Source organism: Cupressus sempervirens, chromosome 10, assembly GCF_028749045.1.
Source record: "Cupressus sempervirens isolate cs-2001-9-10 chromosome 10, ASM2874904v1, whole genome shotgun sequence".
Classification (NCBI taxonomy): domain Eukaryota; kingdom Viridiplantae; phylum Streptophyta; class Pinopsida; order Cupressales; family Cupressaceae; genus Cupressus; species Cupressus sempervirens.
The window spans coordinates 166,200,388-166,488,745 of NC_143127.1; the positions used below are offsets into that span (position 1 = coordinate 166,200,388).

Below are 288,358 nucleotides of genomic sequence, written 5' to 3' on the forward strand. Positions count from 1 at the left end.
GAAATGAATGAATCACTAAAAGACTCCATAAGACCCCCTACTTATACACAACTAAGCCACAAGTCGGCCTAGCAATTACAAATTAAATAAACCCTTGCATTAAATGCATATTTAAGCCACAAGTCGGCTCACAATAAACATTAAATACAAAACATCAACCCTTGCATTAATTAACCTACAGTTAACACACGATAACTACACAAAAATACGTAGGACAAACCCCAAGTTTACGACATAGATTTAATGCACATAGAAGAGATAACCAAGACCACACATAGGTCTACACAAACTCCTAGATTGATCCATATCACGATCACATGCTACATGCATTAAATGCACCAAGATCTCTAGTCGGCACCAATAGACTGTCGAGTGACAACAAACTCCCAACCATCGCCGAGCTCCAAGACCATGCTGAGCTCCCAAACCATGCCGAGCTCCCAGAGCATGTCGAGCACCAATCCTTCTTCGACCGAGTACCAATCCAAGCACCCTCCAAAGCAACTATTGAGCCTCCTCCCATGAACTCCAAAGTAGTCACCGAGAAAACCCAAGATGCTCTTGCATCAGACTCCCTAGGTAAATAGAAAAGTGTGTCTCACACTTTAATGCCCAAAGAAAGATCAATAACCATCTTCATCTTCACCAGAGGCTTCCACTCCAACAAGGACAAGAAAACCAATCTGCACATCATCCACATTTGCATCATTCTGTCAAACACCAGAATCTCAACCATCCAATCATCATGCTTACTCCTAGGAACAAACTGAACATAATGTTTCATCAGTAAATCCATATCCACATCAACTAGTGAATTCACACCAGTAACAACAAACTCCATATTAGCAACAAAATGTAGATCTTCATCAATACATTCCAAACTCTCAACACCAACCATCTCATTGCTCACAACAAGACGCTCTCCAACATACAAGTCGCCACCAACAAGAACTAGATCATCCACAACTAAGTGCTCTACAATCTCCATGTCACACTCAACCAACTGATCATGAAAACCAATCTCCATCCCAACATCAACAAGGTTAGGAATATCCTCGGCAACAACCTTCAATTGCTCAGCAGGTTCTGTATTGAACTCCACAAACTGATTAACAAAACCAACCTCTTCCACCTCAACCTTGTTATGCTATCTTGTCTCTCGAACAAGTCTTCTAACCGGCCAAACAAATCTCTTCTAGATCAGTAGACTCCAACTCCACAAACATCTACGAAATTCCTTCCTCATCCCGTTCTTAACTTAATTGGCCAAACTAGCTTCAAACTGAGTAGACATCTTAGAAAGTTTCCTCTCCACCACATCACGAAGATTCATAATCATCCTAGGGTCCAATCCTCTCAGATCCATCTTCCAAGATTTTCATAAACCCTCTGCAAAAAATCCTTCCTACGCACCTTGTGATAAAACCAAATTGTTTGCAAGTCAAATCGCAACTTGCCACCTCGCACAAACAATCAAGAACCAAATCACAAGTCCAAGAATACGAATCTGCAATACACATTAAGAAAACTCTCTACGATCATGCCTCAACAAGATCAACCTTCCATCTTCACATCCATTGATCCATCTGCAAGCCCTCTACAATTGTAAGTTAGAACCACAATCTACCACCTTGCAGCCAAGAGATCTAGGACTCCAGAAAGAAAATCCACCACTAGATCAAGATCTTCATGGATCAACTTCTCCAACCCAAGTCCTGGTGCAAACTGCCTCAACTTCGGTGATCTATCTACACGCTCAGAAACAACCTCCACAAATAAACATAGAGGAAACACGACACAAGATAACAACAAAGTAAGATCTGATACCAAAACACAACTCTTTATTCATATAATAACTATTTACATGCAATATGCCTGGTTGTAAGGCCTTTCGGGTTACGGCCAAATACAACAACAATTACAATAACAGTTCTGCAAGATCCCTCAAGATCCAATTCACAACACTAATCCCAACTAGTCCAGATACGTAACATAACAAAAATATAGTAGAAACCTCCAAGATCTCAACTTGTGCTCGCAAGCCATCAAGCAACCTCCTTGATTTTAAACTGCAGCTACTAGCCCTTCTCACAAACTCGCAACTCCACCACAATCCTACTGTAAACTGCCTCACATTTGGCACTCTATCCATAGACTCAAGAAAGCTCGCCCTTCAGTTACTCTCTAGACTCACTCCTCCAAAATGAATGAATCACTAAGAGACTCCATAAGACCCCCTACTTATACCCAACTAAGCCACAAGTCGGTCTAGCAATTAAAAATTAAATAAACCCTTGCATTAAATGCATATTTAAGCCACAAGTTGGCTCACAACAAACATTAAATACAAAACGTCAACCCTCATGTTAACCCGCAGTTAACACGTGATAACTACACAAAAATACTTAGGACAAGCCCCAAGTTTACAATATAGATTTAATGCACATAGAAGAGATAACCAAGACCACACATAGGTCTACACAAACTCCCAAATCGATCCACGTCATGATCACACACTACATGCATTAAATGCACCAAGAACTCCTATTGGCACCAACAGACTGTCGAGAGATAGCAAACTCCCAAGCATCGCCGAGCTCCAAGTCCATGCCAAGCTCCAAGACCATGCTGAGCTCCCAGACCATTCCAAGCTCCCAGAGCATGTCGAGCACCAGTCCTTCTTCAACCAAGTACCAGTCCAAGCACCCTCCAAAGAAACTATTGAGCCTCCTCCCATAAACTCCAAAGTAGTTACCAAGAAAACCCAAGATGCTCTTGCATCAGCTACCATTGAGGCTAGGGCATTGGTATGGCAAAAGGGTCTAATTCGAAAGGTTGGGCTTTGCCATGGCATTAGTGGAAATACTTATGCTTTTCTTGCCCTTTATCGTTCAACAAAAGATAAACTGTATCTTCATCGAGAAAAAGCATTTGCTAGCTTTCTTTATAGTAATGGGAGAAGCCCCATTGCATCTGGTCAGATAAATGGTGGAGATCATCCATATTCTTTATTTGAGAGCCTAGGGAGCACTGCAAACTTAAGATTTCATATGATGAAGCCTAATGAAGCAAGGCTTCCTGGTTTTGAGTTGTATAAACTTGAAAGTTTAAACTATGCTTGAATACCTTACAAATGTGTACATGGCAATGCAATTATTTACATGGTCCTCCTCTTAGTAGCCTTGGTTTTTAGTGCACTAGATTTGTATTTGTTGAATGCCATGGAATGGATGTGTTGTACAGATGGGCCAGGGGGTTGTGTTTGTGCTGCAACTTAGTGATGTCAGGAAGTCATCCTGAAAAGATTGGTGCCACAAATGTTGTTGCTCAAATGTGCGACAAGGGTTACAATGTTCTTAGGACGTAATCGATGGTGCTTTTGCACAGATTTTTTTTGTGGTTACGAGGGGTATGCATACTATTTCTGCACAGATTTTCTTTCAAGCATGGATAAGAATGGGGTGATTGCATTAGAGGAAGGAATGTTTTTGGGCAAACAACAAAACAGGATCAGGATTTTTTCTGGGAAAGTGCAGTGCTTGATGTTATTATCAACCTCCATAGCAGCACAACATTGCAGAAACAACCACTTGATGCTTCCATACAACCACTTAGATTTTTGATATATTTTTGACAATTTGAGAAGAACATTCCTAAAGATTTATTTGTCCTCTAATTTTTGTGTAAAAAAATTAATTTCACCTCTGGCAAAATTGTTACATGGCAAATTAGGAATCACTGATTGAAAATTAATTACCAAATAAAATAATTTTTAAACTTTAGAAACTCACTAAAATTAGTGTAAAAATAAAATGATTTTTGAACTTTACAAACTCACTAGTTTTGATTGTAAAAATTAATTGTGATGGCCATTAGTTCCCTGCCTATGGGACTAAAAAGTCACAATTGTCCTCTTTTTCATCTGACACTGTTTAGTGGATTACAAAAGAATGTGCACCAACAATGTAACAATTTAAGTGAAATGTTGATTTTCTCAGTGCACTTCATTGATAAGCTACGAAAAGAGAGCATATTTTTTGAACAAATCAACCAGAACACCTTCCTTCAACATACTGCCAACATTTGTCCATTTTTAGATTTATCAAAAATAAATTAACCTTTACCAGAACAAAGAACCATTTAAAACTTGGTATTCACAACTTTAAAAAAGAATCAACATCATATTGTAGTCCTAGCAGACCAAACTTCCAACAAAAGCTTGGTGCATCAATATTATAACATTTTGATATGAATTCTCCACCAAAACATCCAAAAAAATAAAACATAAAAAACTTGAATGCTATTTTTCTTAGTTTTCTTCTGCTAATATATCTTTAAGTAGAATATCACATTTTATTATCCAATCCATATCTGTAATTTATACTTACTGCCAATAGGAATGCCTTCTTTACGACAACACCACCCCAGCTCATCTCACAAAGCTTATAACAGCAGCAGCATCTTATGTGTTGCCTTAACATGGAACCACTTATGACATAAAAGAAGAGAAATGTATTCGAAACTTAACAAATCTATGCCAATGGCATAATGCAGTTCTAATTTTCAATCAAAGCTCAGGGCATGTATATTAAAATATTTTCAATCAATCAAAGATTATAGTTTTATTTTATTATAAAAAAAATATCATAAGTTATAATTTTAATTATATATATTTTTAATAAATTTACAAATATAAAATTTGTACAAAAAATTGTGTAAGCATTTTACTTATCAATTGTTATTTTAAAATTTAAAATAATAATAATATATTGATAAATGTTTTTATTATTTCATTGTAAACTAACAATTTTTAATTTAATATTTTTAATTCTCCACACCTTCTTCTCAATGTCTCACTTTTTCTCTAAGCATATTCTTTCTTCAATCTATGCATATATCTCTATCTTGTTTTTTCTTTATCTTATTTTCAATTCAAGATTAATAATTAAAATAAGATAAATAATTAATCTTAAAAAAAAATTCCTAGAAAGGAACTCAAGCTCTCCTAGAGCTATTGTTATTCATATTATATAATAGAAACCAAAACAGAGAAAAACCTAAAAGACAGTTACATATTTGCACTTTGGATATTCCCGCGCTCAAGTGTACTAAGATCAAGTACTTCTACTCAAACGTATATCTGCTAAAAGTAAGTTTATCGATGTCCTTAGATTGATTCAGGAATCCCGTTAGGTTGATTTTAGAAGTATTTACCAAATTAAAGACAAAAAATTAATAATTAAAAAATATGACTTCGCACTAGAAACTATAATATTAGCTCACATAAACACAGTGTGATAGATCTACAAAAGCAAAATGCTAATCAATTAGTTCTCAGTAAATTATTCCTGATTAAATTAGAACGCACCTGGCTCGGTATCATATATCATCCTGAGCATATGAATACATAATCCATCTTTATAAATTGCTGATAACTTCGAAATTCACAAGGAATTAAAATTGGACATATCGACTGTATATTCATGTTTCAAAAAACTGTAAATTGGAAGCTTGATGGGTTTAGAAAGAAAGATTCCTTATTGAATACAAAATAGCTTTCACTTAAAGGATGCTAGAAACAGATACGACCTCCTTTAACTGTTACAGAAATTGATTTGTTATTAAAAATAAAGAAGGAAATCACTGCCAAAACTTACATCTGCAGCAACTACAGAAAGATGAATTCCTAACAGGTTACTCAAGAAATTCAGTCTGAAATAGAACCAGTCAAATAGAAAAGATACAGTACATGACAATATTCCTTAAGTTAAATTTCTACAAGTCAAAGTTCAAATCAGGGGAGGATATTACATTTTTCAATTCTAAAGAATTGAATTTAAATGAATGCAGATTGTGCAGCTTGTAAGAGATGGTCATATCATAAAGCATTATCAACAATTATTTGTGACACAGAATAATTGGACTATCCACTCTGCCTGTTTGAAAGCAAGGACTAGGATGGAATACTTGTCATTACCTTGGGTATTAAGGAAAGCTAGCTTGTGCAAATCAAAACCAAAACTACAGCACGAACAATTTGCTACTTTGCCAAAATATGAAAATTCCTGTAATGGAAAAAAAAATTATTCTCCTAGATGCATAGGTAACTTGTACAAGAAATCTTTGAAAGATTTTAACTACTCTAATATGATACAAGTAACTAAAACAAGGATAGCTTGTGTCAATGGTCACCTTCAGAGAACTGCTTCTTTAAAAAGCTTTAAGTTTTAAAAGGATACATTATAGTAGCTCCGCAGCTTCATCTTTTTCTTAGAACATGTTCAGATTGGCTAGATCCCTCGTTGGTACAGCAAGCCCCATATAACCACTGTCACCATCTGGAAGGCAATCATCGTCAAAGTTCAACCATGCATCAAAGTCTTCAGAATTGGGGAGTTGGAAATGTGACAAATCTATGGGGATACTATCATGGAAAGGATTAACATCAGCATTGGAATTCTGTGATGCAGGAATTTCATCTTTCGATTTCACCATTCTATCACTAGGTTCTTCCCAATGATTTGATTTCAAAGATGGTTTTTGTGCTTCAGCTGGCAAGCTAAGAAGATCATTTGCTGCAGCAGACAACTGTGCAGTCCTTTGCCTTGCTTTCAGTTTGATTTTCATCTCACCCTTGAAATTGCCCAGATCTAGTTGACCACTGCTAGAGGAGCCACATCTGGTTATGATCTCTTTGGCCTGCACTTTTTCCTCTCTGTCTCTTTTGGTGCGTTTTCTTTTAGCACCCCAAGACAAAGCAGTACCGAATGTAGCTACACCGTTTAGAATGCCACTTCTGTTAACTTCTTCAAGTAGAAGTTCACTCGTTTTTACATGTGTTGACCATACATCATCTTTCACAACAGTTTGCACTGGACAAGAAGCTGTCCCTTGCATTATGTTACATAATTCCCAATCACCATTCTCCAGTTCCTGACCATGTTGTGCAACAATATGAGCAGGTTGCTCTGAATGGATGATGTGATTAGCTGCAAAAACAACAAGGGATGAATTTAATTATGTTACTCTTCAAAATTAGTAATTTCAGACTCAATCTGCCACCTACAGCCATTCAAACAATAAACTTCCTGAGGCCACAGAAGCATAACAAGACTCTGCACCCTTTTTGTGAAAAAGAACTTTAAATTAAATTTCTACTTATAATATATTCACAGCAATAATTTGTATGTCATTAGTAGTAAGATATCAAGCATTGAAGAAAAATATCCTCCACAAACCAGAATGAAATGAAAAAATTCAGCACATGTATGTACAACACCTGATGTTTTCATATCTGTGAGAGCATTGCCATTATTAGCAAGCACATTTGCAGTGTCATCTTTGACAGCACCACCGAGCATTTTTTTATCCATCTCTTTCGAGGGTATTGAGAACATTCTTTCTTTTAAAGATGCATCTGAAAAGCAGCTCTTGCCAGTTCCTTCAAATATTCTACACTTAGCTAGTGTCCATTTGGTAAGACCAAGAGAAGCTTGCTTTGGAAATTTATTTTGTGCACCCTTATGACCAGATACGGTGGTGCCTTGCAATTCCTGTAAAAGAAATAATCTTCTCAGATGAAACCCTTCTAATAAAAATGGAGAGTCATTTCTCTACAGTAGTTTTCTTAAGTATTATATGCTGCTACAGTTAGAAATTTAGGACATTTTTGTAGCGACTAGCAGTGGAATTACTTCAGAGGTGAGAGAACCATTTTGGATTCAACACAAGACTAATTTGGGAAAATCCAGACCAAGTTTCACAAGTTCTGCATCATCTAAAATGAATCCAATGACTTTACAACTTAAAAATAAAAATAATTTATAAATATTTTGTAGCTAACAAAAATCCAGTCTTTTTCCAATTCACACTGCAAGAAACAAGTTTAATGTCACCAAGGAACTATGTAAACTGGATAATCTTCACATGGAAATTTTAAAAAAACCTTGGAATCATTAAAATACTACCAATGAACTTTGCAAAAGCCATAGTTTACAAACTCTGGAGTATGCCGAGTACCCTCTAAATTTTTAGCTGGAAGAGTTTTCACAAGTTCAACTCTCACATTTTAATAGACACAATAAAATGTGGGTAAAAATGTCGATCCAAGTAAACCATTGGTTAGAATGCATTTTTCATGGGGTTTTGCCTTAAAAACTATGCATTTTTCTTTTGAGATGTCAATTTTTAATTTGATACATTTTGTAATTTAATTTTACGAAAAAAAAAAAATGTATGATTCACATTTTTAGCTTAAGTTACCATGGTACCTTACTACCTCCCCTCCCGGACCAGCAGAAGTTCAATCTGGTTCAAAGTTTGGGTCTGGTTCGAACTCTGGTTTGGCCAGGGTCCCATTTTTTGACTGTGGGTATGATTAGGTTAGAAACCAATTCGAAACCGGGCTAACCAATCTGGAGAGTTCGACCCATTGCAAACTGGGCTCTGCAGATGGCTGAAAACATGTTTTTTTGGCAAAATTTAATAGTTGTTTGCCATCCACAACCCTAAAAGGTTGTTAGAAATTGCTTTCTGTGGCCTCTCATTCTCATTTTATGTTTCCAAACAGGTTATTTTTGTCTTAAGGAAGAGCACATAAGTGGTTGAGCAAGAATCCGGTTTTGCAAGGAGTTTGAAGATTGATTTGTGGGTGTTCTTCAAGTGTTTGTGGATCATTCATACACATTTGCAAGCTTACAATGGCTGGAAAAGGTAAGTTCTTGTTCCATTTGCTTTTGTTTTTGTTCTAGTTTTTTTATATTTCCATTTCTCTTTCATTCTTCATAAGATCTTTCCATTTTTTTTCAAAAAATTTCATTTTCTTGCATATAAATTATAAAATGAACATGTATCTAATATCTTGCCATAGGAAAAGGAATGGCATCTACCTCTTCATTAGTAGGAAATACTGAACAAAGAATAATAGAACCCAATTTTGATTCTCCTCTATGGAAGTATGTATATATTATAACACCCTTTCCAAGAGGTGGTGCATTCCATTGGAGATGTCAAGGTTGTGGTGTAGAAAGAAATAGCTCTTATTATTGTGTGGTAGGTCATTTGTGTGGATACACTGGAAGAGTGAAGGAATGCCTTGACAAAAAAGGTGCCCCTATACCAAATGAAACCATGTTAAAGTATATTGAAGAGCATGAGGCAGTAGAAGAGAGAGGACATAGGGCAACCAAACTTAGTAGCAATAAAAGTCAAAAAAGAGAAAAGGGAATGCAACGTCAACCTCAAAAATGTTATAGCACAATACCACCCCCATTTTAGTACCGTAGCGGACACTGAGATTGAATTTGTACCCATTACACACAAAAGAAAGCGACCACTAGAAACTGCTTTTCAAAATAAGAGACGGGAAATTGCTGAAATTAAGGTCGGAAGATGCCTGTATGCAAATGGGTTGTCCTTTAATATTGTTTGCTCTCTATTTGGAAGGAAGTGTTGACGGGTGACAATGAAGCTCCAAGAGGGTGTTGCAACCCCAGGTTTGAGAAGGTGTGCACCACCTTGTTGGATCAAGAGGTTCAATGGAGTGAAGATCAATTGAAGCCCATAAAAGACTCTAGTCCAGGAGCACCTAGGTAAGGCTACACAGTAACCTATGGTTCCTAGTCAAGTTTTGGCTTGTAGTGGCCTTAGCCAAGCCACTAGTGAAATTGGGGGGGCTAATGAGTCCTAGTGAGTGTCTTAGTCGTTAGGAGGTCTAATTAGGTCCTTAGAAGTACTCAATATTACTTGTTTGTCCAAAGTTGTTGGGTAGTGGGCAATTGTTAGTCAAAGTTCTCAAATATGACATTTGGGCATTTAGAGGGCTAGATTGGACAAAGGAGGGGTGGAATGATGATTTCATGTCCCAAGGCTCATCGTTAAGCATTTGATAGTGTTTCATGAGGCTTTGACTAAGTTTGGTCTAGATATGCAAACAGTTGTCAAGTTGCATGACAACTTTGCAAAATTGCAAAAGTTGCCATGCCAACTTTTATTGCAAAAGTGCATTTTTTGAGCAGTAGGTGAAATAACCACCTCAAGGCAGTTGGAACATGTGTGTTGGACCTATATAAGGCCTCCCTCAACCTGTGACAAGGGTTGGATGGCATTTTTGTGAAAATTGGTTAATGAACAAACAATTTTGTTGAGCAATTGTACCACAATCAGAGTATTTTTGTTTCTTGGGGTCATTCAATGGATTGAAATTTGTACTGTGACTTGTCTATGAGTTAGTAGATGTAAATACCAAGTTCTGTGTGTGATTAGATAGCACTTTTAGTTTCATTCCATTTTGAAAAATCTTTGTTTTCCTCACTATTACTGGCCTGAACTAGGCAGTTTCTAAATATGGAGTCATAACTCACCTTTCCATTGTGGCATCTGTACAGTCTCTAGGAATGTGTGAGATGACTCCTTGTACTATAGGTGTGCAAGCATGCAGCCCTGGAAAGCATGTTTGGCATTTCTACAGTGATGCCCTAGGCAAGTCAAATGAGCACGATTAGGGATCACAGTGATTGATACAACATTTGATGGGATTGAGTGCATTGGTTGCTTCAATCCAAGTTGATGGAGAGAAGGATATAAGAGTGGAGAAGTCCTATACCCACTGGGAAGTTCTGGTGACATGTTTTGTTAGAGATCTTATCGAAACCTTATGAAAACTGTCAACACATTGGTGAAACCCTTAATTTAAATTTTGAAAATAGCAACCCATTGTACGGATAGTTTAGGGAAGTGAGACCAGGTGAGTTTGAAAGGTCTTCTAAAAGGGTATCAAGATGTGAAGTTTATTTATCACCTTGTTAATCCGTTTTCTAACTTTTGTGCCAAAAGGTGAGTTTGGAAGCCTAATTCCTTGTAGCCCCTTTAGGCCTAGTTTCAAGCAAATTCTTGAGATCAATAAAGAATTGAATGTATTTTGGGTTGATGATCAATGTCATGGACCCTATGACCTAGCAGAAAACCTTCCTCTCCTTTGTTGGTTAGTTATGGTCATCTTTGATCATGTGATGTGCATGAACCAAGAAGGCATCCATGAAGCATCTTAGGGTTGAGTGGATTTCATGACCAGTGTGAACAAGTTGAAAAGTAGAAGGATTGGGAATAGAGTCCTTCAGAACTAGGGTTAGAAGAAGAACCCTAATAGGCTAGAGAAGTAGCTTAGAAACCCTAAAAGAAGATAGGGTCAGGAAGCAAGACTTTTTCTTACATCAGAGCCCCAAAAGATTTGGGTTTGTGGATGGATGTTTCAGACTACAAAAGAATCAGTAGGTGAAACAATAATGGTGACTAATGCAAAGTTGGCCAAAGAAATGGGTGAGAAAAAGGAGAGAAATAGCGTCCTTGAAGAAGCCCTAGAGGAAATGAAGACAAAGCTAGAAGAAGTTGCTGAAGTAACCAAGAATAAAGACAAAAGAAGGTGAAAGTAGTGATAGAGGCAAATCAAAGATTGATGAGGAAGATAGCATACCTGAACCAGACCCTCCATTGAATGAAGAACCATTTTTGAAGGCCATCAAGGCACTAGGAGGAAAAGCCCAAGAAGGAATCCCATTGTTTAGTAAGAAGATGGACACTGATACTGATGAAGGGCCACACCACCCTACCAACTCATAACCAAGAATGCAACAATATGGAGACAAAGAGAGATAAAATGCTTCCCAAGCAATTTTATTAAACTTGAAAATCCTTACAATATTCTCCAAATGAAAGAACTCCAAATTCTTACAATATAAGAGAGCTTCCTCACTAATAGCTTCCAACTAACTTGCACACCAAGAGCTCTACAAGAAGAGCTTACACTTCCCGAACTTCCACCCAAGAACTTCTACTTCAAGAGCTACACCTTGAGAGCTTGCTTACAAATGTTCATATGGCTTGCTTAAATAGGCACTTCCAACCTAAGACATTACAAACACAACCAGTGTGGGATAAAAGGTAAATAGAACTACCTTAAAACAAATATTAAATTCTCACCCAAATACAACTAAGCACCACCATATGGCCCAATCAGAAAATTACATTTCTTTTGTGGATCACAACAAATATTAAATGCATGATTTAAGGAACTTTCCACAAATTTCTAAAATGCCACCTCGATAAATGGAATAACACCTTTTTTCTATTTTTTCTATTTATGACACCTATGCACTTTGAAAATAGAAATTCCTTTTTTTTCCTCCTCTTCCCTTTTTCTATTTTTATTATTTCTCCTCTAATTTTGGTCACTTTCTCTCTCCATTTTTTCTTTTTTTTAAAAAATTTCCCATGCAAGATGCTCCTACATCAGACTCCTCGGGTACATAGAAGAATTGTGTCCCACACTTTAATGCCAAAAGAAAGATCTACAACTATCTTCATCTTCACCAAAGGTTTCCATCTCAATAGGGACAACAAAACCAACATGCAAATCTTCCACATCTGCATCCATCTATCAAATACCAGAATATCAACCATCCATTCAACATGCTCACTCCCAAGAACAAAATGAACATAATGCTTCATTAGCAAACCCTCATTCACATCAGCAACTAGGGAATCCAAACCAATAGCAACAAACTTCATATCAGCAGCAATATGTAGATTTCCATCAACACAAGCCAAACTCTCAATACTAGCAATCTCAATGCTCAAAACAAGATGCTCTACAACATACAAATCATCACCAACAACAACTAGATCATGCTCGACCGAGTGCTCCACAATATCCATGTCAGGCTCAACCAACTGATCATGAAAACCAATCTCCATCCCAACATCAACAAGGTCCTGGTGCAAACTGCCACAACTTCGGTGATCTGTCTACACGCTCAGTAACAACTGTGCTCTAATAAACTTCGCCCAACCAAGGTCCTGGTACAAACTGCTTCACACTTTGGCGATCTACTTGTACACTTAGGAACTCCCACTCTGATACCACTTGATGAAGGGCCACACCACCCTACCAACTCATAATAAGGAATGCAACAATATGGAGACAAAGAGAGATAAAATGCTTCCCAAGCAATTTTATTAAACTTGAAAATCCTTACAATATTCTCCAAATGAAAGAACTCCAAATTCTTACAATATAAGAGAGCTTCCTCACTAATAGCTTCCAACTAACTTGCACACCAAGTGCTCTACAAGAAGAGCTTACACATCCCGAACTTCCACCCAAGAACTTCTACTTCAAGAGCTACACCTTGAGAGCTTGCTTACAAATGTTCATATGGACAAGGCTACACAGTAACTTAGGGTTCCTGGTCAAGTTTTGGCTTGTAGTGGCCTTAGCCAAGCCACTAGTGAAATAAGGGGGGGTAATGAGTCCTAGTGAGTGTCTTATTTATTAGGGGGTCTAATTAGGTCCTTGGAAGTACTCAATATTACTTGTTTGTCCAAAGTTGTTGGGTAGTGGGCAATTGTTGTCAAAGTTCTCAAATATGACATTTGGGCATTTAGAGGGCTAGATTGGACAAAGGAGGGGTGGAATGATGATTTCATTTCCCAAGGCTCATCGTTAAGCATTTGATAGAGTTTCATGAGGCTTTGACTAAGTTTCGTCTAGATATGCAAACAATTGTCAAGTTGCATGACAACTTTGCAAAATTGCAAAAGTTGTCATGACAATTTTTATTGCAAAAGTGCATTTTCCGAGCAGTAAGTGAAATAACCACCTCAAGGAGGTTGGAACATGTGTTAGACCTATATAAGGCATCCCTTGACCTGTGAAAAGGGTTGGATGGCATTTTTGTGAAAATTGGTTTATGAACAAACAATTTTGTTGAGCAATTGTACCACATTCAGAGCATTTTTGTTTCTTGGGGTCATTGAATGGATTGAAATCTGTATTGTGACTTGTCTATGAGTTAGTAGATGTAAATACCAGGTTCTATGTGTCATTAGATAGTACTTTTAGTCTCATTCCTTTGCATTTTGAAAAATCTTTGTTTTCCTCACTGTCATTGGCCTAAACTAGGCAGTGTTTGAATATGGAGTCATAACTCACCTTTCCACCATGGCATCTGTACGGTCTCTTGGAATGTGTGAGATGACTCCTTGTACTATAGGTGTGCAAGTGCGTGGGCCCTAGAAAGCATGTTTGGGATTTCTATAATGATGCCCTAGGCAAGCCAAATGAGCATGGTTAGGGATCACAATGATTGATACAACATTTGATGGGATTGAGTGCATTGGTTGCTTCAATCCAAGTTGATGGAGAGAAGGATATAAGAGTGGAGAAGTCCTATGCCCACTAGGAAGTTCTGGTGACATGTTTCGTTAGGGATCTGATCAAACCCTTATGAAAACTGTCAGTACATTGGTGAAACCCTTAATTTAAGGCTTGAAAATAGCTACCCATTGTACAGACAGTTTGGGAAAGGGAGACTAGGTGAATCTGAAAGGTCTTCTAAAAGGGTATCAGAATGTGAAGTTTATTTATCACCTTGTTAAGCGATTTCCTAAGTTTTGTGCCAAAAGGTGAGTTTGGAGACCTAGTTTCAAGCAAATTCTTGAGATCGATAAAGAATTGAATGTATTTTGGGTTGATGATCAATGTCATGGACCCTATGACCTAGCAGCAAACCTTCCTCTCCTTTGTTGGTTAGTTATGGTCATCTTTGATCATATGATGTGGATGAACCAAGAAGGCATCCATGAAGCATGTTGGGGTTGAGTGGATTTCATGATTGGTGTGGACAAGTTGAAAAGTAGAAGGATTGGGAATAGAGTCCTTAAGAGCTAGGGTTAGAAGAAGAACCCTAATAGGCTAGAGAAGTAGCCTAGAAACCCTAAAAGAAGACAGGACCAGGAAGCAAGACTTGTTCTTACATCAGACTCATGGGTTGAGACAAGGGTGACAATTGTTGCAGATGGGTGGAAGGATTCTAAGACAATGTCCTTGTGGTGTCCCCTAAAGGCGCAATGTTTCTAAAAGTAGTGGATTGTGTGGGCCAAGTAAAAAATGGGCCATTTATTGCTAATATCCTAATTGAGGCAATTGAACAAGTGGGTGCTAGAAATGTTGTCCAAGTTGTAATAGACAATGCAAAGAATTGTGGAGTTGTTGGTTTGTTGGTTGAAGAGCAATATCAACATATCTTTTGGACACCTTGTGTGGTCCATTCACTTAATCTTATGCTACAAAATATTGGAAACCAAATTGAGTGTATCAAAACAGTGAATGAAGAGGCTGAGGACATCCAAATGTTTGTCACTAACCACCACATGACTCATTCTCTTTTTAGAGACCCATTAAAAATTGGAGCTACTGAAGGTAAATGAACTTGAACTCAAGTTAGCAATTTAATCTTTGTTGATTTGGGTTCGGGGACGGATTCAGGTTCAGGGTTCGAGTTCGTGGGTTCGGGCAAAACCAAAATTTCCAATTTACGTTCATGGGTGGGTTTGTGAGTATATATATGTATATATATATATAAATAATTTATACAAAAAATATATATGCATTATATATACAAAACAAAAAAGAGAAACCCGCGAGTCCTCTTGGGTTCATCATGGGTCCTCCCGGTTTCGCTGTGGGTCCTCCTGGATTTGCCACAGATCCTCCCGGGTTCACCGTTGTTCCGTCTGGATTCACCCAACGCAAACCCAGGTGAACCCACAATCCAAATTAAGGACTCTGCCTAGACTCGGGCAACAAGGTCCAAACCCAGTAACTAAGAATTTAATTTTTAATATTTGAAAATTTCTAATTTTTCATATTTTGCTTGTGTAATGTATATACTTTTGTAAAATATGTATCTGATAGTTGGTTTTTTGCTCTAATTTATGTCACAAGTTGTTGAGACCCATTTTGTATCACATATAATGCTAGAGGTCTAAGTAACAATGCTCTTCATCATTGGTTCAGGAAGAATGCTCATAGTTCGTGGTACCTCCATGGAAAAAGATTCCAAACATTGCAGCCCCTTAAAATCAAAGTTATATCACAAGTAAGTTTTATTTGAAAAAATTAGCTCACTTTATTTTCAAAAGAATCATGACTAGAAAGTAATTTTAAATTTTTTATAAGATTGAATTAATTCTTTTTTAATTGCTTATTGTGTGTTGTCTTCATAGGTTGCTAGTTCTTTTGCATCATAAAGAAATTGAAGCACCTATTCTTTCATCCATTCAGTGAAGTGCAATAGGTTGCAATCAAAAAAAGCAAAGAACCTGGTATTTATGCATTACAACTTGCACCTTCTTTCACACAAGAGTAAAGAATACAAAGAAGTGGGATATAGGTGCACAGATTGCAAACTTAAGTGCTTCCTCTGCTCGGCTTACAATGGATGATTTTGATGACTTTGATGCCAATACTATTGTTTCTTCTATTGCCAATCCCATTGGCCATAGCTCAACTAATACCAAAGAAGATGAAGAAGATGAATATGAAGAAGATGAAGATTGAAGAACTTAGAATATTAATAGATTTTTATTCCATTAGTTGAACAATGAATGTGAAACAGTGATACTTGAATTTGATGCTATGATTTATTTTTTATGTTTTGAATCTTTGATGTTGAACTACATGATGGTATGATCACTATGATTACAATTTTATGCTGTTTTTGTTCTTTAAATGTGTTTATGCTACTATGTTACATTCCAATTTTAACTCATGCTTCATAAATATGTGTGTCTATATATATATATATATATATATATATATATCTATATATATATATATATATATATATATATATCTATATATATATATATATATATATATATATATATATATATATATATTACATGTTTTTGTACTAACGAACCCAAACCCCTTCCCAAAATTTTGACGAACTAGTTTTTGAACTTCAAACTTGGAACCGAACCCAATTCCAAAAATTTTGGGCTTGTCACATACTCTTCAAGTCCGAGTCTACAAACTGTGGCAAACGAATTCAAGTTATGTGTACAAGACTTGTTTTTGCCTCCGGACCAAACCCTTGATTTTGCAAGGAGACTAACATCTAAAGTGCTATTGCAAACAAGTCAAATATTCCATATCTTTGACCCATATAAACTAGGAAAAAAGTCATTAAACAAAATCAAAGAAGCTCCCGCACAAGTGAATGAAAATCAATGAGAAAGAAGGATGGAGGTAAATCCCTCATTGTGTTACATACTGAAGAAGACAGAGAGAAGTTATAAATTTCAATAGACTATATTATGAAGTAATTGGTAAAATACTTGCTTGTTATTAACAAAGACCAAGAGGTCTATATATACAAAAGAATAAAGCTAGAGAATTATTTAGAACAAAATTCCCTCCTATTGTCTAACCTAAGATTTCCCAAACTCTTTTTCAACTAAAGGTTTGAACTTCTAAAATGCATCTGATTTCTTTTTAAGAAAATACTCCCACATTTTTCTATTGAAAACATCAACAAACAATAGAAAATACCTGGACCCAAGAATAGGAGTGGCCATAGGGCCACAAATATCAACATGAACAAGCTGAAGTACCTGAGAAGCTCGCCATGAATCACCACTGAGGAAAGGTGTGCGATATTGCTTCCCAGCCTGGCATGCATCACAAACTCCAAGTTGTTGAGTTTGAATCTCTAGCAAATCGAGGACAAGCTCTTCCCGAGAAAGCTAAGAGAGATAATGCACATTTAAGTGCCCATACCACTAATCCCAAAGTGTGCAAATAGAAGACCGCCAAGCAGCCATAGCTAAGTCCCAAGAATCACTAGAATCAGTTAGTCGGAGAAGACCATGATCCTCACAACCCATTGCAACAATAGATTGAGTCATGCTATCAATGATGGTACACTGTGTGAACTAAAGGTGACATCCAACTGTGGAGAATGTCGCAACAATTGACTGACTGAGAATAGATTTAATTCCATCCCATAAACGTAGTACACATTGAGAAAAATGAGATTCCTCCCAACAAACTGAATTTGAATGTTGTCTTTGCCATAGGAAAGAGAATCGCCCAAAAATTGCCTAAATCAGCAATTCCGCGACCAGATTCATGCTATGCAATTTATTTTGCATTGTGTATCAGTATCACCGATTTCTGGGCCATGAATCGCCTAAATCGCCAATTCAGGCAATTCATGTAAAAATTGCCAAAATCGCCTTAAAAAATCGGGTATGAATCGCCCGTGGCATGTAAAAAGGGAAGTTGAAATTTAAAAAAAAATCACTTGTTTTTTTCACTTTGTTTTTGACCTATTCTCTTTGTTATAACCCTAAAGGGCCTTCTATTTGTTAAGCATGAGTAGAAGAGAGGAAAAGTGAGAGAGAAGAAGAGAAAAGAAAAGCCATAGATTTCCAACCGGCAAGAAGGAGGAGCACCAAAGAGATCAGCAGGCCATTTGGGGAGCCCATCAATTGCTTTGGGAGCGTTAAGGAGCCAATATCAACACTCCTCAACTCATTTGCAAGAGGTAAGTGCTTTTTTTTTCTTGCATGTTAGTGTATTATGCAATTTTTTGTTAAATTTTTAGTGTATTATGCATTTTTTGTTAAATTTTTATAGTTTTCAAGAATTTTAGTGTAAATCTTGAATGTTCTTTATTTTTACTAAGTTGCAAGCTAGGGTTTGTTGTTTTCTAATTTTTATTAGCTTCAAACTTTGATATTTTACATATAAAAAATTATTGCGGCAGCCTTTGCTCTCATTTTTCGCAAATTCCAATGGGTAAAAAAGATGAATGTTGGAAATATAATGAAGAGTTTCCTAGAAGAACCAAATATCAAACAAAATGCATGTTTTGTAAAGAAAAAATAACTTCCGGGGGTATTTATAGATTGAATTCCACATTGCTGCTATACCTGAACACGATGTTACAGTTTGCACTCACCAAACTCCTGAGGCAAAATGCACTTGCTTAATGGCATTAGAAAAAATTGAAAAAGACAAAGCAAATAGGAAAATGCAAGTTGAAGGGTTAAGGGGTATTGGCTCCCATGTTCTCGCATCCATAGCCGCATCCACATCTGCATCTGCATCAGCTTCCGCATCCGTAGGTTGTGTTGGAGAGGGTTCTTCTAGGCCTCTTTTTTATCCTAGTTCTTCTGCTTGTGCTAGTGCTAGTGCTAGTCAGTCACATACTGAGACAGAGTCCCACACCAACCTATTGCAGCCTAGAGTGCGGAAAAATAGAATGGATAGTTACTTTGTGCCCCGCACTACTCCTAGTTCCCAACCCACGCTTGAGGGCATGGGTTTGAACAAGGAGATTCACGATGCTGCCAGAAAGGAGATATGCAAATTTTGCTACTTTTGCAACATTCCATTTATTGCAGCCAGGTAATTGATTCTTTTTTCTTTGTTTTCTTTAAAGTTAAAATTAAAAGTAAAAGTAAAACTTTAATTATATCTAATTGTTTTATAATTTGAGTCTTTGACATCTAAACTTTTATTTGTGATAGGGCTCCTTATTGGCAGAATATGATAGATGCGGTTTCTATTTGTGGTCCGAGGTTTAAAGCCCCAACTGAGGTTGAGCTGAGCGGATACCTCCTGGATGAGATGGTAGAGGACATGAGGGTTGACCTCGAGGAGAACCAAAAGGAATGGATTGCAAAGGGTTGGACCAATAGGAGGACTAGAACACTCCTCAATTTTCTTGTATCCTGTGGAGGTGATTGATCATTCTACTTTCCTACATACATTGTAAATTTTGATTTGTTGAATGCTAATTCGTTAATGATCCATTTAATATTATAATTCGTTGTTTTGTTACTTGTAGGATATACCATGTTCATAAAATCCATTGATGCTTTCGCACATGTGAAAAATGCCACATATTTATGTGAGGCTATTGAGGAAGTTATAGCAGAGGTGGGGAACAAAATGTGATCCAGGTGGTGACGGATAATGCAGCAAATTATGTTGCAGCAGGTAAACTTTTAACTTTGCAAGTTTTGAAAATAAATTTATTTGAATTTTGAAATTTGAGTTTCTAATTGACTTAAAATTGTTGTAGGTAAATTTTTGATGGAGAGGCAACCCACCATATTTTGGTCCCCTTGTGCGGCACACTGTATTGACCTCATGTTGGAGGAAATTGGCAAACTTGAGTTTGTCAAGTCATGTGTGGAAAGGGTAAAAAAATATGCAAATTCATTTATAATCATGCATTTGTCCTTAGCACAATGAGGAAGTACACAAAAGGCAAGGAGTTAGCTTGCCCAGGTATCACGAGGTTTGCCTCGAATTTCATCACCTTGCAGTCCTTGTTGACATCAAGGGATGGATTGAAGAGCATGTTTGTTGGGCAGGAGTGGATTTGCTCTTCCTATGCTACGACCACTGTAGGGTTAGATGTGGCAGATTGCATATTTGATGAGGATGGTTTTGGAAACCCGCTAGAGAAATCCTTAAGGTAAATTTATTGCAATTTAACATTTAGTATTTTGCTTTTACTTTAAGTTATATTATTTTATATTTGAGTTTTGACTCAAATTTTTTGTTTTACTTTATATGCAGGTCACTGAGCCCCTTGTAGCTTTGATACGAACTACTGATGGGGAGAAGCCGTCTATGGGCTACATTTATGAGGGCATGGATAGGGCCAAGGAGGCCATCAGAGCCCAATATGCAGGAGTGCAGGAGAGGTATGGCCCTATTTGGGACATCATCGATAGGAGATGGCAAAATCAGCTCCATTGACCCATCCACGCAGAAGCTTACTATCTGAACTCGGCATTTCGTTTCCGTCCTGAGTTCAAGGCGGATGCGGAGGTTCTCATTGGCTTATACACAGTGATTCAGAGATTGAGTAGCGATGAAAATAGTGCTGCTGCGATTGTTGAGCTAGACCAGTTCAACAATAACGAGGGGCCACTTTTCTCTAACAGGTTGGCCATAAATGCTTAGACAACACTACAGCCAGGTAAAAATTAAATAATATATTCAATGTTCATGAATCTAGATTCTAAACTTAAAGTTGATTATATAATGCATTAATTTTAGAGTTGTAATTTGTAAATGAGAATAATTGTTTTTGTTTTTTCCTTATTTCAGCTAGATGGTGGCAAATGTTTGGGGCCACAACTCCAAACCTTCAAAAAATTGCCATCCGCATTCTGAGTCAGCCGAGCAGCGCTTCTGGATGCGAGTGTAGTTGGTCCATGTTCGAGCACATCCACTCGAAGAGGAGAAACAGGTTGACAGTGCAGAGGTTGAATGATCTTGTCTTTGTTCATTACAACCTTCGTCTTAGGATCAGACAGATTTTGGGCACTAAATCCTCTCCGATCATTCTGGAGGAGATTGATCCAGAATCAAAGTGGATCACAGAGACCGTGGACCCAGTCTTCACTGAGGAAGACCACGCATGGGTTGACCAGGTGGATATAGAGGCTGAGGCTGTGGCCAGGGAAGAGGAGGCAGCTAGAGCACGTTCAGGCATTGGTAGACGCACACGCGCACATATAGATGCAGGCCCTAGCGACGTTATTCATGAGCCCATTGCCCATGTAGGGGACATGGCTCAGCGGTCCGCTAGGACCTACCTTACACGCCTTTCTCATAGGAAAATTGGATACTCAGAGGCTGAGGTTGAGGCTGCAGCAGAGCTAGAGGATGATGAGGCTTGAGCTGGAGCCTTGTTTTTATATTTTGTTTACACTGTATAGATATTGATAGTGATACTAAATCACTGATAGACATATGTTTCAAACTTTCATGGATCTTCATCTTAGATTTATACATACATTTATGATTTGATGTCTTATAGATCTTCATGATTTCATCTTACTGATTCTATGATTTGAATCATTATGATCATTGATTTTTATTTACTTCAGCTAGCATACAATTTACATTTTAGTACATAATGATAACATAGTTACATATGTGATGGATTTTATGTTTCATGTTTATGTATGTTAGATTCTATTTGATGATGTTATAGTGTTTTTAAGTTATATTCAATAAAGGGTGCATGAAATAAGTCTTAAATTGTTAAAATCTTTACATTTAAAGGGTTTTTTCAAATTTGCCGATTCATTGCCGATTTATCGGCGATTCACCCCCGATTCACGATTCGATTCGGCCGTGCCGATTCCGATACGATTCCAATTCACGTTACTTTGGCCTTTGCCGACAACAGTGTACTCTTCTCCTCCACCAAAAATAACAAAATCTAAATAAGGCAGGTAGTCAATGAACCAATCCCTGCGGTGGGTGAAATGACGACAAGTACCTAAATCAATGTACCAAGCAGTCGACTTTACATGATCTATTGGTCTTGTAGCCATGAAGGCGTAAAAGGAAAATTTTGTCTACTCAGTGTGTCATGTCCCCTTCTCAGCACTAATAATTTGGGCGCCAATTTAATCTATCTCCACATCCGGATAGATTAATGACATTATCTAATAGGATGCCTACCAGTCACAATAGGAATTTAATTTAATTTACTTCAGAACTTTATTAAAGTATGTGGAATTAAGTCATTTTAATGTTATAAAGCTATTTACTTTATAAAATGGCTTTAAGTGACTACAAGATGAAAATGAAGTTTAATCCCACATTCCTTGCTCCTTGTGTTTTCCCTCACTACGAGGCTATAAATGAGAGCTTGTATTGGGATTGACGAACACACAAGAATTTATGAAATCTACACACATTCTGATTCTGGTTGCTTTACTGTGATTGGTTTTTGGGATTGTGAGGATGACACCCCTCAAGTCCGGTGATTCAAGGGAGTTGGACGTCACCCCAATCTTCCTACTTTCAGTATTGCATTGGTAGAGGGCAGAAATCGACAAACTGAGGTAAGTACTTGGTTGATTTATGAAGTGAATGATGGTGTTGGTCTACGAAATAGGAAAATGGGGGTCAAGTTGCTGAAAAGGTGAAGGCAATACGATAGATAATATAGAACTACATTTTTGAAGGGAGCATAAGCTAATGCAGACTGAAGGTAACAATATACTGGCAGAGTATAGGGAGGTGTTTTCTATCCAACATCATACGCAGGGAAATACGTGGACATTGAAACATTTATCCACAAGGTAGCAGAAGGGTTAGCCGTAGCTGGAAGTCAATTGGAGGTACAGTCAGCATGAGAGTAGAGTGGTCGGGAAAAGTAATACCAGTCGGGTGTTGAACGCAGGTCTGTCACTAACTACCAACAGTCAGAGTTGAGTTGGCTTCAAGCTTCCACGTTCAGGCTAGCTGCATCCGCATTTTCCCTACAGCGTGGATGAGTTTGGCATCGATGGCATGTGGATGGAGTCAGGTTTCCTTAACCAACTGAGCTCGTAGTCAACATGAGCATTCAATACCATTCTGCAAATACACAGGTCAATTTTCCCATCTCTACACTGTTTAACATATTGTTACGTGGGTGTCTTAAATTGTTCACTATTTTTCCAGCATTTATGTGAGTTACATTTATATTGGTCATTATAGAATCATTTTATGTCGTCAAGTTCATGGGCTTTGAATGAATGTGTACGAGCTAGTTTTAATGTATCAAATTTCATAATTTTATTTTGGTAAACAATGAACTATATTTGTATGGCTAATTCAAATGTGAGAAATCGAGCTCTTATACACTCTGATCAAATACATTGAGTTGTTTGGAATTCTCTATGCACTGAATCAATAAACAACCATACAGTGGTTTTGGGTTTTGTCTCAGAAGGTCTGTGAACTATTTGACAAAATTATATCTCAGCTATTCCATTACCTGTTGATATAAAAAAAAAAAGGAATAGGTTTCAGAATATTACACAGTGTGCTTTGCACTCTTTGCTTTGGGCTACGAACCTGATTTCTTAGATTGGGCCACTAAGCATTTCCAACATTCAACCTTCATGTGACCAAACTTGTGGCAATAGTTGCATTGAATGTTCTTCCGGTAGCCTTCTAAATTTGGAGTAGAGGATTTTTGCTAAGACTTGCCTTTATCCTTCTGAAAGGATTTAGCATTAACGGCTTGCTCTATGGAGGTGGAGGTGGCACTGGAACCACTATCAAACTATTGTTTCCACCGATCTTGTTGAAGCAGAAGTGTGTAGAGATCGGTGAACTTCATATCAACACTAAAAGATGTGATGGTGAGAGTCTCGATAAAATGCTCGTAGGACTTTGATAAACTACGGAGAGTGATAACCACAATATCCTCTTCTTCCATCTTGCGACCAACGGCAAGCAACTGATCATGGATTTCGTGAATCCTATTCAGGTAAGCCTAGAGCGGCATTTGTTCATCCATGATAAAAGAAAACCAAGTGTTCTTCACGAAGAAAGCTCTGCTTTTGTCAAAAGTCTCGTGAAGATTTTTGAGATGTGCCCATATCTCGGCAGTTGTCTTTTCAGATGCAATTTGAGAGAGCTGATCATCAATTACGAATATTTTGAGAAGCATCACCTCCTCCTGATTGTTCAGATCCCATGTATCTTGATCAATACTAGGGGCGATTGGACACTATGTAACACCGAAAACAATCTGATCAGTATTCTGATATTCAAAAATTGTTATTATCCACTGCCCATTGAACTTTGAATTGCTATTGAGCATAGTATTAGTCAATGATGCCATAGCACATTTTTCAATGGAAAAGCATGAAAATATGTGAAGGTACGTTCTTCGAGGCAAAAAATGGAAGACCCAAAAAATGAAGGGGTACCCAAAAAAGAGCTTGAAAAACACAGAAAGAATATGTTGTCAGTTTTTGGATCCACTAACTCAAAAATCGAGGCACTCAGAAAAATTGGACAACCCAGTTGAGCTCTTGAAAAACCCATCAAGAATTTGTATTTTGAAAATTGTTTTGAGTCCAAAAATTAGGGTTTTGAACAAAACAGCCCTGCTGAAAAAACCACAAAAAATGGTGGAAATGTGCAAAAAAAACAGACGACAGTTGCAAAAAAAATGGTTGTAAGAAGCAGATATCACAAAATAATTTCAAAAAATATTGTTATGATAATTTCAAACAAGAAATTATAATATTTTTTTCGAAAAAATTCAAAGAATTGACTCTGATACCATATTACGAAGTAATTGGTAAAATACTTGCTTGTTATTAACAAAGACTGAGAGGTCTATATATACAAAAGAATAAAGCGATGTTTCTTTAGGAAACAATTGTAAAGAATAGAAATATTATATTATAGCTAAAAGAAAGCTAAAGAAAGCTAACAGATAACTACGACTAACTAATATTAGAAACATTCTAATATTTACAATAGATTACAAATAGATAACCATTAACTAATAATAGAAGCTTTTCTATTATCATAATAGACTGCACTTGTTATCTCTATGAATAACTATTACTAAATTTATGATAAAAATATATTTATGAAGAAACTGTATTTTTATGATTTACTATTTAAAAATGCATGCTTTAATGTTATAATAAGAAGTGGGTGTGTGTGTGTGTGTGTCTTTGCTTGATTTTGTTTTTCATTTTATTTTGTATACACAAACTCTGAAATATATCCAATCCCTCTAAAAAGACTTTAGTTAGATCCCGGAACCAAACCCACAAATCCAAACCAGGATTCAGACCTTAACTGGAAATTTGGATATATAAGACATAATGCTAAACGCTATCATCATTGAAGGCATTATATTTAAGTATCACTGGTGGTCCAATTGTTTATAGCTAAGACTGTCATCATTGAGTAGAGCATACATAGAAAAGGCAATAGTCTTCTTTATGAATCCTAAGTCATCTATATATTATACTATTTTCTAGAATTTATTCAAGTTATTGCAGCATAATTTTATCCCATAAACTTGTATATATTGACCATAAAATTGAACCACTCTTAGAAAAAGAAAAGAATAGACATCAAAGTGCTATAAAAGGAACTCTATACAATTTAAAACCATAAATATATGCATAGGTTATGCTGAAAGAAAGGCATAATTCTCTTGAACTGATTTGCATTTAACAGACTTATATCTAATAATAAATCATAATATTAATTGATGCTTACCGTGTGCCTATTATATGTTGATTCCAATAGCTTGTTCATGGCAAGAATTTCACGCTCTCTAAACACATCATCAACAAAACAGAAAATATTATGCACTCTAGACAAACATGAAACCAACCAAAAAATTCCTTATGATTGAGATACCATAAATTTTATTCAAATGCTGTGTTAAAAATACAGAAAGTAGAGGCATTACAAAGCATATTTTCACACCAAATGAAAGCCTAAATATCCATTATTGCAGAGTACTGCTTAGCCAAGCAAAAATTGAACTGATGAAGTGAAGAACATCAAGAGTCTTCAAAAACCATGTTTTTTAATAAACATCTGGTGCTAGCAAACAAAATTTTTAATCAAGGCACCTTTCTTCAACTTTCTGTCTTTTGCAGACAGCCTTCTCCAGTTTGTGAAGATGATGTTTGTTCTTGGATACCTACAGTCACAAAAAAGCATTGGTAAGACACTTGTTTTGACATTCGCCAAGTATACTAATACATACCATATTCAAATGGCAAATATCCAATGGTACCTCTCTTGACTAAGATCATATTAAAGAAAACCAAAAATCACTTAATGTATAGGATAATGCAGATCCTATGATTTCTTGTGGATCTATCAAATATATGCACTTTGCCATCAGTCTTTCTGAATTGGCAAGACATTTCAACTTTCAGTAAATCAAGAAATGAGAAAAATATTGATGTACTGCAGGATATTTTGAGAAATTACTTGTTGCTGGAGCTCATGCTTAAGCTTACAAATCTCCATTTTTATTTCCTCATCTTCCCTGTATGATATATCTGGCTGAAAATGGGAAACTGAAGAACATTACAAGAAAATTGACAAAGGAACTAAAAATCTTCAATACACAATGATAGAGAAATTATCAGAGTAAGAAAACTACCACTGCTTCTGTAAATAATCCAATGCTTTTGAGTTCCAATAAAATTCGTTGGTCCAAGTCCAACTCTTCTGATTGGATGTCATATGCATTTTCACTATCATTTTCAATCTGAGTACAATTACTACAAGGAGAATCCTCAGTTGTGCAATGAAGAGAGTCATCTTGTGGTTCATCATGCGATTTTCTATTTGTTTCCTCAGAATATTCTTCAACAATTAAGGCTGAAAGCAGTCTCTGAGAAAGTGGAATCATCCTGTCAAAGCATCTGAAATTACCAGGTCTCTTGATGTCCTCTTTAGCATTCAACTTGCTAGAAGGCTTCAAGGACTCATTATCATCACACACATTCCCCAAACTTCTTTGATTACACAAAATAACTGGACAAGAGTCTATTGGCAGCTTACTACGGATAAGATCCGCCTGTCAAGAGAGAAACTATTTATCAAAAGTTACCAATAACAAAAATTATGGAAAAAAACCTGATAAGAAAATCAATACTAACGAGCCAAGGCAAATGCAAACCGTCAAAATCTCTACATTTTAGAACAACATTGAGCATGAGCCCTACATGTTTAGCAGATATAATTTAATACAGTAAATGAGCCATTTTAGAGACTCTAAAAGGTCAGTTAAACTTGTAATCTCATGTTGATGTTTTGGTGGCTTTTGCTTAGACCACCGGATGGCAAGATTTTTCGAAGATCCTGTTGAAAATGGACACCTGCTATTGTTTAAGCCACCAGTGATCTGACATCTAATTGGAATTGAAGTTTGTTCCTGGCTATCAATTATTGGAGAGGTTTGTGAAACATTTAAAGATGATTTCACAAATGCATGAGAACCCTTTCCTTTTGTGGGGCTTGCTGCATGAATTTTGCTGCGGATATTTGACCTGAACGTAATATAAAGATATTAAATGATAATAATTTTTTTAAAAATAAATTTAGGAAGAATTTTTGGCATTGACAAGAGAAATGGTGAGGCAAATATTCATATTTCCACACCTTACCAAAATCAGATACTGTACAGAATCAGAATCCAGATCCAGCGTCAAAATTGGCAGATTCAGTAATTTAGATGATTAAATAAAAGTCAATATTGATACTTCTAAATTCATGAGGATACAAGGATAATTCTTTCTGTTAAGTTATTAACAATGACTGTAAAAACCTGTGTTTTTATACCCATTTCAATGTAATTTAGCGTTATGCAAAAAAAATGTATCCGACTTTCTAGCGATTATTTGAAATGCAACCTCACTATGAATTCTTATTTAACAAATATCATCTCAAAATCAATATCAGATTCATATCATTTACACAATCTTTGGAATTGGTGTGGTAGAAATTCCTCCACAAAGCAAAGGTTCATATGTATTTGTTAAAACAAGTTATGCAGAAAACAAATAAGTTAGATAACAGCCAAATTTGATTACCAGATTGTAAGCACTATAAAACCACTTGTTTTCGCCATGCGACCAAAGTAGGTATAATACAGTAAGTATCGCTTTGTTTTTCTGATCAAACTCTTTAAGAACTGTACCATTCCAAAAACTTAGAACTCATTTCCATGTCCATACTCAAAACATCATTTACTTGACCTCCTATCAATGACATGAACAAAAAGTGCCAATAGTGAAAATTGAAAATTGTTGACCAATCTATGTTAGAATTTTAGCAACAACACTAATCATGGATTGATGCACTAATGACTTCTTCACTTATCTAAAATTCGCTTTCCACTTCATTACTATTCACCTTCAACTCTTTAATTTGCAAAAATTATGCCATAGCATATAATTTCCCTAAATTTTCCATGCCATTCAATAGTAGATGTCATTCCCCTGCCATTTGCTAGTAATTGCACATACATACTTTTTATCCAACAAGATAATTGTCTCCCTTCTTTTACCAGTGAAATAAATAATTTCTAGGATACTTTTCTTTGTTGTTTCTTAATTTCTAAAATACAAAGCTTTTTTGAAAACTTTTACATTCTATATGAAATAATCAATAAACTCTTCTAATGTGACTAGATGCAGCAAGCACCCGTAGTAAATATGTTTATTATCATTCATGCATGACCAAAGTTTTGCAGTACCCGAAGAATTCAAAATAAACAATAATCATCTACTAATATAATATTCAGAAAATTAATAAGAGTGCTAAAAAACATTAAACTAGATTACCTAGCAAACTCTGAATGCACTAACTTGAATAAATAATTATTAAAATAACTTTTGTACTTCAGAGGCAGTTCAACTAATAGCCTCAAACTTCTCAGCACAAGATCTTTAGATACCATAGAAAATCTTCTTTTCTTATCTTTCGCAACAACACACTACTATGTTAAAGCTCTGAGAACATCAATATTTATAATGTTATGTTATATTGACCCATTAACATTGAATGTAAACATTTTGGAACAAATAAATAACCATCTTGAATAAAAGAGATCAAAATTAGTCAATCACAAGTCATACCTACAGGCACGGCTTTCACATCGTCTCATGTGGCTCTCAGTGCTGAGCATTTTCTGCATACCCAGTTTACAATCTATATCTGCATCCAGCATTCTATTTCCTACTATCTTGACAGAAACATTTGATTTCATTCCACAACGTCTTCCTGTCATTTTTGCCTTTCCCCAACTTTCACATCCAGCTGGTAACATTTGATCCTTTTGCTTTAACTGGTGTGCAGCCTTCCAGAGCTGAATATACCTTTTTCCCTATCTGTCATTGTAGACGGTCTAGGCATATTGTTAGAGCGACCATTCATAACGCATCAAGCAACAGATCAGATTATGCATATTGTGTTTACTAAAGTCCTTCCGTCCATAGCATCATGGACCAGTTCAAAATACTATTAAGATTTAAGAACAATGCTGATCTAGAAAAGTTCCTTGATATAATGCGAGATTCAAATATAGCAAACTAGTAAGCACTTCAAATAACTTCTGCTTTCACACAAAAAAAAAAGAGGAACAAATTATAAACCCTAGAGATTTTATCTAAACATTTATCTGTCTTTCTCTTTTTGCAACTCACAAGCAGAAGTGCTTGCAAAATATGAACTTCTAGAAAAGAAAAACATCTACAGCATGAAGAAAAGAACGAAGCAGAAAATTTGAAATTTGAAAACCAAGTCAATCAAAACAGTTGTTTACTTAATTTTCTCATCCTTCTTACCAATCAACAAATAAAGTAAAACTAGCAGAAGATAAATGAGGAAAAAGCAATAAAAATTGAAAATGCAATAAAACAGAAAATGCAAGGATAAAAAATTATACTTCTGGAGAGACATTTCTGATACAAACCCGCGTATTCATCACAGAGGTATGAACTTGTTTATTTGGAACAGAGCCAATTGTTCTATTTGAGATCTCTTTCTCAGCTTCATTGGGCTATAATATATATCTAATTTGTATATAGCTTCACTCAAAAAAATTATCAGCTCTCTGCACCACAAAAGCTTCACATTGACTACTCTAAACAAAATGCAGACCAATCGAATTGACATTCAAGCCATAATCAACATTCTGCATAGCATCCCAGATTGAAAAAAATCTTAGTCGCCAGATTCATCCTAGACAGACCGGATCCGGATTTGGATCCGAATTTGGGCTTGGATCCTTGAGGATCTGAGCTGGATCCTTGATTCTGCCAATGGATCCTTCAGGATCTGCGGCAGATCCTAACGGATCCATAGCCAGAATCCTCAAGGATCTAAGCCATGGCCTGAGGATCCATAGGCAAAATCAAGGATCCAAGCCACAAGCCGAGGATCCCCAAGGATCATACTTCCATTTTGTAATTCAATAATTATCAAGTATACTAGATTCATAGATCCATTCTAGAATCATAGATTCATACTACAAAATGGTTTAGTTTCATAATTATGTATATTTTTCTTATTTCAAAGTGTGTGTGTGTGTGTACATATATATATGTGTGTGTGTGTGTGTGTGTGTGTGTGTGTGTGTGTTCCAAGACTCTACGAGTCAGAGGCAGAGGCGGCCTTTCTGAGGCAAATGTCCCCTAGACTCGGACTTGGCTGAGTCCACGTGGACTTGTCGAGTCCCGAGCCTAGGACTGTCCCAAAAAAAAAAAAAAAAATTCAAATTTGTGAGCTAATAGATATAGAGATTTCTGCAAGGTGTTTTTTTTCCAATGTATATTAATTCTGAAAATGATGTTGTGGTATGTTAGGAATTTATCAAGGATTGAATCTTAAACAATTCCTTGACCAATCTTAGATTATGGAGACAACAAGATATAATGTTCTCATTTCAGTCTTTTGGATGTGTAAAAAATTATGTAGAAAGAATGCCAATTGTCTAACAATATGCCTTATGCAGTTTGAATGCTTGAAATTGATTTTGACAAGCTTATTCTTAGGAAATTGTCCTTTCCCAATTTGCCCTTGTGTATAGGACTTGACACCTTTGGAGTGGGATTATCATGGTACTAGTACATTAGTACCTAGTCAAGCAAGTAATGATGTTTTTCAAAACTAATCTGGAACTATATCCTTGCATTACAAAAGTCAATGCTCTCCTACAGATTTTAGGAGAATAGTTATAAACCAATATAGTCAGCTCCCAGTCTGAAAATATGAACAATATCTGTCATATTATAGGAAATTTAATGTTTAAATCTTCAAATATCGTTAACTAGGTTATAGAAAATTACACAACTGAATATATAGACATACTTGAGATCCCTGTTGGTGTCTACAACGCACACATAAGTTGTAGCAAACATATTTCTCAATATTTGAGTCTTCCATAACTTATCTTAGGTGTATTCTTCAGAGGGCATAGGCTACTATGAACCTTAGTCTTCTACACTCTAGTTGATATTTTGATATATGTTTTGAACTTTTGATTCCATGGATTTCATATATTGTAGACATTTGACAGTGACACTATGTTTAACTTTATATTATATTATTCAGTTTTTTTCCTTCAGAAATTCGCTTTTATACTTATGCGATCTATGCAAAATTGTGTAGGAGTGTTAAGTAGCTTCTATTTATCTCAATTATTGTGCATTTGATGTTAATTGACTAAATGATGCATGAAAAACTCTTTAAATCCTTAAAAATATTTGAATTTCACGGGTTTTTCAATTTTCGAGTCCTTGCCAAATACGGTCGCCGAGTCCAAGTCCGAGCCCAATTTTGACTTTCCAAGTTAGAGGCGAGTTTGAGTCCCATAGCACTGATATATATATACACATACTTATATTGTTACATCCCAATTTTTGACTCAATTTTAAAATGTTCATATAGCTGTTGAGACTTCATGTGAAATAAATTGACAAGTAAAATTAGTTATGTTCATGTTAAATGGTAAGATGGTTAATCGCTATAATTTCATATTAAGATGACATGTTAGTTAATCATTATGATGTTATTATATTGTTATCTTGAAATATTGGGCAGTTGGTTATTCATCATGGGATGTGAAATAGTGCATAGCTGTTATGATGGTCTATAAATAATGACTTGTTATGGTAATTGTGATTATATTGAGGAATATGATATAATCGTGGAGAATTTCCTTTCTTTGTAGGAGCACATCGAAGGGGGGGAAGCATTGCCAGAAAGGAATTGGGCACGGGGGACACCATCATCACTTGGCAAATAGGTACGAGTTGTAAAACCCCTATGGCTAAGGAAAAAGTGGCTAGACGAGCAAGAGAGTACATCGGATGACCATGAGCTAATCAGTTGAACTATATGTATACCACTTAATAATAAAAGAAATCACTAAGCATAAATTGAACTATAAACAAGTTGGTACCTTTATAATTGTGTTATTTGGTTGGAGCCTCCTAGAGTTTAAAGCATGTCCTAACATATCGAGACCATGATATCTAAATATCTATACATGTACATACATACATGTATATATACATAAAAAAATTATATATATAAGGACGTATACACATACTTGATATTTGGCATATACATAAAAAATATATTGTTGCAGTTTACACATGTACACGTATATACATATATAGGTATTTTAGATTCCATGATGTTATATATTAAGACAATATTATTGTTTCTTTCATCCTTGGCAAAAGTCTTATTTTATTTTTGCCTTGAGTGGCCACCTTGCTAATTAATTCTTTGGACTTTATGTCATTTTGGTGACCTTTTATATATTTAAATATTTGCCACATGTTCGATGGCTCTTTGATTTCTTTATAACTCCTTCACCACCACCTTTCTTGTTCTTCTTTATTGGAGCATAAGGCAATTTACGAATTTTGATGAGTCTATTACCTTTGGGCGGAAGAGAGGATTTTGATGAGGCAATTTATTGGAGCTCTATTGATGGCAAGCATCTCAATCGTATTTCATTCAGTGATATAAGTTTCCCATAGTCGTATAAGCTCTGTATCTATTCCCAACTTCAATCTTTTAGCAAGATCACAGCTTGATAACAAAGTTGTTTGACTGCAGCTACCATTTCCCTATTTATGTGAACAAGAAACATTGTTAACTAGAAGTGAATTCATTGTCTGCAAGGGTCGTGAATCTCCACAATTGGGTGTTTATTGTTTGCAAGTGCAACAAAATCCTCTTGCACAGCCAGGAGGTGGTGATTATGTTCAGGTCATGCATTCTTTTCCATTTGATATAAGAAGTTTACATTCTTAAATAGAAAGAGAGGAAATCTCTAAAGAAAGAAGTATCTTTTGTTTTCTTCATGAAGACTGTACATTAGCTTAAGCATCCAAAATCATTCAGTTAGTATCAAAATATTGATTTCATATTAGAACACTGATCCATATCAGAATATTAGTTTTATATCAGAATATTGAATCTATATTAGAATCTTGATCCCATTATTTGAATACTGATTTGTAAGTGTCATATATGGTAGTGTACTATGTGGTAATGTACTGGATGGTAGCATACTAGATGGCAATGTACTAGTTACTAGCAGAGACTACTACGAAGGTAAGCAGCCATAGAAACCAGCATACCATGAAGATAACAATATAAGATTGGCAAAATATAACTTTATTGATTGACTCCAAAGTCTACATTACCAGAAGTATATTGCTCCTACCATATCCCCCATCCTTACCTCCTCCCAACTATAAAGTGCTTCAGGTTGGTTGTGCAAACCAATTGACACAACTATTCATTACATAACAACTTCATTACTAATTTCTTCATTTACTACTGCCTACATTTACCCCCCCCACCACCCAAAAAAAAACACTAGTTGTCCCCAACAACTGTCTGTTGAGTTCTAGATCATTCTCTGTGGCCCTTTTCTTAGTGTGTGCACCCTTCAACAGCCACATGGCAGCCATCAAATCCTTCTCCACCATGCCTAGCTTTGTCTCCTTCTCACCTCTAATAGCTTGTTCCTCTATGAGTTTGATCTGTAGTTTTATTTGTTCTCCCAAGAGTGCCCATTCCCTGACTTCCTGAGCATTCTCCTAGATCTTCTTTTCTAACTCCATAAAGGTGGTCGGAAATACTTCTTCCATTTGTGCGAGAATCCCTAGGATCCCTCTTTGTCCGGCCTGAACTACCTTTGGCGTCTTTCACAGCTTCCAGTGGTGGCCATCTCTCTGCAACCAACTACTGGAGCTCTAAATGACATCCCTCCCGCATGAAGGTGAGGAGTGCCTTAGCTACTCTAGCTGTCCATCTGTCAAATTCTTCTACTTTGTCCATGATACCACGCGTAGTACCTGTGATGGCCTCTAGTTTGAGTAAGAATCTCCTCATAGACTCACCAAAGCTTGGAACCCCACTCTCTCCTATCTGTGGTCTATAAGTCGCATTCCCTCCTGTGTATGCCTCATGGATTTTTTCTAGCATAGCGTGAGTTTCAATCTTGGCATCTCCTACTTTGGTTGTTCCTCCTACCATCTCTAGGGGTTGGAGGTCCTCCATACTGACCGAGTACTTGGCTAACAAGCTCTCTGTCTCGGCATCCATTTCTATCTGTGTCTCCACTACTAGGCTAGAGGTTACTATTGTAGAAGTTGGTACTGTTGGTGCTACGACCAAGGCAATTGGTGTTGTGATGCCCTGAGGTGTGGCAAATTTTATTGTATGCCTTGTAGTCTTATGGTGGCAAAGATCCACACTATTCTTGTATTTGGCATCTGTCCTAATGAGAGAAAATTAGGTATGAATGACAGTTGAGAGGGGGTGATGTTTATCCTTTTCGCACCCCATTGAGGGAGGACTCCTTCCTCCACCTATCTGCCAAAACTACCAAATCCACGAAATTCACCTAGGTTACTACCTTGTGTGTTATTGTCTGATTAGTCTACTCGCCTGGACGTGGCCCATCTCCACTTCCTATAATACCCATCGTAGTATGTACGGGTAGAGCGGTATGTGGTACCTGCCTTGTTGGTCCAGTACTTTCTGCATGAGCAAGACTCTCTTTTTTGTCCATGTCCGGTAGAGGACTGTCAAATATTGGCAAACTTTCAACATCCTTGGACATCTCTTGTGTCCCCTCATTTCCACTGCTCACTATCTTGGTATTGGAAGCCTCGGCATTACTTTCTTCTTCCTCACTTGTGTCTTCTTCTTCCACTATTTCCTCTTCTTCTTCACTACTACTTTTTGTTGGCAAGCTTATGGCCTTTCAAGGCCTCTTCTTTCTGAGTTCTATACTATCCTCTACCAAGGCGTCCAAATGTAGCCAATAGGGCATTTTTGGTTTGTAAGGCTCTACTCTGTTAACTGTGTGACTGTCCCCCAATACTCTTGTGCCACCTATGTGCTCAAGGCATCCAAAAAGAGAACTACGGTATGATGGGGCATATAGAAAGTTTTATGCCACAGCTGCAAAAATTCTCTTATCCTGTTGGACAAGGCTTCTGTCCAATTGTAGAGTTCCCCACAGCTTAGCCCTTCACCAACAGAAGCATCCAAGCTGCAGTGTCAGAAGTCCTGCTTTCACCTGTGAGCTTGCTTTTGATTAGATCCACAATGCACCTCCATTCCATACTGCCAATTAATATTTTTTTCAAGCCCTCACTGCTTCTCCAGATTTCGTCTTCTTCTTGTTTTTTCAAGTCCTTCCTGCAAATTAAGTCTATTAATTTTTCCTTTTCCATTGCTTCCATTCTCTTTGAGGGTTTCAAAATCTGTTGTCCTTTGTCCGGCACCCCAAATACTTTGTCAAACTCTCTCGGCAGAAATGATATTACCACTGGTTGATTCATATACTACATCATGGATGTGTGGTCTCAACCATCATACCCATGGATTATTGACCAAAGAACTGATTTAAAAAAATGTACATCAAATATCGACATGAATACAATCTTGTCTACTTGTGCTTTCCTCAACGCCATCTTTAGGTGGTGTTTGTCATCTTCACTATTTTGCCACCAGTTCTTGCTATACTTTCAAATGCAATATTGTTAGCTGATGTTCTGGCATTTGTGTCCTTACCATTTCTTTTCTTGGGAGCCATTCTTGGCTGCAAATTGGTATCATTGATATGGTCTATAATCTTATTGAATATGTGAATATGTATTGGTGAAATTACAAGCTATCGAATGTTTTAATTTTGTACATGTCTTTCTTTTCTTTGCATATGCATAGTTACACACACATACATATATATTTGAAATATATATATATATATATATATATATATATATATATATATATATATATATATATATATATATATATATATATATATATATATATATATATATGCATCCGCATCCCCAAAAAAAAAATTTGCACATCCATGTACCCGCTTTCCGCATCCACTTCCGGATCCGCATCCAAATCAATAACTTAGCATAAGAAAATAAATAAAAATAAACCAATCATTAAAAAGGAAATACAAATATGTTTAGAGGGTAGGACTGAATTTTCATACCCGTACACACGTCTCTTGGTGTTTATATTAATCTATTATATGGCCATAACCTCATTCATTTACTCATATACCTTAATTTGAATGTTGTAGCTGTCCACATCACAGTTCACATAGCCCAAATCTCCAGCTATTATGCAATTAGCTGATTTAACAATTATGTTCAAAGATGAAAAGAATGGGTGCTAAGTTGTAAAACAAAATTCAAACTCATTACAAAGTAACTGCAGCTATCAGCATAAACACAATTAAGCACAAAACACACTTTATCAAAACTACATGCTCCAACAACCACTAACAGCCGTAGATAGCAGACAAATCAAAAGAATGAAAAAAATCTGATTGGCAACTTCTCTTTCTAATATGCTTAAGTTGAAAGAATTTCAAACGATATGAAAATAGAACAATTGTCAACAATTGACTAATACTGCTGATTGTCTGAGAAGATGAAACAATGATTACAATTAAAGTCATAGACCAAGACTTCAACCTCATCCAAATTAGAGAGTGACTAAAAGATAAGCAACAACACATATATAACGAACACAAATGACCCTCACTCTAAACGACGAGCTCCATCAGCCACTGAAAGCTATAAGAGGTAGTAAAGTTCAGCGAAAGAAAACAACAGCTGACTAAATAATTTGGGCATTCTTAAATCAGCAAGTTGTCTTTTAAAGCCTCGAAAACAAGATAATTGGAATCACAAAATAAAGGACATATTGTAACTGCATTGTTCATAATCCTAGATTTAATAGAACAAATTTTGTATTTCTTATGCAGACTAGAATTAAAACAGGTGAACTTATCAATCATTTCGTGTAAGTATGCACATTTTAAATGAATGGAAGAATAGCTTCGTTAAACACATTTTTATTGTCTTATTTCCTGTATAATGCATTTTGTCAATCTTTTCAATTCCTTGTTTTGACAGGCGTGCATTGATATCAGAACAAGGTTGGAGGGGAAGGATAATATTTTATATCTCTTATAAAGACTAACCATTGAACAGATGAACTGATAAGTTATTTCATCTATGTAAGTACATATGAGATGAGTGGAATGATAGCTTCATTCAACACTTTCTAATTATCTAGTTTCCTGCACATTGTGTTGTGCCAATTTTCTTTGCATTTCATTCCAAAGCCTATATTGATATCAGATTAAAAAGAATGAGAAGATCAAATTTATATTTTTAAGCATATTTATTCTTATTTTGAATTTCAGTAAAGATTTCAATGTGCGATTTCTAATTTTATTGTGAAGCAAAGCGCATTTCCAGTATATTTCAGATCAATTTAAAATAGAATGGAATTCATGTAATCATCACTTTCCACAGATGCCAGCGTCTTGGTGCCATTCGTTCCCATCACAACATCGTTATATCGCTCTGTGTAAACAACCTAGGGAATAAGATCTCTGTCCACTTTTTGTTTTTGCCTTAAAACTTCCTAATTCTTGAACAATTCATTGCAACTGTTCCATCTTTGAGTCTCTGATAGTATTGTTCTCTCTCTCAACATAATAAGCAGCTAAAAAGTCGGCATATACAAATGCCAGGAAGAAGCACCATTGTTTGCTTGTAAAGTCGCAGATGCTCATTATGTTGAAAGGGCAAATTGTATCAGTCATGTTGAATACTTCGACTCGGGCCATTGCATTAGCCAAATGCACACCTGCCTTCAATACCCACGCAAGACCTGCAACAATCTGCGTGCCTTCAACCAACAAATTTATTGGAATTTCGCGGCATTCTGTAATCCTAGCCTTAAAGGGTAGTGTGGCCTAGTGCGAACAGCGAATATTGTGCCCTTTTTTCCAAAATACAAATAAACAGTAGCTAGTCACTTTTCTAACAAGAGCTCTTTGATATGATATGATATGATAGATTTTAATGACGTCCATGAGACTAAAGTAGTCTATGGGACCATGCAATCCCCTCCCGAGTCAGGAGCCAAAACTAGTCAGTTGCAAAGTTTTGGTTAACTTGTCTCTTCTTCTTTGAATTTTGATAATCAACTCCGCTGTTCTCTTCACTTGATCTTCCTCAAATAAATAGTTGAAGTCCTTGTTCTGCAGAATTTTTGTATAATCATATCTGATGTCGTTGTAAGCCAAGCATTCCATGACAAAGTGTTGCTTTGTCTCCACTGTTCCCATATTGCAGAATAAACATGTTCTGTCTGCCCACTCTTCCTTTGGAACTTGCCATCTACCAGTTTCACATCGCAGCTGATGTGAACTAGTTCTAATTTGTGCCATCAACATTTTTGCTTTCCAATTAATAGGTGCCCTTATATAGGCCTTTTCATCATGACTAGAAGTGGGATTAAATTCTTTAATGTAATAAGATTTTTTCCTCCCTATGTGTCTTGTCCACAGAATATTGCAAAATTTTTCATTGACAAACTTTTTTATTTCTTTAATGTTATCCGGGCAAGCTTGGATGTTGATATCTCATTTTTGCATCCATTTGTCATTTTGTTTCATCCATGTGCTTTTCCGCCTCACAAGTTTTTCCTCTATTACCAACTTGGGCCAACGATGTGTTTCTAGACCTTGGGTTTTCTTTAAATAACTTAGCATTCGGATCAATGTGACGGCTTCTAATGGAAAGGAACCCACCTCCGCCAAAAGGATTTCATACAAAACTGTGGTCTTGACTTTAAGATTGCATGTGATAAAGTGTTTTTGAATTCTTTCTACTTGCCGCCATTTCTATTTGGACATACTACCGCCCCACACTTCACATCCGTATAGAATAATCGGAGTGGTCAGCAAACCAAACAGATTTTTCATGGTCGTCCAATCCCATAATTCTGCATTCCTGCACTTGTTTTGTAAAGAGTATAACGCCTTCCAGCCCCCTTGGATCCTTTTTGATCTACAAGTATCCCAGTTGAGTTTGTTATGAAAATCGATGCCCAAGTATTTGTACTCTTCCACAATCTCAAGGGGGCTATTTTCAAACAGAAACTTGTCTTGTATGCCCCTATTCTTCTTTAGTGAGAAGATCATAATTTTGGTTTTGCTAGTGTTAACTTGCATTCCTACATCATGGCAAAAAAAATTTAGTGCTTTCAAGTGCTTTTTCAAACTTTTAGCTGTGCTCTTTCAAGTGCATTTAAGAGTCGAAGTCCGGCTCGTGGCTGTATAGCCCGTAATGCACTTCCTTACGAAGGAGAGGACTGAGAATTTTTATTGAAAAGTTGGAAAAAATAATGTAAGGGAGTGCATTTTCGTGGCTGTATAGCAACGGACTCGAAGTCCCTGCCTATTGAGTGGACGAAGAAATAAAAAGCGATAAGCAACATACAATAAACATTGTGATTGCACAAGATCCTTAATTTGAAAATTATCAATTCAAATAATTTTTATTTCCAATTTTATGTCTTCAGCAAATTTGGAAAAACAATATGAGGATGACATTCTTATATTTATATTTCAAATGACATTCTTATATTTATATTTCAAAATTTTTCAATATTTATTTAATGAAAGATCCCTGATGGATGCCCTTGCTGATCTGCTGTAGTTTTTAAATTAATAAACTATATTTTCTTGTGATTTCTTTGATAGTCTTTGAGAATAGACAGAAGTTGCAGAAGGTTTTGTTTTTGTTTTGTGTTTTTTGATAGTTTTCACAATAGTAATGAATAATGAACAATAAACATGAGAGGAGACTGAAAATAAATAAAAGCATAGAGCCAAATCAGAATTGCTATAAATCGTACCAGGCAGATTTCTGATTTATAAAGCCAAATAATAAATCCAATGCAGTTTCAAGGAGCTTGCATCCAACAATGATGTCAAACTGCTGCAAATGGTGGCCCTAAGACTGCAAGGAATCACATCCCAACTGAAAGAATCAATCTGCAATGCTGAAACCATAAATCTACAACCTAAATCCACAATAAAGAATGGCGTATTCTATCCCTGATAGCAACGCACACTGTTTGAAGAATCCAATGCCAATAATTGCCGAGGGCTACGTCCCAGCCAATCCAAAACTTGGGGTTTGCGTCCTAGATGAAGAATTGCTCTTTCAGAGCCAATTCACAAAAACAAGTTTTTCAATATGCAAAAGATGATCTTAGAATGAAGCTTCCATCTCCTTATAACCCCCTCGCAATTGCAAATCAAACCCTAAGTGTCTCCAAGTGGTGTTGTGTAGTGAAAATGTTATAATTTCTTATTTTAAAGTAGTCATGTTACTAAAAAATGACCTTTTTCCTCATAGATGGAATTCCATTCATTGAAATGCCCTGAGACCAAAGAGAAAGATTTAGAGAATTTTGAGACCTTTCCAATGAGCTATCACACCATAGGATGCGCATCCAGATGAGGCAAAAAAACCCCTTATTACTCCAAAATGGCTAAAACTTAACCTTATTTAATTTATTTAATCACCAACTTAGGAAATATTTAAATATATTAAAATATTTCTCAAATGGTCCTAAAAGGCCCAAAATGACCAATCAAACATGAATCTGACCTTGTCACCTGTTTGTGACTGATGCCAAACAAGATGGGTCAACTGGCAGTCCATCCCTAAAATCTAGGGATGCTCCTAAAAAGTAGGAGACAGCCCCAATCAACCAAAATTGAGTCCCAATGACTCCCTTGTTGTGTGCACCTCTGAGAGAACTGTCACTGAACTGGGAGTTCCTCCTAAAAATTAGGAGATGCACTCTAAGTCTCCAAAACGTTCGCTGAGGTCTCCGAATGCCTCTTAGACCACTCCTAGTCAATCCCTACAAATTAGGAATCCCTCCTAAATTGTAGGAAACTGTTGTCCATTGCTCCAAACTACTTGGGAAGCTCATGCATGACTCTCAAAGTCCCTGGGTTGGTTCCCTCTATGCTCTGCTGGCCTATGGAAACCAGATAATAGACCAACCCTGCTAGAAATGTTGTCACTAAGGAAGGGCAGAAATTGGGGACATGACATTTAATGATTAAGTGCTTAAGTCGCAGCAGATGCTTTTACTATGAGCTATAATTGCCAAGAATGTGAGGTAGAAGGAGAAGAGAAGAATGTGAGAGTGGATTTGGGGAAATTGCACAAAGGTGGATTAAATCTATGGGAGTTCATCTATGGTGATCATTGTCTTTATGTGCTTAATTTGTATAATATATAGTTATGTGAACTTAATGAAAAAAAAAAATTAGAAACTTAATTTTTAAAAATGTGAAGCATTTGTCTATATAGTTACATTTTATTTATTAATTTTCTAGTTTTAAATAACATTTTTCCTTGATATTAATGATAAGATTTTATTTGGGATAAAAAACTAATTCTTATCAATGCAAATTTTGAAAGAGAAAAAAATTAATAGAAATTAGAAATAATTTTTTTAAAGTATATTCTTTTTTTTATGTGAGACATGACAATCACATGTTATAAGTCAAGGAGACATTTATTTGTGTCCTTGAGACAATAACTTGTCAATGGACTCATTAAACCTGTTATAGTGAGAAGATAATTAACATCATCATGTTGGAAGGCAACTCATGTTTAATATTGCCTTAGAAAACATTCACATCCAAATATTATAAGTTCATGTGGAACAAATTTTAAATTCTCACTAAGTCCATACATAAATCACTTCAATTAAAATTTGCAAACATCTATAAGATTTGCATGAGACTTCAAAGATGGGTATATCCTTCTTTCCAAATATTGTGTTATTTTTATTATAATATATGCAAAAGAATTTATGCATGAGCATTTATTCAAGATAAAGAACAGTGGAGACAATTGCTAGACATTAATAAAAATAGAGATGATGTGATGGACGTGGTGGAAATCATGTTAGAAAGCTTACCATGTTTTCATTAGCATTAAATAAAGACTCTTAATATCATTGTGAATTTTAAATTGTAACCCTATTTTAAACTCCTAAATAACCCAACCACAAGCCTAGAATCTACAAACAAATCAACCACACTAATAGAGTTCTAATTCAAATGCATCATTGTACAATAATCCAATAAATAACCTTCACACATATTATTAACTTTGACTCCATTGTTTGTCATGTTGATGTTTAAGGTAGCTACAAGAGAGCTCCTTCATAACTATGTTTGTTTTCCTCAACAAATTTAAACTATGAGTTGCATATGTAACATCATGAGTTAGAGGCTTCATGTCTAATACATGTCATGTTACTTGGCATCATGCTTTATTATGTCATGGTTACTTGGTATCAAGATCACTTGGCACTATTGTTAGCTGACAACATCCACATCATCTTTAGTGTTGTGCTCTTCTTTCATGTTTTCTTATGTATCATAAATGTATTGTAAAGGTCGTTGTTTGTGCTTCATTTTTAACTCTTACCATTATCGAGAGGTGCCTACCATTCTAGAGAAGAATTGTGTGTTAGCCTTGAATTTTATGTAGTTAATTCATGTTATAATATTGAAAATAGTGAATAATGTATGCTTTTAGATATATGTTTCTCTTGATGAATATTTTAATTCTATAAACAATGACTAATCTTTGTAAAAATGATTCTAGGATGGATCAAGAAGCAACAACATGATGAGACATCACATGCGAAGTCTTGTAGGCTATACAAATGAAAATTAGAGTTTTCTTTGTAGTCATGCGACTAAATTGGTGGCATGTAACTTCATTAAAGAGGAAGATCCTATGTAGAGTATCATTGTGATTAGTTTCTTTGAAGAAGAAGAAATGACATTTAGAGAGAGACCATTCAGTTGCATAAATTAGATTTAGATGGAGCTTAAGTGGCAAATGTAGAATGTCAAGTCCTTTGAAGAGGATCAATAATCTTGTGTAGTAGTGTGACTATTGAGGCTCCTTGTTTGGTCACCTTGGAATCAACTTTTTTGTGATAATCTAAAATGAGTATATTGTCCCTATTGAGGGAGTCTCAGCAAAGAGGGACTCTTAACATTTAGATGATCTTTTATGTGTTGATGAGTTCTTCTCTAAGAGAGAAATGTTTGAGGTGCAATCCCTTGTTAATGAGTTCTTCTCTATGAAATAAGTTCAAGGTGTAATCCCTTTTTAATGAGTTCTCCTCTATGAGAGAAGTTCAAGGTGAAATCCCTTGTTAATGTGTTCTTCTCTATAAGAGAATTTCATGGTGAAATCCCTTCTTAATATGTTCTTCTCTATGAGAGGACTTCAAGGTGAAATCCCTTGTTCTACTCTCTGGGAGCAGCCATGGTGAAAGTTATGTGTATTTTTTACTCACACTCTAGAAATATATATGGTGAATATAGTTATGTTGAGACAAAAATTTATATTGAGAAAATTTGTGATGAGATTTTTCTATAGACACTTTTGAGTTGGAACTTCATTGTGTTTGTCAAATTGAGACACTCTATGACATAGAATGATCTCTCTCTTGCTAAGTGAGTGTAAATGTTTAAGGTAGTTGTGAGATAGCTACTTCATAACTATGTTGGTTATCTTCAACAAATTTATGATGTGAGTTGCATATGTGACATCATGAATCAGAGGTTTCATGTCTAATAGCTATCATGTTACTTGGCATTGTGCTTCTTGGAATCATTGTTACTTGGCACCATTGCTAGCTAGCAACATCCACATTATCTTTTTTTGTCATACTTTTCCTTCATGGTGTCAATTCATATTTTCTTATGTATCATAAGTGTATTGTAATAGTTATTATTTGTGCTTCATTTTTACCTCTTAACATTATTAGGAAGTTCTTACCATTGTGGAAAAGACTTTTGAGCTAGCCTTGGATTATTCTCAATGTCATGATTAGATTTCTAGATGTGTAGCAAATTACTGAGAGACTACTCTATGTGTGAGAAAAATTCATTATTATTTTGTGTATTTATATTGCAAGAAAAGAGAGGTATGTGATTATCCTCTAAGCATGTATGTTGTTATGTTCAATCAACAATTGTATTTCTTCTTCTCAATGAAGTCTAAAGTGCTTGCTTGTTAGTATGTATTGTCATCTATCAAAGCATTTGTAATTGATATTACTTTTGCAATTTTCAAAGATCAAAGCTTATGATTGTAGGAAGTCTCATATCTACATTTTATAATCTTCATATCGATTGTGATCAAAGGGTAGATATATTGTAATTGATTTTTTCAAAAGTTGAATGTTGGCCCCCCTCCTAAGTTTTCCTATTTTGTTTTAGCTTCTTTTATTCCACTTTCTTGATCCTTGAAATGCTCTAAGTAAAGTGTGTTGACTTGGTTGTTAGCACCTCCTTCTTGGATTCACAACATAGGCTAAATGCCTCTTGTGGATCTAGGTAAGTTTGGTGTTTGTGACGTTTTTTGATAGCTCAAGCTTTTTGTGCAATGGTAAGCATACCAACAATTGGTATCAAAGCCTTGGGTCACGGTTTCAAATCTCGGGAGCTCTCCTTCATTCCATAGGTGTGAAACCCTCAATTTGTGCTAAGGGGGAGATTGTTGACTTGGTATTTAGCACCTCCTTTGGGATTCACGACATGACTTAACCACCTCTTGTGGATTAGGGTAAGTCTAGTGTTTGTGGCATTCACTGAGAGCTTGAGCTTTTGGCACAACAATAAACATACCAACAAAGTGACCTTTCAATGAAGCCATTGATCCTAGTTGAACCAAGTTGAAAGTGGTTTAGTGTGTTTCCAAGGTTCATCATGGCTCAACCATTTACTTATCCCTTTTCTTAAAAATTATGTCAGTATACATCTTGAACCACTTCATACCTCCCAAAACCCTTTGAATTGTTCACTCCCATTCATTAGGATCTAGGTCTCATTTTTAAAGCTATATCAAACTAGTCAAATTAATGTGTCAACCTCACTTTAGTTATTTGAATTATGGATCATGGTCTTCAATTTGCACATACTTTGACAACATTTAACCAAGATAAACCATGTTCTACCAGTTCAAGGGAGTATTGATGACATATCATTCCACCCGAAAGGAAAATATAACTGATGAAGGGATAGGGAGGGATGTTATTTGATGGGACCCACATGTGATTTTGAAGATAATAATATAAAATGAGCTATTAAAAAGGGAAATAATCATGATTAAATAAGGTTGTACAGTGATGTGACAAGTAATTAATATTTACACTCCTAAAGTTCTTTTCACCATTATTTCACATGGGTAGTGGATTTGGCAATTAAATCTTCAATATTGGGCATGAGGTTTAAGTTATTTTAAGATAAGCCTTAGCAAATTTATGTTCTCAATTATTAAGCAATGAGTAGCAAAATATAGGCAGTTTTTCTAGGTTGTCATGTTGGAGCATTACAATGTGTTTAGTCAACAAAGTAACTCCCAAAACATTTCATTATTGATGAATTATGATTTAAGGTTGCATTCCTTGTCTATTAATCAAGGTAGAACAAGTAAAATGAGGTCATAAATTTTTAATAATGCCCAATATTTATTCTATCTATCACCAATATCTAGAGATACTTCCTTGACTAATTTTAACATAGAGGATTTCAAAAGGAGACTTAGGAATTCACCAGACAAACCTTTTACCCAAGAAATTATTGAGAGTGGTCTCGTAAAAGCCACAACATTCTTGTAAGTAATTGCATGTCCAAATTTGATAAGGGAATGTGTCAAAATGTATGATGCAAAGCATCAATGTATCTACAGAGATTATGGGGAAATATTGTTGTCCATTAATAATAAAATAAGCATTTATATTTTGAAGATTCTAGAGCAAGAGGTATACTCATATTACACCCCCATAATGTATATTCACAAATATGAGAAGGAAGAGTCTACTTGTAAAAATATCATAGCTCTTAGTTGGTTGCTTAAATTCCAAAAGGGAGGTTCCAAATTATGAAGACCGCTCACTGCAAACCATATGAAACCTTGTGTATGGGACTTGGTTGTGTTGTTGCATAGGGTTAAAGGGTTAGATTGCAATGAAGTCTTTAACTTGGGTGGATGATTTCATTATTTAGATAATTTTATAAGGAAAGAAACAAATTGATTAGGGAGAAGTGATCACTGAGGCCATGGAAAAAATAATTAAATTTAGCTTGTCTCACATCAAGAGACTTTTACATGCCATCTTACTTGATTTATCATCTTTCTTGTACTAGGGAGTGGGTAGGTCTACCTTATTGAGTTGTGGTCCCAAGGAATTCATATATATGAATATTATGTATTGATGGAAAGGGATACAGTTGTGGAAAACTATAGAAGACTTAATGATGTCTTCATAGGGAGGTTGTTATTTGAAATCGGATGCTTGGTGGTCAAAAGGATTATAGATGAAGCAAATAAATTCATAAATGTTTATGGAATTTACTATATCTAATTCCCACACTTCACCTATATCTATGTAGGATGGTATGAGGGAAAACCTACCATGTTTCCAAGGTGTGCTATGGATTATTTCATGTTTGCAAGCAACTAGCAATGATGATCAAGTACATACCTAAAAAGGAACATGATACTCCTTTCCCTTTAGAACTAGGATTTTTTTCCTACAAGACTTTCTTAGATGTTGTGAGTATTGGGTATGATTTGAATAGATATAATTTCAAGTATTACTAAGTAAGGAAAGGCTTTGATAACAAGGGATACACTCACTAACATTTAGACCCCGATGATCAATTTAAGCATATGAGTCAACTGGAAGACTATTGGAAGGATTTCATGGATGAACTTGATGTTAGGAGGAGACATTGGAGCAAGTTCAACTTATGACATATAAAAAGCATAGGGTTAGAATTGGATGTTTCCCACATATAGAGTGATAGTCAATAAGCAATTGATCCTAAGTTTGAAGAAGTAAAGAATCATCCCATCCCCCAAATTAATTGGGCTAAAGATGAAAAAGATAATATTGAGATAAAGACATTTGGTTTTATGTAGAATATTGAACAATGGCTTAAACATAATAAAGTGAAGGAAAACAAATATTATAGAAAATCAAGTCCCATAAAGAAAACCAAGTCTCTTCAGTCGACTATATTTTTTGATGCTAATGTTAAATCTTTTGATGTAGGTAAGATCAAGTATCAACCAAATGGATCCTCAAGCAATAAAGAACCAATGTGACATGTTACTATGAGATCCCCTACTTGGTTAACTAGGTCAAGATCAAAAGCTTGCAAGAAGAAAGGACCGGGAGCTGAAGCAATGATAGACCTAGATTTGAGGGAAGAGCATGAACATTGGCCTCAACCCATGGATTTCATAATTACCCCTTTAGATTCAGATGCAATAGCTACATGGTTAGTACTACCCCTATAACCTAACACTACCATATAATCAGTTGAAGGTGCTCCCACTTAGTTAACCACCAATATTAATAAGAAAAGGAGTATAGTCTTTGTGTCAATTCTAGTTGGGGATATGGTGAGAAAGTACACCAGCAAGGAATAAAACACCAAAGAAATTAAAGACTAAGTCAAAATTTGATGTTGACTCAAAGACATGGAATCGGATGGTTGAAGTGGCTAGGAAATTTATACAAAAGAAGTTTTAGATCCTTCCATTAATGACTTCACAATAGAAAAAGTTGATCTTGGAAAAGCTAATAGAGAATCATAAAGCCATTACTTTGAACTTTTTGCTAAAAATATGTTGACTAGATCATAGAAGGATGGTAAACAAAAGAAAGAAATGAAGCAGACAATTAGTGCCTTGACCGACCACCTACATTGATTCCATCAATAGCTCAAGTCTTCATCCATTCTCCCACACACCATAGTCCTTTGATCCAACTTCCCCTAGTAACAAAAATATTCTCAATCAGATATAGAAGGGCAAAGTGTTAGCTAATTTCTTTAATGAATGGGTGAATGATATAATCAAAGATGATGAGAAATTCATTCTTGACTCTAGGGTTTTATATAATAATTTTACAAAGATACTACTCAAGTTCAAACTCAGATGTTAACTTGGGAAAATTAAGAAGAAAAATGGATTGAGGTTGCTTTGCAGATCCATAAAGTGCAAAGATATGGTGTAAACAAATTCCTATCTAAGAAACCCCTAAAGTAAGTGGTTGAAAGATGGTTATCCATCTACAAGAAAGACATAGACTGGAGGAATATTATGATTAAGACTAGACACCAAGACTTTTGAAGATGGAGAAGGAGTCACAAAATTTAGCTAAGCATCTAGACTCTGATATGAAATGTATCACTGTCACCTATATTTAGCACAATATCATTGTGGAGCATGATATGAATGTATTGGTCAAGGAATTCAAGAGAATAATTGATGAGATGAGAAAGGAAAAGACCCATATGGTGAATCACTTCACAAAGCTAGCAAAGATTGAGTATAAGCTCTTCCTATTTGATGAATAGTTATTGACACATGCACATAGGCTTGTGGAGATGAAATAGGAAAAATATATTTGGAAATAGAGGATTCCATCCATCAAAATCCTAAGCCATTCCTTTGCACAAAATTTCATGAATGTCTATAGGGAATGGGATTCAAAATGTAATGCGGTAATGAAACCCAAGAGTGGAAAACAAGAAGTCACTATGTGTGGCTTAGAAATATTTTTTCCTATTTTTAAAGGTCTTTTTTCTAAAATTCGGGATGTTTATCCACTAGTCATCAAGTGTTAGTTTTTAAAACTAGTTTATTTTGACATGTCATTCCTCTGAAAGCATAGGTAATTTTAAAGTTAGTTATGGTTAAAGCTATGATATAAATACTAGGATGAGTTGATGTTAAAGGTCTAGAATTTTGGATTTGTGAAACTCTATTAGTAATACAATATAAATGTCTTTATGTTATTTGGGCATAGCCTAGGAAATATTTTTTAATTAATCAAAAGTAATATAAATCAGTGTGTTTATATATTGGTTTTACCTTTCTATGTAATGGATAAATCATGTTCAGAAATTTGACTATTACCTAGTTTATATAAATGAATGTAAGTCTTTCTTTAGTATTATTGGTTGAGGATCAATTAGTTTTTTATTGGTGAGGTGAATTTTTATATAAAATTGTGATTTCTTGTATAATTTAGATTATTAATTTTACTTTTCATGTATTCAAAACATATTGATGGTTCACATGGGTTAGATGGGCTCCCCATGTCTATATTTGAAAATGTGTGGCACATCATTGGTATGGATGTCAGTCATCCTATTAGTGCTCGAAGCCTTCTTTAGGAGATTAATCCCACATTCTTGGTTCTAATCCCTAAAAATTTGGGTGTTGTTTATGTTGATCAGTTAAGGTAAATAAATCTTTTCAATTCTTTATGTAAGATCATTTCAAAAGTGCTCACCCTTCGGTTATTGAAAATCCTCCTAGTTTGATTTCTTTCCAAAAAAATGGTTTGTGTTTGGGAGGAAAATTTTGGACTCTATCATTATGGTTCATGAAAATGTGCATTCCTTAGTCAAAACAAAGAAGCAAGGGTTTCTTATGAAGCTTGATTTATCCAAGGCTTATGACATAGTGGATTGGGTGTTCCTCTTGAAGAAACTAAAGGCTTTTTGTTTTGGTAACAAGTGTATCCAACTTATCTCCCTATTGATTTCCACTCCTTTAAAAAATTAGTCTTCCAAAGGAATGAGGCAAAGAAACCTCATTTATCCTATTTTATTTGCTATCCTTGTTGACTGTTTGGGAAGATACTTCTCTAAGCTTGGTTTTGAAGGTTCTATTCATGGTCTCAACCCTTCTTCACATCCTCAATCTTGCACTCATGAACAATTTGTGGATGAAAATATCATCATGGGGGAGGCTTCTATCAGGGAAGCTAGAAATATGAAGGTTGCTTTAAATACGTATTCTTTTTCCATGGGCCAACTGGTGAACTGGAATAAATGCTCTATTTTTTTCTTGAATAATCAAGATGCCATATAGTAGAGAATATCTAGAATCTTAGGGTGCTCTATAGACTCTCTTCTTGGGTCCTTATTGGGTCTCCCTCTTTGCCTTAATCCTTCAAATTCCTTTTGGAATAGCATTAATGAAAAATTTAATTAGAAGCTTTCTAGCTAGAAAGGGAATCTTGCTAGTCAAGAAAAAAAGGGATTGTTCTCAAAAGTTGTCTTAAAATATCCAGATGTATGGTTTAAGTCTCTTCAAAATTCCAAGAAAATATACAGATATGATAGAAATGATTTAGAAGAACTTCTTATGGTCAGGTGTGGAAGAAAGGAAATTGATATCTTTTATTGCTTGGGACCAAATTTGTAGGTCGAAAGTTGTAGGGAGTTGGCAATCAGACCCATCAAAAGGCTTAATAAGGATTTACTAACTAAAAATAATTAGAGAATGTATTTTGAGAATAGGGAATGGAATTTAATTTGGAAAGGAAAATATTTATATGATTTTTCCACAATAGGGCATTTTTTTTATGCACATACGGTTGGAGATGGTTCTCACATTTGGAGATCTTCAAGAATGCAAGCAAGTGGCTCAAAAGGGTATAAAGTGGAAGCTTGGATATGGTTTAAAGATGGTGATGGATTATCCTTTGAGGTATATAATTGAGGGTCAAGATACCATTGATCAATGCAAACATGCCTATGGTAATACATTACTTTTATATTTTATGTATTCAAAACATAAACATGATTACTAATTATTTCATTGTTAAGGAAATAATTAAGGAGGACATGATACATTGTGTTAGTGGTAATATAAAAAAATATGATGTGTATGATAGGAAAGTATTAAGATCATTTCAAGTTGAGATGATGGTGTCACGCCTTGCAGAGCATTGACGAGTGGCAAATTTTGTGGGTGTTTTGGTTGTTTTTGTTACAATAACTAGAGAAACACTTGGATTTGAAGGTTTGTGTGCATATCTTTCAAATAAGTTGTAGAGACATCAGGGAGAACCAAAGAGGCATGAGCTGAAATCTTGTGATTAATGGAGAGATATTCTACAAGTTTGGGACCAACTCAACAATGGAGGAATCATCACTTATCTTGAGAGACTTCGTGGAAAATCTTGAGGCTATGTTGGAGTTCTTAAAAGGGTTGGAGGGTTGAAGGAGAGTAATATTATTGTATATGACATTTCTTTCCATCTCTATATTGACCTTATCTTTGAGATTTTTGGGTTTTTGTTTGATGGTTTGAATTTCTTCAAGGATAGAAATTTCATTGAGGAAGGTATAGAAAAATTTCCCAAGGATGATGAAGAAAAGGAGGCGCTTGTTTAGGTGGGTTATTATTCTTCAAATAAATAGATAAAACCTAATTGGAGGCATGTTCTTAATTGTGTTAGAGCTTATTTTGCTTTAGATGGTAGGAAACAAAGAGTCCATCGCTTTAACTTTGTTTTTGTATATCACTTTTGATACAGGGATAAAATATATTTTCCATTCTACATTCATAACTCTCTAAATTCGAGTTTGATTAAACAAAAAAAGAATCTATCATTTCTCATCCTTCTATTTGTATATTACTGCTAAACCCAAAACCGATCTAAATATATTCCTTCTTCTCATTAATAATTTAGAATGACTAATATAATGATTTTATAGTTTTTTTTTTTTTTTTTTGGTTTATAACTTCCCAACCACCTTTTTAACCAACTTATTATGTACTTTTAACCCTTTTTGTACTTTTTGCAAAGTTCCAAAGTTGCAACTTTTAAGCAACTTTCACATTTTGAATATTTTGATCTCATAATTTTGTGGTGACCTTAAAAACATGTCATAATGGAATATTGACCACCATTTACAATATTTTTACCCTTCCTTGAGTTTACAAACACATTTTGACCTTATTGACTACATTAAGACTTCCTTGCACAATTTTGATAACTTATTACAAATCGCTTGTCTAACCTTTACACCTTGACATAATGGACTCAAATACATTATAAATGGATCAAATGAATTTAAATACCTCACATTAGGACTCTTAATCTCCTTTTTCTCTTTTAATTTAGGTGATCCTGCACCTGTAGTGGAAATAAGAGGAAACCCTCGTGGATTATCAAAGGAACTAAGGGCAATAAGCAAGAGCTTGATGAAAGTGCTAGGATGGATATAGGTGATGAGGAAGACATTGAAGAGGAAGAGTTAGAATATGATAGGGTCTTGGAGGACTTTTGGGAGAATAATTTGGATGGCATAGAAACAAAATATGTTAGGGAGAATCTTTTCCATAAGAATCAAAACATTCCCCATGCTAAGTCTCATAAGGATTTTTCTTCCTCTTCCCCTGCGAAGAAATTAAAAAAAGATAAAGATACCCATGGGAATAAGTTGAAGCAGACTAATATCAACAAGGATACTTCTCCAATTAAGATTGTGGATTATCCTACCTCAGACTCTGAGGATGTATGCCTAGGTCATGATAAAAAGGATTATGTGATTCATGAGCTTACTAATGCCCCTACTTCCCTGGAGATTCTTACAAAATCCAACAACAAATTTGACCTTTCGTTGGTCATGAACAACTAGACTTACAATGAAATCCATTCTCTCATAAATAAATTTATTATTTTGGAGAAAAGGTTGGAGGAATAGATTGAGTTAAGGAGGAAGATGGACAAAAATTATGAGGACATATTGATCCAACATAAGGATTTTGAGGAAAGGATTAACAAAATGCTTAAGAATAGTGATGAAAAAATCCACACTTCTATCCTAAAACTAATGAATGACAAAATCAAATCAAACAAAGAAGGCATTGAGCTTGAGGTTGATTTAGGTAGCATAGGGAAAGAGCCAGAGATAGCAGAGAGACCAAGAAAAAGGACCAGGGCTAAACTCAATAAGAAGAAAGGTAGTATCTTTAGTGCTTCAAAGAATACTGAAGATGAGCCTCACATGATAGAGATACAAGTAGTCAAAGCTCTTAAGGAGCTTGTCTAGGCTTGGGTCATCCTTGTTTGGTCTTTTATCTTTTTGGTTTCTATTTTTTCTACTGGGTTTGGTCATTCATAGTGTTGGTTTTATTTTTTTTGGTTGTTGGATGGTTAGATGGTTTTTTCTTTCTTCAACATAGTACTTATTTTTGGACTCTATTGAATATTATGTAATTCTAATTTCTGAACTAGGGTTTTAGATCCCCTAAAAACTCATTTCTACCTTTATCCAAAAACTTGCTAACCAATAAAAAAATATATATTGTAGGGAGTATCTCATAGATTAAGGGTGAAACAAAGAAATTTGTGACAATTTTTAGCTATTTCACAAATTTTATCTATTTCTTTTGTTTTGTAAGGTGATTTTGGAAGTCCAAGATTCTTCTAGAGGGTAGGTGTCAAGAATGAGTAAATTACATATAGAAATAGGTATACTATCGATAAAATATGTGTCAGCTCTTTACATTCTCTACCATTCAACCCATCTTTGAATCATTAAATCTAGCAGTCATTTGCTACATATATTTTAAAGTAAATTTTGAAGGGTTTGAAAAAAATTGATCTTGGGAATTCATGAAAAATCATAGCTAACATCAAATGAGAGGTTTCCAATCAAACAAAGCCAATGAGGCAACAACAAGATTTTATTTATGGAGGGACTAAAAACCACATTATATGCTTCAAATGAAGAACCCAAATTTCCTTATAAATAGACATGCTTGAAAAATCTCTCTGCACTTCTCAATCCTCCTCTACTTTATATATAGAGTAACATTGATCTTTTAATTAGAAAATTAAGGTTGATTTTAGTGGATTCATTTGCTGTAGGGTCTAGATTTGATTTGTGAATGTCTTTTCTTGGTTTTACATAGTTTAGATCCTAAAAATCTTCTCTGTAATATACTGAGGCTTTTCAATTGAGATCATTGTTCCTTTGTGCACCTTTAGTTTCTTTTTCTTTTTCAAATTTAGATTAGTAATATAAAAAATTGTTGATTTTAGCAACATAAAATATCCAAAGTAATAGATGCATTTGATTCTCTTAAAAAGATAATTATATAATATGCTTATATGGATGTCTAACAATTTCTTATTGAGTATATTGAGGCTCTTTGATTGGGATCATGTCCTACTTTAAGCTCTAAGTTTTGTGTAAATTTAAATTTTGGTCTACTAGAACTTTATCTTCCATAGCATAAGATAATACACCTATCAATACTAGTTGTGAAGTGGTATGGTTATGGCAAGTTTTGGGTGATTTTTAACTTTTATAGATTATAGTGACTATGGTCTCTTCTTGACAAAGAAGATTCTATTATTATGCTCACACCACTAATATGGAAATTTATCATCTTCATCATGTCACTACATTGAGCGATACTAAACCTATATGTTATGTGCTTTGTCATATTTTGGGCAAAATTGAACTTGGCCTAGTTTAGTCATTAAGGGGTATTAGATATGATGTAATGTTACACACTATAATAGAATACTATAAGTAATTTCATACATTGCTTAAGTAATTTGAAATTATTTCAAATTTTAAATCTAAACTGATTTTTTTGAACTTAACATTAAATTGTTACTTCATCGGTATCATTTGAAAATAAAGAAAAGTATGTTCTAACTCATAGATGGATAAACAATATGAAAAAATAATTGATTCTAATAAAAACTATATTTACCAAAAAAAAAAAAAAAAAAAAAAAAAAACAACTTAACTTGAAGAACTTATAAACCTTATGCTAACTTCGTACTAGACCTTAGATCTTGAATTCTAGTTGACCAATTGTTAGAATTCCTACTACTTTAAGTCCAATTAATACCTTGATAATGCATATTATTTCAATAACTTACATATTTACTTTAAAATTCTATTTTTAAATATTTCATATTTTAAAGGGTAAATCTAAACTGATTTAATCTACTCATTTAAGATCCGTATCACTTTAAAGCAAACAAACAGAAACATGAAAATATAGAGAGCCTTCATAAAATAATAATAATAATAATATAGGGAAAAAAAAGAAAAGGAAAGAAGCCTACATGAACAACTTGTAAACCCTAATCAACCTGCCGCTGGTAAGCTTTCAATTGGCCTTGAAATTGCTGGCTTACCTTTCGACTCCTAATTAACTCGGATCAAAATTACGCTGCAAAAGATTGATTTGAAATTTGCCAAATCTAAATGCACACAACAATTTTGCTTCAAATAATTTATTTTGAATTCCATTTAGTAACAACTTAGATGGGAGTGGTGGAAGAATTGGCAGGTTACAAAAGATAGCTATCTGTGCAGTGAAGATTTCTGAGCTGTAATGATAGTTATTATGTGTAACGTTTGGTGAAAATAAAGGAAGAAATGATTAGAGAAGAAGAAATGATCAATTTTTAAAAATAATTGTAATAAAAATAATTTCAAGAAATAATGTGAGCTCATCTTACACTCCAAAATATTTCTATTTCAAGATAAAGAGAGCTATACAGTAATTGATAAGTAAAAATAGCATCAAGAAGATGGTAAACAAAGTAAAGAAAATTTCATTTCATTGTCTAAAATATCTCCAGTAGAAGAAACAAATCTGGATCTAGCATAAGTTTATTTAATAATATCATATTTAAAAGACGTGATAAATAATAAAATGCATGCTTTTAACAGATAATGAGAATTTTGTGTTAAATTGAATCAAATACAATAAAAATAAAACTCATTGAACAATTGCACACAACTTACCTCAAGTTTCTGCACAGAATTTGTTGCGTTGTTAACAATGAGATGAGAAAGGAAAATGAAATTTTGTAGCAAAATATTGTTGTTGACTTAAAAATCTCTTTTAGGCTGATGGTGAAGAATGTTCAACTGCGTGAAGAATTGTTTTCTCTGGCATAAAGCTTTACAAAGTATAGCTTATAACAATTTGTATGAGAAAATGAAAATAGTTCTAAATTTTGTCATATCATTCCATTTAAGCGTGGTCTGTAAATGTTATTCTAAATTCTGTTTGGAATTTTACGCAAAATCTTCTCATTTAAGAATTGCATGTAAATCTTGCTGTCAAAAATCATCTTTGAATCTTCTCCATGCGCTCTATTTTGGAGATGTTTCTAAATTTTTCATTCAAGAATTTCTTGCAAATCCTTTACTGCATGCATTCTATTTAAAACTTGTTTCTAAATCTTTCATTCAAAAATTGCCTATAAATCTTCTCAATACATTCTATGTGAGAATTATTTCAAAATCTTGTATTTAGTAATTGCTCGTAAATCTTCCACTTTCAAAGGGGTTGTAAATCTTGTCGTAAAATTTGGCTGTAAGAGCATCTTTAAATCTTCCATTCAAAAATCCTCACTGCCTCAGCACTTTGATCGACATGCCTATTGACAAGTGGTTCCATAAATTGGTTTGATTTCAAATTAACAATTAATGATATCTTTGTAGAACTAAATAGGCCATTGAATGAAATTAAATAATCCACATTAATACATTTGATTTAATTACTAGCTTATATATATTTTTATATATATATAAAAAGTCGAGAGTTATCGTTCTCGAGGTGCCTATTGCATTGAGGCAATTTATGAAAATAGGCACCTCGAGAAGGATAACTCTTGGCTTTTTTATATATATAAAAATATATAAGCTAGTAGCACTCGCAATGAATAAATGAAAGACATTATTGTCATTAATGTAAAAGAATAAATAATAATTATTAAACATATTAAATTTTATGATACATTATAGATTTTATATGTTCACTTCAAAATATACTTAATACAATATATTTCCTTTGGAAAAAAAATCACCACTAAGATAATAATTAATATGATCAAAATATTTTTTTTTTCAAGTAATTAAAATTAACCTTTGGATAGAAAATAGAGTTTTCATTTGCATTAGTGCTAGCATAAGTTTTATCCTTAAAGCTAGATTATTATTTGCAATTGAGAAAAGGTTGTAGTGGGACTTCTTTAAAGAAATCAAGAGTTAAAGAGTTATTAAGGCTTCGAATTTTATAATACATGGTGTGTTTATTAATCATTAAATTAATGTCTGAACAACTCTCTCATGTTTCTTTATCTCTCATCCTTCACATTATGTCTAGCTCGTGACTCTCTCTCTCTCTCTCTCCCTCTCCCTCTCCCCATCACCAAATCCATCCATTTGATTCCCTACCTCATCTCTTCCCCCTCTTTTGTCTTTCTCTTTTTTCCCACACGCTCCTATCATTTTGTCACCCAATTAGTATTAATCTCTACATCATGTCTTTCACCCTCTCCCTCTTCTCTCCCTCTCTCTTTCTCCCTAACTATAGTCTTTAACTCTCTCCCCTCACTCCCCTCACAATATCATCCCCCTAGCCTATTCACCCTCTATATCTATTGCATGTCTCTCACCCTCTCTCACTCACATGGCTCTTTACCTCTCACAATGTCTTCCCTATAATTACCCTCTTACACTCTCTCTTCTAGGTAAACTCACACACACACATGTACACACACACACACACACACACACACACACACACACACACACACACACACACACACACACACACACACACACACACACACACACACACACACACACACACACACACACACACACACACACAAACATCTCCCCTCCTTCATGCCTCTTTATCTCTAAAATTATATCTATATGTCTAACTTATGTTTCTCACCCTCTCCCTCTTATCTCCCTCCCTCACCCTCTCTCTCATCCCATCCTACTATTACCACCTACTGCTGTTGTCTCATGTACCTTTACCTCTCACCATATCTCTTGATGTTTACTTCATGTCTCACCCTAATTTTCTTGTCTTATTTTCTTTAACATATCTTCTCATATAATAACATCTCTCTCTCTCTCTCTCTCATTATTTTTATCTTCTCATCATCATCTCCATCTATATTGGACCCTAGTTATCCTCTCTCTCTCTCTCTCTCTCTCTCTCACACACACACACACACACACACACACACACACACACAAAAATATCTATTTTAGATAGTAGCTATATTTTCTCTTCCTCTTCCTCATCACCATCTCTCTATCCACTCTTATTCTTCTCCGCATTGTTTCCCTCCCATGTTTTATAATCTCTTATACTCTCTCTTTATGTTAACCTCATGTCACTCTCCATATATGCCCTTGCCTCAGTCTCTCTCACATGTTCCATGTCCTCTCCCTCGAGCCTCTATATCTCTAGCATTCTCTTTGTATGACTATCTCACGTCTCTCACCCTCTCCCCTTTCTCTATCTCTCTCATCCCCTCCTATTATTATCACTAACTCTCATTTTCTCTTGCATCTTTACCTCTCATCCTCTCTCTTGGTGTCTACTTCATGTCTCACCTCATCTCCTATTTTATTTTCTTTGACATGCCTCTCTCTCTCTCTCTCTCTCTCTCTCTCTCTCTCTCTCTCTCTCTCTCTCTCTCTCTCTCTCTCTCTCTATTTTTGACTATATCTCTCTATGTATACCTCATGTTTCTTTCCCTCTCCCCCTTGTCTCACTCTTTCTCTCTATGATGTCACCTCATGTGATTTATCTCCCTCTCTCTCTCTCCCCCTTCCCACATCTCCATCTCCATCTATTTTGGACCCTTGCTATCATTTTTCTCTCCATATCTCATCTCTCTCCCTCTCCTCTTTTCCTTCTCCCCCCTCTAACCATATCTTCCCCCTAATCTCTCTCTCTCTCTCTCTCTCTCTCTCTCTCTCTCTCTCTCTCTCTCTCTCTCTCTCTCTCTCTCTAATTATGCTCTAATTATTTCTTTCTCTCTAACCCATATCTTCCCCATGTATGTTGTCTATTTCTATGTGATATCTTCCCCCTCTTCTCTCTTTCTAACTAAATTATATAATTAGTTTTAATGCACCAATCCAATATATTAGTATAATATATAGTATTTGCAAACACAATAATGAATGAACATGTTATTATTTTAGCCTAGACATATTGAAACTCATTTCTCTTATAATTTAAAACAATATATATTTAAACAGTTTAACTTTTCTTCCTATGAAATGTCATAGTATACTTTTTTCCATAGTTCTTCTAAAATATAAATTCATTTTATTTTTTCAATGCAAATTTTCAACAGTAAGCATACAAATGCTCAACTATGAAATCAACCACATCTAATGCAACAATTCTATATTTTTTAAATCATTTTTACATGAATGAAATTGCAAGAATAAAAAAGAATTATAAGGATGGAAATAAATCTAAGATGAATTATAATATTATTTTTATTAAATAGAAACTAAACTATATTATAGAAAAAATTCAAAAAATAAAGAAAATTTGAGATTGTAATAAGAAAAAATGAATTACTTTTGTTTAAAATATAAAATATGTAAATTTTAGTAAGTTTCTAAATTGAATTTGATTTTTTATAAGGTTTCTTGTTTCAATTTAAAACTTACTAAACTTTATCAAATTTTCTTTATTTTTTTTTTAATATGAATTATACAATATATTAAAAAATAGACCATTAAAATCTTGATTTGATAGAAATCAATAATACAAATGTATGTCAATTGATGCAAATTTAGATTTTATTGTTTATTTAAATTAAAATTTGGAAAAATCATGGCATAAATTCAATCCAAAGAGTGAAAGGCCTGTACAACCTCTTTACAAACTCCTATAGTAGCTTGGAAAAATTGAAAGGCCTATACAACCTCTTGCAATTGTGATCATCATCTACAACCTCAGATGGAGCCCATATTTCCTTCTCCTCAAGGAAGTTAATAAAAAGAGCCACTTATATTCAATCTTTCCATCCACTATGAACAACTTGATGCTCTGCACTCTAGTATCTGCCATTGCTCCATATCTGCAGTACACTCCATATTATTCTCTCCAATATAGTTAATCAAATCTCCATGTTCTATCAATTCAAATCATAAACGTTGTTAAGAGGCATTCAATATATCTTCAAATCATAAACATTGTTAAGAGGCATTCAATATACCTTGAGATAGTCACCAACAAAGACAAAAAAGGAATTCGAGAAGGCTTCACAATCAACCATTTCCCTTCATTTGATCTAATCTGGAGACCCTCTTGGTTGGCCTGGTAAAGGATTGCAAAGCAGCACAGATCTGTATGTGGAGGCAATGTTGCCCCGTCCAAAGATATTCTTCCCTCACATGAATAGTGGTTTATAGCCAGATTACCTATGTTTTTCTCAAATTCAGAATGGTAGAACTTCTCCACGTCCAAACCCAAGCTCGCAAGAATGATTTTTGGTCATCTTGGCAATTTCTAAAATGGCAGTAGCATACATTTCAATTGTCTGGTGGCTACAAAAAAAGGAATAACACAATTAATTTAACCCATTCTTTACATTGCATGCAACAACTCTTTCTTAAGCTTCTTCTGGTGTAGAAAATAATTGATGAGAAACAAACTCCACTTTTTGTAGCAAGATTTGTGGAATGCCATGGTTTATAAGGCAGAACATTCTCCATTCTTTGCAAGCTTCCTTACTCTTGCAACACTTTCATGATGGCCAAATGCTACAAATGTTTGCATGAATATAATCAAATGTTACTTATGTCTCTTCATTTCCACCCATCTCTTTATTTCTAAATGTGCTTGTAAAATCATGGCAGTTGCTTGTCAATTTTTAAAATTTTTTTGGATTGTTTACAATGAAGGATGCTCCCATTGTAGAAGCCTCTCGGCTTAAAAATCATGGTAGTTGCCTGTCAATTTTTTTTAAAATTCTGGATTGTTTACAACGAAGGATGCTCCCATTGTAGAAGCCTCTTGGCTTAATTAAATTTTAAAAATGTCTTGTCAACAGGCTTCCATTGAATGTTCTAATCAAGGGAAATGCATTGAAGAAAAGAGTGAAATGCATTTCTCTAGCTAGCAAAGAGTATTTTCAACTCTAAATTTTGATGGTAGATAATATAATGCAAACAAGAGGGTGTTTTGTATTGAGCATCCAATCAACCATTTGTGTAGACTTTTCCAAGGAAAGCAACCCTATTCATAGCTTATTCAAGATGGATTGGAGTATCCATTGTCTCCAAGACTCCATGTGTTAATTGCTTTGACCACTAAATGATGACTCAAGAGTCAATGCTAATCAATACAATTGTTTTATAGGGTGTTGGCTAATCTCCAAACAAAATGTACCAAAGAATAAAAAAATGAAACACAATTCTTTTTTAGATTAATGAAAATAGAGCCAAATTTTCTCAAAAAATTTGTTGATCACAAAATATACAGATCATGAAGATCAAATGTTGAAAATTTCATTGTGTTATTTTTTTTTTTTGAAATTTAGTCAATGATAAAATTTGTAGGGAGGATAGCCCTGTCTATTTTATAGGGAGGATAGTCGCGTCCATTTTATAGTCCCTCATTAATTGACAAAGGACGATGGATCTTAGTTCCTAATCTCTCTACAAAAATTTTCCATAAATGGGATGGCTTTTGTGGCATCTTACCACTTTATGATCTAGCTTTCCAAAAGGCTTCCATGTACAATTATGACTTTAAGTGGCAATGAATTTCAATTAAATAGGGTTAGGCAATTTGATTAAAAAAATTAAACAATTTATCAACCTTATATCAAAAAGATGTTAGAAGAGGATCTCTAGGAAATTGAATGTAATTTATGTATTATTTTTTTTTGAAAAAATATCTATTTCGTGATAAATTGAAATTTGATTACAGTGGTGCGCAAATTTTAGTAAAAAGATAAGAGCTAATGTAATCACAATCAAACAATAATTTTGTTTGTAAGATTCTAAGTATAAGTAGAAGACTTATATCTCAATGTGACACATGTTTTTGCAAGAAAAAGATTCTAAATAAATAATCAATTAAGATATTTTCACACAATATTTTTTAAATAAAAAATACTCTATGTCTGATACCTTAACTTGGTCAAAACTTAATATATTTTAATTTATTTTCTCATATTATGTAAAACATAGAATGTGATTCATGTTTTGGATTTGAAAATGATATACATTTGATTATTGGTGTTTTTCAATCAACCTATCAATAACGATTTAGACATAATTCAATTAGAAAATAAATAATAATTACTTATTTAACTCAAAACTTGTTAGAATTTACATCGATGAGAAGCTAAGAAACTACTTAAGATGTCATCTGTGTTTCATCAATTTTAGATTAAAAATGGTGTCAACTACAATGTTAAAGTGCAAAAACATAGGGGGATTCTAAAAACACATTTTTTTGGTTGACTTTCCAAGTTTGGCATTCTAAAGACAAACCTAAGGCATATTTGTGGTTTGGTGATTTTTATCAGAGATATCTAATATTGAATATAAGTCTAATATTAGATGTTGAAAAGATAGAATTGCAAAAGGCGCCAACCTAAATATATTTACATTTAGCACCAACTTTTTTTTAAGTATCCGATATCGTGTGTGTGTGTGTGTGTGTGTGTGTACCATCTTAAAAAGTGTACACTTTCTTTGTGAGACCTTTTATCTAACTTAGTGTGGTTTGGTACATTAGGATCTCTTATTGCACTTAATAACTTAAATCAAGCTCCTTTTTCTTTGTCAAGTCTCGCTCAAAACTCTAGGTTGACATTAATTTCTATGCATGGCTTCCCATTTTTTCCTCCAATTATGAAAATCATGTTTTAAATGAATCTTTTACCATTTTTTTTGCATATCTCATCATACTTCCTCTAATCTTGTAATATTTCCTAGATTAGGGAACTTTTTCTGAAAGTCAACACCTTGGGGTTAAGGTTGAAGTCAACCTCAACCCTACAGGAATTTTTGATTAGTTCCCAAGCCTGATGCAAAATATTATCATTTTCTCACCTTATGCAATCAATCCTTTCAATTTTGATCCTTAAATCAACATTAAAGGAGACCTTCTCACTTCATTTGGTAATACACAAGTTCTATAATAAATCCACACACAAGAAACAAAGTAAGTGCATTCAAGAGATCACAAGAAAGAAATTAAGGCATCCATTTCCATGCTTTAAGAATTCAAGACTTTCATTTTCCATCATGCATTTATTCTTCTAGATCAAGCTTCTTTCTTCCTTGGAGATAGTGGAGTTTGAATATTCAAGAGGAGCTCTAGTTTCATGGTCCTTCAAACATTCATCTTTGATACAATGTTGTGAACATCCACATACATGAGATTTTTCTTTAAATTATTTACTTTTGTTTTTTATGTTAAGTCAAGGCTATTGCATTAACATATTTCATCATTCATATTCAACATAATTGCATTCACATTTCATGATATTTTACACTATTACATCTATTTCTACTTAATGTTAGCATTCTTTCATTTATATCTATTTTATTATAAGGGTGACTCTTCAATTAGAGCTTGATTGAGGCAATCCCCTCCCCACCAAAAAAATTTCTTGTTCTCTTATGTGTCGATGCAAATTTATAGGTTTTCAAAATAGTGAATTTGAATATTAAAAATAGGGTTGTAGGTTTCTATCAAACTTTTTGAAGATCTTATATTCTTTTATGAGAAGATTGAGGTCAACCTTGACCTTAATCAAAGTTTCCCTTAATACAAGTTTCCCTTGACCCTAAGTTGACCTTGACCCTCTACACATCCTTTACTAATAGCTCCTTGACACTATAATTCTTAGAGACCAATTCTAGATTTGTACCTAGGTTGAGGTCGAAGTCAGCATGGACTAGTTGAGGTCGAAGTTAGCATGGAATCTCCATTTTGACCAAGACCTTCCATCACAACCCTTACCTAGAGCACTATATCCTTACAATTCATGGATCTTAGCTTCTTTATTCTAGGTCCATCTTTCTTTCAATTTTTGATGTAGTTTGATGGTCAATTTTTAGATCTGAGGTGACATCCCCTGCTAGCCCTCAAGGTGAGCATATTCCCCTCTTTGTCACTTCATACTTTTGGTCCTAAGTGATTAGATTACTAAGAGGGGGGTCAATTAGTGATATGAAAAGAAAACAACCTTTTCACCTTTCAAACCACTAATCGATAATCAACTTAGAGTATCAAAAAAATCCATCCAACACATAAAATCATTCACAAATTTGACATAGACACTTTTGCTATGAAAAAATCTAAATTGGATAAAAATTACACTGGGATTTAGTACCTGTAAAATAATTTTTACTCTTGTAAAGTATGCCCTATTAGGAACTTAACCCTATTAGGAGTTTACAAAGACACAACTAACTGCCACCTTGTTATGGGCTTTACCTTATCCATGTTAAGATCTTTACCTTGTTAGGAGAAACCTTGTCAAAAGACTTTAAAAATAGCTAATGTTTCATCATGTTAAAGGATTTATAATAAGGACCTATTAGTATCCAATTGATTAAGAGATTTCACTTATTGTTATTGTTAGGAAACAACAAAAAGATTGATCTACAAAATGACACTACCTCTACCTGAATAGACCCTCTTAAGCCCTCAAACTCTTCACAAATCACTTCTATTCTTCCTAGATGGAACACACTTTCCACTTCTTCACACACAAATTGGACCATGGTCAACAACATCAAACATGTCATTTGTTCACCTATATATATTGGTTTTTGTTGCTTCCATCAATTTAACCAAACCCTAAATGTATTACAATTGGGAAATTCAAATATCCCACTTAGATCCAACCATCATAACATTTTATCTTACATTAAAAATCACTCTACATGACCACACCAACTAATTCATATTATTATGAGTCAGAGGTCAAACACATTTTGACCTACCATGAGCTTCCTTTAGAATCTTCTCCATAAATACAATATTTACCATTGTGATGCTAGATCATCACCTCCACATGTACAACCATGTCACTATATTACAAGTAACTCACCCTAAGTCATTGAAACCATGTCACTTGTCATTATTTCTAGTTAACTAATCATCACTCAAGAACTCATTCTTTGTTAACATGGCTATCAAAGCTTTACTTGTCTTATTTCAAACTATCTCACCTATCACATTTCTATCTCGAGAATAATTTACTTTTCACGATAGCATGCTTCTATCATGACTAAATTAGCTTCAATGTCTAGTGAACATCATCTTGTTCATCATTATGTGATTTCTCTACTCTATTCACCATGGATTTGATAAACCAATCAAATTTCATATCATTTTTCACTTATTGTTCTTGTAGTTGCATTGTTACCTCACCAATCATCTTATTCTTCTCTTCACTAGCAATATCATACACCTTATTCTCTCTACAACATCAATTATACTTAGCAACATACTAAGAACACTAGGTCAATATTTGACATCAATGACAACACAATAAATGATCACCATGCAATCAAATCATCACTCTTCACATCATTATCATAAAATAAGTTATGCCAACAATCTCCCAATTTTTTATTGATGGGAACACATGTAATACTTTTCTTAACCTCATAGAAAAACTTATTCAATAATAATAACTAGAAAATATTTCCACTTTTGTCTTTTTCTTTACCTTAACTTGTTCAATCTCCTTATAGATTCCTCCCCCCTTCATTACACTTCCATGTACAACTCCATGCATATAGGTATTCTCCTTTGTCTACACTTATGAAGTCATTCTTCTTCATTCTCTTCTTTCTATTCTCTCTTCTCTTCTTATGAATTCATCTTTTCATTCTCCACCCTTACTCATCCCCCCCATTCGACAACAATTTCAAAGGTGTTAGTGCCTATCTATTATCTTATTTTCATTCTTTTCTTCTTCAGTATAATCTTTTCAATATGAAGCCCCCCCTCCCTTGCCCCCTTGCCTGCCCAAGGGAGTAGACTCTAAACATCAATTCAAATCATATCATAATTATTCTCGATAATGACACTCAAAATGATGTAATCTACATCTTCTTCTAGTTCAACACATGTGAGAGAATTACCCCTAACCTATCATCCAGACACTCAAACATATGCTTTGATAGCGACTTTGTGAATTTATTTCTTCTACTTGTTCCTTATTTGGCACATACTCCAACTTTACTTCATTTTCTTGAACCTATTCTCTAAGATAATGATACTTGATGCCTATATCTTGAGATGTGTAACTTTACTAATGAAGCTAGAATTGGTTAACTTCCCAAGATGACACTCTTTGCACATTACATTGTCTAGTTTCTCTAGATTAGGCAATTTTCTTACTATTTTCATCTTACTAACTTTGGCAAAGCTATTAGAGTTGACTTGACATAACCTTTTAAGCCACAACCAAAATCCTCAACCTTAGCAACTAGACAAGTTTTAATAGTAGAATTTAGTTAGAATAAGTTATCTCTTGTCTATTCATTAGTACTTGTCATATCTCCTTCCTAATGATCCTTCACATTCCTTTCTACAATTCCAATATGTGTCCTTCGGTATTTAGCTAATAAACACTCAACATAGTATATTTTAGTCCTTCAATAAAGTAGACATCTTCACAATGTGTTTTATCATTCAAAACAATCCTACATTTTCCTTTCACAACAAAGGGACTGTTGTAACCAAGATTTCTCAATCCTCCATCACAATCTTTTATTTTGATGAACTTTATTTATCATCAACCCTATGATGTGAACAAGCACTATCAATTATCTGCTTCTCATTATTTTTCATATTTGATATCAAATTCTTCTCACCACCTTCAATAGGATCTTCTTTAATTGAAACCAATAAAAAATCTTGTTTTTTCCATCAAACTACTCATTGGTAATTAATACCTTCTTTTGCAATGTAGTATGTCTTCTTTTTCTCAGATTTTTTTCCCTTATCTTCTTTCCTTTTTCAAGGCATTTGAAAGAGAGATGTCTAATCTTCTTGCAATTAAAGAATTTCAAAGGTACTTTACTTACTACTTCCTCTAGGAAACCTCCTAGAATGTAGCACCTCTAGTTCTTTGTGTTCTTCTTTAGTTAAAATAGAATCATAACCATAAATACATGAACTAATCGAACCATCTCTTCCTTTTCTTGCAAAATAAAGGTTCATAGATGCATTTAAAGTAGTTTCTATCTTATGCATATTATTATTAAATAATTTACTTAGCTCAAAAGTTTTTAACTTACCTAAAAATAGATCGAAAGAAATTGCACCAGTACCTACAAATCTAACCTTTTAAATAGATGAGACTCTAATAACATATTTGGGCAATACAGTTCTAAGGATTTTTCTTACCACATCATCTTCTACAAGTGTTTCACTGGCACCTTTAATAACTACAACAACATCATTGATCTTTTGGTTGTAAGGTTTAATGTTCTCATTCTCATCACATCATACTTTCCTTTCAAGATGACCAACTTTTCCTTTTGCACATGAGCATCACCACCATGGATTTTCTTTAGTTTCTCCCAGATATCATGGGTTGTGTGTAGGTCTTGGACATTAATGTATTTTGCATCTGATAGAGAGCTTACAATGGAATCCGTTGTAGTTGTGTGTTATTGTTGTATCTTCAACTGATCTACATTAAGGTTTCCTGAAAGAGTAATATATCTTGTGACCACATGATTCTAGTACTGCTCTCCCATATCTCTAAGGTAGATATTTATCCTTCCACAATATACTAGGTAGTTTCCTTTTGAGAGTTTAGTAGCCTTCTTGCTTATCATCTTGGATATTTACCTCAAGATGTTAATATTTCCCCACAATTGAGGATCTAAGCCCTAATACCAATTGTTTTTCCTAAGTGATTAGACTCTCGAGAGAGGAGTGAATCAATAAAGTGCCAAATAAACATATCCAACAAATTAAATCTTTCATGCATTTGAAACACATATTTTGGTTACACAAAAATTCAAATTAGATCAAAGCCCTAGTGAGGATTAGTAATCATAAATAATTTGTACTCTTCTAAAGTACACCATGTTACCTGAGCTTAACCATATTAAGAGTTTATAGAAACACGATTAAGTATCACCTTTTTAGGGGATTTACCTCTAGCCCTATTAAGAGATTTACCCTTTAGGATTAGCTTTGTTAGAGGACTTTAAACACTATTTAAAGTGCCACCTTGTTAAAGAATTTAAATAAGGACTTGTTAGGATTCACCAAATCATGGGATTTCACCTATCCTAACTATTAGGTAACAACATAAAGATTGATCTACAAAAGAGCACTACTTGTACTTGATCAAATCCACTTAATCTCTCTACATCTCTAGAAATTTTTTCTCTTCTTCCTAGATAGAACAAACTTTCCATTTCTTCACACATATACTGGACCATGATCAACAACATCAAACCTACCCATATATATATATGAATTTTTTTGTCACTTTCATCAACTTAACAAAACCATAGATGTATTACAATTAGGAAATCCAAATATCCCACTTAGATCGAACTGCCATAAGAGGTTATCTCACATTAAAAATCATTTTACATGACCGCACCAACTAATTCATAGTATTTTGTGTCATAGGTCAAACACATTTTGACCTATCATGAGCTTCCTCTAGAATCTTCTAAATAAATAGAATCTTGACCAGTGTGTTGTTAGATTAGTACCTCCACATGTGCATCTATGTTACTAGAATACAACCAACTCACCCCAAGTCATTGCAACCTTGTTATCCATCACTGATTCTAGTTAATAGATTGTCACTCAAGAACTCATTATTTGTTAACATGTTTGTCACTTCTTTAATTTTTTTGTTACAACTTCACTTGTCTCACTTAAAACTATCTCACCTATCACCTTTCCATTCTACTAGAAATGGTTTACCTATCATGATAATGAGTTGCAATTGCAATTTAATTAAATTCACCATCTAGTGAGCATCATATTTCTCATCATTTTTTAATTGCTCCACTCCATTCACCATGGATTTGATAAACCAATCAAATCACCTATTATTTGTCACTAATTGTTCTTGTAGCTACACTATTACCTCAATAATCATCTTATTGTTCTCTTCACTAGAAATGCCATACACCTTATTCTCTCTTCAAAAATCAATTATACTTGGAAACATACTAAGACCACTAGGTTGATAGTTGACATCAATAAAAATACAATAAATCGTCATCATGTAATGAAATCATCACCCTTAACATCATCATCACATTATTGGTTATGCCAACAATCTCATCACACGATCAGTTATTCCAACACATAAATTATTCTAATATATTATATCTCATTGCATTACACCTCCTTCTCTTAGGGAAAGGAGGAAAAAATCCCAAGGGGATTTTACATTGAGAAGATCTTGTATTGGTACTTTATTTTGTACTAATTGGATTTCCTTTGTGTTAGAAACTTGGTATTCCTTCTATATATGTGTGTGTCCTTTTTTACACATTATCAGATTTTTATGCTCACCTATCATAACAATTCAACTTTTGATTTTTGTTTTAGATCTCCTTTATTTGCATTTAAAATTAATTTGTATGCATTTTTATGATCATTACCTCGTAACATTTTATGCATCTAAAATCTCTCTTTTCATTTATATTTATTGCATTATTTCATTCAATAAAATTGCATTGTGAAAAATACAAAACAATTGCACCCTACATCTACTTCATTCTTAGATTGCATTGCATTTTGTCTAAAATACAAAAACACAAAAAAAATTCATGGTCATTAAATTTCATTTACAATGGACTATTTATCTTCATTTTCTTGTTCTATTTCAATTTTATTCAAGATTTTCCATTTCATTCATATGATGAAAATTTAGTTTTTTGTTTCATTAATTCCTATAATGTTCACCCTCTCAACATCACTCCCACCTATGGAAATATTTTAGCACAAGAAGAGTCCATTCCTTCAAATCATCCCCCTCCAAAGGGTGAGGTTTTAAAGAATGATGTTTATCCTTCTACTAAAATATTTATTTCTTTGATGATTGTCCTATTTGCGATGAAACCTTGGATAAGGACATGGATTATTCACTTCATCATGATCTACCTTTTCTTATAAACTTCATTGATATTCCTTCTATAGATGAGGCCTTGATGAGTTATATTTGTCATTCTCCTAAAAGTACCTTATAAATGGAGGCTCACATCCTTGAGGGTGTTTCATTTTCCCTTTCAAGATACATCTAAAATCAAATTAGATATTGTTAAAAAGGTGACCATGATGAAATTATTTTCACAAATCCAAACTTAGAACATAAATTTCTTAAGGACATTGACTCTGTTCAATCTTCCTTTATTTATCTCACTTTTTAACCAACTCTTCAAGATGGATGGGGAACTTTGGATTTCCTACCAACATTCTATATCATGACCAAGATCATTGAATGGATCTCATTAAATCCCCTTCTACCTAAAGCATATTATTATATGTCCAATCTTCCAAATAAACATCTATGTTTGCAACCCTCTAAACAACACAATTCTTCCATTTATATGTTTTTATCAAATTCATAGCGATAAGTATGAGAATCAAGGATACCTAATTCCATCGATAAGGAGATATCCTTTAACAATAATGTATATCACAATCTTAGCTAAGAGTGTGGACTCTTATAATCTAAGAGAATAGATAATCATGAAGGGATATTTGTTTTTGTTTTTGTTGTTAGGATTTGATTCTTGATGGGTGTAAGTGGCCCTTGTCCATCTCTGAGATGCACATTTACATACACTTATGTCCAAAGATAATGATCCATTTTCCATCCATAAAGACCACAAAAATATGTGATTTATATGGTATCATACAAATCAATCCATAAGGTGTACAAGAAAACATTTCTTCATGGATAATAGAGACCAATCCATTTATGTGGAGCACACATATCCATACATTTTAAGCACATCTAAGGTGAAATTTTTTTAGAGGATTAACTTCTAGGAATACAAACCTACTAGACTATTTAATCCTATATTTTTGTGATTCATAGTAAGATACACAAATCTTACTAGGTGAGGAAATTACATGATAAATGGTACTCCCCTTATTAATATGAACATGAATAATATAATAGAGAAATAACAATAATTTTCAACAAAAAAATAGGCTTCTTATTATTAAATAGAATTACAATTATTAGAAATAGAAGTGAAAATCCACATGGGCATTTCCTTACAATATATTGTATTCTAGAGCTACCATATCTATTGGATAACTAAGAGGGCGGGGCACAGGGTGCGAGGTGGATCAACTATCTTAAATCCTTGAAGACAATTTTTACCATTTTAAACTTATCAACAAGTAACTCAGTAAAACATTCAACTGACTAACAAAAATCTACAACTTAATACATATAAACACATGAAATAACATGCAACACATCCAATCAAAAAATTAACACCAGTATTTAATGTGGAAACCCAATTTGGATAAAAACTACCATGGGAATTGTCATCCAAAAATAAATTCACTCTTCTAAAGAGAGTTTAGTCAAGAGCTAACCTAGTTAAAGGTTACAAACAAATTTATTAAATGTGACCCATTTAGGATGACACCTTATAAATGATTTACAAATAGAGTTGTTAGATCTACTTGGTCAAGAGATTTTATGCTACAATGGTTAGAAAGTAATAGTGCAAAGATCTATGAATATAATAACTACATTTTCCTATTTAGATTTCCAATTCACTCAATCCTCTTCCTAAAACTCTTTTTTACTTGGTTGATGAACACACTTTCCTTCACTTGATTTGAATTTTTCTTTGTTCGATATACCCTTTTGTTCTTGTTTGGCTATTAGAAAAATCCTTATTCTTATTCATCTCTTATATAGAAGATTTTTTCCACTTAATCACATTCATTAGGGTTTCCTTGAATTCGTCTCATCCATTCAATCACATCCCAACTTTAATTCCTTGAATCTACCACTAGGTAAAATGTTTTATGCACCATGTCGATTGTAATTTGCCTTGGAATTTGAACATTTCTTGGACCAAGAACCTTTCCTTGAATCTCTTCCATTTGATCTTACCTAACCAATTTCATTTGTATATTTCAAGAAACAACTTCTTGTCTTCCTTTTAATCTTCAATATTAATCCAGATACTAACTAGAGGTTGTCCCATAGTTGATTTTTACAAAACTATTCTTCTTTACCGAGTTGAGTTCTTCCTTTTCCAAATAATTGCATCTTCTTAGCATTTTTCACTTGGTTGACACTATTTTCTTGATAACACTTGCAAAATTTGTTCTCAAAATTATGCTTAATACACTTTCATTGAAAAATAACCTTTGCTTATCAACCAACATTTCCAATTCATTAGGACACACTAATTCCTTGCCTTTTCACTTCATAACTTTCTTCTTTTACTATCAACCAATGTAACATCCTTGTGTACCTTCTTAACACTTCATCAAATCATGCAAAAAAATCAAACCAATATTACCTTGTCAAAGACTAATTCATCAATTTCTCATTGAAGCTCAACACTTAGCATCACATCTTTATTTCACCTTCTATCTGTACTCAACCATTTCTTTTCTCAAAATGACATCATTCAAATGATTTAGGCACTTACATAAATTAGTATCCAACTTAGTAAGTCAATAAGCTTGACAGCAATGAAAAAATAACAACTGATCCAAGTATCCTATATTTGTTTCAATGCTCAGTTTGTTAACCTTATTCATCATGAACATCATCTTGGGTATTAATATCAATTGTAGAAACAATTCTCCCCCTTTGGCATTGATGGCAACACATCTGAAATATATCATCCAATACCAATATTAGTAAGCTTTAGAAACTATATTCTTCCTTGGAGATACATCATATTTATTGGTTTAGTCTTCGCCTTTGATTATGTTTCTCCTTCTTCATTCTTTTATCTTCACTTTGTTTTTCTCTTAATTGTAATTTTGGGTCATCCCAAATACTAGTTCTATCTATTATTCATTCTCTTCCCCTTTCTTTGCTTTGCTTCCCCCTTTTAGTATTCATTTCCCATCTTTTATGCTCTTTTCCTTGACTATTTCTATCCCCATTTGAGTAATTCTACCCCCCATTGACAACAATGCCAAAGGTATCTCCAAAAGTATCTCAAAACTAAAAATAATTCTTTTTATAGCTATACCTTGTACCTTTCTTATACCAATCACTTCAATTTCCTTATAGATCTTACCTTCTTCACTATTAGAAATTTTTATAATAATTGAGAGGGGGGGGGGAGTGAATTAGTTACTTAAGGTCAATATGTACCACTTGAACAATTAAACAATAAACAATTCATTGTTCAGCTTATCGTGTCATTGCTCAGTCTATACTATAAAACTATTATAAACATAACTTGCATTACATAATGAAAACATTATCAAATGTAAACACACACAAATCATTCATCACCATTTTGACAATAGGATTTTACGTAGAAATCCAATTTGGGAAAAACCCCCACAACATGTCACTCTTTTTCACTCTTTCAAAGTGAGCTCTATTAGGAGCCAACCCTATTAAAGGTCACAAAACACATTATTAAATGTGATCTGGTCAGATCTTTGTTTGGTCCTTGTGTTGACTAGGTGATAAGTTCTTCACTTTCATCTCTGCTCTTGATTCGCTTGGAGACTCTTCAAGCAATCAGCCCACTCTTCTCATTAACACTTAAGCCTTATGCTTAGATTCACTTATCAACATCAACATAATCTCTGCAAGCTTTCTCACACTCATGCATTTCTAATCAACCTTTCTCTATATGTCTCTCTTCACATACAAGCTTTGCATGTACACACTCAAATGCATTGTTACGCACGTGCATTGTCTGACACTGATTGTTCAGCTCTATATCTCTTTAAATAGGCAATTCATGCTTTACCATTTTCTATATCCATTGTAGATCTTAGGGGTTATGATCAGGTTCAACTCGATTCACTGTATCTATCCATATTCTTGATCTTCTTCTCAAAACTTCTCTAGAATTTGTCTATTAGGTCTTTACCTAATCCTTGCCTTGAATTTAATGATCCAACTCATCAATCTTATCTTCAATGTGATTTACATCTCCCAATAAATCTGTTGGAATTATTTAGAATAATTGAGAGGGGGTGAATTAATTATCCAAGGTCTAGATGTACAAATAAAATTTTTCATAGCTTAATGAACCCGTATCCATAAAAAATATTCATGCATGTATTTCTTAGATCATACAATACATAAACTTGTAGATTATTATCCTAGGTCGAAACAACTTTGTGGAAATGTAAATATTAAACATAATAAATTCAATAAAACATTTTACATAAGGATTCTATGTGGAAACCCAATTTGGGAAAAAGAACCAATAACATGCTACTAATTCTCACTCTTCTGTAGTGATGTCCTATGAAAGGCCAACCCTGTTAAAGGTTACAATACACACTATTAAATGTGTCCTAGTTAGAGGATTTCAATCATCATGTTAGGAGTGAGCCTTTTTAGAGGACTTTAGATCGTTCACTTGGAATGTCACCCGGTTAAAGGATTTACAAATGAATATTAGGTCAAACTTAATCCAAAGGATTTACCCTAGACTAATACAATGATTAGAAAGTAGCAGTAAGACTTGATCTGATAACAAATTATAACTCACTTGTAGATTACAGATCTTTGTTTCAGTCCTCCATTCTACTTGGCTTTCACACACTTCATGTCTAATAGCTTGTTCACCCTTCAAGAATCCATACTCTTAAGCCTTTTTGCTTTACATGAAAATAGTAGTCTCTTCTTCTTGGCCGCTAAATGAAGCAATACACTAGACTCCTTGGCTTCCTTAGGTTCTCGCATATGACAACCTTTTCTTTTGACCAACTCTCTCTATAAATATAAAATTAAGATTTTTTTTTGTTCAATTTCTATCATTCATTTTAGGGTTAGGTATGATTAGGTAGGATTTAATGAATCTACCCACTTTTCCATTTGGTTCATCTAGAAACATCTCCCTTGAATCCTCTTTGAATTCACCTCAAAATGGTTTCCCTTGAATTTTGTACCACCAACTCATCATAGCTATCTTCCGCACGCTTCACAAAATTCAAGAAAACAAAATAATTGAATCAAATTCATCAAATCGATGATTTAACATGAATACTGGCACTCAACATCAACATGTTGTAACTTGGCTTCCATACTACTCTTCCACTTGTCATCCACTTGATAACTTGACAAACACTAAAGTTGCATCAACTAAACTTTACTTGGCTTACACTATATCACTTGGCATACACTAAACTTTCACTTTGCTCAACTCTAATTGATTTTTTGCTTGGCTTGCACTAACTTTTCTCGGCACCTATTGTCCACTCAATCAACCTTGGCAAATTCAATTATTCTTACTTGTTCTTCTGGACTTAGTCAATGTATCCAACCTTTGCAAATTGAAGTAGATAATCAATACACTATGACATCACTATCTTAACTGATCTTTGTACTCCTTTTTCTTACCATAACTCAACCTTTCCTCTAGGTGCTTTTGTTATCTCATTTGATCAAAACCTCCCCATAAATCAAACAAATCATGGTACTCAAATCAACCAAGTAGTTATCTTACCAGTAAGTAGAAGGTTTGACATTAGTGACAAAATAATGATTGAAATAGATTCTCATACTTAAGACAATCTATTTTCAAAAAAATCAACAGAGTTGGCTTGATCTCATGATTTCCTTGAATTCACTCTTACACTATTAATCAATAATCTCTAAATTCTAGGACTTAGTCATCACTAAAATACTCAATCACTGTAAAGCTTTCTAGCTTGACATCAACTGTCTTGTTTAGTCAATGTTAATGCTTGGTCACCACTAGATTTTCTTGGCACTAAGTGTAGCTTGGTTGACAGTAATATTACTCAGCACTATAGACACCTAAAAACCTTTAGAAAATAAAATATTTTTATTTTCTGAAAAATTCCTGATGACATCATCATTTATTAATTAATTAATTTATTTTTATGCCATTAAATCCCTTTATCTTAATTAAAAATATTTAATTAAGGAATCCCTCCCAAAAATGTTTAAATCTTATTTAAACATTATTTCCTTATTTATTAATTATTTAATTAATAAATTGACCAAAAAACCCAAAATAAATAAAAAAATTTTTTTTTGCCCAAAACTTGGCCAATTTCCTTAAGACCACTAACCTCTTCCAAAATCTTCTAATCCTTCTTTAATTTTGATTAAAGGCTAATCCCATCATTTCCTACCCCTAATCCCAACTCAAAATATTTAATTAAGATTAAATATTAATCCTCATGTTTATTAAAAAAGTTTTAATAAATATCTCCTCAACCCAAACCCTTGAAATAAATAAAACTTCATTTATTTCCTAAAAATCTAATTTATCCTCATCCTAAGAAGTTCTAGACTATTCTAGAAAGTCTTCATCCTCATCCTAGGAAGTTCTAGACTATTCTAGAAAGTCTTTATCCTCATCCAAAATCTAGACTCTTCTAGAAGATGTCTTTAAACCTAATCCTAATCCCCTCCTAACCTTGTCACATTCCCTAAACATGGGTTAAAACTTACTAACCCAAGCCAAAGTTAGCAAATATCTCCTCCTTCACCCACCCTCATTAAATGCCATCCACTTGCCTATCCCTAAGCTAATCCTAAACCATCCTAATCCATCCTTTAATCATTTGCACAAGCCTAAGCAAGCTTAAAACCTTCCTAATCAAGCCCAAGTCAAAATTCCTCTCATCTCCTTCAAAATATCCCAACCATCAAACTTTATGAAGCCCACTAGGTCATAAATGACTCTTTCAAGCCCTTTTATTGCTCTTACAAGCCATTATGTGAGTCTTTATGAAGATTTTATCCCTTGAGCCTCCTTTGTTGACTCATCCTTCCCCTTTTCTTCATCCTCTAACCATATGACATGTGTCACTCCTTGATTGGCTGTAAGGAAGCACAATCCATGTGCTCTCCTCTCATGCAATCTGAGCCCTCCATGAGCTTTTTCCCATCCTTGCATCTTAGCCCTCAATACCTCAAGCCTCTTGCCTATAAATTGGATCCTTCCCCTTTGCAAAACAACACAATCCATGAAGTAAAGTCATAATGCCATTTTAAGAAGCCATTTTACATCAAAACCATACACTCACACCCAAATTCCAACTCCATTTGAAGCCTTTTTTGAAGCATAGAGCTTGAGCATACATCCTATCTATTTAGACAAAGCTACTCAACAAGAGAGCTTCTCATTGAGAGAGCCCATTAATGGCTCATGTTCTCAATTGAGAGCTCATCTTAGTCTATCTTGATGTTTATGATTTTTTTTTAGTTTGTAGAAGCTTTATTTAAATTTGGTTTCTATTAGCATACTAACATTGCTCATATACATGCACTAACTGTATTTTATACTTTTGATTAGCTTGGCTTAGCTTCCTTGGCATAAAAAATCACTTTGTTTTATCAAAGTCTATCTAATCAGATATCCATTGTAACTTCCTTTTCATAACTCAACCTTTCCTCTAGGTGTTATTATTATGAGGAACCTCTCAAATCTTCTTCATTAATCAAATAGATATGACATTTAGATTAGGTAGCAATATATCTGATCAATAGATTTGACATCAATGACAAAACAACAATTGATCAAATTGTAAGTTTCCAACAATCTCCCTCTTTGGCATTGATGGCAACATCTCAAACATCTTGATAGCTCCTTTTGAGCATGGAAAATTTCTGCATTATATGGTGGAATTTTAAAATTTGTTTTGGTAGGGTTGGGATCATCTTTTCATCTTTTCATCTTTAGAAAACCCTAGGTCTTACCTTTTTAAATCTTATTCTGGCGCGAAAAGCTTAACAACAACTGAATATTCTTTCCTACCTACGAGAGGTCATTGTTAAGCCTTTTAAAAAAAAAACTTATCCCATTGTTGGATCTTTTTTGGATCTATGGTTGTCACTTACTCGCTATAACAAGATGCTCGGAGATTACACATAGCGAGGTAGCGACCATCAGAGAATTATGTCCCGATGCTAAAAAGTGAAGTCTGGCGTTGGAAAAAGGTGCAAAAATGGTTATGTGCTAGCTCCCAAGATTTTTAATTTCAGAAAGGACACACATGGAAAAAATTGCAAATGGTGTCACCAAAATTGAAGTTTCTCCAGCCACTCGCTAAGTCATTATCAGGAAATTTGTGTTTCTCGCCATTTGCGACATAGCGCCTTGACAAAAAGTAATACTGTGGCAACTTTTTCAGAAGATGGGTCCCAGGCAATGCTCCATCAGATATCAGTTATAAATTGGCATAGGATGGCATTTAGTGGGATACACGTATACACTAGGAAAAGTGACAACACTAGAGGTCACTATATCGCTATCGAGAAACTTGTGCTTCTTGCTGTTAGTGACATAGTGCCCAGCTGATAAATAAACACATGATGGGACCTCAAACAACGTGGAAAGGTGACTAGGATGAAAGTAAGGTTTTGGTTTCTTTCCAGCAGTGCATATTTTTTTGCATCATTAGTGCCTCAAACCCATGCCCATTCATAAAGCATATGAGGGATCCCAATCATCAAATTGATCTCAGATCAATGGCTATCACCATCTCGCTATAGTGAGTTGCATGAAGGTTATGAATAGTGACATAGTGAAAATTTTTTAACATTTTTTGAGGTAATAATTGTAAAGAGAACATGGGTTTTCCATAAAATACCCTGCTATTTTCTTGTTCTTGATCCATATTTATCATTTGGTGCCCTTTGTGGGAAATCATCTTCATGGGTTAGAAACCCACCAAGGAGAAGATGAATGTTGAATTTCCACAAGCTTCTATTGAGAAAGTTATAAGCTTGAAGTAGATATAACTTATAAATGATCATTGTATGAGCAACATGAATCTCCATCAGACTAGGCACTAGCTTACCTAAATGATCACTTTGACAAAATGGGGAACCACTAGGCTATGAAATGTGGAGAAGGGGAAAATGAAAAATATGATGGAGACTTGATTCACCTAAGAAAGCTTAGACCTAAACTCAAACACAACTAGGAACTCACTATAGCACAAGTTTTCACTTTTACTAATCGATTAGAGGATGAAAAGTGGGGCAACATACCAATTGTACACTATACAATGTACATAATAGTTAATATCAAAGACACTTTTTATTCTCCCACTTCTACAATTTATAGATTTTCCTTTTGTGTAGACCATAAGGTTTTATTTTCATTGTTCAATCTTCCATCTCTGCACAAACTACTAGAGACTCTACAAAAACATTGTAGCATCATTAATTAGAAAAGTGTTACAAACTTATGATTTTCAAGTTGCAATGCAGTCCCAATCTTCTAAGATAACTCACAAAATATAGTTATCAATTTGAGCTTCAACTTTATGGGTAAGATCTCGAAAACATTTTTCTTACCATATTTTTTAAATTACTACTGTAAGTGTAGTATTAAATGTAGAATTTAGGGTTTAATTTTGAATTTATCATGCATTGTAAGCCTAAATTGTTTACATTCTATCAGCTAGGTAACTTGCCAAGTAAAATATTATAATTACAATTTAGGGTTTAAATGTTGATCGTTCCTGTAAATTGCAATTTGTGGTTGTGTATAGTTATGTAAATTTTTTAATGATGATGAATACATACAAAAGGAGTAACACTAGAACTCGCAATGGAAGTGCAACCCAAAGTAAAGTACAAGGGACATGGAAACCAATTTTTGCCTTGCACAAACTAGTTAAAATGCTACATTTTATTGATGAATACCATGATAGTGAGCCTATTATCTATGGAAGGAGTATGAAGGCAATTAGAAATGAAATTCAAAATAAGTGGAATGATCCACAAAAGGAGTCAAAATACATTAAAAACAACCAAATGTTAGGGTCCATTGTAAATAAATTTACAACATGGACCACATTAAAAACCCACTTGGGGTATCCTCTAGTATTCCCTTGTCCAAAATTTGTAATAATTTATGTTGAAAACCATGACGAAAAAATTAAGGCAATTGTCAATCAAAATACATAGGAGGTAATTTTTTTGATAACATAGTGTGAATTATGTAGTTTATTGGACCTACAATATGAAGCACAAAACTCAACTCACATTAACCTGGAAAAACTAGCAGAAATAAATGAGAACTTACGAACATATAGAAAAAATTCATATATCAAAGGAATAGTAGATGAATTCAACTTGCCTCATGATCATAAATTGTCTTCCAAATTGGATTTTTTTTGCAATGGGTTTAGGATACTATATCCCTGATATCAATGCAGTGTTTGGGTTTGGAAAGTAACAAGAAAGTGGGTGCCATCATTTTGGAAATGATTTTCAATATTCATGGTCTAAAATAACTAGTAAGATATAATTTTATTGAGCACATTGTTCATCACATGTAAGAATAATTTTCAATGATTAAAAGATGTTCACAAAAGATCACATTTAGATACATGACCTACTTGTGCTATCTTCTATTATCAAAACATCATCAAATATTTGAAACAATAGAGCTTCAACTTGATTTTGGTAAACAAATATTTGAACGGACACTGGTGATTAGGATGAGTAATCCCCAAGGGGGCTATAAATACTTTGTAGACTTTTTTTTGGCACCCCTTTATAATTAAATTATAGGCACTTCAATCCCTAGATTATCTATGTCTTGCAAACAATTCATTCAACTAGGAAGTCAAATTCAATTGGTTGATTTGTACTTTATCGAAGAGTACATTGTATTAAGGTTTTACAATTTAGTGGTAGAACTCTAAAAACTTCCAATACATGTGATAGAGAGAGTATTTTCATTGGAATTTGTATGGAAAATGGAAAGCACAAATGTACTCTTTCATGGTCAATAAAAGAAAACCATATTTCCTTCCTTGTCTATCACATGTAGAGGGTACACATTTAAGAGAAGAGAACTGAAAGTGGCACATAAATTTTTTACAATTTTTAAATTTGATGTTGTTAGGCACTTGAAGTATGATACATTGAACATAATTGGTACAAAGCTTGTATAGAATGGTAACTTGATAAGAAAACATTAGCATGAGAATATGCCATTCATTGAATTTTTTTAAAACATGGACTCCTGGGAAGTGGTCAAAATAGAGATGGAGAAATGTGCTAGTGAAAATAATATTTGAATAGAGGAATTGTCAGCAAAAATTAAGGAATTTTAGAGATAGAAAGAAAAATTGAAGCATGTGATATCCTACAATTTCTACCATAAAGTGAATCATCCAAGTAAAATATATCTTCCAAATGCCATAAATAAAGACCATGTAGATGCACATTGGTGTCGATAAACAATTAATTTTTTTTGGGAAATGAGGAAGAATCTCGGTGACCCTAAGACCTCTGCATATCTTGAAGACTTTCCTAAGGATGAAACATTTAGAAAATTATGGGATATTGAGCATCCAAATATAGTAGAAGAACAATATGATTCTAAGGATGAAGATAAATATGAGTGTGAGGTTTCTTGGGAGTCTACATCCACTTCTATAGGCACTGTCACTAGTTCCACTAAATCCACTCCTCAAACTACTACTACAAGTACATTAGCTTCAACTGGAAAATATATTGTACTCAATGATCTACAAGGGAGAACTATGACATAGGGGCAAGATAATAGAAAAAAATGGGGTATCCAAGTGATGGTGGGCTAGGACCAATAGGTCAAGGACCTTGGTATCCACTCAGCATATCAGAGCCACAAAAACCTAGTCACAAACTAATCACTGGAGATGAGTCAAATGAAACATCAGGTTCACAAAAAAAAATTGGACCCATTGTAACAAATACATCATTCCTCTCAACTCAATTTCCACATGGATCTATTAGAAATTCAAAAAGGAAATCACAAATGTAGTTTGACAAGAATATTATAGCTACTAAAAGTGCAAAGAAGAAAAATGTTATGCATAATAACATTGATACAATGCATGTACAAAAATCTCAATGCAATCCACAAACTCCACTTGTTAGTGGCAGTGGAGTAGGATTAGAAAGGGATGAGGTCATTGGTAATCCTCATAGTGCACTTATTACAATGATTAGAATTGAACTGGTATATTATATTAAATCATATATCTTAATTAATTCTAATGACTTTTCAATTTGGAATTGTCCATTCAATTTCTAATGAAGATGTAGATAAAGAAACATTTCAACTTCCATGAAGATGTATAAAGAGGCTTAAGTCAAATTTAACAATAGAGAAGGATATGGACATACATATCATTTGTTGAGATTTCTAATTTGTATCAGATCTTGTCTATGGAGTTTATGGTCATACATCTCATCCATGGTATTTTCCACTTCTATGGAGCTCATGGGCATACATCTCATCTATGATATTGTCCAACATTTATGAGCTTGGACACACAACTCCTCCATGAGTTTGTCCAAATTTGATTGATTTGCAGACATACATCTCACATTTGAGTGTCATGCTCAAAATTTACAAGGCAAAAAAACACAACTAAATTTTATTATTATTATTTTTTAAAATTTTGTATATATTTATATATTTATATATTTTTCTTTAAAGGTATACTTAAGGATATCACTTACTGACTTTTACTCGAAAAAACCAAGTTATCGAATAGTTATGTATTCATGTCATGAGCCCTAATTGGCGTGAATAATACAAATATATATTCAATAAATGCATACACTTTATTTAATAACTTATTATTATTATTGATAAGTATGATATTAAACATTAAATCATAATAAATATAATATTTATATAGTATAATTTATTATCATACTATAATAGTGCATGATATATTAATATGAGAGTTAAATGTTATATTAGGCAATAAAATATAAAATTTAGATTAATAATACATAAACTAATGTATTATATGTAATGGTATTAATATTAATATAAGAAATATAATTGATATATTATTAATACAATATATGTTATAATGTAATCATTAATGTAATTATAATATCAATATTATATAATTATATAATAAATGAAAAGATACAACTCTTACAATAAAAACTATATATATAGAATTCCTATGTTGAGAGATGATATACAAAAAATATGAAGAAAAATAAGAAAGAAATAATGGGAACAATAGGAAATCAAATCAGGGAGAAGAATTAGAAATTAGATGCCAAGTCGGGTTTAAAAATCTAATGTCCATTAGGGACATTACAATTCAAGATTTATTAGCTCAGGGTAATTGAATTACAATTATGTTCAATAGGTGATACATACTTCAATCATTCTAGATGTATATGATAGTCGAAGTTACAATCTTCATCACCAAAACAATGTATATCGTTAATAATGTTTAACTATTAAATGTCCAAACTTAAGCATCTTGACAATTGTAGTAAACAATAATTAGCTAAATAAACCCTTACTCTACTAGTCTCTATTTGGTTAATTTATGTATACTCATTTCTAATAGCAATTAGATCATTAACAAGCTTCTTGTTAGAAATGTCTAACATCCATTTCTACTATCACTATCATACCCACTTACCAATTTACTTACCTTACTTATTTGAACAACTAATTATAATATATTTCCCCTTACTTAATAATCCCTATATACTTTAATAATGTATATAATATACTTACCATTCAATATTTAATTAGTAAGTATCCCTTCTAGTCATTCCTAGCAACTAATCTCCAACTATCAACTTATCAACTTTCTAATATGTTTTTGAGTTCCTTGCAACATTCTATGCTAATCAAAACCATATAGATGAGATAATAGATAAACTACTAACATAGAATATTTTATTGAAAGCCTAAAGGTGATCTTAAGATAAAGTGATCATCCCGATGCGTACTCAAATAATAAGAGGAACAATATTGAATCTATATGGATTAGTATCATCATAGGATTCCTTTTATTCTAATAATGTTAGGATTTGTATATGGAGCACATGTTATATATTCTTGTAATGGATGATATAAAAAAATATGAATCCTCAATAACATCTAAACCTCTATGTATATATATATACCATATTATACATTACCTATAATATACTAAGTTCATTGATTGTATATTATGAAGTAAAATAATTATAAAATAGTATACATCATACATATATAATAAATCTCAACACAGCTTAGATACTTTAACTATAAATAGTAATAAAATTATTAATTATAGAATTTATAACAAATTCCCAAAACTCTAATATTACTTATGAATTAACCTTCATTACATAACTATCAACTAATTAATTTCTATTACTTTTATTTTATTATCCTCTAAATAACTTTATTTCCTATAATCTAATTAATCACTAACTACTAATCAACCCACACTCTTACCAACTAAATAATACCTTTTTACTTACTAAATTCCACTTTAGTGAAACCCAACAGTCTAACCCTACTACTCTAGAACTCTAATTGACCCTAAAAATAATTCTATTCACTAACCACTAACTATCAAACCCAAATCCCTTTTATCCATCAAACTAATATACTTCCCACATGGCGATCTCCACTCAACATACCCAACCTTCCTAATTTTCTACTCCACACACCATATGCATAATTTTTTACACTCCAATTTGACCTACCCACATGTCTTACCCAAGCACCATTCCAAGTGCTTCCCAAGAAATCACATGACCCAACATCCTAAATATTTATGATCCATCATTCTCCCATGAGAGACCTATACCAAGGGTGGCATGTATGAATGGAGGGGTTTCTAGTGGAAGTGGGTAGTTGAGGTGGTGTGTTGACTAGGAGGGGCATACTCATGGCAAAGTACACCCTTCTTGGGAGAGGCGCATGATATGGAAGTAGACATGTTTAAAATTTGCAACCAATCAATATTCACCCTTTTAAGCCACTTGGCCATGTCTTTTCCAATGCACCATTCAAGGTGACATGTGCTTGGAAAGGTAAGTGTTGTAGGACCATGTAAATCAAGGTATGACAAGTTTTTTCCAATACATGGGTTGGAGGAAAATAGATTTATGGGCAAATGGGTGTATGCAGTTTAGGAAGGAATTGAATTTAGGGAAGGTATAAGAGTATAGATGAGTTTTATCATTTATTTATTTATTTTTGAATAATGTCTTTTTTCCATGCTCATGTGAGCCTCTTAGGGAATGTAGGGGATTTACAATGGGACATGGGGTTGACCCATCTTTTGAACTTATACATTACTTGTAGTCTTAGGTTTTAGGGGAATGCTATAGCGCATGTTTATTATTATTTTATTAAGGAATCATGGGGAGTGTACATGTAGATTATTTTATTGCTATGTGATTTGGGACTGGATTATTTCTCACTCCCCATACATTTTCCAGAGAGTGTAATACTCACTCCCAATCCATAGTTTTAACTTATATGTTCCCTTTTTTTTATTTTTTCTCTAGAATCTATTCAAATATAGTATTGTGAATCTTGGTTTAGCATAACTATGATGTGATTTTAATGTCTCAATGCAATTAACTAGATTAATGAGTCTATTTAAAATATCTAGAACAATAAACTTAACACATGGAATGAAATGGAAACCAGATCAACATGGAACAACTAGATTAATCATTTCTATGAATAGTGGAACTCTAAATGGCATTTATTGAAAATCTAATACTTGGTAAAATTTATTTACATAAAAAATCTAATTGAAAGACATTTTATTTGTGTTGCCTCATGATTCAATTGAGCATGATTCCAACAATGCATATTTATTACATGAGTATCAAAACAATGGCGATCATTTGAGATGAATCTATTTCCCATTCCACTTATGACGAATATGATGCATCAATCCTTCCATTTCATTACATAGAATAAATGACATTGAACCTTACAACACATATATATTTATGATGATATCCAAAATTCTTCATTCACTTCATGGATCCACCCTTCACAACAATGTACATGAAATGAAGATCTCACTTTTACAATTCACTACACAAATGGCAAAATAGAAGGTTTCAAATCTTACAATACAATATACAATAACATGAAGAAGGATTTCATCCCTTCAAATACATTAAAAAATTACACATCCCTTCCTTTCTACTAAGAAATCATTCATTGCAACAACATGAATAATATGGAGAGAGATTCTTCAATACATGTACAATGCACAATAACAAGTTTTCTCCTTCAACAAACATCTACAAGATGATCTTTCCAAGCATTTTCCATTGCATCCTTGAGCACAAAATTTGAAAATACATCACAACAAAACAACAAAGACCATTGGTACTCTCCTCCCAACCATAGGCCTCCAAAGAGACCACCTTTGAGCTAGGGGAACAAGGCTCAATCGAGTTTCATTCCAATCTCACAGATGCATATACATCGCATTTCAACACTTGGACAATTATATCCCAAGGATATTTCACAATGGTTCACCAATGAAACCATGATCATAGGGTGAAGGATTTCTTTTCAAATAGGAGACTTGCCATATCAGACAATATCTACAATAAAAAAATTCATGCCCTTTCAAGACTTTCACTAATCAACAAACTCCAAGTCCTTTCAAGGATTTCACAACCATCGTCTAGACACACTACCATCAGCTATAGCTTCTTTGGAGCCCATAATCCATAAACTTTCTCATCTCCACCATACTTCCCTTATCACCCCCAAGAAATATATGAATGATTATGACATACAATGGAGCCCATACTCCAAGGTTCTCAACTATATTGTCAAGCCCAACTAACCCATTCACCCAATACTTCTCTTCCCTTCCCAAAGGGTGAGTGAAGTCTTGACACCCATAACAAAATTGATGCACAAAATTATGAGAAAATAAAGCAAGAAAACAATGAGAATACAAACTTCATGCTCATCACAACACAACACAAGTTGATACAAGATGATACCACACATTTTTCTTACAATGGAATTCTCACTTCCTAAATGCTCATGAATGCAATACCATGCTTCAAATTCAAAATGGAACAACATAACTTCATGGAAAGAAACACCAACCTTGAATCCTTTTGCAAATTGGAAATGAAAGGTTGTAGAAGAGCTCCCTCCAAGATTCCAAACCCTAAGAGTCTCTAAAATTAGAGAGTGGGTAGAAAACTCACTAATACCCCCCCCAGCCCTCTAAAAAGCCTCTAATTTCTTACTTAGCTAAAAATGGGTCAAACAAGAAACCTCCATTTTCTTACATCCTTGCCCCTTTCTAAAATTTTAATCTTCACGAAGAGGGAGAAATGTGTGAACTCTTCCATTTCAAAATTCTAAGAAGAGGACTTGTTTGGAGGGTTCCCAAGGTCATCTAGGCCTACTAAAGGTTAAATTTGGATCCTCAACCCATATTACTATCATGAGAGCACTTGTTTTTCACCAAAATTACCTCCTAGGACCACTTTTTGATCCTTAAAAATTAATAGGAAGTTGTAATTCGAATTTCCCTTGATGGAGACTTCTCCTAACACTCTACCATAAGGGGTTAACTTGGGTACTGCATTGGGTTAGGTTTAGGTTAGGTGACTTTTTTCCAACATCGTAAATGACAATTCATCAACACATAGATGACACAAGTCTCAAGTGACACAAAAAAACACATTACATTTAAAGTGACTTGTCTCCAATAATACATGAATTCAACTTTTCCAAACATATCATTCACATTATGAAATAGAGTACTTTATAATGAGGTCCAAACCTTTCCATAGATTCAACCTTGGTTGTGTCATGTTTAAAGTGGTTTGAACCTTGGTTCCCCATTAAACCCATGGTTAAATTCCTGCACACTAGACTCAAGCATTAGTAGTCCAAGAAAATCATGTAAGCAATATGTAAATATGTGCAATAAATCATTATCACATTCAACATTTGGGTTTCATACTTCATCATTTCCAATTAACTTACTTTTTGTAATCATTTTCACATAAAATGTTCAAAACATTAAAATATCAGATTCTACTTATCAACATTAAAATTTACTTGATATTGTGAGGCCTCGCCCTAACCTATCATAGTACAGTTGATACATTATGACTCGATATGGTGAGACATTATTAGATGATGTAGTATAATAAATAAATATAGGATCAAGAATATGATTAATACTCTAATTATGCAAGTTTTAATGGTTAAATATATGAGAAGAAATGAGATAATAGTTAATTATATGAAAGATTTATGTGATTATCCAGATGAGTTTTAAATATGCGCATGTGATTTTTCTTGAACTACTGATGTGTGAATTGAGTGTGCAGGATTATTAGTTGAGAAATCTAATGGAGAATTGAAACTCGACCCTATGTATAGTTTGTGAAAATTAGGGCTAAGGCTAATGAAAGATGTAGACCTTGTTGTTTCATATTTTATTTGTATCATAAATTGAATGTGTGTATCATTCTATAATTGTAAGGTGTCTAATATTTTGTAACAATGATTTTATAGTGTCACTTGACACTCATAATCCTATATGTATATCAACATGATAATTAGGGTTAGCCGAGTAACATAAAAATTTGAGATGGATTAAGTTAGTAACCTAAGACTAATTAGTTGGTAATTAGTGTTAATTACCCTAACTAGGGTTTAGTGGTAAGTTTGCATTTCTAGGGTTTTTAGAAAATTCAAATATTTCAAGGAAATTAATAGGTCCTTAAATAGTCCTAGAGGCGAATAAATTCTGAAAACCAAGTGCCTAGGAGGTATATGTATGGGTTGGGGGCATTTTCCACCCCTCTAGACCCTTTTGTTGACTTTTGTGACCACCCAAATATCCCAGTTTTACCTTAGTGCGAAAATTGGAACTTCATCATGAGTTTGACAAGTTTATACTCTACCATAAAGTTTTCCTTAATGATAAGGTTAAGTTAGAAGATTTTAGACTCCTCAGTCAAGTCTAGAGTTATTGCAATTTTTAGGTGGTTGAGTTAGGAGCCTATTTAGTTGCAGATTTAAGGATGGAAGAGTGTTCACCCAATCTCTAAATTTAGAGAATAAAGTCTGGATTAAAGGAGGAAGAAGGATAACTCTTCTCAAATTTTAGTTTTCCATAACCATTTGTAAAGGTAGGAATCTTTCAAGTTCGTGTCTTCATGATGTGTTTTCATTGCTTAAGTAGGCTTTCTACATGTGTGTGTTCATATGTATAATGAAAGATGTAAGGGATGGGATTCTGATGGGTTTTTAAAATTTTTTCTTTTAATGTTTTACATTTTGTTTTAAGAGGGAAACTGTAAGAATTTTGTTGGCATTACTCACTCTTGGATAGGGTAGAAGTGGCTATGTATGGGAGGAGGGCTTTAGTTGGACTCCAAGTAATGTAAAGTCTCTCCTCATGATGAGGAGAGGGGGAGAGTAGGGTGATATGGGCCCCTACTCATTAGTACAAACCATGTTTGTGTTTTGAAAAATTGAGAAGTGAAAGAATGAAAGTTCTTGTGATTATAGCTTCGGAAGCAGCATCTGTTATGGTGTTGTGATTGACTTCTCCTGGCATAGAAAAATCCACCTTCTCCATCATCTAGCTCATTAATAAACCTATTGTGCAAACCTGGGATGGGAGAATTTTGTTTTATGTGTCCTTGTATTAAATCTAATTGTCTCCTAGTCAGTTTCAATTTCTCCATGGTTACCTTGATGAAATGTATAGATTTCATAGTGGCTACCTTGATATGGAGCCAAGCATGAATTCAGAGTTGTTGTTTCAATTCAAATGTATGGGAGACTTCTCCTTAGGATAATGATCATGCGATAAAAAGTTATTGTTAACCTTATTTTTGAAATGATTATAATTTCAAGTTTTCTTCCTTGGCTCTTTTTTGAGAGAGTCCTTAAATCACGTATTTGAATCAAATGAATAAAAAGTGGCTAGCCCACATGTGTTGGAAAAAAAGAGAGCAATTTCCTTTCATATGATATTCTTTATGATTCAAATTTTTATGCTTATTTTTATTGATAAATAGATGCAATGATGATATATATAAAGTTATGCAATTTGATTTCGAACTGTGTTGAGAAAATTTGATTATATAAGTGGTATTTCATATTGTATTTTCATAATTATTGAAAAGAAAAGTATTCCAATTCGAGTGTATCTATATAACATTAAACACTATGCCATAATTGTCCTAGAAAATATATATATATCCCTTTGGCTATGTAAATAATTTTTAAAATCTAATACTTAAAAAAAAATATAGACATTGAAAAAATCTACATTTCATGAGCAAATTGCTCTTTGCCCTTTGCATGGGAAAATTGGAAACTCTCCTTTAAATAGAGAATATTCCCTTTGGATCCCATTTAATATCTTGGATACCTTTTAAAAAAATGATTATGTAGTTTGAAAATGAATTAAAAATAAATAAATAATCTAAAACTATTGGTCTTACCTTATCCTAGCTTCACCAAAAAAACTTTACTACATAACTCCTTTAAATTCTCCTCCACATGGGTGATGATGTCACCCCACTTTCTCCTCTCCCCAAAGTGAGTGCATTACATCGAATTTTCATAATGTTGAGATTTTGGTCAGTTAATAGTTTCTTTAAAAAGGAGTCTGACATGGAAATTTCCCCACATTAATGCAATCAGTGGAAAGAGTTTTGATAGGCTTGGTCAAGAACTACCTACGCTTCCTGTTCCATCATACCTTTCTAAAATTTTCTTGGGAAGCATGGTGTATATTGGGAAGCACATTGTTTTCCTGGGGTAGTGCACCAAACCTTGGAGGGTACCATGGGGGATGAGAGGGACCTTGGCAAGTGGCCAAGTGGTGAGGGTTAGGGTAATGTTAGTAGGAGTTGGTTAGGGTACAGTTAGTAGAAGTTGGTTAGGGTAAGGTTAGTAGGAGTTGGTTTAGGCTAAGGTTAGTGGGATTAGTAGTTAAGTGATAGGATATGTTAAATGTTAGAAGTTTTAGGAAGTTAGATAAATCTTTTTAGGCATAATTTAATTAGTCGTAGTTTGAAGTAATTATAGTTTAAATTAATGGTGTTTTGAATTAATTTTGATTTAGGAATTTTTTAAAAATTTATGTTAGAATTATTTTAGAATAACTGAGAGGGGGGGTGAATCAGTTATTCAAGGTCCAATAATGTCCGATACAAATTTTTCCTTTCCAGCCTTTTTACTTTCTTGTCAAATACTTAATATCATATAATTGAAATTATCATGCATGCAATTAAACATCAAACAATCATGAAAAGTAAACATGCATCACCACATAACACAAAGGATTTTGGTGACCCAGAAACCCTCCAAGAATAAGAAGGTAAAACAAGGGTGGGGATGATACCCACAAAATTACTGTGCAATAGATTTCAACTACTTTTGATGGTTTGCCCTATTAAAGGCCTGCCCTATTAAAGGCTTTCCACACTGTTAGATGTGAACCTATCAAAGGATTTCTACACCCTATTAGGAGTGTGCCTTGTTAGAGGACTTATGAACATTCAACTTAGAATGCCATCCTATTAAGGGATTTACACAGAGCTGTTAGGCCCACCCAAGTCCATGGGATTTACAGTCACCTTTTCAAAAGAATCTTTTATCCCTCTCTAAGGATCTCCTATCCTTCTCCTAAGGATCTCTTATCCTTCTCCTAGGGATCTTCTATCCTTTTCTTGAGGCTTATCCACCTAGGTGTTAAACTAACCTAGCAATGTAGTATTTCAATGTCTAATACAATGGTAAGAACGTATTAGAAAGATTTTGACCTGATAAAGATAGCAACTCTAACCTTGTAGATTTTAGATCACTCTTCAGTTCTTTTCTTTGCTTGGCTTTTCTTCCCTGCAGTGCTAACAACTTGTTCACCATTCAAGATCTGTCTCCTTGAGTTCTTCCACTCGTTATGCCAATGCACTCTATAGTCACTTGATCAACTCAGAGTCTTAATCCTCTGTACTTACTCCTCACTGTGTCCTTCTTTTGACACTTCACACTAGCCTTCTCTTGGCTTATTCACATGACCACATTTATGACCAATCCACTCACACTCTACTGATCTCTGACCTGTAACTCCTTATAAAGAAGTTTTATTCTTCATTTCCCACTCAAATCTTCCCACTCATCAACTTGATTTGATTTGAGAGAAAGAAATTGGTCTCCCTCCAAATCATTTCTTCCAGAAATTTCATGATAAGTCCATCAGTATTCACTCAAAACTAGTTTGCATGGTTTACATGAAATTTTGTGACATCTACTAATCATCCTTATCATCCAACTAATTCACAAAATTCAATGTAACAAAATTATCATTACTGATCTGGCAAATCTTTTTGTCTTATCAATAATGCAACAACTCGACATCATTGGTTTACTGATGCTTGGCACCTTCTATGTTAGTCAACTTCTACTTCATTTACTGATGCTTGGCATCTTCTGTGTTACTCGGCTCCTGAAGGATTACTCGACACCTTCTATGTTACTTGGCTCCTGAAGGATTTCTTGACACCTTCTGTGTTACTCGGCTCCTGAAGGATTGCTCGACACATACTGAAGTTGAACTTGCTTAGCTTTAACTAGCTAGCTTGGCACTCACAAATGAACTTAGTCAGGTTCTAAAAATGACTTAGTTAAACCTTACATCTTTGACATGTCTTAGTGTGTCCATTCCCTGTGTCTTAGAGTATGTCATCAATACACTATTTCATCAAAGGCTTAGCTGATCCTTATACTTCATTACAACATCATAACTTCAACCTTTCTCTAGGTGCTCTAGTTACATCTTATTGATTGCCACCTCCTTGTCAATCAACCAATTGATAGTATTTGGATGATTTAAGCAATTGTCATTCCTGCAAGTAGCAAGTTTGACATCAATGACAAAACAATGATTGAAAACATTCTTGACCAATTCCATCATTCTTCATTCATGATCTTTTCAATCATTTCCAACAATTTGTATATATTATTAATATTAGATATGTCTATTCTAGAATAGGATTGTAGATGTAAGTGTTATTAGTTTTAGTTGTAATTTGTGTTTTTAGTAGTTAGTTAGTTAGTAGATATAATATATTGTTGATTAACATGTGTAATATTTTAAAGGTAAATAAAATTAATATTGTTTTAGATTAATTTAATTTAATTAAAATATAAATATTACTGCTGTCATCTAAGATTTAATTAATATTAGTAATGTTTAGAATGTGATTAATAACATTAAATTAATTAATATTAATATAGTGAAATTTAAGAATGATTTTAAAAGATGGGATAGTATGTTTAATTAGTATATGATTTAAAAGTATTAATGCTTAGATCTTTTTAATAAATTGTATTTGGTTTCTTTATTTTAAATAATCGATTATTTTGATTAGAAAGTGAAATGAGTTAGTTAGTAGAGATACTTAGTGGGGATATTATATTAGAGTCTAATGTAATACAAACAAATGTCGAAATCAATTAAATAATGAATGTTTAAATATAATGATTTAATCCTACACAATGGTTATAAATTGAAATGAAGTATTAAGGTATTGTTAGGGAAACCTATATCTACCTTTCAACATCCCTATAGTTTAATTTGTGAAACAAATACATAGATTCATATCAAAACCTAATATGTCATGTAAGTTGTAGTAAAAAATATATCAACTTAGTGGATTAATTAACTTTAAAAAAAAATTGTGCATTTTTGCCTTGTTATTTTTGGCATATTAGACATGATCAAATTAATATTCTAAATAAATTCATAATCTATTTTCTATCATAGTGATGAAATATTGAATCCATGACTATTGATTCCTTAGGAATGTGAATTAAGTCCTAGTGCATATCACAATTTATCCTTTAACTCTAACTTCCACTTAAACATTATCATTTGACATTTCAAGGATTTCTACAATTCAATTTCTATCAATGAAATTACATGAATGAAATCACTAAATATATCCATTAGGTCACAACACGCAGATCATCAAATGCATATATTAAAATGGCATAACTTTATAGTCTCAAAAGTGTATCAAAACATTGAATTAGAAGTATCATAATGCAAATATGTCATCTATACTAGGGTAGATCCTATGAGACCTCACAACAAGATTGTCCATAATTTTATGAATTTTTATTTTAATGAATAGAAGTCTTCATATGATTTATTATGTATTTACAATACCAATACATATTCTTTCAGTATTTTCCTATGAATATTGTTAGAACAATTGGATTAGAAGTTGATAAAAAATTGGTTGTAGAAATTTGCGATTTGAAGAATCTTCCATTCTATTCACTTTTCCAACATTTTCATCAAAGAAGAAGCATCTACTCAAAAGAAGATCAAAATTGAAACCAAAATGTAAGATATTGTGGAAGAGGAAGATCAATAGTCAAACATTGTGATTAGAGATAAATCCCATTCAATCTCCATGCATGCTCATTTTTAAAGATCTCAATTGGATTGGAGGAGAAAAGTATTATATATCATATTCTTGAAATTTGAGTGTGCAATGACAATATCAAAGAAATGTGACAGTTCCTTTGAGATGCAAATTTTCTGAAGGGATTACATTGGGTGATTTTCATAGTATATATGAATGGTTTATTAAAAAAATTATGATCCTTGACAAAGGAGGTGTGAATTCGACACAATGACCTTATATTCCAGGGATGAAATTAACTCTAGTGAATGCACCTAAAATTTAAAGATTTCACAGAGTGGTAATGAGATTCACAAAGATATTGTCCAAGGAAATGGAGTTTATTTTTCACTTATCAAACATATTACCTTTCTATGGAATTTAGAGGATACTTTTTTAAAAATGGGTTTTAATTCCATTGCTTCTTCTTCCAAGTGATTGACATATCATGAAAACTTAGAGGGTATCTTTGTATATGAACATATCTCAACATATTTCATTTTTAGGCTATGTGTGGAAACCTTATTGAGCATATATCATGGAGATAAGATAAAGGGACCCATTGCCTCCTAAGAAGGGAGGAACGATAAGAATTGAATTGGCATATTATATTAAATCATATATTTTAATTAATTCTTGTCTTTAATTAATTCTAATGACTTTTCAATTTGGATTAGTCCATTCAATTTCTAATTAAGATGTAGATAAAGCAACCTTTCCACTTCCATGAAGATGTATAAAGAGGCTCAAGTCGAATTTAACAATAGAGAAGGATACAGACATACATCTTGTTTGGTGAGATTGCTAATTTGTATCAAATCTTGTATATGGAGTTTATGGTCATATATCTCATCCACTAGATTTCCCACCTCTATGGAGTTCATGGGCATGCATCTCATCTATGGGTTGCCCAAATTTTATGAGCTCAGACACACAACTCCTCCATGAGTTTGTCTAAATTTGATTGATTTGTAGGCATACATCTCACTTATGAGATTGTCCATAGTTGTATGAATTTTTATTTTAATGAATATAAATCTTCATATGGTTTATTATATATTTACAATACCAATATTTATTCTTTCAATATTTTCCTCTCAATTGCCAAAATAATTTAGATCATACAACCTTGAGCATTGTCGGAGATAAGTATAATGTTGCAAGTGCTCTGCCTCCTCTCAAATATTGTATTGTGTCAATAGAAACAAATTTTTAATTCAATGATTTTGTAACAAATTTTCAATAAACCCAAATAATGAATAGAAAAAATAATAAGGCATTCAAGAATGATGTACTTGAAGTGGCCCGTTCTCAAGAACTTGCATCTAGTAGTATATTTTGAACATATAACAAAAACAAAGAAATGATCGAATTCATGATTGTTTCATCCCCATAAATAGATAATAATCCACCAAAGAGTGAGATAAATCCAATAGATTTTTGTGTTAGCATCCTATCAATGGATTTCTTCAATGTAAAAAATGTGGACAAAGACAATGTGGCAAAAAAACCAACTCTACGATCTATAATTCATTGTTCATAATGGAGGGAGAAAAAAGCATTGTAGAAACCAATTGAAAAGTTAAAAATAAATCCTCGAAAATGCAAAGGCAAAGGAGAAAGAAACAAATAATAGGTGCAAAGAAATAGAGAAAAGGATAAGAAGTGCTTCCTCTCAAGAAGAAATTGCATAGCTAGAAAACATGGATGTAGAGATTAAAATTTTGAAGTAATAATTGGAAGAAAGAGGAAAAAAAAAAAACAACTAAGTGCTATAAATGTGGAGAGAAAAGCAAGACTAAAGAAGTTGAAGGAACAATTGCAAGAAAGCAATAAAAAACTTATACTCTGAATCATGTTAATATTGATGTAGATGTAAAATTCAAAGAACTCATGGATAAATTGAAAGAATTCAATAAACAACTAAAGATGAAAGATCATATGCAGTAGATATTTTCAAACAATTGGAATCTAGTGGACATATAGTCAGTAACTCAAATAATCAATTGGATAATTAGAGGGAAAAAGAAAAACAATGGGAAGAGAAAGCATAGGAAATAAAGAAATAAAGTGAAAATCAGTTGTCAAAAATAGTGGAAGAGGTACCTAAGGAGAATTAAAAAATCACAACCTACAAAATCAACTTGATTGAGTCAATGACAAAATTAAAAACTCAGCCAAGCTAATTAAAGAAAAATGTGGGGGGACATTATGAAAAATGTTGATAGGTTGTATGATTGGTTTGAATTGCATTTAAGTGTTTGAGTTGTTTGTGGGAGCATCAAAGAGCAGATTGAGAAGAACAAAGACCTTCTAAAGCTCGAGAAGAGTGTAAAACAAATTGTACTCATAATCAACACAAATAATAATATGTATTTGGCCATCAATGGAATTCATGACCATGTTCATGCATCAACAATGTCATCAACTATCATTCAAAAATGTACGAGTATAAGGGAAGGAGAGGAATATTTGAACTCAATTGGGAGAAAGCTCACCGAGATGGATGACAAAGAAAAATTAATGATAAGTCTTGGTTTTTCTAATCCTTTCCCTAGTAACGCATCAATGAAATTTATTGGAAGGGAAGCTTATCAAAAGAGTTGGAGGCCAAAATAATGTCTAAAGTAGTCAAGTTTTTTTAGGATACAACTCTTGAAGGCATTTTGAATTGCATCAAATCATTGGAAAAAATAAATGCACTATTGGATGTAGCATTTCTTTCAAATAAATCTTCCACATATGGATGTCTGATGGAGTAGCAGGTCATGTACTATAACATGAAAAATATTAAAACTCCAAATGAAGTAGAATTCAATATTCCAAAAAAGTTGACTGAATTTTCAATCATCTCATAAGGCATCCATCAAAGTATGTGAAACTTGGAAAGTACTTTTAATCATCTTTGTAGTGTTTATTTTATTTTTGATGGTTTGATATGAGTTTAAAGTTTGAACTTTGTTTCTTGAACAAGATAAACATAGTAGAATCTAGATGTTATTTTGCTAAATAGAATCTAAGACTCTTCACATGACACAAAATGACTTGAAGTTGTTATTGTTCCCTTATTTCTATAGAAGGGAATTCAGGGTCATTTTCTAAATCTAATGGTTGTAAACTTAATACTTATAACTCATGATTATGAAATTGGATATTGAAATTAAACTTTGACAACATGAATTCATTGAATTGTGTCATTCATCATGTGTAAATAAAGTAATGAGAATGAATATGAATTTTATCATATGAATTGCTACATTTTCAAAAAAAATCATCAAGGATTGTACCATAACAATGTATCATATAAGCATGTTGCATAATAATGCAAATAAAAAAGAAGAAGTAATGGTAACAGTTGAATGATTGATAGCATCATCTAACATAAAATGTACATATTTGTTTGATATTAGATATTTAGAAAATGATATGACTTATTATGCATGATAGATGAATCATGATGAGATTCAGAGAATAGTGTCCAAAATCTAGAATATAGACTATAGTAATTACTAATAAGTAATAAATTCAGAGTTGAGTCACTGACATATGATAACATAATTGTTAGAGATTATGTTGCATCTCATCATCCAAATCTTCAGATTCCTCTCCATCAAGTTCCAACACACCTTTATTATGCTCCATGTTTTCTCCAATCTACATACCTCTACTTGCTTGATCCTCACCTTCAATATCAATTCTAACAATACCACTACTTGACTTAGTGATCTCATTGTTTGGAGTATGTTTCTCATACTTCTTATTTAAAATTTCTTCCTCCACAATTTTAGTGCCCTTTCATAAGGAAAATAATTTAATTCATATCTGGGTGTATATAGCCTCAGAAGACTTTCAAAATTCTTGTCTAGTTTATTTCTTACCTTTGACTTTAGGAACCCCAAAGCAATGTAAACTCTCTCATCCTACATAGACCCCAATATCATGGTCAAACATAATTTAGCAGGCTTGAAATATTATGATATTGAATCTCACAACACTTCTCTCTGAGATAGATTTCTCCAAAGTTTGGTCAGTGATCCTTCTTCTATGGGGTTACACATAAGATCATATTTTTCCTTCATTGTTTCTGCAAAATGACATTACTTCTCTCTCAAGTTATATTCACATAAAACTCCATTTATAGTTACCCCATTGATTTCTTTGGTTTTGCAAAACTGATCTATTAAAACAAATAAAAACTGATCTATTAAAACCAATAACTTATCTCTAAAATCTTTAGGACTTATTAAACTCCAATAGTGGGTAAACACAATACACATTGATTCAAGTAATTCATGTTGAGGAAATATTTCTCTCATTTTTTTGGAAATATTATAATAAATTTCCTTCACAAAATCCATTACAGACTCATTAATCTACTCAAATAGATCCTTTGTAATAGTTAATTTTGGTTGTGTGGGTTTCTTCCCTTTTCTCATGGACATGTGCCTTCCATAGTAGTGCACTGGTATCTCAACACCTTGTATATTGGCACATAACTCCCCCTTGGAATCAATCTTTAGAAAGTTATTAGGATTATCCAAATCTATGATTCGCATCCACCCTAAAAGTTTTTCATCCACAGAAAATGAATCTGGATTTCTACAGAGATTTTTGAGGGTCATGCATGTAGTTTTATATAGTGTATTATATTTTGCAATATACATAAATCTTTTTTGGATTTTCTTCATTACATTTTACATTTTCTCTAGCATGGGGAGAGTGGCTGCTAACATCAAGAGTGTCTCTACATTACTTAACCTTTGAAGTAGCTCACCATATTTTTGTTGACCATCTTGATCATCATGAGTTGACACCATTGTACCAAGAAATAATGGATATTGATAAAAAACTCAATGACCTAGTTCATCCAAAGAGATCCATCTAGTATTATTATCATTAAGAACCTTTCTCTCATTAGTTAGTCCCTCAAAAAACTATTGAAATTCCCTAAATCATTTAGGACTTTGACAAAAGTTTTTATACTTGATTAAAACTTCAACTCTATATATTTTAGAGAATCTGCTGACAATTCCAAAAACTAGATTCATTATGTGGGAGATGCAGTGAATGCCAATAATGTAAGGTGCAAGAAAATAGTTTAATTTTATGACAAAACTATTCTTTTGGACTTGCATTAGTGAAGCTCCATCTTCTCCAACACACACCAACATTTGGGCAATTGTCATTTCATCTATACCTCCTTAATAAATTAGAGAACTCTTTACTAGTCAAATATTTTTTACATTGTTGAATTATCCTTCATTTTAATGATAGTTAGTAGATTGGGTTGGCAAACAAAACTATGTACAATATAGACATGCATGCATATACAAGAATTATTCCCTACTATGGTCACCTCATCCAAAGATAATACCATAAAATTTGACTCAATTTTTTCTTTGATATTTTCCTTTGCAACCTCGGCAAGACCACATTCCCATTCCCATCAATTATTTATTGACTAGTGACTCCTTGGATAATAATGAACTTTTAGAAAGTGTAATAAACCACTCAATGATGGATAGTTTGTCATGGTACACCCTTTTCTAAAAATATAGAAGATAACACTTGACTGCTTTACCCATTTCTTAAACTTCCATTTCTTTTCAAAGAAGAGATTCAATTGAGCCTTTTACTTTAATAAGATTCATCTATATTTTCCCTTGATATTATAAGATTTCTACATTCTTAACATGTTGATATTCCTCCTTGGTTTTCCATCTTGTCACTAATTTTTTCACTCAATCTATAAGTTTCTTCTCATAAAATTTACCCATATGCTTTTATGTGGTGTCAATTTTAAGCTATAACCTCTTTTCCCTTTTATTTATCCTTGTTCTTATTGTACATATGCATTCTATTGGAGGCTCATCTTCTTTTGGATTACACACATGTTTAATGAATGGATACTTTGAGGCCATTCTATTTGAGAATTCTTGATCGATAGATCCCAATTCTGATATTTTTTGGATTTCACATCATTTTTTTGTTCATGTATTTCCTTTCTCACTTTCTTGGTCATGCACTGTCACCATCTTTGGAATTCTCAACCAAGTCAATTATATTATTCTAGCTACTTTTGGTATTTACCTATAGATCTTGGCTACTCTAGAAATTTACCTAAATATCTTCTTCAAGTTCATCATGAGTAGAGATATCAAGTTCTTCAACTTCTTCAATATGTGCTAGTGGCAATGGTTGAAAATATTGTAAATGTACTTGTAATGTTATAGATTCTTGATTTTGGCCACCAAAATTTGAAGATAATGTTCTGTGATTGCATTTTCCTAGCCTTTCTTGGCTTCCAACACATGTAGGACTCTTACCCTTGTTCATGTTTGACATCTTCTAAGAAATATAGGCTGCCAAAAATTTCAAGTTATTCAAAAAGTGATAGTCGACTATTGTATATATTTATCTAAATAATATACATTGATTTATAATCTACACTACGAAATATATATGTACTAGGTCTCCCTAGTTACTACATGACTCAATGAGTTAGTGGTACTTATTTATCTGTTGACATATCAATTAAGTTTGTTATTAGTGACACACACTTATTTAGATAGTATATAGCTATCGAGCTCATTGTATAGTTCTTAGTATTTGCCATGTAATTCAGTTGTTCACCAAGTTCTATAGTTTCTACAAAGTCCTTTGGACACATCCCAATGTTTACTAAGTAGATTCAGTTAATGTGAAGGCCAGCAGTGTAAACTGTGCATTTTCATTGATGCCGCGTTTATTAGTGGTTATCGAGCAATGTAGTGTTCACCAAGTTTATAGTGTATGTGACAAGAGTCTACTGTTAACTGAGCTTCTTAGTGTTAACCAAGAGACTTAGTTTATACTGAGCTCAAGATGAGAATGTTTACCAAGTCATACAATGTAAATCAAGAGACTTAGTTTATATGACGAGTTTCACAATGTATACCGAGTCACCAGTGTAGACCGAGTTTAGGACTATTTAGAAGTGATCAATATAGATAGAGCTTCTATGTCTACTAAGTACATGATAATTATGAGTATTGATAGTGGATGCCAAGTATCAGAACCTCATCGATTTAGTCATCAGAACACGAATGTCTTCATATAGGCCAACTTTGTAACATTTGTGATAACTTGTATGATGGTTGAATTTTTAATTTGTATAATTGGATTGATATATATGTAATGCATTGTTTCATATCCAATGTATGGATGTATGTAATATATGAGAATATGAAGATGTGAATGTGAATTACATCAGAGAAAAGTAAAAGGAGTGAATTGTAAAGGCCATAACATCATAAGGAGCAAAAGAGACATATCTATCACAGAAAGGTGATTAGTACACAAAGGAATCTCATTCAACAAGCCAAGTTGAAAATCAGAGATCATCTACTATTTCATCCTAATAGGTGGATCAGTCAAATCCTTTCACAAGGTAGACCTAACAGTCTTTTGTAAATCTCTTTATTGAGTGCATACTTAATTGTATATTTGTAACTCCTTTCACAAGGTGGACCTAATAGTCCTTATTGCTCCTAATAGGGTAGATCATCAGAAGTGATCAATATAAGCTTTAACAGGCTAACTTTATACTGTAGTACTAAAGTTGTGGGTATCATCCCCACCCAAGTTTTAATTTCTATTTGGAAGGTCTCTAGGTCACCAAATCTTTGTGTCTTAGTGTTATGAATGCTTTTAGTTTCTTATGCATGCAATTAGATCAAAATTTATATGATAGATAATTGATAAGTGAATGGTTGGATTAAAGGTTGAAATTGCTGAAGTTTTAGAAGTTATTGATTTACCCCTCCTCTCTAAGTAACTTACCTTAGTCTTGAATATTTTCAACAATTAGTACCAGATCTTCTTGGATCTCAAGAGAAATCTTGACAGCTTGAGCAAAGATCAAGGCCATGGAGATATTTAGACTTGAAAAAGCCATTGACAATGAAAAGTTGGATTTAGAAATGACCATTGCCCAACTCAAGAAAGAAAAGGAGCAACTCTCTCAATCCTTGAAAAGAAGAAAAGAACTTGCAATTCAAATGAATGATCAACTCTACATTAAAGAAATAATTCAAGACCTTCATTCAAGCAATTCAGATGAAGCCAATGAAGAAATCAAAGAACTCCTAGAAAAGAATGGTTTCCTACAAGAAGAAGTAAGAAAGCTAAGAAGAGAACAAGAAATTTAGTTAGTAAGGTTACATGAAGTCTTGGAATAAAGAAGCAATATAAAAGAAGAAATGGATGGAAGGAATGATGAAATTCAAAACTAATCCCTTTAGCAAGTAGACCTTATTGATCAACTCTCCAATGCAAATGAAGAAATCATGAGCCTAGGATTTGAAAGTGAAACAATGAGGAATGATCTAAATTCTAAAAGGAAAATAAATGAAAGAATGAAAAATGATTTGAAATTTGAAAGACAAATCAATGAAAGATTGAGGAATGATCAAAAATCTGAGAAGCAAATCAAAGAAAGAATGATGAAATCTCAAGTACACATGAATCAATTGAATAAGAAAAACCTCTATAGGCAAAAATGAAAAGAAGGAATTGGATATAAAGAAGAAGGAGAATCATCCAAGCAAGGAGATCAAAAGAACCAAAAACCTAGTTCCAATCACTATGGTAAGACAAGTCATACATCAAACAAGTGATAGAGTAATGGAAAGGCAAAATTCAATGGAAAATGCTACAATTGCAATCAGCATGGTCATAAGGCTAATCAATGCAAAGAGAAACCAAGATTTGAAGGCAAATGTCACAAATGCAAGAAACATGGATACAAGTCATTAGAATGCAAAAGCAAGGTATTGAATCTAGTAGAGAAAATTGTGAAAGCAATATTTGGATGGGACTACAACACCTAGTGCAGATGTCACTACTTTGGAGAATTTGGACACATTGGTATGAATTGTGTTAAAAATCATATGAGGAAGAGAGATACTACTAAGAGATACTAATAGAATTGAAGATGAAAAGAAGGAAAAAGCTGATAACATCTAAAAATAGATGAGACAAAAATGGGTTCCTAAGTCTACCAACAATACAAGACTGAGCAATGACGTTCAAGTCACTCAAGAATTGGGTGAATCTACTGTATCTAATTAAGTTCTGAAGGGAGAACTAGAACTAGGCTATCAAAGATGACATCAAAATTAGTTCCAATTAAAAGGTGGCAAAGATCCAAATCTATATTTAGGATACAATGGGATCACTAAGTGAGATTAGTATCAATTACTATTGAGTTACTTCTCTACCGAGTGAGGTCAGGTCATAGACTCTACTGAGCAAGGTCAGGAGTAATAAAGATTCATATGGTTACCAAGTCATGAAGACTTTGCCGAGTGTTTAATGCCAAGTAGTGGATGATAGTCTACCAAAATATCTACTTTCATATTGAGCATGAATTGCAAAAAAATCATCAAAAAGTATGGAATCAAAATCATTTCTTAGTATGAAATTTTGAGTGCTATCGCGAAGAGTGATTTTTAGTGTAACCAAAGCAATTTGAGTGAATTTCCAGATAAAGTTTTTCAAATTCTCTTAGACCCTACCGAGTGAAAATGGCATCTAGTAGCAACAAGGTTAAGTAAAAATCTGACATGTTGGTTCATGGAGTTGAGTCGAAGGTGCCAAATTTCAAGCTCACTCATATGGTTACTAAAACCCTAGATCTAAGTAGTGTACAATCCCAAATTCCTCCCAAGGTACTTCTTATCAATGATATTTGCACTCATTTCAAATGAATTATCCAAGAAATTGGTACACTAGAAATGGATGATGCCCTAGGTCAGTTATGTGAGAATGGAGTCCTAAAACATGAGCATCAACACCTAGAAACCAAAGGGTTGACACACATCCCTCACATGTCCCAAGAATTTCAAATCAAATGTATTAGGTTTATCCTCAATCAAGTACATAATGGGAAGCTATGGATAGAACAACCAATTTTGATAACTAAGAGGATGATTCATCAAATCACTAGCCTCCCTATGTTAGGAAAAGCCAAAATGATAAAAACTCTAGGTCAGGAAGAATTGGAAAAGAAAACCCTAGCTGAATGGGATGGCAAAGGAATGAAAATCAATAGTGTTACTGATATAGAATTGAAGTTTGATATTCACATCATTGGACATAAGATGTATAGTTCAAGAAGATTGAATAATGTGTCATGTAAAGTTGTGGACTTAACTTACAAGGTGGTTAAGAGCAATTTATCATATGACCTTATCGAGCTATTATTGAGATAGTTCAACAAGAACATGAAAAGCATAAGAACTTTGAAGAACAACCCATGTAAGTTAGGTTCCTTGTTGACTTTCTTATTCTTTTATGTTCAAAAATTATTTCCTTCTAAAGGCACTATAGTATGGAGAAAAGATGCTCATGTGATCTATCAAATTAATGAGTATATTGTAGAGATGGGTGAAAATTACAATAGTATCATGGATAATTATTTTGATGTATTTAAGGAGAAAATGAAAAACATGTTTAGGATCCCCAAGAAGCTAGTTGAGGACTAATGAGTCTAAAAAATGCCTTTATTTTGTTATGTTTAAGATACTTTATGATACTCCATTTATCCTTGTTTTAACTCTTATAAGCTTATGTTTGATAAACCTTTGATGATTTATGGGGTAGAAAAACTATGTCATCCTTTGCCTAAATTAGATCTAATATGCAATATTTCATATAAATATCCAAATGTGTGTTCTTATGCTTGAATTTAGTTTGATGGATGTTTATTTGCAAATATGTCTTATATCATAACTAACCTGATGATAAGGATTAAAAGATGAGAGGAAGAATCGAGAAGTTGGTTGCCGACAACATTCAAGGAGAAACGAGCATCAAGGAACAACCACAAAAAGGAAGTTATAACCACTCCAGGAAACATGGCAGTGAATAAGGAGGAGCTTTTACAAGCCATTACCTTCTCTACATTTACGTTGTAACAAGTGGATGCCATGACTTCATTGCTCCCTCCTCAATTCCGTTATCCTTCCTTTCCGATTTCAGTTGTTCTCCTATATTCTCTCCTGCGAACTTAACTTAGGATAGTTACTTTTTTGTTATGTAATAAAGAGTAGATTCCCTATATATGTCGAGATCGACTACGTGTAAAAAGTTTTTAGTTTTAGTTTTTGGTTTTGATAAGTTTTATCGAGTACGAGAGAACACTGATTCACAGTTTGTTGCAGTTGTGTTTTACAATTTTGAATTATGTAATGATTGATTAATGAAATGAATTAGTTCTCTTTAGTTTCTATCCTGCGTTGGTAGATTAGAGAAGCCAACCAAGGGGGACCACTTGGAAGGTGGATTAGATTAGGATAGAATAGATTCATTTTACTAAGCATTAGCAGTATTTTAAGTAAGACATAGCTAGTTAATTCCTTCTTGTAGCATCACACTTCATGAACATTCTTGCAGCATCTGCGAGAACAGTCTAATGGATGAGTCAAGATGGAATCTCTGTTATCTTGTCATTGTGTTTTCAACATTCATAGATTCAGTAATTTCCTTTCTACAACAGTAGTGTAGTTTCCTTCCTTTGCATTTTTACTTTCCTGCAGCACAAGCATAATGACTCATCAAGGTACCTAGTGCACATACTATGCCAACCATTTGAAGTATACATCCCTGGGTTGACAATCTAAATGCACCTTATGATAGGGGAAAAGTAGTCCTTAGCTTGAATAGATTATTCCTAAGCCAGGCCTAGCGCATGACTATGGAACACCTATTGTGAGGCGGTTCATTTTTGGTGCCATTGCCAGGGATGGTGTCAAGCTTGGAGCATTTTTTGAGTCATAGTTTTTAGATTAAGTTCTTTTTACTAGTGTGAAAATTTTAGTTGCATGCATCGAAGTGAAAGATGACAAGATGAATATGGTAGATTTCTTCCACAGGGATCTGTTAATTTGAATGAAGAAGTTGAGTTGCCCTTTGAAGATGCAAGCCCTGTTTTCCCCACAGTATCATCACCAAGAGTTGAATGTAGTGCCTCTCCCATTTGACTTTTGTAAGTCGTCCTGATGGATGCAACCTTGCTGATCTTTTGTTGTGATGGATCATGATTGTGACCCTGAGTGGCCTACACCGTCGAGGTGTTTGGATTTATATTTTTGTATCAGTTGCCTTATTTATGCTTTGGACTGATCTTTGAGATTATGATGTGATTTTTGGTTCACTGAGGTTTGTGCCAGTGGTTACCAGGATCAATGTGGTATCATGAGGTTGTTTCGTGATTACCCTGAGATGTGTGCAGAGATTGCACTGTGTACTATTACCATGCTACATTGGACTGGGTTCCTGTAGCGATGGTTAGTCATGTTTATGACTGTGTTTGCTTATGTGTTTTAATTGCCTTTTTAATGCAAAGTAATCAATCATTATTAAATGCTTAAGTAATTAGAATGGATTGTTCTTGTTGGATTATTTGGTTATGTGCTGCGGACATTTACCTTGTTTTATTTTGATATGAGAGATATCTGTTCTCATGTTATGTTTAGATTTGAGATGACCTGAGGGTCAAATGTTACTCTTTGATTTCAGTATCATAGATATTAGACTACTATGTTGTTCAGTTAATCATATTGCATGATGATGTCATTTTGAGATGACAGTGTGTTTTATGATGATATCTGGTTATCTAGTTATCTGGTATTTGGACATACCTCTGATTTCACTATATGATGGATTTAATGCTATGGTTATTTACTTCATTCTTGCGTTGCTATACCTTTTGCGAATGTGAGTGATGTAAATAGATTATTTTAATATAATTAAATAAATGGTTAAATTAGGTGGTTTAATGCATTTATTGCTTTGGCTATGTTATTATATGCAATTGCACTTGATCGTGTTGTTTAGTGTGCAGGATTTATATCCCTGGCAGTGGCACTTGGAGTTAGTGATTCAGCCATTCATATTTTGCCAATGTCATCCTTGTATGGTCGACATATCCTTAATTAAATGTTTAAATTAAACCTTTCGGTGATTATTAAATCTGAACTCATTTGCATTATGTGATTAGACCAGTAAGCGTGTCTGTGCATTTAGAGGTTCGCATTGTCGCGAAGTTGTTAAGGTAATTTTTGTGTTTTTGGGTTTTCGGGCTTTTAAATTATTTTATTTTAATTTCTGGCAGCTTTGCCATAGATGAATTTCTATTTATAGGAATAGTCTGTTTTCGTTTGGGTCGATTTGGGGTTTAACTGGATTGGCTGGTTAAATGCCCTAATCGATTATTCACCCAAAAAGTGAATAAATATCCAAAAAGGAATTTAATTCCTCACTTCTCACTTTTGAATTGGAAAGTTGGAGAGTAAAACCCAAAATCCTCTTCATGAGGATTTACTGTTTTGTTCGTTGTGGGAGCTACAGGCGTGGGATTGTTGCGAGGTTGGGCTCGTTGGATCCAGCTCGGGGAAACCTTGGATTGCCGTGATTTTCAGCCACTTCTGCGAGCGTTTTATTTTCTGATTTAGTTTTTCGTTTTGCCCTTTTGGCTGTGATGTAGGGCTTTCCTGTTTTATTGTTTCTGCTTCTGTTTTTGGTAGCCGTTTGTTTGGAGGCTGAGAACTAGTGTTCCCCTCCGTTTCTGTATGTTAGTTCTACCCAGTTGGACGGGTATAAACATTTCCCTATTTTTTGGGATGAGGGTTTGGGATTTTACGCCGTTATGCTAGCCATTTTTTCATACGGTGTCCGATTTCATTTATTTTTAGATTTTTGGGGTTTTTGAACCCAAAGGCCAAATGGGTTTTAATTTCAAAGTTTTCCAAATTTTTGGGGTTTTTACCTCATTTTGCGTGCCGCCCTATTTTCTCAAGTTTTCTTGGCACATTGTGGGTCGTGGACCTTGATGATCTATTTGGATATCAGTCAGACCACTTTTGTACTTTTTGTTGCATTGGGATGCGTGTTGCTTCCGTACTCCTGACGTTGTGTTCGGTTGAGTGATTTTACACTTGTTTTGGTTTCTTTTGGACCTTTGCTTTTGTTCATGAACGTTAGGATTCGTGTAGAATCCATACTCTCGGATTGAGGCCAGTTGAGTGAGTTCATGATGTTTGGTCTTGTTGCATCATTGGGATTCATGTAGAATCCATACTCTCAGATTGAGGCCGATTGAGTGATTTAATGATGTATGGTTTTATTGGCTTTGGGATTCATGTAGAATCCATCCTTCCCGTGTTGCTTTCAGTTGGGTGTTTTCTTTGCATTGTGTTCTCATTCCTATCCTTTTGTTATGATCTTCGTGATGGTGGTGCGCTACACACGAGTACGTGTGTGTACATTTGTTGGGTGACTTGCGAGGCCCGATCTTCCGTGGATTTGCCGAAAGTTATGATCATTGGGGTTGGGATGGGAGTATGCATGCCCATGGGCACTTGTCGTAGGATGAGCATGGGTAGGGTAGGGTAGCATATGGAGGGGGCTTCTATCCTGTAACCTGGTGACTACTTCCCAGTTGGCAGAGGAAGTTTTATATATGTGATAACTAAATAAAATGTGTGATTGGTAATAAAACTTAAGATAATAAAATGGTACTTTTGTGTATTGGTCTTCCGTTGAGGGAGTTGAGCTACATAGTGTATTGGCCTTCCGTTGAGGGAGTTGAGCTACACAGATCTGAGCTTGGGCTTTTCGATGCCAAGCGACTCTCCATGATGTCAGCCCCTACTTAGTAGCCTTTTGAGTGTCTGACCAGGACATTTACTCCTTGCATTGTCTTAGGTTCTTGGTTCAGCCATCATACTGTCTAGCGTGAGTGTTAGCCTTGGATGTTGTGATTTTGTGTGTTTGTGGTTGGATCATTATCTCCATCAGCACGGCAGGTGTGGACCTATGGGTGCCACATGGTTGGGAGGCGTAGCTACCTTCACCACTGCTAGGGATCGGTGTACAGAGATGATCTTTGTCCTAGTGTGACCGTTGTTGGATGTCTTCACTTGGTACTTCAGGTTTTGGAGTATGCTTTCTTGTGATTTATGCTTTCATTGGGATGCTTGTATATCATGTTTAGATGATGTTATTTTATTTGGCGCATTCCCTTATTATGATGTTTAGCATATGATTAGATGCTGTGAATTATTGTATTAAGCATATCTGTTGCTTATTGTTGTTTAGCATGTGATAGGTGATGTTATCTACTGTAGGATTATCTTATGCTTTACTACTAGCATGTTAGATTTCCTTATGCTCATATTGTTGCATATTTTTAGTAGTGACGTCCCTATTACGAGAGTACCGACGATTTGGTCGGTGGCTTGGGATGTTACGCACGGGGGATGGCTAGGACCCATGATGGTCTTATGATGCTATTGACGGTTGGGAGGAACCGTGCATTTATTTGGTTGTTTAGTTCTGAAATGTATTTTGTTCATTGCAATGTTTATTTCAGTATGTGATTTGCTTTTATGTTTTAGATGGTTAGATGTTTCTCTTTCCTTGCTGTTAGTGCTCTCGAGTGTTCATTCCTCGATTTATGTGGATCTGGTACTCCCCGGTGTGGAGGTTTCCTTGTTTGTTTAGCTTTTTGTTTGTGTTTTGTGTCGTGCTGATTTGTTTCCTCGCGCGAGATTGGATTTTCCTTGCATGAGACTGTTTCTTCCTCGTGCGAGACTATTTCTTCCTCGCACGAGACTGTTTCTTCCTCGCGCGAAAGAATACACTTCCCGCGTGAGAATGTAAATCTTCGCGCGGCGCATAGGAATCCTTGTGCGAAGCTCAGTAGTCGTCGCGCGAAGTGCACACTTTCTCGCGCGCAACAGTGAAAGATCTCGTGTGAAACTCGAGACCAGTTTTCTTTCTCGCGTGAGAAACATGGGCTATCTAGGCTTGTCAGATGAAAGTTTGAAAGTTGGTTTTGGGCACCCTTTTGGTTTTTACACCTTCCTGGCTCAAAATAGATTTCCTAGGGGTTTAAAATATATCGTTTAAGTATAAGTTAATGTATATTTAATTCCTTATACTTAAGATATATTTTAATATATGCGACAAATCGTTTGAGATAGGTTTCAGACCTCTTAGAGATAAGTTATGGATTCTAGGAAATTTCAGGGCTTCAGAAATCTAGACTTAGCCAATTTTCAGGGCTTTAGGATTTCAGGCTTAGCCAAATTTTTGGATTCTACATTTTACCCCAGCTTGGTGTTTTGTTGATGAGTGGTCATTTCTTGTGCCCTCATCTTGCTGTGGTGGTTGTTGGCTTTTTTTTGGGTGTGTCTATTGGTAGTGGCATTCGAAGATTCGTTGGTTGCCAAGATTGTGTTGAAGTCTTTCATTGCGATCGTTGTGATCCCTGTATGATGTTGTCATGTGCATTCATACTTGTAAAAAAAAATTTATCTTGGCTTGATTTGAATCCTTGTTTCCAAGGATCTCCAGGTGGGGCATTACATCTGGTATCAGAGCCCATGTTCAAACATTGGGATCTCTATGTTTATGTTGTCCTTGTAGTTGTTGCTGTGTTGGTTGAGTGTGAGTGTCTTGGAGAGAACTCGTGATCTTTGTTTCTTTGGTATCTACTCATGATGGACTTGCTTGTCCAGTAGATGCAACTAGAGCAGTGTGTGGAGAAGGAAGTGAGTCTTCCTAGCCTTGTAGGTGGGATCATTGTGCCTTGGTTGGTTGGTTGCTTGTGTGACCCTTTTTAGATGGAACCACTGATTGGTGTCCATGTGTTGGCCTTGTGTGCCTCTGCTCGTTTCTCCTTGTGGAGTTAGGTGCATTGTTTCCCTATTTTCTCCTGATTGTAAGTTGATGAATGAATCTTATTTGTGATTCTTTATTTTGTTGTTATAATGATGAAATGGTTCCTATCATTGAAAATGAGTGTTTATTGTGAATCATTGCAAAGAGTAGGTTTGCATTATATCCTTGGGTTAATGACTTAAGTCCCCAATCTGATTGTTTCTTAAGCTTATGGAAATTTGTATTAGATGGATGAATATCTAAATGTTGCATTGCATGGAAATTTTTATTGTCTGCATATGCATAAGATTATTGAAGGTATACTACTTGATGTGTGTGAGTGTGTTCTCTAACGATGCTAGGATGATGTATTCCTTAGCATTGTGTGGTGATTTATCCCTCTTGTGTGACTGTACTTAGTCATCACCTGTAATGTGATTTGTTTGATGCCTTATTTTATTTGGCTGGAGGTACTTTCCTCATGTTTTTGGGCTAGCATTAGTTTTTAGTTTTTTTCCTCTCTTGGAGTAGTCATCAATTTTATCTATCGCTCTCTTTGTGACAGTTGTCACATTTGATTTTATTGTTGAAATGAGCTCTTTTTGGTACTTATTGTTGGAATTGACAATTCTCCCATTTGGGCCTTTTGATTATGTTTCATGATGACTATTCTAGATGTGTTTTACTGCTGCCCAGTTGTGTGTTGTGACTCTATCATGTTCATCTCGAACCTCTGGTAGTATGTACAAGGGATAATATCATGGAGAACATGCTAGTGTGTCTGATAGATTTTAAGTGTTAATGTAATTGGATGGTTTAAAAGATGAGTAAATGGAATGTTATTTTGAAAGAAATTGAAAGATATGTACTTGTTTTATGGTGACTCTTGGACCCTTGCTTAAAATATTTCAGTTTCATCGTGCATTAGTGCTTATATTATGTTTTATTAATGAAATTATGAAAGAAGAGTAATGATGGTTTCAATGTGTGAATTACCTTTCTCTCCATGCCTTATGTTGTTTTGGGCATGTGTGCTCTTGTGTGGATTTGGACATTTTGTCTATTGCTTGTCTTGGTGACCAAGGCTGTTGGTTTTGTCCTTGTTGTTTTGATTTGAGTGGTGGCTCAGATCATAGGTCTTGGTCTCTATTAGCTTCTTCATGTTGCAGTCCTTGTCAATATCTTTTTGACACTTTTCAAATGGATTCAATCTGAGTCCGACTGTGAGGCTATGGCTTTTGGAGTTGTTGATCGATGTTCTGAGTACCTTTTCGAGTAGAGGCCAATTCAATCATGACATATTGTATTTATGGCCATTGGAGAAGTTTAACTCCTCATGTTATTCATAACGGAAGAGTTATCTTGTCTTCATAATCTACTAGGTACTTGTTGGAGTTCGTGCTTGGGTTTTTGTGTTTCCTATTGCACTAACCCACCCTTGTGAGGTGTAGTGTGGTTTGTGAGCATTCCTTGCTCAGGGTTGGTGTTGCCTTGTCTTTTAGGAGTGACTCAGTTCTTTGTTGAGTCTATATTCTCCTTCTTGGACGTTGTCTTGGGCGCACCTCTGTATCCTTTTCTCTCTTGTGAGAGTAGGCTAGTGTGGTTATGCCACTAGCTTAGTTAGTGCTTTCAGGTGAGTATGTTGATGGTTGGTGAAATTGTGAGTTTCCTAACGCATCATGGACTGGTTAGTGTAGAGGTTGAGAGAGAGAGAGTCCCTCTCAGTCCTATACTCTGTAGTATCCTCCTCCCTAAGCTTATATCTACATGTGGATTGTCTCAGTCAAGTTTTCTCTTTAACTGTTGACTCGAGGCTAGAGATTGAGTTTAGTGGTAGTTTGGGTGTAGCTTTCCTAGCATGGTGCTAGAGGGACATGGTATCGTTGGACACATGTTACCATCTCGTGAGTTGGTATGCAGACATTTGATGATTGTGTCCACTGACGAAAGTCTCTAAACCTTGTGGAAAGGTGATATCTTGTCTGGTTGGGTTGTGTTACCCTAGTTCCCAGTGTTAGTTGAGATTTTGTGCCTTGGTGAGGTGTTGTGCTCCTATGCTTGGTGGTGAGTAGTCCTTTGGAGTGTGTCCTTTTGTTGGTAAACTTTCATCCTCTTTGTTCTAAGGGTGAGTTTACGTGGATTCATGAATTATCATGTGTGACATGATAGCATTCTTGAGAAGCTTGGGATGGTTATTCCCCTGATTCCAATTTTTGTTGGAAGTGCTTAGTGTTTTGACCTAGTTTTGTGGTCATGTGGTTGGTGCATGTCGTGGTTGGGCACCTGTTGACAAGGTAGAGTGGATTGTTCCTTACCTTGTATTGTTTTTTTTATGGCTAGTTGGTTTTTCCTAGCGCATAGAAGGTTCCTTGTTGGAGGACCTTGTGTTTGTGTGACACCCATTCTCTCGTGGTTAACCTATTTGGGGGTTAACGTGATTGGTTGGAGAATGTTGGAGTGATTTGGGTTTGACTTGTACAGAGTTGTTGAGTCATTCCTATTGCTCGCTTTTGATTTTGTTCTTGGTGTGTTTGGTTTCTATTCTTGGATTGCAGGCTTCTAGGAGTAAGCCTAGTCTTTGGGGGGATGATGTAGTGCCTCTCCCATTTGACTTTTGTAAGTCGTCCTGATGGATGCAACCTTGCTGATCTTTTATTGTGATGGATCATGATTGTGACCCTGAGTGGTCTACACTGTCGAGGTGTTTGGATTTATATTTTTGTATCAGTTTCCTTATTTATGCTTTGGACTGATCTTTGAGATTATGATGTGATTTTTGGTTCATTGAGGTTTGTGCCAGTGGTTACTAGGATCGATGTGGTATCATGAGGTTGTTCCGTGATTACCCTGAGATGTGTGCAGAGATTGCACTGTGTACTATTACCATGCTACACTGGACTGGGTTCCTATAGCGATGGTTAGTCATGTTTATGACTGTGTTTGCTTATGTGTTTTAAATGCCTTTAATACAAAGTAATCAATCATTATTAAATGCTTAAGTAATTAGAATGGATTGTTCTTGTTGGATTATTTGGTTATGTGCTGCGGACATTTACCTTGTTTTATTTTGATTTGAGAGATATCTGTTCTCATGTTATGTTCACATTTGAGATGACCTGAGGGTCAAATGTTACTCTTTGATTTCAGTATCATAGATATTAGACTACTATGCTGTTCAGTTAATCATATTTCATGATGATGCCATTTTGAGATGACAGTGTGTTTTATGATGATATCTGGTTATCTAGTTATCTGGTATTTGGACATACCTCTGATTTTGCTATATGATGGATTTAATGCTATGGTTATTTACTTCATTCCTGCGTTGCTATGCCTTTTGCGAACGTGAGTGATGTAAATAGATTATTTTAATATAATTAAATAAATGGTTAAATTAGGTGATTTAATGCATTTATTGCTTCGGCTATGTTATTATATGCAATTGCACTTGATCGTGTTGTTTAGTGTGCAGGATTTATATCCCTGGCAGTGGCACTTGGAGTTAGTGATTCAGTCGTTCATATTTTGCCAATGTCATCCTTGTATGGTCGACATATCCTTAATTAAATGTTTAAATTAAACCTTTCGGTGATTATTAAATCCGAACTCATTTGCATTATGTGATTAGACTAGTAAGTGTGTTTGTGCATTTAGAGGTTCGCATTGACACGAAGTTGTTAAGGTGATTTTTGTGTTTTTGGGTTTTCGGGCTTTTTAATTATTTTATTTTAATTTCTGGCAGCTTTGCCATAGATGAATTCCTATCTATAGGAATAGTCTGTTTTCGTTTGGGTCGATTTGGGGTTTAACTGGATTGGCTAGTTAAATGCCCTAATCGATTATTCACCCAAAAAGTGAATAAATATCCAAAAAGGAATTTAATTCCTCACTTCTCACTTTTGAATTAGAAAGTTGGAGAGTAAAACCCAAAATCCTCTTCATGAGGATTTACTGTTTTGTTCGTTGTGGGAGCTATGGGCATGGGATCGTTGCGAGGTTGGGCTCGTTGGATCTAGCTCGGGGAAACCTTGGATTGCCGTGATTTTCAGCCACTTCTGCGAGCGTTTTATTTTCTGGTTTAGTTTTCTGTTTTGACCTTTTGGCTGTGAGGTAGGGCTTTCCTGTTTTATTGTTTCTGCTCCGTTTCAGCTTTGTTTTTTATAGCCATTTATTTGGAGGCTGAGAACTAGTGTTCCCCTCCGATTCTGTATGTTAGTTCTACCTGGTTGGGCGAGTATGAACATTTCCCTATTTTTTGGGATGAGGGTTTGGTATTTTACGCCGTTATGCTAGCTGTTTTTTCATACAGTGTCTGATTTCATTTATTTTTAGATTTTTGGGGTTTTTGAACCCAAAGGCCAAATGGGTTTTAATTTCAAAGTTTTCCAAATTTTTGGGGTTTTTACCTCGTTTTGCATGCCACCTTGTTTTCTTGGGTTTTCTTGGCACATTGTGGGTCGTGGACCTTGATGATCCATTTGGATATCAGTCAGACCACTTTTGCACTTTTTGTTGCATTGGGATGCGTGTTGCATCTGTACTCCTGACGTTGTGTTTGGTTGAGTGATTTTACACTTGTTTTGGTTTCTTTTGGACCTTTGCTTTTGTTCATGAACGTTAGGATTCGTGTAGAATCCATACTCTTAGATTGAGGCTGGTTGAGTGAGTTCATGATGTTTGGTCTTGTTGCATCATTGGGATTCGTGTAGAATCCATACTCTCGGATTGAGGCCGATTGAGTGATTTAATGATGTATGGTTTTATTGGCTTTGGGATTTGTGTAGAATTCGTCCTTCCGGTGTTGCTTTCAGTTGGGTGTTTTCTTTGCATTGTGTTCTCATTCCTGTCCTTGTGTTATGATCTTGGTGATGGTGGTGCGCCACACATGAGTATGTGCGCATACATTTTTTGGGTGACTTGCGAGGCCTGATCTTCCGTGGATTTTCTGAAAGTTATGATCATTGGGGTTGGAATGGGAGTATGCATGCCCACGGGCACTTGTCGTAGGATGAGCATGGGTAGGGTAGGGTAGCATATGGAGGGGGCTTCTATCCTGTAACCTGGTGACTACTTCCTGGTTGGCAGAGGAAGTTTTATATAAGTGATAACTAAATAAAATGTGTGACTGGTAATAGAACTTAAGATAATAAAATGGTACTTTTGTGTATTGGCCTTCCGTTGAGGGAGTTGAGCTACACAATGTATTGGCCTTCCGTTGAGGGAGTTGAGCTACACAGATCCGAGCTTCGACTTTTTGATGCCAAGTGACTCTCCATGATGTCAGCCCCTACTTAGTAGCCTTTTGAGTGTCTGACCAGGACCTTTACTCCTTGCACTGTCTTAGGTTCTTGGTTCAGCCATCATACTGTCTGGCGTGAGCGTTAGCCTTAGATGTTGTGCTTTTGTGTGTTTGTGGTTGGATCATTATCTCCATCAGCACGGTAGGTGTGGACCTATGGGTGCCACGTGGTTGGGAGGCATAGCTACCTTCACCACTGTCATGTCCCCTATTCAAATAATTAAAAAAAAAAAAAACTTTGCTAAGGCAGGCAGGCTCCAAAAAGGTGAAGTTTCAGAAAAAGGGGCTAATCTTTGGAAACCAATGGACTAATAAATAAAAATTATTATTAAATTATATTTTATTAACCCCTCTTGGATGTGATTTAGGGTTATGCCCTCTTTTAAAGGGGTTTGGAGGCATTTTGGGCTCATTCCAGAACTTGATTTTTGCTAATTTTCTTGTTGTTCTTCAGAGGCTGCCAAACCTGTGGAGAATGAGACACAAGAACAGGAGTTTTCAGGTTTCTAGGAAGGCTAAGGATGGGACGTTGAAGCCATTCCATGTGCATGCTCATACAGAGTTTGCCTTTGTGCTGAATAGTGCCGATTTGTAGGTTTTCGGGGTTGTTTTTGGTTTGAGTTTGGTGTTTTCAGTTGAGTGTTTCATATCAGTTTGGGTTGCTGCTGTATTTCAGACTTTAAGATGTTAAAATAGAGTTGAATATATGTATTGGGTCATGATTAAACTTCTGAGATAGTTTATGAGTGTTTTTGTGGTGTTTCCGGGCATTGTGTGTTAATTTCGGGAGCCCGATTGCGCATAGTTTTGTCCTACATTTGTGAGCTTTTGTGTAAAGGATATACAAATCTGGAAATGTCATTTTGTAGGATTTTATACTACTAAAATTTCTGTAAAAATGTCCATTCTCAGATTTATTAATAATTTGTGAAGTTGTGAAGTTTTTTGGCACTAATTTGGACATACCCGATTTGGGTTTTATTGGGAAATTGGCAGATCTTTGTAATATTGGTTGTTTGATTTTAAAGATCTCATTTGAGGCTGGAAATACCATGCAAAATCAGTAAAGGGAAATTTTAGTGGTATCAGAGCCATGATCTTGCCAGCCTAAGGGTTTGTAGAAGTTGCATGTCAGTTTTAATAACTACCCAGATCTTGCATGTCAGTTTTGACAACTACCCAGATCTTGCATGTCATATTTTATGGTTGCATGTTGCTTCTAATTAGTTGCATGCCAAAATTTATGATCGCATGCAACTAAGTGAAAGAGAAAAAAGATATTTGTAGCGAGAAAAGAATAAAGAAATTTTGATCAAACCCCCAGTTGAAAGCAAAAGTACAAAATCCAAGGAAGAAAAAAGTATGGCTGATCCAGATGAGATGGCAAAGAAATTCTTCCAAGACATCCAAAATAATCAGAAGCAAACAGTGGATGATTTGGCAGAAACTAGAGAGGCTTTGCGAATATTGACAGAAAAATTACAAGGAGTTGCATCTATTAATGAGAAAGGGAGCACTTCAGAGGAGCCAAGAAATGGGAGATCCACACCATCTAAATCAACCAAAACTATTTTCTTGCCTGCAAATGAGCCACCAGTACCAAATCCAACCATTAATCCAATGGAAGAGGTTACAGGTAACTTGATTACATTAAGAGCTACTTATAATGGCTTAGATGATGACTTTTGTAGTTCAGTTCCTTTTAGAGAATATGTGGATATAATGAACACTTTGATGCCCAAGAAAGAGAACAGGAGGGAGCATGACACAAGTGGAAGAGAGCTCAAAAATAAAATAAGCAAGTTTACAACACCTACTTTTTATGGAACAAATAAAATTTCAGCTAGAGCATGGCTACAAAAATTACAACCTTTCTTCACACTTAACCCCATGAAAGAGAGTGATGTTGTTCAATTTGCAAGTCTACACTTGGAAGATGCAGCCTATGATTGGTGGTATCATGGAATGACTGCTCAAGGTCACGATCAGGTAACTACATTTGAAGATTTTAGTCAAAGAGTGATAGATAGATTTGACCTCAAGGATGATGAAGAGTACTTTAAAGAATTGTCAAAATTGAAGCAAACCAAATCAGTTAATGAGTATATAGAAGAATTTCAAAAAGTGGCTGTTATGGTACCTGAAATGAGTGAAAAGAGGATCGTTTATCTTTTTCTTGATGGTTTAGAAGATTCTGTTAAGGGTTTGGTTAAGGCTTTCTCACCCTCAACCTTACAGGAAGCTATCAAAAGAAGCTTGCAACTTGAAACTTGCGTGCCTATGAAATCAATCACTAATCAAAAACCCCCAAATTTTTGGCAACATAAGGGAAATTTTCAGAAAAAGACTTTCCCAACACTACCACCAAAAGATGTGACAAATGTGGCAAAAAAGAAGCTAGATGAAGAGACTAGTAGTGAATTACAAAGGGAAAAGCTTTGTTTTACTTGTAGAGAACCATGGGTTCCAAGACACAGATGTTTAAGGAAAGGTCAAGTGCACTATATTGAAGTTGCTTCAGAATCTGATTCAGATGAGCATGAGGAATTTCATGATACTAAGGAGGAGGTAGAAGAAGAGAAAGTAAAAGAAATCAGCAAGGATGACACTTTAGCAGCATTATCAGGAGTCCCAAGATACCATCCCTTCCGAATTCGAGGGGTACTAGCAGGGCAAAGGTTGACCATTCTTCTTGATAGTGGGGCAACTCACAATTTTATTGATGAGGGATTTGTCATGAAAAGAGGGCTTAAAGCAGAAGATTTTGAGGGATTCAATGTTACTGTAGCTGATGGATTCACTATGCCTTGCACACGGGTGGTGAAACAACTCAAGATGACCTTAGGAGATTATGAGTTATGTGATGACTTCTATGTGGTTGGTATTGGGGAGATAGATCTTGTATTGGGTGTTCAATGGTTGCACTCTATCAGAGGCTATTACATGAACCATCAAACTATGGAGTTTAAATTTCATTCCAATGGGAAAGAAGTCATATTGAGAGGGTTATCGAATGGAGCACCTAAGGTGGTCTCTGCAAAGAGGATGGAGAGGACTTTTCGAAGAGGACAAGTAACATGGGTAGCAGGAGTCATAATCCAACCAACAAGCTCTCCAAAGAATCAAGGTAATTTCCATTTTGAAATTCAAAATATTCTTGATAATCATAGTATAGTTTTCAATGATTTGCCTCCAAGATTACCACCAGATAGAGGTTTTGAGCATGTTATAGAGTTAGAACAAGGTGCCAAACCAGTTATAACAACCCCATACCACCATCCAAGAGGTTATAAAGAAGAAATTGAAAAAACTATTAAAGAACTCCTGGACATGGGATTCATAAGGCCTAGCTCTAGTCCATTTGCATCATTTGTGGTACTTGTCAAGAAAAAAGATGGTACAATGAGAATGTGTATAGACTACAGGGCTCTAAACAAGAAGACCATAACAAATAAGTATCCCATACCACACATAGATGAACTCATTGATGAGTTACATGGTGCTGTATACTTCTCAAAAATTGACTTAAGATAAGGCTACCATCAAATCTGAATGAGGAGTGAAGATGTGGAAAAGACTGCTTTCAGATGTCACTATGGGCACTTTGAATTTCTTGTTATGCCATTCGGACTCACTAATGCACCTGCAACATTCCAATCTTGTATGAATAAGGTATTCAGTCAGCATCTTCAAAAATTTGTTTTGGTATTTTTCGATGATATCTTGATACACAGTAAAACATGGGAAGAGAATCTAAAGCACATAGACACTGTTTTGGGAATCTTGGAGCAGCAATCCTTCTATGCTAAGCTATCTAAATGTGAGTTTGATTTGACAGAGATCCTATATTTGGGACATATTATAAGCTCTAAAGGAGTACAGGTTGATCAACAAAAAATCCAGGCAATTTTGGATTGGCCTCCACCCAGTAATCTTACACAGTTGAGAGGTTTCTTCGGGTTGTGTAGCTACTATAGGAGATTTGCCAAGGGATTTTCTCAGCTTGCTGCCCCCTTGACTGATTTGACAAATGAAGGACCTTTTGTTTGGAGAGAAGAGGCACAAAAAACATTTGATAAGCTTAAGGAGGTAATGAGTTCATGCCCTGTGCTTGCAATTCCAGATTTCTCTTTACCTTTTGTTGTTGAATGTGATGCTTTTGGAGAAGGTATAGGGGCTGTCCTAACTCAAAGGGGACATCCAATAGAATTTGAGAGTAGAAAATTAAATCAATCAAAGAAAGGTTACTCCATCTATGATAAGGAAATGTTGGCAATCATGCATGCACTTCATAAGTTTAGACAATATTTGGTATGTGGGAGATTCATTGTAAAGACAAACCATAATAGCCTTAGGTTCTTCTTGAACCAAAGGGATTTGAATGATCATCAACAAAAATGGGTAAGCAAATTGCAAGCTTATGATTTTGATATTGAATACATGAAAGGAAAGAATAATGTGGTTGTTGATGCTCTCTCAAGAAAGCCCACTTTGTGTTCCTTATCATCTATCTCTGCTAATTGGAAAGTCTCCATAATTTTAGAGTATGCTAAAGATTCATTTGCCACCAAGATTTTGGATAAGTTAGTGGATGATAATAGGTACAAGGTTGTTGATGAATTGATTTATTACAAGAACAGGATCTTCTTAGCGCCAGGGTCAAAAACTAAGGAGAGGATATCGAGGGCCTTTCATGACACACCTTTGGCTGGTCATTAGGGATACTTCAAGACATACAGGAAAATTTGAGAGCAGTTTTCATGGAAGGGTATGAAGGAGGATGTCCTTAAACACATTAAGGAATGTATGGTATGCCAAAAAAGCAAGAGTGAGCAAAATTTTCCTGCAGGGTTGTTGCAGCCACTTCCTATTCCTGAACAAAAATGGGAAAGTATTTCCATGGATTTCATCACTGGGTTGCCCAAGGTTCAAGGTAAGGATTGCATATATGTGGTGGTAGATAGACTAACTAAGTATGCACATTTCTTTCCTATCACATCTAATTTCAAGGCATCACAAGTGGCCGAATTGTTCTTCAAGGAAATTTTTAGATTACATGGTTTGCCTAGAAACATTGTTATTGACCGGGATAGTAAATTCCTCAGCTCTTTTTGGAAGGAGCTCTTTCATTTGGTAGGAACTAAACTCACTCCTAGTACTAGCTATCACCCTCAAACAGATGGACAAACAGAGATAGTTAATAAATGGATAGAGGGATATTTGAGGAACTATGTTTCAAATCAACAACATGCTTGGGTGAAATGGTTACACCTAGGGGAGTATTGTTACAATACATCTCATCACATGTCTATTGGTATGCCTCCTTTTCATGCTCTTTATGGTTATGATGCCCTTTCCTTTGTTGATCTAATACTTTCCGATAGCAGAGTACCCACAACAAGTGATTTCATCAAGCAAAGCCAAGACATAATAAGGTCCCTTAAGGATAATCTACAACATGCACAGAATCAACAAAAGATATATGCTGACAGGAAAAGGATTGAAAGATCTTTTGAGGTGGGAGATTTGGTATTTGTTAGGTTGCATCCATATAAGCAAAGCACCTTGAAGAGGAGTGGGGCAGAGAAACTCAAGCCAAGGTTCTATGGGCCTTATAAAATCATCAAGAAGGTAGGAGAGGTAGCTTATGAATTGGAGCTCCCACCAAACAGAAAAATATATAATATTTTTCATGTATCTTGCTTAAAGAAGGTTCTAGGCTAGAAAACCATAGTATCTACAGAATTACCACCTCTTGATGATGAAGGGAAATTAGTTTTGATACCAGAAGAGATTTTGGATACAAGAGAGAAAAGGTTGAGAAATAGGAGCGTCATAGAGCATTTGGTCAAATGGAAAGGATTACCACTAGAGGATGCAACTTGGGAAGGATCACATATTCTTGAGAATTCTAACCTTCATTGCTTGAGGACAAGCAATATTTGGGAGGGGAGGACTTGTCATGTCCCCTATTCAAATAATTAAAAAAAAAAAAAAAACTTTGCTAAGGTAGGCAGGCTCCAAAAAGGTGAAGTTTTGGAAAAAGGGGCTAATCTTTGGAAACCAATGGACTAATAAATAAAAATTATTATTAAATTATACTTTATTAACCCCTCTTAGATGTGAGTTAGGGTTATGCCTTCTTTTAAAGGGGTTTGGAGCCATTTTGGGCTCATTCCAGAACTTGATTTTTGCTAATTTTCTTGTTGTTCTTCAGAGGCTTCCAAACCTGTGGAGAAGGAGACCCAAGAATGGGATTTTGCAAGTTTATAGGAAGGCTAAGGATGGGAGTTTGAAGTCATTCCATGTGCATGCTCATACAGAGTTTTCCTTTGTGCTGAATAGTGCCGATTTGTGGGTTTTGGGGGTTGTTTTTGGTTTGAGTTTGGTGTTTTCAGTTGAGTGTTTCATATCAGTTTGGGTTGCTGCTGTATTTCAGACTTTAAGATGTTAAAATAGAGCTGAATATATGTATTGGTTCATGATTAAACTTCTGAGATAGTTTATGAGTGTTTTTGTGGTGTTTCCGGGCATTGTGTGTTAATTTCGGAAGCCCGATTGAGCATAGTTTTGTCCTACATTTGTGAGCTGTTGTGTAAAGGCTATACAAATCTGGAAATGTCATTTTGTAGGCTGTTATGCTGATGAAATTTTTGTAAAAATGTCCATTCTCAGATTTATTAATAATTTGTGAAGTTGTGAAGTTTTTTGGCACTAATTTGGACATACCCGATTTGCGTTTTATTGGGAAATTGGCAGATCTTTGTAATATTGGTTGTTTGATTTTAAAGATCTCATTTGAGGCTGGAAATACCATGAAAAATCAGTAAAGGGACATTTAAGTGGTATCAGAGCCATGATCTTGCTAGCCTGAGGGTTTGTAGAAGTTTGCCTATCAGTTTTAATAACTACCCAGATCTTGCATGTCAGTTTTGACAACTACCCAGATCTTGCATGTCATATTTTATGGTTGCATGTTGCTTCTAATTAGTTGCATGCCAAAATTTATGATCGCATGCAACTAAGTGAAAGAGAAAAAAGATATTTGCAGCGAGAAAAGAATAAAGAAATTTTGATCAAACCCCCAGTTGAAAACAAAAGTACAAAATCCAAGGAAGAAAAAAGTATGGCTAATCCATATGAGATGGCAAAGAAATTCTTCTAAGACATCCAAAATACTTAGAAGCAAACAATGGATGGTTTGGCAGAAACTAGAGAGGCTTTGCGAATATTGACAGAAAAATTACAAGGAGTTGCATCTATTAATGAGAAAGGGAGCACTTCAGAGGAGCCAAGAAATGGGAGATCCACACCATCTAAATCAACCAAAAATATTTTCTTGCTTGCAGATGAAGCACCAGTACCAAATCCAATGGAAGAGGTTACAAGTAACTTGATTACATTAAGAGCTACTTATAATGGCTTAGATGATGACTTTTGTAGTTCAGTTCCTTTTAGAGAATATGTGTATATAATGAACACTTTGATGCCCAAGAAAGAGAACAGGAGGGAGCATGACACAAGTGGAAGAGAGCTCAAAAATAAAATAAGCAAGTTTACAGCACCTACTTTTGATGGAACAAATAAAATTTCAGCTAGAGCATGGCTACAAAAATTACAAACTTTCTTCACACTTAACCCCATGAAAGAGAGTGATGTTGTTCAATTTGCAAGTCTACACTTGGAAGATGTAGCCTATGATTGGTGGTATCATGGAATGACTACTCAAGGTCACATTCATGTAACTACATTTGAAGATTTCAGTCAAAGAGTGATAGATAGATTTGACCTCAAGGATGATGAAGAGTACTTTAAAGAATTGTCAAAGTTGAAGCAAACCAAATCAGTTAATGAGTATATAGAAGAATTTCAAAAAGTGGCTATTATGGTACAATAGTCTCAATGGTCTCAAAATTTCCAATAACCTTGGCCTAACCAGCAGAATAACCAATGGCCCTAGAACCAACAGAACCAATGGCAACCACCCCAAGGGAATGGAAATCTCCAAACCAAGGGAATTGGCAATCTCCAAACCGATGGAAGGGATCTCAACAATGGCCTAACTAAAATACTGGTGTTCCAAAATTACCCCCTCCAGCTCAACAACTTGCTTTAATGCCACCACCTACAAATAGTGGACCTCAAAAGCAAACATAGCTACCTGCACAGCCTCATCAAAATCCAAATAGCAAACCACAACAGTCCATGTATAGTACTAATACCGAACAGTGCCCTGCTTATACCCTAGATGTCGCAGATATACATTTGAGATCTGGAACGACCTTACTAGTACCAAGGCCACCTCTTATAACTGAAGTATCAGACTCTCCTACAGCATCAAAACCTTTGGTTGATGAAACTGTTGACCCAACTAATGTTACCATACCAATACTAGATCAACCAGCAGTAGAGCCTCCTTTTTCCAGACCAACTAATACAAAAGGAACAAAGCAAGGAACAACCCTTTGACATTGTTAACCAGTTGAAGAATATGCATGTTTGAATACCTTTATTTCAAGCTATTAAGGACATTCTTTCTTATGGAAAATCTATTAGGGAAGCTTGTCTAAAGAAACCTGGAAGGAAGAAGAAGAATCCTACCACAATTCATGTTGTTGGACATTTAGCTGATATCATGTTAGGAAGAGTGATTACACCAAAATATTCTGACCCAGGGAGTCTAGTAGTAAGTGTCAGCATCAATGGTCAATTTGTTAAAAATGCCTTAATAGATTTGGAAGCTGCTATAAATGTGTTGACTAAAGAAACCATGAAGAAGTTACAAATAGAAGGATTAAGGCCCACACCAACTATTCTGCAGCTTGCAGATAGTTCCACTATCACTCGTGATGGAATGATAGAAAATATTGTTGTGACCTTAGATTCCCTAGAATATCCTACAAATTTCATGATTTTGTCCCCTAAAGTAAACCTATCTAGCTATCCTATCATTCTAGGTAGACCATGGTTGGCCACAGCTGATGCAAACATAAATTGCAGATCAGGGAATATGACCATATCAAATGACCAAGCAACCAAGAAATTTGATCTATATCCTCCTGCACAACCATTACCAGATTTGAGTACATCTTTTTGGCCAAATTTAGGAGATGAAGAAGAAGAGATAAATTCCATAGTACAACTTATGATGTTACATAGGCAATCTTTTCTAAAGTTGCAAGAAGAAGATTCAGTAATCTAGAGCATCCTTACCAACACCTGTGTGGTAGGAAAAGATGTGTCTGAAAGCTCTGTATTAGAATTGATTACATATGAGGAGTGTGATACAAGTTGTACTTTACTTAAGGAACTTGAAAATCTTTGTTCACTACTTCCCTATGAAGTAGAAGGAAGCCCAATCTCTGAAATTGCTATGGTAGAATCCACTATTCCTATTGAACTGAGTAAAGGCCATAAACTGCATGTTAACCCCAAATTGATATCCATACAGATGGAACAATTAAAAGAATTGCTGCAGAAGCATGAGAAGACTTTTGCTTGGGATTATGATGATATGAAAGGATTAAGCCCTACACTGTGTACCCATAGGATATACATTAATGAAGGTTTTTTACCACTTTGTCAACCTTAGAGGAGGATAAATCCAAGCCGCAGAGAAATAGTCAAAATAGAATTGCAGAAACTGCTTGATGCTGGCTTTATCTATCCTATATCTGATAGTAAATGGGTATCACCGCTGGTTATAGTACCTAAGAAAGGAGGAAAATGGAGAATTTGTGTAGATTATAGGGAGTTGAATAAGGCTACTAAAAAGGATCATTTTTCTTTACCCTTCATAGATCAAGTTTTGGATACACTAGCTGGAAAGAAGTACTTCTCCTTTTTAGATGGATACAGTGGCTATAATCAAATCAATATTGCTCCTAAAGACCAAGACAAAACTACATTTACTTGTCCATGGGGTACTTTTGCATACTCTGTTTTACCATTTGGTCTTTGTAATGCTCCTACAACGTTTCAACGAGCTGTAATTAGTATTTTTGCTGATATATCACATGATTGTATGGAAATCTATATGGATGACTTTACAACATTTGGAGTTACTTTTGAAGAAGCAATGATAAATCTTGAAAAAGTTTTGGTAAGATGTCAAGAACATAATTTGGCACTAAATAGTGAAAAGTGTTTCATGCTCATGCAAGAGGGTGTGGTACTCGGTCATTTCATATCTATTGTAGGTATACAAGTAGACCCATCTAAAATTGAGGTAATTAAAACATTACCCATACCCACTAAATTAAAAGATATCAGATCTTTTCTGGGACATGCTGGATATTACAGGCGTTTTATAAAAGATTTCAGTAAAATAGCCAGTCCCTTGTATAAGTTGCTTACAAAAGAAGCTGAATTCAAATGGACACCTCAGTGTGATAAAGCTTTCCTGCAGCTTAAGCAACTTTTGACCACAACCCCAATTTTACAAGGCCTTGATTGGAACCTAACTTTTCACATATATACAGATGCTTCTGATTATGCCATAGGAGCAATTTTAGCACAGAAACACTCAAATCTTGAGAATGCCATTTATTATATTAGTAAGAGTCTTCATGGTCCAGAACTAAATTACACAGTGACTAAAAAAGAATTGTTAGTAGTAGTCTATGCTCTAAATAAATTTCAGCATTACATCACATGTTATCCTATCTATGTTCATACTGATCATACAGCAATCAAGTATCTCATGAACAAACCTGCTATAACTGGTAGGTTAGCAAGATGGTTAGTATTGTTACAAGAATTTGACATAACTATAGTAGATAAGCCTGGAAAAGAAAATGACATAGCTGATTATTTTTCAAGAATCAATCATCATGATACTGACACTACTCTAGTAGATGATACATTTCCAGATGAACGTTTGTTTCTTATTACTGTTAAAGTTCCATGGTATGCAGATATTGATAACTACATTGTAACTAATAAGACACCAACACATTTTTCTTATAAGGAGAGAAAGCTACTCATATAGAAAAGCTTCCATTTCTCATGGATAGACAATTTTCTATTCTATACTGGACTTGATCAAGTTATGCGCAGATGTGTAAGAGAAGATGAGACATATGATATTTTGCATGCATGTCATAATGAGCCCTGCGGAGGACATTTTGCAGCCAAAAGAATAGCTTTCAAAATCTTAGCCACTGGTTACTATTGGCCTACCCTTCATAAAGATGTAATCAATTATACAAGGAAGTGTGACCAATGCCAAAGAATGGGTTGCCCAACCAAAACAGGTGAAATGCCTTTGAACCCTCAAATGGTGTTAACACCATTTGATAAATGGGGAATGGACTTCATCGGTCCTATTGATCCTCCATCCAATAGGAAGTCTTATATTCTAGTTTTTACTAACTACCTAACCAAATGGGTTGAGGTTAAGGCTATGAAACATGCCAGTGATGAAAAATTTGCCGAATTCTTGTATGAAGAGATTTTTATACATTATGGAGTTCCTAAAGAATTGGTTACTGATCAAGGCACACAGTTTACTTCTAACCTAATTTTAGAATTGATGAAACAGTATAACATCAGGCATCGCAGATCCAGTCCTTATCATGCACAAGCCAATGGACAAGCAAAAGTTACCAACCATGAGTTGGAAAATATTCTAACCAAAACAGTCCATTTGCATCGTCGAGATTGGACCAGCCGGTTACAAGAAGTTGTTTGGGCTTATAGAATAACTTGGAAAACCACTACCGGATTCACACCATTTGAGCTTTTGTATGGGAAAGTGGCAATGCTTCCAATTGAATTTGAACACAAGACTTTAAGAACAGCCTTGACCTTAGATATTGATCTTCTTGCAGCACAAAGAGAACATCTCCTGCATCTTAATTCTTTGGATGAAATGCACAAGACCACTTTAGAACATACTGAACTAGTGGAAAAATAGAGAAAACATTGGAATGATTCTCATATTCTCAACAAATAGTTCAAAGCTGGTGACTAGGAATTATTGTATGATTCTCGCTTCAAGGATATGCTAGGGAAGCTGCAGGCGTGATGGTTAGGACCATATCAAATCATCCATGTCTTTGACAATGGAATAGTTCAACTAACCACAATTGATGATATGCCTTTTAAAATGCTGATCAATGGTCATCGACTTAAATTTTACAAATAGCTTCAAAAAAAAGCTAAGTTCATGCAATAGTTCGAACAACCGAATCCAACAACAACTCAAGTATCTCTTCCTGCAGTCGAAGGTGAAAACCTTTTGCCTGCTCTTCTTCAACATTAATTCTAATTTGCATGTCCATAATAATAACTTTATGTTTGCATAAAGTCCATTTTCTTTTCATGATATTTCTTTCCATTCATATCTTAATCTTCCATCCACCCACCTCACTCCATTTCTTAATCTTCCATCCACTCACTTTCTACATACTTACGTTTTTGTGTTTTCAATCAAATCTACACATGCTAATGGATGTTGCCATTGACATTATTTTTGCCACCTTTTTTTTGGATCATGTGACAATCCACTTGGTAGGTATAAATTTTTTCAAATTATTATTTATTTATAAGTTTGTAGATTTTGTTAATTATATCTAATACTGCATAGTCTTTATAATTATGGTGTATTCCAGTCCCTAACCCATACTAGTTTAACACGTGAGGACACTTGTCATAAAATTAGCAGGGGGCAGGGGAGTGTCATACTATCCAATGACATGCCTCATTAACTGTGATGATTTTCAAAAATCTTGGCATTACCCTTTATTAATGAGAACTTTTTTCCATAAGTATGCCATGTCAAGTGTTGTACTCCCACTTTCTGAATGAATTTTTCTTTGTTCGTGCCAAATTTTTTGTGCTAAGCCATGATGTGACCTATTTTTTAAATTTTTGGCATTTGAACCATGTTTTTGGATGATTTCCATGCAAATTCATGATTTACTTTTACCTAAAGTTTAATTATGGCACATAACAATTGGTTATGGCAATTAATGTTCCCAAAAAGAAGCGGTGAAGTGTCTGAGAAATAATGCAGAGTTTTGAAGTTTGCATTCAGGAAGGGAGAGGGAAACGGAGTAGTAGAAGTATCAAGAAATGAGAGGAGGTTTACAGAGAAAAAAGTTGGTTGAGCACATTTTGTTGCTCTCTGATGTAGAAGCAATAAGAAGATTCAATGCATGCGGGTGGTTAGGTTATTGTTTGAATTTAACATCATATGATGAAGAAGCAGCTGTAGAATTCACCAAGACATTTGATGAAGGTGAAGCTCCTATGTGGGGTTTGAGAGTAATTGCAACAAAAGAACAAATTGTAAAAGTAACAAGGTTACCTCCTGTTGGAGAGCATTATCTGAGCTCGCATGACACTAGGTCAGCAAGGGCCCAGTTCACTACCCCACATGACCCTCCATTGGATGTTACAAAGCAGGGGTGCACGAGATTGTCTTTGCGGCCTCCATACCCTAACCTAGCAATGCATGTCATTAGGTATTTTACTTGTGAATGCAAATTTTCTCACTTACATGCACACCATTTAAAGTTGCTTAGTTGTATAAGGCACAATATTGCCGTGAATCTCCCAAATTTTCTGTATAATATGCTCTATATTAGTGCGGAAGAGATTCAAAAAGGGAAAGATAATTCTGTCACTCACCATGCTTTGATTAAATCATTAATAGAAAGGTCTCATAGGGACGTATCCCCAAGTTGACCCTAGTGAATGGCAGGGTGAGGAAAACGTAGTTCCTAGTAGTGAGCCTGCAGAACAAAATATCGAGGGAGCTGAAACAAAAAATGCACAAGGGATTGAACCAAAATTTTCTTCCACTCAAGAGAATGTGCCTCCACCTGAATATGACATCCCTTAACCCACTACTAGTCAAGCTAAAAGGAAATGGAAGTCATCAGAAGAAACCGTTGCTCAACAAAAACCTAGTCCTGCAATTCAACAATAGAAGAAAACAAAGAAGGTTCCTGCAGCAACTAATCCTGCAGCAGTGATACCGAAACAGAAAAGTAGGCAAAAGACAATAGTACAAGAAGAGACTCCTTTGTGGAGAAGCCCTAGAATGAGAGGGCAAATTTTTAAAAATCCTATATTGTCTAAAGCACCTGCTCTAGAGTCTCCTGTGCAGATAATTTTTGACCATTCTCCCCTTCACACTGAGATGACAGAAGCTTCTGGTAGTCCTCCTGTAGCATGTGAGCAAGAAATTAATGAAACCTTAATGGATTTACCAGGTGTTTCAAGCCATGAGAATGAAATAGTTCCTGAAAGTCATGATTCAAATAGTGCCTTAGTCCCCTATAAGTCAACATGGATCAATAGTTTGACAGAACATCTATAGCGGGAACGAAAAAAGAAAAAAGATTATGAAAAAGATAACAGTGTTGTCACCTTGCAAAAACTCCTTTTCCAATTATATGGACAACATTTATTTGTTGAAGCACTATGGAAAGAGGAGAAGAAAAGAATGAGCAAGATCATAACATCACAAAATGAGGAGATTGAAGAATTGAAAGAATAGCTAGAAAGATAGAAACAGTGCATGGAACATGCACTTAAATTAGCTGATCAAGCTCTTGCTTGCAGACCACCTCCTCGAGTATATGCTTTTTGTTTGGAAGAACAATATCTTTTGTTTCAGTTGATGTTAACCCTCAAAAATGTAAATGCAGAATTCAAAACCGCACAAGAGTTTTATGGGCTGTATCAAACCTTACCACCATGGCAGCAAAATCTATTGTGTGAGTTGTATATTCATAATTTTGTCATTCTTGCAGAAACTGAGTGGAATCCTTTGCTCTATATAGGAGATGTGTATTTGAAAGCTTTAATTTCATAGATGTCTAATGAGGTGAATTATGACAGACAACTGGTTAATTATAGAGATGAGGAGAGAGCAAAACCTTTACCCTTGAGGGCAGAAAGTAAATAGCCAGAATAAATGCTTCGAGACTGGTTTACATTAACCTATGGGAAGAGTAATCCAGACATTAGAAAGAAGGTATTTTCTGCTAGAGCCAAAGTATATGACGAATATGAAAAATTGCCCTACTTTGCGTTCCAAAGAGCTATGACCGGAGTAAGAGGTAGATGGGCACAATTACCAGATTCTCTCAAGAAATCAGAGCCACATAGTCCTATTAATTTGGAAGTAGCACTATATAGAGTTCCAAAATATTTAGAACTGGGAAAGCAACTAAGGCCAGAGCTATGGTGTCCTTTAACCATGCAACCTCCAATGCTTTTATGGCCCTTGTATGATATTGATGTTGACAAACTTGATAAGTTGCAGAAAGACCATAGATGAGAAGTATGGGAAAGGACCAGAGGATTCTATTACACCTTCAAGAGTAGCAAAAAGGGAAAGACAGAAGTTGGGGAGCTTAGATCTTTGACAAAGAAGTGTAATGCTTGAGGACAAGCATTAGTTTAGTAGGGGGCAGATGATGAGTCTAAAAAATGCCTTTATTTTGTTATGTTTAAGATACTTTATGATACTCTGTTTATCCTTGTTTTAACACTTATAAGCTTATGTTTGATAAACCTTTGATGATTTATGGGGTAGAAAAACTATGTCATCCTTTGCCTAAATTATATCTAATATGTAGTATTTCATATAAATATCCAAATATGCGTTCTTATGCTTGAATTTAGTTTGATGGATTTTTATTTGCAAATATATCTTATATCATAACTAACCTAATGATAAGGATTAAAGGATGAGTGGAAGAATCCAGAAGTTGGTTGCCGACAGCATTCAAGGAGAAACAAGCATCAAGGAACAACCACAAAAAGGAAGTTATAACCACTCCAGGAAACATGGCAATGAATAAGGAGGAATTTTTATGAGCCATTACCTTCTCTGCATTTACATTGTAACAAGTGGATGCCGTGACTTCATTGCTCCCTCCTCAATTCCGTTATCCTTCCTTTCTACTTTTAGTTGTTCTCCTATATTCTCTCCTGCGGACTTAACTTAAGATAGTTACTTTTCTGTTATGTAATAAAGAGTAGATTCCCTATATATGTCGGGATCAAATCCTGTGTAAAAATTTTTTAGTTTTAGTTTTTGGTTTTGATAAGTTTTATTGAGTAAGAGAGAACATTGATTCACAGTTTGTTGCAGTTGTGTTTTACAATTTTGAATTATGTAATGATTGATTAATGAAATGAATTAGTTCTCTTTAGTTTCTATCCTACATTGGTAGATTAGAGAAGCCAACCAAGGGGGCCCACTTGGAAGGTGGATTAGATTAGGATAGAATAGATTCATTTTACTAAGCATTAGCAGTATTTTAAGTAAGACATAGCTAGTTAATTCCTTCCTGTAGCATCACACTTAATGAATGTTCCTGTAGCATCTGTGAGAATAGTCTAATGGATGAGTCAAGATGGAATCTTTGTTATCTTGTCATTGTGTTTTCAACATTCATAGATTCAGTAGTTTCCTTTCTACAACAGTAGTGTAGTTTCCTTCCTTTGCATTTTTACTTTCCTGCAACACAAGTATAATGACTCATCAAGGTACCTAGTGCACATACTGTGCCGACCATTTCAAGTATACATCCCTGGGTTGACAATCTAAATGCACCTCATGATAGGGGAAAATTAGTCCTTAGCTTGAATAGATTATTCCTAAGCCAAGCCTAGTGCATGACTATGGAACACCTATTGTGAGGTGGTTCAAGGACTACAAAGATTATATATGTTTCATGGTGGATAGTGACAAGGTGTATATTCAAGTAGCTAAGCCTAGAATAGTGTGGGTGTCACCCCTTTTGTTAACTAAGGGAAAAGGTGAGGATGAGCAAGGTGAAGAAGAAGAGGATGAGGAAGAGTCTGAGGAAGAAGAACCTTTAAAGAAGAAAGGTAGTATTCACAAAGAGGTCAAGAAAGAAAGCTGACAAAGAAGGAAGAGACATCATATTTAGAAAACCTCCACCCACCTTCCAGGATAGATTAAAGCAATTGGAAGAAGGAGCAGGCATAAATTTTTTTAAATCATTGAAATATGAGATTAGGATAGCAGAGTAGTAGAATCAAGTTGAAGACCCGGTATTGAATAAAATGGGTAAGTGGAAATACTCACCAGCTTAGCTCACTTCTCAAGTTCGTAATTAATTATTAGAAAATATAAATCCAAGATGGGATTCTTCTAAGCACACTATCAAGGACATATATGGACAAACCCTGAGGTAGATATTACCAAGCATATTAGATGCTGAGGTGTAAGAGTCGTTGAAGAAGAATGAAGAGAATTTGACTCTAAAGTTTAATACTTGTCTAGTTTTGATCAAGGACATTGAGCATGTTGTGAGGAATGCAACAAACACTTGAAAGAATATATATTTGTTACATAAACCAAGTGATTTTCCAGTCAATGTCAACGATGACGATGAAGAAGAAGATAAGGAAAAAGATGAAGTTGAAGAAGTAACTCACTTTGACAATGAAGAAGATGAAGAGGATCAAGGAAGGGAGGTTGCTAAGGAAGAAAAGGAAGATGATGAGGAGACTAACCTAGTCAAGATAACTACAGTGGTCATTACCTCACTTCCTCACTCTCCAAGTAAGCCAGTGTCAACATCAAGTATGGAGAAAACATCAACAAGTTTGATTGTGAGCACTAGTGATATATCAAATGTCCAATAACTCTTTGCTCCTACTTAGCTCATCATATCACTAATAGAAGTGACATCCACTTCATCCACTGAGTTACAGATTCTTCCTTCATCTACCAAGTTGAGTACTTTAGTTTTGACTTCTCCAATCTTGACCTCTTCTATTATAAGCACACCAATTTTGACTTCTTCAATTTTGAGCACATCAATTTTGGGTTCCTCAAATATTTCTATAAGTATTCCTTCAGTTAGTATAGTATCAAATTTTACTATAAGCCCTAGTATATCTACCATTGTTTCTATTCCAAATACAAAAGCAATAAGTGTAAGGAAAATTGAGCCCAAGGTTCAACCGAGCACAAAATTTTTGGGAAAAGGAAAGGAGATAGAGGAAGACATTGATTTAGATGAGGAAATAGTAATCCCTAATTGGGATATTTACAAGCTTACTCCAAAACAAATGCAAACATTTGGTGAACTCCTCCAAAATAAGGCTAAACAACAAAGGCTAAGAGAGGAGAGAGATAAAGAGTATAAGATAATTGAAGATGCTAAGAAAATTTTGGCAGAGGATATAGGAATTGATATTAATTCATCTCAACCTATTTTGTATCAGCTAGCAAAAGCAATCCAAAAATTCAAAGAAGACACTGATGGACAAGATAAGCTAGTGGAGAAGGCTAAAAAGAAGTTTAACAATAAAGTGTTGGAGCACATTGCTCAATAGATTGACATTCATCAAGTATAGCTCTCTACAATTTTGAGCAATTTAGAAACATCATGTTCAAATGTGTCATCACTTTTTGGGAAGCTATGTGATGTTTATGGTTTTGCAAAGGAAATAAAGGAAAATTTTTCTAAAATAGATGAAGATCTAAAGGCTAGTGCTCAACAACTACAACTTGACCTCAGTTCAAGCTCTATGTACTTCAAGAAAATAGGTTTCTTGTCATAAATGCAAGTAGAATTGCTAAGGAAAGAAGAAAGGATTAGATATACATTGATTGATATATAGAACATGATCCTTCCCAACATGGATGCACTACAAAAACATGTTGCATATTCAAAAACTCTAATCCATGACAATAACTTCTCTATTGTAGACCATATGATAGAATTGTCAAAAGAAGTACAAATTGCACTTCATACATGTAAGGTCCTGTAAGAAAATTGGGATAAAACTTTAGCAATCATTCTTAAGGTACATTCTAAATTTTTTTCTCATTTTGGTGTTTCTTTGTGAATAAATAGAATAAATCTTTGGCATTAATGTCAAAAAGGGGGAGAAAAGTTATATTGGAGAAAGCCATATGTTATGGGGGAGTAAGACATGTACATAGAGAGACACACAGTATGAGGAGAAATATGCTATGGGGGAGAACTTGCAATAAGTAAGACATGTTGTATATAGCAGGAAGATGTATAGTATACTATATATACCTTACAAATCAATTTTGAAAAATCCCAAAACTACTATACTCTACTAAGCCAGTATCACGTGGTGATGGATATTAGGTATTCAATTTTGGCTAATAAGTTTTTTTGTCACTAATTCCAAAGGGGGAGATTGTTGACATATCAGTCAAGTTTGTCATTAGTGACCCACACTTATTTAGATTGTATATAGCTATCAAGCTTATTGTACAGTTCTCATTGTTTTCCATGTAATTTAGTTGTGTTTACCAAGTTCTACAGTTGCTACTAAGTCCTTTGGACACATCCTTGTGGTTACTGAGAAAATTTAGTTAATGTGAAGGCCAACAATGTAAAGCATGCATTTCAATTGATGCTAAGTTTATCAGTGGATATTGAGCAGTGCACATTGAGTTTGTAGTGTATGTGATGAAAGTCTAGTGTTAACTGAGCTTCCCAATGTTAACCAAGAGACTCAGTTTATACCAAGTTCAAGGTGAGAATGTTTACCGAGTCATATAGTGTAAATCAAGAGACTCAGTTTATATGACAAGTTTCAAAATATCTATCGAGTCAATAGTGCAAACTGAGTTTAGGACTACTTAGAAGTGATTAGTAAGGGCCAAGATTCTATGTCTACTAAGTGCATGATGATGCTGAGTATTGATAGTGGATGTCGAGTATTAGAACCTCACCAAGTCAGTCTTTAGAACCCAAATGTCTTTATATAGGCTAACTTTGTAACATTTGTGGTAACTTGTTTGATGGTTGACTTTTTAAATTGTATAATTGGATTGATATATATGTAATGCAATGTTTCATATCTAGTGTATGGATGTATGTAATATATGAAAATATGAAGATGTGAATGTATATTACATCAAAGAAAAGTAGAAGGAGCAAATTGTAAAGGCCATAATAACATAAGGAGCAACAGAGACATATCTATCACAGAAAGGTGATTAGTACACAAAGGAATCTCATTCAACAAGCCAAGTTACAAATCAGAGATTATCTACTATTTCATCCTATTAGGTGGATCAGTCAAATCCTTTCACAAGGTAGACCTAAAAGTCTTTTGTAAATCTCTTTACCAAGTGCATACTTAATTGTATGTTTGTAAATCCTTTCACAAGGTGGACCTAGTAGTCCTTATTGCTCCTAATAGGGTAGATCATTAGAAGTGATCAATGTAAGCTTTAATAGGCTAACTTTATGCTGTAGTAGTAAAGTTGTGGCTATCATCCCCACCCCAGTTTTACTTTCTATTTGGAAGGTTTTTGGGTCACTAAATCTTTGTGTCTTAGTGTTATGAATGCTTTCAACTTCTTATGCATGCAATTAGATTAGAATTTATATGATGGATAAATGCAAAATGAATGGTTGGATTAAAGGTTGAAATTGTTGAAGTTTTAAAAGTTATTGATTCACCCCTCTCCTCTCAGTAACTTAGCTTAGTCTTGAATATTTCCAAAAAATGGGGTGGGAATGATACCCACAAATTTAGTACTGTAGTATAAAGCTAGCTTATTAAAGCTTACATTAATCACTTCTAATGATCTATCCTTTTAGGAGAAATAAGGACTGCTAGGTCCACCTTGTGAAAGGATTTACAAACACACAATTAAGTATGCACTTGGTAAAGAGATTTACAAAAGACTATTAGGTATACCTTGTGAAAGGATTTGACTGATCCACCTGTTATGATGAGACAGTAGATGATCTTTGATTCTCCATCTTTAGTATATCTAATTCCTACTTTACCTTTTTGCCTATAGAGGTTTTTCTCATTTGGTTGATTCATGTTTGCTTGAGATTTCATCATTCTTTCATTGCTTTTCTTCTTAGAGTTTAGATCATTCTTCAGTATTTTATTGATTTATCTTTTAGATTTTAGATCATTTTTCATTCTTTCATTGATTTGCCTTTCAGAATTTAGATCATTCCTCATTCTTTCATTTTCAAATCTTAGGCTCATGATTTCTTTATTTGCATTGGAGAGCTGATCAATGTGGTCTGCTTGTTGAAGGGATTAGTTTTGGATTTCATTGTTCCTTCCATCCATCTCTTTTTTTATCTTATTTCTCTATTCCAAGACTTCACATAGCCTTACCGACTGAATTTCTTGTTCTCTTCTTAGCTTTCTTACTTCTTCTTGTAGGGAACCATTCTTTTCTAGGAGTTCTTTGATTGCTTCATTGGCTTCATCTAAATTTCTTGAATGAAGGTCTTCAATTCTTTCTTCAATGTAGAGTTGATCATTTATTTGAATTGCAAGTTTTTTTCTTCATTTCAAGGATTGAGAGAGTTGCTCCTTTGCATTCTTGAGTTGGGCAATGGCCATTTCTAAATCCAACTTTTCATTGTCAATGGCTTTTTCAAGTCTAAATATCTCTATGGCCTTGATCTTTGCTCAAATTGTTAAGCTTTCTGCTGAGAACCAAGAAGCTCTGATACCAATTGTTGGAAATATTCAAGACTAAGCTAAGTCATTGAGAGGGTAGGCATGAATCAGTAACTTCTAAAACTTCAACAATTTCAACCTTTAATCCAACCATTCAATTAGCATTTATCCATCATATAAATTTTGATCTAATTGTATGCATAAGAAACTGAAAGCATTCATAACACTGAGACACAAAGATTTGGTGACCCAGAAACCTTCCAAATAGAAAGAAAAACTCGAGTGGGGATGATACCCACAACTTTAGTACTGCAATATAAAGTTAGCCTGTTAAAGCTTACATTGATCACTTTTGATGATCTATCCTATTAGGAGCAATAGGAACTACTAGGTCCACCTTGTAAAATGATTTACAAACATACAATTAAGTATGCACTCAGTAAAGAGATTTACAAAAGACTATTAGGTCTACCTTATGAAAGGATTTGACTGATCTACCTATTAGGATGAAATAGTAGATGATCTCTAATTTGTAACTTCGCTTGCTAAATGAAATTCCTTTGTGTACTGATCACCTTTCTATGATAGATATGTCTCTACTACTCCTTATGTTGTTATGACCTTTACAATTCACTCCTTTTGCTTTTCTTTGATGTAATTTGCATTCACATCTTCATATTTTCATATATTACATACATCCATACATTGGATATGAAATAATGCATTACATATATATCAATCTAGTTATACAAATTAAAAAAGTTGGCCATCATAGAAGTTACCACAAATGTTACAAAGTCGGCCCATATGAAGACATTTAGGTTCTGAAGACTGACTTGATGAGGTTATGATACTCAACATCCACTATCAGTACTCAACATTGTCATGCACTCAGTAGATGTAGAAGCTTAGTTCATACTAATCACTTCTAATTAGTCTTGAACTTGGTCTACATTGGTGACTCAATAGGCATTGTGAAACTCATCATATAAATTGTGTCTCTTGATTTACACTGTATGACTTGGTAAACATTCTCACCTCGAGCTCATAATAAACTAAGTCTCTTGGTTAAAACTGGGAAGCTTAGTTAATACTAGACACTCATCAAATACATTATGAACTCGGTGAATGTTGCACTGCTCAGTAACCACTAATAAACTTGACATCAACTAAAATGCATGGTTTACATTGCTAGCTTTCACATTAACTAAATCTGCTTAGTAACCATTGGGATGTGTCCAAAGGACTCGATAGCAACTGTAGAACTTTGTGAACAACTAAATTACATGGAAAATACTAAGAACTATACAATGAGCTTGGTAGCTATATACAATCTGAATAAGTGTGTCTCACTAATAACAAACTTGACTGATATGTCAACAATGAGAGTCACTATTTTTTCACTCCATCTATGAGTTGTTTCTCATAAAATTTACCCATATGCTTTTATGTGGTGTCAATTTTTATCTATAACCTCTTTTCCCTTTTATTTATCCTTATGCATATCATACATCTGCATTCTATCGAAGGCTCACCTTCTTTTGGATTACACACAGGTTCAATGAATGGACACATTGAAGCCCACTCTATTTGAGGATTCTTGATCGATAGATCCCAATTTTGATATTTTTTGGATTTCACACCATTTTTCATTCATGTATTTCCCTTCTCCCTTTCTTGGTCATGCATTGTCACCATCTTTAGAATTCTAAACCAAGTCAATTATATTATTCTAGCTACTTTTGGTTTTGACTTGTAGCTCTTGGCTACTCTAGACATTTACCTAAATATCTTCTTCAAGTTCATCATGATTAGAGATATCAAAATTTTCAACTTCTTCAATATGTGCTAGTGGAAATGGTTGGAAATCTTGTAAATGTACTTGTGATGTTATAGATTCTTGTTTTTGGCCACTAAAATTACATGATAAGGTTCTATGAGTGCATTTGGTTGGCCTTTCTTGGCTTCCACTACATGTAGGACTCTTACCCTTGTTCATGTTTGACATCTCCTAAGAAATATAGGCTATCAAAAATTTCAAGTTATTCAAAAAGTGATAGTCGACTATTGTATATATTTATCTAAATAATATAGATTGGTTTTATAACCTACACTACAAAGTATAGATGTACTAGGTCTCCCTAGTTACTGCATGACTTAGTGAGTTAGTGGTACTGGTCACTAGTCCCAAGTCCCAAGTAATAACTAACCACTAAAAGTCTAACTTGTACATACTAAATAAGAATGAACTAAAATTATAGAGTATAGATAGATAGGGGTTTGAGTTACTCACCTTTGCTTAAATTTATTGGAATTGAGACAACCTATTGATCTATGAATGTGCTTATACCACTTATTTTTGGAAAATTTCATGGGAACATTATAGTGTATACAAAATATTTGGCAAAGCTCACGTAATAAAAAACATGTCTTATGGAATTTCTAAGGAAAACCTAGTTTGTCCAATATATGGCCATGCATAATATAGTTGGAACATTTGAATTAGTGTGTGACACACATCTGCATATTTATGGGGCAAATTTCATCCCTCTCCAAAAATAGTTTTTTAAAACCAAGGAAAAATTGAGGTCATCTAAAAAGTTCTACATCAAAAATCATAGGTAAATGTGTTTAATTTGTTGTGTGTAAAAAATATTTTTGATTGGATATTTCATGTTGAAAGGAGAGTTGATGGCATAAATCATTTGGCGATGGGCCTGGGGTGTGATCCATTTTTTGGTAAACTTGGGGTGATTTTTTGTACCACATATGTGGAATTTTTTTTCCAAACTGACATTGGTCGATGAGAGAAATTTGCTAATTGGAAAATATTCACCACTAGAGTAAATGTTGAAGAGCAAGTACTACTTGATAGGGGTTTGATTAGAGAAATTTTAAGCCCATGCATAGTTCCAACAGTGTTAGTACCAAAGAAAGATGAAAGTCAGTAGATGTGTACGAACTCAAGAGAAATAAACAAGATAAAAATCAAATATTGGTTCCTTTTCCACTAATGGAAAACATGATGGATTATTTGAGTGTAGAAAAATATTTCACAAAAAATCATTTAAAGAGAAGCTACCATTGAATGAGAAATAGGGAAGGGGATGAGAGAAAGACTACATTTAAAATGAAGGATGAGTTGTATGAAATATTGGTAATGTCATTTAGACTGTCAAATGCACCAAGAACTTTTATGAGATTGATTATTGAAGTCTTGAAGTCTTTCCTACATAAGTTTGTGATTATTTATTTAGATGCTATTTTTACATTTAGTAAGTCAAGAAAGGAAGATTTATAACATATAAGAGTAGTTCTACAAAGACTGAAAGAGGAAAAGTTGATGGCAAATTTGACAAAGTATAATTTCATGAAAGAAGAGTTGGTTTATTTAGGCTTATTTTATTTTTGGTAGTGGTCTGAAAATAGATCTACAAAAGGTTTAAAAAAATATTGATTGACTAACACAAAAAAATATGTTTGAGGCAAGAAGCATTCATGGGCTAGCAAGTTTATGCAAGAAGTGTATTGAGAATTTTGGTAATATTTTCTTCAATCAAAAAAAATCATTAAGTGACATAAAAAAGGATTTTTTTGGGTCAATATAAACTGAGATGAATTTTAACGTCTTGAAAGAGAAACTAGCAAGGAAGCTTGTATTAGCACTTATAGACTCAATAAAGTGTTCCAATTTGATTTTGATGCAAGTTGTACAACAATAGCAGGAATTCTAAATCAAGAAGGAATACCTATAGCTTATTTCAGAAAGAAGAAAAATGAAGAAAAAACAAATTATTTCTTGTATATTAAAATGACCTACGCAATTGTGAAAACACTGAGAAAATGGAGACATTATTTGTTGCCCAAGGAGTCTATTTTGTACACTGGTCATCTTGAATTACAATCATTAATGGCTAAGATAAGATAAATTGGAAACATATGAAGTGAGTTGAATTCATGCAAAGTTATTCATTTGTTTTGAAACATAAGAATGATAAGCCAAGTATAGTTGTTGATGCATTGAGTAGGAGTTTTTTTGTTGTTGAATGAGATGTGCATGAATGTAGTTGAATTTGACTATTTGGGATATGATGAGGATACACATTTTAAAGAAGCATGGGAATCATGTAAGAATCTCATTAGGATTGATAAAATCCTTAACTAGAGTATCTTGGACAATACAATTTGTTGTTGAAAGGGAAGCAATTGTGTATATCTCAAGAATCCATGAGGGAAAAATTAATAAAATAAAAGCATAGTGGAGGTTTAAGTGGATATTTTGGACTAGAAAAAATATTGGCACACCTAAAGAAGAGTTATTATTAGTTAGGAATGAGTTTAGATGTAAAATGAATGGTGCAAGGATGTAAAGTGTGTTAGTATGCCAAAAGAGTGAAGCAAAACACTAGATTGTACCAGCCATTGTTGATACTAGAGAGACAATGGTAATGCATTAGAATGGACTTTTTTGGGGGCTTCCATGAAAATAGGGAGGTGATGAATTTTTTTTTATTGCAGTGGAAATTATTTTATACCTATCATGTACCAAATGTAGTGATGCTTCTCACATAGCTATATTATTTTTCAAAGAGATAACTCAATTACATGGCTTTCTTTAAAGTATTATTACAAATACATAGACACAATTTGTGAGTCATTTTTGGGACATATTGTGGTAGGAAATGAGCATATTTATGATTTAGTTCAGCCTTTCATCCATAAATGAATGATCAAACTAAAGTTTTTAATCAGAGTTTAGGAAATTTGTTGAGGTGTTTGGTTGGCGATAAACCAAGTCAATAGGATTTGATTAAGTACAAGAAGAATTTTCCTGATAAAAATTCCATCAATCAAAGTATAGGGAAGAGTCCATTTCAAGTGGTGTATGGTTTCAACCCAAGAGGTGTGGATGAGTTGAGAGATCGTACAAATTTGACTAGAAAAGGTGTTTTATAGAGGACTTTGCTAAATATATCCATGATTTGCACAAGATAGTGAAAGAAAAATTGGAGATTAGTTCTATAAGTATAAGAAACACATTGATCAACATAGGAGGGTTCAAGAGTTTGAAGTTGGAGAGATAGTAATGATTCATTTGTGGAAAGAAAGATTCTCTCAAGGTACCTAAAACAAGTTGAAGTGGAAGAAGATTGCCCCTTGTAAATTCTTATAGATGTTACCAACAAATACATATGAAGTTGAGATTCCATCTTTGATTGGTGTTTCTCCAATCTTTAGTGTGGTTGATTTGTACAAGCATCATGAAGGTAAATTAAATGAGTAAAAAAATATAGCTTCATATTTTTCATATGTTATGGAATAGGTGCATCAATTTTTGGAAAATAAGTTTAAATATATTGATCAGGTAATCACTTCTCATGTTGCCAAAAATACAAGGAGAGAATATTTGTAGTATATGGTTTTCTAGAAGAAATATCTTATAGAAGAGTCTTCTTAGGTCAACACTTTAGATTTGGAAAAACATGGAATTCACCTTCCAACTTCATCAAAGTGTTAATGAGTTATACCCCCATGAAATATTTCTCTACCCATGTTGTTTGATGCTACAACATCTAGGGTGAATTACACAACATGATGATTTTTAGTTTTCTTTATGTTTGATTCTCCATTTGTTATTTTGTATCTTGGTGTTTTGGACAACTTTTTTGGCAAAATATTTACCTTTGAGACTTTAGTTTCAATACGTAACATTATTGTTCAAAATTTTTGAGAAGGGGAAAGATTTTAAACTGAAAAGGCATTCAAATGCACACTTATAGGAAGATAGAGGGATGAGGAATCAACCAAAACTTAGGCAAGAAAATAAATGACAATAAATGGAGATCGAGTGAGGTCTAAGGAAAATAATGTTGGTTATTATATTATCATTTTGGGAAAAAATGAAGATTTCTCAAATTTTGAACTAGTGTAACTATTTAGATTATTTTTATTTTTGTATATACCCAAAGAGTGGAAGAAAGTGACAGATTATTTGACAAAATTGGTTTCCCAACATGTTGATGGCTAAAATAAAAAAAAGACTTGGACATCTATCTCCATATTATTCAAAGAAATTACAAAACTTATTAGGAAGTATAAAATATATAATATTCTTTTATTTAATAAATTCTTACTTTATTATGAATAATTTTTTACACTTTAAAAAAAATAGAAAATAAATCTTTTCAAATAAAAATAGATCCAACATGTATTAAAAAAAATTATATTTTAAAAAATAATCAATTAAAATGATATTAAAATAAATTTCTTAATATGTTGATTTAAAAAAATTACATTTATATATTGTAAAGATTAATTTTATGTTAAAAGAAATTATAATTTCAGTTAAATTTATTACATTTATTTTGACTAATAATTAATTCAGTATGTTGTCTTGTTCTAGAATAACAAATTCAATACAAAACTTGAATTATGAATATTTTGTTCCATAAATATTGATTATACCTAAATTTCCATACTGACTAAAACATTGATTAAGTTGTTTTCTAAACATAAACTTAAAATAGAGAACTTCATAATGCACCAAAGCATTTGCAACCTATGTTAACATTTAATTTATCATTTAGTGTGTTCTTCATCTACTGATATGTCGACATTTATCTACCCTAAAAAAGCTCAAGAAGATAAGAAAATAAAATTGCAAATACATGTAATATCAATTGCAATATAGGCATAAATGCAATATAAACACAAATAGATGTATATTAACTAGCAATTACACCTCCACAAGGTGCAATGATTATGTTGATAGGAAGATATAGCAGGTGCAATGATTATGCTTATAGGAATATATAGCCCTACAAATGCAAGCATAAAAGAGGAAAATAAATGTCATAGAATTCAAACTCGTTTGTTTCACAAACACAAATTTAAAAGTTCAAATTTCAAAATTTAATATAGACAGTAAGATATTTTATCAAACCATGTAAGTTTTTTACTCTTTTCCCAATGTCCAATGTATTGTTATAGATTAGTTCTTCTTTTCACAACCATGAATTCAACACTTATAGTTTCAAATTCAGATTTTTAAATGGACATGAAACTATCCATTTTCGATCAAAAGATAATTAACCAACTTTGTCATTAACTTTTCAAATCAACTCCTACTTGTAAATATTAATATAAAACATCAAAGCAACAAAGAAAATCATTAAAATTTTGATAGCAATTTGTTGATTATTCTATTTAGTTCAATTATATTTCTATTTTAAGTGGGGTTTCAGTTAAGAATGTTGAAGAGTAGGGTTGATCTTATATGATAAAGATTAATACAACACAGTAATAAATAGTTACAAAAAATGATATATAAAATTTAATAGCACAATGTAATAAAAAAGTTATATTAATTTAGTTTTTATAGATTAAAAAGCTATATTAATTTATATATGAAATATATAGAAATAAAATATTGCATTTTGATAAACATGTTTTATAAAAATAGTATAAATTATGTTAATCATTAATTTTATAAACAAAAATAGTTATATAATCAAACAATAAATTCATTGAATTATTTATCAGCATATTATTTATCACATAAAAATAATTTATCTCATAAAGTTTTAAAGATTTTATATAACCTACTTTATATAAATAGTAGATAATTTATTATTGCATGCATGTGTTTTATACGATCATAACACAAGAATATTTGGTGTTAATAATAACTCTACAACTCTAAATTTACGTTCTCTTGACTTTCTCATTTAACAAAAAATAATATTATATATTAAGAATGTTGTTTTACAATATTTAATTTCATTGGAAAGCATACCAATTTTTTAGCCACTACTACTTCGGGGTTATCCAACAAACTTGGTTCACCTATGTTTGATCATTTTGATTGCATAATGGTTCCGAATTCTCCTCAATTAAAACAAATCGTATCTTTGCCTTATATCAGTATTTGAATATGGTTTTAGAGATTGTAAATCTCTCATCCAAAATATAGGTTTGTATCGTTATTTCAAATTTGTTATGTTGTTTTTCCCTTTCCATGTTTCACATTATGAATTATGGGTTTCACACTATTATCATGCTCTATCTAGGCTTTGATAAAGTGTTATGAGCCTGCAAATCTTCTTGTCTTCAACATTTTCCTCAAATACAAGTGTGTATCATTATTTTAAAAAACTTAGGATGTCTGGCCTTGCAGCCCTATAAGAGAAACTACATAACATAAAAATATTAAGTAAATTAAATAAAGTCCAGTAAATATTTTTTTTCTAGAAGTTGTGTTTGAACACTAATCCTTCATTTGCAAGTGTGGCTTAATCCTACATAGTATTCCTTAATCCTAATCTTGCACCACCTCTGTATAATTTTTCATCTTGAAATAAATAAATAATTAAATAAACAATAAAAATATATTTTAACTAAAGTAAAGAATTGGGAAAATCAAAGCCTAACTAATGGAACTCACGATAACTAAAGCTTAAGGTTAGTTTATTTCATATCAATAAGATGCAAGTGCCCATTTTATTAATATCCAAAATATTTACAAAACCATGTTCAAGTGCTAGGATCAGGGAAAGAGAATAGGGTAAAGAAAAACCCTAGTGTAGCCTAGGACCGTTCAGTCTTCTATATGTACAATTGCCCAAGTTGGGACTTGAAGAGGAAATCCCCTCTTTTACAAGAGATGTTAAAGGACATACCCCTTATTTCAGTGTATATAATATATTTTTACATGAATAAGTGGTTCCATAATTGGATGTTTACAAATAATGATTACAATATTGATTAATTCCCAAGAGATTAGTGAGGTGGCACCCTTGATAGTCTAAAACAAAGGTTCTTGTAACCCTCTTCCTGCCTTCAAATCCACTTGCCAAAGAAAAAAATAACTACCAAATAGATAATATTTCTAGAGAAGTTTGGTTTGGGTATAATAATCTTAAACATATTCATCAATTCCTTAGGAAGCCATCATGGAAATTTCATACCTAGGAAAGCTACAGGGTGTTATGTTTGCTAATGATCTATTGCTTGATCTAACATGAAGGAACAACCCTAGCATAAGATTATTAAAGAAAAATAACATAATATCTTAGAAAAATGGGATTCTAAGATTCCCAAAGTAGACTAGAAGAAAGGAACCTTTCTATAATAGAAGAAAGTCTTGCCTCCCTGAAAATTGCAAAAGGACATATACAATTCTTCTTGCCCACCCTTAAATAGGCATATAGGGAAGACAAGAAATAAAGGCCTATCAAATGATAAAGTACCTAATGTTGACTAGAGTATTGAGTACCAAACCATAAAAGATGACAATCATCAAATTTTTAGATTACATCCTTTCATGTTAAAGAGACTACTCTTTAGGTCATAGTATTGCTTCTTCAAATTTACATTATGGAATCTACAAACAGTCTTCCACTAGCACAAAAACCTTGTTAAAAAGTTAGAAACAAACCAATAATACTAACTAAATTAATTACAAACCCAAGATTAAACCTAGGTTCAACTAATTTAAAGAACCCATTTTATAAACATGCATTGTCACTTTGACAACCAATTATGGTAAGCAGACTAAATCACAAGAAAGAGTTATTATCAAAGCATTTTTTTATGTTAATAATTTCTGAAAGACTTTAGTTACTTACACAAACCAACCATAAATATAAAATTTTACCTGAGAGCTAAAATATAAGTGATAATGTTGAGATAAAATTAGGACTATAAATTATAAGGTTTTTTTTAAAAGAAAGCATTGATCGAGAGAATTAGTCTTGAGCTCCAACAAGCTCCAAAGGTTGGGATAATCCAAAAAACAAAAGATGGGCATTAGTCCTCAATAAAGGCCTCTAAGGGATCTTGAACAATAGCCCTAAGAGATATATCCTATAAAATATCCTCATCACCAAAATACCGCTCTATCTAGTCATCTTCTAGGGGCTCTAAGATGGAGCATCAGTGCATGAGGAAATACAAGTTCCTTTTGTAGGTGTCACTTTTAGCCCAGAAACTTGTTGAGTTCTCTATGAAGATGATTGGATAAATGATTATAGGTTCCCCTCTAAAATACAACATATCATAGTTTTTTTCTAATAGAATAGTGAGGTCATCCCTAATATTTTAGAGAATAATGTCTAGGTTACCAAGCAAAACATCCTTAAACAATTCCTTACATAGATTGGCAATGGGGTCATGGTCAACATAAAAGTGATGAGAAACTGTAATAAATATAGAGATAGTGTTTGAGTTGGACTGAAGTCTTTTAGGGCTATTTATGTATTGGTTCCCAAGATATTGTAGGATGACTCACCAGCTAAGCTTGTTCTTAACTTTAACAATCTACATAATTCTCTCTATTTTGATAGGTCTATCAAAATCCATTAGGTGAAAGGGATACAAAATATTGATTGGAATATCCATGGAGAAAAGTGGGGTCATAAAAGTACCCCACCAAAATAAATAAGTGAAGGATGTTTGCAACCTTGTCCACATAAATGCCATAAAGGCTCTCATTTTGTTCACTAGGGAAATTGACTAAAAGTACTACCAATTCCAAGACTTAATAAAGATGGTGCATGATGTAGGACAAAATTAGGTAAATATGCCCGCCAAGAAAAGATGTGACAAGGAAGAGTAAATGCATGTCGCCGAGAAGAACAAAAAACCACATAAGAAGAGGGGAGAAAGGGAAGGCCTAAGAGAAAATGGGAGAGTTGTCATCCTTCCTAGAAAGAAATTTTAATTAAAATTAAATATAGATTAATAGAGGAAAAGGGCCAAATTTTAAGGTGGGAAGGGGTGAGGATAGAGGATAGTTTCCTCCTTTTCATTAGCTCCCTCATTAGCAAGTTTATCAACCAAACCAATTCCCTCTCAATATATATGGTTGATAATAGAATTTTGGATGTTTTTAGCTAGTTATAAAGCCTTGGTTACAAGGGAATTTAATATCTAGTTAGGAAATCATTGGTTCCTAAATGCATTGACCACAATAGTCAAATCCCCTTCTATTTCAAATTGGTTAATATTTAATTTAATGCAAAACCATAACCCATCAACGAGGGCATTAAATTATGCTTCATTTTTGGAAGCTTTACCTATAGGTTTCAAGCATTGGGCTATAGTCTTTCCTTCATGTTTGTGTATACAAAATCCTATCCAAGTGACTCCCGGGTTGCCCCTTGATGCTCCATCAAAATTCAATTGAACCCAATTTTTAGTTGGAGGGGTCCATCTATAAAGGGATCTTAATTTTCTTTCCCCACCACCTTTACCATATAAAGATGGATTTTGAGGCCTAGCCATTTGTTTCTCATTTTTCATCCTAAATTAACATGGCTTTTGATGAGCCATTAGAGTTTGAAAGTTTACTATTAAGGGTTTCTATGATAATGACCTCAATTTTCAAGGTTAGTTGTCCCCAAGACATACTAGACTCCTTAAATATTCTTATGTTCCTTTCCTTCCATAATTCCCATATAATTATGGAAGGGTAAATTATCCACAAACCATGGTAGATGTTGTTGGAATACAATTTTGTCCAAGAGAGCATGAGAGATAGAGTTGTGTTAGGGAGGGCCATCTTAAGTTTTAATTTATTGTAGAGCTAATACCACAATTTAGAAGAATAGGGGAAATTGAGAAGGATGTGATCAATATCTTCCTCTTCTACATGAAATAGAGGGCATCTTAGGGTCCCTCAAAAACAATTCTTTTAATTTTGTCTTCTATTAAGATTTTCTTTTGAAGGACTTGCCATGAGAAGGCTTCAGCTTTTGGTAAACATAGAGAGTTCTAGCATAATGACTATGGAAATTCAACCTTAGGGTGATGTTTTAGATTGCTTATATAGTTATATCCATCCTTGGTATTATACTCTCAACTTTTGGAGCTATCCCAAATTATCATATGTTATGATCCTGTAAAGGTAATATTTCATTTATTTAAAATATTCAATAGAATTGATTCTTCCTCTAGGGATATGCAAGGGAGATAATGATTTCCACTTCCATCCAAGTGAGGTTTCCATATACTTCTCTACACAATTGATTAAGAAATGCCCAAGTTTTTCTTCTGGAATACTTCTAGTAGAGTGAATGGAAGTGATCTTGTTGATAATAGGATAACTGCCCCAGGAGTTTGTCCAAAATCTTATTCTGTTTCCTTTTCCAATTTTCTATGTAACTTAATTAAGGATGATTGGCCTATAGTTAATCATGAAGTTCCATAGGTTAGACCCCCTTAGGGAGTTGTTATTTCTAAGATTTCTTAAGGTATCATTGAGAAGTAGATATTTTTTGAATAGTGTTTTGGCCCATTTGAGGTGTGGATATTGAATCATATTCCAAATCATCTTAGCTCCAAAAGCCATATCTCAGTCCTTCATATTCTTAATGCCAAAGCCCCCTTGTTTCTTAGGCTGATAGAATTTTTCCCATGCAAGGAGAGAAATTTTATTTTTATCTTCCAACCCTTGCCATAAGTAATTTTTAAAAGTTTATTAAGTACATCTCTGGTCTTTCCTGCTAACTCTAGTACTCATAACTAATAAATTGGTATACTAGACATAATAGGCTTAAGCATATTAATTCCACCAAAAATAGATAAAAACTTCCCATTCCATGATTGAATCCTAGATCTAACCTTACTAAGGAGGGCTTCCCAACTAGATGACTTTTTCTGACCCAATTATAGAAAAACATCTAGATGCTTGCAAGGCAAGGAACCTTTCTTAATATTCAGGATCTTACTAATATTTTGCTCCTGACTAGCAAAAGTATTGAAAAAGAAGATCCCATATTTGGATAGGTTAATATCTTGGCCTGAAGCATTCTTATAAGATCTAAGGACATTGTATAAATAATCTTCTACTTTACAACTCACTTCCCCATATAACATGGTATTATCTAGAAATTGTTGGTGGGTGGTTACCTCTTCTTCTTGTGAGATCTTAATTAATTCCTTTAAGGGAATGGTTGTGTTTGAATTTTCTTAAATATCATCCCAAAGCCTCAAACATAATAAAGAAGAGAGAAGGGGATATGGGATCCCCTTGTCTTAATTGTTGAGATGAGGAGAAAAAACTCTTAGGGGAACCATTGACCAAGACTAAAATTTTGGGAGTCGACATACATTCATAGAGAAGATTTACCCAACATTTAGAGAAGCCAAAGGCATAAAGAAACTTGCAAAGAAATCTCAAATTGATTTTTTTGTAAGATTTTTTGATGCCTAATTTGATCATCATGTTAGGAGCTTTTTTAAAGCCAAAAGAATGGATTGCTTCTTTTTTAATAATAATTCCATCATAGATAGATCTACCTAGGACAAAGCTTGTTTTTTCCTCACTTATAAGCATTGGGATGAGATTAGTCAAGTGCTTGGCTAGAGTTTTAGATAGTAACTTGTATAGGGTCTTGCATAGAAAAATAGACCAAAAATCCTTGAAGCTAGCTACATAATACAATTTTGGAATTAAAGCAAGGAAGGTGTGATTAACCTCTTTGAGGAGTCCACTTGAATTTATGACACTTTCTAGGGTGTCTTTTACTTTGTCATACATGAAGTGTCAACTTTTTTTAAAGAAACATGTAGGGAAGCCATCCGACCCTAGAGAATTGTCAAAGGCCATTTGAAAAAGAGGTGTTGTTACCTCTTGCTTTTATATTTTTTGAAGTAATAATGTATTTTGTTCTTTCAAGATTATTTTAGGAATATCACTAAGAAGAACATTTTCAGAATTCAAGGGGGAATCCTCAAAATTACTTAACATATATTTGAAGAAGGAGACTGTCTCATTAGCAATATCAATTGGTTGATCCGCCATGTTGTTATCTTTATTCTTTATTTTAGATATTCTATTATCAACTCTTCTTTGTTCAAGAGAGACATGGTTAGAAGAAGGGGATCATAACACAAAATTCTTCCACAAAAACACTATATTTAATAGAGCAATAAACAAATCCACGAAGATCAAGGATAAAGAAGGAAACATCATTGAAAACCCAACAAATATTGTAGAAGTATTTGTGGACTATTTTAAAAACCTCCTAAACAACTTTGATTATTCTACTAGGAAAGCACAAGAAAAGATGCTAGAAGAAATCTTGAAGATGATCACAATAGAAGATAATAAATTACTTAGAAAACCTCTATCCTTAGAAGTGGTCAAGTCAACATTGTTTAGCCTAAATCCTAATAAATCATCAGGGCCAGATGGCTTTCATGCCTTCTTTTATTTAAAATGTAGGGCCATAATAGGGATAGATGTATGGGAATTAATAGAAGCATCTAGAAATGGTGGATCAATGTTAATAGAGATTAATCATACCTTTTTAATTCTTATCCCTAAAAACATTTCTATAGAAGTACTTGGAGATTTTAGGCCTATAGTAAAATACTTAAACAAAGAAGATCCCACATCCCTTTTAAGAATGAAAAATTTACCAAAAGAATGAGAAAGTTGGAACTATATAGTAAAATGTCAAATCCCTTATTAGAAAATATGTAACTTGGGATATAGATAAAGGAGAAGAAGCATTATTATGGGAAGATTCATGGGATGGACTTCCCCCCTAGATAGCTTAAGCATTCTTGCCAATATAAAAAGCACTTTAGTAAATAAATGGGATACTAAGGTAAGCAATTATAAACAAGTTTGGAAGGAAAATTGGAAAGATATATGGGAATGGAAATCCTTGGAAAATATAGACCTATAACCTAAGGAAAAGAAGACTCTTGAGGAAATTCTTAAACAATGAAAGGTCAATCATAAAGAAAGAAGAGACAAACTCATATGGGGAGCTTCCAAAGAAGGAAGGTATAATGTGAAAAGAGGATACAACCTAATAGTATGATCTCAAAGATGGGAAGCTATTAATATGCCTCTCAAATTATGTTGGGGCTCAACATGCCTTCCAATGGCAAGAATTTTCCTCTGGACAACAATTCAAAAAAGAATTCTAACAACAGATAGACTAAGGAAGATAGGAATCAAGGGACCCTCGAGATGTTATTCATGTAAACAAGAAAATGAGACAATATAACACCTATAATTCCAATGTCTATATGCAAAAGAATGTTGGGAATGACTCCAAAAAAGCTAAAATGGACCTCACCCCTACCGACGAACCTTAAGAGTCTATTAATAGGATGGCCAAATGGATTCTATCTTACAATTTATGAAAAACTATGGAACATAAGCCCATCCATACTTATGTGGGAAATCTAGAAAGAAAGGAATAAGAGGATATTTTGTAATTCAAAACTCAACATACCATCATTACTTAACAAAATAGAAGCCAATATAACAGAAGTCATGAACAATTATTTAAGAAAAATAGTAAAAGAGGAAGGAACTATTAGAGTAATTATTTGTTTACACTTATTAATTAGATAACTTTGATTTTATTTAATTAAGTTGTTTATTACTCTAGTTTACATAAGCTATCTCTTAGGTGCATATAATTAATATTTTATATTAATTATAATGTGCAACCTAGTTTTTTACCTTTTTAGGGTTTTGTTCACCTTTAAGGTTGAAATCTTGTAATTTTTATTTATAACATCTTGGAATACAATTTTCTCTCACTTTGCTGAGATTTCCAAGATTTGTTTTTTCCTCTCTAGTTTCTTTCCAACAACAGGTTATTTCGCATGCAAGTGTTCTTGGTGAGCTGAGAAGTTAGTTTTCTCAACTTCTACATGGTATTAGAGCTTCCCTACTACTGCCTGGTTTTGAGATCTTGAAGCCATGATTTGAAGATGAAAAACATAGCTTTTTGTGGTTATTTCTCTTCAATCTAGAGAAGGCACCTTTTTCTAGTGCACTTTGAGCAAGAAATGGATGCTACCATTGTGCTCAAAAGGCTTGGTATAGTCAAAATCCATATAAAAATTGTCATTTTTGGCCATAGTAGCCTCTGGGAAAAAATTTTCCCTCTCTTAGGCTGTACAGCTCAAAAATTTAAAAAATGTGTTTTTAAGCATTTTTTGGGCCCAGCCAACGTGCCACCATCCTGCCACCCAATCTTGGCCCACACTCTACCCATGTCTGGCCCATGCTCCACCCCCGTTGACATGCCACCATGGTCCAGTCTGTGCTCCACCCCTACCGACATGCCACCACCTCGTCGTCGTCGTTGTTGCCACCGTTGTAGAGCCACCTGACCATTACCTCTATCGGCTAGTCACCGCCTATGACAAGTGACATTAGTAAACTGATGGCTGATATCATCTTCTAATGATTTTTCCAAATTTTTTTGGCAACCAAATTTATCTCTAATGACTGGCAAGTTTTTCTAGTGACCAATTTTTTTTTTCCCACCGATAATCACTTAACAGTCATACGACCGTCAAGTTTTTTCCCATCTCTGTTATTTTATAGAGAGCTCATTGTTTGGAGGAGCAGTTGGTTTTTCAACCATATCTTTTGCATATGGTGCCCATTTTTTGAAAAAAAAAATCATGAAAAAGTTGTTTCCAAGCCGAAGATGATGATGCTAGTTCTATTGCATGATTCAACCATTTGAGCTCCTATTTTTGGCATTGAAATAGAGGCTTCAGTTTCCTACATCTCTGCATCTACCATCTAGGTTTTCTTCTAGTTTTTTTTTTCTTTCCTTAGTTGTTTCTTTGGTATGCAAGGGATAGATTTATACATTGTAGGGGGTGCATCTTTCTTTATGTAATTTAATTTAGAAATGACCCTTCTACTTTTGTCTTCTTCTCTCAATGTTGGAACGATCTATGGCTTGGCTAACACCACACAACTACCATACTTGGAAAGCAAATATGACTAGGCTTCTTATGTCACATGGCTTATGGTCATGTCTAGATGAAAATAAACATGTCCTGTAGTGCCCCTTTAAGGTTCTTCAACATAGAAACAAAATGGATGAAGCCATGGGATTGATTGCATTGAACATCTCTGATAATCTCCTATTTCACATGGATGGTTTGACCACTCCTCAAGTTATTTGGACCAATTTTTCCAACTTGTTTGGCATAGTGAATGAGTTTTAGGCACTACAACTTGATGCAAAGTTGGCTACTTTGACTCCTACCAGCTTTCCCACCATGGAGGACTTCTTGATGAGGTTCAAATCTCTGCATTCAATTTTGTAGGGATGTGGGAAAACCAAGACAGATGATGACTGTATTTTATTGATACTCTCAAAGTTGAGAGGATAGTATCAAATCTTTCCTTCCACTTTCTACTCCATAATGGATGATTTGGGCAACAGACATGTGATGCCTTCTTTTGAGACATTCTGTTATCATTTGACATAGGAACAAGCAAAGATCCAATAGATGGATACTTCTAGCTCTTCCAGTCAAGCATTGGTTGCTCAGTCTTCATAGGGGAAACCAAAACTAAAAGCTAAACTAAAGAAAGACAATCTTCAAAGTCTATTGAGTCTACCTCCAAGACTAAGAATAAATTAGTTGAGACCTATAGTTTTTGTGGAAAGGATGGACATCTTTTTTTTAGGTGTTGGAAACATTTGGAGGCTTAAGAGGAAGCCATGCAAGAGCATCACATTTTTACTCCTAAGTCTTCATCCCCCTTGCAGGGAAAGGTCATGCTTTTACTTCATGAGAAATGACTTCTGGGCCCACCTAGATTCTTGATTCTGGTGCCTCTCACCATATGACTCATACTTAGTAGTTGGTCACCTCACTTGCTCCTTGTGCTACTTCATAGATTGTTATTGGGAACTCATTAAATCTTTTAGTCTTGGGTTCTAGTTTTGTTGCATTAGTTGGGGGCTCTCTTCATGATGTTCTTTTTGTCCCTGACATCTCAATGAACCTATTGTCTATTTATTAAATTTTCCACTTTGGCTCTAGTAAGATAGTTGATTTCTCACCACATGATATGGTTATTCAGGACTTACATGATTGTAAGTTGATAGCAGCTACTAGGAGTGTTGAGTCTACATCTCACCTATATAGATTTGATGGATTTGAGTCTTCTAATGGCACAAGTTCATGTCTTTTAGCACATGTAGATTTAGTAAGTAGACTTTGGCATGAGCATTTAGGCCATGTCAATTAGAGTTATCTTTAGCGAATGAGAACACAAGAACTTGTTCTTGGGCTTCCCTAGATTTCTTGCACATATGGTGTTTTTTAGGGTTGTGCTCTTGGAAAATAACATAGAGATCCTTTTCCACATGGATGAGCTCCTCATGCTTTGGCACCATTGGAGTTGATTCATAGTGACCTCATGTCATTTCCCACTCCTTTTTCTAATACCAAATATGTGCTTACTTTCATTGATGATTTATCCAAGAACACATGGGTGTACTTTGTGAAGTACAAGTCTAATGTCTTTGATTCATTTTGAGTCTTCAAGATATTTGTGGAGAAGCAATCTGGTCTTTCTATTTGGAAAATAAGCACTAATAATGGGGGGGAGTATGTGAACCAAGATTTCAGAGATTTTTGCTCTAAACATGGTCTTTAGCATCTGTCTTTAGTGCCCTACACCCCTTAGCATAATTGTATAGCAGAGAGAAAGAATAGATCACTTTGGGATATGGCTAATTGTATGATATAGTCTAGGTCCATAGATTCATCTTTTTGGGCAAAGGTAGTCAATTGTACCAACTATATTCAAAATTATATACCTCACAAGGTAGTTCGACATATGACTCCTAAGGAGGCTTATTCTAATGTCAAGCCTGATGTATCTTCATTTTGAGTTTTTGGTAGTGAGGCATGGGCATTTGTACCCAATGCTCAGAGGAGAGAAACAGAGCAAAAGAGATGAAACCTCATTTTTGTTGGCTACTGTGAGGATGTTAAGACATACAGGTTGTTTGATCCTAATTCCAAATAGGTCCTATTTTGATGGAATGTCTAGTTAGATGAGTGCCTTCCTGTAGTAGATACCCTGCCTCCAGAGTCTACTTCACTTACCACTACTCCCTCATCCTTTCTAGTCTCTTTTCCAAATGATGAGGATGATGATCTTGGTGATCCCCATTTACTTCCACCACAAAAGCCTCCACAAATGCCTAAATGGGCTTGTGTTACAGTTGAGGCTACCGAATCTCTAGCTGGTGACTCTTTCACTTCCAGTCACACTCTTTCTCATATTGTGGGTTCTAGTCTTCTAAGTCATGCTATTTTTAGTGATCCTTGAACATTTGCAGCAACAACATGACATATTGAGTGGAATAGTACCATGGAGGAGGAGTATTCTTCTTTGATGAAGAATCATACTTGAGATCTTTGTTCTCTTCCTAAGGGAAAAAAGTTAGTCTGATGCAAATGGTTATATCATACTAAGTTTGCTACTGATGGTTCTAGTGATAAGTAAAAGGCATGTCTTATTGTGAAGGCTTTTTCATAGGTTGAGTGTATTGATTACACTAATACATTTTCCCCTATCACCAAGATGAACTCTATTCACCTTGTCTTATCCCTTGCAGCTTCTTACGGATGGCCCATTTTTTAGATGGATGCGAAGAGTACATTCTTGGTACAATTTACATTTAGCATCAAGAGAAGTAAATACATGACTTAGTATTAAAAATTAGTTATCCTAAGCATTCCGAACACATATTCAAAATGTTTTATATACATCAACCTTTAGACTTAAAGCTATTAATAAACATTGGTAATGAGTATGGAAAAATAACAATCATGGTCACAACATATTACAAGTAATCATATAGTATACTCATCAAAATTCCTAGAATTATCCAAATCCTTTGACTTTGGATTCCTTTATAAAAGAGGTGTCCTTTTTCAATTGCATACTATCAATTTCTTCTATCCCCTATTAGTTGTAATATTTCTCTGAGTTAGAAATAGAAATGACTATAGTTGTCTTTCATGCCCTAGAAACTTGAACCATGGCATTTAGGGTCAATGTAAAACCTAAAAGGTGGAATAGAATCCTGAATCCAATGGGCGATTTTCCAAGGGTAGTTATTAGCAAGGTCATAGGAGATAAAATTTCAATTATGACTTCACCTGATGCACCAATAGCTTAGTTATAAGGTCTTTCATTGCTTTTCTGTCTACAAAAAATATTGGTTATGCAGAGATTATTAGCCTTTATCATAACATCTTTGACCCTACATGGCTAGAGGGATTGGAGAATGTAGTACTTAGTATTAAAAATCAATTGATAATTCCCCTCCCAGAGGTTTACATGAGTCACACTCCAGGTAGTTTAGGGAAAGCTAATGTTCATAAGCATCCAATCCTATCAATTAGGGACAACGTTATGTTTTACCAAGAGTGGCCAAAGATGGAAGCCAATATCAACTTCCTACTTCACAAGTGAGGGATCATGGAGGAACAAAACATAGAATGGCTTCAAAATTACCTGAACATGTACTTTGTATACATTGAACCGAGGGTTGATTTTGACAATCTTAATGATGTAGAATTCATTCTCCCAAATCTATACAAGTCTAATAAAGAAAAGACAACATATGTATTTCCTCTAGGGTGTTTGACGATAAATATAAAGGAAGCATCATAAATCATAATGGTATGTATGAAGAAGGAGGAGGATTACAAATTTATCTTTAATTTATGGGTAACAGGTTTGGTATAGATAGCGGTATAATAGGCAATCATGTAATCTCAGGTCTTCAGGTAGTTTTCATATGAATTTTCTAGGACCAATTACTTATTTTAAGGTTATAGAAGTTTTCAATTGACTTAGATAAGGTTTCGTTAGATTCCTTTTTGATATTTCTAAGAATCTCTAGTTTCTGTATAAAGATATGTTGAATTCTAAAGATCTTTGGATTTTCAGCAGACCAAAGACTCTTGTCCCATTTTTCCCTACCTCTTTCTATTAGGGGTTACTTTTTTGGGATATAGGAGCATTCTTGTAGACATTCTAGCAGCAATTTGAAGCTCCTTTAAGCTTCTTTCTATTTTTTAATTCAATTTTGTAAATATTTGTTGCTACATAATAGAATATTGAATATTGTGTTTCTTGTCTTGTGTCTTGTTGAGAGCAAATAGTATGAATTATTTTTAGATAGTTCATCTCTTTGATTCCCCTTCATTAAGATGAAACTAAGTATTATCAATGAAAAAATATTCATGATATGGAATCTTAATCAAACATTAAGCAGTTTTTGATATCTTCTCTTCTTCCTTTTAAGCTTTGTATGTTGAATCTACATCTATTGGTGAGTAATTGAGGAAAAGACCTTCTTGGACTAGGAATAGATAGACACTCTATAGTGACATTTGGTTATAATCTAATAGTAACATAAGGTTAAAAAGAAGAGAAAAGTTCAAAAGAATGGACCTAATGGAACTTTAGATCTTTTTAATTGGCCTTCTATTTTCATTAGGTTTGTAATTTCCTCTTACTCATTTGAAGTTTTGAATTCTTGGAGATTTGGGTGAGAACCCCTCTATAAAGTTTTGTCTAAATCTTTATTTCTTTCCTTTATATAGTCATTTGTACCCTATAGGAGCTGACCTTGGCAACTATTAATCAACTTCAATATGTTCTTCCTTTAATCACTTAGAACATAGGCTTAAGAGTTTTCATCTCAATCTTTCACATATCATCATCATCTATATTTTCAAAACTAACTATCAGTACTCTTATTAATGCAATCAAATTTGGATAGGTTAATTCATCATTTGGATTAAAATAAATCTTAAAACTAAAATTTAAAAAATCAATGAGTTTATCATCAATTGTGCCTTATTTTCAAGAAACTATGTGTAAGGAGATTACATATTCAGTGAGTAGGAATCAAAAACTTTAATTATAGTAATAGTAGAACCGAATCATACAAGATTAGAAAATGATGGGATAAAATAATGAAAATCTTGTTTTTCCTAATGTTACAAATGTTTCATATGAGTTTTAGCATTATAATAGAAAGTAAAAGGAACATAGAAAGAAACATCTTAGTGGTAACTTCAAGAAAAGAGGACCAATGAACAAAGGAATATATGAATGAACACATTTGAAATATTTGAAATGTTAATCAAAAGACATGTATATGAATTAATTGTGGTAAATAAACTAGGGTATGCCCCTTTTAAAATGTAATTTTATAGGACAAAAATCCCAAGCAAGACTAGAGGTTTTCTTCTCCATTCTTTCCTACCAGTGCCAATTTGAATGTAGAAACAATTTATTATTTTTATTTGTGCCAGTGGGTTTCAAAGTTGTTTCCCAACATTAAGATCAAATAATATTTTGACCTTTGTAGATTTTTTATAATTTTCCATCAATCCTTTGAATCTCCCAAGGGAGTCTCCTATCTACCAGAGAATGCTTTCATCAATAAGTTTGACATGGAAGTTTATAAAGGAAACCCATTTTGGAATAATTTGAGAATTTTGGACTTGAGGACTAAAATTTGGTTTCCATTCAAATAATTGAACATATTGACCTTCTAAAAAGAATGGATTTATATATAGAAGATAAAATTTTAGATCAACAGTTTTGCATTTAATAAGGAGAGTATTAATGAGAAGGTTGGTAATACTTACCTAGTCTTCTAGAACTCATATCACTCAAATGAAAAAATGAGTCAGAAGAGAGATATTTCCACTCTATTTTACAAAGATGCCTTGAGAATTGCAGAGATCCCACATCCCATCCAAACGGAGATTGCTAATAATCATGGTTTGGAAATTTGTTAAGGGAAAAGATGTGTCTAACTATTGAGGGAAATTTTGATGTGGATCTGTCGGGTGTTTATTCTAATTTGGGACCCTAGGGATTTTGAACTCCTAGTTATGGTAATAATTTTTGGGAGAAATATTTTTTTCCTCATAGCCAAGCAGAATGGAACTAGCCCCAATTTCTACTGAAGGGATTTGGGTAGAAATCACCCATAGTTTCTTGTTACTTGTTAATCCTTGCCTTAGATCTAGGGGGTTTCTCTATTCAAGAGCCTAGAAATTAAAAAAATTGCATTGTTTAGAGGGATAATGATTTAGAGGTTAGTTACCATGTCATTTAGTCACGGTAGTAGTTAGAACCCTAGCCCCTTTTGTTGAAGTGGGATGATCTATTTCCAAAGAAGAGAAAGAGTTACAGGTGGTGATCACTACCTACACATTTGCAAATTTATCTACCCAAAATGGAGAGGAATCAACATCACCCTAAGGAGTGACCATTGACCTTCTCTGTTGCTTTCTTATTTTTGCATCTTTGTAGAGATCTCCCAAACATTATTCAAATTTGATTTAATATAAGATTTTATTTTGAGAGGATTATAATAATCAATATTTAAGAAAAAAAATTTCTATTAAGGATTGATTTACATATATATAATAAAAATTTGAAATAGTTTTTTGCATTGTCTTAATGCTAAAGTATGAAACATGAATTTTCATTATGGGATTAAAGTTGAAGAGTGTTGTGATGAAGAGGGTTTCCACAAAGAATGGTTCCCTAGAACCATAATAGGATATGTCATCAATGCATAGAGGATTGAGTTCTTCATTCAATATGATAATTTTATAATGAATGAATGGACTTGATAACCTCTTTTAGAGGAGTTATTTTTTTTCTACATATTAGACCTACATCTCCATTTAGTCTACCTCGATACATTCCATTAGATTTGGTTGTATACATGTTTGAGAAAGACTGTTGGTAGATGAGTTTTTTCATTGATAAATTTGAATCTCCTCTAAGTCAACAATAGTTTTTTGAAATCTAATTTCCTCATACTCAAAATCTTCAAGCATGTTCTTGTGCCTAGTTACGTCGAGCTCAAGATTGGGTTAATGGAAGATGGATAATAAAACAATGGTATTGAATATGTCATTGTTTCTTTTATGTGGAGATCCACACATTTTTTGGTTTTAGTCTTTTGTATTAGAAAATGAGAGTGATTATCTCCTAAAGCAGATTATTATTTTGTATTGGAAAATGAAAGATCATGTTTTTTGTAATAAAATGTCTTTTAGATCATTTCTATGAATAAGATAATACATCTCCATGATGTAATAATAATTAGTGATTATTTATCTTCATGTTTGTATTTTTATAAAAAATTATTACAAATTCATAAATCTTGAAATGTATTTTCATTTTCTCAATTGTTCATCTTCTTTGTTTCTTCTATATTAATATATTTTTCAACATACTGAAATGTTTAAAGTGTTTGTATCCAGCCATGGATGCTTTATACACACATTTAGATACATATAAACTTATTAATTGACCTATAGAATAATTTTATCCAATTTGTTATTCTACCTCGTAATAATAATCTTGATTGGTACTATATTTCTCATGTATATAGATATATGCTACTCAATTTAACATTACTTCTCTCCAATCATGCATACTTTATCTATAACTTTAAATACATATGTAATAGTGATGATTGCTATAATATTTCCCATGTATATATAAATATATGTTATTAATTAATGTTATTTTTCTACTAGCTATGGTGAGACGTAGGTTGAATTTTGAATTTGAGGAGGCAAGAAGAGAATACCAAAGGTAGTATCAAAGAGAGTATCATAGATAATACCATAGGCATCAACAAAAATAATAGGAAAAAAAAAATAAAAAATTTGAAATTGAACAAAAACTTGAGTAACAAAAAATCAAAGAGATAGGAAAATATATGCCAGAAGAAGGTTAGAAGTAATAGTTGAACAATTAGAAAATGAAAATTGAGATCAGGAAAATGTAGAGGGAAACAATCATTGACGTACTTCTAAGAGGCTCCTTCTTCAAATCATAGAGAAGTGTTAAGTACAACATCCTAAAGCCCAACTAATTGACATATACAAGTACCCTAAAAATACAAACAATCAAATAAATATTGAGAATGAAGGCTCACTATATATAAAATGCGTACTAGAAACACCACAACATGAAAGTGAAATCCATAGGAATAAAGAAATTGAAGGTGGTATACGAAACATGTCTAACCCAAATGGTATGCTTCAATCTAAATTTAGAAGATTCCAAATGCAATTTAGACATTAGATAGATAGTTCAAAAATACCAAATATGTATTATGTTTGTGAAGAGTCATATATGAGAATGAAAGTATATTGCACCAATAAGGATCCCATATCAATATATGTTGTCAAGAAAAAAAAATTCATAGGTTTTCATCTTTAAATAATATAATCTTGGCTCTCAACCATAAGAGATTTCTTGTTTGACACAGGTTGAAGAGATTTTGATCGTACATGTTAGCCCTATACTACAAGTTACACATGCAACTAGCAGACAATATAAGTACAAAGGGCACACTATTAGTTTTCTTTAACATGTAGAAAAAGTATTAAAAATATTGCCACATACAATAAATTATTTACTAATCATTATTATTTGCATAAGGGATCAATGTGGTGCACATTATAACTTTACTGTAAATAGGGATAATGTCTACAGAGCATTGAAATACAAAGTTGAACATGATATATTTCATGTAGATGCTATAATAGATGAAAGTACTCTTAATGAATTACCAAGAAATATGGATGAGAATGTTTTTGATGGATTAAAGATGGTGCACATGGAGTTTGATTCTAATGAAAATGAATTCATATTCATGGGTCCACTTGTGGAGATAGATGAAGATAACATAATTGACCACACAACCTTTATGGCTTCAAGATTGCCTAATGCTCAAAGGGAAATAGAGTTAATCCATGCTTAGGTTAATAATCTTGATATAGATCCATCTACTTTAATTGAGTGAACATCTATAGGTGCACCATCTATCGAAGAGTATGTCACATTGGGCTTGTTGGATATGGATGTCCTAACATTATTTCCAAATGGAAGTTGTGATTCACTAGAACCTAAAATAAAATGAGTACACTTGCATGAATTTTTGAATCTTATTTGATGAAGTATAGGGATCGTCACTTTGGAAAAAATTCCATGGTTTAGGTATTTTGTGATGAACATGATAATGCGACATCATGCACAAAGTTCAACAGTAATTTTTTCTTAAAGGAGTTTTCAAGACATGCCAATTAGCATGAATAAACTATGTCAACATATGGAAAATATGCCACGTATTAATCTTTTGGATTGGCTAATGGCGTTTGGCACAAGTCTAAGAGGAAAAAGATCATATTGGGCTAATGTGAAGAAAAATTAGCTGACTTGATTCACCAACTTGGTACACCTACAATTTTCTTCACACTAAGTACAAAAAATATGTAGGGCTTTGATTTACATGCACTAATTCATGGTACACCACCTATTGATCCACAAGAGGCTCAAAAATGGAGAAGAAAGAATATCGTCTACTATGTACATATAGTTATATATTACAAGCACTTAAGGAATAATATGTTTAGGAAAGAAATACTTTAATAAGGTATGAAAGTGAAGGACTTTTGGTGTAGATATGAGTGGAAACATCGTGGTCCACCTCATGGTCATGGATTCTTATGCCTAAAAGGGGAAAAAATATGGATATGATTAATTGGTCAAATAAGGATGAATGAAAAATTGTAGAGAGATATTTTGACTCCATTATTCATACATGAAATCCTAGACTTGATCGTCATGAAATAAATATACATGTAAGTTTCATATTATAAATGAGTAAAATATTAAAATGTGTTGTTAACCTTTACTCAATACAATAATATATGAATTGTCATTTTTAGGCATTCAAGAATTTTGGTCTACATCCCCGCCTCAAGAATATAACACAACTAGCTGAGATGGATATTAACCAAGACTATGAACATATACTCAATTGTGTTGAAAGACACATGATTTTTGATGAGGGACGTGAATGCCTTCATTAAAAAAGAGGAAGAATGGTTTGCAAATAAGCTAAAATTAAAAAAAATCATATCTCAATTTTCTATATCACCTTTTTGGACAAGTTGAGTTAACAAAATATGTATTTACTAATGTTTTAGGTATAATGCACCTTAGCGATTGAATTTGGGGGGTCGAAGCTATACGAGGATACTATATTGGGTGATAAAATATTTGAACCTACAAGAAATGATGACAAACTTAATACACACAATCGCTACATATTGCAATTATGGAGGGCAAATATTGATTAGAAACCTATGCTTTCAAGACATGCAATAATCAAATACATTGCAAAGTATGTAGAAAAGGATGAGAGAAGCTCTAAAACATATCAAAAAATGTTGATGTATCTTTCAAATGTTGAAAATCTAGATGATTTAGCAGCACAGGTATACCTAAATATTTTAATAGAGATAGTTGTAGAAAGAGATATTGGAGCTCAACAAACATGGCATATACTATTAGAATTTCCATTGGTTGAGTGTAGAAAAAAGTTTGTTAATCTAAATGTCTCACATGAATTTTTTAAACCTATAGTAATAAATGATGAGGAAAATGAGAATGAGCTCACAAAATCCTTTTTTGATGGTTACAAAACAAGACCACTTTGTTTGGAAGGTATTATTTTGATTGATGTGTCAAGACTCTCAATATATAATTCTAAAAAAAGAAGATAATAAATGGGGTTCAAGGAAGACAACAACTATTGTTAGAGTTTTTCTTAGGTATTCTTCTATTCCTCTATGTGATTCTAATAAGTGGGTGGAATTTTGTTTGTCTATGTTGTTACTATATAATCCTTTTTGAAATGTTGATAGGGACATTGGTCATGATGATTATACCATGATAGCAAATTGGGAGTCACTTAACTATAATCCTTGGCATGTCCAAAGATAATTAAATGCAAAAAATGATTTACCTTCAAGTGATTTAGAGATAGAGGACATTGGAGGAATTCAAAAAAATACAACAGAACACAGGTGGGAAATCTTATCCATGTTATACTTGTTGGATCTACAACTATTGAGAGTTTAATTAGAACAATTGTTAAATTGTCATTGATGTCAAACCTATTTGTACACCCAAGTGTCAAACCTACTGGAGAGGCATTCACTAATAGTGTAGAGTGCCATATAATTTTATTGATGAAGAGGATTTGAAAAGTAGAGATCATGAGATGACCTAGTGAAAGGTTGAGTTGACATGTGTAAGAAGATGTGTGATAGTGTACATGATGTTGCTATGGTGATTGAGATTTCTCTGGCATTGTTGTCAAAGAGGGAGATAATACTATTGTAGGAAGTTACCATAGAGAGAGAGTTGAAGATAGACAAGGGGATGAACATTGATGTTAATTAAGACATAAACAAAGAGGGAAATCATATAAAAAGAGGGAGATGATGAAGGATGTTTTTATCATTGAAGCTAACTACATGAGAATCAGAATGTAACTAAGGATATTACTAAATATCTACCTATTACACACAGAGGGAGTTGAACCCTTAAGGTGTTGTGTTACTTTTGGATTGCATGGTAACTTAAGGGTGTTGTCATCAATACCAAAGAGGGAGATTGTTGGATCTACAATTGTTGATATCTTAATTGGAACAATTATTATATTGTCATTGATGTCAAACCTATTGGTAAAACCAAGTGTTGAACCTACTGGAGATACATTCATGCTAATAGTGTGAAGTGCCATATTATTTGATTGATGAAGAGGATTTGAACAGAAGAGATCATGATATGACCTAGTGAAAGTTAGAGTCGAGATGTGTAACAAAAATGGAATTACAATGGGAACTTGATAAGTTAGTACTTGATAAGCTAATGTGTTGTTCAAATAAATACATTAAATGTAGGATGTAATGCCCACCCATATTTTGTTTTTTTATTATACTTACAAAACTCTTTTATGCCTATTTCATAGATGTGTTGGTTTCAAGGATATTATTTCATAACTTGGACTAGAGATATATCAACGATGATTACTTAGTTGATTATATTCCTGTTAGAGTAAATAATTATTTATTCTTTTACTTAAGTTTACTTAGGTTAATGCATTTAGTTAATAGTTGTATTTGATAAGTTGTTGACAACACAGGAGTTTGTTCCCTTCTAGTGTATTCCACCTTTTTGTGGAAGTATGCTTAGTTGTTAACCTTATCTTCTAGCATCTTCTAGCTTGTTCTACAAGCTTCCATGAGGCCTTTATATTTGGGCTCTCTCATTGTATTTTCATAACTCAACTCACTTTAAATACATTTTTCTTGTTTGTAATATCTTCTCTCTCAAGTTCGTTTAGTGTTTTTCCAAGCTCCACCTCTTCCTTCCTTGGATTCCCTTCAACAAGCTATCTGCATGTAGGTGATCTCAGTGCAATGTGGAGTTGGATTTCATCAACTCCTACATCATATCAGAGCCTCCTTGCTGCTTCTTGGTTGAAGGTTTTTTGAAGCCACAATTCGAAGACACAAACCCTAGTTTATTTGTGCATTTTTCTTCAATCTAGAGGAAGAGCATTTTTTTGGAGCACTTTGGGCCTAAATGGATGTTGCCACTGAGTTTAGAAGGCCCGTTAGAATCAGGATTCATATAAAAATTTTCAATTTTTGTGACAGGAGCTCTAGGAGGCAAATTTTTTTAGCCAGGAAACAGATGCAATTTTCTTGCATTTATTGTGATTTTAAAAAAAATGCAGGGCCACTACTACACCACTGCAGGGCCATTGCCATGCCATCAAGGCCTTGCCACATCTAGTCACACCTGCCTCTAACCACCGCAGCCTGACCACCACTGACAGACCACCCACCACCCATCACAGTCGTGGTGCCGTCGGCATTTGCAACCACTATGGCCACTGTCGCCTACCACTGCCACCACTCCATGGCCCCACAACTTCCTGTACCTAACACATATGTGGAAGCCTCTTTTTGTGACATTTGGCACATTTTGGGGGTGACATGTGGAAAGGGTGTCACCTTGGCATCTGCCACATGGCCCCTACCACATCACCTGCCATGTCATCATTTTTGCCACATAGCATCTTTTTTTGCTACGAAGGTCCAAAAATTATCAATTTTTTTATGGTAGCATGCTGATGTTAGCATAATGTCAGCCTACATCAACACCCTTGCCAGGTTCTCTAGGGTCCTTTTTGACCTACTTGTAATTTTTTGGCAATAACTTGAGCATACAAACGTATTTTTCCAATTTGAAAGAAGTGCTAAAAAGCTGGTTTTGAGATAGAGACATTAGTGTAGGTATTTTTAGGTTTTGACGTAGTTTTGTTGCTCATTTTTAAACTTGAAATCTAAATTTCTATTTTTGACTCTGGCAAGTATATCTTTTGTGTTCCATGTTCATTTTTTGAAAATGTTATATTTTTGGAAAGCTAGTTTTGTCATCTTTTTAGAAATGCTATCATTTCCTTCAGATTTTGCCCCATGCTCTTTCTATCACATTTTTGGCATTTTTCTCTAAGGTGGATATCTTGGGTGTTCCAGGTCCAAGGATCATTTTCATGGCATAAGATCTTTTGTTTTGGGTTGTATTATCTTTTGTATTAGCATTTTTCCTTTTGTAATCATTGTAGCTATCATTTGTAAGCATCTTTATGTAAACACATTGAGATAAAGTGCGACTCTTGCATTTTGAGTTCATGAATGTTCTTTTGAGATAGTTGTACTTGCACTTTTTTATAAAAAACCATGAGGGAGATAGTTGTTTGCTACTTTTGTGCCTTCTTCCTTTTTTCCCCATGCATAGTCAGTGTGACCATGTCTTTATAGGTGTTTGTACCTCTTCAACTCTCTCGTCATTCTTGGTTCTATCTGTAGAGGATTTTGGCCCACCTTTTTAGTTGCATATCATCTCACCCCATCTGCATTAAGGTGGGGTTGTTCTATTTTTCTAATGCTTCTATGGTTCAATGGTTCTATAGTATGAGCTATGTATTTAGTGGTTGATCCTATATACTAGGCGATTGTAGTGGCTATGTATTCAATGGTTCATCCTATATACTAGGCAATTGCAGTGGCTAGCTACCTATGTATTTTGGTGAGATGGATCATCTGCCATATAGACATGCTTAGTTTGTGCCTTCTTCTTCCATGGAGGTTCTTCAAATCAATAGTTTTTGTAATGCCTCGCCAAGGGACCCAAAAGAAATGACCTAAAGTTTTACTAAGTTTTTCAAACATTTAAAAAAAAAAAAAAAACCTGAAGATAAATCATACACATAGTAGTATAAGCAATAACATACAATCAACCAAAAGCATACACAATAGGTTACATTTCTTGAGGATCCCATGACATTGAATTACATATAAATCTAATTAACACTAAGTCTAACAACTACCACATCCACATGAAAGAATAATAGAAAGTCCAAAGTCCATAATACATATTGTTCTAAATGCCTCTTGGCAAATTAATTCAGAATACTCAATCATCCACTATACATGTCACAAGGTATGAAAGGCTAAAAGAATATACATATGCAAAAATAAAGATACATCATCCCCGTCGAATCCATGATACAAAGTATAGTGAAATAAATGAAACCATCCACTATACATGATACATCCATCCATCATAAAAGATATAAACATCTAACATGAAATATAACTATCCATCATAAAACACATCTAACTAAGTGCACAGTTCCTCCCAACCATTAATAGCATCATAAGACCATCATGGGTCCTAGCCATCGCCCACGCGTAACATCCCAAGTGACTGATAAGATCATCGGTACTATAGTAATAGGGACATCACTACTAAACATACTACAACATAATCATAAAGAAATCTAACATACAAGAATACAACATAAGATGATCCTACAAGTAGATAACATCACCTATCACATGCTAATCATCAATATGAGGAAATTCATTAGTAAATAACACCATCTAATACATGATAAACAAGCATCCCAAGAAGCTCCAGCGACGGTCACTGCGAACAAATCTCAATGGTAAGAGTAAAAAGTACTATCACCTGACCGTGTGAAACTTGAATGGCCCACTCCCAACCATGCTGAGGAGATAGTCTCAAGTCCCAAATAGAATATCAAATCACATAACAAAAATACTCCAGGAAATCATAAAAGTATACTAACTCAAAAGTTCAAACACATAGATCGACATCTAGACCCAAAGGCACACAAGACACATAGGAAACCTACTATGTAAGGGAGAAAGTGTCATCGCATGAAACATGTAGGAGTTACCTTGGTAGTTAACTTAGGACTCTAGGGTCCCTAGTGATCCCTATGCGGCCACCAATATCCTCTCGTACTAATGAGGCATACTATGGAATGGAAGGTCATAACCAAGTATTCTCTCTACTCCCATCCTAGTTTGTACTAGCACTTGAGGCATGGACGAAAACATATAATTAATCTTATTAGGTTCATTTAAGTTAGTATTTAGTGTAATGTTATCACTTATTAAAAAAAATTATAATGAGTTCCCCTAGCAGCCACTTAGGGCCCTATCCCCCATTGCAAGCCACTTCTCGACACTACATATAGATAACCCACCCAAGCTCAATAAAAGCACAAATCAATAGTCACATAAGATCACCTCAGTCCTGTACAAGCGACTAGAAAGCATCAAAAGATAATCATAATGATCACAATAGTTCTCAATAAGAAATTGAAAGACATCAAATAATAAATCACAATATCCATCAGTTCTCAACAAGGAACTGAAAAGTATCCCAAAGTAAATCACAATATCCATTGGTTCTCAACAAGCAACCGGAAAGCATCCCAAAATAATACTGATTAAACACTCCAAAATGGTCAAGTCAAATATGTCAAAACATGACATCATCAAGAATAAATCATTCAAAACACCTTAGTCCTCTCAAAGCGACTGGAAAGTAAATCAAATATAACTGATCGATGACTCAAAAATGGTTAAGTCAAGTATCCCATAAACATACACCTTAGCTTCACACAAGAAGACTAGAAAGCAAAAACAAGCAATAAATACAACCATATCATAGAGCATACCATCACATTACCATGGTTAGGTTAAAAAAATCGAGATCAAAACATCAGCATGACATCATAGACATATAACTCCTAAGCCTCTAGTAAAATCCTAAACTGGTTAAGCTAGGACAAACCCTGAAACCTCAAAAGCACAACATCAAATAAAACAGTACATTTTTCATAGTTTGGGTTGATTTGAAAGCACATGGTTTCAGTATACTGTAAGGTTTCAATTTTTGTTTTTAGTGTATGTTCTCATGTAAATATTCATACAATTCACCCTTGCATTTGACCCATCCTTGTTTTTAAATAATTTACCATGTTACCCCTATTTGGTTTTAGGTTGATTTTCTAAAATAATATCAAAATATTTATCATCATTATAAAATGAATTCACTTCCATTAAATTACTCCCTTTTAGTTCGATCTCAATTGAATTCCATTGATTAATAATTCATTACATTACTTCAATTATTAACTAATCTTAATTTAATTTAATTAATTAATAATTTATAGAAAACCAATTAAAATTTAAATACATTAATATTTAAGTTAATAAATAATAATATAACTAGTTAATAAATATTATTAAATAATAACCAATAACATTAAAATCTTATTAATTAAAACTTACTAAATAAATATGAAATTATCATTAAACTTCATTTATAATGATTATATATTAATTTTAAAACCTATTAACAAAATTACTAAATAACACTAAACCTTATATTATAAAACTCATTAATATATATTAATATTAAATTATAATATATTTATGAATTTATAAATTTAAAAACAACTTTTAAAAAAAAACCCCACATATGAATAAATGTGGCTGTTAATATTAGCAAGGTTGTGTGGCCTACCTTCTATTGCACGACCTGCGACGGTAGTCACAGTACCTCTGATAGCGGGTACAATTGTCGCCAGCAGTGCAGGTGAGTGGGGTAAAACCCCCCCTCCCAATAAATATTTTTTTTAATAAAAACTTTTAAAATTGATTCCCTCTTCAAATGTAATAATATGCTTCTTCTTTTTTTTGAAAAGATTTTTGTTTAATAATTAAACAATCCAACCCCCTAATATATATGTATAAATACTTTTAAAAAAAAAAATTTATTTGACATAAAACCCCATATGTATTCTAATAGGATGCATATAACAAACCAATCGATTTTTTCAATATAAAATTCTCATATTAATCAAACCCTTCTTGAATATAATTCTAATTTTCTTTTACCTATGGACCAGGTTCCAAATTGATTTATTTTTCTTTCAATCATATCATATAGATGATATTCATAGATTCAAAAAAGAGAATGAAAGATTCACACAACAAGATTCAGAGAGTCATTTCCAACAATCATAGAGAAGACAGGATTATCTAATAATCATAATTCTAACTAGGTGAACAAAATTCAAGAACCTACCTAGTTTTGATGCTAAAATCGCAACGCCTAGAAGATTTGCGAGAGAGTTCACTTCTATCTAAGGACTTCTCTCCAACAATTTTCTAAAATTTCTCTTCAATAATTCACTTCCAAAATTCGCATCCCAAATCATCTCCTCTAAAAAATGAACCCTCTAATTGTGATAAAGAGCCCTCTCCTTAAATCGGGGCATTGATTGTGTGTTCACCCGGGAGAACTCCTTGCTCACAACCCTTAACTGAATATTAACTTTTATTAATCTTCCTATATCCCTTCTCATGCACGTTAAAATAAGTTATTAAATAACTTTATTTAATTTTCCACTTGACTCCTCTCTAAATTAATTTATTAATTTTTAATCCCATGCACACTTTATGCAAATTAAAATATCTTTATTAAGTTCACATATTTTATTTAATTAATTTCTCATGTTTTAATCTCATACATGCATCATGCGAACTTAAAACTTTTTCATAATTTAATATCTTTTCACTTCTTAATTTATTTTTGAAACTTAATTTGATAAAATATTTATTAACTTAAATAACAATAATATTTAGCATTTATTTAAAAATGAACTCTAAATATATAATTATTAAATTAAATAAATATTATCACTTTCTAAATTTGTTCTTATAACTTTTATCTTCAAATTCAATTCTTTTTATTTAATTAATTTCTCAATTAATTAAATATAATCAAATATTAAAATGTCATAATAATTTCTATTAAATTAAATTATTAATTTAATCTTTTAATTAGACTTAATTAGTATAAAATTCACCAAAGACTCATAAAGTAAAATACGAAAACCCATCATAGTAAAACACCTAAAAACAAACTAAAAGGGTTAAAATCATGAATTAACGTCATCCAATGCATTCAGAGGGTACATGACTCAAATACTTGTTCTAATCTTCAATTAGGACAAACAGCTTAAAGGTTTAAGATTTGGACTTAAGAATTTATCTCCCCTCTCTTACCATTGAGATAATACGATAGGGTACGCTCATCTTGGCAATTTAGAAAAGTCGATACTCGGTACCTGCAACTTGCATAAAATTAATGCATGTACAAACACAATATTCTAACCTAAGCAGGCAATGGCAGAAAGTGGTGCATTGTGTAGATCCCGACTAGCAAGTGACTATGACTCCCTTCCTTGACCACGTCAGAAATGCCATACATAAATAATACAAACATGCACACCATACACATGCAGTATGGGGTAAGTATCGATAAGAAGACACATAATAATCCATCTAACTAATCATCATCAATAACTAAAATCATTGAATAATCATCATGCATACATGAAATATAGAGTAACAAGTAATCTCATCATATAATAAACTAAATGTAAAAAAATCTGATAATCTCAAAACAATAGTACTGATCATCAAACATAAAATTGGCCTAAAAGAGTTCGACAATGATAACAAAAATGTGAACTAGGGGTAGGCACTATAGTTTTTTTCTAATGATAGAATTTGCAACTTCTTCACGCTTTAGTGATGCTGTTCATGATCACTCTTTGTTCCTATTTTATGGAACATTCCTCTAGTTGGAGGCTTCTTTAGTCCTTCACTAGGTTCTTACCTCTTTTTGGGAGAGGGTTTTTCCCATGATGTTTTCCCTCTTTCCCCATTTTCAGAAGTTGCATTTCTTTGCATTGTACATGGGTACCTAACATGGCCTATTGTTGGGACCCATTCTACATTTCATCTTAGTTTGTGAGCTTAAGGCATTCCCCTAAGTTGCACTTAAGGGGGGGTGTTAGAGTAAATAATTATTTATTAATTATTTATTCTTTTACTTAAGTTTACTTAAGTTAATGCATTTAGTTAATAGTTGTAGTTGATAAGTTTTTGACAACATGAGAGTTTGTTCCCTTCTAGTGTATTCCACCTTTTTGTGGAAGTATGCTTAGTTATCAACCCTATCTTCTAGCATCTTCCAGCTTGTTCTACAAGCTTTCATGAGGCCTTTATATTCGGGCTCTCTCATTGTATTTTCATAACTCAAGTCATTGTAAATACATTTTTCTTGTTTGTAATAACTTCTCTCAAGTTTGTTTAGTCTTTTTCCAAGCTTCACCTCTTCCTTCTTTGGTTTCCCTTCGGCAAGCTATTTGCCTACAGGTGATCTTGGTGCACTATGGAGTTGGATTTCATCAATTCCTACAATTTCATGTGTTGTTTAATGGTTATGGTTACTAGTGCATTAATGATGCTCTAATCATTCCTAGTTAATAAATGTGATTTATTCCATAGCAATGTTAGATGATGCGTTAATGATGATTACTTCATATTTGTAATGATGCATTTTTTTATCTAAGCAGTTGATGTTTGACTTATAATTATTATGGTACTTACCTCATACTTGCATGTGTATGGTGTGTGTGTGTTTATTTTAGCTTTTTGTTTGTTATGCTTGATGTGGTTAGGGAGGAAGTTGTAGTCACCTACTATTCGAGATCTACACAATGTACCACTCCCTACCATTGCTTGTTTAGTTTAGATATATTTATATACATGTACATGATCATCTTTTATGCAAAATTTAGGTAATAGGCATTGACTTCCCTGAATTGCGAGGATTAGCGTGCTCTATCATAAAAACTCAATGGTAAGAATGGGGAGATAATGTCTAGGTCCAATCTCAACCATAGCCTAAATACTTGTCTTGTAAAGAAGACTCATAACTGACTTTCCAACCATTTTGAAATTTGTGAGTTTATCCTTGTCTGTGTTGTTTGATTTTGAGTTTTGGTCTATTTTGGTAATGTTTCTCTTATGTGGATTTCAATATGTGATTTATTTGGTAAATTATTTAATTATAATATTTAGGTTAATCATATAATTAAATATGATTTGATTAAAAAAAAATTATTAAAGCATGAGAATATTTAATTAATTAAAAAACTAATTATGTATGTGCTTTAATTTAAAAGTCTTAATTTAGAAGTCTAAATTTAGAAGTCTAAATTTAGAAAATTGATTAAAGAGAAATTAGAGTATGATGATATTGAGTTAATTATAAATTAATTAAATATGTACTTCAGTTTAAAAGATTTAATTTAAAAATTTAATTTAAGAAGTTGGAAAATAAGAGAATTAAAGTATTAAAGATTTAATATTGCTTTATTATAATTATTTATCTAATAATAATTAAATTAGAGTTGCATTTAAACAATGAGCTTTAATTATTATTATTAATTTAAATAATAAACTATGCTTTAATTAGTGCTTGTACTAATTAATAAACTAGAGGAAAATAAAATATAAAAGAATGAAATTTAAAGACAAAGTTATAGTTTTTTTTTTGAAAAAGAGGGGTAAAAATTATTCAATCAAGTCCAAGTTATAGAGCAAAGGCCAAAGGCCCAAAATAACACTACATACTCATGTCCTCTAGAAGCAACTATTCAATGATTTCACAACACTCAGAAGGTAATTCATCCCTACCGTTAATATCCCATCCAACCACATTCTCTGAAGCCCACTTTGCTAGACAATCTACCACTCTGTTACACTCATGAGGGATATGATGAAAGGAGACAGAGTGCAAGGAACTAGAAAGATTAAGAATTTGTCTGGCTTGAGATGCAAGTTGCCAACTAACATCCTCCAACCTCTAGTTATTCAACATATCCACAACAATCTAAGAGTCAAACTCACAAATAACCTTCCACCACCCTAAAGAGCAACCTCACTCAATAGCAACCTTGATACCCAGGGCCTTCATCAAATTATTAGAATGTTGACCCTTGTAAATATAGAGGAGAAAAACCACACCACCATCACTGTCTCTACCAATAGCTCCAATACCAGCGTGACTCGGGTTCTCCTGAGAAGAACCATCTATATTGATCTTCAAGATCCTAGTCGGGGGAGGAGACCACCTCCCACCCTGACTAACCCACTGCTTAACATGGCTAGGTATATTGCCAAGAGTGCATCCCCGACTATTATCTCCTAGGCCCAAATTCTTCACAATAACTTGATCCCCTGGAGCTGTAGTCTCAAATATATCACACTTTGCAAAAATCATTTCCTAGAGCCTATTAAGAATCATCTTCCATAGTTGGCAGCTTCCTAATTTGGAACCACAAAAAATTTTGTGATTTCTTTCCAGCTAAAGGTTCTAGAGAATGAAAATAGGGCCAACCATCCAAGCAACCTATAAGAAAGAAGTATTCATTGGAGGTCTTCCCAAGATTTCCTAGAAATCAATAAGGGAAGTAGCATGAATACACCCATGACACCAAGCATCCCACCATCTACGCCATAACTCTCTCAAAAAAGGGCAGAGAATAAACAAGTCGGATGCACACTCCTCATTGTGCAAACAAAGAAAGCAAATTGAAGGCCCCTGAAAACCTCGTTTGCGAAGATTCTCCCAAGTGAAGCACTTCTTTTGAGCTAGTAGCCATAAGAAGAAATTGCATTTGGGACAAGAAAAGTTACTCCAACCCTTTTTCCACCAGTGCACTTCAACCAAACTATGTCAGTTCCTATCAAGTGAAGAATAGCCCTAAGCCACAGTAAATTTACCTTTAGAACCAGGACGCCAAGCCAAGTTGTCCCTCCAATTAAGGGAGCTGCAAAACCTATTCTCCAAAACATTAGAAAGGAGGGACAAATCCTCATCTGAGCCACTCATAGGCCATTCCTATGAATCCTTCCAACAAGTCACCTCAACCTAACCCAAGTGTTTGACAGTCTTAAAATGGTCTACCTTAAGCCAACCATCATTAATAAAAGTGTGGGAAAAGGGAAGAAGCTGGGGAAAGCTAGAGATAATGGGAGGGTGGCCATCCCAAGAGTCTTGCCAAAAAAAAGTATCTGAGCCTCTGTTACAAATCTAGAAGAGCCCCTCCTTAACAAGTTGGGCTCCCTTCTTAAGAGTATCCTAGATACAGGAGCCTTTACCCACCAAAGAAAGTCATGGTATCTCAGAGAAATTGACACCAAGAAAGTACTTATGGGAAAGAATCTTGGCCCAATCTTGGTCTTGATTGTTACACCATTGCCAGTACAGCTTGGTAGCCAAGGCCATGACAACAAGAGCCATCAAACGAAGCCCAAGGCCACTAGCATGTTTCAGCCTACACACTAACTCCCACTTGACCAGGCTCCACTTTGAGGAAAGAAGGCTACTAGAGCAAAAAAACTATTGAGATAAAGCATCAAAGTCCCTCACAAAATTAGAGGGTGGACTTGAACACAACACCTATAAATGGAAAGAGACTACACCATAGTCTTAAGTAGAACCACTTTCCTAGTAGAAGATAACAATCTGTAAGTCCAATGACTAACCTTACTCCTAAATTTATCTAAAATTCGCAACCAGTAATCCCTCCACTGAGCACCCAAGGAAAAGGGACCCCAAGGTACATAAAAGGAAGAGAACCAATTTGGAATCTAAGAATTCTAGCAATCTTGTTCTGAATAAGCTGAGGAGTATTAAAGAAATAAATGAAAGACTTATCATCATTAATTTTTTGACCTAAGGCTTTCAAATAGGTATACAAAGCTTTCTTGATATTTACTACCTCATTGATTCGAGCCATGCCCATCAATTTGGTATCGTCCACAAACTAAAGATGAGAATACAAAGGACAATCATTCTTCCAGCTCCAATCTTAGATAAAACCCTATCGCACTTGAGTTTTTAGAAATCTACCAAGACCCTCTGCCATGATAATGAACAAATAGGGAGATAAAGGGTCCCCTTGCCAAAGTCCTCGAGAGGCAGCAAACAAAGTTGAAGGTTCTCCATTAATAAGAACTAAGAAGAAGGATGAGGTCACATGGCTAAGAACCCAATCCACCCACTCCTTAGCAAGCCCAAAAGTCAAAATAATTTTCTATAAGAACTCCCAACTCACCCGATGATAAGCTTTGGCTATGTCTAATTTAATGATCATAGCTTTCTCCTTAGAAGTAGCCATAAAGTGTATAGCCTCCATTGTTATCACAACCCCATCCAAAATTTATCTTTTGTTAACAAAGTTACCCTGTTTAGCAAAGATCAAAGAACCAAAGAGTGGTTTGACCCTCTCAGCAATCAATTTGGTGATGATCTTGTAGACAACATTACATAACACTATAGGCCTAAATTGATCCAACCGATTTACCCCTTTGTTCTTAGGAATGAGAGCCAAGAAGGTAGAATTCAAAGACTTCAGCATCTGTTTATTCCTATGTGATTCCTGGACCACATGTAGGAGATCATACTTGATTATCTCCTAGAATTCTTGGAAAAACTCAATCGAAAAACCATCTAGGCCAAGGGCCTTACCTTTCTTCATATTAAACACAAATTTCTCCAATTTAGGAAGAAAGATAAGGCTTAAGAGGGTGTCATTCATCTCAGTAGAAACAAGGTGAGGGATACAATCCAAGATGTCCAACTCCTTAGGCCCTGTAGAAAGATCCTCCCTAGAGAAGAGAGTAGAGAAGTAATTGACTTGTTCCCTAGAGATATCTTCACAAGAAAATATCTGAGCTCCATCAATTAAGACAAGAGAGGAGAGAGAGTTCCCATGCCTTCATGCCTTAACAGAGTTCTAAAAAAAAGTAGTGTTCCTATCCCCCTCCTGGAGCCAATCGATACAAGATTTTTTCTTCCAAAAAATCTCCTCCCAAAGCTCCCATTCTTCTAGATCCTTAAGAGCTAAGGACTCAGCTTTACTCAGCTCATAGTTCAGCCCATGGTCATGAATCTGGTGTGTAATATCATCTAGCTTGGTTTGAGCAATAGTCTTATGAACATGAAGATACATGAAACACTATTTATTCCATCTCTTAAGCCTGTACTTCACAAGTTGAAGCCTCTTACTAAAAGTGTACATGGTCATACCATGAGCAGGCATTCCCTCATACCACCAATCCACCATAAGATTAGGTAAAGACAAATCTCTAAGCCACATTAGCTGTAATTTGAAAGAGGGATTCTTGGTGACTCTGTATGAAGAGATGGAGAGCTTAACAGGCCAGTGGTTTGAACCCCTCCAGTCAAGAATTTTAGGACTAGTGATCCACCTATTGTCCATCTAATAGCCAAAAACCAAAAATCTATCAAGCTTTTCTAAGATAGCCTCACCATCACATCTCTGGTTATTCCATGTAAAGATTCCATTGGTTGGCTTCACATCAATGAGAGTTAATGAGCCAATCATATCTCTAAGTAGATTTGAAGATGGGTCCAGCCTAGCTAGCCCACCCAAATTTTCCTCCAGATTGGTAACTGCATTAAAATCTCCAACCATAATTCATGGAAGAAAGGGATCCAAGGACCATATGAATCTAATATGAGCCCAAATTTGGGACTTACCTAAAAAATAATTAGGGGCATGAATATTATATAGAAGGCACCTTTCACCAGTCTCAAAGCTAGTGGCAACCAAAGAGATGGAGGACCGATTGGAGATCCACCACAAGGGGGAGACTTTCCTTGGGTCCCAAAATCAAGCCACCCCACCTAAACTATTCAAGGCTCCCACCCCCTGCCAAGAGCCCAGGGGCTAGATACACATAGCACAATTAGCCAAACCATCCAATGAAAGTTTAGTTTCTTGAATAAAGACCATATCAGGAGACTGAGATTCAATTAATCTATGAATAGCCTTTTTTCTGGGGATGGTGTTCAACCCCCTTACATTCCATGATAGCACAATCATTTATGAGGGTGAGAGAAATGAGAATCAATGGGTTTCACAAACCCAGACTCAACCAAATTTTCACCCATAATCTTCACCTTCTCTTCATCAGTCTTCCTACCACTCTTTGATAGTTTATCCAAAGGCCCCTTTTTGAAGGATTTTTGTTGTATGCCTAAAACAAGAGGAGCCTTATTACTCTTTGTGGAATCAAAGGTCCCCTTGGGAAAAAGGCAGTCAGAAGCAACCAAGACTAGGGCCTTCAAACCTAGTGACCCACGAAGATCTCCAATATCCTATACAAGAGGATGTAAATCAATATCTAGCTACCCATCCTATAGGACCCCCAAAAATAGAATTTGAACCTCTCTCTGCATATCCCCAACTTGAATCTCATGCTACCCTTTAGCCCTAGATGAGAGCTCAACTTGGATACCTTCCTCTTGGACCATGTCTTCAAGAGCCTCAAACCTATTAAAGGTGTTGTCAGTCTGCTTGTCCATCCAGGTTCTCTTCTTACCTTTGCCTCTATTACAAGATTTAACCTAAGTAAACCCCTCACTATCAATGGGTCCATTAGATAACTTAGCCTTCTCCTTACTCTCCTTAGGGGGTTTAGGAGCATCCCAAGTGGGGTTCTTATTCTTGGGACATCTGCAAAGTAAATGCCCATACTCATGGCAAATTTTGCATCTAAATAGTAGGGTCTCATAATCCAACTATTGAATCCAAGAAACTGAGCCCATACAAATATCCATAGAATCTGGGAGTGGATTATTTAAATCAACTTCTACACAAATACAAGCAAAATAGATTACCTTACAATTTGGAGTCTATGTATCCGATCCCATAGGTTTTTTAAGAAGCATCGAGATCAAATTAAGAATATCTGCCCTCCAAAATTCCAAAGAAAGTCTTAGCAAGAGAACCCACACCAAAACTCAAGAAGGGATTTCCTCAACTCAGTTAAAGCCCATGTGCCAAGGCTTGATGAAGAGCCCCACCTGATTTAAAAAATAAGGACCACCTTCAAAAGCCTTATTCTTATCTGACATACTAGAGAAGATAACCATGAAATAATTATTCACCACTAGCAGAATCTCCATATCTCCTTCGGGGTTCCACACCCAACAGGCCCAGGAATTCAACACAAGCAATGAAAGGCAAAGGCCCAAAAATTTACAAATAAGAGCATGATTGCTCTAGTACTCGACATCCTCTAGAACCTATTTAGGTTGAATAACCAAAATTGGCCTGAAATTAGCTTTTTGCAAACATCCATTAACTTTCTATAGTCGAATCTTCCCATTTGAAGAGGATTCACCTTCCCCCAATTGGGATTTACCATTCAAAACTTTACTACTGGCATGCACCATCAAAGCCAGATCACCCATCTCCAAATCTCCACCAGAAGGTAGGGAGGAGGAGATACCAAGATCTCCCATTCTCTCAGAGCCTACATGTAGAAAACAAAGTAAGAGAAGATGGGGCAAGATCCCCTCACTCAAACACCATCATGGACCCCCAACCAAGATGTGGCAATGGCAAGAAAAGATCCCAGATGCCCACCCACAGCCGAAGGCAAAGCAAGTCACCCAGACTAGCAACATCCACCTAGGCTACAACAAGCACAGACCCATGTAAGCATGTAGAAAATGCTTAGCGTAGAGGTTAGCATAGTCGTTGGTTAGGCTAGGGCACACAGGCCCTAGCAGTAGACCGAAATGCTCACACATTCATCCTTCTTTTCCATTCATTCAAATATTTTGAACTATACTGAAGAATTTAGACAATGTTATAGTTATAATTGTGGCATAGTTATATTTATTTAATTTAATGATAATTATTTAAGAGTTTTATTTTAATAATAAAATCTAAATAATGTTATTAATTAAACTAATAAATATATTATTAAAAATGCTTCAAAAATTAAGTAAAGAGAGAAAGCTAACTATTTAAATTAAGATATTTTCAAAATGATTTATCACCCGATCCTTTGGTTAGCACCTTCTTGCTTGATGTCAGATCTCCTCTTTACTGGTTATCTTTTGATTGATCAGATCTATGGTTATCTTTTGATTGATCAGATCTATCTTCTATAACCTTTCACTAATTAACTTTATTATGCTCAAACTAATTTTGCATTGTAGTTCCATAACTTAGCCATCATTTCCACCATGAATGCCCTTTATACTCTTAGCATTCATCTCTTTTGTGCATGGTACTCTACCTTAGGGTTCACCTCTCTTAAATAAGCATTTTTGGAGTTGGGATAGGTCATAATCAACGACTGTGGTTGATCCTTATTACTGCCTAATGCTTCCCTTAATCTAATTGGATGCATGCAGTGCATAGGGATGCATAATATGATTGGATCCTAATCTCTTAATATCAAAAATTCATGTTTATGTCAACCAAAAATGGTTTACATAGAAGTTTGTGCCATAACAAACATCTATGTCAAAGACTGGTAACTTGGCATCAATAGACTTTGATGCTCGACCTTCACTATTCTCTTTATGTTGATACTCGACTTCTATTTAACTTGACACTTACTATTGCTTGACACCTAAATCACTTGACATGTATTGAATTCTCAGCACTAGGGTGACTCTTCACATATTGATTGGTCATAATACTCGACATGTATTGTTGGGGGGCTTATGCTCAACATATACTGTGCACTTGGCTTGCACTGCTTTTGGCTAGATAATGACTAAGTGTTTTGTCACTGCCTTGTCAAAACCAAAATGAGATTAGCTATATCCCCCTTTGACATGACATATACATAGTTATCTCATGCATAATGTAGACAATATATCATCTCTGCTTGGCTTCAATACAAAATTTCAAAATCTTCAAAATTTGCAAAAAATGCTCACCCTGAGTAAATACTTCATGTCATTTCTGTGACTCCCCCTGAGTAGATATCTGCCTTGAAGAAAATTCTTCAAATTTCTTCAATATTCCCCTTTTTAAGACACTTATGTCATTTGGGTGGTACACCTATAGTGTGTTTGTCCAAAAATGGCTGATGCAATTGCATTATGATTCCTAATGTGAAATCCCAACTGTCTCTTGTTGTGTCCACTATTTGAATATGTATTTCTAGTCTAGTAGCCATATCATCTAAGCCTTCATGATTAGAGAGATGTGGATCTTTCTTAATCAATGCTTCTACTTGGGCTAGTTCCTTCTATAAAACTTCCATGTGTGGGGTCAACGTGGACTGTATGCTAATAAGAGTGGATCTAATGTTTGTATCTTTTGTTTGCAGCTCAACAAGTCTACTCCATGTCAGCATCAGTCTCTAAAAATATAATTGGCTAGTTGCAAGAGATACTATAATGAATTTCTAGTTGATTTCAATTCTCCTTGCAACTTGTCAATTAACTATTGAGTCTCTTGGGTAAAGATATCAACATCACATAGTTTTTTGTACAAAGAATAAATGTTCCCCAAAATTGTCTTTAGACCCTCCATATTAGTTACTAAATCAACTTGACTAAGTACAATGGAACTAGATAACTTATCCATAACTTTGGTGTGAAACCTCTTCTCAGACCATTCAAGAAATTTTACATTAGTCTCTATATCTTCATCTTTTATTTTGTCAACTATATGTACAAGTTGCTCAATAATAGTTTTATTTGCAAAATAATTTGAAATATCAAATGCATCTACAAAAATATCTTTAATATCACGAAGCACCTATTTTTGTTTGTGCTCTCTTCTCAATTTTTTTTCTTTGACTTCCTTTGAAGTACCTCTTGAAAAAACTGGCATATCTTCAAGTGTGATTGTTGTGGGATCAAACTATGAAAAATTAATCACCTCATCTAAACTCACATCATCATAAGATGTAGTCTCAACACTCTTTGGTGTTCTTGAACTTGGCCTTGAAATATGCAATGGAGTATCTTGTGTACTTAGCCTATGAAGAGTCTGGCTACTTGGAGGAGGTGTAATGACTGGTAAAGTAACCAATGTCTAAATTGCTTCTTGTTCCTCACTCTCAATAGTCATCTTATCCTCTTCCTTTTGTTAATTCCCCTATTGTTCTTTACTAGGTTTTAGTGGAGCTACTATTGGGTTTTCTTCCTTATCATTTCTCTTTTCATTTCCCTCTTCATCAAGTTCCACAATAGCTCATAATCTTGAACTTAGTATATTTGGCAGTGATGTGACAGGTGGTACTGCCTCCTTGTCTTTCATCTTAATGATAATTGTCTACATTAAAGATGGTGCTTGATTGAGCTATTCTTTCTATTCAAGAGTTATACTTTAATTTGTGGTCTTTTCTTGTGGCTCATTTTCTTTCCCCTCAACAACACTTGATGGCACTAATGATGTATCTTTTTGTTGCTCATTCTTAGTGGATACAAGCTCAACCTTTTGAGATTCATCAATCCTTACCAATACATTATTTGTACATGGGATTGCAATATTGGTAGATTCCTATTGCAATTTCTTTATGTCCTCCTCACTCACTAGATTAAAATTCTATATAGAGTTATCAAGTATGTCTTCAATGGTTATAGACTCTTGTTGACTCTCTTGCTCTATATGTGGGGGACTAGTTCTTGGCACTTGAACATCCTGTGCATCTTCCTTAGCTATGTCATCCTTATCTTCTATTGTATCCTCCTTTTCTCCTACTACTGCTATTATTTCCTTTTCTTGGTCTCCTTTCTCTTCCACATCTTTGGTGGATAACCCATAGATAATTTTCCATAGTAACTTTCTCTAGGCTACCATCTCTTCTACTTTATTCCTCAAAATGTTAAGTGCTCAGTACGTGGGAGCAAATATCCCTTTGTGTTTATCTACAACCTTTGTAATCATTGTTTTGTCAAGTTCAGGCATAACTGTGGCTAAAGTAGCCTCTCTAATTTGTTTTCCAATCTCCAAACTAAGCTTTTACTTTTGCTCAACTCTCTCATATAGGATTTTAGGAATAGAGTTACAAATTTCTAATGGAGTGGCCTTAAATGTGGCCATCATATCATAAATAACCTCTTTAAGATTATTTTTATCCCCGCTCCCTAACTTATCAAAATCAATATGTGAAAACCTAGATAAATCTACATTGGTCTTTACATTTTCACATAAATTGTCAATGTCAGATGAGAGATTGTGGCTTACTAGTTTGAATTGACTTAAGTCATTGGATTTTGTCTTCTCATCATCTAAGTCACCTTGTGGTTTGTACTTTCTCCTTAGCTTCTTACTAGCTTGGCTCAACTTTGCTATGGCACTCTCTCTTTTGTCTTTTTCCTTTGTCTCTTTAGCTTTTGCAGTGACAACCCTTGTGCTCGACCTTGTCAAAAGTGCAAATGGCTTCTTTTTAGTTTGCTTTGCTATTTTCTTTGGTTTTTGGATTGCCTTTTTTTGTGCTTTCCTCTTCTTTCTAGTTTCTTTAGTTTCCTACTCGACATTCTCTTCATCATCATCTTTTTCCTCACCTAGTCCTTGAGTCAGTTCCAATGGTGCTTGGCCTTCTTCTTCTTCTTCTCCTCCTCCTCCTTCACCAAAATTTTCTTTTAACTTCTTCACCATCTTTTTCTTCTTCCTTATAACTATGGTAGTTTGTAAGTTAATGGTGATCCTTGATTTTGATTCCTCATAGTTCCAAAAGGATGTAGCATCCTTATCAATCTCAAAGCTAGATCAACATTGATTTCATATGGTAAAGGTCTTAACCATTTTACCCTTGGAATTTTTGCCTTTACATAAGTGTAGTTGGCATCAACTAGAAAACATACATCATTATAATTTTGTTCCACTAGTGACACAGGAATTGTTGATCTCTATTTTATAGACTTAAAGTTTTCAAAATAACTGGTCATTACTAATTCAAAATTATCACCTATTTTCTCAATGAGCTCTCCTATTTGTTGAGTAACAAATCATTTTCCTTCCATGCAACCTTTCCAAATGTAGTAAATATATTTTGCACATAAAATAATATGAAAATGATAAGTGATCCAAACTTACATGAGGCACTCTTTTATTTCCTGATAACTTTCAAATTTTTTGATAATTGCTGAAGTTGTAGCTTGGCTAAGTCATAGCTATGATCTCTCTTCACAATCTTATAGCCTAGGTCAAAATCAATGCATGACACACTATTGAGTCAGCTTGACTAGTAGAATATGTGTGCAATCACTCTTACTACAAACACTATAATAGGGTTTGTGATGGCTTCAATTGACATTCCATGTTTGTTCCACATAGCTCCAAAATTCTTCTCAATAGTCTCTTTTGAATCACTCCTCAATGTCTTTGGTCAGTCTAGGGTTGGATACCTTGTCACTCTATGAATGATTCTCTTAGATATTGTAATTGATCTACCTTCCAACCATATATGATTTTCATGAATTTGGCTCAACACTATCTTTATCCATTTAGTTTTGAAAACTTGGGGAAAATCTAGGGCATGCATTAACCCTTTTCTTTCTACAGTCATGTTTTCTTCCATCAACACACTATTCTCACATAATCTCTGATAGGCATCTCTGATTTCTAAATCTCCAACCTCAACTACCTTGTAGGTATAACAACATCATACATCCTAGATCATTAAAACCTTTTGAGGTGTCATTGATAACACACCAAATGGATCTCCTTTATATGTGATCTTAGGAATGACATGGAATGAAGGTTGTATCACATCATTGCTAATCAGTTAGACATTAAAAACTCCCTTCCCCTCTTTCCTAGGTTTTGTAAAGAACTTGCTAGCATCTTGACTCTTTTGCAAAACACGAAATAGTGTAACTCAACACAAATTAAATACCTTTCAAATCTGTTGTATGATGTCGAGTTGCAATATAATTTGGTTTGCAAAAACATCCTTGACTTGCTTAACTACCAGCTTAGCATATCCACAGGCAAGGAATCATCTTCCCATAGGGTGGTATCAACATGACCCCAAATCTAGATTTGATTAAATAATAACTACCATAAAATTTGAGCTCCCATATACCTTCTTTTACCATTTTACCCATGCTTGCTACATCTTCTTTAGCTAAAATTACATAGTTAGCAAAGTCCATTTCATTATAAAAAATGTGGGACCTAGGGTCTTTGGAGGGGAATACTGTGTATTTTGACTTTGTCTCAAGGCATAGGATAACCTTCTTATTTCTAATCGGTATGGTAGCTTGAGACCAACCCAATTTGAATTCTCCTCCTAAATCCTTACAAAATGTCCTACTCAAAAAAATTCCATAATTGGATGGAATATTTGCTACTAGAATGGTTAACTTAACTTTCTTGTCAAGGAACTCAGCTAGAGAGACTTGGCCATCTTTGATCTGATTGATCAAGGGAACTTGTTTTGAATCCATAGAATAACATCTACCAAAAGTATTTTTCATAGGTAGGTCTAAGGCTTTGGCAACATAAGATGGCATGACATTATCAGAATCTATAATGTAATTTCTCAGTTTATGGTCGTGAATAAACAAGGAGACATAAAAGGGATTCAATTTTTCAATTACAAGGGAATTCTTTGAAGTTTTGTCATGTATAGATGCATCTTGAACCAATGGGGTTATTTCATTTTTAATGGGAGATTCTAGAGATGATACACAATTCACCTACTGGGACATGTCTTGGTGAGAAGAACCTCTTATATACTCAATTAATCTATCTAGTTCACTAGCATTTGATCTTAAATAATCAACACAAACAATTTGGATCTTTGTAGACTTACAAAAATCAATGATATCGAAGGAAGGTTTAGGATAAAATCACTTTAGTATCTTCACTTTTGACACTAGACCTCTTTGAACTTTGGGATTACCATTAGGCTGGTTCATCAACCTTTTCCCTTTGCCAATTGGGGTAGGTGAAGAAGAATGAGTTAGAGACTTACTCCCACGTTGATTCCTTGTAAGCATAGAGTAGGAAGGTTCCTCAAGAGTGAAAAGTATATCACCACCACACTCAGAATCATACTCGTATTCAAGATAATAGCTAATAGAGTTGTTAGGTCTTCTTGAGGTCTCCTCTTCAATTAAGACTTCTTCTATGGTTTCTTTATTTACTTCCATTTCTTTTTGCCTTACTATCTCCAGATAGGAAGTGCCATCATGGTCATTGTTAACCATTTTTGCCCCTTCCTAAAATTCAAATATCTAGGGTGACAACCATGATCATGTTCATTGCAAGCACTTTAGGGATAAATAAAAAATTAACTTTTCCTTATATCCTTAAAGCCTTTTTATCCCTTTGCATCGAATGAGAAAATCCAAGTTGCAATGATGTGAAACCACTTTTTGCTCAATCACTCTGATTCATCATTTAACTATCAAAGGGGCCACGAAGGTGTGACATAATCATCTCAACAGTCAATACAGCTTGACACCTTAAGAGGCTAGCATTCAAATGATGCCTATGATGAAGCAATTAACCAAGAATCACATGATCCCAGGCAACTTGAAGTTAAAAAAAAATTAGTTGCAACCATGTGAAAGCTAACCACAACAATTTAGACTTATGTGCTTTTACAGCTTTACAGGTGGTCAAGGATAACATGGGGTCAAGTTGGTGAAGTTTTGAATGCCATTGGTCACTCCATCACATGGTTAAATGTTCAACCTTAGGTCTAGGTTGTGAAGGAGTAATGAGTTGACGCATGTCTTGGTGGGCCTAATTCATTTGAGTTCTCTTCATCACATCATTGAAAGGGTTAGAGGGGAGTTTAATGTTAATCATTTTGAAAGAGTATCTTGTCAAATAAGGAAAGATAAATTGGATCTATATCACTCCATAAAAATGGTTTGGTACTTTAAGTTGAAAAGTTGCAAAGAAGGCAATCAGGTGGTTATCGTCGAGTCGCAATGGTTAGTAAAGGTAGCATTTTGCAGTTGTGAAGTTGTGAGTGTCATCAAATAGTTAAAAGATGTGGTCATCGCATCATCACATGTATCAAAGATGTAGTTAGGTTTTAAGTTGCACAATGAAAATGTTAATGCTAGTAGTTTGGTTTCAAGGATTGCAGGGTCACATGTATTTTATGACACAATCAGTTTAAGGTTATGAAGGGGTGACAAAGGAAAAGGTCACTACTTAACATCATCGCATAGTAAAAGAATTGCTAGGTCCTAACCTTTGTGAGGGTTCAAGGCAGTCCATTTCATGATGTCGTGAGGTCATAACAGTCTATGAAATAAAAAAATTTCAAGCTGTGAAGCAACAATATGGCATATAATGAGGTGGTCACAATTTCACATGACCAAGAAGGTGATGAAGAAAGTGAGTTGTGAAGTTGTGAACAAAGGCAGACATAGGTCAAGAAATAGTTAGATTACGAGGCAAGGTGACAAAATGTTTCAAGGAGACAGGTCCACATGGAAGAGGTAAATGGTTGAATATAGTTGACTTGCTAACATGGCTGATTTGGCATGACATCAATACATTTCATGCAATAGTTAGAAAAATTAAGGAGAAGAATAATTTGTCATCTGTAACCATATTTTTGATATCCTCAATGTCGTTGCACTCCATGCTTTTGAAAAGCATATCATGATTGATTCTGCTCAAATTTGATCTCTTGTAGCTAAGTGCATACTTTCCCTTGTTCTTTTTGTTATTTCTTGTCGGTGGTTGCACTTCATGATCATATTTCCTACATGGGAATGTGCAACAGATTAGATTTCTTTTGATTCTCAGCTATTGCTCTCCTCTATAACTTAACTCCACCTGGTTGGGGGTTGAACTCAATGTAATATCAAAGTTATGCTTGAACTCTATAAAAGGAAGTTGTAAATATGTTTTAGGGTTCTCTTTTCTTTTTTGGTTCATGATAGTAGCCTTATGCTCTATTTTTTTGTAATCTTTTTTCCTTACATGAATAGAAATTTCAATTTTACTTCTCACATTTAGCTGTATGTGCATATTCCTTGCCTTACATTGGATGCCTTCTTCTTGTCTTTCCACTTTACTTGTTGTGTCAACTATCTCATGAATGCTACATTGTGAATGTTATTTTCCTTGCATCAGTTTATTAGTTTTGACTTGTGTGTGGGTTTTGGCAGAAAAATAGAATTGAGATTTGTGTATTTGGGCTTTGTATTCATGTTTTGTGCATGTATAGGCATAGTCATAACCATTGTTCTATCTTGATGCATCACCTTCTTTCCCTTTCAACATTTTAGTTTCTACAATCTCTCTCCCTTTTCCTCTCAAGTAGTAGTTAGGTGCATCCTAATAGTAAGGAAGCCGACCTTCTCTGGAGATTCAGGCTTAGAGTGCAGGCACCACACTTGGAGGCTATTTCCATGTTACACTAGGTTTCTTGAGGGTCATACCTCAAGAAAGGGTGCAAACTTTCATGTCAACAATCATCTATTGGATGGAAAGTGCACATATTCCCTTTACTAGCAGAAGGGCCTTCGATCATGAACTTTTGTGAACTAGGTAGCATACACAATTATTTACCAAATGTTCCCCCTCCTTGATTGGGGTATTTTCTAGGAACATCTTGATATGGTGTTACATTCTTTGGTAATTTCCTCTAAATTATTATCATATCATTGGCTAACCTCTAAAATAAAGACTTCATCGGACCTGATGTAGAGGTTTGTGGATTAGATGTTTGTACTTCCCTCCTCCATTTTCCTATGGATATTAGGTCATCCTATACCTCAATAGATAGTCTTTAAGTTGCATCAAAATATGCTACCTTGTCATGCCTTAAGTGAAAACTAATGTTAGGAAAAATAGCATTAACAAATAAGCTTTTTCTATTTTCAGCATTTGGCCTCTTTGCAATGGGTATTTTATGTAATATATTGTTGAATTTTGCCACAAAATCATGTATATGTTCCTTAACTTCCTTCTTAATCCATGTTAACTTTAGTAAGAGGGTGTGTTCATCGTCAACTACTTTGAACCTTGCTTCAAAATAATTTCTCATAGAGGCCTAATCAATGATTGCTCCATTAGGAAAATGGTGGAACTAATCTATAGTTGCTTCAATCAAGGTTTGCACAAATAATCTAATTGCCACATTTTTTATAATAACAACAAGGACTCTACATGTAGTGTTAAAAGAGTTCAAATTCTCTTCTATTGATTTCTTTCCATGATCACTGAACTTGGGACATATGTCTCTCACTCCTTTTGGGAGAGGATCTAGATTGGGTCCTAGGTTAAGAGGTCCAACCTGGGCACCCCAAGGGTTGGAAACCATATTAGGTAATATGAAATTAAAAGGTTGGATATTGAAGTGTGACAAAATTAGGGTTCCAGGAATTATCAAGGCCTATAGGTTAGCAATAAGGGATGATTTAGGGGGAGAAGAAGGCCTACTTGTGGATTTAGCTACCTTTTTTATCCTGTGTGTAAATCAAGGAAAAAATTTAACTACTTTAGGGCCTCAGTCATTCTCCACTAATCCTTTGATCTTGTCAATTCTATTATATTTCTTCCCAGCTAGTGTATCTTAATTAGGGTTCCTAGGTTTTAGTTTCTAGTTGGGGTTTGGGACATCTTTTATTGGTTGTTGGGCTATTATTTCTACTACAACTGCTTCTTGTACAATGAGAAAACCTTTGATAGTTTCTCCTAATTCTTCCTCTTCCTCTAGAACTTGATTGACTTGTAGGTACAGGGCAAGGCTAGTTCTATAGCTCTAGGCAAAGGTATTCAAATCTGAGATAATATCTTCATGGGTGTTATCAAACACTAAGCCTAGTTGGAGAATGGTAAAAATGTCTTGGTGAGGTAAGACCATTCTAGATCATAAATTACTAAATTGATGCCTTGCAAACACTAGTAGTTCTTCCCCAATAGAGTCATCGAAAATTGTTACTGAATATATTTTCCCTTTTAAAATATCAATGAATTCTTGACTCTATTCCCACATTTAGAGAAAAACACAAATACCAACAAGCAAGTTCCTTTTGATACAAAACTCTTTGTATTTATAGGTACAACTTCCCAACTTCAAAGATATAGCAATTTTAATCTTTTTTTTTGATAGGTAATATTTGTTTTGTATTGATATTGATAAAGATAGTACATTATGGAAATATGGATGAGAGCCTTATAATTTAAACTACCCTTACCCTACCCTTACAGATACTATTAGCTAAACAAAAAACATAGTTTAAACACTCTACTAGTACACACCACCCACCCATACATTAAATCAATCTCTAAAACAAAAAGAGCCACCAACTTCCCCATCGTCAGCTACTTCTTGAACCAATTTACCACTTCCTCAAAAGTAAACATTGGGGTTGCAATCATCCTTCACCGAGAACCTCTGACTCATCCTGTGGTGCTTTCCATTGTCTTTCCCCTCATTAGTAAGCAGAGAGGCATTGACCCAGATTCCCTCTATTGTGGATGCACCCTCATGCATATGAGATTTCTTTACAATCTGATGGTGAATTTTTTGTCTAGGGGCTAGCGTGCTCTTCCTTGAAGTGGCCTTCATAAAGCCTCACTCCTCCTTCATCACCCAAATGTGCTTACTTAGGTATTCCATGATAATTTTTGAACCTTGTTCTACTTTGGGGATATGAGCACCTTGCAGATTTTAAGAAGGCCACACCACCAGTGGTTGAATGGAAGAGTCCCCTCCACTAATTAGCTGCCAAGGTTTAATACATATCTCAATTCCAACACCCATAATAACTCACTCAATAATGTCATCCATTCCTAGAAGCTGTTGCATGTCCACACTTGGATCCACAACCTGACAAACCTCTTCTTTCGATCCCCCCACACCATCAACGCAAGTGCCACAAACAATGACACCAAATCCAAAATTGACCTTCTCTTCCAGAAAGCCTTCAGATACTCTAACCCTAATAACTACTGAACACCTTTCAAAAATCTTCGGTCATCAAGAACAAAGATATGTTTTAGGCTTCGCATGGATATTTGACCTTCATAGGTCTGTATCTGAGAATCTGAACCAAGAGAAAAATTTGCCTCCATTTCTGACTCAGAGAAAAACAAATGAACTTTCCATGCCTTTAGCCTAAATATAAACTACCTTAGAATTCTCTAGAATGAAGTACCAAAACAGGCCAAACACCCCTTTGACACGCATGAGGGATAAATTCCTAACATGGAGATTTTTGTGTATCGTGGGATGATTAATGTCATCATAAGTCAAACTCATGATGGGCATTCCTTTCAAACTCCAAATTGAAGTACCATGAGTGAATTATTAAATCTAATGGCCAAACAAATTTGATCTCTTTATTTAATCACCAAGGTGATAAAAGTTCTCAAAAAATTCATGTTGAGGGTCCAATGCTAAATTGGCACCTAAGTTGGCTAACTAATCCACCTCTCTATTCACTTCCCAAAAGAAATGTGAAACTTTAAAATCATCAAAGTCCAGAAGCAACTCCTTGATTTTCTGTATACTTTGATCCAGATGTCATGCCTTCATCTTTCCTCTCTTAATGCTATTTATAATGATTTTTGAGTCTCCTTCCATATGTATACGTTTACATCCAATTTTTGCTCTTAGTCCCAAAGCTTCCCTTGTAGCAAAACATTCTGTAGTGTTATTTGTACCATCCTACAAGTGTTTAGCTATAAATGCAAGTATGTTTCTTTATGGTCTCTTGCCACACATCCACACCTTGATACACCTAGGTTTCCCCTTTTCGCCCCATCAAAATTAATTTTAACCCATCCCTCCTCTAGAGGTATCCACAACACTGTCTCCATTTTTGAGATTGGATTAACCCCAATATGCCCATGAATGGGCCTCAATTTTAATCTTATTATAACAAAATGATTTCCATAATTACTTTTGACCAGAAAGCATAAGGTAAAACATTAAATTCATAATGATGAAAAGAATGTGCAGATGGAAAATAAATTCAAATTTTACAATAATTATTAGCCACATGACTGATTATCAATATGAAACAAATTTAAATGAAGAAGATTAAGTGAAGGCCACTCTATTTTTATGGATTCAAGATCAACATATAATGCAAGGAAATAACTGGCTACATTTATAATCATTACCACACCACAATGAAAAACATGCTCCAATAAACCATATAATTTAACAACCAAGATTCATATATCAAACCACATAATTTCATATATCATTGCATTAAATGTATGAGTATTACAGATTCAAATTTTGTTAACTAAAAATGATAGTATCTAATCCAGAGTGTCGACATTATCAAAGTTATTTGAAATAACAAATATAGCCATCCAGGGCTTGAAATTTAGTTTTTAAAACTAAATCCTCATGGAGTTAATAAACTATGAAAGTATTAAGAAAAAAGATAGAACAAATAACTATAAAAAATGAAATATTCCATTGGCCTATGGCCCTTAAGCCCTATCTAATTGCTAACTTTGTTAGCCAAGTCTATATTATGCTCCTGGCTTACTGGTAGGCCTCCACCTGCATCTTTCCCCAACTTGTGAGCTGCCATAAAATCAATTAATTCTTTTTCTTGGAGTACACCTAACTTCTCCATCCTTAACTTCCACATGGTCATTATCTTGTGAATATGCCCCTTCTTTTTCTCTTGGGCTTCCAAATGATCTCTACAAATGATCATCCTAGACTCTGTTCAAGCTATGGTGGTGAAGTGTTTGACTGAGAGTTATTTGATCTCCTTCATGATTTTCATCTTATCTCAAAAATCAGACACCACTTCACTTAAATCTTTATTTGGCTGATCTTTATTCTCCATGATTTTGATTTCAATGTATTTGATGTCATTGTTCATGATATGTGTGAGAAATTCTATCTCTTTTAGGAGTTTAGAGCATTCCTCTAGATATTGGTCAGTTACCAAATTCTTCCATTCTAAGTTTTCTCTAGACATGAATAGGAAATGAACATCTATGTCGACATAAAGTTTCTTGGTCAGAAATTTGTCTTCCTCGTATGCTTGAACTTCACTAATATGGATGATGAGCTCATCCCATTTTAATTTCTCTACTTCCCAGGCATTTAGCCTTGATTTGAGCTCAATTATGCATTTTTTTGCTCTTGTTTTTACCTTAGTGAAATTGTAAATGTAATGATCATAATATTTTGAGGTAAGCTTGTTAGCATTAAGATTCTTGTAAATAAGTTTTTGAAGTGGAGTAAATTGAAAATGATCATGAATGCTTGATATGCAAAAGCATCTTTAGGAGAAATACTAAAGTTGATAAAGGCATGTTTATATGATAATGATGGCAGATCTTAGCTCACGGGCTCTTAATTATCGAATTATCCTTCATGATTATATCTATCTTGGGAATGCCCATGGGTAAGAACATTTTCTTTAAAGGGAGATGACATGATCTGCAGCTTCCACATGTCAAGGACCGACCTGAGTACATAATTTTGGTTCTATAAACTATGAGAAGTCAGGATGAGATTTGAAGTGCCAAGTCAACACAAAGAGCATTGTTGATGTATAGGTCACTCATGCCTCATCAGGTCTCTAGTATAAGGGACATCAGGCCAATGAGGACCACGAATAAAGACAAGATAAGTAATTGGGCCTCCCCATTATGAAACTCGACCACATCATCAAGTGACCTCAAAGTTTGAACAAGCCTTCATATGGTCCAATGAGTCATCATTAGATTTAAACCTATTTAGGTACTTGGTGATGTGTATAATGAAGAAATCACATTGAGTTTGACCATCATGAACAATGTATGTTTGCGGTAGTTTTGAGTGGGTATTTGGAAATGCCATTTTGCTTATAGCGCATTCATGTCATTATGATAAGCACCTCGAGCATGCACCATGTTATCCCTAACAAATGGAGATTCCTCATGTGCTCATTATTGGCTCCAAATGCCTGGCTTCATAAAAGAATGCAGTGGTATATGGTCTAAGGGTATTTCACACTACAGCTGGTGACATCTATATTGAGCCTCGACCAAAACAAAGGGATGGAGATGCCTTCCATACTTGTGCATATACATTGAACACCCTAAGTTTTAGCACAAGTGCTCGATGCATATGGATTTCATATTCTCATATATCTACACATAGGATGTCTATAACTTGTCTAACAAAATGCATATACCAATTGTTGCACATTGACATTGGAAAAAGGGGTCATGTGAACTATTTGTTAAAATGCTTTTGATCCCCACAGGCTTAGAATGAAGCCGTGTATCAACTATTGTGAGATCATTTTTGGGTGGTCAACACACTAATCTATCCCGAGTACAATGCACTCCCATTATCATAGAAAAATTCAAGACTCCCTTGAGTTTGTGAGACAGTGAGACGGAAAGAATAATAAATAAGGGGTCAAACACAAACACATCCTCGTTGTCATCCATAAAAAGAATTAGAGATGATGTTAGAGCCCGATAATATGTGTGGAGGTGAAATCCAAATTATAAAGGGCACTCACAAAGTATTTAATCAAGTAATTATATGTGGCCAAATGGAGGAGTTGAAACATTGTTTAAAAGGCCTTAAAAGCTATTTGACATACGAGGACATTATAAAGTTGAGGAGTTATTAAAATAATTTTAGAAAGTTATTGCTAAAAATAAACTTGCAATAAATTTTATCTCATCAAGGTAAACCGATGGGGAAGAATGAGAAATTTCTCGGGAATGTATAAAGACCTGACATTCAAGAAACAAATTCAGAAATCAGTTGTATAACCAGAAACATTCATCGAGAGAGAAATAAATAGGTTAGCTGAAGACTAAAGAAGGGTTCCAATTTTTCTAAATTTTGCTGGGGGAGACTTTGAGAAACAACAGAATTAGGGGCTATGAATACAGGGAGAGAAGGAAGATATTTCTTTTTCTAGATATTGGTTTTTGTAGGTATCAAACAACAAAGTCAATTTTATTTTGTTGTGTTCAGAGGAGGAGTCTTTTAATACATCAAAACTTTGAGTTGGTGTTTTGAATCTCCAATCAATGTTGAGTTTTGTATTGTATTGATTATCTTTTAATGCAATTTGATACATATGATTGCTGTCACAATTATATTCTGGACTTTGTGGTTTAATTATTTATGTGTTTGGTAAAGACCATTCCTCTTTTTCTCTATTTTCATTATGTAATGTAACATTCTGGTAAATGAACTTTGTGTCATTTACTATTCATGTTCCTTTTAGTCACTTAGTTTTTCTGCATTTATGTCATGTTTATGGATAGATATTTGTAAACCTTTTATGCTTTCTAGTTAAAAGCATCCGTATTTGTATTTTTGTGAATTCATTGTAAATCATACATGGGGAGTTGCACCCAGATAAATTTAGAGGGCACTTATGCTTTTCAATAGCAAAGTGACCCAACTGTTAGTGCATATTCAGTCTTCCTAGTTGGGCTTTGGGGTTAATTTGTATTTATTTCTTTGGAGGACAATCTATTCACTAACATATTTTTAACAACTTTTTCGGGGAATCTAGAAATGAAAATCAGTGTTAATATTTGTTTCCTTAGTTTTTTGATTATCTTTGTGTGTAGGAGATTGGTGACTCTATTGCAAAGATCATGCTGACTATAAAAATCATGGGAAGATCAAGGCTAAACCATTCCCTCCTAGAACTTTAGCAAATAGATGATAAAGTGTTACACAAATTTGTGGATAGCTATAAAGAAAGCATTTGTTGAGCTGTCCAAAATAATATAAGTCTTGAAGATGATGTGACATCTTGATTTCTATGGAAAAGCCTCTACACAAGATTTTGCAAGAGCTTGAAGAGAAAGCCTTTTGATTGAAGAAATATTTGGAGGTGGATGATGATGAAGCCTTGGTTATATCTTCACATTTCATCTCATGCAAATATTTAGTTCTGGGTGAGAAAGGAATCCAAATAGCCATGGCTCATTCACAAGAAAACTAGACATGGGAGAACAAGAACACTCAGGCTGAGAGTGGGAATCCTGGTAGCAACAACAAAAATGAAGAGAAGGAAAGCCATCTTGAAACTAACTTCTAGCCAGTGGATAACCCATTGGGAATATTTAATGTTGCCCTAATATTTAAGAGACTTCCTCTAAGTGTGTTTTAGTTATTGATCATAATCTAGTTGAAAGTAAAGAGCTGAAATATTTTCCACCATGCATAGAAGATGAGAAAGGAGAAGATTCTCCCGCTATCTTTGAAAAGAAAGAATCATCAGTTGAATATGAAGATGATAAATTTCAGCATGAGATCTTCATTCAAAATGATAAGAATGCTGAAACAAAGATATATCTGTACACCTTTGAGTTGGGCAATTTTCAAGAAGATGATCATTTGGCACTTCTAGTGGAGGCAATCTAATTTTAACTAAATACAACAACAACAAGAAAGAGTAAAGAAAAGTCTAAAAATCTGGAAAGTAAAGTCGTCTAGAGTGAACTCAACCCACTATTCTTGCCAATGGGGTTTTGTGAGAATACGGCTGTCAAAGAAAATTCTTTATTTCAGCCTTAAGATTCACCATTATGTGATGAAAATATGTTCAATTCTTCCATATCAGAAAATGCTGAAACTTTTATGGAAAGAGGAAAGGTTGGAGTTGGTTTCAATCTATTTAGCAACTTCGTTGAAAAATCTGGTGATACTCTTATTTACAAGGAAGAAGAGCATATCATAAGCAGATTTTCATCATCTCTTGGGAAAGAAGATCTCTCTTTGGATAGTCAAGGTATGAATATAAAACAAATAGGTTGAAAGATTTTGTTTGGAGATTAATTTTATTCTTTGGGATGTGATTCTATTAAAGATAATGTTGTGAAATTTGAAGATGCACTAGGAGAAAAGAAAGACCAAATTTTTCACATATTTGATGATGCCCTGATTCTTGATAGAGTTGGAGAATTTTTTTTGATAAATTTGATCCCCTGATGGATGAATTCTCTTTGTTTAATGATGTGAAGCATGATTCTCATGATTATGAGAAGAAGTAGGTTATTGTAAACTGTAGTCAGCAGGCTAATGAGAAATTTCCTGAATATTGTTCTCTCCAATTTGAAACCTTTCTTGATTTGAAAGATGATGTAGAAAAGCCATCTGAAGATGAAGAATGCTATGATGAGTTATGGCTATTTGGGAAGGAGTGTTGGGTCAAAATATTTATATGTGCTTTTAGCTCGGGGTTTGGTATTGAAGAAGGCACTATTTGGCAATGGTTTGGAGTTGCTCCATTGATACATGATTCATTGTGGTGGAAAGACTCCTACTTCTCTTAGTTGATAAATGGATTTGTGTAACTCTTTCTTACTACTAGGTTTGTGGTAGGTTTTTCTTCCTACCTATGTATATATTTTGTAAATATGTTTTTGGTGTGTGTAGTGTTAGTTTGAATAATGTTCAAGCTTTGTGCTTGCTGGTAGTTTAGGTGTCTTGGTTAGTTGGCTTTGCCTTGCTCCCCTTTGCCCTCTTTGCAAGAATCTCTTGATTTTTCTTTTCCTAGTGACTCCATTCACCCATTGGATAAGGCACTTGTCCTTTGCTAAAGATTGTTGGAGTTCTTTAATTTTGTATCAAAATTAGTTCCATAGTTAGAGCCCCTATTGGTACCCAATATAGACCCAATGATTAAAAATTTTAGTGTATGGAATCTTGAACCTCTTTGAACTAAGGTTCAAAGTAGTTCAAAGTGGTTTGATTGTTTAGATGGCTCATCTTGTAGGTCCAGTACATAAGTTTAATACTGTGAGATTTTTGGTGATTTTATTCCACATTCAAGTTCCTTTTTCATATCTAGAATCGATCCAACATTGGTTCATTTCAAAGGGGGTTGCCTATTTAGTGTTTAAGTTTCCATTACCTAAGGGTCACACTACAAAGTCTGCAATCTTAGATTGAGGGCTAGTTCAAGGTTCAAAATTAGAATGTAGATTTTGTGATTGAAAAAATTCAAATCTATTTCTAAGATCTATTTCCTTTTTTGAGATTTTATATCATGATGTTTTAAAGGACTAAGAGATGCAAAGGTGGCAACTTGTCAGTGTTAGTGCAAAAATTTCTTTCAAAGAGTTCTTTCTTATATAAGGTTCATGGTACTCCATTTGTATAATATCAATGATACCAAGGATGTAATGATCATAATATTTTGAAGCAAGCTTGTCAGCATTAAGATTCTTGTAAATGAGCTTTCAGAGTGGAGTAGACTGAAAATGTTCAGAATGCTTGATATGCAAAAGCATCTTTAGGAGAAATACTAAAGTTCATAAAGGCATGTTTATATGATAATGATGGTAGATCTTAGCTCACAGTCTCATAATTACTAAATTATCCTTCATAATTATACTTTTCTTGGGAATGCCCCTGGGTGAGAACATTTACTTTGAAGGGAGATAACATGATCTATGACCTCCACATGTCAAGGACCAGCTCGAATACATAATTTTGGCTCTACAAATTGTAAGAAGTCAGGATGAGATTTTAAGTGCCAAGTCGATATAGAGAGCATCGTTAGTGTATAGGTCACTCATGCCTCATCAAGTCTCTAGTCTAAGGGACATTAGGCCAATGAAGACCATGAAACCAGTTGAAGAGAATTCCATTTATCATCATGAATGAAGACAAGATGAGTAATTAGGCCTCCCCATGATGAAACCCAACCACATCATCAAGTAACCTCAAAGTTTGAACATGCCTTCATATGGCCCAATGAGTCATCATTAGATTAAAACCTATTCAGGTACTTGTAAATGTGTATAATGAAGAATAGTCACATTGAGTTTAACCATCATGAACAACATATGTCTGCGACATTTTTGAGTGTATATTTGGCAATACCATTTTGCTTATAACACATACATGTCATTGTGATAGGTACCTCTAGCATGCACCATGTTATCCCTCACAAATGCAGATTCCTCATGCACTCATTACTAGCTCCAAATGCTTGGCTTTGTAGAAGAATGTGGTGGTATATGGTCTAAGGGATTTCACACTATAGTTGGTGACATCCACATTGAGCCTCGACTAGAACAAAGGGATAAAGATGCCTCCCATACGTGTGCATATACATTAAATGCACTCATTTTTAGCACTAGTGCTTGGTGCATAGGGATTTCATATTCTCTGCATGTAGGATGTCTACAACTTGTCTGACAAAATGCATATACTGACTGTTGCACATTGACACTGGAAGAAGGGGTCATGTGAATTGTTTGTTAAAATACTTTTGATCCCTGCGGGCTTAGAATGAAGCCATGTATCAACTATTGGGAGATCATTTCCAGGTGGTCAACACACCGATCTATCCTAAGTGCAATGTGCTTCCATTGTCATAAACAAAATGAAGACTCCCTCAAGTTTGTGAGACCATGAGATGGAAAGAATGATAAACAAGGGGTCAAACACAAACACATCCTTGTTGTCATCCATGAAAAGAATTAGAGATGATGTCAAATCCTAATAATATGTGTGGAGGTGAAATCCAAATTATAAAGGGCGCTCACAAAGTATTTAATGAAGTAATTAGATGTGGTCAAATGGAGGAGTTGAAACATTGTTTAGAAGGCCTTGAAAGCTATTTGAAATACAAGGACATTATAAAGTTGATGAGTCATTGAAATAATTTTAAAAAGTTATTGATAAACATAAACTTGCAATAAAGTTTATCTCATAAATGTAAACCAATGGGGGAAGAATGAGAAACTTCTTAGGAATATGTAAAGACTTGACATTCAAGAAATAGTTTTAGAAATTAGTTGTATAACTGGTAACCATCATCGAGAGAGAAATAAATAGGTTAGCTAAAGAGTAAAGAAGGGTTCCATTTTTTTTGAATTTTGTTGGGGGAGACTTTGAGAAAAAAAAAAATTAGGGGCTGTGAATATAGGGAGAGAAGGAAGATATTTCTTTTTCTAGATATTGGTTTTTGTAGGTATCAAACAAAAAATTTAGTTTTATTTTGTTGCGTTTAGAGGAGGAGTATTTTAATACGTAAAAACATTGAGTTGGTGTTTTAAATCTCTCGTCAATGTTGATCTTTGTATTGTATTGGTTATCTTTGAATGGAGTTTGATACATATGATTTCCATCATGATTATACTCAGGACTTTGTACTTTAATTGTTTGTGTGTTTGGAAAAGACCATTCCTCTTTTTCTCTATTTCCATTATGTAATGCAACATTCCAGTAAATGAACTTCGTGTCATTTACTATTCATTTTCCTTTTAGTCACTTTGATTTTTGGCATCTACATCATATTTATAGATAGATGTTTGTAAATATTTTGTACTTTCTAGTTAAAAACATTTGTATTTGTATTTTTGTGAATATTGTAAATCATACATAGGGAGTTGTACCCAGATAAATTTAGAGGGTACTTATGATTTTCAATAGCAAAGTGACCCAACTATTAATGCATATTCAGTCTTCCTATCTAGGCTTTGGGATTAATTTGTATTTATTTCTTTGGAGGACAATATGTTCACTAACACCTATCTATTTTCATTTGACCTAGAAAATTTTGATTTGATAGAGAGGTGACATCAACTATGGAGGTGGCATTAGGAAGAGCTAGGGCATCATGATTGTGTAGAGTATGAATGTACTTAGCCATCAATCATAGAGACTGCTTCAAATCCCACTTGTCTCTCCAATCTTTTTATATTATGTTGGCAATCCTTGAATTTTTATCTTGGGAGATCTTGATATCTATAACCCTTGTTGTAGGTCCAATATGAATCCTTTTGATAGTATAATCTTGTGGCATTATATCATCACAATCTTTACCCTCATCAAGCTTATACACATAAGTGACCTAACACCCTATTTTCTCATCTAGTTCAAGCATAGTTTCCAGATTGGGTTTCTTTCCTCTAGGTTTATTTCCTAATAATTTACTTACCATGTTGCTTACTAGCACAATTACGTGAACTATACTCCTCTTCTTACTAATTGATAGGTCAAACAAGTTGTGTGTAGAGGAATCACCTTTAGATGGTGGGGTTTGGAAAAATGGATTGTTCCCAACAAATAATTAACTCAAGGCATTAGCACCATCAATCACCTACTGAGTGTTCTGGTACATACCTTTTCTTGGAGTTTTGGTAGAGGACTCCATTATGGGCTCACTTTCACTTTTTTTCTCATCTAGATCAATAACTACTACTTGTTGAACCTTTTTTTTCTTGCTATGTGAGCGAGTATTCCTAGATGAATGTTGAAGTTGAATTGTTCTCTAAACAAAGGGTTCATCTTTAGGTTCAGATTCTACATTACCTGTTAGGTGACATGTGACAAATCGATCAATATGAGGAAGATATAGACTTGAACTAGAACCAGTAGAGCATTTTTGAGAACTCTGCCTAACTAGTCCCAATTTTGATTTCTTCTTCTCAATGAGCCATTTTTTGGTCCTGTAAAAAATAGGGAGAGTCCTATCCTACAATTTATCTTGCTCTAGCCTTACCTAATCCAATTTAGGTATAGGGAAAGCTTCAACTTTTTCAGCAAATGATGGGTCAACAACTTCTTCATTTTCCTCTTCTTCAACACTGATGGCATCCATTTGCAAATTGATTTCTAAAATCTATTTCAAGATAAACCTAGATCACCACCTCTTCCTTACTTTGTAGTCATATTTTTGTTCCCAATAATCTTCTATTTGTGGCACATGAGTAGAAAGGGGATGTAGGTCAAATTGAGCCTGTGCACAACCCCTTATATCAAACTTAGCTCAAACAACATAAGGAGATAGGTTCATAGTTTGTAGTTTAGATTCTAGACCTAAAGCATCTTGGATGTTGTTATAGTGATAATGGCCAAGTCAGATTGGGAAGACATAGCCATAACCTCTCCTTTCTTTACAATTTTTTTCCACCTCTACTACTTGTCCACAAACTTTAATTAACACATAATGGTCCATGAAATATCTATGAAACTTTAGGGGTTCACCTCTATAGCATCTGACTCTTAAATATGTAAATTTAGGGAATTGGATAAAGAAGGTACCATAGATTATAACAATTTCAACTACTTCTTCCAATAACCTTTTATTTTCCTTACCCTATAATTCAAAGACTAATTTTTCCAATAAAGTATCTTGGACCCTCCTGAAATACACAAGATTCCTCTTGCTCTGCAACAAGGGGTAGTAGTCATAAATTTCCATATAACCAGTCCAATCTTCATGAGGGAAAAATTTCCATTGTTTGGAACAAGCCAAAATGTAGAATATATAGGAGGACATATAATAGCTAATAGTTCCAGATACTTGTGAAAGCTCTTTATCTAGTATTTCTGCAATGATTTCTGCCCAATCAATATACTTTCCATTGTTCAGAATTGTTTAAATGAAAAAGTACATCCAATTCTCCCAATAGAAGACATGTTGGTTCCATTTTATCCTATTGAGGAGAATGATCATGTCTCAAATCTTAGGAATCATATGTTCTTATGTCAAGGGTTGTGACAAGCATGAACCATCTTTCTCTAGTTTAGCCAACTAGTTCTTAGCAATAGTGCTATTGTAGTCCTTTGAATTGGTGGTGAACTAGGCATAGGATAGGCCGATGGTGCAAATTTTGTATACTTCATGAGGTGGGATTCGTAGGGTTCCCATTAATATCACCTGGTTCACATAGACTAATACTTCTCCACTATGTGTCCTAATACACCTTTATGTGGCATCATACTTGTCTCTGCATTCCCAAACTAATTCTTAACAAAGAATTGCTTTAGGAAAAACCCCAACCTACATTAATCTTCTCAAGGAAACTTTCTCCATAATTGACCTAGGTTTAGCCTTATAAAATATTGCCACTACTTTCTCAATCTCCTCTTTTGCAAGGGAAGTGTCTCCTAATTCTAGTAGTAAATTGGTTTAGGGTGATGGTTTCTTTTCATTGGGAAGTTTGGGAAAAAATGTAGCCATAGAATAACTACAAGATTTCAAAGTTGTATGCAATTAGAGGGAAAGAAAAGAATCCAGACTAGTTATTTCATTGCTAAAAGAAAGAAAAATAGTATCTCTTAGAGGAGTAAGAAAGAAACTCACCATGTAGGCTGCATGAAAATCCTCCATAGGTACACTAAATTGCTACCTCCTTTTATCTCTAGAAGAAAAGATAACTCTTGCCTTAAGTAATTATGGAAAAATAATTAGCAAAGGATTTTATGGAAGTTAAAAATTGGAGAACATGTTATGTAATGATAGGGTAATTACTAACATGACATGGCACGTTTTATTCATTAATGATTACTTTGATCTCAACAGATACCAAATATTGTTTTGCCATCATTTTTACCAATGATTATTGAATGCATTTTCTTTTCCCACTTTTGTAAATTTAATGAGTGTCTATACTACCACCTATCTTTAGCAACTATCTTTCTTTTAAGCTTACAAAATTAAACTCTTGAACCATGGGCGATTGGTTCAAAATTAAAGTTTAGTTTGCCATGAATATTTTTGGATGCAATGCTCATGAATGACTAAATCCCAACAACAACTTGGTTTTCATTAAAATTTAAACTTGAAGCAACATGAAAAACCATTCAAGGTTCAACATTGAAAAGAGCATTGTGATCCACTAGACATCACATGACCAATCATGCTTAGGTAAATAGGAAAAGTAGACCATTGAGCCTTGAACCTTTGAAATGAATGGTTCAAGGTTCAAGTTCAAGGTTTAGACAAACAATATACGACCCAAGTATCCCAACATTAGGTAGACCGAATTTGAACCTTTTGAGCATTGAACTTACTACTTTAGGTTCAACTTCAAAGTAGTTTTCAAAGATGAGAAAAATTCAAAAGTTAAGTCTAAAATCTAAAATGTGGGTAACAATACATATATGTATATGCATGTACTATATATATATATATACACACACACACACACACACACACACACACACACACACACACACACACACACACACACACACACACACACATATTTATGTGTGTGTATATATGTATGTGTATATTATATTTATATATATGTGTGTATATATACATACAAATACACACACATACACACACACACACACAAACATATCTATAAAAAAACAAAGTTAATCACTTAAAACTTGTGATAGTGCTATCTAGATTTAACTATGTCATTTTTGAGTCAAACTCATTGACCCATATTTTATGAGTAGTGGTTTACAGAAAAACCATCTCTTACGATAATGAATTGGACACTTAACACTCATTGGATCTAGGTGATGTTCACAAGCTGAAGCACTATGAATTCCTCAGAGGTCACCCATCCTAGGACTGCTCCAACTCGAGTGTACTTAGCTACAAAATTTCTTCCATGATTAAACCCACTCTACTTGCAACACCATTTGCAAAACTTCTCTTCATAGTTAAGAACACTTGATTTGGAATAGTACTGGGAACTTCATGCTCTCTAAGCTCTTCATTACCCAATTGGATTGTAAGTTTAAAAATGTTGTGAGTTGTTGTTTTAAGGCTAAATAATCTATTGGATGCAATTCCTTCAAATATATTTCATTTACCCATTCTTCCTACCATCAAACTCACCACTAATGACTTCTCATGTGTCATCCCCTTGAAATCATAGAGTTTCTTGCCATGGAAACAACTCAAAATAATGGTGAAAGGTATGGAAGGTACTTTATTGCTTATGAAGTGTATTATCAAAAATGGGTTAACATTACTAACACAGGACATGAGATGAACCATTCTTCAATTCTTGCAGCTTTTATTATTATTCATCCCTCTACGAACAATCTCAGATAAAAAATTCTAGGGGAAATTGGGAAGTTGGAAGGCTTAATTACCCTAAACTTGAGTCACAATCATTTAAGTCAGGAAATTCTAGTTAGCTTGGGAGAAATCCATAGTTTAGAATCTTTAGATCTATCAAAAAATTAGTTGAATGGGTCAATTCTTGATTTGACCCAGGTCTTGATTTTTTGGGACATTTGAATTTGTCAAATAATAATATGTCAGGAAGGATTCCTCAACACTACCACTTTGTTACATTTGGAGCATCATCATTTTTGGGTTACATGAATTTGTGTGTTTTACTAAATAATATTTCTTCTACTTCTGAAAGATCACTTCCTCTCACTTTAAAAGAAGAAGAATACAAAGAGATTTCCTTGTGGGAAAGTAGAGAGTTAAAGATGGGAACAAGGGTCAAATTTGTGGTTGTATTTTGTGGAGTTTGTTATGCATTATGGTGTCAAGTGGCTAAATACTGGAAATAGAATAAAAGATCCTCATACAAATCAATGTACAAATGTTAACTTTTATTTAATTAGAGGCTATTGGTAAAAATACCTCCTGGAACTATATGGGAAGCTTTAACCAATAAATTGTGATTAAAATTTTTCTCTTGGGATAGTCAAAATGTTAGTTTTTTAGTTTTTTAGTTTCGAAGGTGGAGTGGATTTTCTTTAAAAAAACTTGAGTTGGATATTTATCAACGACTTTAGTTTTAATATTTAATAGGATAATTATGAGTTTGCAGGGTTGCATACTTTTAAATCCAAAGATGCAAGGAAACTTTCTTCCCTTGCAAGCTAAGTAAAGCAACTAAGCTCTATATATGTAAGATTGTAGTATCAAATTGGTATTGGATATAAGTCTATTGTATTCAATAAGAATAAGTTGGTTGAGGGTGAATAGAACATTTAACAGTTGTAAGGTTTTCCCCGAACTGGAATTTCCTGGGTATATCTATGTTATTGTCTATGTGTGTTTGGCTTCTGTTATTTTTCTTTTGCTATTTAGGTTTAGTTAACTAGCCTAGAGTATTGATTATTTTAAATTAGATAAAGTTTCTTTATATGAATTCATTATGTAATTAATCTATAGTTGGGTTAAGAGAAATTAACATGGCATCAAAGCAATGAAAAATTAAAATGGTACTAGAGCAAAGGAAAATAAAGTTAAGATTTGTGACACATATTTTAGAAAAATAATTTATCTTTAGTTTCTTCTATGGGTGTGGGAACAAGTGTTCAAGTAAGCATGGGTTGTAGGGTGGCTATGGAGATCATCCTCTAGCACAGGGTTTGCATGGTGTAGATCCAAGGAGAAAGGATGAATTTCTTGAAGACATGGAGGAAGATATTTCCTAGAGGAATAGAGTTCTTTGATATATCAAGAGGAAGAGATTTCCTAGATATATTGTGAGGAAGAAAATCCCAAGAGAGGAAGATATTTCCTTGATATCTTGTGAGGAAGATTTTTCAAAAAGAAATTGGGGAAGGAGAGAGAAAATTTCAGCAAGGGAAATAGAGGCAATTATTCTTGTAGATAGAAATTGTCATACTATCTGCCTTGATTATTTTAGATTTTTTTGAAGACAATTTTTAGCACAAGTTTGTGTGTGCATATTTAGCGAAATTTGTTTTCTTAGCAGAGAGAGGATTGTGAGATTCAAGTTATTTTTGTATAACTGTTGTGGAAATCTTGTATTTTGGTATTTTTCTTGAAGCTGGACAGAAGGTGCAATTGCAATTTTTCTTCATAAGAGATTGAGTGGAGAATTAGATGGTGGAACTCCAATACTTTCCTATTAAAAATTATATAGAAAATATATTAGCAAGGCTTTGGTGAGGAATACATTTGTATTCTTTAGGGACAAGATGGGTGTTTTGTAGAACACCTTCCTTGCTAAAAGGGAGTGTTAGTTCTTTGTTGTTTATCTTGGAAGGCGGAATGGAGTTGCTTTAAAGAAACTTGAGTTGGTTATTTAGAAACAACTTTAGTTTTATTATTTAATAGGATAATTATGAGATTGTGAGGTTGCATAAAGTAAGATTGATATTATGTGATTTAAAGCCAAAGATGCAAGTAATATTTCTTTCCTTGCAAGCTAAGTAAAGAAACTAGGCTCTATATATGTAAGATTATAGTTGCAAATTGGTATTGGATTGAATTCTATTGCACTCAAAAAGAATAAGTTGGTTAAGGGATGAATAAAAGATCCAACAATTGTAAGTATTTCCTAGGTATATCTGTGTTATTGTCTATGTGTGTTTGGCTTCTATTATTTTGCTTTCGCTATTTAGTTTTAGTTAATTAACCAAGAGTATTAATTATGAAAAATAAGATAAAACTTCTTTGTATGAATTTATTGTGCAATTAATCTATATCTAGGTTATGAAAAATTAACAAAAATGGCAGGAATTTGAAGCATATAATCCGTAGTGGTGTAAATGAAAGTCCAACTAAAGCATTTCCACTTCGTAAGAAATTTAGAACAAACATATTGAAGAGCTTATGATTAGTATGACCATGATAGACCATAAATCCCAGCTTTAAACATTAAATTATATTAAAATTTTCCTCATCAACCATTAAAAATATATCTTATTAGCGGTGATAGATTGATGGTCATAAATTTGATAGTTATCAAAGTAATTGACACAACTATTGTAAAAATTAAAAACTAAATAACTTAGAAAAATAATAATAAAGCTATAGATTAATGCTTGGGAATATTAATCATTATTTTTTGATGAATGACTATGGGTTTTTTTATGATTTTATGAGTTAAAGTCCTAGTTTGCACTTCCCCTTCATCTTTTTCGTGTATTTGGCATTTTTGATTTGGCTTCTATTCTTGATTTGATCTTTCATAATTCTTGTGCATTTTCTATTTTTCATAATTCTATTATAGACTACACCTACCTTATGTTTATTTCCATGATTATTTGGACAATGATACTTCTCTATCTATTGGGCAGTATAGTCAACTAACATGGGAATGGAATTGGTGAGAAAAATTGCTTCATAAAATCAATATTCATAGTTTTAAATTTTTTAATTGGCAATTTCAGTATGCTATCTAGAGTATTCACCACAATTTTCATGCTACATATATGAAGCTATATATTATATGTAAGGTGTGGAAGTAAATGGTGGTAGGTAGATCAGAGACCAAAAAAGATCTCATCTTTTTAACATGTTATATGCATGTGCTTTAAGAGCTTTTAACACATCCTCCAAGGGAGGAGGGATGAGGAATAATAAGATCTCATTGTTACCCCACATTAATAATGTAATAGATAATCCTTTTGAATGCATGTAAAAGACTCATATCAATTGTTATATTATTATTGATGTCAAATTCTTAGTTGGGTAGGCATTATGCTAACTCAGTAGAGTACCATACCATTTGATTGTTGAAGAGGATTTGAAGAAAGTATGATGAAGACACGATTGATAAGTAAGGTATTCAATGGGTAATTGGATGAATTATATATTGATAATGTACTATTGGTTTGATTTTTTTACTATCATATATTGTTTCAATGTATTGAAGAACATAAGCTTAACTGAGTGAAAAGGTTAATGAAGGGAGATTGTATTCACCAAGTGATTGCAGTATTGCCCAAGCAATTGGCAAAGCAAAAGGGAAACACAATATTGCCAAAGTGAGTCTATATTAAGGAAGTTATATATTATCTAAGTAACTATTATGTTTACTAAGTAACAACCAGATGAACAAGTTTGGATAATTGGGATCTAAGGCCGACTTTTGATAGAAATTCAGAAAGTTTGAGATTGTCTAAGGCATGAGTACAAGTTTGTTACAAGATCAATGACTAAAAAAATTCAAGAAGGATCCAATGATGGAGATTGAAGAAGGATAAGGATGGACACAAAAATCTATAAAAGTAATATTTTTTGAGTGTCTAGATTCATTGTATGAAGTTTTGAATTTGGAAATTTAGGATAAACCTAAGATTGATGATTTTGATTAAACTCCAAAAGATGGAAGAATATAGAAGTTTGGAGATGACTATTTAAGGAGCTAATCAAGTTAATTTATACTACTAAAGTTGCTAATGCTACTTATTTTGTTAGGTTGTTGGTTACTGATCATATTGCTAGAGTGTTAAGTTGCTATGAATACATAGTTGAAGAAAGTGAAAGAATATTATTGAGCTAGGTGAAATGAGTAGTGGAAGGAGAAAGATAAAGTATTAATCAACCAGTAAAAAGTACATAGTGAAAGGAGATCCAAGAGAAAGATTAGACATAGAAAGAGAAAGAACAAAGATCTAAAAAAGAAAAGATAGTTTCAATTCTTAATAGATTATTTCTACTCTTACTATTTAATCATTTTAGAAAAAAAATTGCGGAAGAACCGAGTGGATCTAACAAGTCTATGAAATCCTATATGGTAACATGGATTAGTGGTGTTTGTAAGTCATTTAAATCATGCCACTCTTTAGTTAGGAACACAGAGTCATAAGGTCTAGATGATATTTTGATGAAATCCTCTAACTAGGTCACATTAACAATCCGTATTTAACCTTTAACAAGGTTTTCTCCTAGCAGAGCTCACTTCAAAAGAGTGGATATTTTTGGGTTACCGGTCCTAGGTGATTTTTTTCCTTCATAGGGTTTCCACATTAAAATCATGGTGTCAAAAGTGTGAATGGTATTCATGTTACAAGTTGTTTTACATTTTATATAGTTTACTGCAACTCGGTAATAACTAAGTTTATGGTCAATTATAACTAAGTAATTTTACTGATAATCAATAATGCAAAAAGAACAATGACTTAATAGTTTGGAATAGATTGATTAAAAGAGTTAAATGATAAGTCAAGTTGTTACACCAAGTGACTACTGTTAAAGTTTATAAAGTTTTGTTGGTACTTGAATTGTTTGAAAGGATTGTATGATAATTGGACACAAATGATTCATCATGTTGAGAATAGATTGAAGAAGCTAATCAAACAAGGAGATTTTTGAAAGAGGGAGATTGCTAAGAACATACAAGTATGAAAAATATGCTTCAATCATTGTTTTTTCATTGATGTCAAACCTGCTATTTGATGGTGAAACAATTGCTTATAAGATTCAATTACTATCACTTATTTGATTGATGAAGAGGATTTAATCAAAAGATGTAAAAATAGCACCTAGAGGAAAGGTTGAGTTATGATTATGTAATGAAGTACACAAATTAGTTAAGATAGTGATAACATGATGTATTGATAATATACTTAAGGTTACAAAGGTTGGTTACACTAAGAAAGTTTAGAAGAACAAGTAACATAAAGTTTGTTTGCCAAGCTTGACTGAGTGGATAGTAGGTGTCAAGAAAAGACAGAGCAAGCTAAGCAAAAAATCAGTTGGAGCCAAGTAAAAGTTCATTCTAGTGTATGCTGAGAAGAACAGTTGATGTCGAGTAAAGTTTAATTGATACTGAGCACTAGTAAACTTTAGTTCGTGCTGAAGAATTTCACAGTGGATGTTGAACAACATAGTATGTGCCGAGCATTAGAAGCTTGATAATGTCGAGCTACTGCATTATTTAAAAGATCATAAATTTGATGAATCTAAGCTGACAAGTTTGTTTTCTTGGATTACGTGAACTAGGTGGAAGATAAGGTTGATGAGCTAGTGGAACCAAATTTAAAGTAAAACATTTTTAGGTGAATTCAAAGTGGATTCTAGGGGAAGTTTCTAGAAGAGATGAAATGTAGGGTAGATACATTGTATCCTACCTAATCCATCAACACCCTTAATTGGACAATGGAGCATGAGCGAAAAAAGATCTTAATTTCCTATTTATAGGTATGGCTAGTCATGAAGCAAGTTTTTCATGTGCGAGAACCTAAGGAAGACAAAGAATCAAGGATTTTGCTTCATCTAGTGACCTAAGAGACAAGTTTGCAATGGCATGTTAAGCAAGAAGGCTTAAGGGTATGGATGCTTGAAGGGTGAACAAGCTATCAGAGCTACAGTGTATGAAGGCCAAGTAGAATTGAGGATTGAATAGTGATCTGTAATCTGCAAATGAAGTTGTAAGTTGTATCAGATCAAAGCCTTACTGTTACTCTCTAACAATTGTATCAGTCTAGGGTAAGTCCTTTGGATTAAGGTTGACCTAATAGTCATTTGTAAATCCTTTAACCGGGTGGCATTCCAATTGAATGGTCTAAAGTCCTCTAAAAAAGCTCACTCCTAACAGGGTGATTGAAATCCTTTAACAAGGTCACATTTAACAATTTGTATTGTAACCTTTAATAGGGTTGGCCTTTCACAAGGCATCACTTCAAAAGAGTCAAAAGAGTAGCATGTTATGGGTGGTTTTTCCCAAATTGGGTTTCCATGTAAATCATTGTGTCAAGTGCATTGATGAATTTATTATGTTTCATGCTTTACATTTTTGCAAGCTAATTTGACGATAACCTCTAAGTTTTAAATAATTACATAATCTTATGGATGCATGCATGATGAATGATGTTTTATGGGTTCACTAAGATGTGAAAATTTTTATTTATACATCTAGACCTTGGATAACTGATTTACTCCCCGCTTAGTTATTCTAAAGTATTCCAACACATCACCCCCTCTCAGTTATCTAACAATTTGGAATCAGAGCGTAGTGCTTGGAGAAATAAGTTTAAAGGAACTTAAGATAAAGATCAAAGATGAATAAGAGAGAGTTACCAAAGCTGAACAAGAAATGATTTTCATCATGGAAATACCAAATGAAGCTGCATCTTTCTAGCATTAGAGATAATTTCACACACTTATTGGAGAATGAATATACTAAACCTGTTGGTCCCCTGACAATGGAGAAAATGAATGTAAAGAGGAATCACAATAGTTTGATGATTGAGATTGATTGCATATGCTCTTAATGATACTGATTTTGATGATATCAAGAACTACACCAATACTAAATAAATGTGGGATAAATTGAGACTTGTACATGGAGGACATGATAATGTTAGAAGAGCCAAAGATGAAAGTTTAGGAGACAAGTATGATGATATGAGAATTAAAGAAGGTGAGAATGTTGTACAACATGTGAATTGAATAAAGGATGGTGTAAGTGTAATCAAAGCTGCTGGAGGAACTATCATTGATTCTAAAATTGTAAGTAAGGTTCTTAGAAATCTTTTACCTATTTATGCTATTAAAGTTTCTACAATTCAAGAAGTAAGAGTTGTGCCTAGAAATTATTTCACATTTTATGGTTTAGTTAGTTAGTTGACAACATTTGAGTTGAGAAATTATAACAATAGTATGATTAAAATAGGAAATGCCTTTAAGTATCCCCTAACCATCAATAATTCAATGATACAGAAGAAAAGTAAAAAAGAAAGTGAATCTAAAATTGAATATGATTTGGACGTGCTTGAAGCATTGCTTGCAAGAAAGTTGTAAAGAGGTAAAGCTAAATACAAAGGTAAACTACCCTTGATCTATTTCAAATATAATGAGTTTGGTCACTTTTCTACTAAATGTCCTAACATAAGTGTTTGAGTAAATAATTATTATTTATGCTTTACTTAAGTTTACTTAGGTTAATGCATTTATTTATTAATTTTAGTCTAGGAGTTTGGTCCTATCTAAATCATACTTATCTCCTCACCTTGATTGAGGACATTCCACCTTTTGTGGATGTATGCTTAGTTGTCATTCCTATCTCCTAGAATCTAATAGCTTGTTCTAGAAGTCTCCTTAAGGCCTTTATATTTGGGCTCTCTCATTGTATTTCATAACTCATTTTTAAGGCATATTATATAGCAATACATTTTTATTTGTTTGCAATATCTTCTCTCTCAATCTATTTAGTTTTTCCAAGCTTCACCTCTTCCTTCTTTGGTTTCCCTTCAACAGGTTATTTGCATGTAGGTGAGCTTGGTGAGCTATGAAGTTGGTTTTCATCAAATTCTACATGGTATCAGAGCCTCCTTGCTACTTCTTGGCTAAAGGATTTTTGAAGCCACGATTCGAAGACACAAACCCTAGTTTTTTAATGATTTTTTTCTTCAATCTGGGGGAAGAACTTTTTTTAGGAGCAGTTTGGGCCTAAATAGAATCTTCCATTGAGTTTAGAAGGCCTATTATAGTTAGGATTCATATAAAAAAATTTATTTTTGGCTTCCGTAGTGTTTGGAAATTTTTTTAACCCCCTGGGAGGATTGTACAGACAAGTTTTTCAAAAAAAAAAAAACATTTTCAGTGCAGCACCACAGCACCACCGCCACTCCACCAGTGCATAGCCAGCAGAGCCACCATGGCAACACCATAGCCTAGCTACCACTAGTGGGCCTCCCACCAACCACTGCGACTTGTGACACTATTGGCTTCTACCACCCCTATGGCCATTTCCATCAGCGGTGCTTCCTTTGCCACCGCCCACCTGTAGCCCCTGTACCACTCACTAGCAGTAGACAGTTGGCAAATTTTGTAGCTACCATGTGGCAGGGGTGCCACATTGGCATCTTCCATGTGGCCCTTGCCACGTCAGCTCAGTGCCACGTGGTAGTCTTTTTTGCCATGATGGCTGTCAGATTGTCAATTTTAATCTAGTGGTTTACTGACATTAGCATGATTTCATCACTACATCAACACATTCTTGCATCCTCTTCAGGTCCCTTTTTGAGCTACTCATATTTTTTTGGCCATAGCTTGAGCATACAGACGTATTTTTTTGATCTGAAAGAAGCACCAAAAAGCTGGTTCTAAGACAAAGACATTGGTGTAGGTATTTTTTAGTTTTAATGTAGTTCGGCAAGCTTTTTCTTATGCATCCCATCTCTATTTTTTGAAAATGTTATACTTTTGGAAAGTTGGTTCTATCATCTTTTTAGAAATGCTATCATTTCCTCTAGATTTTGGCCCATGCTCTTTCTATCATGTTTTTGGCATTTTTGCTCTATGGTCGATATCTTGGGTGTTCTAGGTCCAAGGATCATTTTCATGGCATGGGATCTTTTTTTTTGGGCTGTACTATCTTTTGTATCAGCTTTTTTCCTTTTTTGATCATTTTTGATATCATTTGTAAGCATCTTTATGCAAACACACTAAGATAAAGTACCACTCTCGCATTTCAGGTTCATGAACATTGTTTTGAGATAGTTGTAATCACACTATTTTAGAAAGCACCATGGAGGGGTTAGTTGTTGCCATTTTTGTGCCCTCTTCCTTTGTCAAGTGAGTGTCCCTTCCACAACATTAGCCCCATGAATGTGTTAGTGACACGTTCCTTTATAGGTGTTTGTACCTCTTCCCCTCTCTCATTGTTCTTGGTTCTTTCTGCAGAAGATTTTTGGCCCACTTTCTTAATTGCCTATCATCTCACCCCCTCTGCATTAAGGGGGGGTTATTCTATTATTCTAATGCTTCCTTGGTTCGATGGTTTGATAGTGTGAGCTATGCATTCAATAGTTGATCCTATATACTAGGCAATTGCAGTGGCTAGCTACCTATGCATTTTACTAAGATGGATCATCTACCATATAGACACTCTCAGTTCGTGTCTTCTATTTTCCATGGAGGTTCTTCAGATCAGGAGTTTATTTTTGACAGATTTGTAGCTTCTTCATGCTTCAATGATGCTCTTCATGATGCTCTCTTTGTTTCTATTTTCTAGGACATTCCTCTAGTTGGAGGTTTCTTCAATCCTTCACTAGGTTTTCTTACCTATTTTTGGGGGACAATTTTTCCCATGAGATTTTTCCTCTTTCCTCATTTTCAGAGGTTGCATTTCTTTACATTGTACATGGATACCTAACATGGCCTCATTGCTGGGACCCATTCTGCATTTCATCTTAACTTTTTGTAAGCTTACATGCATTCCCCTAAGTTGCACTTAAGGGGGGGTGTTAGAGTAAATAATTATTATTTACGCTTTACTTAAGTTTACTTAGGTTAATGCATTCTAGGAGTTGTTGACAACACATGAGTTTTTTCCTATCTAAGTCATACTTATCTCCTCACCTTGATCGAGGACATTCCACCTTTTGTGGATGTATGCTTAGTTGTCATTCTTATCTCCTAGCATCTTCTAGCTTGTTCTAGAAGTCTCATTGAGGCCTTTATATTTAGGCTCTCTCATTGTATTTCATAAATCATTTTCAAGGCATATTGCATAGAAATACATTTTTCTTTGTTTGCAATATCTTCTCTCTTAGTCCATTTAGTTTTTCCAAGCTCTACTTCTTCCTTCTTTGGTTTCCTTCTTCCTTCTTTGGTTTCCCATGTAGGTGATCTTGGTGAGCTATGAAGTTGGCTATCATCAACTTCTACAAGAAGTAAGTTTGATAGAAATTACAAGAAAGATTTCAAGTACTAGAAGAATAGGGGCTACAAAGGAGAATGAAAGAAGTCATGCTACATTGCTAAAGAAGAGCATATCAAGTCTAGTTCTGATGATGACAAGGAAGTAGTTGGAATGGTTTATGTTGCTATCAAGGAAGATCCAAATGGTGAAAGGCATGAGAATGAAACTTCCCTAATTTTCCATTTTAGTAAGAATTAATCATGGATTATAGATAGTGGTTTCTCACATTGTATGAATGGTGATCTAAATAAGTTTGACAAATTTAAAGAATTTGATGATGGTGAAATTGTTAGTCTAGGAAATGATGCTCCATGCCCAAAGAAAGGTAAAGGATCACTAATGCTGAATGATAAAATTAGATGTGATGATGAATATTGGGTTCAAGGAATTCGATATAATCTTTCAAGTGTTGTCCAATTGATAACTCAGGTCACAAGATGTAATTTGAGAAAAGAAAGCTCAAGATCTTTGATGATGAGGAGAATGTGATTGGAACAAGAATGCAAACAAAAGGTAACTTAATATATCTTGATCTTAAAATTGAGACATTCTTATTTTCTAGATTTGAGGATGTGTGGTTATGGCATAAAAGCTTGTGTCATGTGAACTTTGAGAACAAGGTAAAAATTAGTAGAAAGAAAAGAGTTAAGAGACTTATCAAATTTGCAAAAACCAGAGAATGCTATGTGTAAAGAATGTCATCTCGGTAAGATGATAAAGTCTAATTTTTATAGAAATACACACACTTCAAATGATATTTTGGTATTGGTACATACAAATTTATATGGTCTTATTGGTGTTGATAGTCACTATGGTGATATTTCATATTATTTATTGATGATTATTTGAGGATGATGACTATAATGTTCATGAAGGTGAAATCACATGTTTTTGATATGTTAAAATGATATAAATATAGAGTTAAAAATAAATTTGGTAAATCTTTGAAATGTTTAAGAACTGATAGAGGTGGTGAGTTTATATCTACCAAATTTACTAGCTTTCGTGCTGAGAATTGTATTAGAAGACAATTATCTACATCAAGGAAACCACAATAGAATGGTATTGCTGAAAGAAGAAATAGATCTATTATGGATTGTGCAAGGAAAATGATGATTGAGAAGGAGGTTTCTCACATATTCTAGAGAGAAACAATTAGTACTGTGGTTTACACACTTAATAGGGTACAATTGAAGAAATGAATAAATAAGACTCCCTATGAACTTTGGTATGGTGATACACCAAATGTAAGTTATTTAAAAATCCTTGGAAGTATATGTCATACTCATAAGGATGAAAGGAATCATAAACTTTATGTTAAAGGAGTTGAAGGTATATTTCTTTTTTATTCATCTAAGAGTAAAGCTTACAAATGTTTGAACAAAGCTACTAACAAGAAGATTGAAAGTGAAAATGTAATATTTGATGAGTTTTCATAGAGGATGGTGTGGAAAGAAAGAAGAAACATGAATATTACAACAATTTTTTTTATGTCTATGAAGAGGCACCCGATACTCTACATGAGTTACATGATAGAGCTTCCAGAAACTAAACAGTTGCAACTAAGTTACTGCACACTACACCCAAGCACCAGATAGTAGAACCTGAGCAGGAAGCTAAACTTCTACCAAGTAAAGAAAATGTTGAGAACCAAAAAACTAAAACTATATTAGCCAAATATGTTAGGAAGAAACATTCACTAGAATAAATAATTAGAGACACAAGTGCTAGAGTACAAACAAAAAGGAAGTTAAGAGAAGGTACATGTTTAATAACTAATTTTGAACCAAGAACAGTAAAGGCTATATTGGAGGATGAGTGTTGGATTAATTCTATGAATGAGGAGATTGATCATATTGAGAAGAACAAACCTAGGCACTAGTACTGAGACCTATGAATAAAAATATGATTGGGACAAAATGGATTTTCAGAAATAAGCTAAGTGAGAATGGAGAAGTGGTAAGGAAAAAAGCAAGATTAGTTTGCAAAGGTTATGCACAAGAAGAAGGAATGGATTATAGTGAAAATTTTGCACCTATGGAAATACTAGAATGGATTATAGTGAAACTTTTGCACCTATGGTACACACATGAAATTCAAAGTGTATCAAATAGATGTCAAATCTGTAGTTCTGAATGAGATACTTGAAGAGGAAGTATATTTTGAACAAGCTCAAGGATTCATTGAACCTAAAAAGAAGAACATGGTCTAAAAGTTGAAAAAAGTTCTGTATGGATTGAAACAATCTCCAAGAGCATGGTATGAAAGATTACACTCTTATCTGATTAAGATTAGATTTTCTAGAACAAGTAAAAATAATAGCCTATATTTGAAAAATTATTCAAAAGATAAGGTGTTGATTTCTAAAATATTTTTTGATGACATAATATTTGGAGGAAATTACATGTTGAGTAAGATATTTGCTAAATAAATGAGTACTACATTTTAGATGTCAATGTTTGGTGAGATAAAAATTTTCATTCGATTGCAAGTCTATCAAAGTAAGAAAGGTATTTATGTAACTCAGTCTAAGTATGTGAAAGAAATATTGAAGACATTTGGGATGGATGAGTCCAAATTAGTGAGTACACCTATGGTGACTAGAGTTAAATTATCAAAAGAAGACACTACAAGTGAGGTAAATGAAACACTATATAGATCTATGATTGGAAAGCTATAGTATGTTGTACATAGTATGCGAGATATTACAATAGTTGCTAGAATCATTGCAAGGTTTTCATCTAATCCAAAGGAGACTCATATGACTATTGTGAAAAGGATATTCTGACATCTCAAAGGAATTGAAGATTATGGCCTATGGTATAAACAAGAGGATGAATTTGATCTTAAAGTATATACTAATGCTGATTGGGCTGAAAATGTTGATGACAAAAAGTGCACAAGTGGTGGAGCTTTCTTTTTAGGGGAAAGATTGATATCATGGATAAGAAAGAAATAGACTTGTATTTCACAATCTATTGTTGAAGCTAAATATGTTTATGTTGTAATCAAATTCTTCAAATATTGTATGGGTTAAGCAATTATTGGAGGGAATGCAAGAAGAGGTAACTGATCCTGTCACTATTTATTGTAAGAATACTAGTGCCATAAATATTTCAAAGAATCTAGTGATGCATGAAAAAAAAAAGAACATATCAACCAAATATCATAATTTGAGGGAGCAAGTACAAGAGAAATAAGTGGGGTTTGAATATGTGAAGTCTAAGGAACAAACTACTGATATATTGAGCAAGTCATTACCTAAGGATGCTTTTGAATGTCTAAGAGGTAAATTGGGGGTCCTGTCCCTATCCAAAATTCACTAGGTGAAGAGGCATGTTGCATCAATTCATGCATGAATTATAATATCTTGAAAGATTTGATGCATAAATGTTCACATTTCAAGAGTATTTCTGAAGTTGTGAAGTTGACTATGATAAAACTGATGTATACTGTACATGCAAGGTACTAGGATAAAAGCAATGTTTTATAAGTTTCATGATGAAATTTATAATGACATTTGGAATTTATATTAAAGAGGGAGAGAAATAGTGAAAAAGGGGAAAGTATAACTAAAAATAAATAGTGAAAAAGAGGAAATAAAAATCAAAGGAGAGAAGTGTGCAAAAGAAGGCAAAGTATAGGTATGCGAGATTATCAAATATTGAAGTATACCAATGGAGGAGAAAATTTGCACAAGGGAAAATATACTAAAGGAAGGAAAGAATGGAGATCATAACATAAGGGGGAGATATGCTAAAGACACACACCAAGTTATAGAGTTTATGTAATTGAAGACAAAGAGCTGAAAAGTTGTATTGTTGTCAATGCATACATTTGATTATCTCATGTAATGTTTTTAAATGTAAAATCATATGTTATGTTTTTTCATCAATGCCAAAGGGGGAGATTGTTAGAACCAATTTAATAGTGTAATAGGTAATGCTATGAATGCATGTGAAAGAGTCATATTAGTTATTTTTGATAAAAAGTAGCCAAAAACTAGGGGGTTGGCTCTTTACAATAGAGGTGGAACAACCAACAAAAACCTGCTAGTGACCAACACAAGACCAGTTGGCAACTAGAAAAAAATCAAATAGTCCCCCTAACGGTTCATATCAAAAACATAATAAATAGTAAACCAATATATAGAGTTACTAGTATTCCAACTTTTAAAACTAGTAGAGTTTAACAAGTTAACAAATTGCATGTAGGTGGTCATCACATCGTACCACCTACAACCCATAAACCAGTTTAGCATAAAAAACAAAACCATCAACAATAGATGGGGAGAGACCAAAAGAGTACCAAAAAAAACTAAAACTAGAAAGACATTAACTAGCCTCCTTTTTCTTTCCCTTCCCAGCCATGAGAACCTTGGCCTAGTCATCAGTGAGGAAGCTATAAAGAATCTTTGTGTCCTCCTTTCTAAGGTTCTCCTCCTCTGAGTTATTGGCTAACAAGTTAAGAGTGGTGGCTGCCACATGCATCACTTTGAGAGGAAACTTGGAGAAGAGGTCGAATACCTCCTCCACCACCATGCACTTGTTCATCAGTTCCTTGTGTTCCTTGTGAGTAACAAGTTCATTCTCCTTTGTTTCTAGCTTTATAGTCCTATTACAATTCGTTAGGTGGTTTCACTTAACTTGCACATCAAGATTGTTAGCTTGGCATTTTAGGTTCTCCTGGCTATCTTTATTGAATGGGGAGGAAATAGTGTCAGGGTAGGCATTGGTCATATTGGGGTGCTTCTGGTTGACAGTAGAAGGTAGGGTGATGGTGGCAGAGACATGTATGTGGTAGGGGGAGGGGTCCTTAGTAGTGTTGTTTGCCTCAAAGTCTCAGGTACCATCAAGGGTGTCGTCCCATTTCTCCACTTCTTTATCCATCTCTTCTTTCCCCTTATCCATACCATCCCCTGAATTCTTGTCACTCTCATTAGAATTGGTATCTTCCTCTTCCTCTTCCTAAGAATAACTGGCCATTTCTTTGTATTGACCCTGGGTCTTAGCAATTCTTCCTGACCTTCTTCTATTCCCCAATTTCAACCTCCACCCTCTTGTCCATTTTAATTCTTTTGGTAGGATTTGGCTCAAGGGTTAGACTTCTATTTTTCTTACCCTTTGCAGTGGTTTGTCTAGGTGAGGGTTGAGGAGTGGGGCCATGACTACCATTAGTAAATTCCAAACACAAGGGGCCTAGAGGGGAGGATGCTATCAATGGAAATCACACAAGAAGGGAAAAGGGTCAAGTGAAATTGGGAGAGGTGGAACATGAGCCCTTGGTGGAGAATGGTGAAATTAGCCCCTATTTTCTTCTTTTCTCTAACATCAATGATAGTTTTCTCAAGGGCATGCAATAGAAAGAAAGGAATAATAATAAATTCCCTATGGTGAAAATGGTTAAGCAGAGGGGAATGATAAAATTAATACACACCTTGCCTACCCTCTAGCATAAGATACTTCATTATCATCAAACATGCATCATCCCAAGGCTCCAGAAGTTTGTCTCTCCTAAAGCCACCTCAGTATCGATTAGGAGCCCCATTCTCTTTGAAGAAACTAGATAGACTTACCTCATCTGCCACCTTCATTATTTTTTTCCATTTCCTACCCTTCATCTCCAAACCTATTGCCATAGCAATAGATTCTTCATTCACTTGAAAAGAAATTCCATTTATGGTCACCTACCTATCCTTCCAATTAGTGATGAACTATTATGAACAATTTTCATCATACCCTTCAATGACCTACATGTAGGGGAAAAACCCTCCTTCCTTTAGCATTATCCACATTGCTTGGCTTTTGGAGAAGTCCTCCATCTTTTTGGGCTCCAATATATTTAGGTCCCCACCCATGGAAACTTTCTCCTCAACCATGTCTCCTTCCACAATCTTAGTAATTCTCATTTGCACCTAGAAAATTGCCAAGGTAGGCCTAAAAATAGAGAAAGCAGTGGATAAAAGCTTTCATTTTTTGGTCTTCATGAGCCTGTGAATACAATGTACAAGCTAGTTGGAGATATCATTATGGGAGTGTGAGTATTTCACATATAATATCATAATGATTTGGCCCTAGTATTAATGAGACCTTTTTTCATAATCATACCATAATGCCAAACAATAATGACATTAATTTTGAAGCCAATATTGTTTATTAATTCACCTTTTCCATGCTCTTTCATGATGCAATTAGTATAGTTCCCCTTTGTGAGATGTCTTATCAGCATTATGGTGACCTTAGTTATGATAATGATAGCAAGAAGGCTAAAAATATCCATTTCCAAAGTTGAAAGGTCATCTACCCTAATTTAGCAAGGTATTTTCCCTGCAAATGAAGAAATGCACATTCTTGGGTAGCATTTTCACATTCTTCCAACTTTTTATGTTCAAAAAATCAAAACCACACCTAGCTAAGGCATCTTCCACCGCATTACCTTCCCTGTAAGTGTGTTGTAAATCATAATGGTCTAGTTTCATAAGACAATGCCATATGTCCCCCAAGATGTGCCTCAATGCCCAACCAGGTTGAGCTTGCTCTTGAACCACATCAATGATGAGTTTAGAGTCCCCCTCAATGGTAAGTCTCCTTACCTTCATCTCCATTGTAAATTGTAGCCCCCATAGTAAGGTGGTGTCTTTCACCACATTGTTGGTTCCATAGCCCAAAATTCCCAAGTAGGCAACTAGCACATCACCCTTTTTGTTGTGTAGCACACCACTAGCTACCACAAGCCCCTTACATGCTGCCCCATCAAAATTCAATTTTATAGTGGGGCCAGTGGGTGGAATCCAATATGTATTTCTTCTAGCAACCACTTTTGAGTTGTCAAAATTATAGAAATTGGGGAGAATATTCCATCTCTCAACAATATCCTCCTCCATCCTAGTCGGGGGTTCCTATGGCACTTTAACTTTTTCTACCATAAAATTCTCAATAATGAGCTTTCTTAGATCTCTCCCACAGTCTCCTCACCCCTTTCCTCCTCACAAAAGACCCAGTTATTTTTTTCATTCCAAATTCCCTAGCAAACATGTGGGGGGAGGAGAATCCAAAGGATTCTAAGGTGGGGGTGATAGAATGGGCAACTCTACTTCTCCACAAATTGCTCCATTCTGTTGTTCATGACCCACTCCATTGGGAATTTTTTCCAAATGTAGGACTAGAATTTTAGGTTATAGGGGCATTCCAGAAAGAGGTGGGTTATGCATTCCTCTACCTCCTTGCATAGATGACATCTATTGGTAATTAGTAGGCCCCGTCTTTAAAGGTTATCAATTGTGAGGATTTTTCCATGCATCACCATCTACCAAAAGAAGTTCACTTTTGGTAGTAACTAACTAATCCATATCTTTCTCCAGCTTAATGATGTTTGATCATTTTTGAAGATGAGTTGATAGATAGAATTGACCAAGAACCAACCATTCATTCACCTATCCCACACCACCTCATCCTATTGAGCATGCATAGGAAGTACATGGTGGCTGATTAGATCCTCCAGCTCTTTGATCAGGAAGTCCTCACTATTTGGTATATCCAACTTGGATAAGTCTTTCCATTTCCAATAATCATTAATATAGTCCACCACCTTTGTCCCCACCATTCATTTTACAGGTTCTTGGAGGCCGCTGAATTTGCTATAATTGAGAGGTTTCCCCCCTATCTAGTTGTCCTCCTAGAATCTAATTCTTTTCCCATTCCCAACTAGCCATCTCAAACCTTTTCTCAAAAGGGCCATATTTTTGAGAATGCTATTCTAGATCTTAGACCCACTAGGTAGATTATTATTGAGGAGGTTATATCTAAAGTGAGTGTTGGAAAGGTACTTAGTCTTCATGATTCTTCCCCAATTGGTCTCATTTTCCACTAGTCTCCACCCCAATTTTATGAGTAGAACCTTATTCATATCAACAATTCTTCTTATACTTAGTCACCCTTTATCCTTTGGTTTACACATAGTCTCCCAATTCACAAGACTCCATTAATTTTTTTCCTTTGTGCCAGACTAAAGGAAGTTCCTTTACACTCTTTCTAGTTTGTCCACCATGTGCTAGTTGATATTGAAAATTGAGAGAAAGTAGATGGGAATTCCCTAGAGCACCACACCAAGGAGATGTAATTTTCTCACATTGCTAAGCAACTTGCCCTTCTATCCAACAAGATTCTTTTGAATTCTCTCCAAAATAGTGATCCAATAGTTGGTTGAGACCTCCTTTGTGGTTAGAGGAAGCCCAAGGTATGTGCCCAAGAGTTTCCTTGATTAACAACCAAGGATAGTTTGACCTTAACCTACAAAACCTTAGGGATGTTAAAGAAATATCTATTGCTTTTAGCTAGATTAATCTGCTGACTTGAGAAAGTCTCATAATTGGAGAGGAGGTTCCTCCAAGCTTTACCTTCCTATATGGAGGATTTTCAAAAGAGGAAGATATCATCCAAAAATTGATGGATAACCTCAGGTGTTAGTATGGTAGCTGGTTGAATAACTTTTAAGTCACCCAACATAGTCAATCTGCAGACCACTCTCCCTAACACTTCAACCACCATGATAAAGAGGTAAGGGGAAAGAGGGTCCCCCTATCTTAAACCTCTACCCACCTCAAATTTTCCCCAGGGGATCCCATTGAGTAGTACTTCAAACTGAATGGTTTCTACCGTAGTTTTTATTAGGTTCACAATATCCCTCCTGAACCTGACTTGTTCCTATACTTCATAAAGGAAGGTCCAATTGACTTTGTCATAAGCTTTAGATATATCAAGTTTGAGGGCCATACCTAGATTTCTACTTTTCTCCATGGAGTGGATGATATCAAGGGTGGAAATCACACCATCCATAATTTTTCAACCTAGGATGAACCCCTTTTGAGGGTTCCCTATAACCATATTTAGGAAGGATTTAATCTTGTTGACTAGCACCTTGGAAAACACTTTATAAATGGTATTGCATAGACTGATTAACCTAAAATCACTTATGGTTTTGGGGGACTAAATTTTAGGCACAAGAACTAAAATCGTTTTATTGATCCTTTTTAGAAATTTCCTAGTTCTAATGATGTCAGTAGTGGCCCAAATTAGCTCATTTTTTTATCACTTCCCAAAAATGTTGGAAGAAGGCTGGCGGGAAGCCATCTGGGCTTGGGGCCTTGAAGGAATTCATAAAGAAAACCATATTCTTCACTTCCTCTTCTAAAACTTTCTCCTTTAACTTATCATTTTCCTCCATCCCCAACAATGTTGGGATGTTATTGAGCATATTTCTCCTTATTATGTTGTTGCAACTTTGGTCCTCTCTTTTATAAGCATTCATGAAGAAGTCCACAATATGCCTACCCATTTCCTGCTGCTCCAAAATAGTCCTTCCACCAACCTCCTCCAGAGAGGTGATAGTGTTACATTTTCATGTTTCAAAGTAGATCTATGGAAGAAAGAGGTTTTTATGTCACCTACTGTCAGCCAAGCAATGCAAAACCTTTGCTTCCAAAATATCTCCTCCTTGAGATTAGTTTCCTTAAACTTCTTCCTACACATCTCCTCCTCTAGTGTGGTCACCTCTATGTCATCCCCTACTACCATGGTAGTTTGCAACCTTTTGAGCTCCTCCTTGACATCTTTCTTAATTTTAAACACATCCCAAAGGATCTTTTAGCCCATTCCCTAGCATTCTTTCTTACATTATCTAGTTTATGTGTTAGGTAGAACATAGCTATCCCATCCACTCTTATATTTCACCATTCTTCCACTTTATTCCTAAATTTTGGGTGACATTGCCACATAATTTCATACCTAAAGGGTTTAGGTCCACTCACTAGATCATTCACCTAGTTGAAAAATATCGGGGAGTGGTTTGAAATAGTCCTTAAGTGATTAACTAGGGAAGAGGGGATGATGTGGGGCCAGTCTACCAAGACTAGGAACTAGTCTAACCTAACCTGAATCAAGTACTAACCCTTCCTGTTGTTGAACCATGTAAAGGGATTTCCCTGTAGGTCCACATCCAAGAGGTCATAAGTGTTTATGAACTCCAAGAGATCCTTCATACTTTTCAAGAAGTCAATGATCCCCCCAAGCTTTTCTGAGGGGTATAAGGGGGTGTTAAAGTCTCCCATACACATAAGACTTTTGTTCTTTAAAATTCCCATCTCTCTTCTAATCCTATCCTAGAGTTCCCCTCTTCTAGACCTAGTATTTAGGGCATAAATGTTAACTAGATTCTACACCATTCTCTCATTACTAAACTTAGAAACCATGAAGTTCTTTTCTTTAAGGACTTCCCTAGCCATCAAGATAGTGGGGTTCAACATGATTGCAAGGTCCCCTAAGGCCTTGTCAATAGTGGGGTTCCACATGATTTCAAGGCCCTCTGAGGCCTTGCCAGCTTTCAAATGGAAGAAAGCTGCACTAGGCCAGTGCTTCTCAACCACCTTAGTAAAATTTTGGTCTATCCTCTTTGTTTCTTGAATGAGGATACAATCAATCATTTCCACCAGGATACATTGTCTAAGAGCATACTATTTCTAGGTGTTGTTCAACCCCCTAGAATTCCATGAGAGGAATTTCATTTTTTACCTTTCTTGATTGTCTCCAGTGTAAGCTATCTTCCACTAGCCACTTCCTTTGCTACCTCTTTAGTCCTAGTTCTTCTTCTATTTGGGTGACCCATAGTAGTAGCCACCCCCACATCTGGTTTCTTGTCCCCCTAGTTTTCCTCTTAGGGTACTCCCATTCCTTCATAACACTTGTTTGAGGGGAGGATGGGGCCAAGAGGGCTAATCTTCCCTCAAATTCCTCAAAGCTTCTCATGCCCTTGGCCGCAACCTCCACTGGGGATACCAATTTTAGCCTTTTTAGGGTAAACATCCCCCATTGATCCAACTTATTAGGTTTCTCTATTTTAGAACTCCCCCACCACCATATCTGGTAGTGGGTTCTTTATAGGTGTTACCAACACCATGGTCTGTCTCCTATCAATTAAGCTTAGGGACGCCAATGTTTTCTTTGTTGAAATCACTTGGAATCGTAAATGATCATTACCTAAAGTTATCACTCCTAGAGTGGCCTCCCTGGGGGCACCAATTTTACCCTCCTCCAACACCTAGTTAGCTTTAACTTCTCCCACCACTAGGGATTTAAAAAGGTCATCTATCTCTTTCCTAAATTCCATGCTCATTACCTTAGTTGTCTTAACATTATCTTCCACCTTATCTTCCCTCTTGCCCTCCTCTAGTTTCTTACCACCAAGATAGTCTTCCATAATTTCAACATCTACTCTCTTAGGAGAGGATGAAGTCTCCTCAACCAAGATGAAGTCCTCAAGAATGCTTGGTGAGTCCACCTTCTATTTTTCCTTCATAGAAATGGAAGAGCAACCTGACAACACATGATCGAAGTATCCACAATTTTGGCAATACAAGCCTACATTCTCATATTCTATTGACTGAACCCTTTTCCCCCTTTTAGTGGACAACATGATGATAGTTGGGAGAGTCTGATTAATGGTGACATTCACATAGAATCTAGAAAAAACAAGTCTAGATTTAAGCATAGTTACCTAGTCAACAATGATAAAATGTCCAAAAGTGTTTCCAATGTATCTCAGGATCTTTTCATTCTAGAATTCCAATGATAGTTTAGGAATGTGGACCCAAATCAAGGCCAGGTTCTAAAGCTCCTAAGTGACATCAACGCTAGGGTTCCATTTCACTAGGGCCAGACAATGTTTACCATAACACCAAGTCCTAGAAAGGATGACAGCCAGGTCCTCTACTAATGTGAAACAAAAGCAAAAGAGGCCATTGGGCATTGCTGAAATACTAATGCTACCCTTCACCTTCCATTTCTGGACAACCCATTTCCTCGTCATCTCAATCAAAGGTTTGAAGGATATAAACTAACCCAAAATACAATGTTTAAGGGAGGCTATAGCATTTTCCACAACACTATTAGTTGGACATTTGAATGAGTTGTATTCAATGGGTACTTGAATGAGTTGGATACTAATAATGTAATATTGGTTTGATTGTTTTACAATCATATATTATAGCAATATATTGAAGATCATAAACTTAACTGAGTAAAAAAGTTGATGCAAGGAGACTGTATTCACCATGTGACTACAGTATTGCCTGAGCATTTGGAAAAGAAAAAGGGAAAAATAGTGTTTCCCAATCAAGTATTAATCAATCTATATTACTCAAGTAAATGTTATGTTTATTGAGTAACAACTAGATGAAGAAGTTTGGAGAATTGGGATCTAAGGTTGACTTTTGATGGAAATTCAAAAAGTTTGAGATGGCCTAAGGCATGAGTGAGATACATGGCGTCCACATGGCACTACCACGTGGCTACCACGTGGCCTCTTTTTGCCGCGACAGCCTCAAAACTGTCAAATTTAAGCTTGCAGACTGATGACATCAGCATGACATCACTACATCATCATCCTTCCTTGCACATCTCCTATGGTCATTTTGGACATACCTTTGGTTTTTTGGCCATAACTTGAGCATACGGAGATATTTTTTTGATCTAAAAGAAGTGTCGAAAAGCTGGTTTCGAGACAGAGATTTTAATGCAAGTATTTTTTTGGTTTGGATTCTTTTTTAATGCCCTTTTTTTAGTTGAAGTCCAAAGTTGTATTTTTGACTCCGATAAGCATATCTTTTGCGTCCCATGCCCATTTTTTGAAAACTTTATATTTTTGGAAAGCTAGTTTTGTCACCTTTTCAGAAATGTGGTCTTTTTTCTAAGTTTTTGGCCCATGCTCTTTTTATCATAGTTTTGGTGTTTTTTCTATATGATGGATATCTTGAGTATTTTAGGCCCTAAGATCATTTTCCTGGCATGGTTTCTCTTTTTTTAGGCTGTACTTTATTTTTTTGCAGCTCTTTTTTTAGTTTTGATCATTGTAGCTATCATTTTGAAGCATTTTTTTGTATCGCACTAAGATAAAGTGCAACTTTTGCATTTCGGGGATCATGAATGTTGTTTTGAGTCAGTTGTACATGCACTATTTTTCATAAAGCACCATGGGGGGATAGTTGTTAGCTTTTTTAAGCATTCTCCCTTTATCAAGTGAGTGTCCCTTCCATGACATTAGCCCCATGCAGAGTCAGTTTGACTGTGTCTTTATAGGTGTCTGTACCTCTTTTCCTCTCTCATCGTTCTTGGTTCATCTGCAGGAGACTTTGGCCCACCTTCTCAGTTGCCTGTCATCACACCCTGTATGCATTAAGGGGGGGTTATGTTTTTGTTCTAATGCATCCTTGGTTTGATGGTTCAATAGTGTGAACTATGAATTCAGTGATTGATCCTATATACAAGGTGATTGCAGTGGTTGGCTACCTATGCATTTCGGTGAGATGGATCATCTACCATATAGACATGCTTGGTTTGTGCCTTCTTCTTCTATGGAGGTTCTTCAAATCAATAGTTTGATAGATTTGTAGCTTCTTCATGCTTCAGTGATGCTCTTCATGATCACTCCTTGTTCTTGTTTTAGGGGACATTTCCCTAGTTGGAGGCTTCTTTAGTTTTTCACTAGGTTCTTACCTCTTTTGGGGGGAGGGAGGATTTTTCCCACGTGGTTTTCTCTCTTTCCCCATTTACAGAGGTTGCATTCTTTTGCATTGTACTTGGGTACCTAAAATGGCCTCATTGCCGAGACCCATCTTGCATTCATCTTAGTTTTGTGAGCGTAAGGCAGTTCCCTAAGTTGCACTTAAGAGGGGGGTGTTAGAGTAAATAATTAATTAATTGTTAATTATTTATTCTATTTACTTAAGCTTACTTAAGTTAATGCATTTATTTAATATTTTTTATTTAATGCATGTAGTGGTTAGTTGTTGACAACACGGGAGTTTGTCCCTTTCTAGCATGTTCCACCTTTTGTGGATATGTGTTGAGTTGTCATCCTTATCTTCTACCACCTTCCAGTTTGTTCTATAAGCTTCCATGAGCTCTTTATAAGTGGGCTCCCTCTTTGTATTTTCATATCATAACACATATCATAAGGCATTGTGCATAGTGTAAATATATTTTCTTCTTTTGTTTTTACATATTGTCTCTCATGTCTATTTAGGGTTTTTCCCTTGCTCCATGCTCTTCCTCTCCTTGGCTTCTCTTTGACAGGTTCTCGCATGCAGGTGATCTTGGGTGTCTTTGGAGTTGGCTTTCATCAACTCCAACAGAATATGTTGTTGCTTCTGTAAACTGCCCAAACATTGTATGGATCAAATAGCTACTCAAAGCAATGAAGGAAGAAATCACATAATCAATGATACTTTATTGTGATAATACAAGTGCTATCAATATATCAAAGAATCTAGTGATGCACACAAAGATAAAACACATTGCAATTAAGTATCATTATGTAAGAGAATTGGTTCAAGATAAAGAAGTGAAGATGAAATATGTCAACACAAAGGAGAAAATTGTTGATATCTTTAGAAAAGCATTACCTTAGGATTCTTATGAGTATCTAAGAGGTAAACTAGGGGTAATACCCCTATCAAAGGCTATGTAAGAAATACAGGGAGTGCTCTACATCAAACAAGTTGATTTTCATATAATACAAATTGATGCAATGGATCTTATTTTAAGAACAACCTAAAGTAAATTGCAAACGAGGAAATTGCAAAGCTTATATTTGCATATTTTAAGAATGACATTTTTTTTTTGGTATAAGTCTTTGGCAATGTTGTCAAAGAGGGAGAAAGTACATTAAATTGATCATCATCACAAGAAGAGTTTTACTGATCAAGTGCAAGAGAAAAGTGGAAGAAAGTCCTAAACTGATGAGTTTTACTGATCAAGTGCAAGAGAAAAGTGGAGAAAGTACATCATCAGAAGATCAAGAGAAAAGTGGAAGAAAGTCCTAAACTAAGTTGCTGATGAGAGAGGGAGAAAAATATCAGAGAGGGAGAAAAATATCAAGAATCAAGTCAAAATAGAGAGGGAGACATTGATCGGAGACCAGAAAGAAAGAGGGATAAATCCTAATCTACCTAGTAAAAGGGAGATACAAGAAGGAACTCAGAGGAAGTTTTAAGGAAGATATTTTTGTAACCTAATCAAAAGATTGAAGTTGTTGAAAGAAGAATACAAGTTCTTTCTTTGGTATTTCCTTACTATCTTAACCTAGTCAATTTGGTTGAACAAGATGTTCATCATTTGATGATATAGGTTGATCAATTTGGTTTGCCATCAATGCCAAAGAGGGAGATTGTTGATATCTAATTGAAAAGATCATTGAAAAAGAGATTGTTAAGAAAGAAATTGTTGAAGAAGATTATGTGTTTCAATCATTATTTTGTCACTGATGTCAAACCTGCTATTTGTTGGTAAGACAATTTCTTACAAGATTCAAGTACTATCACTTAGTTGATTGATGAGGAGGTTTTGATCAATAAGATATAACAAAAGCACCTAGAGGAAAGGTTGAGTTATGATTATGTAATGAAGTACAAGGATCATTTAAGACAGTGATCACATGATGTATTGATGATCTACTTAAGGTTACAAAATGGTTGGCTACACTTAGAAAGTTTAGAAGAATAAGTCAAATACATTTTGTCTACCAAGCTTGACCGAGTGGATACTAGATGCCAAGCAAAGTTAGTACAAGCTGAGGAGAAAGTCACTTGGAGCCAAATGAAAGAAAATTCTAGTAGAGGCCAAGCTAGATAGTGATGCCGAGTAAATTTTAGTTGATGCCGAGCACCAGTAAAAGCTAGTTGATGCCAAGTGATTTTACAGCTAATACCGAGTAATGTAGTATATGCCAAGCCTCAGATGATTGATAATGCTGAGCTATTGCATTATGTTAAAGATCAAAGTTTCACCAAATCTAAGCTGACAAGTTGGTTTTCTTAGAACTTGTGAAACAAGAGGAAGATAAGATTGATGAGCTGGTGGCACAGAATTTAATATAAATAGTTTTTAGGTGAATTCAAATGGATTCTAAGAGAAGTTTCTAAAAAAGACAAGATATGGGGTAGATACATTGTATCCTACCTAATCCATCCAAAACCCTAATTTAGACAATAGATAATGAGCGATAAAATAAGCAAAAGAGTTAGAGAGGTTGGTGTCATGTGCAAGAACCTAAGGAGGAGAAGGAATTAAGGGTTTTTGCTTCATCAAGTGACCCAAGAGAAGAGTTTGCAATGGCATATCAAGAAAGAAGACTTAAGGAGATGAATACTTGAAGGGTGAACAAGCTGTCAGAGCTACAAAGTATGAAAGCCAAGTAGAATTGAGGACTGAACAAAGATCTATAATATGTAAGTGAAGTTGTAAGTTGTGTCAGATTAAAGCTCTATTGTTACTCTCTAACAATTGTATCAGTCTAGGGTAAATCCTTTGGATTAAGGTTGATCTAATAGTCATTAGAAAATACTTTAATAGGGTGGCATTCCAAGTGAATGGCCTAAAGTCCTCTAGCAAGGCTCACTTTTAATAGGGTGATTGAAATCCTTTAATCGGGTCACATTTAATAGTGTGTATTGTAACCTTGAACAAGGTTGGCCTTTCACAAGGCATCACTTCAGAAGAGTGAAAAGAGGTAGCATGTTACTAATGGTTTTCCTCAAATTGGGTTTCCACATAAATCATTATGTCAAGTGTGTTGATGAATCTGTTGTGTTTCATGCTTTACATTTCTAGAAGTTGATTTGACAATAACATATAAGTTTTAGTAAATACACAATGAATGCATGCATGGGTATGAATGTTTTATGGGTTCACTGAATTGTGAAAAAGTTTTATTTTATACGTTTGGACCTTGAATAACTAATTCACCCCCCTCCCCTTAGTTATTTTAAAAGTAATTCCAACATAAATGAGAATGTCATTTTAGTAACAAATTTAAGATGGAATAATTCAATAAAGTAAATTTGAAAAATTATTTAAAATATTTACAATCTTCTTATTTTTTTAAAATGCAATTTGATGAATTACTTATATTTATGAATGTTAGATATCTTGAGATTTGATATTCTTGGTCGATTTTAAAAATAAAGATTTGTTAAAAATATAGATATACTAGTCATTTATAACACTCATATAGAAATACAAAGTTTATTATTGTCTAAAGATTGCCACAATAAATATAAAGTTTCACTTTGAAAAAAAATTATTTATTTATTTTAGGGAAAATATAGTGTTTTAAAAAAAATGGAATACAACAATATTCTTTTTTGAAATTGTATTGTCATAATTAGAAAAAGTTAGGAAGATGACATCATGGCAATATACCAAAATCTATCCTCCTAATGAATATGCTTAGCATAGCTTTTGGAACTCAAGCTAGATCTTAAAAAAATGACTCTAGTGTTATAGAGATTGAAAGGTAGGAAGAGGATAATAAGTTGTCTATCACTACCTATCCTATTGATATACATGCTTAACCTACTTTATATACCTCAAGATAATCAAATCATTTTTCAAGAAATGAAAGTATTAAAATATAAGATATCTATGCATTTACTATGCACATGACTTTTTTTATGCATATATCATTTAATAAGTTATTTGAGAAAGTTCAAGTTAGTCTTTTTATATGACATTATTGATTATATCTTTGATTGATCTACTTCTCATATGAGAAATCATGACATATCATTTAATGATAAATAAATCATACCTAAGAAGGTCCCTAAGGAATCATTATTGTTTCCCATCATGATGATATGTGGATTTTATTAAGAAATGCACCTCAATCTTATATTAAAAGTCCATTATTTTTTTTATAAATATAAGTAGAAAAATCAAGGGCACTGACACAAATATACAATCTAACTAGGCTTAATAGATAACCAAAATCATGTTAAGAAGACATTAACATTGCACCAAGTATCAAATACATAAATAGGTCTTATGATAAGAGTTTAAAATCTAGCTACTAACCACCAACATAGAAACCATACAAAAAGGCATTTGATTACTATAACAAAAAACTAATTAGTCTAAATAGTCCTAAAAATAGTTATTAACATGAACATAGTCTTAAAATAGTCATTCATAGTTGTAGAGTCTAAACACCATAGTAAAAAATATACCCTAGGCACCACATTCCTTAAAGAACCTCATAAGAAGAGCTAGAAAGGAAAACATAAACAAAAATAGATAAGTTTTCTACCTAACTGTGGGATAACCCTAACCCAATCATTTGTGAGGAGCTTGAAGAGTTCCTTGTAATTTAATCACTTCTAAGGATTGAGCCCCAATGTTTTCTTTTGTGTAAGAGATGAATTGAGTTGGAATAATTATGCATAACCCTCAAACTAAATTGGTAAATGCCAGTGACTTTCTTTTTTGAGTCTATCATTTTGCTCCTCAACTTTTTTAGGCTATCCTTCAACACCATGCAACCATTAAAGGTCCAAGTGACATTGCTTTGAAAAATATATATGCTCCCTTCAACCTCCTCAGGAATCATGTCATTAGTCATATCAATTAGTGTTGAATTATAAATTTTTGAAACATGGGCAGAGTTGCATCAAAGCCCTAAACCTCCACAGCTTCATCCTTATTCATTTCCTCCTTCTAATTTTTATCACCCATGTCTCTTTTAGATTTATGTCCCTATTATCATTCTTGACTAGGTACTTAGGAATCTCCTTGTTAGAATCTTCTATCTCTTTATACTATTCTTTTCTCTGATGGTGAGTAGAAATTTATGTGAGGGCACCTATGGGTGCTCATTTTCTCAACCATCTAATTGTTAGACCCAACCTCTTGAATGATCTAGTTTATTTTTTATTTCTTATCTTTCTCTTTATCTTGGTATGCATTATTTTTTTATTATCCAAAGGTAACATCTTGATGGTGGTCACCATAGTACAATGGGTGACGATTTCAGGGTTGGTTTGGTGGGAACCAATCTTTAGACCAAGGTTATGTCAACATCATTTTCTACTGCAACAAGGGGTATAAAGCATGTTTGCAAAGGGTGGGAACTAATATGGTGAAGGGGCTTCATTCACACTAATTTGGTGCAGTGGTCACAGGGTGAGGTGAAAGAGATAAAGCCAAAATATGAGGCCTTGGTGAAGAGATTTACCCAAAACCTTAGCTAAATCAACAACATCCTTAACAAAATTATCCATAGAATTAAAGAGAAATAATGAGAAATAGATTTAAATATAATTTCAAACGTGGTTATAAAGAGGCATGGGGAAATAATAAAAAACCTTGATTTGAACTCCAAGCATAAAATATTGGATTTCTATAAAGTATACCTAGTCCCAAGGTTCAGAGATTTTATCTCTTTCATAACTGCCATGCATTTTGATAGGGGGCTCATCTAGTTGGAATAATTTAATATAGGAGCATCCTTGGGTAGTTTGATATCTTGCATAAATTTTTTGGCTTGTATACCTATTTGGTTTTGGTTGAGCTTTTGGAGATTTTGGTTGTGGATGTAGCTTGTAATGGAGTTATGGGTTTCTATCTTGGAGTCTATTTGAGGGATTCCTAGAGAGAATGACTTTGATCACATTCCTTTTTGAGTAGATTTGGGTGACTGATTATTTTGTGGATTATCTTGCCAATTTTTCTCAATGGTTCATTATCTATCGATTCTAATGGTTGGAGCCCTTGTTGGTGGTTGATTCTCTTAAAGGTGGTTTGGATTCTTTATCAGTGGTCGACGTTATTTATTGGTGGCTTGAGGTTCTTGATGATGGATTATTGTTCTTATCAGTGGAGTCTTTGTCAATTAGGTTGTTGGTGGTTGGGGTCATAGATTTTGATCTTTTGAGTGTTTTGGTTGGATTACGACATGGTGATTGATGGATTTTGATAATTTCATAGGTTCGGTGATTCTAATTATAATTTTTCACTAATGGGCTTATTATGTTTATCTTGGGATATGCAATATTTAAATATTGAGTTAAGAGGAATTGCATATACGTTAAGGGTGGTGGTTTTAGGATTCATCAACATATATTATGAGAAACAAGTTAGGGGAAACCTAAAAGTAAATAGCTTATATTGGAAGGATCTCACTCAATATGAGTTTGAGTACTTATGTAGCCATAACTAGGAAGGCCTAACAACTTGACACATTGTATGAAAATTTGATGATTTTGTGAATAAATAATTATTAGATTCTTTCTATTTTGTTTGCATTGTGAGATTTTGGATGGGGGATTGGACATCTCCTTTCGGGATTCTTTGTTCCTTGCACTACATTAGATGTTATCAGAGCATATTGGAGTTGATTCTTTTGGTTGTAGTTCTATGATTTATTACTTGTGAACATGTGGCCCATTGTTCATGAGGTTGTAGATTAGAGATCTAGCTTGCAACAACTAAGATATGTGTGCAAGGTGGGATTATTTGGATCTATTACAAAGGGTTTAGATCTTGGATATTTTCCTTCTTTGTTAAACAAATTGCTGAACTTGAGGTAGATGTACTTGGGTCTTGTAAGATATCTTCTAGAAAGTAAACCCATCTTTAAGAGGAGCTTAGATTTGAGATGGCTAATATGACAAATGAGATCACAAGTACTATTTCAAAATTTTAGACAAACTTTGGAAGCAACAAATTTAACACATTAGAGAGATATATGGCTAGATTGAGTAGTAGTCATAGTATAGAAGTATCTAATTCCTGGGAATTCCCAATACTTCACCTCTATGAGAATCACCTAGATCTAATGAGCATTAAGTGTTTTATTCATTTTCATGAGAGATTAGTTTCTATAAACCATGACTCATGAAATATGGGTCAACAATTTTGACTAAAAAAATACTCAGTTGAATGCTAATAGCAATATTACAATTTGACTTATTATAGAAAATATCTCCTACTTATCAATTGATGAGATTAAGGGACCTTCTAAAGAATGGTTGATAAGGTAGGACACTTGGTGAATGTTTTGTAGATCGGTTACAAGAAATTTGGGTTTAACCATGGAGGAAACTCTATAGCTAAGCACTCTTGAGATGGAGTAATATTGGGATGGGTGACCTCTCGAGAAGTCTCAATGTGAGCATCACCCAGATCCAATGAGTTCTAAGTGTTCTATTCATTTTTATGAGAGGTGGGTTTTGGTAAACCACTAATCATAAAATATGCTTCAACGAGTTTGACTAAAAAACTACACAATTGAATCATTATATCAATATCATAATTTCACTCATGGAAAATTGTTGATCTCATTTTGGTTTTGACAAGGCAGTGAAAAAACACTTAAGTCATTATCTAGTAGAAACATAGTGGCAAGCTGAGTGAGTAGTGCATGCTGAGTGATTAGAGAAATTTGAGTAATCAGTGCGCATTGAGTGATCAAATCATGTCGAACATCAATTGCTAGACAATACATGTTGATCAATATGATAGTTAGTGATGAGCACTAGTATGTGTCGAGAAAACTATGTGTACCGAGTCAGTCAAGTGCTGAGCCAACAAAAGGAGCCAAGCAAGTTAGTATATGTCAAGTGATATAGGTGTTGAGAAGATAGTGTGTGCCAAGTTGTTCAAAAGACAAGTTGCAACATTAAGAGAACAATGATGGCCAAGCATTAGAGCCTTTGGATGCCAAGTGAACAATTAGTAACATAATTGTTTGTAATGGCATAAACTACTATGTAAACCATTTTTGGGCCAATATAAACATTGTTTTGCAATTATAGAAGATAAGGATTGAATCATATTGTGAATCCCTATGTAGTACATGCAACCAATTATATAAAGGGATGAATCAAGCAAAAATATGGATAAACCATAGTAATTGATTATAACCTAACCCTATTCCACCTATGTTTACTTAAGGAGGAAAACCCTGAAGAGTTTGTAATATGCATGAGAGATGAGTGCTAAGTGCAAAGAGAACATTCGTGGTGGCCATAGAGGTTATGACAATGTTATGAATTGTAGAATCAACTATAGAGAATAGAGTAGAGAAAAGAAAGGACAAAGGATACATATCTAATTAGAAGGATCAAGTATTTATCAGTAAAGAGAAGATTTGATATCTAGCAATGAGGTGCTAACTAAAGGATCATGGTGCTAAATAATTTTAATAGGTGATATAGAGAAAATATCCTAACATAGTAGCCTTAACAAGTTTTTTAGTCTTAATAGGATCTTGTAAATCTCTTAACCAAGTGCTTACTTGATTATGAGTGTAAATCCTCTAACAAGGTGAGACCTAACAATCTTTGTAGCCTTTGATAGGGAAGACCCCTCATAAGGTAGATTATAGTTTATGATCAAACTCATTATAACCATAACTGGCTACACTTTACAACTGTAGTAGTGGAGATTTGTATGTGTCATCACCATCCCAATTTTACCTTCTCCTTGCAGGGTTTCTGGGTAACCTAATTTATTGTGTCATGTGTTAAATTTTTTTAATGCTATGGATGCAATGTGTAGTTATCTATTTCAGCTTATATGATACATTATGAGGTGGATGTGTGGTGAATGTTTTATGGTTAAAGTTTTGAAGTGTTGATTCATCCCCTTCCAAATTTTACTTTCCCATTATTATTTCCAACAATTGGTGTTAGAGCATTGGTTCTCTTGAAGGAAAGCCTGACAACATTAGAGGTAAGATCTAGAAGATGAAAGTCTACAAATTGGAAAGACTATTGATAACTAGAAGATTGAAATACAACTTGTCCTACATCAATGTTGATCTTAGATTGGTTTTGACAATTGAGTGTCAACATACTTAAGTCATTTATTAAGTTCATGCTGAACTTGTAATATATGTTGAGTATAATATGTAAATATAGACTATGCTGAGTTGCACTGAGTGCTAATTCAGTCATGTGCTAAGTCACTTAAGTGACGAGTAGACAATATATGTCGAGTGATTTAGGTGTCGAAAAAACAATAGATGCTAAGTAGTTCAGGTGTTGAGTTAGAGACAAAATTTCAATATGTGCCAAGCATCAGTAACCTTAAGTGCCAAGTAACACATGATTGGCATAGTTGTTTGAGATTGCACAGACAACTATGTTAACCATTTTTTAGTTGACCTAAAGATAGAATACGATCTTTTGAAGATAAGGACAAATCTGTAAGAAGATTCCCTATGTAATTACATGCAGCGAATCAAAAAAAAGGGAAGGATTAAGTGACAAAAAGAATGAATCTTAGCCATAGATTCATACCTAACCCTAAGTCTTCTATTCTTCTTAAGGAGGATGAAACCCTAAAATTCATTAAGAATGTGTGCATAAGGAGTTGAAAGAAGAGAACAATGAAGTTTGCGTGGAGACTTAGAAGTTGTAAGAGAGTGAATTGCAGAATCAGTTAGAAAATAACAAAGGATAGAGGATACAATATTGACATATTAGATTAGAGAAGATTAAGAAGGACATAGTATGAATTTGATATTTAATAAGGCTACCAGAGCTAATCACAAGATCTATGCTAAAACATCCTAACAGGTGATTTTGGCTAAATCTCCTAGGCAAAGTAGTCCTAACAGACTGTTGTAAATCCTTTAATAGGGTGACATTCCAAGTGGATGTTTTGAAGTCCTTTAGCCAGGCACATACTTCTAAAAGGGTGTTGAAATCCTCTAACAAGGTGGGACTTAATAGTCCTTGTAAGCCTTTAATACGGAAAATCATGTCTCATAGTCAACTCATTGTAACCTTAATTGGTGACACTTTATTGCTACAGTAGTAAAGAATATCGGATGTCATCCCCACCCTAGTTTTACCTTCTCATTTGGAGGGTTTTTGGGTAATCATATCAGGCATCAAATGTGTGATTTCTCATGTGTTTACATATTTTAGATGTTTATGCTTTGCATGTTATTTCAAGTTTATCTATTGAATGCATGAGATGGATGAGTGGTGAAAAGTTTTATGGGTTCATGTTTTAACTACTAATTCACACCCCCCCACTCTCAGTAGTTCACCCTTCCTACTTGTAATTCCATCAATTGGTATTAGAGCATGGTTCTTAGAAGAAGAAGCTTTGCAACTTAGAGGAAATATCTTGAAATGGAAGTTTACAAGTTGGGAAAGACCATTGAGAACTAGGAGATTGAGATACATCTCATACTACATCAACTGAATGAAGCCAGAGATGCTTTGAAGAGTTCCCTAAAGAGAAGGAAAGAGATTACTGTAGCAGAAAATGACACACAATACAAAGAGATTGCCACTAAAAAGCTATTTGTAGATGGTAACTCTAGTGAATTCGATGCAACAATTACAAATCTAATGGAAAAGAACAGAGAACAAGCTAAAGAGATTAGAAATCTCAAGTTGGAGCAAGAATAACAAGCTATACTATTGTGTGAGGTGACTAAAAAAAAGAAGAAAGCTATAGAAGACAAGGCAATGATTGAAGTAGAAGACAAGGCAATGATTGAAGAAGACAAAAGAATTTTGGCAAACAGATTGGAGAAAAATAAACAAAACTATGCAAGATCTGAAACATGCAATTAGATACCTTAAGCCAAATGATGAATGCTCGTCATGAGTTGAATGTCAAGGATATTGAAATAAGCACTTTGAAGCTATAGAATGAATAAATACAGAATGACTTGAAAAGAGAAAAGGATTTTTTTGAAAGTTTCAACAAGCCAAATGAAGCCATCAAGTACTTTGAGCAACTACTAATATCCCCTAGATCTAGTAGAGATACATCAAGATTGGGCCACACAAGCACTGAAGAAGGAGAATCATCCAAAGCTTCTAAGGAAAGGAACAATAAAGGTAAGAATCTAAACCTACTTTTCATCGTTGTGGTAAGAAAGGAAATACAACTAATGTTTGCATGAGCAAGAATGCAAATCAAAATGCTAAGCCTAAGAACAAGACTCATTGTCACAAGTGCAACAAACAAGGTCATCAGGCACATGAATGCAAAACCAAAACCATGCATGTTCCAAAATTTGAAGGACACTGCTCCAATAGTCAAAAGTATGGACATAGAGCCTTTGAATGCAGATCCAAGTCTACATGGTCATTAAACAACTAGCCAACAAAGGTAAGAAGCTATAAAAACTCCTATAACTAGGATTACAATACAAAATATAGCTATCACTATTATCAAGAATATGGTCATATACCTAAAAATTGTATTAGGGCTCACTTCAGTGGTAACTGCAAGAGATGGTTGAGTCAAACCACATGTTTTAGCTATCACAAGACTGGTCACATCAGCAAGCATTGTCCAACTAGGTCCAAGGCACCAAGTTATGAATTTGATAAAGGTAAAGGAAAGGCAGATGTTGAACACATTAGGAATGAAATGAAAAAGACATGGAAGAAGAAAGATGCTAGAAATACATCAAAAGGATAAGGGATCACTTCACCTAATGGGTCAAGCTGTCACACTTCATCAAACTAAGCAAATAAGAGGTATGCAAGACTGATACTTAAAGTGTTGCATTATACATCAATCTCAAAAGAAATTAGCACTAAAATGATTCCATTAGCATGAATTATGATGCAAGAATTCATGGAAAATTCAAGGTTAAAATCTTCAAGTTTCATGTTGTTGTTGAGTATGAAAAATCTTCTATGTATGCTGAGTGAAAAACTAGGTAATGCTGAGTTGCTGATCAAAGACAGTTAGAGAAAATTTTGTAGTAGTTGCTGAGTGAAGGAAGTCTTTATACATGCCAAATGAAATAGTAGTTGTGTTGATACCAAGTTTTATAGTTGTACATGACCAAGCATTAATTACAGAGTTCTAAAGGGTATAAGGTCAATTTTTACCTTATTTTTTGTGATTACAAACTCAAAGCAAGAACAAAAAAAGTAAAGAAGCAATCTAAAAATTACTTTGAAGCACTTGCAAGGATCCTAGCAATGATCAAGCACCAATTTATCAAATCTTAAAGGTATTCTTCATAAGCCAAGTTGTACAGTTTTAAATTTGATAAACCCTAGTTTGTCAGAATGGCTTCTAGTTCAAAAACTATGAAAGAAAAAGAGGAGTTTGATGTTCAATTAGTTAGAAATGAAGTTAAATAACTAGATTTCAAATCTATTCTAGAAGTTTCCTATAAATAAGACCCAACATGAGCATTATCCATGATCTTGCCTAAGGTAATAATGGTACAAGATGTGAGGAAATGCTACAACTATAAAGTAGGAGCCATAGGTGACATGGAAATAAGACAAGCATATCATAAATTATGTAAAAATAGAGTCCTGAAGGAATAATTCAAGATCTTGGAGAGAAAGGGTTTGACTCGTGCCCTAGATTTCCCAACGGTGTTCAAAACTAAATGGATCAAAATAGTTCTGAGTAGAATTCATGAAGGATGTTTGTGGTTAGAGGGTGGACCAATCAAGATTTTAAAAAGAATTATCCATAGGGTGATAGATTTTCCAACCCTAGATTGACCATAGACTCTATGTAGTGACTCCAAAGAGGCAATAGAGAAAAATATAGGTGCTAAATGGAACAAGCTTGGTATGACCATAGATACCATTATAGATCCTTTACTTGATTTTTCTGTTAGAGTTATTTCCCACAAGTTCTACCAATCAAGCAGGTTAAACAGTGTGCCCTACATAGTAGTGTATGTTGGTTACAAAATTGTTAAGAAAGATCACACCTATGATCTTGCAGAACTTCAATTGCAACAGATAAATGAAAATCTAGGTGCCACAAAAAAGACAAAAAGTGCACAATGCAAGTTTGGATCAATCCTTGTGTGCATATTCTTTTATGTGCAAAATGAATTCCCATCTTTTGGAAAAATTGGATAGAAGACAAACAAGTCTGTGGCTGTCCAAATCAATGAGTATATTGAGCAAATGGGAGAGAATTTTGAGTCAATTATAACAAGCTATTTTAAAGACTTTAAGAAGTCTATGAAGCAGAGATTGAGGATACCAATTTCCTTAGTAAAAAAACACTATAATGATATATGTTTCCTTGTTGATATTTATTACACTTATATTCATGCAGCAATGCCTAGGGTTAGATGGTTGAGACCACTAGGGTATGAAATAAATGTTGATGAAGCCCCAACTGCCATTACTACACTCCTAGTAGAGAAGATTGATAAAGGTGCTAAAATATGTGGTAATTACAATGTAATGAAGTCCAAGGTGGAAATGGAGTTTAAAAACATTCTAAATTGAAGAAGAAAGACAAATTAATAAGGAAACTGAAGGCTCAATTTGGTGATGAGGAAGAGGAAGATGATGAAGAGAATGAAGAAGAAGAAGAGGTACAAACTCATGAACCTCTAGATTTAATACAAGGCATGGGTGAGGATGAAGAAGAAGAAGGTGCCAAGGAGGAAGAGGAAATCAAAGAGGCACTAGCCCAATCAACACCAAAGAAGAGGAAGGCCAAGGCTCTACCTATGACTAAATCAAAGGCAAAGAAAACTGTCAAGCCTAGGCCAAAAAAGCCTACAACTACTACCACTAGAGCCAGCACAAGAGCAACCACATAAAAGACTAAGGAGAAAACTAAATAGGCAGAACAAGGAGGCCAAGAGCAGAAGAAATAGAGAATGAAACATATTGCTCAGCTTGATTCAGATAAAGAAAAGATAGAATCATATGACATTAGTCAATACAAAGTGGTAAGCCATATACCACTTTCTGATCTTGAAAACTTGTGTGATAATGTCAAGAATAATAGATTTATCTCGATTGAAAAATTTAGATTTTGATCAATTGAGTAGAGATGAAAAGAATCTAGTGGAAGAGGCATTGTATGCTATGATGTCCAAATTTAAGAACACTCCACTTGAGTTTTCCAACAATATACCCAAAAGTATATATGATATTGTTGAGGAAAAGTGGCATTGTTGTTTAAATCTTGAGAAAAAAATTAGAGAGTCAACATTAGCTTGAGTGATGCGAGAGCTAACAAAAGGATAGATTGCTAAGGCAGTGAAGAGATATGCAGCTAGCTTTACACCTAAATATAGAGCCTTTAGCATTTTATAAAGAAATATTGATGATGTGGTTAAGAAATCAACCCAAATATGGAAATTAATCTATGGCTTAACCACTATGAAGCAAGGAGAGGTTGATCCCTCTAAAGAAAAATAGGATGATAAAAGTGAGGATGAGCAAGATATCAAGCATGATGACAAAGATGATAATGATATGTAGGAAAATGAGAGGACAAACAATACTATTAGGGAAGAACCTAAAAGACAAGATGATGACATGAAAATAGTTGATGATCGTCAAAAGGAACAGAGTGTGCAGGACACAAAAGTGCCCAGTGTTAGCCCCCCACATGACATAGACAAGTCAATAGACACAATTATCATTAAGGATGTTTCTAATGCTTCACCTCAAAACATCAATCCTTTAACTATAGATGACTTGAAGAGGATATTGAATCAGTCTACACTTAATGCAAAGTTATGTGAGAATCTAGTATTGGTCAATGTAGATGAGCTCCAAAAGGCACTAATTGATATCACAAGGGACAAGGTGAATACACTAGAACCACCTTCTGCCATCCCTTTAGTTTCCCATGAGCAACCTTTGATGCATACACTAGTAAACACATCTACTAAGGTTGACACACTTGTAAAAGTTGACACTATTGAGAAGAAGTAGACTAAAATAGAAGACAAAGATAAAATAGGATAGATAGATGCATCTATACCTAAAGCACAAGATCAAGGTTCAAATCAAATCATTATAATTGATCAAGGAAAACCTGAAGAAAGCAAGGAAACACCAAAGGAGAAGGAGCAAGAAGCCATACAAGCATTGGTCACATTACCAACATCTGGCTCTCCTATAAAAGTCCTTCAGGAGCCGAGCACTAAAGTTGTACCACTGCAGATTTTAGCACCAGGCTCTAGTTTGTCCAAGGTTGCAAAGGTAATTCACTACAGAGATGTAACTCTAGATGAAGAAATAGTGATACTTAAATATGTCTATGCAACCATTACCTTGGAACAAATATGCTTAATGCAACAAGCCTTAGAAAAGAAGAAAAATCAAGAAATACTTAGAAAGGAGTATAAGCAAAGACAAGCATTGCAAGAAATAAAAGATATCTTTCAAGATGCTTTCAGTTTTCCTACACTTGAAGAGTCAAAGCCACTACTAGAACAACTATTAGATATTGTGGAATAGGTGAGTAGTGAAGACCAAGATACAAATGCTAAACTTATGGAATGGTCTAAATGAAAATTTCAATTAAAAGTCAATGATAATATATCTGGTGCTATAACACTGGCACAAGTTGAATTGACTACAAAAATTGAGAAAGTGAAGAAGGTACTTGAGAAAATATTCTCATTGTACACAAAACTATGTGACACAACAATCTTCACACAAGAAATTAGTCATAGAATTTTGAGTCTGGAGAGAAATCTCAAAGTTTAAGGTATGCAACTACCTCAAAACCCTACTCAGAGTGAGAAGCATTTTCACTCATTGCTTCACTCATAGAGTTAACCAGTTGTGCTAATAGTAGAAGAGGCTAATATAAGAGCCAAGTTGACTAAAATTCAAGCCTCCCTAACCCCTCATATGAAGATACTCCATAAAGAACTAGCATTTGTAGAAACTTGGTTGAAGAAAGACCCTAATGTTTCTATATCAAATAGACTAGTTCACCTTGCAGTAGAGATAGCCATCCAAATCAAGTCACTTGATGTTGCATGTGATAATTGGGATGCTGCTCTTAAAATAATAATGGAATTCCATAAGTCCTTCTTGGACAAATACACCATCTCTGCATAGACCCTTTGACATAATTTTGAAAAAGGGGGAGATAATATGAAAAAGGGGGAGATAATATGCAAAGAGGGAGATATAAGGAAAATACATGCAAGGGAGATGGAAGAAAGGGTGAGAAAAACAAAAAAAAGGGGGAGCAAACAAGGAAGAGCAGAAACATAGTATATCAGATAAAGAGTATCAACAAAGAGACAAAATTACCTAGAATGGAGAATAGATCTTTGGATAATACAAGCACATTAACTCAAGGGGAGTTATGAATTTTGAGGTATATAGTCTACTACAAAATTTTGAAGTTTTTTATATAGGCCGAGTTGTGAATAAATTATACTCGAAAAGGTTAGATTGATTATGTAAAGTTAATTATTTTTGACACTCATGCCAAAAGGGGAGATTGTTGATCTCAAATTGGTTTTGACAATTGATGTCAACACACTTAAGTCATTTATTACATTCATGTCAAACTTGTAATATATGCTAAGTATAATATGTAAATATAGACTATGCCGAGTTGCATTGAGTGTCAAGTCACTCATGTGCCAAATCACTTAAGTGCCGAGTAGACAATACATGCTGAGTGATTTAGGTGCCAATCAAATAGTAGATGTCGAGCAGTTCAGGTGCCAAGTGAGAGATAAAATTTTAGTATTTGCCAAGCATTAGTAAGCTTAAGTGCTAAGTAACACAAAATTGGCATAGTTGTTTGAGATGACACAAACAACCGTGTAAACCATTTTTCAGCTGACCTAAAGATAGAATATGATCTTTTGAAGATTAAGGAAGAATCTGTAAATAGATTCCCTATGTAATTACATGCAACCAATCATAAAAAAGGGAAGGATTAAGTGACAAAAATAATGAATCTCAACCATAGATTCATACCTAACCCTAAGTCTTCTAGTCATCTTAAGGAGGATGAAACCCTAAACTTCATTAAGAATGTATGTGTAAGGAATTGAAAGAAGAGAACAACAAAGTTTGCTGGGAGACTTAGAAGTTGTAAGAGAGTGAATTGCATAATCAATTAGAAAAGAACAAAGGATAGAGGATACAACATTGACATATTAGATCAGAGAGGATCAAGAAGGATAGAGTACAGACTTCATCTTTCATCAGGCTACCAGAGCTAATCACAAGATCTATGCTGAAACATCCTAACATGAGATTTTGGCTAAATCTCCTAGGTGGAGTAGTTCTAACAGACTATTGTAAATCCTTTAATAGGTTGACATTCAAAGTGGATGTTCTGAAGTTCTTTAGCTAGACACACTTCTAATAGGGTGTTGAAATCCTCTAGCAAGGTGGGACTTAACAATCCTTGTAAGCCTTTTATAGGGCAGGCCTTTCATAGGGTAGATCATGTCTCATGGTCAACTCATTGTAACCTTAATTGGTGACACTTTATTGCTGTAGTAGTGAAGAATTGTGGGTGTCATCCCCACCCTAGTTTTACCTTCTCATTTGGAGGGTTTTTGTGTAATCATATTAGGTGTCAAATGTGTGATTGCTTATGTGTTTACACATTTTAGACGTTTATGCTTTGCATGTTATTTCAAGTTTATCTATTGAATGCATGAGATGGATGAGTGATGAAAATTTTTATGGGTTCATATTTAACTATTGATTCACCCCCCCCCCTTAGTAGTTCACCTTTCCTACTTGTAATTCCATCAATCAATTCAAGGAAGAAAGAGATGAACTATTGTATTCATTAAAGAGAAGGAAAGAGATAGATATTCTACAAGATGACACCCAATATCAAGAAATTGATACTACTAGACTATTTGAGGATGGATACCCTAGAGAGTTTGATGAAGCCATTATAAATCTGATGGAAAAGAATGGTACCCTAATTGAAGAAGTCAAAAATCTCAAAAGGGAACAAGAAGCACAATCAATATTGTTGTGTGATAAAACTGAATTAAAAAAGAAATCTGAAGAAGATAGAGCCATGATTGAAGAAGATACAAGACTTCTAGCTAACATACTTGAAGAGAAGGCATCAGATGTGCAAAAGCTTATAAACATACAATTGGATACAATGAATCAATTGATTCTTGCAAATCAAGAACTGAATTTGAAAGACATTCAGATTACTACTTTGGAAAGACAAAATTCCCTACTACAAAATGAGTTGAGGATAGAAAGACAAAATCTTAATAAGCCAAGTGAGGCCATAAAGTATTTTGAGAAATTTATGGAATCACCAAGACCTAATAATGATACTTCTAGATTGGGATACACCAGTATTGAAGAAGGAGAATCATCTAGAAGTGGTTAACAAAGTAAAAAAGGTAAGAAAAATAAACCCACTTGTCATAACTATGGAAAATTAGGTCACACAACAAATATTTGTAGTAGCAAAACTAGAAATCAGAACCCTAAGTAGAAATTCAAGGGTTACTTTTATAAGTGCAAGAAATAAGGACATTAGGCACCTAAATGTAAGGCCAAGACTATTAATACACAAAGATTTGAAGGCTATTGTTACAACTATCAGAAATATGGACACAAGGCTTATGGATATAGATCCAAATCCAAGTGGACATCAAGAAAGCAAACAAAGGGAAACCATAAAGGAAATTCATATGATTAGGATTACAACACAAGATACAATTGTCACTATTGTCAAGAGTATGGTCATATTCCTTAAAATTGCATTAGAACATATTTTAGGGGCAACTACAATAGATGTCTAAATGATATTGTATGCTTAAGTTGTTTGAAGATTGGTCATGTCAGTAGAAACTATCCAACAAGGTTACCTACACCGAGCAACAAATCTAACAAGGGCAAAGAGAAGGTTGATGTTGAAAAAGGTAAAGGTTCAAATGAGAAAGACATGGAAGAAGAAAGGAGATTGCAGTACATCAAGTGCAGATGAGGTCACTTCATCCAATGGATTAGGTGATCACATCACCCCCAACTAGGTAATCAAGGTATGTATTGCATTGATATTTCAAAATCTATATTATACATTAGTTCCAAGAATATAAGATCTAAAAATATTACTTATGCATGAATCAAGATGCAATGGAGTCATTAGAACCTAGAGAAAATCTATAGTTTATTATTTTTCATGTTGTTGCCGAGCATGGAAAGTTTCACTGTTTTTGCCGAGCATGAATAGAATTTTACTTGTTGTTGAGGGATGGAGTTGTGTTAGTATTGGCTGAGCTTTCTATGTTATCCAAGCATATTAGAAAGCATATGTAAGCCAAGTGAGTTGAGATTCCTATGATAGCTGAGCTTACAATTGTGTAAGCATTAAGCATTTATTGTTGAATATGAAGGGTTATATAGTTGATTTTTTCTCATTTGCATTCACCAGTGATTGAAGAGAGCATGAAGAGCATAAAGGAAAATTGCAAAAAGATATTATAGTGTTTGTGAATTGGATTTGACTACTACTCAACAATATTCATCATATTTGAAAGGAATTTTGCTTTTGCCGAGTTACACTATTTGAATTTTCTTAAACCGTAAGTAGTAAAAATGGAAGCTAGCTCTTCTGCAAGTGTTAAGAAATATGGAAAGTAATTTTTAAATGTCCAATTGATTAGTAATGATGTTAGGTAACCAATTTTTTGTGCTATACCTTAAATTGCATATAAAGGAGACCTGTTTGGTGCGTTATCGATGATACCACCAAAAGTTCTTATGATTCAAGATGTTAAATGTTGTTATACATGTAAAGTTGGAGAGGTAGGAGATAAGGAGATAAGGGATATATAAAGTCAACTATGTGGTAATGGAGTCTTGAGGGAAGAGAAAAAAACCATAGAGAAGAAAGGGCTAACCCGTGCCTTAGATTTTTCCAATGTTTTCAAGATTGAATGGATCAAAATTATGCTAAGTCACATACATGATGACTATATTTGGTTGAAGAATGGGCCAACCAAGATCACTAAGAGGATCATAAATCTAGTATCAAGGTACCCTACCTTAGATAGACCTAAGAGTATGCATAGTGATGCAAAGGAAGTAATTGAGAAGACTATAGGTGTTGTATGGAATAAAAGAGGGATGTCTATTGATACTATATTAGACCCCCTAATTGCCTTTGCAGTGAGAGTAATTGCTCAAAAATTCTTGTAGTTTAGCTGATTGAACAATGTTTCATGTATGGTTGTTCATTTGGGATACAAGATAGTAAAGAGAGACCATTCTTATGACCTTGTTGAGTTACAACTACAACATTTATCAAAAAGAGGATCATAAACCAAGTATCAGGGTACCCTACCTTAGATAAATTGAGGAGTATGCACAATGATTAAGAAGAATATAGGTGTTGTATGGAATTAAAGAGGGATGTCTATTGATATCATATTAGACTCCCTAATTTCCTTTGCAGTGAGAGTAATTGCTCACAAATTCTTTCAGTCTAGTTGATTAAATAATGTTTCATGTATGGTTGTTAATTAGGGATACAAGATAATAAAGAGAGACCATTCCTACGATCTTGCCAAGTTATAACTACAAAAATTATTAGAAAACTTGGAGGCCATTAGGAAAAAAAATAGTGCATCATGCAAATTCAGTTCTCTACTAGTTTTCATGTTCTTTTATGTGCATAAAAATTTTCCTACATTTGGTAAAGTGTTGTGGAAGACAAACATGCCTATCACACATCAGATAACAGAGTTTATAGAGCATCTTGGAGAAAATTTTGAGTTAGTAATGACTAGCTAATTTTAGGATTTTAAGAAATCCATGGAATAGAGGATGAGGATACCTGTATCACTAGTGGAGCAACATTAAAATTATGTTTTTTTCTTAGTGGATGTAGACTATACATATATGAAAGAAACAATACCTAGGGTCAGATGGCTGAAACCCTTACCATATGAAATCAATGTAGATGAGGCCTAAAAATAACAACTTTATTAGTAGAAGACATTGACAAGAGTGCCACCTCATTTGGTAATTATGAGGAAGCCATATCAAGAATCACAATTGATTTGAAGATAGCTATAGTTCTTAGGAAAAAGAAAAAACTTGTTAAGAAGTTGAAGGAGAGATTTGGTGAAGGGGGAGAAGAAGAAGATGATGATGATGATGAAGAAAAAGGACAAGGCCAAGCTCCATTGAATTTAACACAAGGCAAAGGAGAGGATCAAGGTGAAGATGTAGAAGGTGTCAAGGGAGAAGAAGCTGATGAAACACCTAATGAATCCAAGAAGAAGAGAAAGGCAAAGGAAACAATAGTGGAGAAAAAAGAGAAGCCTATGAAGAAGCCATAATAGAAGCTTGTAGTATGTACTACTAGGTCAAGCACAAGGGAAACCACTATAGAGGCTACTGAAGTTGCAAAGCCTAAGGGAAAAAGGTCAATTGCCATAGCAGAGCCGAGTCATCCTTCAAAGAAAACCAATAGGAAGTTAAGGAAGAAGTAAAAGAAGGATGATTTAGATGAGGAGAGGATAGAGTTAGATGACTTCAGCCAATTCAAGGTGGTAAGCCAGAATCCCTCTTCTAACATAGATAATTTGTGTGAAAATTTCATTACAAATGTAGATTTATTTGGTTTCACGCATGTAGATTTTGATAAGTTAGGGAGTATTGATAAGAATAAGGTTGAAGAGTCCATTTATGATATGATGGCTACTTTCAAATCTAATCTACTAGAGATTGTTGACTCATTACCTAAAAGTCTATATGATAGATATGAGCAAAAGTGGTAATATAGTTTAACCAATGAGAAGCAAATAAGGGAAGCTCAATTAGCCCAAGTTATGCCTTTTTTGGATAAGTAGATGATGGCTAAAGCCATGAATAAATGTAAGGGGATATTTTCCCCCAAATATAGAGCTTCTAAGATTTTGAGGAATCAAATTGAAGAAGTGGTGACACAAAGATCATTGCTTTGGAAAGATATTTATGGTCTAGACACCAAGACCTTAGAAAAGAAAGAAGATGAAGAGAAAAAGCATCCTAAGAAAGAGGTAGAGAAAGGTGATGAAGATAAAGGTGCACAAGAATTTGAAGTTTAGGGAAAAGATGGTAATATGGATGGTACCAAGGAGACAACATAAGAGACTACAACTAAGGAGGAGTAACAAGATGTACAAGATGTACAAGTGTCAAGTGCTAGTCCTCCACACATAGACCATGTGAGTCAAGATGACTCAATACTCATAAAGGATGTTCATGATGCATCAACATAGAATGCCAATCCTTTGACTGAGGAAGATTTGAAGAAGATATTGACAAACTCCACCACAACAAAAAAACTATGCACAAACCCTGTACTGGTGAGAGTTGATGAGATTGAGAAGGAATAACTTGCATCTATAGGGGAGAAACTAAAAGAAACACAAATTGTGCCCCCTCAATCTACTTAGGTAAAAGAGAAAAACAAAGGGTCTTCAAGAAGATAAAAGTGAAAACTTGGAACAGACAGTTGCTACAACTAATTCACCATCTGCAATACCCATTGTAGTATTTTAGATGAAAGAGGCAGTGGTACATCAAACAAACACATCACTACCTTGCCTAAATAATTTAGGTTTTCTTGCAATAGTTATTGTGGAGAAAGATGGAACTGAAGTAAAAATAGGTTAAGAAACAAGTCTTGTAACTATTCCACAAGTACAAGGTGAAGTTCACAAGAAAGTGAAGAAGGATGATAGGACTAAAGAGTCATCTTTGACTACTAAGCTAGAGGAACAAATTGCTATACATACATTGGTCACACTACTAGTTTCTGCATCTCCTCTTACTAGTCAAACTCTTCAGAGGCTAAGCACAGATGCTACACCATTACAAATATCAAGGACTAGTCCTAGTACATCAAAGAGTATAGATGATGAATCATTGGTGATGTAAGTTTAGATGAAGTGATTGAATTACCAAAGGTTTATCTTACTACAATCACAATTCAAGAGATGAGTATTCTATAGGAAGCTTTATAAAGGAAAAAGAGGCAAGAAATAATGAAAAGGGAGTACAAGAAAAATAAAGTTTTGCAAGAGATAAAAGACATATTCTATGATGCTTTCAGTCTCCTTGATATGAATAAAGAAAAGCCTATCATTAAGAAAACTATCACTATTATTGACAAGATAAAGGATGAAGACCTAGATTCTAATATTAAAATTTCAGAATGGTTTGAGAGAAAATTTCATACAAAGGTACTGGAGAAGATATCTAGTGCTATTGCACTAAGATAGGTTGACTTAGAAACCAAAGTGGAGAGTGTGAAGAAGGTGTTAGAGAATATTTTCTCTCTATTAACTAAGTTATGTGATGTTAATCTATTTACACAGGAAATTTAGAGGGCTATTGGCCAGCTACAAGGAGATCTACAATTTATAGGTACTACTCTTAAGTTATCTCCTAGTCAAAGCCAAGCACATTTTTAGAGGTTACCATCCACACAAGGTAGGCTTGTTGAGTTGTAAGCACAAGATGCAAACATCAAATCTACTATGATTAGTATCCAATCCATGTTGACTCCACACATGGAAGTGTTACATAAGGGAATACCCTATACTAAGACATTGATGAAGAAAGACTCCCAAATTTCAACTCATGATGGCCATAGCCATCAACAATTGGGATGCAACACTGAAGATTTTAATGGAGGTTAATAAATCATTTTTGGATAAACACACTCTGAGTGTATCACCCAGCTGACATAAGTCTCAAAAAAGGGGGAATACAATTTTGGATAATGTAGTAAGGGGGATATCTACTTAGGGGGAGTATCTAAAGAAGAACCAAAAAATAAAGTATTTACTCAAGGGGAGTAATGGAGTAATGGAGCTATGAGCTATGAGTGATAGTCACCTATTTTGCAAAATTTTGAAGTTTTGAAATTTTGTATGAGAGCTGAGTCAAGGATATATATATTGTCTGAGTTATGCTCATATTAAGGTTGTATATGCATGAAAAAAAAAATTTTCCATTCATGTCGAAGGGGGAGATTTTTGATCTCATTTTGGTTTTGACAAGGTAGTGAAAAAACACCTAAGTTATTATCTACCAAAAACATAGTGCAAGTTGAGTGAGCATTGCATGCTGAGTGATCAGAGCAAGCTGAGAAATCAATGTGAGCCAAGTGATCAAAGCATGCCAAGCATCAATTGCTAGAAAATCCATGCTGAATAATATAAGAGTTAGTACCAAGCACTATTATGTACTGAATTAACTATGCTTGTCGAGTCACTTAGGTGTCAAGCCAACAGAAGGGGCCAAGAATGTTATTATGTGTCAAGTGATATAGGTGTCAAGTAGACAGTGTGTTCTGAGTTGTTTAGAAGGTTAGTTAAAACATTAAGAGAAGAGCAATGTCCGAGCATCAAAGCCTTTAGATGTTGAGTAAATAGTTAGTGGCATGGTTGTTTGTAATGGTACAAACTACTATGTAAACCATTTTTGGGCTGACATAAACATTGTTTTGCAATTATAAAAGATAAGGATTGAATCATATTGTGAATCCATATGTAGTATATGCAACCAATCAGATGAAGAGATGAATTAAGCATAAATATGGATCAGCTATAGTCATTGATTATAACCTAACCCTAGTCCACTTATGTTTACTTAAGGAGAAAAACCCTAAAGAGTTTGTAAAATGTGTGAGAGATGAATGCTAAGTGCAAAGAGAGCATTCATGGTGGCCATAGAGGTTATGATAGTGTTACAAATTGACAAATCAATTAGAGAGAATAGAGAAGAGTAGAGAAAGGATAGAGGAGACATATCTAATTAGAAGGATCAAGGATTTATCAGTAAAGAGAAGATCTAACATCTAGCAGTAAGGTGCTAACCAAAGGATCATGGTGCTGAATCATTTTAGTAGGTGATACAGAGAAAATCTCCTAACAAAGTATCCTTAATAGGTTTTGTATTCTTAACAGGCTCTTGTAAATATCTTAACCAAGTGCTTACTTGATTGTGGGTGTAAATCCTCTAACAAAGTGAGACCTAACAGTCTTTTTAGTCTTTGATAGGGTAGATCATAGTTTATGATCAAACTCATTGTAACCGTAATTGGCTACACTTTACAATTGCAGTAGTGAAGATTTGTGGGTGTCATCCCCACCCCAGTTTCACCACCTCCTTGGAGGGTTTCTGGGTAACCAAATTATTGTGTCATTTGTTAAATTTGTTTTATGCTATGGATGCAATGTATAGTTAGATATTTTAGTTTATATACTACATTATGATATGGACATGTGGTGAATATTTAATGGTTAAAGTTTTGAAGTGTTGATTCACCCTCCCTCTTAGAGTTTACTTTCCCATTTATATTTCCAACTAAAATATCTCCCACTTATCAATAATTAAGGGGATTTATAATGGATAGTTCATAAGGTACAATAGTTGGTAAAGGTTTTTCAAATGGGGTTGTAAGTAGAGTGGCTTTAACCATTGAGGAAACTCCATAGTTAAGCATGCTTGAGATGGAGTAGTATTAGGATGGGTGACCTATTGAGAAGTCTCGATGCTTCACCTCTATGAGAATTACCTAGATCTAATGAGTACTAAGTTTTCTACTCATCATCATGAGAGATGGGTTTGTGTGAACCACTACTCATAAAATATGGGTTAATAAGTTTGACTAAAAAATCACAAGTATCTAATTACTTAGGTGCATTAAATTTGGAAAACCTAATTGATTGGATAGGTGAACTTGATGATTACTTTGAGTTAAAATATATCATAGATTCTCTTTAGGTTAGGTTAGAAAAAACTAAGCTGAAGGGACATGTTTCACTTTGGTGGAAAGAATTGCAGAAGGAAAGAGAGGAAGAAGGTTAAACAAGAATCACCATATGGAAGCTGATGGTTACTAAACTTAAGGCTAAGTTTATACTGACTAATTTGGAACTTGATTTGTTTAAGAGATTGCAAAACATAAATTAGAAAGATATGACTATGAAGGACTATACCAAGGAGATTTAAAAACCTACCATTAGGTATGGTCATAAAGATTTGATTGAGGATGCATACCAGCATGCCATGATGAAAAAAGATAAGTTGAAAAGGAAACATCATAGCAACCCTAGAGGTCAAAATAAGTAGGAGAGTAATGTGAAGGATAAGTAGGTAGTTGAAGAAGGACCTAAAATGATGCTTAGGAAGATGATAAAAGGTGGTGGATTTAAAGGTATATGTTTTAACTGTGGATTGATGGACATAGGTATTTTGAATATAATAAAGAAACTATGTTGTAGGAACTTTTTTTTGCAGATATAGCTATGCCTGAGGTTGGAGAGAACAATATGGTTCAAAGGGTATTGGTGAATAAGTGTAAATTTGACCCTTGATAGAGGAGAAGTTTGTTACGAACTATTTGCAAGTCTAGAGGAAAATGTTGTAAGGTAATTGGAGATGGTGGTAGTACTAACAAACTAAGAGATGGTGCGTAATATTGGTTTAAGGAGGTTCACACATCCTTGTCCTTATAGGATAGGTTGGTTTCATGATACAAATACTTTGGAAGTTAGAGAGTAGTTTGTAGTGAATTTCAACATTGGGCCTTGTGTGGATCAAGTGCTTTGTGATGTGGTGAACATGAGTACTTATCATCTATTTCTTGGAAGACCTTGGTACTATGATTGAATGGTTGTGCATGATTGTGTCAAGAATTTTCTCTTTATTGATAAGGGTGGAAGAAAGTTTTCCTTGATTCCATTGCAGGAAGCTGAGATATGTATGGTGATTTTAATATTGGTAAGAAGGTTGAGTGGAGGATTGATCAGGTGGTTGAAGATCATATGAACCAACCTTCCTATAGTTCTAAACATCCTAAAGTGTCAAAGAGAAGGTTTTACATTAAGGTTTGTAGAAAAATGGACATGGGAAAGGATTTTCAGAGATTAACAAGAAACAAAGCTAAACATAGGCTGGATGGTGTTCCTGTAGATTTTTGGATTAGGAATAAGTATGGGATCCATGTGGTGAATTCCTCAAGATGTTCTTGTTCCTAAAAACATATTTTTTCACCTAGGGTGTCTAATTCAGGAGAATCTTTGAGAAGTCTAAGATCTTGCATTATTTTGATGGCTTGCATACCTTTTTGGTTCTACCTGATAGGTTTTGGAGATTTTGGTTATGGATGGAGCTTATGATCAAGTTATGGGTTTTTATCTTGGACTCTGGTTGAGGGATTCCTAGGGAGTAAGTGTCTTTGATCAAACTTCTTTATGAGTGGATTTGGGTGATTGATTGGTCTATGGATTAACTAATTAATTTGTTGCAATAGTTCATTGTGTACCAAATCTGATAGTTGAAGTCCTTATCGATGGCAAAAGCTCTTGTCAATGGTCTAGAGTCCTTATCGGTGGCTAACATTCCTTATTTGTGGCTTGAGGTTCTTTTTGATGGATAAATATTCTTATCAGTGGTTTCGGTCATAGATTTTGATCATTTGTGTATTTTGGTTAGATTCTCGAGGTGGATCTTCATGTAGCTAACATAGTGATGAATGTATTTTGAGAACTTTCTAGGTTTAGGGATTTTAATTGTTATTGTCAACTACTGGGATTAATTTTTTTGTCTTTGGATATGTAATATTTGAATGTCGACTGAAGAGGCATTGGGTATAAGTTAAGGGCGGTGGTTGTAGGATTCATCAATATATATTGGGAGAAACAAGCTCAGGGAAACCTAAGAGTTGATAGATTATGGTGGAAGGACCTTGCTCAATCTGAGTTGGATTTTTTATGTCAATATAATTGGGAAGACCTAATAGTTTGACACGTTGTATGGAAATTTGATTATTGTATGAATAAAGAATTGTCATTTTTGGATTCTTTGCATGTTGTTTTCTCTATGTGATTCTTGTTGGGGGCTTTGATATCTCCTTTGGTGATTCTTTGTGCCTTGCACTACATTGAAATTGGTTCATGTTTTTGGTATCAGAAAACTTGCTTTACTTCCTCCACTTTCTACCAGTCATTTGGAGGCCCACAACCTTAGAAATTATGTCTCATTCACCTCAAAGCTAATACCTCCCACTAAAACCCTACTAACCACCCATGAACAAGAAAACTAGACTAAAAGATTCTCAGTGTAACCTATCATGTTATCAAGGAATTTAGAAAACCTGCCCTCTTTGAAAATGTGTGATCCCATGTGTCATTTTTTAAGATATCAGGGCTATTGGGTTTAATTCAAACTCTAGCACCACACATAGTTAGTGAACCAATCAAACTCATAATAGCCTCCTACAAATCAATATAGTACTATGATGCAAAAGAGATTTTTTTAAAAAATATTAATATGAGAACCATTATTAATCTACATTCTCCAAGTCTCATCATATCATGTTAGGATATCTCATTCGTGGCAACCAACTTTTCTATAAAAAAAGGCCTCCATAAATCATAATATCATTAGCCTTATAAATGTGGAAATAAATATACTTTGAGATTTTGTTGATAAGAAATATATTTTCTATTGTACTAATTCATAATCACATGGTTTCTATATGAGTTTAAGTTAATGTTATCAAAAACTATTTAGCTCCAAGTGGAACACAAAAGAAAGATGACTGCCAAAGTAAAGCTCTCCTTAAAAAACTTGAATTCTAAAATACTTATAATTCCAAAACATAAGTTATAATTCATAAGAACCCCTATTAATGAGTAAATTTAAGTGGTCATCATAGGCACAAAGTATGAATTTTATCCTCTTTAATTAAAAGTTTAAAAATAGGAGGAAGAGCCTCCATCTTTCTCCAACATGTTTAGCTTGTAATGAGGTGTTCAAAACAAGGCAAGGTATATGCTATCCCATTCTTTTTTCTAAAAATATGATATTTAGAGAGACCTTCAAAGCCAAGCATCATGCACTTAATGTCATTCATAGTAGTATTAGAAGACCAACTAATTTTGGAATTTCCTGTTGTAGTATCCACCACTAAGTTAGGATCCCCTTATATGAAAATAGTTTGGAAACTAATAGGCAACATGATTTGAAGTCCCCAACAGAGTCTACACACTCAGCTTGATTGCTAAAAATATCAAAAAATGAACCAAAGTAAGCAACCATCAAATCACCTTCATGATTGTGAATGACACCTCCACCAACATCTTTCCCATTCCTCAATGACCCACCAAATTTTATCTTAGCCTATCCTCTATCAAGAGGTTTCCATATAGTATGTTTTATTCTTTTTTAATTTTCAACAATAGCATAGCCCTTGGGGAAGTTACTCATAGGCTAGAATTGTGGAAAAAATAAAATGAAATTTTATGTTTAATATTAAAAATCAATTTGTTGTATACATGTGAATTTGGGCTATAAGCTTACAAAAGGTGTTTGAGCAAGGGATGTGTGCACTAAGATGGTGTACAATTTAGTGGACACCACACAAAAAAATGTCAATAACCTAATTAGGTTATTCAAAATTTGAAAACCTAGCTAGCCTTGGTATCCAAGGCTAGCCAAAATAATAAAAAGCACAACCTGATTAGGTTATTGAAATCAAATTTATTTTTGAAAACCTAATCAAGTTTCATTTACCACTATTTGACTATTGTTTCTTGTAGCCAAGGGAATTTCTAATGCCTCAAAGACATTGAGAAACAACAAAAGGAGCACATTTAAAGCACAAGCCTGATCGAGCTTTGGAAAATTAGTGACATTTTCAACATTTGCAAGGATGGGGCCTTGTAAACAAGGTATTTGGTCAACTCTCTTTTTTCATTTATGTTTCTATTTCTTATTAAATTATGGTTTGTAATTTTTTAATTTATTTTTTTCAATTTTTAATATTAGATGCTTCAAAGAATCCAAGAAAATGACACAAAGCTAAAAGACCACCTCCTACATGAACAACTCAATCAACCCCCATAAATACTTCAAATGCATAAGCACAAAACCCTCCATTGAATGTGGAACAACCAAAATATCCTCCACCTATTGCAACACAAACATAAAACACTCCACTCAATGTTCCCCCTCAACAATCGTGATTAGTTGTAAATCCTCTATGTGTCCCATTAAATCATGTAAATTCTACCTAGGAGGACCTTATCAACTGCCTTACACAAAATACCTTTGAAATTTTCCAATTGATGACTAAGTTGAGGAAATCTAGTCTTGATCACCACTCAACCCTGGAAAGTACACTAGAAGAAATGGCCAATAGTGCAAATTAGGTGTCTAGGGAGATTACAAAATGGGGTTCATGGAGGGATATGTGTCGTACATTTTATGCCAATGGGTTATCATATGAGAAAGTGAAAGATAAGGGAAATACAAAAAGGTAATATATGTGCTCTTTTCACTGATCGTGTTACTAGCAACTCCCTAGAAGAAATAACATGCCTTTATATTTTTTGAGAAAGCTATACTATGAGTTCATCCTTAGCAAGGAGTGAAATTACTTTGACATCTTCCATTTCCAAGGTAGAGGAAAAGGCTTTGCACATGATATACCTAGGGCTTTTTGGGTGGTACCAACAAAAGAAAGAAAACATATAACAAGAAAAACCATGTGTCATGTTGTGGTCCTGATAATCATAAAGGAGTCTATTGATCTAAAAGCCCTTCATGTAGCTGCATCATTGACCATTGTCATCATTCAACATGGCTCATAGTTCTCTAGGAGAGTGGATAGATCATCATGTATGATACATCCATCATCATCACATGTACTATTAGGGTCATTCTACCTTGTGCCAGCTCCATCATCATCACATATACCACTAGTGTTATCCCTGCTTGTGCCATCTACATCATCATCATGTGCATCATTAGAGTCATTGGGGCCCACTAACCATATGTATTTTAGTTGCTAGTATATATGTGATGGGGTAAATACTAAGGAAAATGAGGATGGATTGATATCCCATCCATGTATACATTTTAGGAGGAGCTATTATGCATCTAGGTCTAAGGATTTTATGCTCATAGATGATTTGATGATGATGGTCTTTGGTGGAGAGGAGACACAGGTTTGTTTATTTAGATTTTGACACATTATAAATTGATAACATAAATATCATAAAAGTAAATAGTATTTTATTTTATATAACACTCTAGATTGATTAATAAAAAATATACAATGTAGGTTACACCAATCGTTACAATAACACCACACAATACTCATTCTTCTAGACACACTGGGTCGGGAGAAGGAACACCAGAGGAATTGTTTTTTAAATATTTTAAAAATAAAATAATACATTGGTTTCTTAATTTCTACAACATTAAGCATATCCTTTCAAGACTCTAATATGATTATTCAACTAGAAACAATATAAGGTTCCCTCAACCAATCTACTAACTCCACACACATTAGACCTTTCAATAGTCAAAACCCTCAATTAGTTAACTTCCATACCCACCATACTCCATAGATTGATTTTATTATAACTCTATTTAACCATGGCATCATTCTTAATTTTAATGTTCTTACTTCAAATTCCCATATTAAGATTGAAAGAAATATGGGGCTTCACTATTTCTATTACAAAACTTGTCAGATGCATAAAATGCTTGTGTTATTCCACAACATTTCTCAATACAATTGCTCAAATTCCCCCAATCATGAACTCAACCCTTCTAATATCCCACTAGTGTTCTAAGGTCATCTAATTTTCCAATCCAATCATAAGGATGAACTCACAAAGTTTCAAATTCCCAACTTATAGATAAACCCCAAATGCTATCCTATTAGGCCTAGTAGCCAATTAGGCCTCCAATGACAATTTTCTCAAAAAAAATCAGAATTTTCCCAAATAACTCCCAATTTTAAAATATGATTAAGTGCCCATTTGGCTTCTTTACAACATATCAAAAGGTCAATATCATTTTTTTTTGGACCAGCTCACCCAATTAGCCAATTGTGATTGTTTTAAGGGTTAAATCGCCCCACTTTTACAAAGGAATCCTACCCAACACTTGTTACACAACCTTAAAAGTTTGCATAGAATATTATTTTGAGTCCAATTAGAGGAAAATGTGACTAGTTTGACTCTTTAGGTTTCCCACATACAAAATGCCTAATTTGTCCTCAATAAACCCTCAAAACTTGGGCTTGGTCAATGTCACCCTTAAAAATTGAATCTCAACCAAATAGTGGTTGATTCAGCCTCCCATGAACACATAATAACTAATTATATCATAAAAAATTTCCCTTATGAAGATAGATTGTCTACTATAATACCTTACCCTCAAAATTAGTGTTCCTTCTACCAAACAAGCAATTTGGTGATCACCAACTTCAAACACTTCTATAGAAAATTTGGTTGGTTTCATATATTAGATTTTATTTCATGACCATCCCATGTTATTTAAAATTTTGAATTTTTAAACTCTGTTTAATTGCTTTCCTATGCAATCTAACATGCCAAATTGTTTATTATGATTGGACTTGGATACATTTATCATGTTAAAGACCTTATTAACCTACTTGATCCTTTGGGCACTATTTCTTCCCTTACAATAAATTAGGTCCTAAGGTCCTTAGTAGGACCTTCAAGAATTTTAACTAGTACATTGATTTCATCACCCCAAATGGGAATTACCAACTTGAAAATATTCAAACTCAACTTGTTTGACCCCTTGTAGTCCTCTTCATGCCTTCAACCCCTCATTGGTCTTCTTTCTAAGTCAGGTGCCCCTACAAAAAGATACTGCTCATCATGGATCCTAATCTTGGATCTCAATTTGTTCTTAAACTCTTAATAAACCACCTATAAGGGACACCTTGCCACTTTATTACAATACCTAACTAAATTATCATGCATTGACTATTGATCCCTAAGGTGTGTTGTCTATTAGTTTCAAACACTTAGTCATTCATATAAATGAGTTGTTCAGTCATCACTACAACTGAGCCATCATATGAAAGCCAAGCTATGCATATTAGACTTGTTCATATTTTAGTAAAAGCCAAGCAACTATTATTGCCAATAAAGTCTATGGTCACTGAGTCCTCTCATGCATGTTGAGTAAGACATAAGATAGTATAAGCCAATCTATACAAAGTTAGTTCATGTCGATTCATACAGTAAGTCTTGACCATATAGAATCCAATGGACAAGATGAAAATTAGTTATGACTGAGTGTCAGTGTATTCATGTGTTGAGCAAGCTAGTTTGGATATATTTGTTTGGAATTACACAAACACTAAGGTAAAGCACTTTTGGCCAACTTAATGCATGCTTTAATGATCAAGGAGTAATTTAAGGAGATGATTACACATTTTTTTATGGATCATTAATCCCTATGCAAGTTTTTAAGCAATCAAAAAAGTGGAAAGTTTAAGTGGTGAAAGGTAGAGATCTAGATCATCAATCCTGACCTAGAACCTTCTCTAATTGGTTATAAAAGGAGGACTCAAATCCTATTTTTAGTGTGAGTGTGTGTGCATGCATGTGTAATTTGATGATTGAAGTGACATTTGAAGAAGAGTTAGATAGAGCAACCAAGTAGATAAGTGAAGGGCAGAATAGTGATATATCAGATTGGAGACCAGATTAGAGATTATAAAGAGGAGATCCACAATCAAAATATTAAGTACGAACCAAAGGATCAAGCACTAATATATTCTAACAAGTATTTCAGGGTATATCTCTTAATAGAGTGGTCCTAATAGACCTTTTTAAATCTCCTAGAAAAGTGCCTACCTAGTTGTAAATTCAAATCCTTTCATCAAGGTATACTAAAAAATTCTTGTAGGTTCTTAATACGAAAAACCCCTCACAAGGTAGATCATTAGAAGTGATCAAACATGTATCCCTAATAGGTGAACTTTGTTGTTGTAGTAGTGAAGATTTGTGGGTGTCATTCCCATCCCAGTTTTACCTTCACCTTGGAGGGTTTCTAGGTTACTAAATCTTTGTGTTATGTGTTGATCATTTACTTTCATATTTCATAGATGTGATTATCTATTAGATCTAATACATTATTATAATAATTTTTATGTGATTTATGATATTGATTGCGATAAGGCTTTAAGGTGAAAGATATCAGTTTTGATATTTGTTTAAAAGGTTAAAAGTTTTATAGATCTAGATTCACCCTCCCTCTTAGTATCTAACTTTGACAATAAACTTCCAACAATTGGTATCAAAGATTTGTTCTCTTAGAAAAAGTCTAACCACTTGAGACTCAAGATCTTGGAGATAGATGCTTACAAGTTGGGAAAGATCATTAAGAATAATAAGCTTGTTATACAACTTGCACTACAAAAACCTAAAGCAACAAGAGAGGAATTGAAGAAATACTTAAAGAGAAGGAAGGAGATGGAAATCCTGTAGAATGACACACAATATCAAGAAGAAGACATTGAAGGTCTACTTGATGATAGAAATTCTAGTGAAAATAATGCAGTAATAACAGATCTCTTGAAGAAGAACAATACATTGAATGAAGAGATAAGAGGACTAAAGAGAGAGCATGAGATCCAATTAGTAAGACTGTGTAAAGTGACTAAACATAAAAAGAAATCTGAAGAAGACAAGACAATGGCTAATAAAGAAAAAAGACAAATGGCCACAAGACTTGATGACAGAATATCTGATATGCAAAAACTCACACACAAGTAATTTGATATGCTCGCTCAATTGTTAAGTGCAAATCAAGAACTTAATAGGAAAGATGTGAAGATTGAAAAATTTGAAATCTTAGAATCATCATCTGAGGAATGGGTTGAGATTTGAAAAGGAATTCGTTGAAAAGCTAAATAAACCCAAAGAAGTTGTGAGATACTATGGAGAATTGATGAGATCACAGAGAAGACCCCATGACACATCTGGACTAGACTATGTCGAGCACCTATCATCTATTGAGGAAAGAGAATCATTAAAGAATGGAGAAAAAAGAAATGAAAAGCCAAAGAACAACAAGCCTATATGTTATCATTGTGGGAAACCAAGTCATACAAGAAATGTTTTCGGAAGAAAGAGTGATCGACAAAACCCTAAGCCCAAATTCAATGAATGTTATTTTGACTGTAAGAAGAAAGGTCATCAAGCACATGAATGTAGATTCAAAGTCAACAATACACCAATTGCACCTATATTTAAAGGATATTGATATAATTGTGAGAAGTTGGACATAGAGAAAAAGGATGTAACTCAAAGACAAAATCTATCTAGACAACCAAGAAGTAAGGAAATGCACCTAAAAATGGAAAATCTTACAATTGGTATTACAACATATGGTACAATTGTCATTTATGTGGTGAATTTGGTCATATTGCAGAAATTTTTATTAGGACATATTTTAGAGGTAAATCCAAGAGTTGGATGAATGACATTATAGTTTTCTATAGTTGTCATAAGATTGGACATTTGGACAAAAACTATAGGATTGAAGCACTGGTACCAAGCAATGAACAAAAAAAGAGGTAAAGGTACTATTAATGTAGAACAAACAAGAGATCAAATGAATTAAACATGGAAAAAGAAGGATGAAGGCAACCAAAGTAGAACTAGTGAAGCCAAGATTGCCCAATCCAATGGATCAAATAATCACACTACCAAAAACTAAGAAAATAAGGTATGTGAGGGACTATATTTCAAATGATTTATCATAAATTAGTTCCTAGACATGTGATGTAGTGAAGTCCACATTTGCATAAAATGAGATGCATTAGGATAGTTGTTAAGTGTGAACCAAGTAAAGAATATATATACCAATTTGGAGCATAATTGATGTTGAGCATTAGTATCAATGTCTATTATGATCGAGTCACAGTGTAGATAAATCTTCGATATCAACCGGGCTAATATGTTTGACATATCTATTATTGAGAATAGAAATGCAGTTATGACTGAGTTGGTGTCATGACCAAGCCATTGAATGCAAGTATGAAGTCCAAGTTATCTTATGTGAGCCGAGACAACTATCATGCACTTTGAGTTTACTTACTAAAAGTACAAAGCATTAAATGAAAGGGTATTTTGATTGTTTGAAGGCATTTAGTCAATTTTGAGTTTTTTTTTATATTCACCCAAAAATTTAGAACCCTCAAAGTGATATCAAGGCAATTGTAGAGCTATTTGTGCCAATTTTAGAAGATTATAATGTGTGTCATCGATAAAACTATGTAAGTGTGCAAGATTCCTTTGAACTGAGTTTGATTGTTTTGAAAAATTGTTTGAAGTTCAAAACCCTAGTTTGCAATGACATCATCTACATCTAAAAGTGGCAGGAAGGAGGCACTGAAGGACATCAATGATCAAATTGTGTGTAATGACATGAACCCTTCACCAATATTCAAGGCTTGTCTAGAGATTGTGATTATTGGAGACTCATCTGCAACTTTGTCATCGATTCCACCCCACGTCATTATGGTCCATGATGTAAGATCATACTACATGTGAAAAATTGGAGAAATTGGTGATTTCAAACTGAGGAATGTATATGACAAGCTACACAAGAATGGAGTGTTGAAGGAAGAAAGAAAATTTGTTGTCGAAAAAGGGCTAACTCATGCCCCAAATTTTCCCAATGTGTTCAAGGTGGAATAGATTAAGATTTTTTTGATTGGGTTGCACAACATGAATTTATGGCTAGAGAATGAGCCAGCTAAGATTACCAAATTGATCATACATCAAGTAATTGGTTACCTTACCCTTGACCAAGTAAAAACCATTCACTACCTGGCCAAGACCACAATTGAAGATCTCACCAAGACAAAGTGGAATGGATGAGGAATGACTATTGATGTAATTGATGATCTAATCACAAAGTTTGCAATTTGAGTGATTGCACATAATTTCTATTAGTCAAGCTAATTGAACAATGTGCCTTGTGTAGTTGTAGATTTGGGATACAAAGTAGTCAAGAAGGACCATAGCTATGACTTGGATGAGGTGTAATTAATTAAACAAGAAAACAATATTAGAGTGATTAGGAAAGTAAATAATACATCATGTCAGTTTGGCTCACTTATCCTATGTATATTATTTTATGTACATAACTCCTTTCCTACAATTGGAGATGTTGTGTGGGATAAGGATATACCTGTAACTGAGTAGATCAATGGTTATATTGAGCAATTAGGTGAAAATGTTGAAACAATTTTAGATGGGCATTTTGACGAGTTCAAAAGGAAAATGAAGAATAGGATGAGAATATCAAAGTTAGTGGTTGGTCAACATTATGATCACATATGCTTCATGGTGGATACCAACTACACCTATGCCCAAAGAAGTTATACCAAGGGTGGCATGGCTAAGGCTAATGCAATATGAGGTTAATGTTGATGAGGTGTTTGTAACTATTACAAAACTATTGATAGAAGAAACTAATAAGATTATCAAGCCATTCAACACATATGAGATTGCAAAGATAAAAATGAGGATGCAGAAAAAGGTTCCAAAGATGGGTAAGAAGAGAAAAAAATGATTCAAGATCTAGAGGGTAAACTTGGGGAATCACCCCTAAAAAACACTGAAGGAAAAGGGGAAGTACATGATAGTGATAGTGAAGATGAAGAAGAAGATGAATCCAAAGGCAAAGAGATTGTGGTTGCCAAGAATTAGGCACCAAAAGGTAAGAAGATTGTAATTGTTGATCCTAAGGTCAAAAAGAGCCTAAAGAAAGTAGTGCAACCACCTACTTCTACACCTTAAAGAAGAGTAACTAGGAAATGATCCAAGGAAGAAACCCTTGCAACTTCTGAGCCAAAGAAAGGGCTAGCAAAGATAACCAAGCGAACAAAGGGAAATAATCCAAAGAAGAGGACATTAGAGGCCAAGGAGACTGAGCAAGTTCAATAGAAGAAAGGCTAAGGAGGAAACGTATTGTCAAACCTGATGATGAGGAGGGTGATGAAGGCAAGCAGACTAAATAAAATGATCTGAGTAAGTTTGAGATAGTGCCAAGGTGAGCTCCTCAGGATATAGAAAATGTATGTGATAGATTAGAAGTTTAGTAGGCTTAACAAGATTTAAATGTATAAAGTATGATACTTGAGATAGAAGTGATAAAAAAAGACAGAAAAAATAGTTTTGGACATGATGGTGAATTTTAAATATACACCTATAGAATTAGGTAAGGAATTTCCAACAAAATTATATAATAAAATTAATTCAAATTATAAATGGGAATTAACTACATAAAAATAAATGAGGGAAATTACTTTAGCCCAAACTATGCCTTGTTTAGGCAAGACTCATATGTCTATAGCATTGAGAAATTTTGCAAATAAATTTGTGCCTAAGACAAGGGCTTATAAAATTTTGAGAAACATAATTGAAGAAGTTGTTCAAAAAAGAGAAAAATGTATGGCAGAAATATTTTGGGCTAATGCCAACACTAGTTGAAGAGGAAGAAAAAGAAGATGACAAAGTTGAAATGGATAACATAGAAGACTTGTATAATGATGCAAAATAATTAATGGAAACCATGGAGAAAAAGGCTCAATAAAAGAAATAACAGATAGAGTCAGTCATCATTAAGGATGAAACCCTTGCCACAACATTGCCCAATGTGACTCTACCTATCAAAAAACCAGAAAATATAGTGTATACCAAGTAGAAGAAAGAGGAGAAAGCTCCAAAATCTATAAAAAAAATCTTTGATGGACACCACCAATCCATTTATTATGCAAATCATGGAATATCCAAGGATTGGAGAGAAAGGAATGGATCGATAAGTAAATATGACTATAATTGAAACACCTATAGTTACTATTGATTACAATGCTTGATTACAACAAAAGAATCTTATTATAGATGTCAAGAAATAGACTGTGTCAATAGTTGAATAGAAAAGAGATGGTGTGCTCGCAAAGGAAGACCATACCACAAAGGGTCATACTGATGTGTTGAATGCTCAAGTAGAGAAATATACTACAGGTGAAGGAAGACCATAAGTCTTAGGATATCCTACCAAGGGAACAACATAGATAGTGACATCTAGTGTTGCAATGACCAAGGAGTAGGGTTAGGAGCATAATGAAATAGATGAAGAGACATGACCACATATAGAACTTCCTACATAATCTAAAGCTTAGAAAGGTTTTAGTGCCTCTCGTGATTGCAGTCTGTACCTTGTCTGTTTTTTGTTCGAGAGATACTTGATACTCTTTTGATATTTGTACCTTGAGACGACCTGAGGGTCGAATGTTATACTTTGATTTCTGTACCATAGATGCTTTGTTGCTATGCTGTTCAATTTATCATATTTGCATGTTGATGCTATTTTGAGATGACAGTAGATCTATAATGATATCTAGTTATATGATGTATTGGACATATTTGTTGATTATGTTATGAGATGGATTTTATGCTATGGTTATTTACTTCATCTATGTTCTTTACGCATTTTGCAAACGTGAGTGATGTAAATGGATTAATTAGTTAATTAATGCTTTAATTGCTTTGGCTATTATATTATATGCAATTGCACTTGATCGTGTGTTCTAGTGTGTAGGAATTACATCCCTGGCAGTGGCCTATGGAGTTAGTGATCCAGCTATTCATATTTTTCCAATGTCGCTCCTATATGGTCGACGTATCCTTATTTAGTTGTTTTATATTAAAAAACCTTTTGATGATTAGTAAATCCAAACTCATTGCATTATGTGATTAGACCAGTGAACATGTCTGTGCATTTAGAAGTTCGCATTCGTCGCGAAAGTGTTAAGTGATTTTTTGTAATTTTTGGGTTTTCGGGTTTTTAATCTTTTGGATTTAATTTCTGGCAACTTTGCCTTAGGTGAATTTCCACTACGGATAATAACCTATTTTTGTTTGGGTTGTTTCAAAGTTTAACTACTCCAGCTAGCTATTTTCCATATTCAGCTATTCACTCAAAATGAATAAATATTGGAAAAGTGAATTCATTATTCACTTCTCACATTTTGGAAAATTGAGTTTGGAGAGCAAATTTGGAAATCCTCATCTGAAGGATTATTGTTTTTCTTGTTGCGGGAGCTGTGAGCGTGGGATCTTTGTGAGGTTGGTCTCATTAGATTCGGCTCGAGGAGTTCTTGCTTTGCTGACAGTTTTAGCAATTTCGGCGGAGTATTTATTTTATTCTACGGGTTTTAGTTTCAGCCCTTTTTGCTATCAGGTAGGGCCTTCCTATTTTAATGTTTTATCTCTGTTTCTGCTTTCGTTTCTTGTAGCAATATGTTAGGAGACTGTGAACTAGTGTTCCCCTCCATTTTTGTTTGCTAGTTCTGCCCGGTTGGTTGGGTATGAACATTTTACCTATTTTTGAAATGGGGGTTTGGGTTTTTGGGCTGTTTTTGCATACGGTGTCCGTTCTCAATTATTTTTTAGATTTTTGGAGTTTTTGAACCCAAAGGCCAAATGGGTTTTAATTTTGGAATTTTTCTAAAATTTGAGATTTTTACCTCATTTTGCGTGCCACCCTATTTTTATCGAGTTTTCTCGACACATTGTGGTTCGTGGACCTGGATGATCCGTTTGGATATCAGTCAGAACACTTTTGCATCTTTTGTTGCATTGGGATACATATAGCATCCATCATCCCGATTATGTTTTCGGTCGATTGACTTTTGTTTGCATTCTCATCCTATCCTTGTGTATGATCTCTATGATGGTAGTGTGCCACACACATGTATATTGTCAGGTGACCTGCAGGGCCCGATCTTTCATGGTACTTCTGAAAGTTGTGATCATTGGGGTTGGGTTGGGAGTTTGCATGCCTTCGGGCACTCATCGTTGGATAAGCATGGGTAGGGTAGGGTAGCATATGGAGGGGGCTTCTATCTTGTAACCTAGTGACTACTTCTCGGTTGGCAGAGGAAGTTTTATATAAGTGATAATTAAATTAAAACTTGGGGTGGTAATAACATTAAAGATAATAAATGGTACTTTTGTTTATTGGCCTTCCATTGAGGGAGTTGAGCTACACAATGTATTGGCCTTCCATTAAGGGAGTAGAGCTACACAGATCCAAGCTTGGGCTTTTGATGCCAAGCAAATCTCCATGATGTCAATCCCTATGTAGTAGCCCATTGAGGTGTCTGACCAGGACCTATAGTTTATGCATTGTCTTTGTCTTGGATTGAGTCATCATACTGCTTGGCGTGTGTGTTAGCCATGGTTGTTGTTTTGTGTGTGTGTGGTTGGATCATTATCTCTATCAGCACGGCGAGTGTGGACCTACGGGTGCCACGTGGTTGGGAGGCATAGCTACTTTCACCACTACTAGGGACCGATGTACAGAGATGATCTATTGTCCTAGTATGACTGTAGCTAGATGTGTCACTTGGTACTTCAGTATACGAAGTATGCTTTTTGTGATTTATGCTCTCATTATGATGTTATCATGTTTAGATGATGTTAGTTTTAACGCATTCCTCATTATGATGATTAGCGTGTAGTAGATGATGTAATCTAATTACAGTTTTATCTTATGCTTACTACTAGCATGTTAGGTTTTATTTACTTACATTGTAGCATGTTTAGTAGTGACGTCCCTATTACGACAGCACTAATGATTTGATCGGTTGCTTGGGATGTTATTCGTGGGGGATGGCTAGGGCCCACAATGGTCCTATGACGCCATTGACGGTTGGGAGGAACTGTGTACCTAGTTTGGTTATTTGGTTTATTTCTTTGATAGTTATGCTTAAATGCAAGAGGTTATTTTCATGTTTACTACAATGTTACTTTAGTTTATTGCAATGTTCCCTTCTGTTCTTCCCTTGCTATTGTTTTAGATGGTTAGACTTTGCTTCCAATTGCCCATCTTTTAGCTTGGATTCGAGTGTCCTTACCTTGAAAAGTGGATCTAGTACTCCTCGGTGTGGAGGAACTTTGTTTCATTTTTTTCTAGCCTTGGTTTTGTGTTTTTTGGGTGTGTGCTGATTCAAATCTTCACAGGAGGATGCTTCTCTTTCACGCGAGGATGAGAATCTTCATGCGAGAATTCAAGTCTTCACGTGAGGATGAAAAGCCCTCATGTGAGCCATTGAGAATCTTTGCGTGAGTCGATGAAAGTCTTTGCGTGAGAAGAAATACTGGTGCTCTGTCTTGGCACGAAAAATAGGGGCTAGTTAGGCTTGTCAAAATAAAGTGTGAAAGTTGGTTTTAGATACCCTTTTGGTTTTCTTACCTTCCTAGTGCTTCTCAGATGTTGTTAGGGGCTTAAAATATATCGTTTAAGTATAAGTTGACGTATACTTAAGATATATTTTAATATATGCGACGATTCATTTGAGATGGGTTTCAGACCTCTGTGAGCTAAGGTCTGGATTCTAGGAAAAATCAGGGCTTCAGAAATTCAGACTTAGCCAAATTTCAGGGCTTCAGGATTTCAGACTTAGTCAATTTCTAAGATTCAGCTTTTGTCTTTCGGCTTGGTAGGTCTTTGTGGTTTTTGTGGTTGTGTTCTAGTTGGTAGTGGTGTTTGGAGATCCATTGGTGCTTCGTTGTCTTTCTGTCTTCCGTTGTGATCTTTTGGTTTGTGTAGGTTGTATCTTGTGCACTTACACTTGTTTAAAAAAAAAATTGTTCTGGCTTGTTTTTCATCCTTGTTTCCAAGGATCTTCGGGCGGGGGATTACAAAGGTGTTACACTTGCATAAAAATTGATTACAACTCAAAAGGAGTTAGCTTCAGTAAGTATTGATTCTAGTGGTGCACAAGAGATGAAGATACCAAGTGTGGAAGTTTCTTCACACTCTACAACTAGTATTGCTAAGCAACAGCAACCTAGAGTCAAAAAGGAAGAAGATGTTTGAAGAAGAAGGCAAGATCACCTAGAAAGATAGTGACACTTGATGAAGTTATAGTGATCTTGAAGTATGACACTCATCACTTAACTTACGAGAAAATGCAAATTTTGCAAGATCTATTGGCCAGGAAGACCAGATAGGAAGAATTAAGAAGGGAGCATCAACAGAAATAGTTACTACAAGAGATCAAAGATATCTTTGTTGATTCTTATGATACAAAAGATGTTGATGGAAAAGCTCCAACAATGGAAAAATTAGTTCATATTTCCAAAAAGGTAAATAATGATGACATTAATACAAATGAGAAGTTATTGCAATGGTCTGAGAAAAAGTTTGAGAAGAAAGTTTTGGAGAAAGTGTCAACTAAAATTGCCATCAAGAAAGTTGAACTTTTAAACCTTGTAAATAATATAGGATTTGTACAAAGTATCCAACCTTTATATAAAGCATTATGTGATGTACCAAGATTCACTCAGGATATTTAGGATCAAATTGAGAAGTTGCAATTAGATTTGAAGTCTACATGAAATTCTTTAAACATGGATTCAAGTTCAAGTTCCATGCATTGTAATATATTTATTTTTGCTCAAGGGAGGATGGCTAAACTGTAAGCCATAGATGGTAGAATGTGAGCAAAAATTATTTAAATTTAGTCAATGTTGATACCTCATTTAGAGGTTATGTAGAGAGTTGTCATTAGCCAAGGAGATAGAAAAAATAGATTCACATCTCTCTACTACAAAAGGTTTGATTGACCTAGGCAACTAGAAATAAAAATTACAATTTTGGAATCTATTAAATCTATAAGAATTTGGTATAGCTCTGATACCATGTAAGAATTTTCTTAAGGAAATAATTCAATGCCAAGATCAAGAAGCTCAACAGATAGCACAAGAGAGACTAATGATGATCAAATGATAATGGATATTAGATGATTGGATATGAGATGAATACACAATAAAAGTGCCTTGCATATAAAGGCAACTAGAATGACTAGGAGTCAAAAAAGAGATAAACATCACAACTAAGCACATGTCCACCAAGAGTAGATTATCCTCCATTGAGCACAAGAGTTTTTGCAATTATGAGAGGATAAGTTTACATAGGTGTATCTCATAAAGAGATGTTGTAGAGACCATGTGCTCAAATAAGTTGCTAACTCCTGTGTTGTCAACAAGACAACTCATATGTCTATGCATATTCCTAAGTGAACTCAAGTAAAGTGAAATAATAATTAATTATTTACACTAACACCCCCCCCCCTTAAGTGCAACTTAGGGGAATGCACTTAAGCTTACAAAGTTAAATGCAAGATGCAATGTGGGTCCTAGCTACTAGGCCATGTTAGGTACCCATGTACAAATGCAATACTCTACATACAATGCTATGCAATGCAATCTCTCTAAAAATGGAGAAAGAGGAAAAACCTTATGGGAAAAACCTCCTCCAAAAATAGAGATGAAGAAATACAAGATGCATGTAAGGATGGAGTAATCAAGACCCCCCTAGTATGACATACAACATGCATGTACACGCATATATCCCCCATAAGAAAAAATACATGATGGTATCCCCCCATATTGAATAATCTCCTGCAAGGATGTTATGAAGACAAAAAAGTGTCCAATATCTACAAATGACATTTTTCCCTTTAGGAAGAAGATACAACAAGTATAGGTGCAAGTATACTTCCCATTCTGGATAGGAAGATGGATGAGGAATCCATATGTAGTATGCTATGGATGTTGCCTTTGAAGTCTACTCATATGTTGACAAGTCTTTGATGAAAGTAGATGCCACAAGCCAATATGGTGGATGCCCAAAACGAGGTGGCAAACAAGGCAACATGTCCATGTATGAAAGTGAATCAAACTCCAAATACAAGAAATTATCCTTATAGGAAGATATGGGAAGATAAGAAATGTAGCCTCCCCTCAATGATGAATGTACACCCATGAAAGAAGCTCCTTGATGACTGAAAAAGTTGCACCATGAAAACTGAATGATGTTCCTCCTTGTAGGAAGAAGTGGTGCCATAGGTGTAGTAGAGAATGCTCCCCAATGAGTAGGAAGAATCCTCAAAAGATATGATGTCTAAGGAAACTAGAATACAATCTCCAAAGACTAATATGTCTCCTTTGAATTAAAAGAGTCCTCCTCCATCTACTAAAGAAAACTATCCACAATCATGTCAATCTCAAATGAAAGATCAATTGGTTGAGGGTCAGAGTTTTCCCTCACAACAAGTGAAGAAGAATTCTCCTCAACAAAGAGAAGATGGATTTCATCAATAATGTCTTCCACATCTTCAATGTAAGACTCCACAAACAACACTACAATGTTTGGAAGGAAGTCATCCCATGAAGCTGAAATAGGAAGACATGGTGTTTCCTATTGCGGCGAATCAGGAGCATCTGTGGCTGGAATTGGATCAGTAGAAGAACTAGGAGCATCAGGAGGTATGATCTCAATTGGAGTTGTAGGTACCACAACTGGAGTGACTAGAGGTAGAATGTCCTCTGGTAATGGAGGGACTTGTGGATCTCCATATGCTTCCCAAAGACACATCCAAATGTCATGAGGACTACTTGCCTTATTAAGAGGAGCAAAACATTCCTTACTCATACTATTATACATAAAGAAAAGAAGAAGAGAAAGATTTCCCCAATTAGTATTAGGTGGAAATATCTTCGAATAAATATAAGGAAACACTTCCTTATGTTCTCTTAGATGATCAAACATCAAATCACTCCATTTTTTATAGTTCCTTTTTGTCAATTTGAATCTTAAACCAAAGTAACACTTTTGACATGAGTCCATGAGATCAAATAATGTATGCATGCCTGAAATGCAAAAAAATTTAAAGAAACCCCCCATAATGCATGATTTGGCACTTTATATTTAGTGCGATTACAATGATCACTTGCCAATTTAGGGCCTAAGTGGACTTCTAATTTTGCTAGTTACAACAATAAATATGAAGCTATATAAGACTCAGCAAGATAAGACACAAGCGCTAATAGGCCAAAATTAGTATGTCTACTCAAAATTACTTCAAATTGATACCAGATCTAGAAAGTAGACAAAGAATCATGCACTCAAAAAAATAGCACCTGAATATGTGTCCATATGAGCCTGAACTAAGCCTTTGAAGTTACAAAAATAATGATTTGCAAGTTGTAGAAAAATTTAGGAATAGAGATCTCAAACATTCTACACCAATGTGTAGATCATGAAATTCTACCCTAAAACAAAAAAAATTGCTTGAAAAAGGAGTTCATAAGAGGGAGATATCGTTGTTTGAAAATCACATCTATAATTATTTTTCCTAAATTTTTGCCGTCACACCTCCAAAAATCAATTAACTCTAGATATCACCTCATACGTCTGATTTTGATGAAAAAAAAGTCAATTTGTGGGTTTTTTAACCTTCTGAATGTGATACCAATATCTAATTTACACCAGAAAGCACCAATCTTGACCTGTAAAAAAAATCTCTCCAATGGCTATACAATGAAACTCCTATGGATCTGATACCATGTAAGAATTTGGTATAACTCTGATACCATGTAAGAATTTTCCTAAGGCAATAATTCAATGTCAAGATCAAGAAGCTCAATAGATAGTACTGTAGAACAAGATTTAGTATGCAAAGAACATTAACAAATAAAGTAAACATTCACAAACCGAAAACTAAATTCACATATATGCTTAGACAAAGAAAGCAAACAAGAAGTGCAAACCTCACAAGAGAAAACACTCCATGCTTTCTGGATTCTGTAGATGTGTCCTTTTGCTGTGGATGTATGCTCAAGATGCTCAAAAGTTGCTTCAATGGAGATGGGTAATGGAAAATTGGTAGCTTTGTGAGCTCTCAATTTGGCATTATAAGGGTAAGATTGATGGCTTTGGTTCTCAAAATAGCATGGTAACTTTAGCTCAAAGATTGTTGATGAAATGGCTTGGGATGGGATTTAATTTATAGGCTAAGGGGTAGAGGGATGGAGGGCTTAGATACAAGGATGGATGAAGGCTTAAGGAGGGCTAGGATGCACTCAAAGGAGAGCACATGGATTGTGCTTGTTTAGCACCAATGGGAAGGTGACACTTATCACAAGGAGGATGAGTGTGAGAGGGTAGGGTAAAGGGTTGGTTAAAGGCATGATGAGTGGGGTTGAGTATGTAAGAGGGATGTAAGAGGAATGAGTGTGGAAGAGGGAAGAGTGTGGAAGATGGGTGTAAGAGTCATGAGTGGGCTTGTAAGAGTCTTTATGTTTTTTAAGAGCACTCATGACTTAGTGGTTGGGTTTTTTGAGGGGAGACTTTGGTTTGGATTAGGAAAGTCTTAAACTTGTTTAAGGAATGTGACAACATTAGGGGGTGGATTAGGCTTGGGTTTAGGATTAGCTTAGGGATGTTAGAGATGTGCAAGTGGATGGCATTAATGAGGGTGGGTGAGTTAGTGGCTAAGCTTGGTTAGTATGGGTGGATGGGGTGGATTAGGCTAAATGGAGGATTAGAGATAGGTTAGGGGTTTTTGAATTTGAGGATTTCATTTATCAAATAGATTTATTTAATAAATGGGGATTTTTGGAATTAGATAGGAGAAAAGGATTTAATTGATAAATAATAGATTATTTGATTTATCAATTAGGACTATAGATGATTAATTAAATTAATCAACTAGGGATGGCAAAGGATTAATTAAATAAGAATTTAATTAATGATGCCTTTAGAGATGGCTAAATTAGATTACCAAAGCAGTGCAATCAAATTTAGGTGTCTACAAGTACAAGAGAGACTAATGATGATCAAACGATAATGGATATCAGATGATTGGATATGAGATGAATACACACTAGAAGTGTCTTGTGTATAAAGGAAACTAGAACGACTAGGAGTCAGCAAAGAGATAAACATCACAACTAAGCACATGTCCACCAAGAGTGGATTATCCTCCATTGAGCATAGGAGTTTGTGCGATGATGAGAGGATAAGTTTACATAGGTGTATCTCATAAAGAGATGTTGTAGACACCATATGCTCAAATAAGTTGCTAACTCATGTGTTGTCAACAAGACAACTCATATGTCTATGCATATTCCTAAGTAAACTTAAGTAAAGAGAAATAATAATTAATTATTTACACTAATAAGATCAAGTTATGATAACATGTTACAAATTTTTATACAACTTCACAAACCATTTTTGGACAAGTATGGTTTGACCCCTTCACTCCAGCAAACATGAGTGAAAAAAGAAAACGGGATATGTCATTAAGGGGGAAATGAAATGAACACTAAGGGGGAAATGAAAATATAAAGTGAAAAATGCAAAGGTATGATTCTTTAAATTTTTAAAAATGAATACTCATTTTTGAAGTCAGAGTATGTTAGCTAGAGTATGTTAGAAGTCATGTATATATGTTCTATATATCATGTATATATGTTGTATATATTGAAGTCTTAATGAAGAATGATTCATAGTGTAAGGTGGGGTCCTATTTTTCAGTTTTGGATGTAATGTTGGATAATGACAGAGTGTTCTTTCCATTAATATCAAAGTGGGAGATTTTTTATCCCTAAAGTGTGTTGTCTATTAGTGCTAAAACTTAGTCATTCATATGGAGGATCTGGTTAGTCATCACTATGACCAAACCATCTTATGAAAGTCAAGATATGTATATAATATTTGTTCATATTTTAGTAAAAGCTGATCAATTGTTATTGTTGATAAAGTCTATGGTCACTGAGTACTCCTATGCATGTCGAGTAATATATAAGATAATATAAGTTGAGCTATACAAATTCAGGTCATGCCAAGTCATACAATAAGTGTCAAGCAAATAGAAGCCAAGGGACAACGTGAAGATTAGTTATGACTAAGCATCAATGTATTCATTTGTCGAGCAAGCCACTTTTGATATATTTGTTTGGAAGTGTACAAAAAATGAGGCAAACCATTTTTGGACAACTTAATGCATGTTTTAATGATTGATGAGTAATTTAAGGAGATGACTATGCATTTTTTTCATGGATTATTAATCCCTATGCAAGCTATTTAACCAATAAGAAAAATGGAAAGTCTAAGAAAAAAAGGGAGTGATCTAGATCATTGATCTTGATCTAGAACCTTCTCTAGTTGGTTATAAAAGGAGGATCCAAACCCTATTTTCACTATGACTGTGCATGTGTATATGTATGTTTAGATGCTTGAAGAAAAGTTTGAAGGAGAATTAGATAGAGTGATTGAGCAGAGAAATGAAGGGAAGAATAGTGATATATCATATTGGAGATCGAATCAAAGATTGGAAAGAGGAGATCTGTAATCAACATATTATGTACAAACTAAAGGATCAGGTACTAATACATTCTAGCAAGTATTTAAGCATAAATCTCTTAACAGAGTGGTCCTAATAGACCTTTGTAAATCTCTTAATAAAGTGCTTACTTATTTGTAAGTTTAAATCCTTTAATCAAGGTAGAATGAATAAGTCTTGTAATCTCTTAATAGGGAAGACCCCTCATAGGGTAGATCATCAGAAGTGATCAAATTTGTATCCCTAACAGGAAAAAATTAGTGTTGCAGTAGTGAAGATTTTTGGCTATCATCCCCATCCAAGATTTACCTTCACCTTGGAGGGTTTCCGGGCTACCAAATCTTTGTGTTATGTGTTGATCATTTACTTTCATATTTCATAGATGTGATTAGCTGTTAGATCTAATACATCAGTACAATCAATGTTTATGTGATTTACGATATTGATTGAGATAAGGGTTTAAGGTGAAAGATATCAGATTTGATATTTGTTTCAAACATTAAAAATTTTATAGATCTTGATTTACCCCCCTTCTTAGTATCTAACTTTCCCAATAGACTTTCAACATTGATTCCATCCACATTACACCCTTCTCAATAGACCTTATCTTTTTATGAGCACTACAACTAAAGCAACAACCTTTTGATGCACAAGCATCCAGGAGTATAAGGGCAATATTGTATCACCCAAAAATATGTTTAGAGATAGTTTCTATTTAATGTGTTTGTATTTCTTGATACCCATTTGGGAAAAATTGAGATTTCAACTCTTAGGTTTCCATTGTTACCTTTTTGGGTTAGTATTTTTGGAAACCTTGGGATACATGAAAATGTAGAAAATGGATTTTTTTTTATAGAGCCATAGATATGAATAATTAGAGGGTGTAAAATGGAGGGAATTTTCTAATTGAACTTTTAGGAACTCTAGAAAAAGAATCAGGTGAAAAGAATTCATGGTTTGAAAGTTATTGTAATTTTGAGTTGCTTGAAAACATTCTAAAAATGTTTTGAAGTCATATTTGAGGTGCTAAATGACCTTTTACAAACTTAAAAAATGGGGGGTTATCTTAAGCAACCTGTTAGGCTATAGAGGGCTCAAAAATATTTTTAGAAATGTTAACGCTTTGTCAATCAGACTCTTCGATCAAAAGTTACGCCTCCTGAAAGTTGGACTACCTTTTCTAGAAGCTTCTATTTTGCACCAATCTTTTTTGGTGTTGATCACTAAATGTCAAAATGTAATATTTATTCCTAACCTTAAACCTAAGACAAGCTACTTAAGGACCATTATTGAGGTGTAAAGGCCTTTTTTTGTGGAGTTTGAGTGAAGGCATTGAGAGAAGGGTTTTTCTTTAGAATTTAATAATATTGTAGCCCATAGGGAATGTAGTTGAGTTTGTTTTTGTTGTAACGCATGTAGTAGGTTCTCAGTTACATAATTAAAGTTTAATTTTTTGTTGTGTTCATTTTGTCTCAAATTTTTCCCTTATCAAGTGGTATCAAAGTAGGAGTTCTTGAGTGTGCAAATAGATCATCGAATGTGAGGGAGTTTGTACCACAATTGGGTTGTGGGTTATGAGGGAGTAAGAAAATTCCTCCAAAAAGAGGACATGGTGGAAGAGTTGGAATTTTACCAACTAATTTTATATCTCTCTCGAGATAAGTGTGAGAATTACAAAAAGAGATTCACAAAGGGATGAATCTTGTTGTAAGAGATGAAAGTGAGGATGAAGTTGAAGATGAAGAAAATGTTGAGTAGGAAGAAAAGGAGAATTCATGAACCTAGATTTGGAAAGAATTTTTAGGGCCATTTCCCCACATTTTTGAGAAACATTAACTTGGAGGAGTTGATCAGTTAGATCACCAAATTAGAGGAATACTTTGAATATGGGAATATTGAGGATCTTAATAGGGTCAAGTTTGTAAAGGCCAGACTCAAGGGTCATGAAAAAATATAGTGGAAATAGATTAAGTTGGAAAGAAATAGAAGAGAAAATGAGAAAATCACAAGGTGGGATAGCATGGTGGACAAACTAAAGAAGCAATTCATCCATGTTGGCTATGAGCTTGATTTGTTTAAGAAGATGCAAGGGTTGAAGAAAGCGATTAAGTTCATCCAAGAATATATAGATGATTTCTACTGAGTCCTCATCAAGAAAGGGCATGCAAAATCTAACAAGGATAAGGTTGCTTGCTAGCTTAATGGGTTAAGACCAAGCATTCTAGAGAAGCTAAGCCTGGTTAGAATGACTAGTATTGAAGAAGAATACTAGTTTACCTTAAGAGTTGAGGAGAAGCTAAACAACTAGTTTGATGGAAATAAAAGAGGGTAAGCTAAAAAGAAAGAGGTGGCAGTAGGTATTTTGGTGCCTAAAATGAGAACCAAAAGAAAAATGAAGATTTGGGTACCAGCTAAAACTAGATGAATGAGGGTTTCAATTGCTCCAATGATCAAAATTTTGAAGAACAATGAGGTAGATGAAGATGAAGAGGAAAATGACCAAGATGAAGAGGTTTCTATTGTACATGTTTTTAGTATGGAGAATAAGGTCATCAATATTATGGATGACCTCAATTCCAAGGAAGGACATAAGGGAGAGTTGAAAGAAAAATAAGGGTTTCACATGTTGATTAAGATGCCAAGTCAACACATTCAAAATATGCTAAAAGAGACTAAGTGTTAGACACAACTAATGCTGATGAAAGAAAAGGAATATTGTTAGACACAAGTGATGTTTATGAAGAACAAGGTCACATAATTGAGCTATAAATTGTATGTACAAGAGTTACATTAGTTGTTATATTGTCATTGATATCAAGTTGATTGACTGTACCAATTCATGTAAGTTGCAAATCATCTGAAGGATGTGATGTTGAATAGAGAAATGAATAGTATAGATAGAAGAAGAAATGAAGAAGTGATGTTAAGAATGTGAAATTAATTGGCCAACTGATGGATTGGTTTTTGGAAAGAAAATATTGGTTTGATTGATCTACATGACCTTATGAAGTGTTGAGACCATGCACAAGTAAGTTATTTTGATTGATAAAGAAAATATAAATTTGTAAGGTGAAAAGTTAAGAAATTAGTGAGTTTCATTGAACTAGCAATGGTGGTTGGTAAAAGGAGAAGAAGGAAGTTTAAGTAATTTGAGAAACTTGGAGCATAGTGTTACTGAGAGAGAATGTTACTGAGTGAACATAGTGTTAACCAAGTGATGGAGGTGTTCGATCAAACAAGAACACAGTTCGATAAAGAATGATAGTTTATGAAAGATCGATCAAAGGATGACATTAAGTGAAGATTTGGATTAATATAGAAAATTCTAAGATAAGAAAAAAATCAGTTAGCAAGATCAATGGATGAAATTGGCAAGGTAAAATCAAATGGTGAATAATTAAGACTAGTTTTGAGATCCAAGAAAAGTTCAAGGTCTTAGGTGAAGTTATAACTAGCATGACTCATAAAAAAATTTTATCTAGCAATAGGTTTAATGTATATGAGTTGGTAATTGATCCTTTGGATGAGAAAAAATAATGGAAACCCTAATGAATCTGATTTAGCAAAAAAAATCTATCTATAAAAGAGATAAGAAATAAGGAAGTTGATGTTGGTCAAGTTGATAGTAAAGTTGCTAAATGAGTTGATAGACAATAAATTACAAAAGGGTATAGTGAGCATATATTAAGTGTGAAGTAAAGTTGATTAAAGGAGTTAGTGTGATAGCTAGTTAGCAAGGAAATATTTGAATGGATTGAAGATTTGAACAAGCAAAGTTAGTTGCATATTTATTAGATCATTGCACTATTTTTAGATTAAGGTAAAAATAGGTTTCGAGGGGACCCAAAACCCCTTACAACTAGAAAAAAAGAAGATAATATGATAAAAGATACCCAGGTTTTACAAGGACCTAGAACCTAAAGTTCACAAACACATCAAAATACCAGGTTTTACAAGGACCTGGAACCTACAAATTAATGGGCAAAGTTCAAAACTAGGTTTTACAAGGACCTCGAACCTAACAGAATATCAGGAAAACAAAAATTGGAAATGAAATAGAAATAGGAAAACCAGGACCAGGAACCCAACCAACAACCAGAGCCCACAACTAAGATAAATTTTTAATAACCTTAGCTAATTCCTTACTAGCCACCATAGTACCTTGAAGGATATCCTCCATAGCCAAACCTGAAGTAACAACAACAACTTTCTTCATAATTTGCCTAGGCCTCTTGCCAGGGCCACTTGATAGCTTAATTGCAATAGGGGAAATAATTTCCTCATTACTTCTTTTACCAATGCTTGCAACAAAAACAAAAAAATTCAAGGTTACCATATCCATCCTTTGACCACTATCCTTAATCAGTTGGTGTAATTCTATTTCATAGGCCTTTAATTTCTTAGGGATATTACCCACATGATTCTCCAGCTGGATTCTCTTCATTTTTTCTTCATACAGTTTACTTTGGAGCTCTCCTAGTTTTTTCTTGAGTACAATGATTTCATTATAGAGCCAAGAATCAACCTAGAGAGGGGCATCATCTTTCAATTTAGCCTTATGGAGGAAAGATAACTTCATCATTTTATTGTCATCTTTATTGGCCTCATCATCACACATTTTCTTTGAATTAATAGTCACATTGTGGGTACCATTTAGCTTTAACTGATTGCCTTTTTAAAACCCTCTTAAGACATATAATATGTCTAGTTCTCCTTATTTGAATTCTACTCTTTAATCAGAAGGGTGTTATCCTCAACATTCTTTTCCTTTTTTGAGTCTACTAGGAGCTTAACCTCATTACTATCAATCAGGGGAGGTGTAGGCCCTTCACTTTGAGTCATGACATTTTTATCCTCATTCTAGCCCGAGGGTTTTGAATGTGACTTAGTCTCCATTTTCCCTTCATTATTTCTTTCCGCATCTTCTTTAACCAAAGGGTCTCCCTAACTACTAGAATTCCCATCCAAGTTGGAGCTGAGATCACCAGTTTCCAATTCTCCCTCATCTTCTTCACTTCTCTCAAAACCCATAGCTTCCTCATTAACCTTCCAAGTATTATTAGCCTTAATCTCCTTCTTTTTACCCTTACTATTACTACAACCCTCCTCAGTTTTCACATTATAGCTTTTAATTTTTTTAGCACTTATTTTGTCAAGATGCTCTTTCCCAAGATATTTCCTCTTCTTTTCCATTGTAGATGAAAGATTCACTACATTTTTTCTACAATAATTTTCAATTGACAAAATAAGATCTTCATAGAGCACATGTCTAGTTTCTTTCTTTCTATGGGCTTGGAGGCTATTCAAAAAACAAAAATTCAAGTAAAAGGGAAAGGACAACCTATCTGTATATAAAAGATAGATCAAAAACAAAAAATGGAATTTATGAACCTGATCTTCCATACATAATAAAATACTCACAAAAACAAGATAAAACATCTTACCATATTACCTCAATCTGATCTAGGTCATAGAAGTCCCCATCCCTCACAAGATTTTTTCCCTCCTCTTCATTTATGGGAAAATTCTTGAACGTCGCATTTGATATACTAGTTTCCTTCTTGAATTTTAGACCCTCCATGGGTAGACTAGTAATCTTAGCAATGAACTCCTCTGTCAATTCCACTATAAACCCATGACGAGTAACCCTCCCCGCAGACTAGTTCTTGAAGAAGTAATTGGTTATGTTGGGTTTAATGTCATGCAACTTCTCAATATACACAATTAACTTACTCTTCTAGAGTATATCCCACACCACACATCTAGATTTCCATTCTTTGCAGCTAAAAGGTTCTTGCTTCCTTAGCTCCCTACCCATAATGTACCCAACTCTAATAATTTTGCAAAAAATGGTAACAATCAACGAAGATGAGTTATCTTTTAACTCAAAGAAGATTTTTTCCTAGAATATGTACCCTATACTATTGGTAATTATGAAAAGGTACTCCCTCAAGAAATGATATTTAAAGCCACCACTTACCATATTAATCCACAAAATCTCACATAATATTTCCTTTGATTGCATTCCATTAGCTTCCTTTCCTTGCTGAGTTTGTCACTCCACGTTAGATTTTCATCCCCATTCACTACTTTATTAGCAATCCAGTCAGCCACTTTATTGCCCTCTCAGTAATTATGATAGATAATAACATTGTCAAAAAATTTAATCAAATTTTTAATTTCCAAAATACTCCCTTCAATATTCCACATCACCATATTCTTATTATTCAAAATATTAATTATATTTAAGGAATACCCTTCCACCCTTAATTTTTGATAACCAATTTCCACTACCATTCTAATAGTGTAAAGAACACCAATAGCCTCTACTTTATGGCTTGTCAAATGATCAATACGGATCACTACAACATCCACCAATCTACTATAATGGTCCTTGAGGATTAACCACACCCAACTCTTCTAGGATTCCCTTTAGTTGATCCATCAAAGTTAACTTTCAGCCATCCCAAGGGAGGGGAACTCCATATCACACCCTCTTTGTGCTCATTGTGTTTCATTATATTTCCTATTATTTTCATAGAGCTACATATATTCACATCAACAATTTTTTTATTCTAAGATATAAAGTTTTCTTTGATAGCCCTAATAATGTTTTGGCCCACCACCCATTTAGGAGTTTCTTTATTTCTAAAAATTATATTGTTCCTTTCTTTCTAGATACCCCAACATAGATGAGGAAGAGAAATAGTCCACATGAATCAAATATCAGAGTTTTTTTATAGGATATTTCCAATTCTGAAAACATTCAACAAGATTACTAGGCAAAACCCACAATATATTCCAGTACTAGAGGAAGGATTCCCAAACATTCTAGCTAAAACTACAATTGATGAAAAGGTGGTTAATATCTTCAATTTCCATCTTACATAAACTCCATCTATTCACTATATAAATAACCCTTTTCTGGAGATTATCTAGAGTTAAAATTTTATTTTGAAGGGTAGTCCAGAAGAAAATATTAGTTTTAGGAATAAGTCCTTTCAAATTTAGTTTTTGGACCATGGCAGGGGGGGGGGGTTGTTGTGGTCTAGATCAATTCTAAATATAGAAGATACTTTGAAATTACCACTAGATTCTATCCTCCAAAGCACAGTATCCTCCATGTTAGGATAAAAATTAAAGATGTCGAGAGAAATTTGAATACTGTTAAAACTATGGAAAATCTCAACAATATTCACCCAACCATTATTTCTCCAGTAGTTACCCACTAGAACTCCAAAAAAAATTTACATCTTTCTATAGGAGTGTTATCATTAAAGTCATCCAACAATGGATGATCTAGTAACCACACATCTTCCCAAAACCTAACCTTTCTTTCATCCCCAACATTCCACTTACAACCTTTATTTAGACAATGTTTAGTACCTTGAACAGCACCCCAAATAGCAGAGGAATTAGAGATATATGGGTAGGATAGGAAATCAGATATAAATGGAACATTATAAAGTTATATCATACATTAGTTCCAAAGGATTTAGTTCTAAAAGGATTACATAAGGATGAATAAAGATGCAAAGTGTTATTAGGAATTTAAAAAAAAAAATTTAAGTTTTGTCAAACTTTCATGTTACTACTAAGCATGGAAAGTTTCCTATGGTTGCCGAGTGAAATTCTAGTGAATGTCGAGATAATAGATTGGCTAGTTGATGCCAAGCTTGTAATGGTTTCTAAATGAATGAAAAAAATGAGTGCATGTTGAGTGAGCCTAAAATTAGTTGATTTCGATCTTACAACTGTGTAAGCACTTAGCATTAATTGCAACATTTTAAAGGGGTATTTGATTGATTCCTGCTCATTTAACATTGTTCAAGATCGAGAGAGAGCAAGAAGAGCTAAAGGCAATTTGAAAATTTCATCTGAAGCATTTGTAGGAGATTTGAGTAGTTGTGTGACATCATTTTGCCATGATTTACAAGGTATTTATCGTGTGTCAAGCTACACTATTTCAAATTTTGTAAACCCTAGATTTGTAAAATGGCATCTAGTTCTTCAAAATCAAAAGGTGTAGAGGGAAAAGAAGTTTTAAATGTTTAGTTGGTTAGAAATGAGGTAAAATAGCTTGTTTTCAAGGTCATTCTAGACATAGCATACAAATAAGATCCCTCCAGTGCACTATCTATGATACCACCAAAAGTTTTAATGATTCAATATGTCAAAAAGTGTTACAATTGCAAGTTTGTTAGTATTGGTGACATGAAAATCAGAGAAGCATATGGAAAACTATGTGAAAATGGTGTGTTAAGGGAAGAATTCAAGATTGTAGAAAAGAAAGGGTTAACTCGTGCCATAGATTTCCTTAACATTTTCAAAACTGAATGGATCAGGATTGTTTTGAGTAGAATTCATGATAGTTCAGTGTGGTTAGATAATGGACCAATCAAAATCACAAAGAGAATAATCCATAGGGTAATAGGGTATCCAACCCTAGATCAACCAAAGACTATGATGAGCGAGTCCAAAGAAGTTATTGAAAAGAACACAGGAGTTGTGTGGAACAAGAGAGGAATGACAATAGACACCATCACTAATAGATTTTGTTGTAAGGGAAATTGCACATAAATTTTATTAATCATGTAGATTGAACAATGTACCCTGCATTATAGTAGATATGGGTTACAGGATTGTGAAGAAGGATCATACATATGATCTTGCCAAGCTACAACTACAACAATTAATTGAAAACCTAGGAGCAATAAGGAAAACAAAGAGTTTTTAGTGTAAATTTGGATCTATTTTGATATGTATCTTATTTTATGTTTAGAACACA

The 288,358-nt window shown here is 34.3% G+C and overlaps 1 pseudogene; it reads right to left on the reverse strand.

The window, feature by feature from the left end:
- Positions 1-38,174: 38,174 nt before the first annotated feature.
- LOC149533125 (C4-beta,C20-epoxidase-like) lies at positions 38,175-176,370 on the reverse strand (annotated as a pseudogene).
- Positions 176,371-288,358: the final 111,988 nt, after the last annotated feature.